The sequence below is a fragment of the Balaenoptera physalus genome, assembly GCF_965194825.1.
Source record: "Balaenoptera physalus genome assembly, chromosome: 16".
NCBI classification, from domain to species: domain Eukaryota; kingdom Metazoa; phylum Chordata; class Mammalia; order Artiodactyla; family Balaenopteridae; genus Balaenoptera; species Balaenoptera physalus.
In genome coordinates this window covers 33860306-34102589 of record NC_138898.1, presented here as the reverse complement: position 1 = coordinate 34102589, position 242284 = coordinate 33860306, and the positions used below count along the sequence as shown (strand labels likewise).

The window sequence follows — 242284 nt, the reverse complement described above, 5'->3', positions numbered from 1 at the left end:
GATGAAGGAACAAGAAAAAACCCCAGAAAAACAACTAAATGAAGTGGAGATAGGCAACCTTCCAGAAAAAGAATTCAGAATAATGAGAGTGAAGATGATCCAGGACCTTGGAATAAGAATGGAGGCAAAGATCGAGAAGATGCAAGAAATGATTAACAAAGACCTAGAAGAATTAAAGAACAAACAAACAGAGATGACCAATACAATAACTGAAATGAAAACTACACTAGAAGGAATCAATAGCAGAATAACTGAGGCAGAAGAACGGATAAGTGACCTGGAAGACAGAATGGTGGAATTCACTGCTGCGGAACAGACTAAAGAAAAAAGAATGAAAAGAAATGAAGACAGCCTAAGAGACCTCTGGGAAAACATTAAACGCAACAACATTCGCATCATAGGGGTCCCAGAAGGAGAAGAGAGAGAGAAAGGACCAGAGAAAGTATTTGAAGAGATTATAGTCGAAAACTTCCCTAACATGGGAAAGGAAACAGCCACCCAAGTCCAGGAAGCGCAGAGAGTCCCATACAGGATAAACCCAAGGAGAAACACGCCGAGACACATAGTAATCAAAGTGGCAAAAATTAAAGACAAAGAAAAATTATTGAAAGCAGCAAGGGAAAAACGACAAATAACATACAAGGGAACTCCCATAAGGTTAACAGCTGATTTCTCAGCAGAAACTCTACAAGCCAGAAGGGAGTGGCATGATATACTTAAAGTGATGAAAGAGAAGAACCTACAACGAAGATTACTCTACCCGGCAAGGATCTCATTTAGATTTGATGGAGAAATCAAAAGCTTTACAGACAAGCAAAAGCTAAGAGAATTCAGCACCACCAAACCAGCTCCACAACAAATGCTAAAGGAACTTCTCTAAGTGGGAAACACAAGAGAAGAAAAGGACCTACAAAAACAAACCCAAAACAATTAAGAAAATGGTCATAGGAACATACATATCGATAATTACCTTAAACGTGAATGGATTAAATGCCCCAACCAAAAGACATAGACTGGCTGAATGGATACAAACACAAGACCCATATATATGCTGTCTACAAGAGACCCACTTTAGACCTAGGGACACATACAGACTGAAAGGGAGGGGGTGGAAAAAGATATTCCATGCAAATGGAAATTCAAAGAAAGCTGGAGTAGCTATACTCATATCAGATAAGATAGACTTTAAAATAAAGAATGTTACAAGAGACAAGGAAGGACACTACATAATGATCAAGGGATCAATCCAAGAAGAAGATATAACAATTATAAATATATATGCACCCAACATAGGAGCACCTCAATACATAAGGCAACTGCTAACAGCTATAAAAGAGGAAATTGACAGTAACACAATCATAGTGGGGGACTTTAACACCTCATTTACACCAATGGACAGATCATCCAAAATAAAAATAAATAAGGAAACAGAAGCTTTAAATGACACAGTAGACTAGATAGATTTAATTGATATATATAGGACATTCCATCCAAAAACAGCAGATTACACGTTCTTCTCAAGTGTGCATGGAACATTCTCCAGGATAGATCACATCTTGGGTCACAAATCAAGCCTCAGTAAATTTAAGAAAATTGAAATCATATCAAGCATCTTTTCTGACCACAACGCTATGAGATTAGAAATGAATTACAGGGAAAAAAACGTTAAAAACACAAACACATGGAGGCTAAACAAAACGTTACTAAATAACCAAGAGATCACTGAAGAAATCAAAGAGGAAATTAAAAAAATACCTAGAGACAAATGACAATGAAAACACGACGACCCAAAACCTATGGGATGCAGCGAAAGCAGTTCTAAGAGGGAAGTTTATAGCTATACAAGCCTACCTAAAGAAACAAGAAAAATCTCAAGTAAACAATCTAACCTTACACCTAAAGAAACTAGAGAAAGAAGAACAAACAAAACCCAAAGTTAGCAGAAGGAAAGAAATCATAAAGATCAGAGCAGAAATAAATGAAATAGAAACAAAGAAAACAATAGCAAAGATCAATAAAACTAAAAGTTGGTTCTTTGAGAAGATAAACAAAATTGATAAGCCATTAGCCAGACTCTTCAAGAAAAAGAGGGAGAGGACTCAAATCAGTAAAATCGGAAATGAAAAAGGAGAAGTTACAACAGACACCGCAGAAATGCAAAGCATCCTAAGAGACTACTACAAGCAACTTTATGCCAATAAAATGGACAACCTGGAAGAAATGGACAAATTTTTAGAAAGGTATAACCTTCCAAGACTGAACCAGGAAGAAACAGAAAATATGAACAGACCAATCACAAGTAATGAAATTGAAACTGTGATTAAAAATCTTCCAACAAACAAAAGTCCAGGACCAGATGGCTTCACAGGTGAATTCTATCAAACATTTAGAGAAGAGCTAACAGCTATCCTTCTCAAACTCTTCCAAAAAATTGCAGAGGAAGGAACACTCCCAAACTCATTCTATGAGGCCACCATCACCCTGATACCAAAACCAGACAAAGACACTACAAAAAAAGAAAATTACAGACCAATATCACTGATGAATATAGATGCAAAAATCCTCAACAAAATACTAGCAAACAGAATCCAACAACACATTAAAAGGATCATACACCACGATCAAGTGGGATTTATCCCAGGGATGCAAGGATTCTTCAATATACACAAATCAATCAATGTGATACACCATATTAACAAATTGAAGAAGAAAAACCATATGATCATCTCAATAGATGCAGAAAAAGCTTGTGACAAAATTCAACACCCATTTATGATAAAAACTCTACAGAAAGTGGGCATAGAGGGAATCTACCTCAACATAATAAAGGCCATATATGACAAACCCACAGCAAACATCATTCTCAATGGTGAAAAACTGAAAGCATTTCCTCTAAGATCAGGAACGAGACAAGGATGTCCACTCTCACCAGTATTATTCAACATAGTTCTGGAAGTCCTAGCCACGGCAATCAGAGAAGAAAAAGAAATAAAAGGAATACAAATTGGAAAAGAAGAAGTAAAACTGTCACTGTTTGCGGGTGATATGATACTATACATAGAGAATCCTAAAACTGCCACCAGAAAACTGCTAGAGCTAATTAATGAATATGGTAAAGTTGCAGGATACAAAATTAATGCACAGAAATCTCTTGCATTCCTATACACTAATGATGAAAAATCTGAAAGAGAAATTATGGAAACACTCCCATTTACCATTGCAACAAAAAGAATAAAATACCTAGGAATAAACCTACCTAGGGAGACAAAAGACCTGTATGCAGAAAACTATAAGACACTGATGAAAGAAATTAAAGATGATACCAACAGATGGAGAGATATACCATGTTCTTGGATTGGAAGAATCAACATTGTGAAAATGACTCTACTACCCAAAGCAATCTACAGATTCAATGCAATCCCTATCAAATTACCAATGGCATTTTTTACGGAGCTAGAACAAATCATCTTAAAATTTGTATGGAGACACAAAAGACCCCGAATAGCCAAAGCAGTCTTGAGGCAAAAAAATGGAGCTGGAGGAATCAGACTCCCTGACTTCAGACTCTACTACAAAGCTACAGTAATCAAGACAATATGGTACTGGCACAAAAACAGAAACATAGATCAATGGAACAAGATAGAAAACCCAGAGATAAACCCATGCACCTATGGTCAACTAATCTATGACAAAGGAGGCAAAGATATACAATGGAGAAAAGACAGTCTCTTCAATAAGTGGTGCTGGGAAAACTGGACAGCTACATATAAAAGAATGAAATTAGAATACTCCCTAACACCATACACAAAAATAAACTCAAAATGGATTAGAGACCTAAATATAAGACTGGACACTACAAAACTCTTACAGGAAAACATAGGAAGAACACTCTTTGACATAAATCACAGCAAGATCTTTTTTGATCCACCTCCTAGAGTAATGGAAATAAAAAGAAAAATAAACAAATGGGACCTAATGAAACTTCAAAGCTTTTGCACAGCAAAGGAAACCATAAACAAGATGAAAAGACAACCCTCAGAATGGGAGAAAATATTTGCAAACTAATCAACGGACAAAGGATTAATCTCCAAAATATATAAACAGCTCATTCAGCTCAATATTAAAGAAACAAACAACCCAATCCAAAAATGGGCAGAAGGCCTAAATAGACATTTCTCCAAAGAAGATATACACATGGCCAGAAGCACATGAAAAGATGCTCAACATCACTAATTATTAGAGAAATGCAAATGAAAACTACAATGAGGTATCACCTCACTTCTGTTAGAATGGGTATCATCAGAAAATCTACAAACAACAAATGCTGGAGAGGGTGTGGAGAAAAGGGAACCCTCTTGCACTGTTGGTGGGATTGTAAATTGATACAGCCACTATGGAGAACAATATGGAGGTTCCTTAAAAAACTAAAAATAGAATTACCATATGACCCAGCAATCCCACTACTGGGCATATACCCAGAGCAAACCGTAATTGAAAAAGACACATGCACCCGAATGTTCATTGCAGCACTATTTACAATAGCCAGGTCATGGAAACAACCTAAATGCCCATCAACAGACAAATGGATAAAGAAGTTGTGGTACATATATACAATGGAATATTACTCAGCCATAAAAAGGAACGAAATTGAGTCATTTGTTGAGACGTGGATGGATCTAGAGACTGTCATACAGAGTGAAGTAAGTCAGAAAGAGAAAAACAAATATCGTATATTAATGCATGTATGTGGAACCTAGAAAAATGGTACAGATGAGCCGGTTTGCAGGGCAGAAGTTGAGACACAGATGTAGAGAATGGACATACGGACACCAAGGGGGGAAAACTGTGGTGGGGTGGGGATGGTGGTGTGCTGAATTGGGCGATTGGGATTGACATGTATACACTGATGTGTATAAAATTAATGCCTAATAAGAACCTGCAGTATAAAAAAACAAACAAACAAAACAACTAATACTAAACTTTCAAAAAAAAAAAAAGACTTGATTCATTGTTTTGTTGATTGTCAAAACTTAAGAAAGTAATAGTAAAATGTTAATAATGCAGAGTAGACCATGTGAAAGTATTACCCATTCAAAAATTAAACTTAATGGGACTTCCGTGGTGGTCCAGTGGTCCATCTGTCTTGCAATGCAAGGGATGGAGGTTTGATCCCTGGTCAGGGAACTAAGATCCCACGTGCTGCAGGGCAACTAAGCCCACACGCTGCAACTACAGAGCCCACGTGCTCTGGAACCTGCGTGCCACAACTAGAGAGAAGCCCACACACCACAACAAAGAGCCTGTGTGCTGCAATGAAAGATCCTGCATGCTGCAACTAAGGCCTGATGCAGCCAAAAAATAAATAAATAAATATGAAAAAAATTTAAACTTCAAATAGTGTATTTTGAACTCCAAAATAGTATACAATTTACATATTTTATATACATAGCCTTTGCATTGGGAATAGCACAAAAATTAGAGGAAATATTCTTCCAGTGTTCAAAAACCATCATATTTTTCAGCAAAGAAGTCCTCATATCACTGATAAATACGTAAAGATTTTTTTGTAAAGTTTTGAAATATGTTTTTGTTGTTTTACTTTTGCCTTCCTTGGTAACATAAATGAAAATTCATGTTCATAAACATTCATGTTGGAGCTATACTCACTCATCAATTGCAACTATAATTTTGCTACAAATACAAGGGTTCAGCAAAAATCAATGAAAGTTTTCTGTTAGAATCAATTGGCTAAGTGGAATTTGCAATAAACAGCATTCTATATTTTATTATCTATAATTTTTAAGCCATACATCCTTTATTTTATTTTATTATTATTATTTTTTGGTTGTGCTGGCTCTTCTTTGCTGTGCACAGGCTTTCTCTAGTTGTGGCGAGTGGGGCTACTCTTTGTTGTGGTGCAAGGGCTTCTCCTTGTGGTGGCTTCCCTTGTTGCAGAGCATGGGCTCTAGGCATGGGGGCTTCAGTAGTTGTGGCTCGTGGACTCTAGAGCGCAGGTGCAGTAGTTGTGGCACAGGGGTTTTGTTGCTCCTCAGCATGTGTAATCTTCCCAAACCAGGGCTCAAACCCATGTCTCCTGCATTGACAGGCAGATTCTTAACCACTGCGCCACCAGGGGAGTCCCAAGTTATGTTATTAAAAACAATGATTTGCAGATTGGGACACAAAACCATAACCATATGCTGGTTTACAAGCCACATCTATAATAAAGTAACCAAAAAAGTATAAAATGGAAGACAAGTAAAAATTCTATCAGGGAGGGGGAAAGATGGCAGAGTAGAAGGACGTGCATTCACTCCCTCTTGCGAGAGCACTGGAATCACAACTAACTGCTGAACAATCATTGACAGGAAGACACAGGAACTCACCAAAAAAGATACCGCATATCCAAAGACAAAGGAGAAGCCACGATGAGATGGTACGAGGGGTGCAATCACAAAAAAATCAAATCCTATAACTGCTGGGTGGGTGACTCACACACTGGAGAACACTTATACCACAGAAGTCCATCCACTGGAGTGAAGGTTCTGAGCCCCATGTCAGGCTTCCCAACCTGGGAGTCCAGCAATGGGAGGAGGAATTCCTAGAGAATCAGACTTTGAAGGTTAGCGGGATTTGATTGTAGGACTTTGACAGGACTGGGGTAAACAGAGACTCCACTCTTGGAGGGCACACACAAAGCAGTGTGCTCATGAGAACCCAGGGGAAGGAGCAGTGACCCCATTGGAGACTGAACCAGAACTACGTGGTAGTGTTGGAGGGTCTCCTGCAGAGGTGGGGGGTGAATGTGGCTCACCATGGGGACAAGGACAGTGGAAGCAGAAGTTCTGGGAAGTACTCCTTGGCATGAGCCCTCCCAGAGTCCACCATTAGCCCCACCAAAGAGCTGGGTAGGCTCCAGTGTTGGGTCACCTCAGGCCAAACAACCATCAGCAGACAAGCTGATTAAAGTTTTACTGAGCTCTGCCCACCAGGGCAGCACACAGCTCTACCCACCACCAGTCCCTCCCATCAGGAAACTTGCACAAACCTCTTAGATAGCTTCATCCACCAGAGGGCAGACAGCAGAGGCAAGAAGAACTACAATTCTGCAGCTGTGTAAGGAAAACCACATTCACAGAAAGATACAGAAAATGAAAAGGCAGAGGACTTTGCACCAGATAAAGGAACAAGATACAACCCCAGAAAAACAACTAAATGAAGTGGAGATAGGCAACCTTCCAGACAAAGAATTCAGAATAATGATAGTGAAGATGATCCAGGACCTTGGAAAAAGAATGGAAGCAAAGATCGAGAGGATGCAAGAAATTTTTAACAAAGACTTAGAAGAGTTAAAGAACAAACACCTAGAAAAATTAAAGAACAAACAAAGAGAGATAAACAATACAATAACTGAAATGAAATATACACTAGAAGGAATCAATAGCAGAATAACTGAGGCAGAAGAACGGATAAGTGACCTGGAAGACAGAATGGTGGAATTCACTGCTGTGGAACAGAATAAAGAAAAAACAGTGAAAAGAAATGAAGACAGCCTAAGAGACCACTGGGACAACAGCAAATGCAACAACATTTGCATTATAGGGGTCCCAGAAGGAGAAGAGAGAGAGAAAGGACCCAAGGAAATATTTGAAGAGATTATAGTCGAAAAATTCCCCAACATGGGAAAGGAAATGACCATCCAATTCCAGGAAGCACAGAGAGTCCCAGGCAAGATATATCCAAGGAGAAACATGCCGAGACACATAGTAATCACATTGACAAAAATTAAAGGCAAAGAAAAACTATTGAAAGCAACAAGGGAAAAACAAAAAATAACATACAAGGGAACCCCCATAAGGTTAACAGCTGATTTCTCAGCAGAAACTCTACAAGCCAGAAGGGAGTGGCACCATATATTTAAAGTGATGAAAGGGAAGAACCTACAACCAAAATTACTCTACCCAGCAAGGGTCTCATTCAGATTCGATGGAGAAATCAAAAGCTTTACAGACAAGCAAAAGCTAAGAGAATTCAGCACAACCAAACCAACTCCACAACAAATGCTAAAGGAACTTTTCTAAGTGGGAAACACAAGAGAAGAAAAGGACCTACAAAAAAAACCCCCATAACAATTAAGAAAATGGTAATAGTAAAATACATATCGATAATTACCTTAAGCGTGAATGGATTAAATGCTCCAACCAAAAGACACAAGCTCACTGAATAGATACAAAAACATGACCAATATATATGCTGTCTACAAGAGACCCACTTCAGACCTGGGGACACATAGAGACTGAAAGCAAGGGGATGGAAAAAGATATTCCATGCAAATGGAAATCAAAATAAAGCTGGAGCAGCAATACTCATATGAGATAAAATAGACTTTAAAATAATGTTACAAGAAACAAGGAAGGACTCTACATAATGAACAAGGGATCAATCCAAGAAGAAGATATAACAATTATAAATATATATGCACCCAACACAGGAGCACCTCAATACCTAAGGCAACTGCTAACAGCTATAAAAGGGAAAATCAACAGTAACACAATAATAGTGCGGGACTTTAACACCTCATTTACACCAATGGACAGATCATCCAAACAGAAAATTATAAGGAAACACAAGCTTTAAATGACACAATAGACCAGATAGATTTAATTGATATTTATAGGACATTCCATCCAAAACCAGCAGATTACACTTTCTTCTCAAGTGCACACAGAACATTCTCCAGGATAGATCACATCTTGGGTCACAAATCAAGCCTCAGTAAATTTAAGAAAATTGAAATCATATTAATCATCTTTTCTGACCACAATGCTATGAGATTAGAAATCAATTACAGGGAAAATAACATAAAAAACACAAACACATGGATGCTAAAAATACGTTACTAAATAACCAAGAGATTGTTGAAGAAATCAAAGAGGAAACAAAAAAATACCTAGAGAGAAATTACAACAAAAACACGATGACCCAAAACCTATGGGATGCAGCAAAAGCAGTTCTAAGAGGGAAGTTTATAGCTATACAAGCCTACCTAAAGAAACAAGAAAAATCTCAACTAAACAATCTAACCTTACACCTAAAGAAACTAAAGAAAGAAGAACAAACAAAACCCAAAGTTAGCAGAAGGAAAGAAATCATAAAGATCAGAGCAGAAATAAATGAAATAGAAACAAAGAAAACAATAGTAAAGATCACTAAAACTAAAAGCTGGTTCTTTGAGAAGATAAACGAAATTGATAAACCATTAAGCAGACTCATCGAGAAAAAGAGAGGACTCAAATTAATAAAATTAGAAATGAAAAAAGAGAAGTTACAACAGACACCACAGAAATGCAAAGTATCCTAAGAGACTACTACAAGCAACTCTATGCCAATAAAATGGACAACCTGGAAGAAATGGACAAATTCTTAGAAAGGTATAACCTTCCAAGACTGAACCAGGAAGAAATAGAAAATATGAACAGACTAATAAGGAGTAATGAAATTGAAACTGTGATTAAAAATCTTCCAACAGGGCTTCCCTGCTGGCGCAGTGGTTGAGAATCTGCCTGCCAATGCAGGGGACACGGGTTCGAGCCCTGGTCTGTGAAGATCCCACATGCCACAGAGCAACTAGGCCCGTGAGCCACAATTACTGAGCCTGCACGTCTGGAGCCTGTGCTCCGCAACAAGAGAGGCCGTGATAATGAGAGGCCCGCGCAGCGCGATGAAGAGTGGCCCCCACTTGCCACAACTAGAGAAAAGCCCTCGCACAGAAACGAAGACCCAAAACAGCCATAAATAAATAAATAAATAAAATCTTCCAACAAATAAAAGTCCAGGATCAGATGGCTTCACAGGTGAATTCTACCAAACATTTAGAGAATAGCTAGCATCCATCCTTCTCAAACTCTTCCAAAAACTTGCAGAGCAAGGAATACCCCCAAATTCATTCTACAAGGCCACCACCATCCTGATACCAAAAGCAGACAAAGAGACTACAAAAAAAGAAAATTACAGACCAATATCACTGATGAATATAGATGCAAAAATCTTCAACAAAATACTAGCAAACAGAATCCAACAACACATTAAAAGGATCATACACCATGATCAAGTGGGATTTGTCCCAGGAATGCAAGGATTCTTCAATATACACAAATCAATCAATGTGATACACCATATTAACAAATTGAAGAAGAAAAACCATACAATCATCTCAATAGATGTAGAAAAAGCTTTTGACAAAATTCAACACCCATTTATGATAAAAACTCTACAGAAAGTGGGCATAGAGGGAACTTACCTCAACATAATAAAGACCATATACGACAAACCCACAGCAAACATCATTCTTAATGGTGGAAAAACTTGAAAGCATTTCCTCTAAGATCAGGAACAAGACAAGTATGTCCACTCTCACCACTATTATTCAACATAGATTTGGAAGTCCTAGCCATGCTAGGAATCAGAGAAGAAAAAGAAATGAAAGGAATACAAATTGGAAAAGAAGAAGTAAAACTGTCACTGTTTGCAGATGACATGACACTACACACAGAGAATCCTAAAGATGCCACCAGAAAACTACTAGAGCTAATCAATGAATTTGGTAAAGTTGCAGGATACAAAATTAATGCACAGAAATCTCTTGCATTCCTATACACTAATGAAGAAAAATCTGAAAGAGAAATTAAGGAAACACTCCCATTTACTGCTGCAACATAAAGAATAAAATACCTAGGAATAAACCTACCTAGGGAGACAAAAGACCTGTATGCAGAAAACTATAAGACACTGATGAAAGAAATTAAAGATGATACCAACAGATGGAGAGATATACCATGTTCTTGGATTGGAAGAATCAATATTGTGAAAATGACTATACTCCCCAAAGCAATCTATGGATTGCTTTCCCTATCAAATTACCAATGGCATTTTTTACAGAACTAGAACAAAAAATCTTAAAAGTTGCATGGAGACAGAAAAGACCCCGAATAACCAAAGCAGTCTTGAGGGAAAAAAACGGAGCTGGAAGAATCAGACTCCCTAACTTCAGACTGTACTACAAAGCTACAGTAATCAAGACAGTATGGTACTGGCACAAAAACAGAAATATAGATCAATGGAACAGGATAGAAAGCCGAGAGATAAACCCTCACACCTATGGTCAACTAATCTATGTCAAAGGAGGCAAGGATATACAGTGGAGAAAAGACAGCCTCTTCAATAAGTGATTCTGGGAAAACTGGACAGCTACACGTAAAAGAACGAAATTAGAACACTCCCTAACACCATACACAAAAATAAACTCAAAATGGATTAGAGACCTAAATGTAAGACTGGACACTATAAAACTCTTAGAGGAAAACATAGGAAGAACACTCTTTGACATAAATCACAGAAAGATCTTTTTTGATCCACCTCCTAGAGTAATGGAAATAAAAACAAAAATAAACAAATGGGACCTAATGAAACTTAAAAGCTTTTGCAAAGCAAAGGAAACTACAAACAAGACAAAAAGACAACCTCAGAATGGGAGAATATATTTGCAAACGAATCAACAGACAAAGGATTAAACTCCAAAATATATAAACAGCTCACGCAGCTCAATATTATAAAAACAAACAAGCCAATGAAAAAATGGACAGAAGACCTAAATAGACATTTCTCCAAAGAAGACATACAGATGGCCAAGAAGCACATGAAAAGCTGCTCAACATCACTAATTTTTAGAGATATGCAAATCAAAACTACAATGAGGTATCACCTCACACCAGTTAGAATGGGCATCATCAGAAAATCTACAAACAACAAATGCTGGAGAGAGTGTGGAAAAAAGGGAACCCTCTTGCACTGTTGGTGGGAATGTAAATTGATACAGCCACTCTGGAGAACAGTATGGAGGTTCCTTAAAAAACTAAAAATAGAATTACCATATGACCCAGCAATCCCACTACTGGGCATATACCCAGAGAAAACCATAATTCAAAAAGACACATGCACCCCAGTGTTCATTGCAGCACTATTTACAATAGCTAGGTCATGGATGCAACCTAAATACCCATTGATAGATGAATAGATAAAGAAGATGTGGTACATATGTTCAATGGAATATTACTCAGCCTTAAAAAGGAACGAAATTGGGTCATTTGTAGAGATGTGGATGAATCTAGAGACTGTTATACAGAGTGAAGTATGTCAGAAAGAGAAAAACAAATATTGTATATTAATGCATATATGTGGAGCCTAGAAAAATGGTACAGATGAACCAGTTTGCAGGGCAGAAATTGAGACACAGCTGTAGAGAACAACCGTATGGACACCAAGGGGGGAAAGCGGCAGGGGTGGGGGGAGTGTGTGATGAATTGGGAGATTGGGATTGACATATATACACTAATATGTATAAAATGGATAACTAATAAGAACCTGCTGTATAAAAAAAATAATTAAATAAAATTCAAAAATTCTGTCATGGAAATACCAAAAAGGAAAGCAAGGTAGTAAATTGACATCAACAGGTAAGATTCAATGTGGTCTTGTTACACTGATAAAATTCACAATTTTACTATTATGCATTAAAATATTTGAAATAAAAATTGTTTGCAATCTTAAGAGGAAGTAAATAAAAGATAATCATTATAGAGATTTAACTCACTGTCAGTATTAACCTATCAAGGAGGACTAGCAATAAATAACACTGTAGAGGATCTGAATAACATACTTAATAAAAATGATTTATGAATTAAAAATCAAAACCTATCCTCTAGAAGCATAGAATATGCCATTATAATCAGCATCCAATGGATACTGGAAACATGCACTATTTACTAGACTAAAAAACAAAATCAAAACCCAAAAAACCACAGTATGGGGCTTCCCTGGTGGCTCAGTGGTTAAGAATCCATCTGCCAATGCAGGGAACATGGGTTCGAGCCCTGGTCCAGGAAGATCCCTCATGCCACGGAGAAATAAGCCTGTGTGCCACAACTACTGAGCCCGTGCACCACAACTACTGAAGCCTGTGCATCTAGAGCCTGTGCTCTGCAACAAGAGAAGCCACCACAGTGAGAAGCCCGTGCACCACAACGAAGAGCAGCTCCCTACTCACCACAACTAGAGAAAGCCCTCGTGCATCAACGAAGACCCAGCATAGCCAAAAAATAAAATAAAATAAAATAAAATAAAGTAACATAAATTAAAAAAAACACAGTATGTTTGCAGAAGCAGAAAACATCCAGGCCACTTTCTCTGAGCATATTGCAGTAAAAGCTGTAGGCGAAAATTAAAAGTTTAAATTAAAAAAATAAAAATTAACTACTTGGAAAAAAATTTTAAATCACCCTCCTAAATAACAATTAAGAGAAAGAAGAAAGACAAATCAAACCACAACTGTTTAGAAAATAAAAATATACATCAAAATTTGTGCAATAGGGCCAAAACTGTATTCAGAGGAAAATTCATGTCTTTTAAAGTTTTCAAAGTTAGTAAGACATACTGAAAATACATTAACTAATATAACTCAAGAAGTTGAGAAAATAGCAATGAGGTAAAACTAGGGAACACAAATAAAAGAAATCAATCAGTTAAAGGTATCAACTAATAAATTAGGATACTAAATATACTTTTTATTTGTATTTATATTAATTTTTAAAGAAAGATCAAACTTTGCCACTATTGAATAATATTTATCATGACAGTATCATAACTTTTCAGAGATTCTGTCAGGAGTGATACAACACAAGCTCACCTAGATTATCTGATTATCATACTTGTGACTTTGTTGAAGCCATAGAAACTTTTTATTAAAAAAATAAATAAATCATGAACATTTATTAAGCAAACTTTTTAAAAATTTATTTATTTATTTATTTAGGGCTGTATTGGGTCTTCATTGCTGCACGCAGGCTTTCTCTAGCTGCAGCGAGCGAGGGCTACTCTTCAATGTAGTGCTCTGGCTTCTCATTACTGTGGCTTCTCTTGTGGAGCATGGGCTCTAGGCACGTGGGCTTCAGTAGTTGTGGCACGTGGGCTCAGTAGTTGTGGCACACGGGCTTAGTTGCTCCACGGCATGTGGGATCTTCCTGGACCAGGGATCGAACCCATGTCCCCTGCATTGGCAGGCAGATTCTTAACCACTGTGCCACCTGGGAAGTCCAACAAACTTAAAAAACAAATTATTTGGAAAGATTGATACAATGGACAAGTGTCTAGCAAGTGTATCATTAGGAGTGATCATATCCAAGATTTTAGGGATTAAAGGGTTTAAAGAACTTTGGGAAATTAGGAAAGAATTCACAGATTGAGAGAAGAATTAAGAAAAGTTTGATGGGAATAGCATGTTCAACAAATCACACAAAAAAACAGGGAGGGATCATTCAATAAATCATATTAGGATAACTGATTAGTAATTGGGGAGGAAGATACTTAATTTCTTCTTTCACATAATTCACCAAAAATAATTTACAGTATATTATATGCTTTCTCTAGGGCTGATTTTTTCAGCTTTTTATTGAAAATTTTTAATTGTGGAAAAATACACATAATATAAAATTAACAATCTTTACCATTTTAAAGTGTATAGTTTATTAGTACTAAATACATTCACATTTTTGTGTATCTAATCTCCAAGACTCTTTCATTTTGGAAAACCTATACTCATTTAACAACATGTCCCCATTCCCTCCTCCCCTCCACCCCTGGCAACCAGCATTCTACTTTTTCTCTTGATGAGTTTGATGACTGTAGGTACCTCAAATAAGTGTAAATATACGGTATCTGCCTTTTTGCGATTGGATTACTTCACTTAGCATAATATCCTCAAGATTTATGTATGGTGTAGCATGGGCCAGAATTATCTTGCTTTTTAAGTCTGAATAATTTTCCATTGTATGTATATAACATATTTTCCTTATTCATTCATCCATCCATGGATACTCGAGTTGCTTCTACATTTTGGCAATTACAAACAATGCTGCCATGGGAATTCCCTGGCAGTCCAGTGGTTAGGACTCCATGCTTTCACTGCTGTGGGCCTCGGTTCTATTGCTGGTTGGCGAACTAAGATCCTACAAGCCACTCAGCACAGCCAAAAAAACCCCAAAACACAAAAAACCCAAACAAAACAAATAATGCTGCCTTGAACATGGGTGTAATATCTCTTCAAGATCCTGCTTTCAATTCTTTTGGTTATATACCCAGAAGCGGAATTGCTGGATCCCACGATAATTCTATTTTTAAATTTTGAGGGGAACTGCCATACTATTTTTCATTGTGGCTGCACCATTTTACATTTCCACCAGCAATGCACAAGCGTTCAAATTTCTCCACATCCTCACCAACACTTGTTATTATCTGTTTTTGTTTTTGTTCAAATTATAGCCATCCTAACAGATGTGAAGTAGTACCTCATCATGTTTTGATTTGCATTTCCCTAATGACTAGAGATGTTAAGCATCTTTTCATGTGCTTTAATAGCTGTTTGGAGAAATGTCTATTCAAGTCCTTTGCCCATTTTCAAACAGGATTTTTGTTGTTGAGTTGTATGAGTTCCCTATATATTCTGGATATTAAACCTTATCAGATATGTGATTTGCAAACGTTTTTCCCATTCTGTGGGCTGCCTTTTCCTTCTGTTGATTGTGTCCTTTAATGCACAAAAATTTTTAACTTTGATGGAGTCCAAATTTTTCTATTTTTTGTTGTGTTGCCTGTGCCTTTGGTGTCATATCCAAGAAATCATTGCTGAATCCAATGTCATGAAGCTTTTCCCCTATGTTCTCTATGAAGAGTTTTATAGTTTTAGCTCTTACATTTAGGTCTTTCATCCATTTTTTTTTTCTTTCATCCATTTTGTGCTGATTTTTGTATATGGTGTGTGGACTCAAAAAATTATTCACAACCTAAAAGTTGAGAGTTTTGTTTAATTCAGTGGGAATTTTTAGGACTTCAAGCCTGGGAGGCAGCATCTCAAGTAACCCTGAGAAAAATACTCCAAGGAGGCTGGGAGGGAGCCAGGTTATATAGACGTTTTGCAACAAAGGGCAGGTAGTCAGGAACATCAAAAGATTATTGTTAATTAAAGAAAACCAGATATCCCATGTTAAGGAATTTAGCTCTTTTCTATGTATGGGAATATACAAGAGTCTGGGCTCACTGAACTCATTCTTTTGATATGCACCTCAGCTATCTGGGCCCAGTATCCTGAATTTTCACATCCTGAGTTTCCTCAGGGCTCACGTTGGAGGGCTGCAATTACTGATGACCGTGACATCCTTTGTTTACTGACACATCAGGAAATATTCCATTTTTCAGGGGTTAGGTAAGGGTCCAACTTCATTTTTTTTTTTTTTTTGCATTTGGATATCCAGGTTTCCCAACAACCACTTACTGAAAAGACTGCCATTTCCCCCATTGAACAGTCTTGGCACCCTTGTCAAAAATCATTTGACCATATATGGGTGGCTATTGGCACAAGACCTCAGTTTCCTCAGACATTGCAGCTGATTTCCTCCAGGGTGAATGATCCAAGGTGACACAGCCAAGCTGTAGAAGCCATCCGCCATCATTTCTGCAATGTCTTATTCATTACACAGGTCACCACTGCAGCCCCACAACCCCGTTCAAGGTGGGAGGGGATTGCACAGGGGCTGGAGGCGGGGATCACTGGGGACCACTTTGGAGACTGAATACCATACCACATAGATAAAAATATGAGCTAACATGACTATAGTGCTTATTTTGAGCAAGGCACTGTCCTAACGCATTAATACATTTAATTCTCCCTATAGCCCTATTAGGTAAATATTGTTATTTTACATATGAGAAAACTGAGGCACAGAGAAGTTCAGTTAATGGCCCAAGACTCCACAGCTAGCAGGGATGGAGGCAGAACTTGAACTCAGATGACCTGGTGCCAGAGTATTCCTGTCACACAGGATACACCACTACCTCAGTGGGCACTGAATTGGTGAGCAGTAAAACAATGAGGATTAAATCAAAAGGGTGAGAAAGAAGATAAGGGAAACAAAAATAGAGCAGGGGGGAAAAATGCAGGGGCTGGGGAGAGAAAACCAGTGAAAAGAAAGGGAGAAAGTAGATCAGTAAAATGGTGATGGTTCAAAATGGAAGCTATAGAAGACAAGAAGAAAAAGCAGAATAAGACTATAGCTTAAAATTCTGCAAAGAAATATTAAGAGTTTTGGAAAGCACAATCAAGGGAGAAGCACAAAGCTGAAACATATGGAAAGAAGGTTTACAAAGATATCAAACAAACTGAAACAAAACCCATGCATAAAAAGATAATCAGTGAGAAGATTAAAAAGGATATAGTAGAGGGTAGGAAAATCTTGCTTGAGGCAGCTGAGAGACTGGAAGAGGGTTTTTAGGACACTTGAAGCTCCTCCCCTGTCCGAAAACAGATAGGAAAGCCTCAGGCACCCTCCGCATCTGCAGCCTCCCTCTCTGTGGCTCGCAGTCCACTAGGCTGGGCCCCTCACTTACACCTCAGGAGGACTAGGGCAGAGTTTTCTAGAACACTACTTCTCAAAGTGGGGTCTTTGAACTAGCAATATCTCATCACCAGAGCTTGATTGGAATGCAGAGTCTTATGCCCACTGATTCAGCAACTTACAACTGAGATACAGTAAAAGTTAACATTTTAACAAATTTTCTTCAGATCTATCTTTTTTCCTTAATAAAATATTAGAGATATCCATTCCTCTGTTGATGGACATTTAGGTTGCTTCTATGTCCTGGCTATTGTATATAGTGCTGCAGTGAACATTGGGGTGCATGTATCTTTTGGAATTATGGTTTTCTCTGGGTATATGCCCAGGATTGGGATTGCTGGGTCATATGGTAGTTCTATTTTTAGTTTTTTAAGGAACCTCCATACTGTTCTCCATAGTGGCTGTATCAATTTACATTCCCACCAACAGTGTTAGAAGGTTTCCTTTTCTCTACACCCTCTCCAGTATTTATTGTTTGTAGATTTTTTGATGATGGCCATTTTGACCAGTGTGAGGTGGTACCTCACTGTAGTTTTGATCTGCATTTCTCTAATTAGTGATGTTGAGCATCTTTTCATGTACCTCTTGGCCATTTGTATGTCTTCTTTGGAGAAAAGTCTATTTCAGTCTTCTGTCCATTTTTGGATTGGGTTGTTTGTTTTCTTGATATTGAGCTGCGTGAGCTGTTTGTATATTTTGGAGATTAATCCCTTGTCAGTTGTTTCATTTGCAAATATTTTCTCCCACTCAGAGGGTTGGCAAAGCAGAAATAGAGACACAGACGTAGAGAACAAATGTATGGACACCAAGGGGGGTATGGGGTGGATTGGGAGATTGGGATTGACATATGTATACTACTATGTATGAAGTAGATGGCTGGTGAGTGCCAACTGAATAGCACAGGGAAAAAAAAAAAGAGGGTACAGTCTGTTTGCAGGACTTAAGTTAACCTTAAAAATGCATTCCAATATATCAATACATTAGGTGCAGACAAATACTGTTTGATTCCACTTATAGGAGGTACCTAGAATAGTCAAATTCATAGAGTCAGAAAGTACATTGGTAGATGCCAGGGGCCAAAAGGGGGCGGTGGGGGGAGTGGGGAGGTGGAACAGGGAGTTAGTGTTTAAAGGGGACAGAGTTTCAGCTTAGGATGGTGAAAAATTTGGGAGATGGATGATGGTGAGAGTTGCACAACAATGTGAATGTACTTAGTGCCATTGAACTGTACAGTTAAATATAGTTAAAATAGTATGTTTTATATTATGTGACTTTTACCACAATAAAAAATATTTTTAAAAAATTAGAGGTATAGTTTCTTCCCACATCCACTCCCTCTCTCCCCTCAGTTCTCTTTCCTTCTCTTGAGATAGCTGCTAATATGAAGTTGGTATGTTTCCTTTCCTGAAGTTTATTTACACCTTTATTGTAAATGATAGAATAAACACAGAATTATTTTGTGTGCATTTCATTTTACATAAATATTATCATACCCTATGTACATTTCTGCCACTTGCCTCTTTAACTCAGCACTGAGTCTTTTTGTTTTTTTACCCATACCCCCTACTGTGGAAGCACAGAGTCTTAACCACTGGACCACCAGGGAAGTCCAGCATTGAGTCTTAAACGTTTGTTTGTGTTAACATACAGAGGCTGAGTTCACTCATTTTAATAGCTGTATAGTATTCCTTTGGTTTAATATTGTGAAATGTATTCATTAGTTCTTCTCTTGAGTAACAGGCTGTTTCCAATTTTTTGCTATTACGAAAAAAAAAAACCAGAAAAGAAATGCTGAAATGAACATTTGCATATCTATGTGCACACACGAGAGTTTCACAAACGCAAACACCTAGAAGAGGGTTTTCTGGGTTGCCCCGTATTTATATCTTTATATTTACTGGATATTGCCAAATTGCTTTCCAAAGTGATTGAGCCAACTTACTCCGGCCAACCAAGTGCAAGTTTTTCTACATTCAAACCCTCACCCTCACTTGATTGTGTTGGTGTTTTAGACACTGTGGGCTGGCTAACCAAATACCCTGGTCTAATCCTTTTTGCCTGGCATACCTCTGTTATAGATATTGGAAAACTAAATATATTCCCTTCTCCCTTTCCTCTGGGGAGGCCATGAAACATAGCTCTGGACACTGTATCTCTCATGTTTTATTAAAGAAAAAAATTAGAAGTAAAATTGGCAAAATATCAACATTTGTTAAGAATTGATTATAGGTACATAAGTCTTGAGTTATATCATTCCCTGTTTTTTTCTGATGTTTGAAGCAAAAGTTGACTGGAAGAATTTTAAAGTTTTTCTTTTTCTGACAAAGAGGATGGGTTCATTAGCTTTGCTCTCTCTTCCCTGATTCTGTCTTTAAAACTGGGTGAAATCCCTGAAGGTACACCAGCTACCTTGAAATCAGGTAGCTGAGCTACTGAACTGATGTCCACAGTTGCTTACCTCCAGACTTCTTGTTATGTGAGAAAAAGAATCTCCCATTTGTCAGTAACTGCTACAGTCTCCTTCCGTTTCTGCAGGAGGAATTGGTTCCAAGATCCCCTTGGATAACAAAATCTGCGGATTTCAAGTCCCTTGTATATAGTGGTGTGGTGCTCACGGCCCTCTGCATCAGCTGGTTCTGCATTCGCAGATTCAACCAACCATTCCATCTGCAGCCAAGTGTCCTTAGGTCTTCTTTTATTTGTAGCCTAATGCATTCTTGATAAATATAGCCAAGCTTGCTAATTTTTGCCAGTCTGAAGGATGTAAATAGCATCTCATCATGTTTTAAGATGCATTTCCCTGCTTATGGAAGAAGTTGAGCTTCTTTCTATATGTTTCACGTGTTTATTGGTCATAGAAATCATCCTTTGCCCATTTTCCTTTTGGGTTGTTTGTCCTTTCCTCATTAGTTGTAGGTTTAAAAAAATATTTTGGATACCAATCCTTTCTCAATTATAAGCATTACAAATATCATCTTCCAATCTGTAGCTTTTCTTTTATTTCCCCCAGTTTTATTGAGAAATAATTGACATTCATCACTGTATAAGTTTAAAGGGTATAGCATGATGGCTTGATTTACATATATTGTGAAATGATTATCACAATAGGCTCAGCTAGCATCCATCATTGTAGCTTTTCTTTTTCACTTTGTTTATGGCTTTCAATGACATGTGTCTGTAAAAAAGTCTTAAATTTCAACGTAGTGTAATTTGACAGTATTGAATCTTGTTAAGAATTCTTGGGACTTCCCAGGTGGTCCAGTGGCTAAGACTCCGTGCTCCCAATGTAGGGGGCCCTGGTTCAATCCCTGCTCAGGGAACTAGATCCCACATGCCGCAACTAAAAGATCCCACATGCCGCAACTAAAAGATCCCACATGCTGCAACTAAAGATCCTGTATGCCACAACCTCACAGGCCGCAATGAAGATCCTGCACACTGCAGCTCAGACCTGGCTCAGACAAATAAATAAATAGATTAAAAAAAAGGACTTCCCCAGTGGCACAGTGGTTAAGAATCCACCTGCCAGTGCAGGGGACACGGGTTCGAGCTCTGGTCTGGGAAGATCCCACATGCCGCAGAGCAACTAAGCCCCGGCACCACAACTACTGAACCCGCGTGCCACAACTATTGAAGCCCGCACATCTAGAGCCCGTGCTCCACAACAAGAGAAGCCACTGCAATGAGAAGCCCACACACCGCAACGAAGAGTAGCCCCCACTCGCTACAAGTAGAGAAAGCCTGCACGCAGCAATGAAGACCCAATGCAGTCAAAAATAAAAATAAATTATTTAAAAAAGAATTCTTCCCTATCCAGAAGGCATAAACATACTCTTCCAATATATTCTTCTGAAAGGTTTACTTTTAATATTTAATTTTAATTAATTAAATAATTAATTTTAATATTTAAGCCTTTAACCCACTTGGAATTTATTTTGAGTGTGGAATAAGCTAGGGATCAGGTTGGTGCTTTTTTCTATCTGCATAACCAATTGTCCCAGTCACATTTACTGCAAAGTCCACTCCTTTTCCTGTGCATTTGTAACTACACCACTCTTATGTACTATGGTGGGTAAACCCTAATATGATCCCCAATGGTCCTGCCTCTCAGTACTCAGGTTCTTATGTAGTCCTCTCCCCTTGAGTGTGAGCTGGACATAGTGACTCACTTTGAAAAAATGGAATACACATCAGTGAGGGTATGTCACTTTTGAGATTAGATTATTATAAGGTGTGGCTTCCATCTTGAGTTTTCTTTCTCTACTCATTCTGGGGGAAGCCAACTGCCATGTTGTGTGAGAAGCTCTCTCTATGGATTGACCCATATAGTGAAGAAGAGGAGCCTCTTGTGTTAATGAGCTTGGAAGTGGATTTTCTTCCCTTCATAAAACGGCAGCTCTGGCCAAAAACTTGCCTACAACCACATGAGAGACCCTGAGCCAGAACTACTGTGCCACTCCTGGACTCCTAATCCTCAGAAAGTGTGTGATAATAAATGTTTGTTGTTTTAAGCTGATAAAATATGGGATAACTTGTTATACCGAATTACCTAACTGATACACATACCAATTCCATATATGTGAAATTCTTCAGGATTTTCCCTGAAGACAATTATATTATCCGCAGATAATGACAGGGTTTTTTTTTTTTTTTGTTCGTTATTTGTTTTCTTTCCAATACTTTCACTTTTCATCTTTTTCTTTTTCAATCTTTCTTTATTGTGAACAAATGTACTGACAGAGGCCATCCTTGTTTCTATCTTTAAAGGTAATACTTCTAACATTTCACCACTGAGAATGAGGTGTTTTGTTTTAGTTTTTTTGTTTGTTTTGTTTTTGTTTTTGTTTTCTTCAGTAAAATTCTTAACAACAAAAGACAGGTTAAAGTAATTTAGTAATTCTCTTCTGTTTCTAGTGTGCTGAGTATGGCCCCTTCCATATCTTAGAGCTTCAGGGTGCCTAGGCCCACATTCAAATACCAGAATCAGCCTCTCTCAGCCTGAGGCCTCCGCTGATCGCCCACAAAACTTAGGAAGGCTGCTCTGCCCCAGTGAAGAGAAGCCTAGACTTGCTGTGGAATCACAGCTCCAGGAGTAGTACTCAAGCAATGACTTTCTCTTAGGAACTGGACTTCAAATCCCCTAGCTCCCTCACCCCTCTGGTGGGATCATTGTGAGGGTCTGCTTCTGGGGAACCCAAAAGAAGACTGTTTTCATAAAATGGTTGTTGAATTTATCATCTGGGTTTTTTTTTCTGAATCTATTGAGATGATTTTTGTTTCTTGATCTGTAGCTGGGTAAATTATACTGCTATTCTCTACTGGCTAAATGACATCCTTTTCTTCCTGGGATATTTCCTACATTGCTGCATTTGGATAGCTAGTGGTTTATTTATAATTGTTATATCTGTAAAGTGAAACTGAACTATCAGTTTCACTGTCCTTTCTGATTTGGTGTCAGGGTTACACTAGCAGTGGTCAGTGACTAGCCTCATACAAATTGTTGAATCGTGTTTCTGAGTTTGGGTAAGATGGAGGTTTTCTGTTCCTTGAAGGTGACAAAAGTGCCTATGAGGACATCTAGGCTTGGTGAAGTATTTTTGTGCCTAGAATTTTTTATTTGGATTCAATTTCTTTAATGTATAAATCTATTCAAGTTTTCTATTTCTTGAATAATTTTTGGTAAGTGATATTTTTCCAGGTAATTGTCCACTATAACTCATTTTTCAAATGCATAGTTTAACATACAGAGCTCAGAGTTTTAGGAGAGCTGTTCATCTCTCCTCCCCCGCAGGGCTGGGCAGACACAGAAAGGTGGCAAAGAAAACAGATATTTTTGTTCATCTCTGAGATGAGCCTCAAAAAGACATGGAGGAGGAGCTGTTAATTTCTCAGATACTCCTAGTTATATTCGTTTAAGACTTTTCATTGTAATTTTTAAAAAACTCACTAACACATTCTGAGTGTGTAGGGGATAGGGTGAACAAGGGCCCATAGGCTAGGCAGAGGCACCAAAGGTGACTTTAGGTGAAGGTGAGCACCAACTGGGCAGAGAGGAGGTTTTCTTGGCAGGATGATAAGGCAAGATGCTTACTTGGCACAGAGGCCACAGCCACATGATGGAGACCTAGAGGCCAAATCAAGGAGGTAGAACTTTATCCCATAGTTACCTGGTCTCCTGCCTTTTGCCAAATGCACCATTTTGGAGAGAACTGCAGGGTAAGAGAGGGGTGAAAGACACAGACTTTTTCTTAGTACTTTTTTTTTGTGGCTGCATTGGGTCTTCGTTGCTGCACATGGGCTTTCTCTAGTTGTAGCAAGCAGGGGTTACTCTTTGTTGTGGTGCACGGGCCTCTGATTGCGGTGGCCTCTCCTGTTGCAGAGCACAGGCTCCAGGCATGCGGGCTTTAGCAGTTGCAGCACACGGGCTCCAGAGCTCAGGCTCAGTAGTTGTGGTGCATGGGCCCAGTTGCTCCGTGGCATGTGGGATCTTCCCGGACCAGGGATCGAACCCATGTCCTTTGCATTAGCAGGTGGATTCTTAACCACTGTGCCACCAGGGAAGCCCTACATATGTGTTTCTGTAGAGTTGCAGTCAAGAAGTCCTTCTTAGTACTTTTAAGCCCTATTTTAACATAACTTGGTGGTGAAAGGGAGATAAGGATAAAGAGATAAGGGAGAGGCTGGATCAGTAGAGGTAGGCCCCCAGAGCAGCTAAGTCTTAGGTGTGACCAGGGTGGGAAAAGCCTGTAATCAAGTGGGAGAATTTGACCTGGGTGTTGGGAGGAAAGGGTGCGAATGTAGCCTTGGGACAAGAATGTACAAGGGGTTTGGGAAATCCAGTGCTTTGCAGCTGTGTGACCTCGGGCAAGTTACTTAACTCCCAAAGCCTTGGAATACCAGAATAAGGTCTCTGACTTTCAACTGAGTTCCATGCAATTTTAAATTCATGTGGCTTTGCCACAGGAATCTGAGGATCAGTGGGGTGGGTGGAAACTTCAGGGCATATTTCCCAAGGCCCCATCTTCAACCTTAGTAGCACCCGTATTCTATCTCATTTGTGCACTGGGGATCAGAGCAATAGTGTTGTTTGGGAAACCAAAAGATTCTGTGGTTTAAAAATTAAAATAGTAAAGAGGAACTGCCATAGATATTCAACAACCACTGGGATTTTTAAAATGATGAAATATAGCATTCTAGAAAAATAAATGCACAATGATATGCAAAATGGATTAGAGACGGGAGAAATTAGAACCTTGGTTCTCAAGGAGTGGTCTGTGGACCAGGGACATCAGCATCACCTGAAAGCTTGTAAGAAAGGCAGGATCTTGAGCCCTGACTCAGAACAACTGAATCAGAATTTACATTGACTTTAGATGATTTAGAAATACTTCAAGCCTCTGTTAATGAGGGCCCAAACCAGGGGCTTCAGATTTAGTGACATGCTAGGACTGAAACTGTGTAACTCAGATTGGGACTTGAACCCACATGCTGGGACTCGAACCCAGCCAAAACCCACATTGGGACTTGAACCCACGGCCTTTTAACTGAGATCACACACCTGCTTTCAGGACTTAATGAAGCTCAGATTCTTGATGTCACAGAAAGAATTCAGTGAGAGATAAAGTGATAGGTAAGAAGTGGATTTATTTAGAGAGAAACACATTCCACAGAGTGTGGGCCATCTCAGAAGGTGAAAGGTCTTGGGAGAAACACACTCCACAGAAAGAGTGTGGGCCATCTGAGAAGGCAAGAGCGGTCCCAGGGTATGGAGTTATCAGTTTTTATAGGGGTGGGTAATTTCATAGGCTAATGAGTGGGAGGGGTATTCCAGCTATTTTGGGAAGGGGCGAGGATTTCCAGGAATTGAGGCAACACCCACTTTTTGACCTTTATGGTTGGCCTTGGAACTGTCATGGCACCTGTGGGTATATCATTTAGCTTGGTGATGTGTTACAATGAGCATACACTGAGCCTCCAGGTGTAGTGGAAGTCAACTTGTCTGCCATCTTGGACTTATTTGGTTCTACTCAGTTTACATCATGTCCTTGGGCTATGTCATTCTTTTAAAGGTTGTGTCCTGCCCCCTTCCCTCTGTTTCAGAACCAGGGAGGTTCAATAAATGAATGAGGAGCCCACTGTGCGAGACTCATGAATGGCAGAGAGACCCCACTCCTCACCCCCAGGGGGGAAAGACCCTCAGATCCAGCCTCGAAGACGGTGGTCATACCAGAACAGAGGTATTGCTAGGAATTTTGATTTTTCAAGAGAAGCATGAAATCCAGATTCCAATGTTTAATCTCCTGACTTTTTAATCTTGACAACCAATTTTTAAAATTGTGCCTAATTTTGAGAAAAATAAACTGAAAAGAGAATAATAAAACAAACTTGTTTTCTTTTAACCCAGGGTTGAGGGGTGGCAAACCAAGCAGGGTACGAAACAGTGTGTGTGGTATACTATGTGTCTTGGTTTGGGTTTCCCCCAAGGTAAACTCTGAGACCAGGATTTGAGTGCAAGTAGTTCATTTGGGAAGTGAGCTTGAGGGGAGTGAAGAAGTGAAACCAGGAAGGAAAGCAGCCTATAATGAGTGGCTTATTCAACAAATTACTGCTATGGGAAACTGGAGCCCAATGTTGCTGAGAAGCTCTTGGAACCAGCGTAGAACTTGCACGCCCAATTATCCCACCAGAAGGATAGGTGGTGAGTTGGCATGTTAAGATACCACTTCCCGAGCTTCTTGGATGGAGCTGTTCCTGGGTGGGAGTAATTCCCCCCTACACACGGCCTGCTGTTAGTGCTTAAAATAGTCTTCCCAGCTTCCGTCAAGCCTTCAGGCACAGAACTACACTCTTGGTAAGTGAGTCTGTAGGAGCACACTGAAAAGAGAAGGTCCAAGGGATGCAGCAGAGTGCTGACAGCATCTGCTATGCAGCTGTTTGCGTGAGGAAGTCCTTTTTACTTATCTGTGGCCCAAATGCGTATGGATATGAAAATACCAGAAAACAATAAGAATGGTTGCTGCTGGGGAAGATAATTGGAGAGAAGGGACAGGGATGTCAGGGAGACTTTCATCATGGATCATTTTACCTTTTGAATTTTGAACCTGGTGAATGTATTATTTATTTTTAATCAGTGCAATTAAAGCATAGAGATTTAAAAGTGTCCTGCAAGAAGAGAAAAGAATAAAAATAGATTACAAAATGACTTACATGTGGCATCTGAATTCAGGAAAAAGGAGGTAGGTGGTGGGTGAGGAGAAGTAGAGCACACTTAAAGGAAAGACAGGTGTTCAAATGGGCTGAAGTGATGGGTGTGTACAGTGACTAGGCAGCTCAGATTTCTGATTCCATGCTACTTTATATATTTTAGTATATTAAATTTTGTATAGCACTTAACTAAATAGGATTTAATACTTTTATCTTTACCAGGCCATGCATTCTATTTCTTGGTACAAACATTAGGGTCACCAAACCATGAGATGGGCTTTGAAGGCAGCCAAACACAGTCACCAACATTCTTCTTAAAGTGTGTAAGTGTTGACTGTTATAGATCATCTCTTCCTTTTTTTTTTTGGCCACACAGTGTGGCTTGTGGGATCTTAGTTCCCTGACTAGGGATTGAACCTGGGCCCAGCAGTGAAAGAGCTGAGTCCTTACCAATGGACTGCCAGGAAAATCCCAATCATCTCTTCCTTAATATCAAATGGAGTCTCCAGGAATCCTGTTTAAAAAGTAACTGCCCTCCATGAATAGCCAACACAATGTTGAAAAAGAACAAAGTTGAAGGACTTATACTTCCTGATTTCAAAAATTACTACAAAGCTACAGTAATCAAAACAGTGTGATACTGGCATAAAGATAGATATATAGATCAACAGAATAGAATAGAAACCCCAGAAATAAATCCTTGAGTCTATGGTCAATTGATTTTTGTTACGGATGCCAAGACAATTTAATGGAGAAAGGACAGTGTTTTCAACAAATGGTGTTGAGAAAACTGGATTTCCACATGCAAAAGAATAAAAGTTGGACCCCTACCTTACAACCATATACAAAAAAATTACTCAATATAGCTCAAAGACCTAAACTATAGGAGCAAAACTGTAAAACACTTAGAAGAAAACACAAGGAAAATCTTTATGAAATTGGTGTTTATAGCAGCGTTATTCACAATAGCCAAAAAATGGAAGTAACCCAAGGTGTCCGTTGATGGACATCATGGACAAAATGATGTTTTATCAAAAAAAAAAAAAAAAAGATTTCCCTACATCATCAATAATGGGACAAAACAACAATGCTTCCAGATGTCATGCACTGAGAAGGATACAACATCATATTTGTGATCTTGCCAAAAATGTTTAACCCAAATCTAATCATGAGGGAACATCAGCAAATCCAAATTAAGGAACATTCTGCAAGATAAGTGGCCCAGACTCTTCAAACACATCTACATCATGAAAGACAAAAAAAAAAAAAAAAAAGAAAAAAAAGCAAAGAGGAACTTCCTTGGTGCTCCAGTGTTTAAGAATCTGCCTACCAATGCAGGGGACACAGGTTTGATCCCTGGTCTGGAAGATCCCACATGCTGCAGAGCAACTAAGCCTGCGTGATACAACTACTGAGCCAATGCGCCACAACTACTGAAGCCCATGTGCTCTAGGGCCTGAGTGCCACAACTACTGAGCCCAAGTGCTGCAACTACTGAAGCCCATGCACCTAGAGCCTGTGCTCCACAAGAAGAGAAGCCACTGCAATGAGAAGCCCACGCACCGCAATGCAGAGTAGCCCCTGCTCGCCGCAACTAGAGAAAGCCCACACACAGCAACGAAGACCCAGCGCAGCCAAAAAAATAAACAAACAAACAAATAAATAAATAAAAGCAAAGAAACTCCTGCAGATTAAAAGATTAAAGAGGCATGACAGCTAAATGCAACATGGGATCCTTTTTTTTTTTTAACATCTTTATTGGAGTATAATTGCTTTACAATGGTGTGTTAATTTCTGCTTTATAACAAAGTGATCCTTAATTGGATTTAGGATCAAAAAATATATATATACAAAGGACATTATTGGGATAATAAGGGAAATTTTAGTATAGACTGAATATTAGAGATCAGTACAATAACAATGTTAAATTTCATGAGAGTGATATTGTGGTTGTGTAGAATGTTTTTGTTTGTAGGAAATTTATGGTGAAGTGTTTAGAGGTGAAATGCCATGATGTCTGCAGTAACTCCCAAATGTTTCAGCCAGGGGAAAAAATGAGAGAGAATGAGAGAGAGTAGGTACAATTGGAGAATCTAGGTGAAGGATTTATGAGTGTTTATTATATCTTTCTTGTGACTTTTCCTGAGGGTTTTAAATTTTTAAAATACAAATTCGTGGATTAAAAACAAAATAAAAACAAAATTTGGGGTTAAAAAGGAACTGTGCCCATAGGTGCAAACTACTGTGGATTTACAAATGTGCCCAGATGTGGGCTCAAGGAGGGCAGGCACCTCACCTCTGGGTTTTCTAGCAGAGGTGAGCAGAAAGGCCAGATTCATCTGATGCTGCGGTGGAGTCAGCAGGTAGTGAGCCAGAAGCCAAAGATGGGGCACTGAGATGGGCTGTACCCATGGAGCGATGGGCAAGGATGTAGAGTCAAGAAAAGAGGTACAAATGTATGATTTCCAGTCCTGATGCTTGGCTGGGCTTCACTGCTCAAAAACATCTCTGCCACCCCTATTGCAGTGCCTAACAAGAGAGACATTACTTTGCTCTCCCAATAAACTCATATTAATTCATTAAACAAGTAGGTGCTGAGCATCCACTACTGGGGTATAAAAACGGACAAGACTGATCTGGTCCCTCTGCCTCACAGAGCCCAGAGTCCAGTCTTGAGGACAGATGGGGAAATGGTGTGACAAGTGATTTGGAAAGGCCCCATAACCTGAGCTGGTGAGCTGGGCAGCGGAAAAGGCTCCCCAGGGGAAAGTAACTGGCAAGTTGGGGAGTAAGACAAACTAGATGAGGGTACAGGAGATGAGGGTGTTAAAAATGAAGAGAGGGCTTCTCTGGTGGCACAATGGTTAAGAATCTGCCTGCCAGTACAGGAGACACAGGTTTGAGCCCTGGTCCAGGAAGATCCCACATGTCGAGGAGCAACTAAGCCTGTGCGCCACAACTACAGAGCCTGCGTTCTAGAGCCTGTGAGCCACAACTACTGAGTCCATGTGCCCCAACTACTGGGCCCGCGTGCCTAGAGCCCGTGCTCCACAACAGAAGAAGGCACGCAATGAGAAGCCTGCGCACCACAACAAAGAGTAGCCCTCACTCACCGCAACTAGAGAAAGCCCGCGCGCAGTAACAAAGACACAACACAGCCAAAAATAAATTAATTAATTAATCTTTTTTAAAAATGAAGAGAAAGAGAAGTGGGAGGCATCAATTTAAGTGTGCTTTCTTCAAGGGACAGAATTCAGACAGATTTCTTTGAATCCTAGCTGTTCACCTTAAACACTGTGCAGCATTGAGCAAGTTACTGAACCTTTCTGGGCTCTGGTGTCTCAGAGTGAAAACAGAGAAAATAATACCTCCTTGCAGCGTGAGGGTGAGAAGAATATGGTGCAAGGAGCACCTGGTACCTGGTAGGTACACATAAATATTAATGTGGCACTCTCTTCTCTTCTCCACCATCTTATGTGTGGTTGAATTTGCTCCTCGCCATGTCTTCTAACAAGACTTTCAGGATCAAGTGATTCCTGGCCAAGAAACAAAAGCAGTATTGTCCCATTCCCCAACGTATTAGAATGAAAACTGATAATAGAACAGGTAAAATTCGGAGAGAAGACATTGGAGCAGAACCAAGCTGGGTCTATACGCAGCCCCACACATGAGGAGGCAAACATATTTATGCTGTGTCAAAGTCACTTACCTCTTACCATATCACCCTGAGAACATCACTATCTGAACAGCTGAATGTATTTTATTGGGAAAATGATTTTTCTCTTTGTGTCAGTGTTTCTGCACTAGTGCTTTGGCTTGGTAATAAATATGTAAGACCTTTTGTTGGAAGAAAAAAAATGTCAATGTGAACTTCAGTTTCACAATTTTGCCTGAGGCCAGCTCTTGCAATACATGTACATGTACGTGAAAAACTCAGATAACCAGTGTCCAGAATATATGAAGAACTCCTTTTTTAAAACCATGATGAAATGCTATTTCTTACCATTTAAAACCTCTTACTAATTGTCTATAGACACATAGCACAAATTTCCATATCTTAAGTTACCAGCTGGTCATTTTATTTATTTATTTAACATCTTTATTGGAGTATAATTGCTTTACAATGTTGTGTTAGTTTCTGCTGTGTAACAAAGTGAATCAGCTATATGAATACATATATCCCTATATCCCCTCCCTCTTGTGTCTCCCTCCCACCTTCCCTATCCCACCCCTCTAGGTGGTCACAAAGCACCTAGCTGACCTCCCTGTGCTATGCGGCTGCTTCCCACTAGCTATCTATTTTGGTAGTGTATATATGTCAATGCTACTCTCTCACTTCATCCCAGCTTACCCCTGCCTGCCATGTCCTCAAGTCCATTCTCTATATCTACGTCTTTATTCCTGCCCTGCCACTAGGTTCATCAGTACCATTTCTTTTATTTTTTAGATTCCATAGATATGTGTTAGCATACAGTATTTGTTTTTTTCTTTCTGACTTACTTCACTCTGTATGACAGACTCTAGGTCCATCCACCTCACTACAAATAACTCAATTTCGTTTCTTTTTATGCCTGAGTAATATTCCATTGTATATATGTACCACATCTTCTTTATCCATTCGTCTGTCGATGGACATTTAGGTTGCTTCCATGTCCTGGCTATGGTAAATAGTGCTGCAATGAACATTGTGGTGCATGACTCTTTTTGAATTATGGTTTTCTCAGGGTATATGCCCAGCAGTGGGATTGCTGGTCATATGGTAGTTCTAATTTTAGTTTTTTAAGGAACCTCCATACTGTTCTCCATAGTGGCTGTATCAATTTACATTCCCACCAACAGTGCAAGAGGGTTCCCTTTTCTCCACACCCTCTCCAGCATTTATTGTTTGTAGATTTTTGATGATGGCCATTCTGACTGGTGTGAGGTGATACCTCATTGTAGTTTTGACTTGCATTTCTCTAATGATTAGTGATGTTGAGCATCCTTTCATGTATTTGTTGGCAATCTGTATATCTTCTTTGGAGAAATGTCTATTTAGATCTTCTGCCTATTTATGGATTGGGTTGTTTGTTTGTTTATTTATTTATTTATTTATTTATTATTTATTTATTTATTTATTTATTTATTTTTGGCTGCTTTGGGTCTTTGTTGCTGCATGCAGGCTTTCTCTAGTTATGGCGAGCAGGGGCTACTCTTCGTTGCAGTTGCAGGCTTCTCATTGAGGTGGCTTCTCTTGTTGTGGAGCATGGTCTCTAGGTGCATGGGCTTCAGTAGTTGCGGCACGCAGGCTCAGTAGTTGTGGCCCACGGTCTTAGTTGCTCCACGGCATGTGGGATCTTCCTCGAACAGGGCTAGAACCCGTGTCCCCTACATTGGCAGGCGGATTCTTAACCATTGGGCCATCAGGGAAGTCCCTGTTTGTTTATTTAATATTGAGCTGTATGAGCTGTCTATATATTTTGGAGATTAATCTTTGTCCGTTGATTCGTTTGCAAATATTTTCTCCCATTCTGAGTTGTATTTTCATCTTGTTTGTAGTTTCCTTTGCTTTGCAAAAGCTTTTAAGTTTCATTAGGTCCCATTTGTTTACTTTTGTTTTTATTTCCATTTCTCTAGGAGGTGGGTCAAAAAGGATCTTACTGTGATTTATGTCAAAGAGTGTTCTTCCTATGTTTTCCTCTAAGAGTTTTATAGTGTCTGGCCTTACATTTAGGTCTTTAATACATTTTGAGTTTATTTTTGTGTATGGTGTCAGGAAGTGTTCTAATTTCATTCTTTTACATGTATCTGTCCAGTTTTCCCAGCACCACTTATTGAAGAGGCTGTCTTTTCTCCTTTGAATATTCTTGCCTCCTTTATCTAAGGTAAGGTGACCATGTGTGTGTGCGTTTATCTCTGGGCTTTCTAGCCTGTTCCATTGATCTATATTTCTGTTTTTGTGCCAGTATCATACTGTCTTGATTACTGTAGCTTTGTAATATAGTCTGAAGTCAGGGAGCCTGATCCTTCCAGCTCCGTTTTTCATTCTCAAGACTGCTTTGACTATTTGGGGTCTTTTGTGTTTCCATACAAATTGTGCGATTTTTCATTCTAGTTCTGTGAAAAATGCCATTGGTAGTTTGATAAGGATTGCATTGAATCTGTAGATTGCTTTGGGTAGTATAGTCATTTTCACAATGTTGATTCTTCCATTCCAAGAACATGGTATATCTCTCCATCTGTTTGTATCATCTTTAATTTCTTTCATCATTGTCTTATAGTTTTCTGCATACAGGTCTTTTGTCTGCTTAGGTAGGTTTATTGCTAGGTATTTTATTCTTTTTGTTGCAATGGTAAATGTGAGTGTTCCTTCAACTTCTCTTTCAGATTTTTCATCATTAGTGTATAGGAATGCTAGAGATTTCTGTGCATTAATTTTGTATCCTGCTACTTTACCAAATTCATTGATTAGCTCTAGTAGTTTTCTGGTAGCCTCCTTAGGATTCTCTGTGAATAGTATCGTGTCATCTGCATACAGTGACCGCTTTACCTCTTCTTTTCTGATTTGTATTCCCTTTATTTCTTTTTCTTCTCTGATTGCTGTGGCTAAAACTTCCAAAACTGTGTTGAATAACAGTAGTGAGAGTGGGCATCCCTGTCTTGTTCCTGATTTTAGAGGAAATGGTTTCAATTTTTCACCATTGAGAACAATGTTGACTGTGGGTTTGTCATATATGGCCTTTATTATGTTGAGGTAACTTCCCTCTATGCCTACTTTCTGGAGAGTTTTTATCATAATTGGGTGTTGAATTTTGTTGAAAGCCTTTTCTGCATCTATTGAGATGATCATACATTTTTTATCCTTCAATTTGTTAATATGGTGTATCACATTGATTGATTTGCGTATGTTGAAGAATCCTTGCATTCCTGGGATAAACCCCACTTGGCCATGGTGTATGATCCTTTTAATGTGCTGTTGGATTCTGTTTGCTAGTGTTTTGTTGAGGATTTTTGCATCTATGTTCATCAGTGATTTGGCTCTGTAGTTGTCTTTCTTCGTGACATCTTTTTCTGGTTTTGGTATCAGGGTGATGGTGGCCTCATAGAATGAGTTTGGGAGTGTTCCTCCCTCTGCAATATTTTGGAAGAGTTTGAGAAGGATATGTGTTAGCTCTTCTCTAAATGTTTGATAGAATTCGCCTGTGAAGCCATCTGGTCCTGGGCTTTTGTTTGTTGGAAATTTTTTGTTCCTTTTTTTTTTGGCTGTGTTGTGCCTTCTTGGTCTTCGTGGGCTTTCTCTAGTTGCGGCGAGCAGGGGATACTGTTCATTGCAGTGCATGGGCTTCTCATTGCGGTGGGTTCACTTGTTGCAGAGCACAGGCTGTAGGTGCACGGGCTTCAGCAGTTGTGGCTCGCGGGCTCTGTAGTTGTGGCTCACAGGCTCTAGAGCACAGGCTCAGTTGTTGTGACACATGGGTTTAGTTGCTCCACGGCATATGGGATCCTCCCAGACCAGGGATTGAACCTGTGTCCCCTGCATTGGCAGGCAGATTCTTAACCACTGCGCTACAAGGGAAGTCCCTGTTGGAAGATTTTTTAATCGCAGTTTCAATTTCAGTGCTTGTGATTGGTCTGCTTATATTTTCTATTTCTTCCTGGTTCAGTCTCGGAAGGTTGTGTTTTTCTAAGAATTTGTCCATTTCTTCCAGGTTGTCCATTTTATTGGCATATAGTTGCTTGTAGTAATCCCTCATGATTCTTTGCATTTCTGCAGGGTCAGTTGTTTGTTACTTCTCCTTTTTCATTTCTAATTCTGTTGAGTTGAGTCTTCTCTCTTTCTTTCTTGATGAGTCTGGCTAGTGGTTTATTGATTTTGTTTATCTTCTCAAAGAACCAGCTTTTAGTTTTATTAATCATTGCTATTGTTTCTTTCATTTCTTTTTCATTCATTTCTGATCTGATCTTTATGGTTTCTTTCCTTCTGCTAATTTTGGGGCTTTTTTTGTTCTTCTTTTTCTAATTGCTTTAGATGTAAAGTTAGGTTGTTTTTTTTTTTTGAGATTTTTCTGGTTTTTTGAGGTAGGATTTTATTGCTCTAAACTTCCCTCTTAGAAGTGCTTTTTCTGCATCCCATAGGTTTTGGGTCCTCATGTTTTCATTGTTATTTGTTTCTAGGTATTTTTTAATTTCCTCTTTGATTTCCTCAGTGATCTCTTGGTTATTTAGTATTGTATTGTTGACCCTCCATGTGTTTGTATTTTTTACAGTATTTTTCCTGTAATTGATATCTAGTCTCATAGTGTTGTGGTTGGAAAAGATACTGATATGATTTCAATTTTCTTAAATTTATCAAGGCTTGATTTGTGACCCAAGATATGATCTATCCTGGAGAATGTTCCATGAGCACTTGAGACAAATTGTATTTTGTTGTTTTGGATGGAATGTCGTATAAATATCAATTAAATCTATGTGGTCTATTGTGCCATTTAAAGCTTGTGTTTCCTTATTTATTTTCATTTTGGATGATCTGTCCATTCGTGAAAGTGGGGCGTTAAAGTCCCCTACTATTATTTTTTTTAATCTAAAAAACAATTATTAGTTAATTTATTTATTTTTGTCTGCATCAGGTCTTCGTTGTTGCATGCGGGCTTTCCCTAGTTGCTGCGAGCGGGGGTTACTCTTTGTTGTGGTGTACGAGCTTCTCATTGTGGCTTTTCTTTGTTGTGGAGCATAGGTTCTAGGCATGTGGGTTTCAGTAGTGTGACACTTGGGCTCAGTAGTTGTGGCTCGCGGGCTCTAGAGCGCAGGCTCAGTAGTTTTGGTACATGGGCTTAGTTGCTCCACGGTATGTGGGATCTCCCCAGACCAGGGCTCGAACCCATGTCCCCTGCATTGGCAAGCTGATTCTTAACCACGGCGTCACCAGGGAAGTCCCCTCCTACTATTACTGTGTTACTGTCAATTTCCCCTTTTATGGCTGTTAGCATTTGCCTTATGTATTGAGGTTCTCCTATGTTGGGTGTATAAATATTTACAATTGTTATATCTTCTTCTTGGATTGATCCCTTGATCATTATGTAGCGTCCTTCTTTGTCTCTTGTAACTATCTTTATTTTAAAGTCTATTTTGTCTGATATGAGAATTGCTCCTCCAGCTTTCTTTTGATTTCCATTTGCGTGGAATATCTTTTTCCATCCTCTCACTTTCAGTCTGTAGTGGGTCTTTTGTAAACAGCATATATACAGGTCTTGTTTTTGTATCCATTCAGCCAGTCTATGTCTTTTGGCTGGAGCATTTAATCCATTTACATTTAAGGTAATTATCAATATGTATGTTCCTACTACAATTTTCTTAATTGTTTTGGGTTTGTTTTTGTAGGTCTTTTCCTTCTCTTGTGTTTCCTGCCTTGAAAAGTTCCTTTAGCATTTGTTGTAAAGCTGGTTTGGTGGTGCTGAACTCTCTTAGCTTTTGCTTGTCTGTAAAGGTTTTAATTTCTCTGTCAAATCTGAATGAGATCCTTGCTGGGTAGAGTAATCTTGGTTGTAGGCTTTTCCTTTTCATCACTTTAAATATGTCCTGCCACTCCCTTCTGGCTTGCAGAGTTTCTGCTGAAAGATCACTATTAACCTTATGGGGATTCCCTTGTATGTTATTTGTTGCTTTTCCCTTGCTGCTTTTAATATTTTTTCTTTGTATTTAATTTTTGATAGTTTGATTAATATGTGTCTTGGTGTTTCTCCTTGGATTTATCCTGTATGGGACTCTCTGCACTTCCTGGACTTGATTATTTCCTTTCCCATGTTAGGGAAGTTTTCAACTATAATCTCTTCATATATTTTCTCAGTCCCTTTCTTTTTCTCTTCTTCTTCTGGGACCCCTATAATTTGAATGTTGGTGTGTTTAATGTTGTCCCAGAGGTCTCTGAGACTGTCCTCAATTCTTTTCATTCTTTATTCTTTATTCTGTTCTGTGGTAGTTATTTCCACTATTTTATCTTCCAGGTCACTTATCTGGTCTTCTGCCTCAGTTATACTGCTATTGATCCCTTCTAGAGAATTTTTCATTTCATTTAATGTGTTGTCATCATTATTTGTTTGCTCTTTAGTTCTTCTATGTCCTTGTTAAACGTTTCTTGTATTTTCTCCATTCTATTTCTGAGATTTTGGATCAACTTTACTATCATTACTCTGAATCCTTTTTCAGGTAGACTGCCTATTTCCTCTTCATTTGTTTGGTCTGGTGGGTTTCTACCTGGCTCCTTCATCAGCTGCATATTTCTGTGTTCTCAGTTTGCTTAACTTACTGTGTTTGGGGTCTACTTTTCACAGGCTGCAGGTTCATAGTTCCCGTTGCTTTTAGTGTCTGCCCCCGGTGGGTAAGGTTGGCTCAGTGGGTTGTGTAGGCTTCCTGGTGGAGGGGACTGGTGCCTGTGTTCTGGTGTGTGGGACAGTATCTTGTCTTTCTGGTGGGCAGGGTTGATTCATTGTCTACTCAGGTGTTCCAGAGATGCAGGATACCTCAAGTTGATTGTGAGGCTGCTGGGAGAAATTTCCCTTTCTCTTCTTTGTTCGCACAGCTCCTGGGGTTCAGCTTTGGTTTTGGCCCCACCTCTGTGTGTAGATTGCCCTCAGGCTTCTGTTCTAGCCCAGACAGGACAGGGTTATTGCAGCGGCTGATTAGGGGGCTCTGGCTCACTCAGGCCAGGAGGAGGGAGGGGTACGGAATGCAGGGCGAGCCTGCGGTGGCAGAGGCTAGCATGACATTGCAACAGCCTGAGGTGCACCGTGTGTTCTCCTGGGGAAGTTGTTCCTGGATCATGGGACCCTGGCAGTGGGGGGCTGCACAGGTTCCCAGGAGGGGAGATGTGGATAGTGACCTGTGCTTTCACACAGGCTTCTTGGTGGCTGCAGTAGCAGCCTTAGCATTTCTTGCCCTCCTCTAGTGTCTGAGCTGATAGCCGTGGCTCGTGCCCATCTCTGGAGCTCATTTAGGTGGTGCTCTGCCTTCTGTAGGCAGACAGGGAAGGAATCCCCTCTCCTCATGCACCCTGAAAGAATGGTCTCTTGCCTCTTATGCAGTTCCAGACTTTTCCTCAGACTCCCTCCCAGCTAGCTGCGGTGTTCTAGCCCCCTTCAGGTTGTGTTCACGCAGCCAACCCCAGTCCTCTCCCTGGGATCTGACCTCCGAAGCCGGAGCCTCAGCTCCCAGTGCCCGCCCGCCCCGGTGGGTGAGCAGACAAGCCTCTCAGGCTGGTGAGTGCTGGTCAGCACTGATCCTCTGTGCGGGAATCTCTCCTCTGTGCCCTCTGCAGCCCTGTTGCTGCGCTCTCCTCTGTGGCTCCAAAGCTTCCCCCCACCCCCCCCCCACCCCCCGCCCAGCCCCCGTCTCCGCCAGTGAAGGGGCTTCCTAGTGTGTGGAAACTTTTCCTTCTTCACAGCTCCCTCCCAGAGGTGCATGTCCTGTCCCTATTCTTTTGCCTCTGTTTTTTCTTTGTTCTTTTGCCCTACCCAAGTACGTGAGGATTTTCTTGCCTTTTGGGAAGTCTGAGGTCTTCTGCCAGCATTCAGTAGGTGTTCTGTAGGGGTTGTTCCACAAGTAGATGTATTTTTGATGTATTTGTGGAGAGGAAGGTGATCTCCTCTCCACGTCTTACTCCTCCACCATCTTGAAGGTCCCCCCTCCTGTTGGTCATTTTATATTTAAAAAAATACCTTTATTGAGTGTGCAATTTAAAATTGAGTGTATTTTACAGAGTGTGTGCATTCATGAGCACAATCAAGTTTTGATCATTTTCATCACTCCCATTAGCAACCATTCTCCATTTCACTCCAATTGCCCCAGCCCTAGGCTACCACTAATCTACTTCTGTCTTTATGGATTTGCCTATTTTGGACATTTTGTATAAATGGAATCAAACAATATGTGGTTTTTTGTGACTTGCTTTTTTCACTTAGCAAATTTACAACGTTCCTTGATATTGTGGAAGAACTCAGAAATTAGTAATAAGAGACAAATAATTTTTAAAAATGGGCAAAAGTCTTAACATTTCCCAAAAGAATATATTACAATGGCCAATAAGCACATGACAATATGCTGTTCATCACTGTCATCAAGAAAACATAAGTTAAAATTACCTCAAGATACCTTTTTACATATACCAGAATGGTTAAAATTTTTAAAATTGACAATACCTAGTATTAGAGGGTACGTGCAGCAACTGAAACCCTCATACGCTGCTGGCAGGAGTGTAAAATGGTGCAATCACTTTAGAAATCTGACTGGCAGTTTCTAATATAGTAAAACATACATGTACCCCAAAACCAGCAATTCCACTCTTGGTATTTATCCACAAGAATGGAAAATATATATATCTGTAAAATGGCTTGTAAATGAGTGTTCATAGTGGTCTTAGTCATAAGAGCCAAAAATTAGAAAAATAATTCCAAATATCCATTAACAGTATCTTCATACTGAAACAGGAGGGAAGGGGGCAGGGCACAACCTTTGAAAGAATGACATAGCCCAAGGACATGACATAGACTGAGTAGAACAAAATAGGTCCAAGATGGCAGACAAGTCGACTTCCACTAGACCTTGAGCCTCAGTATACGCTTATCATAACACATCAGCAAGCTAAATGACACACCCACAGGTGCCATGACAGTTTTAAGGCCAACCATAAGGATCAAAAAGTGGGCGGTGGCCCAATTCCTGGAAATCCCCGCCCCTTCTTGAAATAGTTGGAATACTCCTCCCACTCATTAGCCTATGAAATTACCCACCCCTATAAAAACTGACAACCCCATACCCTGGGGCCGCTCTTGCCTTCTGAGATGGTCCACACTCTGTCTATGGAGTGTGTTTCTCTCTAAATAAATCCACTTCTTACATATCACTTTGTTTCTCACTGAATTCTTTCTGCAATGAGATATCAAGAACCTGAGCTTCATTAAGTCCTGAAACCAGGTGTGTGATCTCATTTGGAAGACTGTTGGTTTTGGCTGGGTTCAAGTCCCGGCTGCGTGGGTTTGAGTCCCAATCAGGATTTTGGCCGGGTTTGAATCCTGGCTGCAGGGGTTCGAGTCCCAGTCTGAGTTTTGGCCAGGTTGGAGTCCCATCCACGTGGGTTCAAGTCCCAATCTGGGGTGCATGGTTTCAATACAATGGAATGGAACACCTCTCAGCAATAAGAAGGAATGAATGATTGCTACATGCAACAGGAAGGATAAACCTCAAAAGCATCATGCTGAGTGAAAGAATCCAGACACAAAAAAAGTATATATAATGTGTGATTTCATTTATTGGCAAAACTAATTGATGGTGAAAAAAGTCAGAAAATGGTTACCTCTTGGGAGGTTACTAACTGGGAAAAGGCATGGGGGGAATCCCTAGAGTGATGGAGACATTCTGAATCTTGAAGTGGATGGTGGTTACATGGACATATACAAGGGTAGATAGTCATCCAGATGTCCACTTAAGATCTGCACATGTTACTCCATTAAAATTATACCTCAGGTAAAAATATTAAAGGTTGTTCCTTGGCTTTGATCGGCAGGGAACTTATTCTTGTTTGGTTCAGCACCCCGACAACACCCCCCACACACCCTCCATTCGTGCTGTACCTTAGTCATAGCAACACTAAAAGAAGATGGGTATTCTGCCTTTTGTGCAGGGCTAGGGCTGGCCCTGGCTTGGGGGTGGGGCTGGTAGTGGTGGTGGGTGGCTCAGGGCAGCTACTCAGCAGTGCCCTACCAGGGGGAAAAAGGGAGTCAATATTTTTAGGGAGTTTTGACTCAGAAAGGAAGGGATTTGCTAGAATGAAAAGTTATATGTGAAGCACCTGGCACTGGGCTAGGAACCTTGTACTTTTGGCCTCATGCTTCCTTCTGCTCCTTTTTGAGGTCTTTGCACACCTGCCTCCTCTTTTCGGCCCCAGGGCCAACATGCCTCTTCAGAGAGGCTGTCCTGGATGCTGTATCAACATGGCACCCACCCCTTACTCACTCTCATCTTGCTCCATTTGAATCATAAGTCGTGATCTGGAATGATCCCCTGGTATCTGTTGATTTGTCCTTGACTCCATTTTAATTGTAAACTCCAAAAGAGCAAAGACCACGTCTTCCCTGTGTGCAGCAATAACTGCAGGCTTAGTGCAGTGCCCCACTCACAGTAAGTCCTCTACAGATATTTATGGCATCAGTGAATAGTAGCTGTTATGAAGCTGGGGTTATTATTGATTTCACTGTTGTTGAATCAAAGAGGAAGAAGGTGGTTTTGAGAAAGAGCTTAGAAGAGGCTGAGGGGTGGCAAATAGTGGGGAAGTCCAAGGTTGGTGAGAATGACAGAAAAGTCAGTGAAATTGGAGATTGGCTGGTGATGATGGAGATGGTGGCTGATGGAAGATATCAAAACTCAGGGAAAATAGTTTCGTTCCAACAGAAACAAGAATCAGAAAGTTTTGAGGCCCATAAGCCCAGGCCAGGCCTTGGCTGACTCTCCCCTCTTCTGGCTCTCCAGGATGAGGTATCCCTGCTGCTCTGTGGCCCCCCAATTTCCACTGGGTAGATTCGTGGAGATGAGGGCCAAGTCTTTATCTCCAGCACTAAGCTGTCTCCCAAGCTCCTGACTCATGTTTCTAAATATCATCAGACATCCCTAGTTTGGTGTCCCACAAACATGCAAACCTTAACAAGCCCCAAACACAAAGTCCTTTTTCCCCTCTGGTTTCCAGCCTCTCAACTCTCCACTCACACTCCCGTTGTTCCCAATAACACAGTGTCATCTGTGAAGTTGACATCTAACCATCCACAAAATTGGGATCTTAGATGATTTTCATCTTCGGTCTTTCTCTCCAAATCCTCTGTCTTTCAAATCCTGTCATTCCTAATAACAACAATAACAATAAAAATAATGACAATTATTATTTATGGTTGCCATTTAATTGTTTCAACAATATTTTGAGAAAGGTACTAGCCATGGGACCTTAGGCAAGTTAACCTATCTGAGCCTCAGTGTCTTTGTTGTGTGGAGACAAGAATTGTGTACCTCATAGGGTGGTTGTGAGGGTTACACTACGGATAACAATGGTAAAGTCTTTGGAACAATCAGTATCTTGATCGTAGCAAAGTGCTCAATAAACATTATTGCCACTAATATTATTTTTTCACTATTATTATAATTGACCCATTTCGCAGGTGATGCCCAGGTAGGTTAAGTAACTCTTCCAAGCTCACATAGCTGGGTTTTTCCAGTGTGGTTCTTCATGTCTATCCCTACTGCCATAGCATTAATTATCACTTCTCATCTAGACTTTTTCATCACCTTTTAAGTAGTCTTCTCTCCAGCCATCTCTTTGCCCACTCTCCATTTTCCACACTTAGTGCAGAGAGTTTAAGAACATCTCAAATGCCTATATGCTTTCAGTGCTCCACCCAGATGCTCAACCCACCCAGGGTTCCATTGACAATTTCCTTATGTCACTCACCTGGTTTCTCTGTGCTTTTGCTTCCAGTGGCCTACATCTATATTCTCTTTAGAGGACTGTCCTATATCTGTACTGGGCTACTGGAACTGCTCTGCCTAAAAGCACAGAGAGGACAGGAGCTTATGACTGAAAAGTGCTGACTGAAAAGTGCTGGGGTATGAGCAGCCAGCTCCCTTGCCTTGAGATATAATTTATGCTCCAGAACTACCCTATGAGATCAGGATGAGGCTGAGACCTTACCTAAAATTGCCTGTCTTAGCTTCTGCTCTTCTCCTATTCTGTTTTCCCCACTGTCTTACCACTTTCTCCTGGCAGCCTTTTCTTCATAAATCACTTGCAAACAAACCCTTATCTGAAGTCTGCTTCTGGGAAATCTGATAAAAGACATTGGGTCTTAGGATGATATACAAGGCTCTCAGAAATTTGGCCTGGCCTCTGTCTTTAGTTTTGTAGTGCTTGACCTCTGTGAATGAGCTATGTAGTATTAGTCTTGTGGATCACCTGGAGAAGAGAGAATTTGACTCTTAGGTGAGGCATCACAGTGTAGGGCAGCCAAGAAACTCATGGCATGGTGTAGGAGACTAACCTGAGTACTGTGGAAAAGCAGGTGGGAAGAATCAGTGACTAGAGAGAGAAAGGTAATATGCAGATTCTAGTACACATTCATTGCAGAAACTTCAGAACTTCAAATACAACAAAGAAACTGAGAGTCATTTGTTTTTGTTTTGTTTTATTTTGTTTTTTAAAATATTTTATTTATTTATTTGGTTGCGCCAGGTCTTAGTTGCAGCAGGCAGGCTCCTTAGTTGCAGCTCGCTGGCTCCTTAGTTGAGGCTTGCCAGCTCCTTAGTTGTGGCATGTGAACTCTTAGTTGCGAGATGCATGTGGGATCTAGTTCCCTGACCAGAGATCAAACCCGGGCCCCCTGCATTGGAAGTGTGGAGTCTTAACCACTGTACCACCAGGGAAGTCCCCTGAGAGTCACTTGTAATCCTACCACCCATGGATAATTACTATTGATATTGATACTTTATTGTATCCATGTTAGTTACCTATTGCTGTACAATAAATTATCCTCAAATGTAGAGGCCTAAAACAAAAGTAAACATTTATTATCTCACTTCTGTGGTCAGGAATTCAAGACCAGCTTAGCTGGGGTTCAGGCTTAGGGTCTTGGGAGGTTGCAGTTTAAGATATCAGCTGGGCCTGCAGTCAGCTGAAGGTCTGTCTGAGACTGGAGAATCCTCTTCCAAGATGACGTGCTCACAAGGCCTTTGGCAGGGGGCTTCAGTTTCTTGTCACATGAACCTCTCCCAAGGGCTGCTTGAGCATCCTCATGACATGGCTGCTAGCTTCCCCTAAAGCAAGTGATCCAAGAGAGAGCAAGATGAAATACACAAGATTTTTTATAACCTAGCCTCAGAAGTCACACACCGCTCTTTCTGAAATATTCTTTGATTACACAGGTCAGCCCTATTCATTGTTGGAGGGAACTACCCTGTAAACCATTCACCTACCCATAAACCATTCACAAGTGTGTGAATAATAGGGGGCAAGGATCATTGGGGGACCATTTTGGAGGCTGGCTATCACGATCCCCCTCCACTCTTCTTTCCAATCTTCTATTTATCTCTTTTTTACTGTACACACTATCTTTTGTAGGAAATAATACTGGTTGCTCACCCAACTGCCATTCCCTTTTTCTTCCTTGTTAACGGAGCACCAACTCATTAAGGTTTTATTTTTCAGGATTCTTAGTAGCAGACAACATAACTTTCTCTAGCAGAAAGTGATATGTGTTGCTCAAAGAATCATTGGCAGGGCTGAAGAAACATGGTCTATGTTAGAGGTAGGTAAATTATGGCCAGCAGGCTTGCTGCCAATTTTTATAAATAAAGTTTTACTAGAACACAGTCACACTCATTTGTTTACATATTGTCTCTAGTTGCTTTCACACTACAATTCAGAGTTGAGTAGTTGTGACAGAGACCATATAACCCATAAAGCTTAAAATATTTACTACTTGGCCTTTTAAGAAAAAGTCAGAATGGTAGAGTTATTATAGAAAATAGTATGGAGGTTCCTCAAAAAATTAAAAATAGAAATACCATATGATTCAGAAATACCCCTTGTGGGTATATATATCCAAAAGAATTCAAGGCAGGATCTCAAAGAAATATTTGCACACCCATGTTCATTGCAGCACTACTAACAATAGCCAAGAGATGGAAGCAACCTAAATGCCCACTGACATATAAATGGATCAAGAAAATGGGACTTCCCAGGCAGTCTAGTGGTTAAGACTCCATGCTTCCAATGCAGGGGGCGATCCCTGGTTGGGGAACTAAGATCCCACATGCCACGTGGTGTGGCCAAAAAAACCTAAAAAAACAAAAACAAAGAAACAAAAAACCCAAGAAAATGTGGTACATACATACAATGGAATATCACACAGCCTTAAAAAAGAAGGAAATCCTGTCACATGCTACAACGGCAATGAACCTTGAGGACATTATTTTAAGTGAACTAAGCCAGCTACAAAATGACAAATACTATGTGATTCCACTAATATGAAGTTTCTAAATTATAAAAGTCATAGAAACAGGTAAAAAGTTGGCTGCCAAGGGCTGGGGGCTGGGGGCGGGAATTCGTGTTTAATGGGTAGAGTTTCAGTTTTGCAAGACGAAAAGGTCCTAGAGATCTATTGTATATGTAAATATACTTAACACTGCTGAACTGTACACTTAAAAATGATAAAGATGGTATTATTTTTTACCACAATTAAAAAAAGTAGTCACAGAATGACTCCCCAAACCACACTGAGAACTGGAATGCCAAAGGCCCTACTGCCCATGCCACAGTCAGGATGTTGCAAGTGAGGAATCTGCTGCCACATCCAGAATCCTAACCCCTGTGCCGTGTTCACACCAGCAAGTGAGTCTTCTCTGAATGTTGCCTCTCCTTCATATGATTCAGCTTTCATCCATAAGCTCACATGAGCATTTTGATGGGTGGAAGTTTTGATGGGTAGGAGTTTTAGCCTTCTCAGTACAGGAAAATATGCTGGAAAACCAATCCCGGTATCAACCATGACTGTCCATCAGCCTCTCCCTAGTCATTTGCCAAAGTCACATTTTCAGGTATTCCCAGTTCAAAGGTAAATTCTGAATAGTCTATCTAAGTCAGTGGTTTTCAAACATTAAAATTACATGGAGGGTTTGTTAAAACGTGGATTGCTGGGCCGCACCTCCAGAGTTTATGAGTTAGAAAGTCTGGGATGGAACCCAAGGAATTGTCTTTTAAAAAAATTCCCAGTTGATGCTGGTGGCTTAAGTATCACCCTTTGAGAACCATCTCTAAGCCACTGTTTCCTAACCTTTTTCACACCCTGCCCCATCTAGATAAACTAATGTTACTGCTTAGGAGGTGACAGGCTTCAGGTCCACTCAACCTATCTGAGGGCTTTGGGGACCAATATCTTGACCTACGTGTAAACCACTCAAAGCACAAGCATACCTTGTCAGTGATTGCTTCAGGGTGGGCACATAGACGCCTTTCTGATCAGCTGAGCTGAGACGTGAAGTTCTAATGATGGCCACTGGTAAAGAGCTCCTTGCTCTTAAAAAGCTGCATAGGCAAAATAGTCCCTCTTCTTCAGGTGGGCATTACTGTGAATGCATGCTACACCTGGAACCATGTTGCAACCATGAGGAGAGTTAAGCTGATATGTTAAAGAGATGGGATGGAAAGGTGGAAAGAATTTGGGTCTTCGAAGATGTCATTAAGCTACTAATTAAACCTAAACCCATCCTTACCTCTGGGCTTCTTGTTAGCAGAGAGAATACATTTTCCTTACGCACTTATATTCTTTATTCCTTACAAATAAATAGGACTCAGCATTCTTTGCTATTTTCAGCCAAAGGCAATCTAATTTATATGCATTTCAAACTGCTTTTGGCTTAGATTTCATGAATACTTTTTCCTGTCATTTGATATTTTTCTACATCATCAAACAAAATGGCTGCATAACACTTGTGTTGAAATGTATTTAACAATCCCTCTTGAGACTTCTCTGGTGGTCCAGTGGTTAGGACTCCACTTTTCCACTGCAGGGGGCATGGGTTTGATCCCTGGTAGGGGAACTAAGATCCCTCATGCTGTGCGGCTCAGCAAAAAAAAAAAAAAGAAAAACAAATCCCTCTTATTAGATATTTAGATTTCCCATTTTTTATTATTACAAATCATGCTATGATAGACATCCATGTCCATAAGTCTTTGCACACATTCATAATTATTTCCATAGGATAAACTTCTATGGGTAGACTTGTAAGATTAAAAGGTAAGCACTTTTTAAAGTCTTACAATATATATTACTAAGGTTTCCAGAAAGGTTGTACCAATTTAACTCCCACCAAGAGTGTGGGAAAGTTTTCATTTCCTCATATCTTCACCAACACTGGGTATTATACAGTCTCCTGTGCTGGAGGAGCCCCCTCAGGCTCATCTCTGGGGCTTCACTCCTCTCCAACTGCACTCTCTCCTCCTAGATGATCCTATTGGATCCATTGGCTTTATTTATTTTTTAAAATATTTATTTTATTTATTTATTTTATTTGGTTGCACAGGGTCTTAGTTGCGGCTGGCATGCTCTTAGTTGTGGCAGGCGGGCTCCTTAGTTGCAGCTTGCTGGCTCCTTAGCTGTGGCATGTGATCTCTTACTTGCGGCATGCAGGTGGGATCTAGTTCCCTGACCAGAGATCGAACCCAGGCCTCCTGCATTGGGAGCGCAGAGTCTTAACCACTGCACCACCAGCGAAGTCCCTCCATTGGCTTTAAATATTACATAGCACTGATGACTCCCAAGTGTGTAGCTCCAGCCCAGTCCTCCTCCCTGAGCCCATGTAAATGAATCTGGATGAAGCTATCCAATTGTTCCCTCTTGAGATGTCACAGATGGAAGTCTACCAGACTGTCCTCCATCCCAACCCTCCTCCATTCTTCCCATCTATGGAGTGGCCCCTCACCTACCTGGCTTCCCAAGCTCCAAACCCAAAAGCCTTCCTTGATTTCTCCCTTTTCTTTATGCTCCATATACAGCCTGTTAGCAATCCCTGTCATTTTATCTTCCAAGGATATTTTGAATTGGCCCCCTTATCTCCAATTCTACTGCTCTCACCCCAGGCCAAGCCACCATCTTCCATCTGAACTACTGTAACTCCTCCCTGTTCTGTTTGCTTTACCCTTGACTCCTCCAGTACATTATCCACATGGCAACAGAGTGATCATCTTAAAACAGAAATGAGATCATGTTATTCCCCTGCTCGTACCCTCTAATGACTTCCTATTATACTTAGAAACCCTGTTCCATCTGGGCCCCTCATGACCTCTTCCTCAATCTCATTTCATCACATTCTCCCTCCTACATTCCACATCCCAGTCACACCAACTGCTTTTCAATTTCTCAAACATGACATGCTCTTTCCTGTCTCAGGACATTTATACTTGCTATTCCTCTTTCTAGAATGGTCTTTTCCCAGCTCTGCATAACTGGCTTCTTTGAGTCTCGGCAATAATGTCCCCTCTTTAGTCCTTCTTTACCACTTTACCTAAGATGGCCCCCCAACCTGGATTATAGTCAGCCCCTTTTATTGTTCCTTTTTAGCGCTTACCACAGACACACATATTATTTACTTGCTGGTTGCCATTTCATGTCTTAGAACACAAGTCTACTGGGTACCAGGAGCCCAGCCAGACATTGGGTATACAATTATTTCTCTTCTGACCTCCCATACTTACCAGTATGTAGGCTCACTGGGGCAGATGAGGTGAGTTTTGTCAATGATGTCTAGCCCAGTGCCTGCCAGGTAACATGTGACCAGTGAAGAGTGGCTATACTAACTTATATCAGATGTAAGTGGTGCAGCCAACAATCTGGGCACAAAGGACCTGAATTCCAAGTGACCTTATATAACTGGAGACCTTATCGAAAACAAAGAGAATGAAATTTAATATGGACGGAGTGTAAACATAGTCCATGGAAAGAATGAGTGTGTGATATTACGGCTCAAAACAAATTGTGGGCTCAGTTCTACAGCTAGACTAGGCCTCTTATAGGTATTTTGTATTTGTAAAGGGCTATGAAAAACATTTGCAGAAAACATGTTCACAGTAATTATATCATTTAATCCTTATACCCACCTAGGTGGTAGATAGAGTAGACAGAATTGTCTTGAGTTTGCATAATAGGACACCCACGTGTAGCTTGGTTAAATGGTTTCCCCAAGGTCATTCAGCAAGGCAGAGATGGGGCAGGGACCCTGTGCCTTTTCTCTAAGGCTGCAGGAATAGTATGTCACATTTATCCTAGGACTAAAGAATATTCCAAATCAAACCTTCACATCCTACAGTATATATATACACATCCCTGTTTCCTAAAGTGCACATTCCTGGAGACAATAACTTGTATCAGTTCACCTTCTTGGGCCTGACCTTTTGCCCCAGAACCCACTCTAGACTGGGGCTTCATTGCCACTTTCTTTTGGAGATGGACCATGTTATTTAAAATGGGGAATACCCAATTTATTGGATATAAATCTGTTAACTGGATTTTTTTCTAAGTCTAGTTGTTGCATTTACTTAATAAAGACTTTTTGTAGTGTACATACAGAAAAATGCACATATCACAAGTGTGCAGCTTAATGAAATCTCACAAAGTGAATATGCTCGTGTGCCTAGCACCCAGATCAAAGCAAAGAATGTGGCCAGCTCCTCGGAAGACCCTATGGTCTTCTCTTTAATCATTATCCCCCGACAGGGTGACAGCATCCTGAATTCCAACAGCTTGGATTAGTTTTGTTTCTTTTCTACTTTATATAATTACTGATGGATTTTTATTCTTTTTCCATTTTTTCCCCAAAGACTAAGTGTCTCCATGAGGGTCTAGGTTCAAATGACTCCCTTATTGAATAAAGTTCTATTTTATTTTTACCCAGCATTTGAGGCTTTTTGTGTTTTACCTCTAATTTGTGTTTCTCTCTTAGCTTCCAGTTCTCCAGGAACCTGGGAGTTAATCCTGAGTCTTTCTCTCCCTTCACATCTCACCTTCCATCAGTGGCCAGACTCCATTGGTTCTGTCCAACAGCTGAGATCATTAAGTACTTACTGAGCATCTACTGTGTGGCAGGCACTATTTTAGCTGCATGCAGAGTTATATAGATCAAGATCTCTGTCCTGGAGGAGCTGACAGTTAGTGAGGCAGGGCAGTGAGACAGAAAAACAAATCATTTCTACATAAGTCCAGTCTAAATACTAGGAAGTACCCCAGGCTACACTTACACCAGCTGAGGGGCTCAAGAGAGGTTTCTAGGAGAGGCTAAGGTGAGACTTAAAGGATGAGCAAGAATGATCCAGAAGAAAGAGTAAGATGTCCAAGCAGAAGGAACAGCTAAGCCCCTGAAGGGCTTTTGAGGGGAAAACAGAAACAGACACAACCACACTCCCCCCGCCCTCACCCCTAGTGTTTGAAGCAGGCAGGAGGAAAAGGAATCTGAGAAAGAGACAGAAAAAAAATGGTCAGAGATGTAGAAGAACCAGTAGGAAATGCAGCCACAAATCCAAGGAAAGAGAGCTTTTCCTGAGGGAACATAGCACTAGCTATGCCAAATGCCTCCAGAAAGTTCTAGTAACATGCGTACAGAAAAGATCCCTTGGATTGTGCAGTTTGGAGGAAATGGCTAATCTACCTGGGCAGTTTCAGAGGAAAATAGGGACAGAACCAGATTGCCAGAAGGTGAAGAGAGGAGGGATGTCAGGATGAGGAGACAGGCACTGGAGGCAGCTCTTTCCAGAAGCTGAGCTGAGAAGGGGAGAGAGGTACATGAACTGGGAAGGAGGCAGGTTTTAGAAAGGAGTGGTCAGCGCCGGAATGCAGGGCAGGAGGACAGCTGAGGGAGGGAGGCCTCAGAGGGCTCTTTAGTCCAGAGGCTGGGAAGAGGGGTCCCCCCAGGGCACATCGTGTTGTGGATAAGAAGAGGGAACACACCGCTCATGAATGGTCTCCTGGGAGCAGGAAGCAAGTAGGGGCTATGGACAGATAGATAGGGAATTTGAGGTTGATGGGGGTGGGGATGGGTAAGAAAGTTCACCTGTGAGGGACTTATAAAGGGTGGTCTTTGTCCTTTTGTATCTGACTTCTTTCACTTAGCCTAATGTCTTCAAGAATCACCCTGGTTGTAGCACATATCAGAATTTCATTCCTTTTTAAGGTCAAAAAATATTCTATGTATAGGTATACCATAAGATGATATCTTTATCACCAGGCTGACCACTAAGAGAGACAGCTGTGGGTACCAGCAGTCAGGTAACAGTGTCCTCAAGGTACAAGGAGAGGCTGGGAGTGCAGATGAGAAATCTGCAAGGAGTCAGCAGATAAGAAGCTAAGGCTGCCTCGGCAGGAGGGCTGAGCTTGGTGGAGAGAATACCAGTGTCTTTGTGGCTGACAGGGCTGGGCTTCAGTTGTGCTGGGTGTGGGGGTGAGGGGGGCTGAGGAGGGAGGGATCTGAGGTCAGGAGGGGCTACTGAGCAAAGGGGGACATGGAGGAGGCTGAAGGGGCAGGGGACATGTCTCCTTGAGCATCCTCAGCCATAAATCCCTGTGCTCTCCAGTGTGTGTTTGTGTCAGGTAAATTCCCTGAACTTGTATTCTGGGTTAAGGGTGCATGCATTTAAACAGATATTTTAACAGATATATGTGCATCTAAACAGACAGATATCTCTAAATCCTATTCCAGAAAGGGCAGACCAATTTAGACTTCCTCCCACAGATTTTGAGAATATTCATTTCCCTTTGCCATAACCAACCTTGGATGTTATTAATCTTTGCCAATCTGATAGGTGGAAAATGATGCAATGATGACTAAATTTTTGTTCCTTTTTGGGGAATAGAGGCCCCAGTCCTCACAGAAGGACTGGGTCGTGTTCTGTAGTGATCAACCACAAAGCACACGTCCCTCCAGGCCTCAGGCTAGCTCTTTCCTGCCTGCTCACCACCTGGATGTTGGTATTCTCGGTTTGCCGACCTCAGTTCCAGACTCCAGAGAGATATTGGAAATAAATATTGTAAAGATAGCCTCGAGCTACAATTACCTCTCAAAAATAAAACAGCCTGGAAATGACAGAAATTTCAATCAAATTATCCAGGTCACAAAATGTTCTTGATAAATTCTGCTGATTTAGTTTAGAGAATGGGGGTGGGGAGGAGGAAAAAACCCTGCTTGTACCAGCTCTAATAGGAAAGGAAAATGAATAGGAAATAAAAGGAAAAGGAAATGAATAGGAAAATATTCATGTATTTTTTGAATTAATAGTTAATTGATGATAAAAATAATTATATATAAATATGGATGTATTCAAGCACTAAATAAGCATTTTAATCCTCACAAAAACCCTGGCAATGTTAAGTCAGGGTCAGCCTCTGACATCAACTCCAGTCTGCCAGCAGTAAAAAGTAGTACTTTGTACAGAAAAAAAAGAAAAGCAGCTGGAGACGACAGAGATGGATCTTGAATGCTGTCCTGGGAAACAGTCTATATTCTGTTTCTTTTTACCCAGTTGTTCTGTAGACCAGGAGGCCCTGAAGAATTTCTAGGAGGGGTGTCAGGTGGTCAGTTCTGTGCTTTGACATGATTACAAGGATGGCTTTGGGAGAAACTCTTGAGGCCAAGAGGCCAGAGAGAAGCTTTTTCAACAGTCTGAGGAAGAACAAGTGAGGGTTTGGGATGGTGGACACAGAGAACAGAATTCCAGACACACTTCCCCACTCCAGTTGACCATAGGTGACAGTCAAAGTTGATTTCAAAGTTTCTGGTGGCAAAATGAGAAACCCCAGATAGAAGCAAGTTTGTGAGAAGAGAATAATGAGTTCAGCGGTGGAGGTGCCATATTTAAAATTCCTGGGGACTTCCCTGGTGAGAAAACTCCATGTTCCCAATGCAGGGGACCCGGGTTAGATCCCTGGTCGGGGAACTAGATCCTGCAGGCCGCAACTAAGGGTTTGCATGCTGCTACTAAGAAGTCCGCATGCCACAATGAAGATGCCTCAACGAAGACCCAGCGCAGCCTAAATAAATAAGTAAATAAATATTAAAAAGAAAAATTCTAGAAAAAAAAATTCCTGGATAATATCCAGGAGAAGTTATCTGGAGGATAATTGGAAATGTGTGCCTAGAAGCTCAGAAAGATGTCTGTCTGGTCTGGAGAGAGATTTGGGAGTCATGAGGAGATGGCTGATCTTTGGAGAAGGACAGGGCAGGGGAAAAGATGGAGAGAAAGGAGATACTAAGGAAAACAAACATTTTTAGAGGTGAGCATAGGTAACTCTTACATCACTGAGAGGGAAGTGGCCGGGGGGGGGGGTGTAGGAAAATTGCAAGACCCAGTGGTATTATTGCTAGAGAAGAGTTTTGAGAAAGAGGGAGAAGTCAATGGAATGTTATAGAGCCATCAAGGAAGAAAAGGACTGCAAACAGGTAACTGGATTTGGACCTTGAAGGTCACTGGTGACATCGAAGAAAGCAGAGAGTGACAGCACCTGAGGAGTGATGGGGAGGACAGGAAGGAAGACAGGGAGGAAGGTGGGAGAGGCCAGGACAGAGGAAGTTTTTTTAGGATAGAGAAAATCTGTAAGTGAGGGAGAGGGAGACCCTGAGGATGCAACAGTTAGCTCTCCTGTTTCTGCGCACGGGCTTTCTCTAGTTGCGGCGAGCAGGGTCTACTCTTCCTTGCGGTGCTCAGGTTTCTCACTGCAGTGGCTTCTCTTGTTGCAGAGCACGGGCTCTAGGCGCGCAGGCTTCTGTAGTTGCGGCTAGCGGGCTTTAGAGCTCAGACTCAGTAGTTGTGGCTCACGGGCTTGGCTGCTCCCTGGCATGTGGGATCTTCCCGGACCAGGGCTCCAACCCGTGTCCCCTGCATTGGCAGGTGGATTCTTAACCACTGCACCACCAGGGAAGTCCCATTAACTCCCCTTCTTTTATCTGAGATCTCTCATCCCTGGCTGAATAAAACACTTAGTACCTCCTTTGCGGCTCCACACCGACACGCCCCTCCCCCGAGCCCCCCACACCCCCCGCCGAAAAAAAAGTTTGGCTGGAAAAGGCTCTCTCTGGTATAGGAGGATGGTAGAGATGTTAGATGGACAGGGCAGTGTGAATTTTTCTCTAGGTGCTGGTCACATAATTTTTGTCCCTTATTTTCTCCATCTTCAATGTGAATCAAAACATCTGGTTTTCCAGGGTGTACTGAATTTTACAAGCCAACTCTTGTATTTTAAAAATACAAGTTATTAGAGAAGTAAATAGGATGACATTATTGATTCTCAAAGCCTTGGACCACATCTCTCTATTTGATAAAATTCCCACAGTTGATGGTCACTCCCCCGCCCCCCCCATCGATATCTGTGATATCTATAACATCGAGTCCCCCAAACTGTGTAAAACAGGCAGAAAACTCTGATGATAAAATCTGCTCCTCCCCATGTAAGGTCAGACACCGTCCACGGTTCTTTAGCTCTCTCGAGTTGCTTGGGGCACTAGTCGGTTATTACTCGGTTGTATTAGCAACTAGACTGTGGCCTCAAGATGGAAAGTGCTATGAGAGTGCTAATTATTAGGTTTTTGTTCCTTCATTTGTTTGGCCATGTGTTCAGATAGTCTTCAGTAGTGGCTCTCAAAGGGTGAACCCCAGAGAACAGCATTATCATCACCTGGGAACTTGCCAGAAATGCAAAATCTGGAGCCTCACTCCACACCTCTGGCCTCAGAAGCCCTGGGGGTGGGGCCCAGCCACGTGCATCTTGAGGCAGTTAAGGTGAAGTTGCGACGCGCTAAAGATTGAGGGCCACGGATTTACCTGAGGCCTTTCCGCTCAGCCGCCCTTACCCAGTGGCATCACCAGGGGGCTTTTTAGAAATGCAGAATTTCGGGCTGCACCCTGACCCACGGAATCAAAACCCGCATTTAAACACGACCCTCAGGAGAGTCTGAGAAGCCTCGGTCTATATTACTGTGTTTGTATAATGTAATGAGGATCTCTTCCCCAGTAAGTTAAAAAACCTGACAGCCTAACTGGAGAAACGGTGAAAGTGCCTTGACATCCAAACCACTGAGCCAAGGCGCCGCAGATTGCTTATCTTCACCGAGAAATGACAGGGCTCGGTGTCAGGCTGGGTAAAAAGGGGGTACGAGGAGGGGGAGACTCCGGGCGAGCAATCCGTATTCCAGGTGTGTCCCCAGAAGCAGGTGTGACTGGAAGGCACGAGAAGGGGGGCGATTTCTACGCAGGGGGGCGGGAAATAAAATGAACGTGGCGGGCGGAGAGGACGACGAGGGGGGGCGCCTGGGGTGCCAAGTGGCTCGCCTAGCTTAGCAGGCGCTGAGGGGGAGCCCCTCCCTCGGGGGAGGCCAGAGGGCGGGGGTCTGGCGCGGAGAGGGAGGTGGGTCCGGGCCGGCGCGGGGGCGGGCGGCTCTGCGGCTCCCCGCCCCTGGCCCGCCCCTCCGCGGCGCCATTTTGCAGGCGGCTGTTGCTGGGACCATAGGCTGCGGCGGTTACTGCGGAGCCGAGGCGTGGCGGCAGGACGGGAGCCCAGCGGTCTGCAGCCAGGTGAGAGCCGGGCCGCCGCGCCCCCCGCCCGTCCCGCGGGCCGCACCTGCTGGGCCTGGCCGCGAGGGGCCCGCCGCGCCCACGAGGCCGGCCAGGCACGGCCCCCGCGCGCTGTCAGCGGCGCGGCCTGCGCCCCCACACCCCGGCCCGTCTCCGGGGTCCCCCGACCACCCTGACCGCGGGGCCCCGGGATGCCCGGCGACCCGCAGCCCCGCCGGGCCCCCGGGCGCTCACCCCTGCCTGCGGCCGGGGCCGCCGTGCGCTCGGGCCCTGAGGCCGCGCCGCGGGGAGGCGAGTGGGGTCCCCCGGGGACCCGGTCCCCGCCGCCTCCCTCCCGGCCCTCGGCCCGCGCGGCCTGGGGTCGCTCTCCGGTCGGCCCTCCGCAGACGGTGCGCGCGGGCATCTCCGTGCCCCCAGGAATGCAGGGCCATCAAGAGGGGCAGCGGAGGGGGGTGCCTTTTACATTTTTGCCTTCTTTCTCCCCTACAATGGCTGCGCCGAGTATTTAGGAGCTCTCGCTCCGACCCCAGGGCCTTTCTGTCTGGCCAGTTCCCCGGGGGTCGCGGTACCCCTTGTTGCCACCTTGCTGGAAAGAGAAATTGTCATTTTCGAGTGTGACTAGTTTATGGGCGCAGAATTTTCTCCTTCCTATGACTCTAGATGTCCCTTTGATGGGCAGCTGATAGGGATTCGGCCTACAGGCTGGGGGTTTTAAGCATGACTGATGGGAAATTCTTGATTGTCAACCCAAAGGGTAAGTGAAGGCAACTGCAGGTGGAAGAAAGTCACTTATAAGGGATTTCTGGGTCTGAGGCATTAGCAGCTGCTGACTACTTTTAGTCGTGCAGTGATGGGAGAGAGGAGGGGGAAGATGCTGTCCCTGCTGATATTTGGACGTCTGTGTGCAGAGAAGGCTGGGCAGTGTGAGGACGTGCACAGTCTGGTTTGAGCTGTCATTAATTGGCATGTGATCTCCCTCACCCAGTTTCTTCCTCTCTGAAGCCAGAGGTTAGAATCATGGATGGTTGGAACATTTTAATTTTTATATTTTTGCATTTGAATGCTGTTGGACTGGGGCCTCGCCCTTCCAAGCTGTCTAGACCTGCCTTTTCACCTTTGCATATGACTTGGCCCACTTGGCCCCTGAAGGTGAGCCTGGTGAGATTTATAAAAAGGGCCTTTTGGCTCAGAAATTCTGAATTCTGTACAGGGTCATGGTTGACTCTATCAGGGTCACTTGTGAACCTATCACTACTGGTCTCTTTTCCCTCATCCAAAATTTAATAGCTTTTGGGCACCTGCCTTTTAGAAGCCCAACAGTGGGTGTGCACAGTGTAAGCCCTCACGACACACCTGTTAGTTAAAAGGGGGTGAGTAGGTGTGTCCAGCTGACAATCTGTTTCACCTGACAGCCTGAACATGAGCTATCTGCTTTCTAGACTATATCGTTGCCAAAATGGTGACCAGCTTCTTTCTTTGAATACCAGGGCATTTCTCTTTTGGTTTCTTTGCTTGGAGTGGGGAGTGATTTTTTTTTTTTAAAGAAACTAGGTATTTCAATAACTTTTCATAGTAGTTCCCCCCCGCTCCCAAAGATGGTTTTGTGGCAGTTGTGTTTTCTGAATGTGGCACAGTCAAGCCGAGTTTTAATGTCTGTTAGGATGTTTCAAAAATGCTTATGAAAGTACCTGTCTAGAATATTGGATAGGGTTTTGCTAGGTTTCATGCCACACTGCCTATCTGGTTTGTGTAGCAAAGGCTAGTGGATTTATAATAGCATTGCAGAAATGAGTTAGATGTACATCAGCTAATTTGGTGACAAGTGCTGTTAATCCAAATATTATTGACTAAAACCCAATCTTTTGCCTTCAAGTAGCCTAAGGTCTAGTGTGTTGGATACTGGAAATCCTGAGTTGGTTATTGCCACCATCTTCAGTGTCTCCAGAGACAAACCTGGGATCCATTTGGGTACTCATTTCTGGCATCACTGGTGACTTAAGGGTTTTTCCCACTATGGTTAAGGGAATTAAAAATCATCAGTCATAATTTGCAATTATATAGTGCTTTGTACTTGTAAATGAAAGCTTTTTAAAAACTTATTTTTATTTAATCCTCTTATGCTGTTTTATTTATTTATTTATTGGCTGTATTGGGTCTTAGTTGCTGCACGCGGGCTTTCTCTAGTTGCGGTGAGCAGGGGCTACTCTTTGTCGCCGTGCTCGTGCTTCTCATTGGGGTGGCTTCTCTTGTTGTGGAGCACAGGCTCTAGGCGCGCGGGCTTCAGTAGTTGTGGAATGTGGGCTCAGTAGTTGTGGCTCACAGGCTCTCGAGCGCAGGCTAAGTAGTTGTGGTGCACGGGCTTAGTTGCTCCGCGGCATGTAGGATCTTCCCGGACCAGGGCTCGAACCCGTGTCCCCTGCATTAGCAGGCGGATTCTTAACCATTGCGCCACCAGGGAAGTCCCTCATGCTATTTTAACTTAAACATTTTGCAGTCCTTCTCTGACCTGTTTCCAGGCCTTGCCTAAAAAACTCCCAACATGCTAGTCTGTTCCCAGTGCCAGGTAACCTCATTAATTCATTTTCATTCCCTGCTGTTTTTCCAGTTATTCTCTCCCCAGAGGGCCTGAGTCTGGGCTTGCTTTCTTTCTTTTGCTGGGGAGCATTCCTGCTTCAGGTTAAGCTGTGAGCTACTACTAAGCGGTTTAAACTGGTCCTTTGTGCTCCTTATGGCACTCTCTTCATTTTCTCCCTGGCTTTGCTATTTCTGGCCTGTTGTTTTGTCACCGGTTCTAGATTGTTGTCTCTGTAAGAATTGAGGTCTGCTTGCAGCTTATGCTTTTCACAGGCCTCCCCACATTTAATACATGTATTGACTGCCGACTGTGTACCAGGTAACTACCTTGGTGCTCCAGATGCTGCATGGAGATTTCTTACCCACACAGAGCTCACACTCTAGTGTGGAGGCAGACAGTGAGACTTTGTGCTCTGAAGAAGAATCTGGCAGGATTGGGGGTATTAAGTGTTGCCGTGGGAGCTGAAATTGTAGGAAATGTACAATGGGAAGCTCTGAGTCATCTTTGAGTGAAGATGTGAAGGAAGTGAGTCATATGGATATCTGGGGGAAGAGCATTGCCGTGGAGGAAACTGCAGATGCAAAGGCCCTGAGGCAGGAGAAAGAGAGAATGACTGAGATCTGAAAGACAATGGGAGTTGAATCATTTAAGGCTTTGTGGCACCTAGGAAGGCCTGTAGATTTTACTTTGAGGCTGGGTAGGAGCCATTGGAGAATTTTGAATAGAGGAGGGATAGAGACATGCTGGTTGTTGATGTGTGAGAATAGAATGAAGTCAGGGTGAGCAGGGTAGGGCTGCAGGACAGGCAGCTAGTACAGGGCTGAAGATGGTGATTGAGTGGAGGTGGGTGCCGGTGGGGTGGTGGTGAGAAGTGTCGGATTGTGAGGTGGGGCTGAGGAGATTGCTGATGGACCATCTGTGGGGGGTGAGAGAGGGAGTTGAGGGCAACGTCAGGGTTTCTGGCCTAAGCACCTAGAAGGAAAGTGGCTGCCCCAGGAGCCACATCCACATGATATGTTAAGTTGCCATGCCAACCTGATGCAACTAAATGCAGTGGTAAGGAGAGGGTGGATGTTTTGGGGGAGGTCTTCTTCCATGGAAATGTAACTCTTCTTGGGAACTTCTCATTGTCCTTTGTCTTAATTCTCTCTTCTGACCTCAGGCAGGTAAGTCCCTCACCTCAAGTCTAGGTGGCCTTTAAGACCCTCCTTGAAAATTTACCCCATGAGGGAAAGTTCCATCTACTTGTTTTTTCATAACCATCTTTTGCTTTACTTCATATTTTTTTTTGTTGTTGTTGTTATGCAGGCCTAAAATCTAAAGGTAACACAAAAAGCGAAAATTTGGATTCATCAAAAATGGCCTCTGACAAGTCCCTACGTCTTGGGAAGTGTGGTAGACATGATTTGCATATACACTATATACAGAAATATCTAAGTATTCAAGTGTAATGGGTACAGTAGTGGATACTGCATAGGCTCATGGAGGATCATACTTAGGACTTCAATCAAGTAGTCTCACTGCCTGTGAACTTTTCAGCAACTTAAGAGTGCAACTTGCAGCCTCTTCCTGTTGGCCATGGTCTTGACTCCAGTTCTTCCTTCATCATTGTTTCTCTGTACCCTTGATGGGTTCTTCAGTCTCCTCCTTCAGTGAGGGGCTCAGGGTTGCACTGGGCCTCATGTTGCCTGGTTGCCACAAACCATGGCTTTTTATGGTCTGTGGTCCAGAAAGCCTTCTTTATTCACGGGTTCTTTCCACAGGTTTTTCCCAAAGCAGCTGATCCTTCCGTCTCCTTGTGTCACTTGCCCTGGGGCATCTCAATGAGTGCCTGGTGGAGGTTCACCCATCTGGGTGGCCACCTCTCTCTCATATATGTGCATGTGACTCTTACAGAGTTGAATCTTCCCATCTTCTAAGTTGAACTCAAGAGCAGTTTAAAACTCTTCTCTCCAGGAACCTCTCTAAGCAGTAGAGGGGACCCAAGAAAGACTAGACAGTGAGCCCCATGTGATAGGACCAGTGCAATAATGATGGTGCCAATGGGTATTGACTATGTGCTGAACACTTGAGGTCACTATTGTTGGTTTCAACAGCTGGCAGCCAACGTGGTTCTGGTCTGCATCTTATCAGTGAAGGAACTGGAACTTGATAAACTTTTCTAGTTTAACTCTTGGGTCTTGAATTCTGCTCTTAATGCTCCAATAAACCTTGGGACCCTCAATGATAGAATGCTATTCCCAAGTCTTGCCTGAAGGTCTGTGTTTCTTAGCTCCTGTTGGCATAGAAGAGTGCAGAGAAACTAGTGTCAGTTGGTCAACAGGTGCTTTGCCTAGCACTTCCTGTGTTTATTAATGGCATTTAATCACAGCAGCCCTATGGAAATAGGTATTACTATTCCCATGTTACATCTGAGGATGCTGAAGTTGGTGGTGGGCAGCTCCTTGCCCAAGGTCATAGTAGCTGAGTCAGAATTTGACCCAGGGCTGGCCTGACTGCCATGCTCCTTGGGTGGGTGTGGGGGAGGGGGAGGTGGGAGTGGCATGAGTAAAGGTGGAGGGGCTTGTGAGAGGGGTTGAATGTGTCAGGATGGTTGGAGGGAGGCTGAGGATGAGGTAGGTGGAAAGGGTGTACAGAGCTTAAAGGTCCTTTTGATACTATATTATGGGGCTTGAATTTTGTCTGGAAGACCACCAAGAAATTCCCAGAAGGGAGTGACTTGTAGAGATGTGCATTGTAGGAAACTCTGGGGCAGTGTGGAGGGTACATGCTGAGGCTGAAGGAGAACAGGTCCTCCTCGCTTTCTCCTGCCTCCTCTTATCCATCCTGTTGTTCATTCCAGGCTCAGTGTTTTTTTCTCTGCACCTCAGCTTGGGTCCTTTGTTCCTTCCTTTCCGTCATTTATTCCTGCAGGATCCTCCCACAACCCCCTACCCCAACACATGCACATTTCTTTTATACAGGCTTCCTTTGAGGTGGCTTCCCTTTGTTCAAGTGAAGACATACATGCCCCAGCGTTAATTAAACCTGCATTAACTTTTCCATTCTGGACCAAGGCTTCATTACAGAGTTCTTGGTATAATGACTCTGTGGATGGTCTTCTCCCCCGCTTCTGATGAAAAGCACTGCTTGAAACGCTGTTTCTCACAATTCCGCTGTAGTTGGGATTTCAGTCTCCAATTCGGTGTGGCTTTCTTGTCCCCTCTGCAGTGCTGGCTTAAATTCTTTGCTGTCTCCAAAGGCATATCACCTGGTTGGGAGTACAGCCTCTTCCTTGTCTAACATGATAGATCTTAAACTTGAGAGTTTCTCATTCAGAAGGTCTGGGATGGGGCCTGGTCTGCATTTCTAACCAGTTCCCAGATGATGAGGATGCTGCTGATTGGGGAACCACCAGCACCTGTTTTTGTAAATCAGGTTTCACTGGGACATAGTCATGCCCATTCAAGAGACCATATGACCTGCAAGCCTAAAATATTTGCTATCTGGCTCTTGTAGAGAGTTTGCTTATCCCTGCTTCATAGTAATACTTATGTGGTCAGTGCTGAAAAGTTTGAGTTCAGGACTTCCCTGGTGATCTAGTGGTTAAGACTCTACACTGCCAATGCAGGGGGCGTGGGTTCCATCCCTGGTCGGGGAACTAAGATCCCACATGCCGTGTGGTACAGCCAAAAGACAAAAAAAGTTTGAGTTCATGTTTTATTATCAAGAGCTCTTCCTTTTTTAAAAAATTAATTAATTTATTTATTTTGGTTGCGTGAGCTCTTGAGGCACGTGGACTCTTAGTTGCGGCATGCAGATTCCTTAGTTGTGACACACGAACTCTTAGTTGCTAAATGCATGCAGGATCTAGTTCCCCGACCAGGGATCGAACCCCGGCCCCTTGCATTGGGAGTGTGGAGTCTTATCCACTGGACCACCAGGGAAGTCCCTCAGGAGCTCTTGCTATATTAAGACATTGCTTCACAAATTATTCCATAGAAGTATGATACGGGGGAATATATGCATATTTTGAAGTGTTAGGGACTATAAAAAGCATGACACTTTTAAGTCTTTTTATCTAAAATTAATGTAAAGTTTATATTCTATTCCAGAAACATCAGTGCTTGGTTTAACATGAAACACTTTTCCTCCCTAATCTTTGAGTAAAGTTGATGCTGCTAGACGTGTTACATTTGATCCTGCTTTCACTTTGTTTGAGAAATATGCTATTAAGATTTGCATCTTTTAAACAAATGCTAGAGAGGGTGTGGAGAAAAGGGAACCCTCGTACACTGTTGGTGGGAATGTAAGTTGGTGCAGCCACTATGGAAAACAGTATGGAGGTTCCTCAGAAAACTAAAAATAGAATTACTGTACAATCTAGCAATCCCACTCCTGGGCGTATATCTTGACAAAACTATAATTCAAAAAGATACAGGGGGGCTTCCCTGGTGGCGCAGTGGTTAAGAATCCGCCTGCCAATGCAGGGGACATGGGTTCGAGCCCTGGTCTGGGAAGATCCCACATGCCACGGAGCAATTAAGCCCGTGAGCCACAACTACTGAGCCTGTGCGTCTGGAGCCTGTCCTCCGCAACGGGAGAGGCCGCGACAGTGATAGGCCCGCGCACCGCGATGAAGAGTGGCCCCTGCTCGCCGCAACTGGAGAAAGCCCTCGCACAGAAATGAAGACCCAACACAGCCAAAAATAAATAAATAAATAAATTTATTAAAAAAAAAAAAAAAAAGATACAGGGACTTCCCTGGTGGTCCAGTGGTTAAGAATCTGCCTTCCAATGCAGGAGACACGGGTTCGATCCCTGGTCAGGGAACTAAGATCCACATACTGCGGGACAGCTATGCCTGCACTCCACAGCTATGCCCGCGCTCCGCAACTACTGAGCCCACGTGCTCTGGAGCCCGTGTGCCACAACTAGAGAACCTGTGCGCCACAACTAGAGAGCCCGTGTGCCGCAACTACTGAGCCTGCGTGTTCTGGAGCCCCTGCGCCACAACTAGAAAGAAGCCCGTGCACTGCAACAAAAGACCCCACATGCTGCAGTGAAGATCCCGTGTGCTGCAACTAAGACCCAACATGGATAAATAAATAAGTAAATAAATAATTTTAAAAATTAAAAAAAAGATACATGTACTCTTATGTTCATAGCAGCACTGTTCACAGTAGGAAAGACATGGAAGCAACCTAAATGTCCATCGACAGATGAATGGATAAAGAAGATGTGGTACATATATACTATGGAATACTACTCAGCCATAAAAAAGAACAAAATAATGCCATTTGCATCAACATGGATGCACCTAGAGATTATCATGCTAAATGAAGTAAGTCAGAAAGACAAATATCATATGATATCACTTATATGTGGAATCTAAAATACGGCACAAATGAACTTATCTGTGAAACAGAAACAGTCTCATAGACATGGAGAACAGACTTGTGGTTGCCAAGGGGGAGGAGGGGGTAGAGGAGGAATGGAGTGGGAGTTTGGGGTTAGTAAATGCAAACTATTACATATAGAATGGATAAAAAACAAGGTTCTACTGTATAGCACAGGGAACTATATTCAATATCCTGGGATAAACCATAATGGAAAAGAATATAAAGAATGTGTATATGTGTATAACTGAGTCACTTTGCTGTACAGCAGAAATTAACACAACATTGTAAATCAACTATACTTCAATAAAAAAATAAATTTAAAAAATTTGCATTTTTTGGTCATAAGTTGTGAATATATGCTGTATGCTTTGAATTCAAATCTGTCAGTTGTTTATCCTTCCCATGCCTTCTCTATCCCAAGATTTTATAAATATGCACGTATATTTTCTCTTAGTTCTTTTTTTAATATTCAGCTATAATTAGTATTTGTATTAGAGTATGGTATGAAGTAAGGATTTTTTTTCTCTACATTAATTCCAACACCATTTATTCATTAATTCATTCTTTTCTTATTAACTTATTAACCATAACCATATGCTGAATCCTTATATCTGTCATGGGACTTATTGTGTTATTCCATTTATCTGTGTATTCCTTAGCCATGACCTTGCTATTTTCATCATAATAATCACTTTATAGTAGGCTTTACTATGTAATAGTGCCTATGCTCAATTTTTTCCCCAGTATGTTTCAGTTTAGGGTTTCAAAATAACTTTTAATGGGCAGTTTCATTGAACGTTTGTTAATTTGGGGAGACTTTTCATCTTTATAATATTGAATTGTTCTGTCCATAAACAAATCTTTTGATTCATACAGATCTTTAATAGCTCTCATTTTTTAGATTCTTCCTAATGTATGGTCTACAGATCACTTATTGATTGCTCTTTATTTTAAAATACTTGCTATTTAGAATGAGGTGATTTTCCTCCTTCTCCCTTACATATACACTATTTCCTAATTGGTGTAAAGCAAGTATACTGCATGTAGTCTGTATCTCTTGTAACTGACCTCCTATGTTGTTCAGCTTAGTTAACGCTAGCCAAAATCTGTACACTTAACAAAATAAAAAGTTATTTCTTGCTCACATTTTTCTAGGTGGTTCTCCCCTAACTGGTGAGTTGGGGATTTAGACTCCTTCCACCTTATAACACAATTGACTTCAAAATCTGGCCTCTAAGTTTGCCAGACTTTGGCAAATTTTGTGTATGGAAGATTTTTTTATGGGTCAAGCTTGGAGTTAGTAGTATTTTATTCCACAGTCTCTTGGCCCTATCCTAGATGCAAGGGAGCTGGGAAACAGAGTCATTTTGTGTGTCAGCAAGGAAAATGAAATAGCACCGTGCCTGGTGTACTACCTAACCAAACTCTGTTTTTCTTACTTTTCAGTTGATTCTCTTTAGTTTCTTAAATAGGCAGTCATAATAGCTGCAAACCATCATTTGTTTTTTTTTCTTCTTAAATACTTCTTTTTCTTAATATAAACTGCAGAGTACTTACAGAACAGGTTTAAATGGTAGTTTAAGTGGTAGTGGTTCTTATTTTCAATATTTATTGGAATGCATTATTGTTTATAATCTTTAATGATAGTAAAGTATCCTATTTTCAATGTCTTTTTCACTAAATTACAATATACATAGTGTTTTGAATAAACAAAGTTTGTCACCTTGACATTGACCCTGGAATTTTATGTACCATAAAAAAAATTCTTGGTAGAGTCTGTCCCTGTTTTTGTGGTAATTCTCCGAATTCAGTTTCTATGCTGATTTAAGGATGACCTCAAATTTCTTGCTGGAAGGAATTATACAAGTTATATCTTTCCTTCAGGTTCAGATATTCTGTGCTGTTTGCATCTTTTGTGTCAAGGATTCTGACTCTCAGTCTTTGAAAATGTTCTCTCCCTCAGAGAAGTTTTGTGGGTTCTTGTTTCTCGTTATTTTTTCATCCCTGTGAAGATAAACAATATACTAGCAATATCGATTTTCCCCTTTCTGTTCTCCTCTTTGTACCTGCTTTTTGACACCCAGTGTAAGTTGGGGCCCTGCATTTCCAGCAGGGATCCTGAACATCCTAGGAGCAGGAGGCTCCTCTGAACCCACACAGAAGTCCTGGGAGGTAAATGGGGTAAGGAATCTTTTATTATTTCACTTGATCAATAAAAACAGACATGGGGTCCAATTCACTTTTTCTTTTTTTTTTTTTTAATTAATTTATGTTTTGGCTGCGTTAGGTCTTTGCTGCTGTGCGCAGGCTTTCTTTAGTTGTGGCGAGCAGGGGCTACTCTTCGTTGCGGTGCGTGGGCTTCTCATTGTGGTGGCTTCTTTTGTTGCGGAGCCTGGGCTCTAGGTGTGTGGGCTTCAGTAGTTGTGGCACGCGGGCTTGGTAGTTGTGGCTCTTGGGCTCTAGAGTGCAGGCTCAGTAGTTGTGGCACACGGGCTTAATTGCTCCACAGCATGTGGGATCTTCCCAGAACAGGGCTTGAACCCGTGTCCCCTGCATTGACAGGTGGATTCTTAACCACTGTGCCACCAGGGAAGTCCCCAGTTCACTTTTTCTCATGTTTAGTTCATTGCCTAGGGTGATGCTACAAAGTGGTTTCAATTTTCTTTCAAATTGTTTTTGACTCTGAGATCTTGTACTTATTGTTTTGTTTCTTTTTTTTTTTTTTGGGGGGGCCACACCAAGCGGCTTGCGGGATCCTTGTTAGCCGACCAGGCATCGAACCTGAGCCCGCCTGCATTTGAAGCGCAGTCTTAACCACTGGACCGCTAAGGAAGTCCCTTGTTTTGTTTCTTGAATAGGTGTCAATCAACTCCTAAAATATATTTTCCAGACTTTGTTTTGACTGACTCATTTTTCATCAACATGTATATGTCTGTGTGTCTGTGTGTGTGTATCTCAAAAACAAGTGTCATAAAAACATTATATGCTGTGTATTCTGATATTTTCTATTTCATTTCACTAACTAAAAAAATTAGTTGTGATACCCAAAGCGATCTTGTGATCTGGTCATGAAATATAAGGCTCGGAAGTAAGGCCTTTGAGTTAGTACGTATAAATAACCTTTTTATTGTATGGTAAAGGAACCATAAGAGGTTCTGTGGGAATGATAGGGAAGGGGCACTTGACTGAATAGCCTTAAAAAAAAGCATTATTGAGATATAATTCACACACCATAAAGTCTACCCTTTGAAAGGTACGCTTCAGTTGTTTTTAGATTTGTGTAACCATCACCACTATCTAATTTCAGAACATTTTTTTTTCACCCCAAAGAGAAACCCCATACCTATTAGCAGTCATTCCCCTTTCTTCCCTCCCCCTACCAGGCCTTGGCAACCACTAATCTGTACTCTATTTCTGTGATTTTGCCTTATCTGGACATTTCATATAAATGGAATCATGCAATATGTGGTCTTTTGTGATTGGCTTTTTACTTAGCATAATGCTTTTATGGTTCATCCACCTTGTCGCAAGAATCAGTGCCACATTTTGTTTATCCATTAATGAGTTGATGGACATTTGGGTTGTTTCTAGATTTCAGCTATTACGAATAATGCTGCTGTGTACATTCATGTACATGTTTTTGTGTGATCATGTTTTTAATTTTCTTTGGTAAATATTAAGGAGTGGAATTACTGGATTATATGGTAATTCTGTGTTTAAAATTTTGAGGAACTGCCAAACTTTTGCAAAGTGGGTGCATCAGCAATTTATGATGGTTCCAATTTCTCCACATGCATTATTGTCTGTCTTCGAGTATAGCCATCACAGTGGGTGTGAAGTGTGTCTTGTGGTTTTTATTTGCATTTTCCTAATGGTGTGGAGCATCTTTTCATGTGCTTTTTGGCCAATTGTATGTCTTCTTTGGAGAAATGTCTATCAAATCCTTTGCTCATTTGTAAATTGGATTGTCTTCTTATTGTTGAGTTGTAAGCTTTCTTAATATATTTGACATATGAGTCCCTTATCTGATATATATTTTACAAATAATTTTTACCATTTTATGTGTTGTGTTTACTTTCTTGCTGGTGTCCTTTGAAACTTTGAGTTTTAAATTAAACTTTCTGAAATTTTAATTAAAAACTTCTGGCTTTTAATTTTGTTGAAGTCCCATTTCTCTTTTTTTGTTGCTTGTACTTTTGTTGTCATATCTAAGAAGATTTACCCCTATGTTTTCTTTGAAGAGTTTTATAGTTTATCTCATAGATTTGGGTCTTTGATCCTTTTTGTATATGGCGTGAGGTAGGGGTCCAACTTCATTCCTTTATGTGTGGATTTCCAATCATCTCAGCAACATTTTTTGAAAAGGCTATGGCTATTCTTTCCCCCATTGAATTGTCCTGGCACCCTTGTCAAAAATCACCTGACAAATGTTACGATTTATTTCTGAATTCTCAATTTTATTCTGTTGATTTATATGTTTATCTGTATACTGGTACTATACTGTCTTAATTACCACAGCTTTGTATTAAGTTTTGAAATTGGAAAACGTGAGTCCTCCAGTTTGTTCTTTTTCAAGATTGTTTTGGCTATTCTATGTCCTTTGCATTTCCATTTGAATTTTAGAATCAGTTTGTCAATTTTTACCAAAAAGGCAGATGGAATTTTTGATAGTGATTACACTGAATCTGTAGATCAGTCTGGGTAGTATTGTCAAGAATTATATATGTATTTTTTAACATCTTTATTGGAGTATAATTGCTTTACAATGGTGTGTTAGTTTCTGCTTTGTAATAAAGTGAATCAGTTATACATATACATATATCCCCATATCTCTTCCCTCTTGCGTCTCCCTCCCTCCCACCCTCCCTATCCCACCCCTCTAGGTGGTCACAAAGCACCGAGCTGATCTTCCTGTGCTATGCGGCTGCTTCCCACTAGCTATGTATTTTACATTTGGTAGTGTATATATGTCCATGCCACTCTCTCACTTTGTCCCAGCTTACACTTCCCCCTCCCCATATCCTCAAGTCCATTCTGTAGTAGGTCTGCGTCTCTATTCCCATCTTGCCCCTAGGTTCTTCGTGACAATTTTTTTTTTTTTTGGATTCCATATATATGTGTTAGCAAGAATTATATATTTTTAATTGAAAAATTTCTTGAGAATATATGTATCTGCACTAGGAGCAATACATTCTGATATTTTCTTCTAGTCTGTTCCACTCTTTTATTTATTTTTTAATTAAAAAAGTTGTTGGCCCCAGCCCACTGCATTGATTTCTCTACTCTGGTGAGTCATTATCTGATGTTTGAAAAACATGCTTCAAGTCAGTGGTCCTTAACCTTGACAGCAAATTGGAATCAACTAGGGTGCAGTTGATCAGAATACAGCAAAAGCATAGAGGTTTTAAAAAATCTCCCAGGTGGTTCCGGTGTGCAGCCAGGTTTTGAGAACCCTTGCTTTAAATGAACTAAAATGCAGATATTTACCGCTTTTAAAGACTTTGCATAGTTGACTAAACATACTGTGAGATCCTCTTGTGTGAAGCATTAGGTCACTTTGGTGAAGAATGTATTAGAGAGGTCTGTGCACTTTCTCTCAATTTAATATGATTACTGATGTTATTCTCCCAAGAAATGATTTTGCTTTTGACTTCCTCCCGGGTATGTGTAGTTGTCCCTAGTCTGTACAGAGAGCAAGGATAGAGCGGAGTCCCTGGAGAGTGTCTGTTATTTCTCAGGAATTTTAGTGTTCTTTTTCTTTTTGTTCTAGGAAATGGGGTGATTTGAGAAGAATATGCAGGAAATTCACAGTGATTTTAGGGATTATGATATGGAGAACACAGAAGCTGTTGGTTAGAATCGCTCTTGAAGTATATGAAGCAATTGGTCAGAATTAGGATAAGAATTACTGGAAAAAGATCTGGAAGTGGGACTGGTGTCCTATCTTAGAGATATTAAGGAATATTAGGATTGTGGTGAAAACTCATACACAAAATAGTTTCGTTTACTCATTGATGATCCTTTTTTTTCTGATTTATTTGAAAGTGAAATGTCTGTGTGTATATGCATGCATACATATATGTTTATTTGTGTGTGTTTCAAAATAGAGATCATACAGGGCCTTTTTTTTTTTTTTGCTGTGGTGAACATAATACAATGGTGAACAGCCTTGTATGGAAATCTATATGCATCTTTCTGATTTTTTTTTCTTCAGAGTACATTTTTGGAGGGGATATCATTTGCATTTTTAAGGCTTTGATACATATGTAACATATATACCAGATACTTCTGCATCCAGGTTAGGGAATTACTGTTATTATTTAAACTTAAAAAAATTTTTTTAAACAATTTGGGTGAAGGATAGAACCATGTTTCTTTTGCTTTTCTTTGATAACTAGTGAGTTTGAACACTTTTTAATGAGGTGTTTTTGCCATTTGTATTTTGTTTGGCTTACTCATTTCTTTCACCAATTTTTCTAGTCTTGTGTTCATCTTTTTCCTGGTGATTTATAGCAGTTCTCTCTTTTTTTTAAAGTTTATTTACTTTATTTATTTTTGGCTGCGTTGGGTCTTCGTTGCTGCGTGTGGGCTTTCTTTAGTTGCAGCGAGTGGGGGCTACTCTTTGTTGCGGTGCGCAGGCTTCTCATTGCGGTGGCTTCTCTTGTTGCGGAGCACGGGCTCTAGGCACATGAGCTTCAGTAGTTGTGGTTCATGAGCTCTAGAGTGCAGGCTCAGTAGCTGTGGCACATGAGCTTAGTTGCTCCGCGGCATGTGGGATCTTCCTGGACGAGGGCTTGAACCCGTGTCCCCTGCATTGGCAGGCGGATTCTTAACCACTGAGCCACCAGGGAAGCCCAGCAGTTCTTTTTATATCCAGGATATTAGCACTTTAATAAATGTTACAGATATTTTGCCCATTTTACCTTATAATTTTATTTTATGATGTATTCAAGACATACATTTTTTATTTGTAGTTCATTTTTCTTGGGGTTTTCAAAATAAAAATCTAATCTTTTTTCAAAGGAAATATTTTTCTTAAAGATGCATCAGAACATGATTTTGTTTAAAATATTTTTTAGATTTCAAATTTGCTTGTCTGTTAAAATATGCTTGGGATAATCAGCTGAATTAAAAAATAAAATTTGAACTTGAAGATTTTTCAACATCTTGGTCCCAATAAATGGGAACTTTAAGTGGTGTGGTCTGAAAGTTGGGTGCTCTTATTCTAAGCAGCCAGAAAGTGAGGCTAGGTGTCATTTATAAACTTTCCATTCAAGTTTTAAATTTCAGTACTTTTGGTGTTTAGTGCTTGTCCCTTTGGGCACATATGATGTCTATTTTGGGTTGATGGAGCTCTTGTGCCTTAATTCCTTACTTTTGCTCCAGTACTATTAAAAAATAAAATTTGAGACTTCTGCATCATACTTTGATAATAGCCTTATGTGACTCTGATGATATCCTTTGGGCTTTTTTCAAAAAATGGGCTTCCCCTTGTATTCCAGGTCTCTAGAAACACTCATCCTAACTACATTTTAGGGCTAACTCCTCGAGGTTGTGGGTGGGGAACTTAGTGTAGCAGCGGCATGGAGTAGGCACTAAGAGCCCTCTGCCATCCTGGCACTGTTTTCCTCTCCGTAGCTTCTCATGAGAAATGAGTCTGGTCTGGGTTCTGGTTATCTTGCTGCCTCTACTGGGTGTAAGTCTCTGCTGCGGGATTTCTAAACCCTTTGTGTTCATTCTCCCACCCTCCTTTGTTGAGCACCATCTTTGGGCAGAGTGCTGCGTCAGGCACCGGGGCACAGTTCGGGAGAAGCAGCCTGTCTGGGACTCTGGCATGACCATCTCCAGGTCTTCTCTGGTTTTGAGTTCAAAATTTTGACTCCCGGGATTTTAATCTGATCATTATCTAATTGTGATCACTCCTAGACATTTTGGAGAGGTTTTAAGAGGTTGTGTTTTTTTTTTAAATTGAGGTATAGTTGATTTACAGTGTTGTGCCAATCTCCGCTGTACAGCAAAGTGACTCAGTTTTACACATATAGACATTCTTTTTTTTTATATTATTTTCCATTATGGTTTATCCCAGGAGATTGGATAAAGTTCTCTGTGCCATACAGGGAACCTTGTTGATTATCCATTCTAAATGTAATAGTTTGCATCTACCAACCCCAAATTCCCAGTCTATCCCTCTCCCTCTCCCCCTCCCCCTTGACAACCACAAGTCTGATCTCTATGTCTGTGAGTCTGTTTCTGTTTTGTAGGTAGGTTCATTTGTGCCATATTTTAGATTCCACATATAAGTGATATCATATGGTATTTGTCTTTCTCTTTCTTACTTACTTCACTTAGTATGATAATCTCTAGTTGCATCCAAGGAGGTTTTGGGTTAGTGTACATAAAACAGGCTTTTCAGCTTGATTGAGCTGGGCAGTGCTCATTCACACACTGAGGCACAGTCTACTAGGGAAAATGGAACCATTTGTGTTAGCCGAGTTTGAGTTACTATCACCACTGATCACTGCCATTGGCTTGTGATATTAACTTGGTCATTTTGCCAAGAATATAAATCAGGCATTACTGCCTGATTTAGGTAATTAGGTAGATTGGCAAGACCCCCATTTTTCTTGAACTAAGTTTTTATTATCCCATTTGTAATCTGGGATTAAATAAGTGAAGGAAAGGCATCTTATTTTTTTTGAAATACAGTTGCAACTGAAGCATGTGGGCAAAAATTTTTAGTGACTCTTTTTGCATATGTATTTATGAATTTTAAACTTTTTTTTAATCACAAATATAATACACATTCATAAGTAATGTATAAAACAAAAAAGCATAAAGAAATGACATCACCTGGAATCTGACACCCAGGGAGGATCACCGTTAATGTTTACGTAAGTGTCTATACTGCCTGGCTTTTCAAATAAGTGTAGTTTTTATATAAAAATGATGTTCTGCCTGTTTTCCCCCCACTTAGTAGCAGATCATGACTATTTCCCCATGTCATCAGATAGTGTACTATAGAATGGCTTTGTAGTATTTTATCATAAAGTACTTTACTGTTATAATTTACTTAGACTTGTTCTACAACTAAAGTTAATATAATTATACTCATCTAGTTATTTTCTAGCACAGTGATCTTATTAGATATGCATTTTTTAGAGATGGATGTTACATATATTAAAATGATTTTGAGCAAAAACATCTGGCTGAAAATAATGGTGACTGTTTCTCTGATCTTGGAATGGAGAGGGACTTTCTAAGCATGAAAGTGATAGAAGAAATTGCAAAAAGATACTAGATTCGACTTAAGAGAAATTAATTTAAAAAATCCTTCATTTCAGGTGGTATAAACAAAATGGAAAAAGCAGTCTTTTGCTCTTTCTGGGGATAATTTTGCAACCCAACAAAGAGTTAATGTGCTTAATTTATAAGGAGCTCTTACAGATGAATAAGAAAAAAACAAACCTATTGAAGAAAATGGGCAAAAGGCACTTACAGTTCATAAGAGAACTGTAGACATATGGATCAAAGAAATCAGGATTAAAACCAGATGTCATTCCTTGCATGTCATATTTGCAAAAGTTAAAAAAAAATCTAGGAATGGCAAGTGAAGTTAACATACAGTTTTCTTCTCTTGTGCTTTCTTTGTTAGCTTGTCAGTTTTTCCAGAAGAAATTGGGAAGGTTACCAATTTCCCATTTATTACCAGGAAGATTAGGAAATAACTGGCCTGTGAATTTGTCTGAGTCTGGCACCTTTCTTTGTTTTTTTAAAAATTTATTTATTTATTTATTTATTTATTGGCTGCATTGGGTCTTCGTTGCTGTGCGCGGGCTTTCTCTAGTTGCGGCGAGCGGGGGCTACTCTTTGTAGCGGTGTGCGGGCTTCTCATTGCGGTGGCTTCTCTCTGTTGCCGAGCACAGGCTTTAGGCACGTGGGCTGCAGTAGTTGTGGCATGTGGGCTCAGTAGTTGTGGCACGCGGGCTCTAGAGTGCAGGCCCAGTAGTTGTGGCACACGGTCTCAGTTGCTCCGCGGCATGTGGGATCTTTCCGGACCAGGGCTCGAACCCGTGTCCCCTGAATTGACAGGTGGATTCCCAACCACTGCGCCACCAGGGAAGTCCCTGGCACCTTTCTTGTGAATAATTCTTTGCTTTTGTACTTTTCTGTATTTGTTTATTGTTACTTATTCCGGATCTCAAAAAACAGTTTTCCTAAAAAAATTGCTCATTTCATCTAGATTTTCAGGTACATACACATGTGCTTCTTTTATAAGTCCTTTAAAATATACAAACTAAATGTAAAAGCATGAAGAGTATACAGTATTTTTGTGTTTGCCCTTGTTTTCAGAAGATATTCTTTGTTATATTCAGCAAGTATCATAATTTTAATTGAAGAGGTTTTGTTTTTGTTTGTTAAATCAGGAGTAGGTGTTTTGTCAGCCTGTTTGGCATCTACTGAATTGATATAATGATTTGGCTACTCAAAGTTTCTGGGCTGTGAATGGTATTGGCCATTGGTTATCTCTTTCCTGATTCTGAAGTGTTAACATCCCTTTTTAAGGAAATGGTAAAATGCAAAAATGCAAAATGCAAAATGACAATAAATGCAAAAATAAATGCAAATGTATTTGCATTTATAAATTAAATAAATAAATAAAATGCAAAAATGACAATTCTGTATTATTCCTACCACATTTTTTTGGTGGCTGTTTTTTCTCTAGGAAATCAAAGTCTGGAAACCCCAGCATGTAGCACTTTTGCACACCCCTATTAAGAAACAAGAGAGGACTTCCCTGGTGGCTCAGTGGTTAATAATCTGCCTGCCAATGCAGGGGACATGGGTTCGAGCCCTGGTCTGGGAAGATCCCACATGCCGTGGAGCAACTAAGCCTGTGAGCCACAACTACTGAGCCCACGTTCCACAACTACTGAAGCCCATGCGCCTAGAGCCCGTGCTCTGCAACAAGAGAAGCCACTGCAATGAGAAGCCCGCGCACCGCAACGAAGAGTAACCCCCGCTCACCGCAACTAGAGAAAGGCCACTTGCAGCAATGAAGACTCAATGCAGCCAAAAAATAAATAAATTAATTAATTTATTTAAAAAAAAAAAAAAAAAAAAGAAGAGAAACACTGTGAACAGTTTCCTGTGAGTGCGGAGTGGCCTTTGTTGGGGGAAAGTCGGGTGGCACGTCATTGTTCTCCCTCCATGTGATGTTTCCTCTGAAATGCTCTCAAGGGCCTGGGCTGTGACGTCAGCCGGGTAGCCTTGTGTGCAAAGGGCAGGTTTTCATGTTTCCAGAGTACAGTGGAACCTACGAAGGGGAGGGGTGTTACAGGGCCACTTGACAGAAGTTCAAGGATGCTCACTTGATAACTCAGTCTTGTTTTTGTTGAGTGGCTCCTCCTGCTTAATTCCTTTCTCAAGATTCCTTTCTTAAAAATATGTTTGCATTTCCCCAATATTACTGATAGAACCTCTGACCCAATTCTGTGTTTTGATCTATGATAGTTGTTCAATAGCATAGAAAGTGAGTTCTTCCAAACACTCGTCTTACCAATCAGCTTAAAAAAATACTTTCCAAAAATAAGTGTTCACAGAGTCATAGTACTTTCACTTTCAAAATTTTTCTGTGATTTGTCTAAATGATATTTTGTTAATTTGCAACTTTGCTATCATGGAACCTTTTTTTAAAACAATATTTTTTAGCTTTTTAAAGGATTTATAAAAGAAGCATATGCATGTTGGAAAATAATTCTAACTTGTCAGAATTGGATAAAGCAAATTTTGAAAGTCATATAGACTCTTACGCCCCCTACACTCAAGGAATTTTGATGTTTAGCCATCCCAACCCATTCTTGTGTCCACAAATATGTTCTATGTAATTATACTTTTAATAAAAGTCAGATTATACTATACACGTTGTGCAACTTGCATTTTTCAAAGTACAAAGTATATAATTTGTTTCACTAAAAATAAGATATTCTTTTAAGGCTTTTCTTGTTACTTTTTTCCAGGTTCTTTCCACTATTCCTTTTCTTGACTAATCTTCACTGTTGGATACCTCCCTTTTGACTCTGTAAATTTTTAATAAACATAACTTAAAATAGATTTATGGTTATGAAGATTTTATTTTGGGAAGTAAATTACCCCCCTTTTTTTTTTGGCCTTGTATGCAAAGTATGTTTTAGAAGGAGAAAACCATAATTTCTCTATTCATATTCTAATCATTTAAAATGACTAGTATTTTTTGTCCCAAACAGCAAAAGACCAATGTTTAGTTTCTGAAATTAAAAAAAAAAAAAAAAAAATACAGTGTCACTGGAGGCTCGTTGAAGCCTGGATGGGTATAACGCTGATGGCATTTGTGTGCTTATTTACCTAGAGTCATCTGTGAGTGGCAATGCTAAGTTGCCCTAGAACAAACAGTGAAGTTGAAAGATTCACAGCCTAAATATTTTCCAGTGAAGAACTTGTTGGTATCTGGCTAAACTATAGTTATCTCATGCGTTTTTCTTTATAATGGAGGGTCAGGCTCATAACTGGTGTTGCATTCTGTTCCAGAGACGCTGCCTGAGTCAGGCTCTGGGTTTTTATTGTGAAATGCATGCATAGGTACAAGCATGTATAAAACACGTTCATTTAATAAACGATAAGATGAGTATCTGTCTACCAAGCTTAAAAAAACAGAACGTGACCCAGCTTTTTTGGAAGCACACCCCACCCCACAACGTACTGATACATTTTTAAGAGGCTTTAAAAGAATGTGATTTTTGAGTAATTAAGTCTTCTGTTTTCCCACAAATACAGTACCTGCAGTTTATTCTAGTGGTGACATTGAAGGCAATGTAGAGTCATAATGAAAGGTGAGGGTTCTGCTGTCACAGTCCTGATGGGCTCTGTCCCCTGTCTTGTCACATCTCCTATAAGCTCCAGGACCTTGACCAGGAGGCCTCACCCCTTCTGGGTTTTCTTACCTATAAAGTGTGGGCCCAGTTTTTCCCAAGGGTTGTTGTGAAGATGGAATTTCACACATACGATATATAGTACAATGTCTGGCACATAGTGAGAACTAAAATCTTTAAAAAGTTTTTAAACATTGAGGCCCTGTGCTAGGGAATATGGAGTTAAAACAATTATCAAGGAAGCCCACTGGGTAACAAAATTGACTTCTTCTGGTGCTCTAAAATACTGTCTTTCAAAATATTTTGTGCAGATGGAGACTTAATTTTTAAGGGACTGAAAAATTTGTAATCCTGCCCAGGGATGCATTAGGGCCTTGGAGATATTCCTTTAGAGGGAAGAATAATAGAGCAAGTTCCAGGATTGAGCATGGCCCTTTGAAAAGCAGACTGCATAAACCTCCTTCCAGGTTTATTATTACTTTTTATTTTGATTTACCATTTGTTTTTCTCTGGCTAGGTCTTAACTCCACTAACCGGGACTCCACATGCTGTTTTGAGTTTGGGCTTAGGCAGCACAAGGAAATGTAGCTCAGCAGCTTGTAATGGAAAGCATAAGGACAGGTCTGCATCTGAAACACGATCTTTCTTGTTCTGCATTTTGTGACAGAGTTGTGCTGATGGTCCTTTTGTGCTTGACTTTGCCCTTTCCACATGTCAGCAAAGGTCTAAATGCAGTCCTGGGAATAATTGTTAGGTTAATGCTAATGATAAGGTAATACTTCTTTAAGGCTAAATTCCACATAAGTAGATTAAACTAGAAAACAAACAGGCACGGTCTTGCCACTTATACTAATTACAAGGTAGGAGGTAAATATTTTCATTTTCATTTACATGCTTTTGACTTTTTTTTAATCCACTAACATTTGAGTGCCTGTTGCTGTTGGGGTTCTTGGTCAGGGTCTCAGGTGTGAAGCCTGGGGGTAAAGAAATTGAAGACCTATTCCCTCGCTCTTATTCAGGTATTCAGCAATTTAAGTAGTGAGACTAAGCACAAATAACATTACTAAGGAACATTCCTTTTTTTCTCTCCTTTCCTTCTACCATCTCCCTCACCCCAAAGCTTGATGGGCCTTTTGGTTATTTAAAAATTTTTGCTATTATAAATAATACTGCAGTGAAATTTCTTGTACATACTTTGGAGAGACTACCCATAAGTAAATTTCTAGCAGTAAAATTGTTGGGCACAGTGATAAGATTTTCCAGTTTTTAAAATTTTGATAGATATTGGCAAATTGAGGATTTGAGAAGCTGCAAGAATTTATACTCCTACTGATAAACATTCTCTCATTTTGTCTTGTCAAAAACGAAATTTATTCAGTATGGTGAATGTCAGATACTACATCAACGGTATTTTTGTCTATTTAATTTTAATTTTACATACAGTGAAATAAATTCACTAGGTGTACAGTTATAAGAACTTCCAAAAATGCTTAGAGGGAATCATTCCTTTTTAAAACATATTTTTTATTTTCTAATAGAAACTATCCTTGCTATTTTGAAAAATAAATAAAACTTGGGAAATTACAAAAATTAGGAAGAAGAAAATATCCTTGATCCTCTACTTAATGACATCACTGTGAATATTTTTGTGTATTTCTTTCATTCTTTTTGTTTTCTGTGTGTAGTTTTTTTTCCTTAAGCCATCGTCATTAAATTGTATGTTTTGCATTCTTAAAAGTAATAATTGCTAAAGATAAGGGAGGTGAGGGGAAGGCAGCTGTGTTTGGGGATATCTGCAAAATAAATAGTCTCCCAATCCCAGAGTTTCAGTTACCATTTTTATATTTCTATTCACAAATCTCTTTCTCTGCTCTGTTCTTTCATAGAGCTTCTCTCAATTTCTGGTGGTCTTTGGTGGACACTTGTCAGATGTACATGCCACCACCAGCTCAAGTTCAACACGTCCAAACTTCATTTATTACTTGCCTGTCAAATCCATTTACATATTTCTGAAGGGGGAACATTCTTGTTCTCCCAGAGGTCATCTTTGACACCAAGTCTTACATCTTTCTTTTTTTTAGAAATCGCTCCCACTATCCATCCCTTTTTCTCCTTGTTGTTTCCATCGTCCCACTTGCCAAGATCCGTATAGTTGGATTAACGCAGTAGCTTCTTGATCTCCGATCTTGAGTATCCAGCGGTGGACTCTTGCTACTCTTATCACCTGTCCAGAAGCTCATGTGTCATAAAGCTGTGTTGCATTCGCATTGAACTTTGGAGACTCCGAAGAGGGGTTTTCTTCCTCCTTCTCCTGCAGTGTGCCCTGGTTAGCCTGTTTTCATGCCTACCTCTGGACTGACTCCATGGTGGCCTTCTGCTCAGGACTCTCCATCCTTCAAGGCTGGTGCCAAGTCCCAGTTCCCAAAAGTCATTTCTGACAGTTTCAAGCCCTGTTGAATTCCTGCTTTTCTGAGCTCTCGTGCACTGTTTGATAATTAGGCAGTGTTTCTTTAATTCACTAGTTGTTCCAGTCTGTCCAGGTATATTGCTTTACATGTACTCCCATTTCCATTTCAGTGCTTAGACAGTTGTGGCAGTTCAGGAAGCTAGCCAAACAGTTGGTTTATCCCATTTTCTTTGAGACTATCAGTACAGATGCTAAAATATTGACTTCTTACTAAACTGAGAAAAAGAGAAGTCTTGATAGTACCTTTCATCATTGTTAACAGGAGCGTATAGGGACTTCCCTGGTGGTCCAGTGGATAAGACTCCATGCTCCCAGTGCAGGGGGCCTGAGTTCGATCCGTGGTCAGGGAACTAGATCCCATATGCTGCAACAAGAGCCTGTATGCTGCAACTAAAAGAGCCCACATGCGACAACGAAGAGGCCACACGTGACAACAAAGATCCTGTGTGCTGCTACTACGACCCTGCGCAGCCAAATAAATAAGTAAATAAATATTAAAAAAAAAAAAAAGGAGCATACAGGTGAGAGTTCACTGCCTGGGCGTTCATAGCTGAGAGCAACAGCTCTGCCCAATCCATGGAGCCTACAGACTGGGTGCTGATTCAGGCGCATTTTAGAAGTTGATTGAATTGCCACAGATGTGGAGGGACTTGGATATAAACTGGATCAAAAACTGAGCAGGGAAGGGAAATTTCTATTTTATTGGAGGCTGATTTCTGAGAGGCCTCACTGTGTCTGGTAGTTCTGGTGTTTTTGGTTTACAGATTCTTCACGCGGTTGACGTCAGTGTCCTACTTTCTCGTTACTAAACATGTTATATAAAAATGCTGTGTTGTTTATAGTTTGATCAGTAGCAACAAGAGGAAATTTACCAGAGAAATTGGGTAGTTTTGCAAAACTATATAAGCACTGATGATGATTACAGAGCTTGCATAAGAAGGTAAGGAAGGAAGATTGTAATGGTTATATGAAAGATTCGAAGCATGTTAGAACAACTCTGGCCTTTTCAGTTGGATATATTTTAAAATCAACATGTTAGTGTTGGATTAAGACCAACTGTCTATAAATTGTCTAAGTTGTTTGCTGACTTTCTGTTTGGTATGGAAAAACCTCATCAATAAATTTGTCCCATTCCCTCTGATGATAATTCCTTTTAAATACAGGTATTTTGTTTTAGGTTTGCCATGTAAAACCAGAACCTGCAATTTAGTAATTATAAAGCCCTTTTGGATTTGAGTAGTGTTTACCCTTGGATGGACCCTGTGTTTTATTTAGATTTCTTATGCTGGTTCTGAGCTTCTCAAAAAGAGCCTCTGACTCCCCTTTTGGCCTTTCAGCTTGTGCTTGTTACCATGTGGATTTCTGCTTTGACCTTTTTCACATCTGACTCCCTCCCTCCTCCCAGTGCTGTGAGTGAGAAATTAGGTTATGGCACTTGTTCCCCTCCATCATAGTGCAGGCTGCAAAGTTGATTACGTAGGATATGATATAGGGTTTGCTTTGATATTTGGACTAAGATATCTGGCCATGCCTTTGTTGTGTATATGTGTATTTGTAAAAAGGTGTCAGAACACACTCTTTGAATGGAGTCTGATTACCATGGTTATCTACTATGAAATAGCATTTACTTTTTTTCCTGATATCCATTTTCTTAGACTGGTGCTGTCCAATACAATTACAGTGGGAGTCACATATGTAATTTTCTAGTAGCTATGGTGAATAAAGTTAAAAACAGGTAAAATTTATTTTAGTAATACATTTTATAACCTAATGTATAAAAAACATTATTACTTCATGTAATCAATATAAAAATTAATGAGATTTTTACTTTTTTTTTCATGGTAACTCTTTGAAGTCTGGTGTGTATTTTACATATCGTAATTGGACTGACCACATTTCAAGTGCTCATTAGTCATATGGGGCTGGTGACATTGGGTGGCACAGCTCAAGACCACATTGCTTTATCTACTGAGTTGTCAAGTTGTAAGCTTTTGGATTCTGGGGTATTTCATAATGTAAACCACTTCAATTTAAGGACTGCCTAATAAAATATACTCATAGTTGAGTGATGTTTCTATCACCCCTTTCTCATTTTTTTCCTGTCAGATGGAGAGGTTTCCCATTGCCTGAAAAATGTTTCTGAACCAATTTCACAATTAGATTGATTGATAGGCAGTATTTCTAGATGTTAATCCATTTATTCCCTTGCTTGAGAAGTAGAAAAAAAATTCTTAACATAGCATTTAAAATTTATATATATATATGTAATTTTTTTAAAGTAAGAAGTACAGTACTATTGTTAGATAAAAATGGCCTTTGGAAGAGTTGAAATCAGAGAATAAAAGGATATGAGGAAATACAGGAAAATCAGGAATCCCTGAACCCAGTAGGTTTGCAGCACATTAAGAACGCCTACCTTCTTAACCACACCTTTGGTTCCCTTAGTTACTCAGGTGCTCTCAGCAAATCACAGAAATGAGGAACTTAGGCATTTCGTTACAGGGAGACCTGTCTGTCCCCTGCTGTTTGGGGAGCGAGCACGTTGACTACATCAGTTGGGTGTGTTTCTTCAGCACTGGTTTTGAGTGCCTTAGCTTCTTTTTTCTAGTTTGTGTTGCCTTCATATTTATTTCAGTATTGACCTTATGCAGTGATTTAAGGTTTAAAAAATTTGAAAGTGATACATATACATGCTAGAAAAATAAGAGGAAAAAAATCAGTTTTAATCCTGTCATCCGGAGAATGTGTTTTTCCTTCTGTGTGTGTGTGTGTGTGTGTGTGTGTGCGCGTGCACACGCGCGTGCGTGCTTAAGTGTGTGTGGCTACAACTTTAATAGGATTGTCATGTATGTTTTGTAACCTGCCTTTTCCTCTACTCAGTGACACACTCAACACATTTCCATGTCAGTGAAATGTTATTACCAATTTTTAATCCCCATAATATTTTATTATAAGAATTAATCCATGATTTAACCAACCACTTTTCTATTTTTAGACATTAATAATTTACCTTCCAGTTTTGGATTATTCTAAGCACTATTTAGTGAACATTCTCATTTTGAAAAATTTGAGCCTATTTTAATTATTTTGTTATGATTAATTCTTTAAGAATAGAATTGTTGGGTCAAAGGTTAGGTGTATTTTTAGAGCTTTTGATTAATGTTGTTAAATGGCCATCTAGAAATGTTAAAGCCAATAATTACTCCCACTAGCAGTATATCCAAAGTGCTTTCCTGCTTAAGGGACATTAAAAATTATTTAGTAATTTTATGATTTGCTGAGTGAATTATAAGTAATACATTTTATTTATGCTCTTTTGGATTTCTCACATTTTTCACAAGAAAGCTTACACATGATTATATTCCCATCTGCAATATAGTGAGAATCACATTAAAATAAAAAAGGAATCTTGATGTGTTAGGAATTCTTACAGCCAAGTGGACTGCTTTTAAGTGTGTGTGGCTAAGGTGTCCTAAATCCAATTCATCAGAGAACCTGCCTTCCTGACCTGGTGGCTCTGGATAAATTTTGGGGTATATCCTTCTCTCTCTGAGCTCTTTTATTTTGCTAGTCCAAACTTAGGAACCAGATAGATTCAGGAAAATGTGGATTCCTCACTGCATGAACTCAAGAAGATCATAGATTTGGATAAAGAAGGATACTTAGTATGAATTGTGTCATTGCTTTGGAGGGAACAGTGAAGGAAGGTGAGCAGTTTGACTTGGATTTTGAGAGGTCTGGAAAGGATTTGCTGAGGAATTGATCATTTAAACAGAGATCTGAAGTATGAATAGGAATTCTGCAGATGCTATAGCATTCCAGGTAGTGAGAATAGCAGGCTGTGTTCTCCAGCCTTGATGCCTATCAGTTTTGAAGTTCACATCAGTCTGTGATACCATCCTCTCTTTACTTTTTGCCATCATCTACCAACTTCTTGGCCATTACGTGCCTTGGATGTTGGCTCCTGGCTTGCTATGTTTCTTTCCACTGTGTCTTCTAACATCGTCTCTAAGTTGTTGGTTTATCCAGCCTTCAAACCTCACCCTTCCTTTACATTATCTTTTCCGGGGAGTTTTACATCCAGTTCACTTCAGCTTTCTTGGGCCTTGTTATCTCCCAGATGATACTTTGGGAACCTTGAGCTTGGAGACTCTCCCCTCTGCACACATCCTGTCCTTCCTAGCTCTCATTTGTTCTCCTCCAGTGGTCCTTGTTCCTTGGGCACTTCGGTGTTCTCTGGCTTCCTCTTGCCTTCCCAACCCTTCTTACCTGCTGTGGACTCCAGGGAGTCTCTTGACTGTCATCTCACCAACACCTTGATTTTCTCATTCTCTGAACTGGCCCCATAACTTGCCAACTTTCGTCAGTGGCGCAGTCCTACTTGTTTAATTTTTCTGTCTTTTTTTGTTAGTTGCACTCTGCTGGAGAGAAATCGGATAACAAGGTGACTTTCTCCTTTACGTATTTATAAGTTTTGGGCTCAGCTAGATCCTTGACTTTTTTTTTCCTTTGTCAGTAATTTTACTCATTCCTTTCCCATATCTCATCCTTGGCCTCCTTCCTCTCCACCATGACCTCCACTTTTTAGTTCATTAAGAAAATAAGTCATCAGATAAGTGCTCCCTCAACTTCCTGTCTCATTGAGTGTTGAGTAATAGTGACTATCTCTATACATCTCTACCCACTTTATTCCACAGAGGACATGAGGCAATCACTACAGACAGTCTGTGTGGGCCTGTTGTTACAGATTCTGAAAGTTTTCCACCCAGGATTACAGAAAAACTGCTTATTGCTCCTTGTTGGTATACTTAGAACTTCTGATCTTTAGTTTATGGAGAGATGTTTGTGTTTTCGCAGAAAATAGGATTTTAGAAGTGACACAGCCCTTGGAGAGGGTGGATTAAATCACTTCCCAAGATGACAGAGCTCATTCGTGGCACAGTCTGGGCTGGAATCTCCATTAGTAGCCTTTCCTTATCCAAAATAAAAATACTTTATTTTTTCCCCCCTTGGAGGGGGGTCGGATTGGAGGTGAAGAGTACATCAGATTTATTTGTAATTAAAAATAAAAAAGGTAGTGGATATACATGGAACAAAATTCAGAAAGTACATGAAGACAGATATGGAAAGTAAGTCTCCCTTCTGTCTGCTCCCAGTTTCCCTCTCTGGAGGCAACTGCTTTTACCAGTTTTTGCATGTGTTTTGTGTGTACTTCTGCAGTTTCTTTGTTAGAATTTTGTTTTTAATTGGGAAATTTCAAATATAAAGAAATTGAAAGAATGAACCCTCATATGTCAGATACCCAGATCTAATAAGTCTAAACACATTGTCTTTGCTTTAGGGTTGTTTTTTTTTTTTAAATAAGAAAATAAAACATTTTAAATATCCTTTTTGTATCCTTTGCTAATATCATCTCCCTCCCTCTCTCTCCTAGAGGTAACTTTGCAGTCCACATGTTTACTTTTGTATTACATGTTTCCATATCCGTAAGCCCACGTACAATATTGACTGATTTAAAACCCATAATAAAAGATCTCATGTGGTATGTGTTCTGCAGCCTACTTGCTCATTCAGGTATGTTTTAAAGACATGTTGATCCAAGTGGCTAGAGTTCACTTGTTTTAACTGCTCTGTTTTATTCCACTGTTTAAACATACCAGAACTTATTTTTATATTCTCCTATTGATGTGTTGGTTGTATACTGTTAAAATGGGGTGGAGTATGCTGAGAAGTGGCATTGCTGAATCATAGGTCACACACATCTTCAACCCGCTGGATGTTACCAAATTGTTCTCCCAAGTATTTGAACCAATTTACGTTTCTGGCAGCAGTGGTAAAATTCCTGTTTATCCACAGCCTTTCTAACACTTGGTATTATTAAACTCTTTTACTCCTGCATTATCTGATAGGTGTGAAATGATACCACATTTTAATAGGCATATTCCATGGTTTGTTTATCCATTCACTAGTTAAAGGTGATTGTTGTTTCCAGGTTTGGGCTATTGTAAACCACTGTAAACATTCATGTACAGATTTTTGTTTGAGCAAAAGTTGTCATTTCTCTGGGTAGATACCCAGGAGTATATTGCTGGGTCTTAGAGTAAGTGTATGTCTTAACTTTATAAGAAATGGCCAAACTGTTTTCTAAAGTGGTTTGCCATTTTAACAAACCCATCACAAGTGTATAAGAGTTCCATTTGCTCTGTGTCCTTATTAGCATTTGGTATTATCTTAGCAGTTTCTTTTTGTTTTAGCCATTCTAATAGGAATGTCGTTTTTTTTAGCCCAAAGAATCAAATTTTAAAATGGATTCTATTTTTAAATGATTTAAAATAATTGATATTGGCCTTTCTTGGTCTTGCATGTTCTTTTTTTCCCCCTTTAATTCAAAATCAGCATTGTGTTAGGGTAACCAAATAATGATAAAGAGATGGTATAGTGCAGCCTAACATTTGCAGGCTGCTGCTAGAGAGCTTGGTAAATGTATATTTTTTGCTGCTCTCAGCAATGTTCATATGGTTATGGAATCTTTGATTTACTGGTTGGGGTTTTTTAAAATTTGGTTTTATTTCTGGAAAATGTGTATTAAAACTTTATAGTGAAGAGTATTGAGTCCCCATTTTAATGACATCATCCACCTACTTATGTAAACTGCCTCCCTCCCAGCTTTGAATAAGATTCAATTTGAGGATGCTTGTTTCATTACTGAAAGCAAACATGCAAAAACCACAGATATGGGCCAACACCCTTATTTTACAGAGCAAGACATCTGAGGCCCACTGGATAATGACTTTCCTGCACTTACACCATCATGCATGGTCTGCACAACCATGGGCTTCTGGATTGTCAGTGAGTTCTGTTTTCCCACTACCCCTTGTATTCTACTTCAAGGTACTGACCAGAACACACTGTAATGTGAATCTTTAGTTTGAAGGATGTAGTCTTCACAGTGGATTTACTTTCAGAATTGAATACACTTACTTTTACTTTTATTGCTGAATTCTGGCATGTGCTGTCAGCACATATTCCGAGTTGTGCTTTGAGATTGTGAATGAAAGACCAGCCTTTAAGTGTCTGCCGGAGAAGCCAACTTAATAAGTCTTTGATAGTCAAGGGGAACAGTGAATTTATTCACCTCACACAAATATGTATCCTTTATTGTGATCCTTCCATTTGGTTCCTTGGAAGGAAAATAAAATTTAGCCAGGTTTGAACTATGTACTGATTTATTTCCTGTTGAAAATTTAGTAACTGGGTTTATTCCAAATGTGTTGTCTTGCCAGATTTTCTTTCTACGTGTGTGGGATTTTTTTTTTGTTTTTGGAGGAGGGTAATAGTTTTGGCTGTTCTATTATACCCAAATATGAAATAGCTTCTTTTTCACATAATCTGGCTCCTTTTTTTTCTTATAGTTTCACCATTCCTAGAGTATTGATCCATTTACATGGCTCAGGATGTTTCCTGCAGCCAGTGGGAAGAGGGAAAGGAGAGAGCATGTTTACTCCAACTCACATCCCATTGGCCAAAACATAGTCACACGGCCACATCTAGCTGCAAGGGAGGCTGGGAAATGTTGCCTGAATTTAGTTGGTTGTGTGCTCAACTTAGAGTCAAGGCTTTTTATTAGTTTAGTTATTAATTGAATGACAGAGGACTCACACCTGGTGGTCTCTGACAATTAAGTAGAGAATTTGCCACGTGAATGAAAACAATACATAGAAATAAGTTGGATATGAAGTTAAAATGTATTTTAGTTCTGTCTACTTTTCTGTGTGAAATTTTACAAAATATTAAAAAAATAATTTTATATTTTATAATTTCTTGTCTTAATGAAGTGCCATTTAAATATTGTAACACTAGAGGGTGCTGTTAATATATTTGCTTTTAGTGTTTACAGAATTCCTTCCCCCCCTCCCCCAGGTTATCTTATTACAGGATCAGAGTAGTTTTGTCCAGTTGCTAACTCTAAATCTCCTTTGTTGTTTTACTCAGTTTTACAACAGTAGGGACACTGAAATGTCAGTATGTAACATTTATTTGGAAAGGCAGAAATAGATAATCACCAAATGTGTAAGGTTTTAAAAAAAATAGCTTAAATTTGTCCTTAAAGGGAAAAGATAAATCAGAGATTACATTAATCAAATTAGATATTTTCAAATACATAATTATTTCTGAAGAATTGAACATTTTTTTTCAGTATTTGGCCAAGTTTAGCCTTTTGGTTGTTTTGCCTAATTTTTGGTCCTAAATTTACTAACCTATGTAGGTGCCAAGAATTGAGCTACTGCTAATTTTGCCTCCTAATACGTTGGGAGGGACAAAATTAAGACTTAAAACTTTTCCACAAAGTAAAAACAATTATAATCCCACTTTACAGAGGCAAGTGGTATAAACAGCTTGGTGCATCACCTTTTGCTTTCTTAGCACACTTGCACGTGCATGTATACAGTACTTTAAAAGAGGGTCATCATATGAGTTAATGCTAGTGCATAGGATGGTTTTTTTCTATGTTCATTTGTAAATGGCTACCATTCTGAAGGATCTTATTCTAGTGCCCCCCACCCCACCAACTCATTTTCTTTGTAGACAGATCCATTACCTATGAATAATTCTTTTGTCTTCCCTTTTCTATTATTTGAACTTTAAAAATCTTTTTCTTACTGTATTATTTAGAACTTCCAGAACAGTCTTCTGTAATGGAGGCCATCATACTCCCTTCTGTTTTTGGCTTTAATCTGCCCTTTCTGGGTTTTTCAGAGTAAGTATCTCATTGGCTTTGGCATGAGATAGGGATTCTTTTTGAGGACATTTTTCTTCTGTATTGGAATGCATGAAGAATTTCATTCGAAAATTGATTTTGAGTTTTATCAAATGCCTTTTTGGTTTCTGGTTTTCTTTTTGGATCTTAATGGTTTTTCTTCCTTCTGCCTGTTGATGTGAGTTGTAATACGAGCTTTTTTCCTTTTCTTGTGCTTTTTGTCAAGTTTGGAATCAGGGTTATGCTTAGGTTTCTAAAATGATTGACATGCTTTTCATCCTTTTCCAGTGCTTTGGAGCTGTCTAAGTAGCATAAGGAGTAACTTCCTTAATGCTTGGAGACGTTTGCCTGGGAAACCACTTGGGCCCAGTGTGTTTTTGTTTTTGTTTTTTTTTAATACATTTATTTATTTATTTATTTTTGGCTGTGCTGGGTCTTCGTTTCTGTGTGAGGGCTTTCTCTAGTTGTGGCAAGCGGGGGCCACTCTTCATCGCAGTGCGCGGGCCTCTCACTATCGCGGCCTCTCTTGTTGCGGAGCACGGGCTCCAGACGCGCAGGCTCAGTAACTGTGGCTCACGGGCCCAGTTGCTACGCGGCATGTGGGATCTTCCCAGACCAGGGCTCGAACCCGTGTCCCCTGCATTGGCAGGCAGATTCTCAACCACTGCGCCACCAGGGAAGCCCCCCAGTGTGTTTTTGAATGGAAAGTCTCTATCTGCCTTGGCCTTAAGAGGCTTAAGAGCCCTCTTGGATGTATTTATCAAATTTATCAGTTCTGTTGCTTATTTCCTAGCTAATTTTTTCTCTTCCTCTCTTTAATTTTTTTTTTAAGTTTCTTTAGAGTATTTTGTTGCTTATTCTTTTTTTGTAAGGGTATTTTTAACAGTCTCAATTTCACCTTTGACCTAATGGTTATTTGGGAGAAAGGCTAAAAATTTTGAAGTTGTTAAACTTTCTTAGTTGATAATTATTTTTTATGTGTTTTGACATTATGATCGGGCACTGAGAAGTGTTCCTTTTTTGTGGGGGCTGAAATTTTCATTTGGCATGGTGGTCAGTTTCCACTAATGCTCTTTAGCTGTTCAAAATGAAGCTCTACTTTCTATGGCGTGGAAAGTTTGATACTTATTATGTTAGCCTTATTCATTATATTAGTCAGATTCTCTAATTGATGCAAAATAAAATTAACATGGAGATCAAGCCTGTGCTCATTACCCCTCCACCCTCTTGCCCCCTCTCTTCTTGGAGACAGATAGGTATGTTTATAGTGTTGGTCATTCTTCTGTATTGCTAACCATTATGGATCTTATTTCAGTGAAATAATGTTCAGAACATAAAAATTAACATGAATTTTATAATATAGCAATGTAAAATGACCCTCTTTTCCCCCTTTTAATACTTTCTGGCATGAATTCCATTGTGTCTGACATTTAAAAATAACAATAAAGCAGCATTAATGTTGCTTTATTTTTGTTTCATTTTTAAGGTCTATCTTAGGCATTTATTTATTTATTAATAAATATATTTATTTATTTTTGGCTGTGTTGGGTCTTTGTTACTATGCACGGGCTTTCTCTAGTTGCAGCGAGTGGGGGGCTACTCTTCGTTGCGGTGTGCGGGCTTCTCATTGCGGTGGCTTCTCTTGTTGCGGAGCACGGGCTCTAGGTGTACAGGCTTCCATAGTTGTGGCACACAGGCTCAGTAGTTGTGCCTCGCAGGCTCTAGAGCACAGGCTCCATAGTTGTGGCGCACGGGCTTAGTTGCTCTGCGGCATGTGGGATCTTCCTGGACGAGGGCTCGAACCTGTGTCCCCTGCATTGGCAGGTGGATTCTTAACCACTGCGCTACCAAGGAAATCCAGGCATTTAGTTTTTGACAAACCTGGGAATATTTTTAATGGGATGAATTTAACTAATTTACAGGTTTAGTTTTAGTCTGTAGTCTGTTTCAAATTCTAATAGTAGTTTCTCTAAAAGAAAAAAACAATTTTCTTCAGTTGTCATAGCTAAAATCTAATGGTATTTTCCCATTCCTGTCTGTTTGGGAAAAGGGCTTTCAGCATCTTCTCATTTCCTGCGCTCAGTCTTTAATGTACTCTTGTTCAATCTGCTTTGTTTTTAATTATGTTTTTAACATTACGTAGCATATACTTAGAGAATAATTTGATATATGCAGTCAATTTTATAACTGGGTTTATGTCCTGATCTTGATGGTTTTGGCTGGTATACATTGTTAGCAACCCTGTTTATTAGTGACCATTCTGAATTTTGCCTCTTATGTGGCTGGAATATAGCCTCAGGCTTTGCTTTTTTTCTTTCTCAGCCCATTCATATCTGAAATTGCAGTTTTTGGCTATAACACATGAAGGGCAACTTGTTTGATTATAAAATTCTTTGGGAAACCCATTTCTCCAGTTCTTTATAGATCTATATTTTCTGTTGACTTCTGGTGTTTAATACTGCCTTGGAAAATCCTGGGGCTAATCTTAATTATTGCTACTGTTCAAGTAAACCAAACATTTTCTCCATCTCCCTGGGTGTTTCTCTGACTTTTTCATCCTGTAGTTAAAATATTTTGCCAGGATATGTTCAAGTTAAGTTTCTTCTCTAATTCTGAATGACTCTGGTGTGCCCATTTCTATACTCAGATTTTTCTTAATCTCAGAATTAGTTGTGGTTTTTTCTATGTCTATTGTATCTTTAAGTCTGTTTCATTGTTCTTTTTTAAAAAAATTTTATTGAGATGTAAATCACATATGTTAAAGTTCTCACGTTTAAAATGTATAGTTCAATGGCTTCTAGTAAATCATACTTGTGCCACCATCACCACAATCAAATTTTAGAAATTTTCTTCATCCCATATAGAAATCCCAAACCTATTAACGGTCACTCTCCATTCCTGTCCCCCCATTTCTACCCCAGCCCCAGGCAACCACTAATCTTTCTGTCTCTATAGATTTGCCTATTCTGGACATTTCATATAAAATGGAATCCTACAGCATGACTGGCTTCTTTGTTTTTTAAGTCCATTTAATAAACACTGGATTATTCATGTCTTGGCTTTGCTCTTTGCTTTTTTCCCTCCATGATACTCATCTCTGAACTGTTGTTGCCTTTCTGGACTTTTCCTTGTCTAGGAGTTTCTCAAGCTTGTCCTCCACCTTTCAGTTTTCTGCTGTTTTCTGCAGTTTCACTTCTCTTTAATGCTTCTAAGCTAATTTTGTGCTTTTTGTTTCCTCTCAATTCTTCCCCACCCCAGCTGTTGTCTCTTGTTCTTAGTCCATTTTCTTCATATAATCGTCCGATCCTGTTTCCTTTGTTGATACACAACTGTCTTTGTTTTTTATTCTTTTCTCCTTTTTTCCAAAGTGAAATTTTCTTTTGATTCCTACAGTAGAACCTTTTTGACGTTTGAGTCTTCACAGAACATCCTGATTATAGTTCTTGTATTCAGGATACAGAAACTGGAGTATTTTTCCCATAGGCCACACACTGGGTTAGCTCACCTTGGAGCAAGGGACTACCTGGGCATGTTGACCTGATGGGTTGGGTGTGTCACGTGTGACGTGTGTTCTGGGCACTTGTGGTTATGAATCTCTTGCCCGTGAACAGTTGAAGTGCTTGCCTTTCAACCATCTCCCCAGCTTCTGCTATAGCTTCTCCCCTAGTCAAGTGGCATCTTCCTCTTATGCTCACTGCTGATTTCCTTAAGATTATTCATGAATACGTAACACTTAGAGCTACTTTTCTCTCCAGGAGTTGTTCTGGTTCTTCTTCTGCCTTTATCTCAGGGATCCCATCTTCCAAGATGCATCTTCTGCCTGGCTGTTTCTCATCTGAGTTTCATGGTTTTCTGTCTGGATTTGGGAAGTGCAGTGGTGTTGGGGAGATGGGGGCAAGTATTTGCCCTCTCACAGCAGAGGTGAGGTGACCATTGCCCAGGTTTTGGTAGGCCCTTACCTGGAGTCAGGACTGGAAGGGACAAAGTCAGACTGCAGGTGTGGCTTCTTTCTTCTCACTGGTACCATATTGTCAGTGCATGTCTGCCTTTTTCTATGTCTTCATGGGCACTTTCACTGTCCAGTGGGGCCTCTGCAGCTGGGAGTGTACACCAGGTGCCACATCCAGTGGGGCTCCAGCAGTTAGCTCTCAATGTTATGGTTATTGTTGGCTCTGCCTGTAATCTAATGAAGAAATCATACCTTCAGATCTATTTTTAATCTCTGAAAGTCTTTGAGCTTTGAAAATAGTTGTCTTTGGGCCCCTGATTGGGGAAATGAAAAATTACCAGGGAGTAAAATTAATCTCCCTTTTCACTGAGCTGAAAGCAGTGTGGGTGGACTTGTTCATCTGAACGGAAGGGTTTGGAAAGATAGGTTTTAATTTTCCTTATTTGTGTGGGTTTGAGAAATGTAATCCCAGCAGCTGCTTGGTTTCCACAATAGAATATCCAGGCTGCCACATAGAAACCTGCTACAGATTGATGGTAAACAGACCATACTAGAGGCATGCAGTAACTGTTTGTAACCAGGGGGTGGCTATTGTGTAATACAAAGTAGATAGCATTTCTGACTAGGTGGTGGTGTTATACAATTTTGGTGAGCCTATGTGGGTTATAAAAGCCAAAATTCCTTCAGCACCTGAAGCGTCTCATGCTGAGCATCAGAAGGATCCCAGCCTCACATAGATCCCAGCACAGAATTGGTGGGTAGGGCACTGAATACAAAATATTGTGGGGGGATACAGTAAGATTTCGCTCTGCAGGTAAGACCATTTCTTGGTACAAAAGCTTTGCTTTGGGGAATTAGTGTCTGCATCTATATGTGCCTATGTCTGTGCATCTGGGTTCATGGGTGTCTGTTTCCATGCACATGCATCTGTGACTATGTGTGCTCCTGTCTATGAGACTGTGTGTCTGTTTTGTTTTTGTTTTTTTTCCTGTGAATATGTGGCTATGTGTGTGTATGTCTGTGTAGGTGGGTGAGGAGCCTATGGCTCAAGTTTCCTGAGCTGGGTTACCAGAAAGTCTCCACAGTCTTTCTTGGTGCTGTCAGACATTATTTGAATATTAATAACATTAAGATTTATGCAACTCTTAGAAGGCAATGCCCTTCATTAAATATGTGAGAGTGACAATAAAAACCTGATCTGCAGCAATTAAAATGTTAGATTCAGTGTTTTTCAGGTGCTCATTTACCTTATTTTCTGAGTGAGGTCCAGTCCTGGGACTTCCAAGGCCCTCTGTGCTCTTTTATGTTTTCTTTTATACAGAATTTTAGGGGTTTGAGGAAAAGTAAGTACACAGGCAACAAGGAACATAGATTAAACAAACCTCAGGGAGAGCTGGAGCCTCTTTTATAGCTGAATACATCTATTTTTACTCCTTTTAAGGTTTTGGGGTTGTAAAAATGTCAGGTTTTGACACCAAAAAAAGCAATACATCTGTGCCATAGGATTCTAAGTAATTGTAGTCTCTGTATTGAATGGATGTGGGTTTTTTTTTTTTTTTTTAATGGGTTAGGAGGAACATGCTCCTCTGCAGAACAAAATATATATATAACATACTCACAGGCATGGGATGTTTATTAAAGGTCAGGAGAAAGGCTCCCATTTAATGAAGGTCAGGGAAAATTTATTTCAATCACTGTGTACTTGCTTTTAGTCTAGAGCAGAATTACAGTGTCCCAGCCCCAGGTAATTGCGGTGCAGTGTAGTCAAACCCACTATTCAGCCATCAGTTAATCCTTCAGGGTAGGTGAGATTTCAGAGTGCCCCTTTCCTTATCTTGGGAGAGTCTGTGGGGAGGAGGAGACAGAACTCTTAGTAAACTGGAATAGGGGGCAGGAGGGCTTGGAGGGGAGAAAAAAAATATTGCAGAAGAGATTTGCAAATAGGATTTCTTCCAGACTATAGGAAGAGAGCAGGTGGTTGAGAGAACTAAGTAACTGTGCCAAAGTCCAGCAAAACAGAGCAGGTGTAATGGGTAGTCAGGAAATTAAGGAAAGGTGGGCCTTGACCTCTCTCTGCAGGTGAGAGAAGGAAATTTGGTTTTGGCAGTTGGGGCAGAGGAAAGGTGAGAACATTCCAAAGAGGAATGGTGTGGTCTGAAGGGTAATTCAGGGAGAGAGGTGATTAGTCCATTTGAGCTTGAGGCATGGAAATGCTTCTCCCAGCACATGGGCAGTGCCTTCTCTTCTCCAGCGGGGGTAGCAGTGGCAACAGTAGCTAGAGGTGACAGATAAGTCATCTGTGTGCTAGAAAGGGAGGATGAAGCAGGAGCTGGGGTGGTACTGAGGGGGCACAGGGTTAGCAGGGCAGAGCCATCCCCTGGAGGTTACTTGAGCACCCAAGTCTGTTTTTGTACTGGAAAGGTAGGGGGAGACATCAAATGACAAAGGTTACTTGGAGGTGCGGAAGAGGAGAAAGTGTCTTTCTTTTTATTCCCTGACAGTAACTGGGGGCTTTCCTCAGCTTCCTCCAAAATGACCTTCAGACATAACATCTCAGTCCTTTTCTGGCTGTTCATCTTTAGAGCCTTGTTCTATTAGTCAGTCTGTAAGCGAATAGGAGCAGTTTTCATGCTCTCAGTGATTGCTTTGTTTGTCACTTGCCCTTGGCTTTTGTCCAAGGGTATATCACCCTCTCTGTGCCTCAGTTTTAAACTGTGGGGATAATAACAACCCCTCCTAGAATTTTTATACGTGTAAGTGATATCATGTTTGTATCTTGGATATAATAGATAGTCAATTTTGCACATGTTTTATCTTGTCATTAAAATTCCATATAAATTAGCTTTTCAGTGGCCCCTGTACATTAAAAATAGTATTAATACACTAAAAATAGTGTTTCCATAAAAATACATCATTTGTACAAAAAGTGATATGTTAAATCACACAGTGGAAATAAATGCAATAAAATCCATCTTGATTCTGCTTGAGTTTTCTCAAATATCCGTTTATATTTTAATTCTGGCCCACAGACTATACCTTTTGCTCCACTACCTCTCCCTCACCCTCTCTCTTATCCCAGCCACATGATTTCCTTGAGCGAATCTGGAGGGCAGGGATTAGGTTTTGTTTTGGTTGTATGGCTAACTGGCCCATGGAAAAATTCTCTTTTCTTCATATATTTGAATGCCTTTTATGTGATGAACACTGTGTCCCTGCCCCATCCCTGCCTGGTTGGGAAGCTGGACCAAGAAGCTGTGTGCCATTGAAACATGGAAGTAGAGGGACAGCTAACCCAAGAATGATTCCTATAGGAGGAGACTTTTTGAGCTAAGCCCTGAGAACTCTGCAGGTCAACATGGTTCATATGGATAGTACCTGGGGCAGGAGAGGCACAGTGAGGATGATGAGTGTTAAGGTCTTGTCATAATTTTGAATAAAGTTTGGGGAGGAGATTTCTGTTGGATGGTACTAGCCACAGCATCTGATACCTACGACCTGCAACATTAGGTCAGAAAAACAGAGATCACTGATGACTTTGTATTTTAAAGCCACCAAACTAACAAAACATCAGCTGCTTTGACCTTTTACTGTAAACTTGACTCCATCTTTCCCCTGACTGAGCAGTCAATGAGGCATTGTTTTCTCCTCTAGATAGCACGACCACCAATTTTCATGGCTCAGGCTGTGTGTAAATTGACATCAGCAAAACAACCTGTCTTGGGCTAGATCTAAGCTTCTTTAGGATTTAGAGTCTAGTTTGGGACTAGAGCTTATTCTGTACCAAGGGCTTCCCAGGCCAAGTCTCTGGAAGAGACTGAAGGTGTCTTCTGCAGGCAGAACATATTCTTTAACATCTTCCATCATTTTATCAGCTAGGCATGTCATCTTATGCTCCAAAAATATTTGCTTTCAATTAGGAATGATCTTCCCTGCGCACCTCACCCCACGGATGTTCCAGGAATATTTGCCATGTCTATCCAGTGGCTTTGCATCCTCTCTGGCCCACTGTTGAGGACCCTGACTATATTTTTAGGTGATTCCTAAGTATTTGAGCAGCATTCATCCTGGGGCCCTTTCCCTTTCACTTTGCCTGTAGGATTGTGCCATGGGCGCCTCATAGGCCCAGGGGCTCCTGAGGTTCTCAGCAGGTGGTTTCTGAGATGAAACCTGACAACCAACCCTGATTCCCCTTCAGAAATCCAGTTTTATCTAACTTTTTAAAAGTCCCTTCTTCTTAAGGGAACAAACTGACAAACCAAGACAGTGACAGAAGCTTACACAGCTCATTGGGGTGCAACAGAGCCTGTCTTGATTGCAGTCACTGAGGTGGTTTGGTTTAGAGCTCTGATAGATTTTAAAGAAAAGGCCACTCTGAGGCCATGATTCTGGGTGCTCTCTCCATCCTTGTGGCAAGGGGATGTTATGATATTTTGTTAATCAGTGTCATCATCTTGTACCACTTTGGCAAATTATTTCTGTGAGTATGTTAAAGTTCAGCAAATAACCTGATTTAAATTGGGCGCTTGAAATATGCCTTTTGTGTCACTGGGCAGAACTTTAGTTTATATCAGTGACTTTTAGGCTCTTTTTGACTGACCCACAGTTTTTGCCTTGAAACTCTGGGTTACCCTTATCTTGTGAGATGTGCTCTGAATTTTCTTTATTCTGTTAAATTTCATTGTTCTGCAAATTCTGGTTGAGATCCAGTTGGTTTCATGGCCCACTAGTGGGTGGTGACTTGCAGTGTGAAGAATAAGAGCAAGGGTTCTTAGAGTGTTTTGGAAAAGGCTGTAGGATGATTTTTTTTTTTCCCCCAGTTATACCATAACTGTAATCACAAGGTCAAATGATAACCACTTCTTACAGGTTCATTTCATTACTGTTTAAATGGAATAATGATAGCTAGCCAGGGTCAGTGTCAGAATTCTAAACCCCCTAAAGCAAGACTGTATGTTAGGCAACGATTTAAGTCATCATATTTAAAGGAAGTTTGATCACGTACAAGTTGAGGATATTTGTTCCAGTAATCTTTCTTTTGGCTTGAATTAAAAGCATTTAGGTCAAATCTTAGCATTTAACAGAATTTAATGGAGCAGCCACAGTTCAACTATAATCCCCTAATGATCGGATTTAAGCAGAGAGCTACAAATTGACTTTTAAAATGTGCTTTATCATTGAACCTGGCCAGCTCTGAAAGTTCTTGTTTGTATCTTGGGAAGGACCAGACTACCACTTGGCAAGTTGAGGTTTTGAGTTTCCTTATCCCAGAGTTTTCTTTCGTGGTCATATACTCTCACCTGTCTAGATAGATTTCTGCAAGTGGAGAAAATAGCTTTATCCCACCCCAGGTTGCCCATCCAGAGGTGTTGATCCGAGGACCACTAGCATCAGAACATTTGTGCATTTGTTAAAAATGTAAGTCCCAGGTTTCGATGCAGGTCTGTGGAATCAGAATTTGGGGGAGGGGACATTTTTTAAAGTTGGTGGGATTATGGGAGTTAAAAATTTTTTTTCTTCTAAAATCAACTTTACTGAGACATAGTTTACATACAGTAAATGGATATACATACAAATGGAGCCACCAGAATCATAGCTAAGTTATGGAACATTTCTGTCACTCCATAGGTTCCTTCCTCTGCCTCTGGAGTCCCTCCTTCCCATCTTTGCTGCTGTAGGTCACCACTAACTGTTTCCTGCCACCAAAGATTAGTTTTGTCTATAGGGATTCAGGCAGCATGTCTTGTGCCTGGCTTCTTTCACTCAATGTTGTGTCTGTGCGATTTCTCCATGTTATTAGGTGCATCAGTATTTGCTTCCTTTTAATTGCTTAGTATCCCTTTGTATGGACCCACCATGTTTTGTTTATCTATTTGCCTGTTGATGGACGTTTCTGTGTCTTGAGTTTGGGACTGTTATAATAAAAACAGCTTTGAATATTTTCCTGCCACTATATGTGTGGAAGAAATCTGCATGTTGAATAAGATTCCCAATTAAGTCTTAGGTACATGAACCATTGATTCTTATTCTCTCTATTCCTTTTTAATTTTTTTTATTTACTTGGTTGTGCTGGGTCTTAGTTGAGGCTCACGGGCTCCTTAGTTGTGGCATGCATGTGGGATCTAGTTCCCTGACCAGGGATTGAACCCAGGCCCCCTGCATTGGGAGTGTGGAGTCCTAACCACTATTCTTTTTTTTTCTTATTCTTTATCATTTTGGAGAACTGTAGGTTTTTGTATCCAGATCAAATGATGGATTTGCTGTGCAGTTATGTTTTCGATGTAGTATTCATTCAGTGCTGTCTATTTGGGGTAAATGTGGATCTCATCAACATTTGTTGAGTTCTGTTTTATGAACTGAAATATAAAGATGAAGTGTACACGGGGGGATTCTATCCTTCAGAGGACTCTTAGTGATTAATTCATTCAACATAGAGTGTTTTGTATGTTGTGTACTAGGGACTACTAGGTGCTGATGCTGGGAAGACACGTTTTCTTAGCATTTGGTTGTGCTTCCAAGAAACACAAAAGATGTTGGTATTATATTCCAGGAGCAGTTTGGCCCTTAAATCCGCTGTTTGGGTAGTACCATCATACTTTCAAGTCAGGTGGCCATGGTAAGCCACAGTTGAAAGGGTTGACACTGACAGGGAAGAAATGGTCAGATAAAAAAATTCAGTGCAAAAGAAATGATCACTGGAGCTTCCCTGGTGGTGCAGTGGTTAAGAATCCGCCTGCCAATGCAGGGGACACGGGTTCGAGCCCTGGTCCAGGAAGATCCCACATGCCGCAGAGCAACTAAGCCCGTGTGCCACAACTACTGAGCCTGTGCTCTGGAGCCCGCGAGCCACAACTACTGAAGCCCGTGTGCCAGAACTGCTGAGGCCCGTGTGCCTGGAGCACGTGCTGTGCAATGGGAGAGGCCACCACAATGGGAGGCCCGCGCACCACAACAAAGAGTAGCCCCTGCTCTCAGCAGCTAGAGAAAACCCACGTGCAGCAGCGAAGACCCAATGCAGCCAAAAATTAAATAAATGAATAAATAAATAAATTTATTTTTAAAAAAAGAAAGAAATGATCTCTGGCAGAATAGCTGATGAAATAAACACTGATTAAGAATTGTTATTCTGCATTTGTGCATGATTATCGGTGGCTAGAGAGCTGGTGGCTCAATCTTTAGGGAGTTGAAAGATTTGTTAAAGATCTGAATATTTTCCTTTTCTATTTGCTCATAGCAGAATTTCCCAAATTGCTATTTTCCCACCCTGTGAGGCTTACATTTATTGAGGTTGATTTATTATTTTTTGAGTCTGCAGTGATTTCTTGCTTGCTCTAAGGTAGGGATTTTTAACTCTGGCTTCAGGAGAGTTTTATAAAATCTAAATGCTCAGGCTATACAGTCCTGTTCAGTAGACTTTCTGGGTGGGTAGAGAGTATTTTTAAAGTTCTTAGGTGGTTCCAACACAGAGTCAAAGTTGAGGACCACTTCTTGGGGCAGCCTTGGCTATTGATACGCCTCTTCCGTTGTCAGTTCCCTCCTTGCTAAGTATAATTTACAAAGCCTTGGCTTTTCTCTGTTCTCTGACAACAAAAATTACTTTACAACTTTAAACATGAGAACTTTACTCCACACCACTTTGCAATTATAGAGTTGTGTCCTGATCTCTCAACAGAAAGGACTGAATGGCTTTGTATCCCCTTGTTAAGGGGAACTGATCACTTCTCTGGATTTGATCTGGGTGCTGATGTGGCTCTTGGGGGAGAAAGAGAGCATAGCTTTCATTGTTGAGTAAATAACTTCAGGAAAAATATAGGAATAAAAGGAAAAAGATAAGTCCTTTGCTGTCCCACCAGTCAACATTTTGGTTAACATTTTGGTGTGTATATGCGTGTGGCACACTTATCCATACACAGTGGGTTATTGCTGTACATACTGCTTTTTTCATTGTATAAATTTCCTTTAATTCTTTTCACTGCATTATTTTAGAAAATTGATATCTTTTATTATTATTTATTATTACTGAGATCTACCCTCTTAACAAACTTTTAAGTGAACAATACAGTGTTGTTAACTATAGGCATGATGTTGTACAGCAGATCTCTAGAACTTATTCATCTTGCTTAATAAACTTTATACCTGCTGAAAAGCAACTCCCCACTTCCCGCTCCCCGCCAGCCCCTGGCAACCACCATTCTACTCTCTGCTTCTATGAGTGACTGTTTCAGATACCTCACATAAGTGGAATCATGTCGTGTTTGTCCTTCTGTGACTGGCTTATTTCCTTTAGTATAATATTATACTTTAGAAAAAAAAAAACCTGTTTCCTTATATAACATAGGGCAAACATTTTCCCACGTCAATAAATATTTCTGTGCCATCTTTTTAAAAAATTAATTAATTATTTATTTATTTTTGGCTGCGCCGGGTCTTTGTTGCTGTGCGTGGGCTTTCTCGTTGCTGCGAGTGGGGGCTACTCTTTGTTACGGTGCCCCGGCTTCTCCTTCTGGTGGCTTCTCTTGTTGTGGAGCACGGGCTCTAGGGTGCGCCGGCTCAGTAGTTGTGGCTCACGGGCTTAGTTGCTCCGCGGCATGTGGGATCTTCCCGGACCAGGGCTCAAACCCATATCCCCTGCATTGGCAGGTGGATTCTTAATCACTGCACCACCAGGGAAGTCCGTGTGCCATCTTTTGAATGGCTGCAATGGCATTCCTTTGTATGCACATACCGTAGTTTTACCATTCAATTCCCTAGTGTTGGATATTAGATTTTTCTTGATTTTTGGTCTTATTAACAATGTTAACACGCACAATTTTGTAGCTAAATCTTTATATGTCCTAATTATTACCTTAAAATACATTCCTAGAAGTAGCATTTCCTCAGGACATATTAGAAGTGAATATGAATATTTATAATTCTTGATACATATAACCAAATTACCTTCTTATTAGCAAATTTATTTTTCATTAGGAGTGTTCGTCTGTTTCTCTACCACTGTACAATAAGGGTATTATAAATAACTGATGTAGGTTAAAAAAAAAAAGTATACCTCATTTTAATGTACTTTTGATTTTTTTTTTTAAATTTTATTTATTTATTTTATTTATGGCTGTGTTGGGTCTTCGTTTCTGTGCGAGGGCTTTCTCCAGTTGTGGCAAGCGGGGGCCACTCTTCATCGCGGTGCGCGGGCCTCTCACTATCATGGCCTCTCTTGTTGTGGAGCACAGGCTCCAGACGCTCAGGCTCAGTAATTGTGGCTCATGGGCCCAGTTGCTCCGCGGCATGTGGGATCTTCCCAGACCAGGGCTCGAACCCGTGTCCCCTGCATTGGCAGGCAGATTCTCAACCACTGCGCCACCAGGGAAGCCCCTGTACTTTTGATTTTAAACAAGGATCAAACATTTATTTTGCTATTTGTTTTTGTGGGAGACAGGATTAGAAGCTCATATGTCTTGGCCATTTTTATACTAAGGATTTTTGTTTTCTGTTTATTGGTTTGCAAGAGCTCTTCAGATAGTAAAGATATCAACACATTATCTTACCTGTATTATATTTTGCCTTTTGATTTTGTTGGATTTTTGTCCATATAGAAATCTAAAAAAATTTATATTGTAAAAATCTATCAGCCTCCATCTCTTTTTCATCTTTAACGATATACTAAAAAAGGAGTCCCCTACCCTAACATTATATAGTCATTTAGTGGCTTTATTACTTTTCTGGATTTTATTAATAGTGAACCAGTTGTCTTGGCATGTTGTATTGAAAAATCCATACTTTGTTTTAAGATTTAAATGCTTCCCACATCATATATTTGTCATTTTGTGGGTTTTCTGTTGTGTGACCTATTTGTCTCTTTTTGTACCTAAGTTGACCTCCTCTGTTTACTACAACTTTAGGGTCCCTTTCTGATAGAACATGTTCTTCCTATTCTTTTTTCAAATATTTGTGGCTACTTTTGCTTATTCTTCCACAGGAATTTTAGCAAGCCCCCTTTTGTCCCCCTTTAAGGTATTAATTGATTTTTATTAAATTTATATACTTTATGTTTGTAGGAGAATGTATACCCTTATAGTAGCTCTCTTATCCAAGAATATTATCTGTTTTTCTGGTTATTTTATGGCCCTTAATAATAGTTTATAGCTTTATTTGTAAAGGTCATGCTCATTTTTTGTTAAATTTATTAAGTATTTAATGCTGTTATTGCCATTCTAAACAGGATTCCTTCATCCTCTTACCTTTAGGAGTCAGCAGACTTTTCTGTAAATATCTTAGGTTTCGTGGGCCAGATGGCCTCTGTCATATGTTCTTCTTCCTTGAGGTTGTTTATAACCTTTTAAAAATGTAAAAATCATTCATAGCTGGGGACCACACCAAACCAGGCCAGGCAATGGTTTGCTAGCTTCTGATCTAGATGCTTATTGCTGGCAACTGGGAAATGTTAGAATCAGTCAGCACTGAAGGAGCTTTGCTCATGTGTTTGTATCTAGCCATCTATGCAAAGATTCTCTACAATTTTCATATCTCTTAATGTGGCTATAATTCACTCTTTTCCTTTCAAATATTTCCCCTCATCTTTCTCTGTCAGTTGAATGATAGCAGTGATGTCGACAACCTGGCTTGTCCTTGACATTAATGTATCTGTTGTATCACAGATAAGTTTGATATTGGCTGTTACTTTCCTTTTCCAAGATTAAGAAAGAGTATTAAGCAAGAATGACTGTTTCATTATATGAAGTACCTTTATTATTATATTTTTAAGCATCATTTATTCGTTCTACATATTTTGGGGAGCCTTTAATACAGGTGTGAAGTTAGGCACTGGGGATAATGCCTCTTGTCCTGCACCTGTCTGGCTGAGCAGGTAGACATTATCTTGTTGTATCGTAACCATCTTTATGGTTCCCAGACGCCATGATGAGGTGTGGTGATCAGAGGCAGCACTGATGGGAGTTACCCCAAGGGAAAGGGGCGAGATGAAGGGTGCCTATTTTGGAGGGACAGCATGTGCAAGGGCCTGAGGGCTAGAGGAGAACCCAACACCTTCAAGGAACTGAAAGATGGAAACTACAGCACAGCGAGGGCAAATTTCACCATAGGCTTCACAGTGGACCTGCAGCCTTGTTAAGGAATTTGGGTGTCATTCACTGGCTAATTAGGACGCCATCAAAGGGTATGGTAGTTTCTGTAGCATGGCCGTGCCTGCTGCAGTAGAGCTATCAAGATGGGACAAGAAAATGAGACAAGAGGCTGTTGTGCTGTTGAGATGATGGCTTGTGCCACGGAGTGGCCAGAAGTGCGCAGATTTGGGGGTTCCTGGTCGAAGGGGAACAGGCTTTAGCCCTGGAGAGGGAGCTCGGCCATTTCTGCCCCTCGGACCTCCCTCAAAAATCACAAGGAGGACAGAAAGTATCCTGAAGACAATGTTTAAGGCCAGCTGGCCTGGACCCTATTCGCTCAGGGAGGTTGGCTGTAAACTGAGGATAGTTTTATGTCTTGTTTGTACAAACATTGTTAGGACAGGAATACTGATTAAAGTTTGAATCCTCCTGCTCACTGCTTATAGCTGTGTGTCCTTTGGCAAGTTACTTAACTTCTCTGAAGCTCAGTTTCCACTTTTGTGGAGTTATTGTGCCTATCAAGTAATACTATGCTTACTAGGGAGAAATAATTGCCATTTATATAATGAGATGTAAGAGATGTGTCTGGCACACATAGGCGCTTAGCTGGAAAACTGCTGTCATTATTATCGTTTTCGTTATTTGTGAATCTTATCTTTTATCACCCAGCACCTCCTTTCCGCTTGTCATGTGGTCAGGGGCAAGATAGCAGTGGCTTTGCTTATTCTCTTTCTTTTGCAAGGAGTAGGAAGTCGCGTCACTGGGTACTGTGGGAGGACAAACTTTCCCTGGTGTCAGGTTCCCTGGGAGATTTTGCCTTTTGTTTTACCACAAATTCTAACACGGTCCCTAAACTCCACCTTTTTAAATCTTTTGTTGCGTTTGCCTTTGGGCCTTGGCATTTCCCCACACAAAAGTTCGGGTCTGTGCATAAAACACTCTGATCTCAGGTTGATGAGTGGTTTCTGGCCTTCAGGCTGTCTTCATCAGTCTTGAGTACTTGGCTGTTGAGTACTCTGTCATTTTGGAACTTAAAAGGATACGTTTTTGTTTTCAGTGTTCACTATCTTCTCCCTTTCTTCCTCTTCTTCTTCCCTCCATTTGTCCACCCTTCCCAGGCTTTGCAGCCCTCTGCCCCAAAGCCTTTCTCAAAGCTTCCTGCCCTGTACTTTCTTTGGCCCCAAAACCTTTCATGCTCATTTGGGTCTATATCTTCAGGACTCTCTGAAGGCTGCTGTTCGGTAAGAGACAGACAAAGGGAGTGGATGGGTCCCCTCAGTATAGCTTGTGAGGGTCAGTTAAACATTTGGTAGGGAAATGGAGTACAGAGTACTTGACGAAAAGTGGTCTTGTCAGGATGGAATTGGTCCCCCTCAGTTCCTGGTGATGGGGAGCAGTGGGGAGGGTTGGCTACTGCAATGGATGTACACATCTGAAACAAACATGAAGATAAAATTAACCTAGTAGAATAAATGTATTCTACATTAAAGTCCTGTCATTTTCCCTAAAGTTAATGTGGGTCTGCTGGCATCCTAATGGCAGTGGGGCTGGATGTAGAGCAAAGAACTTATTGGTCCCTCTGAATGTGACTGTAAGGCAAGTGGTCTTGTAAAAATCTAACAATTTCACCATCCTCTTTGCCTGTCCTGTCTTCTGGAAAACATAAGCTCTTGGTCAAGGTAAAAATGTCAGGGCTACTTCAGGCAGATTTTATATTTAGGTATGTTTGCTGTCACACTGTATCTTTTTTTTTTTTTCAGATCTTGGGAAGCTGATGGATTGCAGTGGCTAAATCACAGTGTAGAAGATTGATGGATTTGATTACATAAAAATAAAAACAGTTCTAAAAGATCATTCACAAAATTCATGAGCAAACAAAAAGCTGGGATAAGATATTTGCATCACATATAACAAAAAATTACTGTCTGTCCTGTGCATGTTTAGCAGCACTCCTGGCCTCCACTTATTAGGTACTAGTAGCTCTCCCCCTAGTTGTGACGACCAAAAAATGCCTCCAGACATTGCCAAATGTCCCCTGGAGGAAAAAAATTACTCTTCGTTGAGAGCTGCTGCTTTAAAGAGACATGTATATAATGTGAACAAGAATGCAAAATGTGCATGAACATTTAAACCAAAAGAGCCACCTCAGAAAATTTTGGTGTGTGCACCTAGCTCTATTCTATAAAGGCAACTTGATATTCTGGCAACTATTTCTTTTATTTTTTCCTTTTTGCCCTCTACTTTTGAATTTTCAAATTTTGTTAATTCTTTCTCTTTTCTTATTTGTTTATATTTCAGTTTTTCCCCTGGCTCATCTAAAGTATTTGTTGAATGAAGTGTCCATAAGAGAATTCCTTGAACAGAAGTTTTCTTACTTGTCTTTGCACACTTCTTGTAGGTTTGCCTTCACATTTGCAGGACAGCTTGTCTGGGTTATTCATTCCCTGTGGGAAATTAATTGGTGCTAAGGTCTAACATTGTTCTAATCTGAGTGCCAGTGAATGTTTTCTGTCCCTTCTCACCCCTACATGCTTGTGGTATTTTTTTCTTTATCTTAGGGAATTCCCTGGCAGTCCCGTGGCTAAGGCTCTGCGCTTTCACTGCCAAGGGTGCAAGTTAAATCCCTGGTCAGGGAACTAAGATCCCGCAAGCTGTGCTGTGTGCCCCCCGCCCCCCCCCCCCAAAAAAAAGTAGAAGCACCTAGGCGTGTTTGATTGTATGTGTGCCAATCCTGGAAGGGATCCTTTGTGCCCTCTCTCTTTTTTTTAAATAAATAAATTTATTTATTTTTGGCTGTGTTGGGTCTTTGTTGCTGCGTGCGGGCTCTCTCCAGCTGCGGCGAGCGGGGGCTACTCCTCGCTGCGGTGTGCGGGCATCTCATTGTGGTGGCCTCTCCCGTTGGGAGCACGGGCTCTAGGTGCATGGGCCTCAGCAGCTGTGGCACGCGGGCTTCAGTAGTTGTGGCTCAAGGGATCCAGAGCTCAGGCTCAGTAGCTGTGGCGTATGGGTTTAGTTGCTCCGTGGCATGTGGGATCTTCCCGGACCAGGGCTTGAACCTGTGTCCCCTGCATTTGCAGGCGGACTCCCAACCACTGCACCACCAGGGAAGTCCCTGTGCCCTCTCATTTTTTAAGCCAAATTCTCCAAATGCTTTTTAATCTTTTGGTGGATCTCTTTTATTGTTCAAGTCATACTTCTGTTGTTTGAAATTGAGTTTTTAATATTTTCTGCCTCAGTGAAACTTAGCTGCATGGGATTGTTTCAGTAGCTTCCTGCCTTTGACTTTTACTTGGATCTTCTGTTAGTTTGGAGCATTGTCCAGATTCTCTAAGATTCTCCGAGCATGTCAGATCCACCTTGGGTCTTGATTCTCCTCCCCCTTTCTTACCTCTTGCCACTTTACTTCCCCAACCCCCTTTTTGGGGGTTGGATTACTTTTTTAGGTTTATGTTGTCATTTGATTTGATATTGAATGTTTTGGTTCTATTTTTTGTATGGCATTCTAGCCCATTTAAGCTCACCTTGCCACCTTCCTGGAATTCTGTGTGGCCATTTAATCCTAGATTGGTTTTGTTTCCTCTTTTTTGTGCTTTTCAGTGTCTTCCCAGCCTTTAGGGAACCTAAGGTGCCTTTAGGGCACCTGTAGGGAATTCAGAATTATTACTATTTTTTTTTTTTTGTTCTTTGTTTTCTTTGTTTCTATTTCATTTATTTCCACTCTGAACTTTATGATTTCTTTCCTTCTGCTAACTTTGGGTTTTGTTTGTTCTTCTTTCTCTAGTTTCTTTAGGTGTAAGGTTAGATTGTTTACTTGAGATTTTTCTTGTTTCTTTAGGTGGGCTTGTATAGCTATAAACTTCCCTCTTAGAGCTGCTTTTGCTGCATCCCATAGGTTTTGGGTCGTTGTGTTTTCATTGTCATTTGTCTCTAGGTATTTTTTGATTTCCTCTTTGATTTCTTCAGTGATCTCTTGGTTATTTAGTAACGTATTGTTTAGCCTCCATGTGTTTGTGTTTTTTACGGTTTTTTCCCTGTAATTCATTTCTAATCTCATAGCATTGTGGTCAGAAAAGATGCTTGATATGATTTCAATTTTCTTAAATTTACTGAGGCTTGATTTGTGACCCAACATGTGATCTATCCTGGAGAATGTTCTGTGCGCACTTGAGAAGAACGTGTAATCTGCTGTTTTTGGATGGAATGTCCTATAAATATCAATTAAATCTATCTGGTCTATTGTGTCATTTAAAGCTTCTGTTTCCTTATTTATTTTCCTTTTGGATGATCTGTCCATTGGTGTAAGTGAGGTGTTAAAGTCCCCCACTATGATTGTGTTACTGTCGATTTCCTCTTTTATAGCTGTTAGCAGTTGCCTTATGTATTGAGGTGCTCCTATGTTGGGTGCATATATATTTATAATTGTCATATCTTCTTCTTGGATTGATCCCTTGATCATTATGTAGTGTCCTTCCTTGTCTCTTGTAACACTCTTTATTTGAAAGTCTATTTTATCTGATATGAGTATAGCTACTCCAGCTTTCTTTTGATTTCCATTTGCATGGAATATCTTTTTCCATCCCCTCCCTTTCAGTCTGTATGTGTCCCTAGGTCTAAAGTGGGTCTCTTGTAGACAGCATATATATGGGTCTTGTCTTTGTATCCATTCAACAAGCCTGTGTCTTTTGGTTGGGGCATTTAATCCATTCACGTTTAAGGTAATTATCGATATGTATGTTCCTATGACCATTTTCTTAATTGTTTTGGGTTTGTTTTTGTAGGTCCTTTTCTTCTGTTGTGTTTCCCACTTAGAGAAGTTCCTTTAGCATTTGTTGTAGAGCTGGTTTGGTGGTGCTGAATTCTCTTAGCTTTTGCTTGTCTGTAAAGCTTTTGATTTCTCCATCAAATCTAAATGAGATCCTTGCCGGGTAGAGTAATCTTGGTTGTAGGTTCTTCCCTTTCATCACTTTAAGTATATCATGCCACTCCCTTCTGGCTTGCAGAGTTTCTGCTGAGAAATCAGCTGTTCCCTTGTATGTTATTTGTCGTTTTTCCCTTGCTGCTTTCAATAATTTTTCTTTGTCTTTAATTTTTGCCAATTTGATTACTATGTGTCTTGGCATGTTTCTCCTTGGGTTTATCCTGTATGGGACTCGCTGCGCTTCCTGGACTTGGGTGGCTATTTCCTTCCCCATGTTAGTGAAGTTTTCGACTATAATCTCTTCAAATATTTTCTCTGGTCCTTTCTCTCTCTCTTCTCCTTCTGGGACCCCTATAATGCGAATGTTGTTACATTTAATGTTGTCCCAGAGGTCTCTAAGGCTGTCTTCATTTCTTTTCATTCTTTTTTCTTTAGTCTGTTCCACAGCAGTGAATTCCACCATTCTGTCTTCCAGGTCACTTATCCGTTCTTCTGCCTCAGTTATTCTGCTATTGATTCCTTCTAGTGTAGTTTTCATTTCAGTTATTGTATTGGTCATCTCTGTTTGTATGGTCTTTAATTCTTCTAGGTCTTTGTTAATCATTTCTTGCATCTTCTCAATCTTTGCCTCCATTCTTATTCCGAGGTCCTGGATCATCTTCACTATCATTTTTCTGAATTCTTTTTCTGGAAGGTTGCCTATCTCCACTTCATTTAGTTGTTTTTCTGGGGTTGTATCTTGTTCCTTCATCTGGTATATAGCCCTCTGCCTTTTCATCTTGTCTGTCTTTCTGTAAATGTGGTTTTTGTTCCACAGGCTGTAGGATTATAGTTTTTCTTGCTTCTGCTGTCTGCCCTCTGGTGGTTGAGGCTGTCTAAGAGGCTTGATGGGAGGCTCTGCTGGTGGGTAGAGCTGACTCCAGAATTATTTTAATATCTGTACAATCGTAGTAAATTGGCTATAACTGAACTGTCTAGTATGATTGCCACCAGCCACAAGTGGCTATTTCAACTTAAGTTTGATACAGTTTAAAGGTTCAGTTTCTCTATTGCACTAGTCTCATTTCAAGTGCTCAGTAGCCAGTGACTAGTGACAACTGTATTGGACAAGGCAGATGTAGAACATTTCCATCATTGCAGAAAGTTCTGTTGGATAGGGCTGGGCTATAAGATAGATACCATGATGCACATCAAAGAAATCCCTCTGCTATTTTTTTCTCCCTAGTATTCTAATATTTTTGGTGGTTCAGTTTGGTGGTGCCCCCCCCGCCCCGCCTCCAAAAGGTGATGCAGAATCTGAGTAACTATAAATGAAGGTGGATGGGGACTTAAAGTGTAATAAGTTTTTTTGGTGTTTGGATATAATTTGTACTTCGACTTTCCCATGCAGGAAACACAGTGTGTGTCCTGTGCTGTTTGTGTGCTTGATGTGATTTGGCTGCTTTCTCTTTTTCTAGTTTTGCTGAGAGATGGCACTTGTGGGGCTCATCTCTGCCTGAGAATCGACACTGGAAGAGCTGACTCTGATCCTGGGCTCGTTGCGTGAACAAGCCTTAACTTCCAGCCACTTCAGTCCAAAGGCCAAGCTACTCGTTTTCTCTTAATGATGGGTATTGGTAAGAACACTACATCCAAATCCATGGAGGCTGGAAGTTCAACTGAAGGCAAATATGAAGATGAAGCGAAGCACCCGGCTTTCTTTACTCTTCCGGTAACAGCATTTGCTGTCTTCCTTTCTTCTTAAGTCACTCTAAAGTACTTTCTGCATTGACTAGGATTAGCTTTTTTTTTTTTTTTAACCCAAAGAAAGTTAAGTATTAGTTTTCTTTTTTGTTTTGTTTTGTTTTATACAGCAGGTTCTTATTAGTCATCCGTTTTATACACATCAGTGTATACATGTCAATCCCACTCGCCCAATTCAGCACACCACCATCCCCACCCCACTGCAGTTTTCCCCCCTTGGTGTCCATACGTTTGTTCTCTACATCTGTGTCTCAACTTCTGCCCTGCAAACCGGCTCATCTGTACCATTTTTCTAGGTTCCACGTACATGCGTTAATATACGATATTTGTTTTTCTCTTTCTGACTTACTTCCCTCTGTATGACAGTCTCTAGATCCATCCATGTCTCAACAAATGACTCAATTTCATTCCTTTTTATGGCTGAGGAATATTCCATTGTATATATGTACCACAACTTCTTTATCCATTCGTCTGTCGATGGGCATTTAGGTTGCTTCCATGACCTGGCTATTGTAAATAGTGCTGCAATGAACATTGGGGTGCATGTGTCTTTTTGAATTATGGTTTTCTCTGGGTATATGCCCAGTAGTGGGATTGCTGGATCATATGGTAATTCTATTTTTAGTTTTTTAAGGAACCTCCATACTGTTCTCCATAGTGGCTGTATCAATTTACATTCCCACCAGCAGTGCAAGAGGGTTCCCTTTTCTCCACACCCTCTCCAGCATTTGTTGTTTGTAGATTTTCTGATGATGCCCATTCTAACTGGTGTGAGGTGATACCTCATTGTAGTTTTGATTTGCATTTCTCTAATAATTAGTGATGTTGAGCATCTTTTCATGTGCTTCTTGGCCATCTGTATGTCTTCTTTGGAGAAATGTCTATTTAGGTCTTCTGCCCATTTTTGGATTGAGTTGTTTGTTTCCTTAATATTGAGCTGCATGAGCTGTTTATATATTTTGGAGATTAATCCTTTGTCCGTTGATTCATTTGCGAATATTTTCTCCCATTCTGAGGGTTGTCTTTTCGTCTTGTTTATGGTTTCCTTTGCTGTACAAAAGCTTTGAAGTTTCATTAGATCCCATATGTTTATTTTTCTTTTTATTTCCATTACTGTAGGAGGTGGATCAAAAAAGATCTTGCTGTGATTTATGTCAGAGTGTTCTTCCTATGTTTTCCTCTAAGAGTTTTATAGTGTCCGGTCTTACATTTAGGTCTCGAATCCATTTTGAGTTTATTTTTGTGTATGGTGTTAAGGAGTGTTCTAATTTCATTCTTTTACGTGTAGCTGTCCAGTTTTCCCAGCACCACTTATTGAAGAGACTGTCTTTTCTCCATTGTATATCTTTGCCTCCTTTGTCATAGATTAGTTGACCATAGGTGCATGGGTTAATCTCTGGGCTTTCTATCTTGTTCCATTGATCTATGTTTCTGTTTTTGTGCCAGTACCATATTGTCTTGATTACTGTAGCTTTGTAGTATAGTCTGAAGTCAGGGAGTCTGATTCCTCCAGCTCTGTTTTTTTCCTGAAAGACTGCTTTGGCTATTTGGGGTCTTTTGTGTCGCCATACAAATTTAGGATTATTTGTTCTAGTTCCGTAAAAAATGCCATTGGTAATTTGATAGGGATTGCATTGAATCTGTAGATTGCTTTGGTTAGTATAGTCATTTTCACAATATTGATTCCAATCCAAGAACATAGTATATCTCTCCATCTGTTTTTATCATCTTTAATTTCTTTCATCAGTGTCTTATAGTTTTCTGTATACAGGTCTTTTGTCTCCCTAGGTAGGTTTATTCCTAGGTATTTTATTCTTTTTGTTGCAAGGGTAAATGGGAGTGTTTCCTTAATTTCTCTTTCAGATTTTTCATCATTAGTGTATAGGAATGCAAGAGATTTCTGTGCATTAGTTTTGTATCCTGCAACTTTACCAAATTCATTGATTAGCTCTAGTAGTTTTCTGGTGGCATTTTAGGATTCGCTATGTATAGTATCATGTCATCTGCAAACAGTGACAGTTTTACTTCTTCTTTTCCGATTTGTATTCCTTTTTCTTTTTCTTCTCTGATTGCTGTGGCTAGGACTTCCAAAACTATGTTGAATAATCGTGGTGAGAGTGGACATCCTTGTCTTGTTCCTGATCTTAGAGGAAATGCTTTCAGTTTTTCACCACTGAGAATGATGTTTGCTGTGGGTTTGTCGTATATGGCCTTTATTGTGTTGAGGTAGGTTCCCTCCATGCCCACTTTCTGGAGAGTTTTTATCATAAATGGGTGTTGAATTTTGTCAAAAGCTTTTTCTGCCTGTATTGAGATGATCATATGGTTTTTATTCTTCAATTTGTTAATATAGTGTATCACATTAATAGATTTGTGTATATTGAAGAATCCTTGCATTCCTGGGATAAATCCTACTTGATCATGGTGTATGATCCTTTTAATGTGTTGTTGGATTCTGTTTGCTAGTATTTTGTTGAGGACTTTTGCATCTATATTCATCAGTGATATTGGTCTGTAATTCTCATTTTTTGTAGTATCTTTGTCTGGTTTTGGTATCAGGGTGATGGTGGCCTCATAGAATGAGTTTGGGAGTGTTCCTTCCTCTGCTATTTTTTGGAAGAGTTTGAGAAAGATGGGTGTTAGCTCTTCTCTAAATGTTTGATAGAATTCACCTGTGAAGCCATCTGGTCCTGGACTTTTGTTTGTTGGAATATTTTTAATCACAGTTTCAATTTCATTACTTGTGATTGGTCTGTTCATATTTTCTATTTCTTCCTGGTTCAGTCTTGGAAGGTTATGCCTTTCTAGGAATTTGTCCATTTCTTCCAGGTTGTCCATTTTATTGGCATAGAGTTGCTTGTAGTAGTCTCTTAGGATGCTTTGTAGTTCTGCGGTGTCTGTTGTAACTTCTCCTTTTTCATTTCTAATTTTATTGATTTGAGTCCTCTCCCTCTTATTCTTGATGAGTCTGGCTAATGGCTTATCAATTTTGTTTATCTTCTCAAAGAACCAGCTTTTAGTTTTATTGACCTTTGCTATTGTTTTCTTTGTTTCTATTTCATTAATTTCTGCTCTGATCTTTATGATTTCTTTTTTTCTGCTAACTTTGGGTTTTGTTTGTTCTTCTTTCTCTAGTTCCTTTAGGTGTAAGGTTAGATTGTTTATTTGAGATTTTTCTTGTCTCTTGAGGTAGGCTTGTATAGCTATAAACTTCCCTCTTAGAACTGCTTTTGCTGCATCCCATAGGTTTTGGATTGTTGTGTTTTCCTTGTCAGTTGTCTCTAGGTATTTTTTAAATTTCCTCTTTGATTTCTTCAGTGATCTCTTGGTTATTTAGTAACGTATTGTTTAGCCTCCATGTGTTTGTGTTTTTTATGTTTTTTTCCCTGTAATTCATTTCTAATCTCATAGTGTTGTGGTCAGAAAAGATGCTTGATATGATTTCAATTTTCTTAAATTTACTGAGGCTTGATTTGTGACCCAACATGTGATCCATCCTGGAGAATGTTCCGTGCGCATTTGAGAAGAAAGTGTAATCTGCTGATTTTGGATGGAATGTCCTATAAATATCAATTCAATCTAACTGGTCTATTGTGTCATTTAAAGCTTCTGTTTCCTTATTTATTTTCATTTTGGATGATCTGTCCATTGGTGTAAGTGAGGTGTTAAAATCCCGCACTATTATTGTGTTACTGTCGATTTCCTCTTATAGCTGTTAACAGTTGCCTTATGTATTGCGGTGCTCCTATGTTGAGTGCATATAAATTTATAATTGTTATATCTTCTTCTTGGATTGATCCCCTGATCATTATGTAGTGTCCTTCCTTGTCTATTGTAACATTCTTTATTTGAAAGTCTATTTTATCTGATACGAGTATAGCTACTCCAGCTTTCTTTTGATTTCCATTTGCATGGAATATCTTTTTCCATCCCCTCACTTTCAGTTTGTATGTGTCCCTAGGTCTGAAGTGGGTCTCTTGTAGACAGCATATAGATGAGTGTTTTTTTTGTATCCATTCAGCAAGCCTGTGTCTTTTGGTTGAAGCATTTAATCCATTCACATTTAAGGTAATTATCGATATGTATGTTCCTATGACCATTTTCTTAATTGTTTTGGGTTTGTTTTTGTAGGTCCTTTTCTTCTGTTATGTTTCCCACTTAGAGAAGTTCCTTTAGCATTTGTTGTAGAGCTGGTTTGGTGGTTCTGAATTCTCTTAGGTTTTGCTTGTCTGTAAAACTTTTGATTTCTCCATTGAATCTGAATGAGATCCTTGCTGGGTAGAGTAATCTTGGTTGTAGGTTCTTCCCTTTCATCACTTTAAGTATATCATGCCACTCCCTTCTGGCTTGTAGAGTTTCTGCTGAGAAATCAGCTGTTCCCTTGTATGTTATTTGTCGTTTTTCCCTTGCTGCTTTTAATAATTTTTCTTTGTCTTTAATTTTTGCCAATTTGATTACTATGTGTCTTGGCATGTTTCTCCTTGGGTTTATCCTGTATGGGACTCGCTGCGCTTCCTGGACTTGGATAGCTATTTCCTTTCCCATGTTAGGGAAGTTTTTGTCTGTAATCTCTTCAGATATTTTCTCTGGTCCTTCCCCTCTCTCTTCTCCTTCTGGGACCCCTATAATGCGAATGTTGTTGTGTTTAATGTTGTCCCAGAGGTCTCTTAGGCTGTCTTCATGTCTTTTCATTCTTTTTTTCTTTATTCTGTTCTGCAGCAGTGAATTCCACCATTCTGTCTTCCAGGTCACTTATCCGTTCTTCTGCCTCAGTTATTCTGTTATTGATTCCTTCTAGTGTAGTTTTCATTTCAGTTATTGTATTGGTCATCTCTGTTTGTTTGTTCTTTCATTCTTCTAGGTCTTTGTTAAACATTTTTTGCATTTTCTCGATCTTTGCCTCCATTCTTTTTCCGAGGTTCTGGATCATCTTCACTATCATTATTCTGAATTCTTTTTCTGGAAGGTTGCTTATCTCCACTTCATTTAGTTGTTTTTTCTGGGATTTTATGTTGTTCCTTCATCTGGTACATATCCCTCTGTCTTTTCATCTTGTCTGTCTTTCTGTGAATGAGGTTTTTGTTCCACAGGCTACAGGATTGTAGTTCTTCTTGCTTCTGCTGTCTGCCCTCTGGTGGATGAGGCTATCTAAGAGGCTTGTGTAAGTTTCCTGATGGGAGGGACTGGTGGTGGGTAGAGCTGACTGTTGCTCTGCTGGGCAGAGCTCAGTCTAGGATTAGCTTTAATACTCCTGTTTTCAGCGAAGGTTAAGGCATTTGAAAACCAAACAGTTTTCATGTGAGATAGGCTTTGGGAACCCTGTTGGCTGCCAGTGGTTTTGGCTCTGCCTTGAGTCACTTGATGGGATTAACTCCAAGAAGGAAGCATACCTTGCTGTGAATATTGTAAAACTGGCCCAGTGCTTACTGTGTACTGGAGGATGTTGAAGGCTTAATTTTATCTCCAGAAATGTGTTTTTGTGAAATAACCTGTGACCCACCTTCAGACTTGTATTTCAAGGTGGGAGAATGAATGAATGACATTCATTGTTTGGAACCCAAGTGTCCATGACTTGTATTATGGCAGTAGTGTCCAAGATAGAGGTATTTTACCTGGACAAGCTATGTCAGTCATATAAGGTTGATTTACACACATTCATTATATTCAATGCTAATATATTTTCAGATGTAGGATTATGACTTGATGTGTATAAAGTTACCTAAAGTGTTGGTTTAAGAAAGAAAAAAGCTCTTTAGAGGGAACTTGCTTCAGGTGTTTTTCCCTTAATATAGGAAATGAGGTTAATGTCAAGAATACCATTCTAGGATTCCTTAAAATATGATCCTAGAATTTCCCTCACTGAAGCATTACCCAGTAAGAAAGACGTGAACACGGCATCTTTAAGTACATTGGTTGCCCTGATTTACAGTTATATTTTGATTTTTACTCTGTGAATTCAGAGAGATGTTCCACTGATTTTACAACTGGTGTTACTTGTTTTCCTTCTTTCTGTAATGTGAAATTTTGAAACTAGATTTTCTGTTACACTGAAGACTTAAGGTCGACACAGATTATCTAGAGGAAGAGATAAGTCAGGTTTCGAAGTTTAAATTAGAGCATCTTTGAACAGTGAAGAGGAAAGTTCATGCCTGGGTATTGACTTGTCTCTCCTGCTGCATTTGCCCAGCAGACCATTCACCCTCACCCTTCTCCACTTGAGAGACAAAAACTTGAGTACACCTTAGCCACCCACTTGCCTTGTCATTATGTCCTAGAGTTTTAGGCTTATTTTAGCATTCAGATTGTGATATTGCACAGTTAGCAGTTAAATTCACCAACATATGTTATCAGTTTTCATGTTCACTGTTGTTTCTTGTAGCACTCTCCTTCCCTCTTTGTTCACTTTTCTTTTAAACTACACCAAGGGACTGTGAATGGTCACTGCCTTTGTCTTTGCACATCTGAAAATAACTTTGTTTTGCTCTCAATTCTTGAATGAACTTCTATTAATTATACACTAGAGCCCCCTGTTCTGTCTCCATTTCTCTTTAACTGCTTTCTCATGGTTTGTATATCTTTTTCTAGTGCTTCCTTTTAGCTGGATTCCCTAGTGTTATTTTACAATTTATTAATTCTTTGTGTACAGTCATGTGTTTATGTTGAAGTTTTATTGCTATTTTTTGCTAGTTTTATTTATTTTTTTCTAGTTTTATTACTATAAGAAAATAGTGACTATTTTCTTATTTCTAAAATTACTATTGGTTTATATCTGCCTATTTTTGGTTCTTAATTTCTTGTATGTATGGATTTGTTTAAAAATGTTTATACATTTAAATTATTGAGGACCCTAAAGTACTAAAGTATTTTTCCAATTGTTCTACTTTCATCTGGTGTGAAATCCTTGTTTCTTTTGAGATTTTCTTCTCTCTCTCTGCCACTCCCCACTTTTTTCTCTATAGTTTTGCCTTTTCCTTTCCTGGATCCAGTCCAGAACCTGGTCTTACAGTGGAGGCCTTCCTGTCTTCCCCCAGTGGTACAGACCATAACATGAAGGAGTGAGGAGACCTGCTGGCCCCTGAGCACTGAACCTGGTTCTGGTCCTCCCCTTGTGTGGGGACCCTTAAGTCCCTGTTTTCCCATGGGAGCTTCCTGACTGAGGTCTTCCAGGCTCAGAGCCTCGTGGGTCCCAGTGTCCGCCCATTCATTGCTTTATGTTTCTTGTATTCTAAAAGGCTTGTCTGTTTTTAGCCTTGCCTATTTTGGGGCTTTCCCAACTCCATTGTTATTTAGGGGTGGGGTTGGGAAGGAGTATTCCTCAAAGCATTAATTTCCAGATCCATCTTCACCAGGATTACAAGTACATGGGAGCTGGGAATGTGGATATAATATGTAGTTAGACATAAATATAATGTGAATATAAAGTTAATTTAACACTAGAGCCGTTTCATATAGGGATGTTATGGAATTTTTACTCTAGTCTTGGGCTATAAAAGTAGGCATTAAAAAGGGGGAAGAAAAAGAGGAGTAATCGAGTTGGAATCATGGGATTGAGCTACTGGGAGGAGAGCGAAATATCAAGGGAAGAAGCTGTTAAGGTCAGCACATGAACCATCAGGATGACTTAGAACAGGGATGCCAAGAAGTGTGTTAACATGGGCTTGCTCAAGCTTATGAGAAAATGGAAGGTGAAATAAAAGAAGGAAAACAGATGAAAACAAAAGCCTATCCAAAAATTTTTATAAAGAAATAATTCATTTGTTGGAATTTGGGGTTGTAGAAAGTTTTGTTAGAAAATATTTTCTAATACAATAAAAAGAGGAACAGTAGTGCCCATATTTAATCACTAGTGAAATCGCTACCCTAAGAAAACTTAGAACATAAGATAGAAGACCATTTTGAATGATTTGCTTGTTGATAGGACAGAGGTGGGAGGCTAGGTTAGAGCTGGTCCCTTTTTGCTGCCCAACTGGTAGGATTATTTTGGTCGCTGCCTCTCTGCTCTTAGGAAGTGTGTCTGTTTCTCCCTGTTCCTCTTTCAGGGACCACAGGTCTACACACTAATTTCATAGACTCTGATAGCCTTAGAGGTGAAAGTGGCTTTAGAACTTTCCAAGTGGTTCTTTGGGAAGGTGAAATGTAGGGATTTGCCCAAAGCATCTAGCTCACATGATGTGTTAATTAAGTAAAGTTTATATCAGTTGGATCACATAGGCTCTTGTCCCCAGGGAGTTCACAGCCAGTGAGCAAGGCAGGAGCTGCACATTAGCAACACTAACAACAGGTACAGTGCATTGACATTCTGAGTTTCACAGATGTTCTTGGGGATGGTCTTCTAAATAAAGAGTTGGGAGTGGTGGTGATTTAACTGCTGTAGTTGATGCTCCAGTGGGAGCAGTGGTGAAAAATGAGGCTTAGTCTTGTTTCTTCCAGCTACTTGTCCGTGTGAGCATCTGACTGACTTCATGGTTCTGGTTGTGTTTTTGTTTTCTTTTCCCTATAATGTGGCCCCTCAGTGCATTTGAGAAATGGTATTTTGGATTATAGGGTTAGTCCTCCTAAGAGAATCTCTAGGGTAGTTTCAAATATAGGTGATTTTTTGGCTGACTTTAAAACACATCTCTCATGGAAAATATGATTGCATTAGACAAAGAGAGGTGTGGGTAAGAGGCAGGAGGTGTTGAGGTGGGGAGAGGACCCTGGCTGTGTTGGGCCCTGGATGCAGGGGCAGTTGAAATGGACCTTGAAGTGAAAGGAGGCAATGTTGGAACATGTTGGGATAGTGCAGAGGAAGGGATCAGCCTAAGCCAAGTCAGGGGTAGAAGAGGAAAGGTGTGGAGGAATGGTGTTAGAACCATTAGGCTGGAAGCCTAGATTCTGGGTGGTTCCTGAATGATTTGCTAAGAGGTTTGGAAGTTCTAGTCTATCAATAAAAAGCTCTCCAAGAGTTTTGACCAGGGGAATAACCCAAAAGGTTGTGCTTTAGAACAAACTGGAGTAGGGCACAATTAGACGAAGAAAGAAAGTGTTGTTTTAGTCACCTCTGGCTGCTATAACAATTTACCATAGACTGGGTGACTTAAACTACAAACATTTATTTCTCACAGTTTTGGAGTCGGGGAAGAACAAGATCAAGGTACCAGCAGATTTGATTCTTGGTGAGGGCTCTCTTCTTGGCTTGTAGATAGCTGCCTTCTCACTGGATCCTGACAAGGCTGAGAGAAGAAGCTCTGGTGTCTCTTTTTCCTCTTATAAGAATACTAAGTCTATTATGAGGGTTCTACCCTTATGATCTTATTACCTTCCAAAGGCCCTTCCTTCTAATCACGTTGAGAGTTAAGGCTTCAATGTATGAATCTGGGGGGGGGGACAAAATATTCAGTCCATAACAGGTATCTGGTGCAATAATCATTTAGCAAGTATTTATTGAACACATTCTGTATAAGAGGTGGCCCATAAAACCTTACAACTTACTATTTTCCCTCAAGTAGTGAGTGAGCCAGAGCAGTGAGTAGACAATTCCAACACAGTAGAGTGAGCACTGCAGTAGGGATTCCTATAGCGTGCAACAGGAGCCCACTGGAAGGTCCCCAGCCTCTTTTTGGGATGACTGGTTGGGGTGAGGACAGGTTAGGACAGGGAGAGTCAGGGAGGCCTGGGAGATACCAAAGTCTTAAGCATGGGTAAGTGCAGTAGGAGTGGAGGTGAGGCTGACAGAAGAGATGCCAAGGAGGTTTTGAGGGCTGAGAGAGAGGACTGAGAGTTAAGGGTGATATTAAGATTTATATAAAGGAAACTGGTTGTGTGATGGTACCTTTGCAGAAAATAAGGAGTCCAGGGAAAATCATAGGTTTGAAGGATGGGCAAGATGGAAGATAATGGGTTTCATTTGAGAAATTGTGGATTTGAAATGCTGATGAAACTCCTAGATCCTCTAGGAATTGGGAGTGTGGAACCTGGAGCAGAGAGAGAGCAGGAGTGCAATAATAATAATAATAATAATAATAATAATAATAATAATAATAGTAATAATAATAATAATAAATTTAAAAGAAGACTTGGGGCTAAGGTGGCTGGTGGCTGAATCTGAAGAGGTGAATATGGCTGCTAGGGAGAGAGCTGAAATAGGAAGAAAGGAGAGTTGAGGACCTCACTGCTGGAGATGGCCACATGTGGGTGTCTCAGAGTATTGGCACCAGGGCATCACTGCCTGCTAGGGCCTTACTTCATCCTGGCTTTCCAAAACATAAACATTGAAGAGTGACCAATAGGGCAGCTCTGTATTCGTTTTTTTCTCTAGATCTGTGCCACGCCTGGGTTCTCTAGCTCTTGTGCTACCAGCTACTAGCCACATCTGGCTGTTTAAATGTAAGTTAATTAAAATTAAATAAAATCTAAAATCCAGTTCCTCAGTTGCACTAGTCAGCTTTTTTAAAAACTTACTGGTCAGGGCCTTCCTAGACTCTAAAATGCAGGCTCATATTTCCTTGTTTGCTTTGGAGTCTGAAGCTGGGCCTCAGGCTGGCTGTTAAGATATTTAGAGACTGGTGTGCTGGAGTGCAGGGAGGTGGGGCAGTGGGAACCAAAGCTGGCTGTTCCTCAGAACCAGGTTTGGGGAAGGTCTCTGGAGTGGGTTGCTGGTGGGGTGTGTGTTCAGGGTCTCACTTGGGCATCCTGTGTTAGATAACTGCTTCCTCAAATGTTACAAGTGCTGATTTTTAAAAAACTCCTATGGGAGGAAATCACAATGTCTTTAAACAAAATAAAAGAAAGACCCATGAAAATAAAGAGAAAAAGAATAAGTCCATACATAGAGGAAGAATAATGAATAGATCACATTAAGAACAAGAGACATGCAAAGCCCCAAAGTTGATAGAAATTAGATCATATGATCAGTGTTGATATTAAATAGAAGGATAGCAAAAGATCTTCTCCTTATCCCATGGGAATCTTGTTAGGCAAGTTTGTGTGCTTTTAAAGGCAGCTAGGAAATGTGTAAGGGGTGAATGCAGCCTGGCAAGAAATTAGAACCAGAAAAACAAAAAGAGTCTCGAAGAACTGCCATACCCTAAGGACACTGGCCGGGGAAGCACAGCCAGGACAAAGTCATGTGTTGCCTCTGCAGTCCTCCTGTGTTGGTAGCTCCTGTATCTTCTGAACCTGGAAGGGCATCCAGGGAAAACCAAGTAAATAGCTTAAACTTACTGTTGGCAAAGGCCCACCTATAATACAGTCTGATGTTTCCACCACCCAGTTCTGGGCTGGGCGAAGTGCTTAGGGTGCCTTAAGTTTTTATTTTCTCTCCTTCTAACAGGCTCTGTGAGAATATTTGAGTCTCCTCTCTTGGGTGCCAAGAGTGGATCATTCAGTCTGGAGATACTATGGACAGAGGAGTAGCTTTATTAGGTTCAATTTTATCAAAGAATGGGAGAAATACTCACCAGTGTTCATACAAATCCACTATTTGTTTCAGATTTCCCTAGTGTATTTTCTTCAGAGCCATATAATGTTAGGAACCCATAGTGCCCCCAACATGGTGGGTACCACACAAACCTGGTAATAAGCTACTTACAGCCCAGTTGGGGTGTGAAGTAATAGAAAATATATAGGTTGGTCTTTTGCCCCTGGTTCCTGGCACAAACCAGGAGCTCCTGAACCCCTTGTAATTTCCTAAGTGAAAAGAACACTAGGAGCATCATGTTCTAACAAGATGACTCTGCGTGGGCTTCTGGATGGTGACTGGTCACCAAAAAGACCAAGCCATGATTTGAAGCTTGGAATTTTCAGCCTCATATCTCATCCTCTAGAGAGGGAGAGGGGCTAGAAATGAAGTTAATGATTGATCATGCCTACTTGAGGAAGCCTCCGTACAATCCAATAGTAGAGGGTTTGGAGAACTCCTAGGTTGGTGAAAACATTCACACCAGGAGGGTGATGATGCACCACAGCTCCACAGGGGCAGAAGCTCCTGTGCTCGGGCCCCTCCTAGACCTCACTCTCTGTATCTCTTCATCTGGCTGTTCATCTGTATCCTTTATTATATCCTTTAGTAAACTGGTAAACATAAGTGTTTCCTTGAGTTCTGTGAGCTCTAGCAAATTAATCAAACCTGGGGAGGGGGTCGTGGGAACCTCCAATTTGTAGACAAATTGGACAGAAGTTGTGGGTAAGGCTGGGGTTACTACTTGAGATTGGTATCAGAAGTAGCAGGGGCAGTAGTCATGTGGGACTGAGCCTTTAACCTGTGGGCTCTGACACTCTATCTAGGTAGACAGTATCAAAGTTGAGTTAAATTGTATTGGGTTGGCCAAAAGGTTCGTTTGTTTTTTTCCATAAGATGGCTCTAGTAACACTTAGTTGTCTTTAACTTCATTCCAAACAATTTTGTTAGATTGTATTGTGACAGCTGTCATATCAGCGTGCATTTAAAAAAAGACATCAAAATTGGTGAATTTTTGTGTAGCCATTTTAATATTGAAGATGGAAGAAAAACAACATTTTTGGCACATTATGCTTTATTATTTCAAGGAAAGTAAAAATGCAACAGAAATGCAAGAAAAAAGGATTTTTGCAGTGTATGGAGAAGGTGCTGTGACTGATCGAATGTGTCAAAAGTGGTTTGTGCAGTTTCATGCTGGAGATTTCTTGCTAGATGATGCTCCATGGTTGGGTAGATTAGTTAAAGTTGATAGTGATCAAATCGAGACATTAATTGAGAAGGGTCAATGTTATATACCACACGGGAGATAGCCGACATACTCAACATATCCAAATCAAGTGCTGAAAATCATTTGCACCAGCTTGGCTATGTGAATTGCTTTGATGTGTGGGTTCCACATAAGTTAAGTGGAAAAAACCTTCTTGACCATATTTCCTCATGCAATTCTCTACTGAAACGTAATGAAAACGTTCCGTTTTAAAAACAAATTGTGATGGGCAATGAAAAGTGGATACTGTACAATAATGTGGAATGGAAGAGATCGTGGGGCAAGCGAAATGAACCACCACCAACCACACCAGAGTCCAGTCTTCATCCAAAGAAGGTGATGTTGTGTATATGGTGGGATTGGAAGGGAGTCTTCTATTAAGAGCTCCTTCCAGAAAACCAAACAATTAATTCCAACAAGTGCTGTTCCCAGTTAGACCAACTGAAAGCAGCTCTCGACGAAAAGCATCCAGAATTAGTCAACAGAAAATGCATAATCTTCCATCAGGATAGCGCAAGACTGCATGTTTCTTTGACAACCAGGTAAAAACTGTTACAGCTTGGCTGGAAAGTTCTGATTCATCTGCCGTATTCACCAGACATTGCACCTTCGGATTTCCATTTATTTAGATCTTTACAAAATTCTCTTAATGGAAAAAATTTCAATTCCCTGGAAGACTGTAAAAGGCACCTGGAACAGTTCTTTGCTCAAGAAGATAAAAAGTTTTGGGAAGATGGAATTATGAAGTTGCCTGAAAAGTGGCAGAAGGTAGTGGAACAAAAGTTTGAATACATTGTTTTATGAAGTTCTTAGTGAAAATGAAAAATGTGTCTTTTATTTTTACTTAAAAACCAAAGGCACTTTTTGGCCAACCCAATAGAACACCTAGCTGGTGTCACCGAGAATTGCTTGCTATGGAGAAAAATCCCTACACATTTGGTAGCAGGAGTGTCAAAAGTGAAGTATTCTGTGTGGGTAGTAAAGGAGATACACAGGAAAGAAAGATGCAGGAGGTAGACCAAACTGGGTTTTTCTAATATAGCAGGAGGTATGGCAAGTTGACAAACAAACCATAGTGTTAGGGTTTGAATTCAGTAAGGGTGCTGTGAGAGTCCCCACGAGGGACCCCTGCCCAGCCACAGAGGAGATGACATCAGAGTCCTGAAAATGTCTGGGTGTAGCAGGTCCAGGGAAGGGAGAACGAGGGCCTTTCAGCTGGGGGAACAGTGGAACCATGTTCACTCTGGGCACAAGTTCAGTGTAAACAGTACAGCAGAGTTGAGTTGGGCAATGGGGGTGCTCATGAACGGTTGTAGCAAAATCAATTGCACTCAAGTTTTAGGTTAGAGAATTCCTGCCGTGGGCACTGGGAGTGGAAGGGTCTGGAGATTGGAAGGAGAGTTAGGGTATTAGAGCAGTTCAGGTGGGAACTGATCGTGACCTGATCTGGGAGAGTAGGAAGGAAAGGAATTCTTTCCTTCCTAGCTGCTCCATGTGAGGCTCTGGGAACACAGGTTCCTACTGCCGTGAAATTGATCTCCTGGTGGTGGTGAGAGGAGACAAAAAATAAACAATTAAGCAGAAGCATCATGTAGTGGCTGGTGACAAATTCTGCAAAGAAAATAAATCAAGGAAGGGGGATAGTGAGGAATAGAACATAAAGTCAGATAGGGGTGATTCAGGACTTGCAGACTATTGATTAATTTATCCCTTAAAAAAATGCACTCAATATTTCCCTCAGGTTCAGGGGTCTAGGAAACAGCAGTGAATTAAACAGCAAAAAACCCTGACCTCACAGAGCTTTCCTTCTGGCAGGGGAGACAGGTAATGTACACTAAAAATAAGTCAAATGTGTAGGTGTTAGATATTGATAAGTACCAAGGAAAAAATAAAACCAGGAAGAGGGATAGAAACTGCTAGGGGTGGTGTGTTGAACTTTCAGGTGGCCAGGAAAGGCTGCACTAGGAGATGGCATTTGAGTAAAGTCCTGAAAGAGTTGAGGGAAGCCCATCATGGTAGTGTGAGCACCAAGTGCAAAGGCACTGAGGCAAGAGGCACTTGGTATATCTGAGGAACCCTGAATAGGTGGTGCTGCTGGACAGAGGGTAGGGCGGGGTCAACAGACTGTGTAGGCCTCATTGGCCCTGGTAAGGATTTTGGCTTTTCGTGAATTAGATGAAAAGCTGTTGGTGGCCTTTGAGCAGAGGCGTGATGTGCTCTGCCTAGTTTTAAAGGATCCCTCTGGGTGCTGAATGGGAAGCCAACTGAAGGAGGGGAGCAGAAGAGCATTCAGGAGGTGACTGCCATAGAGCAGGTGAGCTGACAGGGCTCCAGCCAGGGTGCCAGCGGTGTGGGGGTGGTGACCAGTGGTCAGGCACTGGAGGAGAGCTGACCTGGATGCTGATGGACTAGACGAGGGTAGGGGCAAGAGAGAGAAGGCAAGGATGGTTTCAGGTTTCCCCTGAGCATCTGGGAGATGAACTGGCCAAGTACTGACATGGAGCAAGGCGGAAGGAGTCGTCATGAGTTTGGTGTTGGCCGTGGAGACACTGGATAGAAAGCTGGTAAGGGAAGCAGTGTGGGCTGGAGCTATTCACTGGAGGTTAGCAGTGTGGAGATGGTATTTAAAGCCAAGGAATTAGATGGCATCTCCTGGGGGTAGATGCCCCTAAGAGAGAAAAGGGGTCTGAGGGCCCTGCACTGAGGAGATGCAGTGTTTGGAGGTATGGAGGCTGAGGAGGGCCAGCAAGAGGGACAGGTAAGGAGTGGTGGCTGAGGTGGGAGGGACACCTCAAGAGAGGTCATTGTTTGAGCAGGAGAATGGCATCCTTCTTGCGTGTGTTTGCAGTCAGTGAGGAAAGCATTGTGAAAGCCAGCTGGATGAAGAGTAAGGATGGATTGCTCGATTTAGCCAGGTGAGCACCAGAGAGGACAGTGAGGGCTTGTAGTGATGTGCCATGGTCCCTAGGTAGGGTGAGGAGGGAATTAAGGCTGATGCAGGGGCTCTGGGGCTCAAGAGGTTGAAAAGGCATTTGGATAAAGGGTTTGGCAGTCCTGCTGAGGTCAAGAAACTGGGAATTGGGGTCCTTGGGGCACCTAAGAGGAAAGATAGGTGGATGAGGAAAAGGCAGCTTTGAGAGGTGCTAAAGAGGTAGATGTGACCAGATTTGGTGCTGGGTTGGATGTGGGTACAACAGGAAGTCAGGAATGACCTGAAGGAGTTGGGGTAGGGCACCTGGGTATATGATGGCACCCGTCCATGAAAAAAGAGACACACAAACAGAACACAGGGTACTTTTTTTCTTTGTTTTTAAGTTGGTTTGGGGAAGTAATGAACTGATAGAACAGAATATTTAATTCTGTATTCTTCCATGATGCTTTGTGTTCATTTACAGTCAGGAAAGTCATGATTCCTTTGCGTCTGAGGTCTCTTCCCTTTTGTCTTCTAGCAGCCAGGAAGCAGGTCTTCCTTCTCTTGCTGAGAATGACCATCTGAAATGAGATCTGAACACGATTTATATTGGCATCTTCTAGCACAGAAAACAGCTTTCTGATTCACAGTTAGGAAGAGGATTGTAAAGAGATCTCTCTCTCTCTCTCTCTCTCTCTCACACACACACACACACACACACACACGCATGCACGCACACACACACACAGGCATTATAACATTTGGGTTTGCTGGGCAGTCCTGGTTTACGCCTGTTGTCCATACTTGTTGTTATGATTCCCCTTTATGCTCACAAGAGTCCTGGTTTGGCTGATATGTTGTCAGCTTAATTACAAACAAATGTAAGCATATGAATAGCTGAAAACATTTTTGGCTCTTGAGAAACTTTTCAAAAAGTCATATGTTTTATTAGACATACACAAAAAAGCCCTTCTCTGATTATAAAAGTAATCCATGCTCACATTAGGAAATTTAGAAAATACAGAAAAGTATTTAGAAGATAAAGGTTATTTTTGCATTGGATGGTTATGGAATTGATCAGAAAACAGTTGGTTCCCCTCCCTCCCCCGTTTTGTATTACTACAGATGGGTTTTCTTCTTCCTGTAAATTTACACTTGTGCCAGATTGGAAGGAAGTCAGAGAAAGAGGCCTGGTCCAGGCATAAGAAAGTATATGAAGAACAACTAACCCAGGAGGGAGAGGTTTGGGTGGCACCAAGGTTGGGGAGGGGTGGCCAACAGCTTTATAAAGAAGAGGTGAGATGTCCTCCTGGAAGAGATCTGAGACCCCAGGGCAGTGGCCGGATGGGTGTGCTATAGGGGGTGGTGAGCAGCTCAGAGCTGTGCCCACGTAAGGATGCAGCCAGGGAGACAGATGGTCCTCTCCTTCCTTTCCTTTTTCCTGTCACGTCCCTCTACTTCCTCTCCTTTCTTCCCTTTCTTTCCCTTCACTTCTCTTGTCTTTTCTTCTTGTAAGAGAAGGGACTTTAGCAGACATGGGGAGGGGTGGGTGAAGAAACCATATAATGGTGTTAGTTCACAAACGTGCAGGACAGGGAGAGACCAAAGAAAGAGGCAGACACTCCAGATTGGTAGGTGGCAGGTTTAACAAGCAAGGGAACTTACATGCAAGGCTTGTCTTGGGTGGCCTCAAGAGGAGTAGATCTCCACACCTCCCCTCCAGAATCTTAAAGTTTATACAGAGGCCTCAACAGGGTTCAGTCATGTATCCCGTCCAGATGGCCCCTGTTGGATGTGCTCTCTCAAAGCTGTGTCCTTGGAACAGCTCACACTCTGGGAAGTGGGCAGAATGTACATTCCAAGGACGGGGGTGGGGAGCCTCCAGTTGCCCAGGTCCAGCTCTAGGGTCAGCTGGTGGTCACGTCCTCTTGATGACCTCATCTTTGATTCCCCTGGGCCCCTGACTCTGTGATGGCAGATTTGAACATGCTCATTCTCAGCAGTGAAAAGAAGGCACAAGATTTTTTTTTGTTGTAAATAGTCCTTTTAAAAAGAGTGAATAAGGAAGCCTGGAACATGTCCTTGTTCATATGACTTTAATACCAGGTGCTGTAGAGTTCCTTCTTGTACACTTCCTAAATAGAGAGTTCAGAGTTGTTAGATCTTAAAATTGAAAGTTTTAGTTGGATGATAATAATAGTTGTTTTGGAAAATGTTCTCTTTCTGTAATAATAATTAGAAATTGGGATTGAGATTGTGTCGTTCTAAGAAGAGGATGAAGAGAGAGTATATTTCCTGGAGCCTGCCCAGAGAATTGGTTTAATTCCCCTCTTTCTGTAAGATAAGAGTTTGAATCTACTGCATAATGGCCATGATTTAGGGGAGGGAATGTTGATAGGTCAAAATTTAACAGCCAAAATGAGCAGCCTTTTCTATTTAAAAATGTATGTGTGGGGAAATTTTTTTATTTTAGAAAGGGGATATGCCAATATATGCTTTGAAATAAAAATACTGAAAAGATAGGATGCAAATGAAGGTTTTATGTATGTTAAGAGATTCTTTTCCTTACCTCTTCCTTCCTTCTAGAGTTTTTGATATTTTAAAAATAAATTTTTCTGCTCTGGTTTTGAGTTTCAGATAGTTTCTTATATTGCAGCTTTTCATTTGAATGGAGTTTTGGTAGTTTTGAATGAAATGAGAGATGTTACTGATACAAAATGCCCATCTAATAATTGGGACACATACAGTTTGGCATGAACTATCTTAAAATAAGAGTTGCTGCAGTCACCTCCTAGAGCAGGTTTACAAAGTTGATTGGCATTTTGGCTGATTATCTCTTACTTGTGTTGTGTGAGGCCAGATCCATAGAATTTGGGCCTTGAAGGACATCTTGTCCCATCTGCTCTTATTCAATGCTTGCTTTGTGCTCCAAGCTATACCAGACGTGAGGAGAATGCAACAGACATAGTACCTAAGCTTCCTGCCTTCCCTACCCTATAAGGCCACCATCAGCACCATCCCTGCTGCCACTGCTTTCTTTGGGTCCTCATTATTTCTTGCCAGGATCACCAGGACAGCCTCCCAGCCTCCTAGTCTGTTTCCTTTCCCACCCCTCATTGTCATTCCTACCTGTCTTTTGCATTTCCTAGACTAGTTAAGAGTTCTTTTTCTTCTAGGCGTTTACACCTGCTGAACCCCCCAGCTTTGAATTCTCCATTCCTTCATTACCTGTATTTACCCAAGCTAAGTAGGCAGTCTCCTGAGCTTTAATGATTAGAGGTAAGATATTTCAGATTGATTTCTTTACCACAATCTAAGCCCAAAATTCTGTTGGAGAAAAAGCTTATTTCCTGTTAGGATTTAATAAAGTAGTTGAGGAGGAAAATAGGCTGTGGGAAGTTGCATGGTAGTAATTACCTGGTCATTCCCCCTCCCCCTTTTACATTTAACATGTTTTAAAGTATCTGTATTTCTCCCCAGGCTTGTTGTCACAATGAAATGGAAGTAATAAGAAAACCAACTGTTCTTTCACTGTACCTTTTTTCTAGCTTGTATATGTTTATTTTCTGTCAGTTTCGTTATTTGTATAACTTAACTCATTTAGAAAAGAAATACGTTCACTGCAGAAAATTTAGAAAACATAAAACAGTGTAATGAGGAAGAAACCAAATCAGTTAAAGTCCCATCAGCCAGAAAAACAACATGCTAATATTTTGGTGTATTCCTTTCCAGAGACTTGAAACAAATATTTGGGTATTCTATAAAATTCTCTCTCTCTCTCTCTCTCTCTCTCACACACACACACACACACACACACACACACACACACACACACACACAGACACAGACACAATCTGCTTTACAAAGCCCTTTAACTTCATATTATATCCTGGCTTATCAGTGTCATTGAAATACATAATTTGTAGTGGTGACATGTTAGCAAATCGTGGACCTAACATAACTTCATTGGGACCTTGGGTTGTTTCTAATTCTTTGCTATTATAAATGACAGACTAGTGTATGTTAACCTTATTGTAGCAGTTTATACTCTTAGCAGCTATGTGAGAGAACCCCACCCACCCCCTACCCCACCACTGTGCACACAGGCCAATGCTAGATGTTAAATTTAAAAATCAACAAGTTGGTAAGTGAAATCTAATTGCTTTAGTTTTGAATTTTAATGAGGTGGAAAACTTTTCCTCCATGTTCCTGGCCATTTATATTTTTTGTGAATGTCTCTCTTCATCACCCTTCCCCTTTTATCTCTGTTGAGCTATAGTGATGATCCGAAATACCCCAGCTGTCTTAGAGTGGCACAGAGGGCTATTAGAAGTTACAGTTGCAGAGAAAATTCCTGGATCACATAGCAGTTTGAGGGAGAACCTGTAGCACTGCTGGCCAGAGCTGTGCCTGTCATCAACCAATAGCCCCAGGGTAGGAGGGGGAGATCACGTTTGGTTCCATCTATGGAGGAGCAGCTTGGTGTGTGGAAAGATGTGGCTTTGGGGCCTTAACTGTAAGTCTCAGTTTACCCCTTGATACCCATGAGAAACTGTGCGTTCACTCATCCTTGAAGCCACAGCCACCTGGGGTGTTTGAAAAGTAAATGAGATTACACGTAGCAACATCAGATCATATACACAGTATGCAGTGAATACATGTTTGTTCCACGCCCCTTCTCCACTTCTGCTGTGCCTCTTAAACCACAGAGCCCAGGCAGATGGGAGGATCAGAAGGGGGACTCAAGCCATTGACTCTTTTACAAATGTTAACTGGCTTTGGGAAACAATCTTTCTCTGATAGGCTTCTTCAAAGGCCTGCACAGGTATGTGGACCAAGGGAGGGTGGGCATCTGCAGAATGATTATCTAGATATTATTTAAAGCCTCAGCCAGGATCCTGAAGGAAAGAGCTTGAGGTCTGGAGTAAGGTCTGCATTGCAAATGTGACTCAGACCCTGAGGGAATTACTTAAATTCTCTAGGTATCAGTTTCCTAAAATGGGAATGTAAATAGCATCTGTCTCAGAGTTGTCACAGGGATAAAATGAGAAAATATATGTAAACTTATTAACATGGTACCTGGCATTTGTGAAATGTGCAATAAATAAGAGAATAAGGAGAAACTTAGTTAGTTTAGCTAAAATGTCAAAATACTTTGACAGAGTTTTTCGACCAAAATGTTGGAAGTCGCACTAAGATGGGGGAGAATCTTTTTTGCCCCATTCCATCTCCTTTTGAAGGCTCATCCTTATGGCCATATTCATAGAAACCAGGAAAGAAAGAAGTCCAGATGGAAGGAGTCCTGCCCTCATGTTGGAACCGGTGGTGAGGGTCAGGAAAAGGTTCCACATTAATACATAGTTGTGAAGCAGGGTGTGTAATTCTCCTGTCATCATGTGTGTATGCGCAAATGGGCTGGTACTTTTGCAGACCGTCTGTGACCAGCTTTACTGTGTTTAACAAGGTGCCCTGGACCTCTTTTGCAGAAAGTTCAAATGGATTTGCCTCGTCCTCGTTAGCAACAACATGGTATTTATCTTAGAAGATGTACCATAATTTTAATTGGTCCTGAAAGGAAGTTTTAGTTTTAAATTAGTATGTATTTTTTAAACATTAGATAATATATTTATATAATTCAGAATTTAAGAGTTCAAAGGGTATTGAGTGAAAAGCCCCTTGCTTGGTCTTGCATGCACCAATTCTCCCTACACACTACCTTTCAAGAAATAGCTTGTGAATATGTAAGCAAATCCCCTTTTACACACGTGTGTGCATCTAAATATCTGTCTATAGCTCTGCTCTTGCTTTAGCCACTTATATATCATGGATGATGTTCTGTATGTACCTATGTCAGAATATAAAGCGCATCCTCATTCTTTTAGTAACTCCAGAGCATTCTGTGGTATGGATGTATTGTAATTTATTTAACTATTTCTAGATAGACATCTAGATTGTTTCTAATATTTTGTTGTTACAATTTGCACTGCAGTGAATAACCATGCACATGACAGTTCAGTCAGATGTAATAGAAGGATAAATTTCTAAGAGTGGGATTGTTGAGGCAGAGGGTGTGTGCCTTGGTAATTTGAGGGGTACAACTCAGTGACCTCTGTTGAGGTCATTTCATCTCCATTTGCAGGGTGAGTGCCTGTTTTCCTGCAGGCTTGCCAGTGGAACATGGGTCAGACTGGGCCTTTGGCCAGTTTAAATTTATTTATTTATTTATGTCTGTCTGTCTGTCTGTCTGTCTGTCTGTCTGTCTGTCTGTCTGTGTTGGGTCTTCGTTTCTGTGCGAGGGCTTTCTCCAGTTGCGGCGAGCGGGGCCACTCTTCATCGCGGGGCGTGGGCCTCTCACTGTCGCAGCCTCTCCCGTTGCGGAGCACAGGCTCCAGACGCGCAGGCTCAGTAGTTGTGGCTCATGGGCCTAGTTGCTCCGCAGCATGTGGGATCTTCCCAGACCAGGGCCCGAACCCGTGTCCCCTGCATTGGCAGGCAGATTCCCAACCGCTGCACCACCAGGGAAGCCTTGGCCAGTTTAATAGATGAAAAAGTTTAGTTTTAATTTGCATCTCATGAGTGAGGTTGAACATCTTTTCAAATATTCAGGAGCCATTTATATTTCCTTATTTTCCTGTTGGAATGTTCACCTTTTTCTTGCTGGTTTGTAGCCCTTACATATTTGCATGTCAGAGAATTTAGCTTTGTTATCTATAAAGTGTTAGCGCCTGGAAAGAATGGAAGACAATGGCCCCCTTTTGGGTGGTGTGCCATAACCTGCTGGGTGCCCTTGGGATTTTTACTGGAGTCAGTTTGAGGATGGGGGGTGGGGGGTCCAAGGGACATACCTAGTTAAGCTCTTGCAAATATTGCCTTGAAGGGAAGATACCTGGTGAAGTGCCCAGCCCAGTGCTCGGCATGAATCTGTGCCCAGCAACATTAGCTTTCACCATCACTGCGGTTGTGAGATACGTGTGGGAGCAGGAGGAGCACAAACAATGTCTGCAGTATGAGCCAGTGATGGCACATCAACCCATCCAGCCCTTTGGGGTAGGGGCCGGCTTTAGAGAGAGGTGAGGTACCTTCTGCTCCTCTTGAAGGACAGATCATGCTGGGGGGCAGGTAGGACACACCTGGAACCCTGACGGATTCTCTGGCTGCTGTGGCCCCAGGAGCTTTCTGGAGAAGACTGAAGAAATTCAGAGCTGCCCTAAGAAGACCTGGGCTGGGCTGGGCAGTGCAAGGGAAGGAGGCTGTGCTTTGTAGGGTTGGCTGGGCTTTTGGCTGCAGTATTGGTTGCTTCTGATGGTTTTGCTTGCACGTAGCCACTGGGTGTGTCACAGGGAGCTGCTGTATTTGAAGAAGCAATGGAAATAAGATTAGGGGCTTTGCTGCCTCTGCCAACTTTAGGGTCAGTAGCATTAAATTAGATCTACCAGCTAGATCTTTTGGGGAGTCATAACCTAAGATTGACAAGCCCTGGAGGTTTAGCATATTGTATTATATTCACTTTGATTTATTTTTCATGGCAGTTAATCTTGAAGTTTCAAATAATTTGAAGGTAGGTGGGAGATTTTTATGTTCATTGAAAGGAGGCTTGGGTTAAAGGCTGTGAAACAGTAGTCTTGGTATCATCTTTATTTAAAACACATTTTAATTGTAGTATAGATACACATATCAGAGGAAATAATGGTGTGTGTAGGGGGGTAAGAATAAGGTGTGTTACCTCCATACCACATTGCTTGCGGGATCTTAGTTCCCCAACCAGGGATCGAACCCAAGGCCCGGGCAGTGAGAGCGTTGAGTCTTAACCACTGCACCGCCAGGGAATTCCCACCTTTTTATTAAAAGAATAGAAAGCACTTAATTTGGGGACTTTTATTACTACTCTGAAAGTGATTGTTTTAGTAGAAAATGGCTTACTTGACTACCAGACACATGACAGTCAGTGGTGGGTAGATTTTACCAGATCTGCAATAGGTGATAAATTGAGTTCTGATCAGAGGTACTGGGTTTCCCTGGTACCTTCATCCTTTACCTTCTGTATGAGTAACACAAGCTCATCCAGCTGTCGGTTTAAATTGGCATTGCTGTCATAATGATGCTCAGTGTGGGACTCCTGGGCTATCACTCCTGTCACTCCTGCTTCCTATACAGTTTGACCGTCTCAGGATTACTGTTCAGAAACAAATACTTTAACGTTATTGTCTTAATGGAAATAAAACACATAAGCAAGAAAGACATATTTACTGAGCAGTAGACACATACCCCCACCAAAGGCAGCATAGCCTTTTTTTGTTGGAGACAAAACCAACTGGACAAATTTAGGCAGAGAGACCCTGCTTTCCTAAACTGATGGAGTGATTGTATAATATTAGTCTAGGCGAAAAAAATTTAAAGCCACAAGTTTGATTTCAAATAGTTCTGGGAGGAGAAAAGACATGGTTCCCGAAAAATTTTAAAATAATCTGCTGATATATATATATTTTAAAGAAAAGCATGATCAGTTCCCTGAGACGAAAGATGCCAAGATTTCCCTCTGTTATCTGTGATGCTATTAATAACACAAAAGAAAATCCATTTTTATTAAGTTTAAAAAGCTTTCCAAGACATGTTTTATTTCCCAGTTGAAATAATATTTAGAGGTTCAAAAATGTGGCGCTTTCATAGTATCAGCAACATTTTAATCTTTTTCTCTTAAAAAAACAAACAAAACTCTATGCCTTTCCTGAAGAACTGATTTGATTTTTAAAATTAGATTTCATGTTTTTTAAAAAATGGACCATTAGAGTGGCTAATTTAATACGCCAAAGGGAAAATATTAGTGAAACAACTAGTGTTTTACTTTCAGTGATGTTTAGTCACTCCCTGCACATAGACACAGGAGACACAGCAGGTCAGTGGTCCCTTTCTTCTATAGCCTTGGCCTCCCTCTGATGCTGAATTCCCCTTTCCCTTGAGTGAAAACCTGTTTCATCTCCCATTTGCTCCAGAACCTCCTACCTTCTAGGTTTGTTCCCATTCTCAATTGGAGCGCTGATGGAGCAGGGACCTGGGAAGAAGGGGAGCATTTTCCTCTCTTAGGGGTGAGGATGGCTTGGAGAGAGGCAGTGGCTCAGCTCTGGAACATGAGACTTCCAGGATGGAAGGTGGGCTCTGAGGTCCCCAGGGATGGCTTTACCTGTGGAAATATGTTAGAAATCATAGGTCAATAATATTTTCAGTTGAATAAACTTCCCACACTGGCCTGGGAAAGTAAGCTTCTTTATGGGATGATTTCTATGGATCAAACACATTTTGAATTGACTTACAAACTTCTGTTGTACCAGTTTGTCACTCTGTCTCTCCCTACACAAATCTTTTTGGGACCAGCACCTCCATCCACCGGCCACCTGGGTGAGTGAACTGGACAGCAGCCCAGATGCTTTACCCCTCTGCCCCCAAAATCCAGTCCAGGCCTGGGGTGTTGCCCGTCGTACTGTGGTGGTGTCTCCCCCTGCACTCGCCCTGCAGAGCTGCGGTGCTGTGGTGCTACGGCTCCTGTTTGGGCAGTCCCCAGGCAGTATTAAGGCCATGTCCTAGCTCTCTCTTGAACCAGACTACCTTTCCCAGAGCACTGTTAAAACCTTGGCTCAAAAAAAAAAAAAAAACCTTGGCTCAGGCCACTGTCCCTTCTTGTCCGGCAGTTGCCTCATAAAGGGTCTCCCTGCCTCTGTTCCCGTCATCATCCCCTTTACTTCACCCCACCCTTCCACTCTCCCGCTGCAGTCAGCATGGTCATCCAAAGCCAGATGTGGCACACTGGATCATGGCACACCTGTCCTGGGCACCACGTCATGACTCCCTGCTGCATCCTTTGTTCAGTCACAATTCTGTAATGTGACACCCGTTCCTGGGGGGTGTCAGGACTGCATCCTCATTGCCTGGGCAGAGTAGATTCTCAAACAGGGTTTGTTGAATGAATATGTGAGCCTTTTCCTAGGCTGGGGACCATCTGCATTTTATAGTACCTATTTATTTAATTGTGTGTGTGTGAGAATGGAATAAGTCAGGGGAGGAGTGAGAGTTGCTAACTCCTGCCAGAATCTACTCTTTGGTGACACATACACAGATTAAAAAAAAAAAATATTGAGGTGAAATTCACACAACAAAATTAATAATTTAAAAGGGAACAATTCAGTGACATTTAACACAGTGACAGTATTGTGCAACCATCACCTGTGCCTAGTTCCAAAACATTTTCATCACCCCAAAAGAAAACCCCATACCCATGAAGCAGTTTTGCTCTCTGCGGCAACCATTGATGAATGTAGATGGTTAGTTTTAGCTGGGATAGGACTTTAAATCAGACCTGGGTTTTTCGGATGACTAAGTAATTAAATGTTGTTGTTTTAAGACAGTTCATCCTGAGTGTGTGTACCTCTTGGCTTCTAAGTGGGTTGAGTGCTGCTGTGATATGACTTGGAGCATGGTTGTAATAGTGAGTTAGAGTTTTATGTTGTGGATTTGAACTTGGCTAGGAGCATGTATCCTGCTGGCAGCTAGTTTTATAGGCAAACAAATGCCACAAACTCAGTCGGCTGTGTAAAAAGCTATAGCATGACTTAGAGAGAGTTTTAAAAGCAACTCTTTATTTGAAATAAAAATATTTTATCCTGTAAGAATTATATACTAGTTAATGGAGATTTTTGGGATACTTTAAAACTAGCCTTAGACTTCGGTTATATAATCTATATGACCTTGAATAAGAAATTAAAATGTTCTCTGGCCTGATTTCCTCAAGTGCAAAAATAGGTGGATTGAAATCTCTCTGGACTGCCTTAGTTAGTCCAAGCCATGCTGCTTGAATCTTTAGTCTTTTTAATTTCTTCCCTGTTATAAAAATAAATTGTCCTCATTAGAGAAAATTATCAAAATATATAAAGGGAAAAAGAGGGTGAAAATGGCCCCACTGATTAAAGGCAATCACTGTTACTATTTTGGTGTACTGGTGTACGTCTTTTTTTTTTTTTTAATATCTATCTATCTATCTAATCTGCGCCAAGTCTTAGTTGCAGCACTCGGGATCTTAGTTGTGGCATGCGAACTCTTAGTTGTGGCATGCATGCAGAATCTAGTTCCCTGACCAAGGATTGAACACGGGCCCTCTGCATTGGGAGCGCGGAGTCTTACCCATTGGACCACCATGGAAGTCCCTGTTGTACATCTTTTTATTAGCCATTTTAAAAAGCAGTATCAAATAACACACGAATATACTGATTATAAAAGATCCAAATACTAAAGAGGGGTTGGGAATGAAAAATGAAAGTTGCCCATCATTAATCCTTGCACCTAGGGCAACCTTCATAGTAGTTTGTGACTTTTCTGGATCCTTAACCAAACATTTGGACAGGTAGAGAGCATATTAAAATTTTATTTTATTTAGCATAATTGGGATAATTCTAGGCTTACTGTTTTGTGGCTTTAAAAAAAAACAGTATTTCTTGGACTTGTTTCCTTGTCAGTACATCAGTTTTATTCTTTAAAAAAATTTTTTTTAATTAGATGGGTCAATCTACATAAAGTGCCCTTTTTTTAAAAAAATTTATTTATTTTTGGCTGTGTTGGCTGTGTTTTGGCTGTGTTGGGTCTTCGTTGCTGCGCGCAGGCTTTCTCTAGTTGCGTAGTGGGGGCTACTCTTCATTGCAGTGCGTGGGCTTCTCATTGCGGTGACTTCTCTTGTTGCGGAGCATGGGCTCTAGGCGCACGGGCTTCAGTAGTTGTGGCTCATGGGCTTAGTTGCTCCACAGCATGTGAGGGATTGAACCCGTGTCCCCTGCATTGACAGGAGGATTCTTAACCACTGCGCCACCAGGGAAGCCCAGTTTTATTCTTTTAAATGGCTGAATATTGGGAATTCCCTGGTGGTCCAGTGGTTAGGAGTCGGCACTTTCACTGCCATGGGTCCAGATTTGATCCCTGGTCGGGGAACCTGCAAGCCATGTGGCAGGGCCAAAAAATTAAAAACTTAAAAAAAAAAAAGGCTGAATATTATCCTTGAAACGGATATATGATAATTTAACAGTGTCTGTCTTTTTGATAAACATTTAAGGTTTTCTAAGTGTTCAGCGTTGTAAATAATGCTGCAGTCATCAACCTTGAACATAGATATTGCATAGATATTTCTGGAGGATAAGTTTCCGTGAGTGTAATTGCTGGCTCCAAGAAAATGCCTGTTTTGAATCCCAGTGCTAAGTTCCCCACCACAAAGGTCATTCCACCAAGAACATAATCTCCCTACACCCTGGTCAACACCAGATTCATCTTTTAAAATTTTCCCCTAATTTATGTTAAAAAATGAAATTACATTTTGTCACTTCTATAATTTTACGTAAGATTGAACAGCTTTTTTTGTGTCTCATTGGATATTTTAATTTTTTTTCCCTGTGGATCATAGACTCCTGTCCTTTGGGTTATTTGTATTACGGATTTGCAGGTGTTCTTTTTGAATTACTAATACCGATCATTGTTACGTGTTGCACTGTGTTTTCTCTTACACCATCACTCATCTTTTACTTCTCCTTAGTGTATTTTATAACACCAGAATTTAAACTTTTTGTGTGGTTTTTCTTTTTTTCCTCTGTATTTAAAAAATGTAGTTGTGTTATTCATAAATATAATTATATTCATTATTATTTTTTTCAAGATAGATTCTTAAAAATGGAATCATTAGGCTAAAGACTAAAAATATTTTAAGTTTCTTGCTGCAGTCAGCCAGGACCTAAGGAGACTGTGCTTTATCTCACCAAGGGTAGGCATGAAGAGGGGTCGTGACCTGCTGGGTGCCCAGGTGTTTTCTTTTGATTCTCAGGATAACTTCTAGTCCATACCTTTAGGGCCCAGAAACTCAATTTTGTTGGCGTAGACAGCCCCTCCCCATCCACATCCCTCCAATGCCACAAGGAAAGGCACACACCAGTGGGCTAGTTTATTTAATTGCAGTGAGAAATATAAGTTAGTAAGTTAGGGTAACAGCAGTGCGTGAATTGCTCTAACTGGCACATTTCTTCCCTGTAGGGACATAGAAGTAAGTTGTTATCAGGCATTACCTGGGAAGGGATCTTAATCAAGGCATCTCAGGATGCCTCTCACCCGCTCAGAAACTGCAGCTTTGTCCTCTCAGCCAAGCCTCCCTTGTCCCTGGAGGCTGTTGGGGGTCCTACTCCTTGTAGTTCCTTTGGGTGTTCCATTTCTGGTCTCCTTCAGCTGACCCCCATTCATGCAGCCTCACTCTGTAGGACACATGGTACGTTTCTCCATCAAAAACACATGTGATCACTGGTGCAGCGCTCACTTGTCAGGAGTTTCATTTAAGAAAACTTAAAACTTGGCTAATCTGATAAGTGAAAATGCAGTTTTTTTCTTTGGGGGAAAATGTTTTCATACAACAGAGTGTATAGGGTGAAAAAAGCCTCTAAATGAAGTGTTTCCCTTCAGGTGGTGATCAATGGAGGTGCCACGTCCAGCGGTGAACAGGACAATGAAGACACCGAGCTCATGGCAATATACACGACAGAAAATGGCATCGCAGAAAAGGTACCCCTTGCATCAGCCCCAGCCACTCACCCACCACTGCTGTCCCAGATCCCCTACAAGGAAGCGGATATCCATCTGGAGTTTTGTCTCTACCCTCCTGAGTGTGTGTGTGTGTGTTCTCTTTACAATGGAAATAGAAGGAGTGATGAGGAATAGAAGTTACTAATTTTTAATTGTTTTAATGGCAACATTAAAGTGAGAACCATGTAGAGGTCTTTATCTAGATATTTTTAAAACCTCAGCCAGGATGCCAGAGGGAAGTGTTAGGTCTGGATGGTAATATGACTCAGACCCTGAGGGGGTCGAAAGCTTTCTGGGCATTAGTTGCCTCATCTCTAAAATGGGTATAAAAATATTAGCATCTGTCTTAACATTGTTGTGAGTATTAAATGAAATAATAAAGTTATTAGCATTGTTCCTGGTACATACCATGTGTACAGTAAATAGGAGACACCAGTAGATAGGTTATGTAGACTGTGAAAGTGCCTTGGACAAAGGTCTTTGAAAAATGATGCTGAAGTGGGAGAATCTTTTTTTCCACCTCATCCCCTCTGCTTGACAGGTCAGTCTGTGTGACCTTAGAATGTGTGACCATGTTCATAGAGGCCAAGAGAGAGCTGCCTGGAGAGGGTCCACATGCCTTGATTTCTTTTTCTCTTTGTATCTGCCACTGTGCCTAACACATATGAAAAGTATGATAACATGGCATTTCCAGACTGCATTGCAGCCCTAAGACTTCTCAATTTCATTTGAGTTTCACTTGACAGACTTTTAAAACATTTTATTTTTACTATCATCAACTTATATAATGACGCATTATATTCTAGAACCACTGTACTGCACTGTAAACAGTGTATACTCTGTATTCTAGTAACAGACCACTAGGAAGTTGATATATACAATTATAATACCCAGCTTGGGTATTAGTGCAGTAAGTTTACAGTGTAATCATGAAAATGATAAAGAACAAAAGAAATTATATTGAAATTCTTAAATAATCAAATTTTTGTGTCTGTGATTTCTTTCTTTTTCTCTTTCTCCCTTTTTCTTTTTCTTTCTTTTCCAGTTTGGGAGATGGAAAGTTCATTTTTGGCTATCTTGACCAATATGGCTGTTACTTGGTCAAGCTATTCTAAGTTTTGTGGAGGCTAGATTCATGCTGAGATGTTGAAATTCCTGCAGTGTTGGTTTCCAAGTTGCTCCTCAGAGCACAGATTGGAGCAGCCATGGTTGTGGCTGTGGTCCGCAGCAGAGACTCATTCCACAGGGCAGGATCTGGGAGGGGCTCACTGCCTGTCTGGCTTGGGTCTCAACATTCAAGAGGCACATCTTGTAGCAAAGTGCTTCTGTTTTTACAGACTTGTTGGGCTGCATCCAATCCTCAGTTATTTGGGCCTTAATCAGAGAGTCACCAGAATTTCCAGGCTGTAGGCTGTCATGAGTTTGGATGTTCATTATCCAGGAGTTGATAGCTGTCTTTTAATATACGATATTTGTTTTTCTCTTTCTGACTTACTTCACTCTGTATGACAGTCTCTAGGTCCATCCGTGTCTCTACAAATGACCCAATTTCATTCCTTTTTATGGCTGAGTAATATTCCTTTGTATCTGTGTAGTTTATACTGTGATGCCTGTCTTTTGAAATGAATAGTAGGGAGCATTAATTCTTCAGGTTTTTAAACATATGTAGCTGTACCTTTTACTGATCTGTTGGCAGGAAAAATGTCTAGTACACTAAAGTTAGCACATTTCTGCTAGACATTTATTGTTTGGGTGAACATTTTTTTCATCATCTAAACTTTGATAGGTGTGTATTTCCTTGAATACTAGTGAAATAGAATATCTTCCTATTTTACTGGGGTTTTTTTCTTGTCTTATGAAATGACAAGGATAGTGAGAGTTATCGTGTGTTGAATAGTGCTAAGGATCCAGACCCTTGGCTGAATGCTTTAAGCAACCTGTCACATTTAGTCCTCATGGCAACCCTGTTAGAATGGTGCTATCACTATCCCTGTTTTAAAGGTGAAGAAAATGAAATGTTTAGGTCCTTTGCTGTCTTAAATTTGTGGAAAGAAAACTTCACACCAGAGGATGCTGCCCTCTAGAATCTTGCTTTTCAGATGGCATTTAAAGGCTCTCTGAACACCTGACTGAAATAAGGATGGACCATTCACGAAGAGACAAGAGAACTGAGAGCAAGAGAGCCTGTCCTTTGTGTTCCCCATATTCACAGGGTTTCTTAATTCATTGTAATGTATTCACTTATTTTATTAAAAACTTGACTTTTCTGATGTCCATTAAAACTCTTGAAGTTCTTATGATAAATGCTGGCTAATATGGTATTAGCTATAAGATACTCATCTTGGAATTTGATTAAAGGGATTTTTTTTCCTGAAAGGATGAGAAGGATAATGCCTCAAATCATCAATCATGAGTCCATAGGATGGACCTCAGTATCACTGGGACTCTTAGATTAGGGATGTTGAGGGACTTGAACTTCATAATGAGGGTTTTTTTTTTTTTTTAAGTTTTTTTTAGTTTTTACCTTTTTTGACTTATGATTCCTGCAGATTCTCTTTAAGTTACCTTTTATCCCGATACTAGCTAGTCTTGAAAAACAAAGTTCTCTTGAGCATACTTGTTTAACATAAACAGTTCAAAATTGTATTAAACAGTTTAAAATGTGCTGCCTCCATTCTTGGTCTACCCCACATAACTGGCAGCTGGCAGTCTGGTGTGTATATTCCACATTCTTTTCCACTCATGCCCACACACATATCCCAGAGTGTTGTACCATGTCCCCACCCCACCTACATAATGTATACCTCAGCAGGTTAGTAAATGTATATGGAATTTTTTTATTTTTAAAATTAATTTTAATATCTTGAATAGATAATCTCATGGTTTTAAAAATCATTCTCTCTATATACACCTATTATTTCTGAACTGTTTGAAAGTAAGTTACAGGCACAATGCTCCTTTATTCCTAAATAACTTCAGTGTGTATTTCCTAAAAACAAAAACATTAGGATATTCACATTGATACAATTATTATTGATAATTGGTTGATTTCATTAATTTCAATTTTAAAATAAAGCTTAATAATTTTCATTTGAATTTCTTCAGTTCCAGTAATGTCCCTTACAGCTAAATAATAAGGAGTTAAATAGATAAAGCTTAGTTCCAGGATCCAAATCAGTATCACTTAATGCATCTAATTGTTAATGTGTATCTTTTTTTTTATTAATTTATTTATTTTTGGCTGCATTGGGTCTTCGTTGCTGCGCGCGGTCTTTCTCTAGTTGCGGCGAGCAGGGGCTACTCTTTTGTTGTGGTGCGCGGGCTTCTCATTGCAATGGTTTCTCTTGTTGCGGAGCATGGGCTCTTGGTGTGCGGACTTCAGTAGTTGTGGCATGTGGGCTCAGTAGTTGTGGCACGCAGGCTCAGTAGTTGTGACACACGGGCTTAGCTGCTCCGCGGCACATGGGATCTTCCTGGACCAGGGCTCGAACCCGTGTCCCCTGCATTGGCAGGTGGATTCTTAACCACTGCACCACCAGGAAAGTCCCGTTAATGTGTATCTTTAGTCTCCTTTGATCTGGAACAGTTCCATAGTGTTGTTTGTCTTTCATTACCTTGACATTTCTGAATAGTATGGGCCAATTTACTTTGTAGTATGTCTCTCAATTTGGATGTCATACTATAATTTTATCTTGTATTTTTCATTAGTGAGGTTGCATCTCTTTTTCACATGCTTAAGAGCCACTTGTATATCCTTTTCTGTGTACTTTCTTTCATATCTTTCATGCAGTTTTAAGTGTTGGTTCTTGGTCTTTTTACTAATTTCTAGCAGAGCATTGCCCTTTTTGATAGGAGTTACAGATGTCACCATTTTGCTTATGGTTTTTGCCATGTAGAGCTGATAAAAAATTATGTAGTTAAATTAGTCAATCTTTTATGGATTCTGGATTTTGAGCCATGTTTAGAAAGGCCTTTTTTTATTCTAAATTTATAAGGGAATTCTCTTCTTGTTTTCTGCTAGTACTTTCATGGTTATTTATGTTTAATAAATACTTGATCTGTTTGGAATTACTCTTAAGATATGGCTCCAGCTTTGTTTCCCAGATGGCTACCCAGTACCCCGACCCCATTTATTGAATAATCTCATCTTTTCCTCAACTGATATGAAATACTTTTGTCATATACCAAATCCCCAATGTAATTAGGCCTATTTCAGGGCTTTATATTCTGTTTAGATGTTCTGTCTATTCAGGCACCAGTACCATATTTTTATTGTAGGCTAATGGTGTTTTATATCTTTTAGGGCTAGTTTCTCCATGTTGCTCTTTTTTAGAATTTTTCTAATCATATTTATGAGCTGTAGAATCAGCTTGTCTAATCACCCTCATCATCCCCCAACAACCCCAAAAATACCTATTGGTGTTTTTATTGGGATTGCATAGATTTAGTAATTCACTTAGAGAAAATTGGCATCTATATGATGCTTAGTCTTCATGTTTAAGACTGTGATAAGTCTTTCTGTTTGTTCTGTTCTTCTTTTGTATCTTTTAGGAGGGGTTTTGAAGTTTTCTTCATTTATGTCTTTCATATTTCACAAGTTTATTGAAAGGTAGTTTATCTTTCTAATGTCTGTTGGTAATCAAACTTGTTTGTCCATTATATCTACAAACCTTGTAACTGTTGATGACTATGTATTGGTTTTATATTCCATTACTTTACTGAATATCTTGTTTTCATTTGATTACTGAGATTTTCCAAGTATACATTCATGTCATTTGCAAATAGTGATAAGTTTACCTTGCCTTATCTAATTTTTATTCTTGTAATTTCACTTTCTTATCTAGAATAAGAAAACGAACTTTCTTTACTAGAGGTATCTAGCATTGGCTAGTACCTTCAGTAAAAGTAATGGGGGTGATAGTGGGCATCCTTAACTTTGGTGGTTATAGTTTCTCTATTATGATAGTGGTTTTGGCCTAAACAGATACATTTCACTATGTGAAGGAAATATCCTTATTCTTAATCTATTGAATCTTTCAAAATCAAGTATAACTTTTGAATTTTGAGCAGATGCTTTCTGTGTGTTATAGAGATGATCATTTGATTTTCCTCCTAATATCTCTCAATATGATCTATTGAGAGATAGATCAACAACTGAGGCTGTCAGTGTTGAACCATCAATGCATTCTTGATGTGTATGATCACAATATATTATTATTTTTTAATGTGTTGCTGGATTTTGTTAATAAATATTTCTTTAGGATTTGAGCATTAATATTCATGAGTGGGGTTGATCTGAAGTTTTTTTGGGGGGGTGGTAGTGTCATCTTTGTGAGGTTTTGATATCGGTATTATATTTGCTTCACAAAAGATTTTGGTGAGGGACTTCCCTGGCGGTCCAGTGGTTAACACTTTGCACTTCCACTGCAGGGGGCGCGGGTTCAATCCCTGGTCGGGGTACTAAGATCCCACATGCCACGCGGCTTGGCAAAAAAAAAAAAAAAAAAGATTCTGGGGAGTGTTCTTTTCCTTAAAAAACATGGGAATTTGTGTCTGTGTATGAAACATAAATATTACATGTAATATGTTGAGTGTGTGTGTATTTAAAAGTTTGTTAGCATTCCCTATAAAATCATCTGAGTCTAGTATTTTGTTTTGACATACCTTTGAGAATTTCTATTTCTACTTTGGGAATCAGTCAGTTTGGGACTTATTTTATTCTGGAGTCAGTTTTGGTAAAGTATTTTTTTCTAAAAATTTGACTCATTCTAATTTTCAAGTTATATAAATAGAACTGAGCAAAATGGATTTTTATGTTTTTTAATTCCTTTATTCTGTGATTATTTCCACTTTTTGTCTGATTTTTTATGCTTGTCCTTTCTCCTTCCACATTGCTCCATTTTTATTTCCCTGGATTAGCTAGTTGGTTTTTTTTTAATTTAAAAGAACTAAATTTTAGATTTACTTAGTGCAAATGCTTTTCTGTTCTCTAATGTATCCGTATTTTATTCCTTTATTGGTTTTCCTGTTATTTTCTATTATTTTTTGAGGCATATGCTTAGTTTGTCTTTTTGTTTTAAGTGCAAAGACTATGAATTTTCCACTAAGCACTGCTTTAGCTATATCCAGTGGATTTTCATATTTAATTCTAATAAATTTCCTATTTTCTAAATAGTTTGCTATTTTGGATCATATTTCTTCCCCTTTGCCCTTTAAGGAGGCATTTAAAAATTTCCAGATGGAGAAGGGTTTTTCTTTTTTTTTTGGCTGAGTTGGGTCTTAGTTGCGGCACGTGGGATCTTTTGTTGTGGCATGCAGGCTCCTCATGGCAGTGTGCAGGCTTCTCTCTAGTTGTGACACGTGGGCTCCAGAGCGCATGGGCTCAGTAGTTGTGGCGTGCGGGCTTAGTTGCCCTGTGGCATGTGGCATGTGTAGTTCCTGCACCAGGGATCGAACTGGCATCCCCTGCATTGCAAGGCCGATTCTTAACCACTGGACCACCAGGGAAGTCCCTGGAGGAGGGTTTTTGATTGTCTGTTCTTTTAATTTCCAGTTTTATTGTATTGTGGTCAGAAAATGTTACTTGTATTATTTTTTGGAATGTATTGAAGTGTTCATTATGGTTGAATTTTTGCAAATATTTTTTGTGAATTTTTGTGTTCTAGATAATTGAAAAGAGTTAAATATTTAGGTTATATTTTATTAGTTATTACATCTTTTCTTTTGCCTGCCATTTGGTCTGCCATAAATTGAGAGATTAATTTCCCATTATTGGTAGTTTTAGATTTCTCATATTATTTCTGAGATATTTTGCTTTATAATTATCGACTCTCTCTTATTTGTACATAGATATTTATAACATGTTTATGGTGAATTGTACCTTTTATCATTTAAAACATACTCATATTTGTCTTGGTTATTGCTCTTTAGCTAGAATACTACCTTGTTTGAAGATAATTAAGACTTTATTTGCATTTTTCTTTAGCTTTGCTCATTCTTAGGTGTATCTCTTATATACAGCATAGAACTGAGTTTTGCTTTGAGAAGGTCTTAAAATCTTGTTCTTTCAATAGTTGAGTTTAGCCTATTTACATTTAGTGATAATGACAAGTATATTTTATTTGTTTTATTTGTGTGTGTAGTTGTGATATTTAAAAACTTCTGTACTTTATTCTAGTGGACACCTATATAATCATAACTATAGAACAATATACTTAACCCTTTATTTCATTGTCTTCTAGTTTCCTACCATGAACAGTAACAAAATTAGTGTTTTTCCTTCCTTCCTTTTGCTCTTTCTCTCCTCTACTATCTGATTTTGGTCAGAAATATTACTTTTGCCCATCATTATAAATGATTTGTTAGCTTCAAGTATCATCCTTTGACTTCCAGCTATATTAGATGACAATTAATTTACTCTACTGCTTGCCTTTTTCCTTTTCACTCTCACATTTTGTTAATTGTAATGATTGTATCTTTTTGGTGCACGTGAAATTTATATATTCTGGCAATCTAATCCCTATTTTTAGTTTTGTTTTTTTTTTTGGAATTTTTGAATTTTTGAATTTTTTAAATTTATTTTTTATTTACTTTTTGTACAGCAGGTTCTTATTAGTTATCCATTTTATACATCTAATCCCTATTTTTAGTTTTATTTCTACAGTTAATTTGAGACAAGACTTCTGCTGGTTTCCCTAATAATTTCTGGGTTGACCGAAGTTCATCCTGTAGGCCCTTGATATTCAAAGTGTCGTCCATGCACCAGCATCGTTGACATCATTACCTACATGTTAGAAATGTAGAATCTCTGCCCCAGCCAAGACCTGCTGAATCAGAATTTGCATTTTCATACAATTCCTATGTGATTTGATATGTTCACTGAAGTTAGAGAAGTAACACTATAGTAGTAGTTTCCAAGAGAAGAGCTGGATCATGGGAATAGTTTTGGATGAGAATTTATCTATAGCATTTAGCCGTGAAGGAGAGTTCAGCTGGATGTAAAATCCTTGGGATGTTGTTTGGATCCTGACTCAAATAAATCAGCTGTAACAAAGTTTTGATACAACAGAAAAAAATTTTTAAAGCATTGGGTATTAGGTGATATGAAGAAATTGTTAATTTGATTAGTATGTAATGGTATTTTGGTTCTTTTTAAAAGTCCTTATCTGCTGAAGAGACATACATATGTGTTTATGCGCAAATTTATGTATTTTGAGGATTCAGTTTAAAATAATCCATCCCCTTACCCCAGTAAAGTTGGAATGGTATGGGGAATAGATTAAACAAGAACATGGGGCTAATAAATTTTGAAGCTGGAGCTGGGGATAGATATAGGGCAGGCATTTCATATTCCTTCTACCTTTGTATAAGTTTGGAAAATTCTATAATACAAAGTTAAGAAAATAATTGAATCATATCTTATGGTTTGCTGTTTTCCCATTTTCTTGTGTTGAATGTGGCTATGAAGAACTCAGGCTGTTTTTTTTTTTTTTAAGTCAGTATCTTGATCTTTTTGCCTGTCCTATGGATTCTTTATCTTTGATAATCAGTAACTTTAATGACTGTCATATGATAATAATCATATCATAAGTTTTGATGCTGACCTGGGTCAGTTTTTCCTGGCACTTTCAATATTTAGCTTCAAGGCTCCTACTTCAGGAATGTTGTCTTGAATTATATCTTTATTTTTTGTTCCAGTCTCTTCTTTTGGTTTTCTTATTTGGGAGCTCCACTTATGCATATTTTGGCTCTCCTTTGTCTGCCTTCTTTATCATTTCTCTCTAATCTTTTTTTCTCTTACATTTTTTTCATGTTGTCTCTTCCCTCTTGTGCTCCTACCACTTTCATTTTTTCTTCCCCACTTCTGTCCAGATTCTTTCAACTCATGTTTTATTTCCCTTTGTTCTTAAATTTTTTAATACAATTGATTGTTTTATTGAGTTTTCAAAATATCTGAATCCTTTTTCATTAATTTATTGAGTACTTAGTGCATCTTTCTAATTTGTAGGCATATCCTTTAGTTCTTGGAAATTTTCTTATTTATTTGATTCCTATATTGTTTTCTTGCATAAAAAATGTTATTATTTCTTGTCTTTTTTTTTTTTTTTAAACAACCTTTTTATTATGCTTAAAGATTTGGGATAGGGCATCATGGGGCTGGTTGCTTCTGTCATGCTGGCATGACTTTTTTCCCCTCCCCCTCCCCTAAATATTTATTTATTTTTATTTATTTATTTTACTTTTGGCCGCATCAGGTCTTAGTTGCGGCATGTAGGATCTTTCATTGTGGCACACGGGCTCTTCATTGCAGTGCGCGGGCTTCTCTCCAGTTGTGGTGTGTGGGTTTTCTCTCCGTAGTTGTGGTGCACAGGCTCCAGAGTGCGTGGGCTCTGTAGTTGTGGCGTGCAGGCTCCAGAGTGCGTGGGCTCTGTAGTTGTGGTATGCGGGCTTGGTTGCCCTGCTGCATGTGGGATCTTAGTTCCCCGACCAGGGATTGAACCCACGTTCCCTGCATTGGAAGGCAGATTCTTTACCACTGGACCACCGGGGAAGTCCCCGTATTTGTCTTTTTGTTATTTTGAGCACATATATTTGACTTTCAACCCTTTTGTTGAATTTGTTTTTTCCTATTTTGTTTTTAGTTTCTAAGATCTCTTTTCCTGTTTTCTTTTTTTTGTTTTTATTTGCTGATTAAAGCTTTTAAAACGGCAACGCTCTCCTCCCAGGTTCAAAATATTTTTATTTTTGTGAAGACACAGGTTTCTTCCCCCCCACCCCCAATATGTTTTCTTTCTACTACATGGACCCTATTTCCTCTGTTTATTTGGCTCTTATTTTTGGAGGAATGTGAGGCAATAAAAAATATGACTGTAGGGTCATTATGTGAGGATGAAGTTTGTCTACTGGTGGGCCTTTCCACTGAATAGGGAAAGCTGTCTTGTCACTGTAGGGTCTATAGATGGCAGTGTCTTGTCTCTGAGGCTGATCAGTTCCTCTAGAAAGAAATCCTCTAGTCTCCTGTGGGTGTATAACCTGGCTTCTGGCATTTGGAAGCAGATGAGGATCCCGCTGTTCATACTTGCATTTAACCCCACATAGTATTCCTCAGTCTGAGGTGTTTCTGGTTTGTATTCTTCAAACAATACATTTTTGTGTCTTGTAGGATGAGGATAGCAGTAGGAAACAGGGTGTCTGATTGGTTCGCAGAGTTAAATCCCATCTTCTTTCCATCCCTACTCTGTCTTGTGCCTCCAAGCATAGAACCTTTCTGGGCTTCTGTTGGTCAACCAACTTGCTTCTTTATACCTTCCCTCTCCATGCACCAATGTTTTAGGTTCCTTCCCTCTCCTAAATGGGTCACAGCTCATACAAATGCTTTGCCTATTCCAAAATATGTTATTCTCATTTCTCTTTCTACTGTTTTCTTTGTCCTTGTAGATTTGTGTCATATTTATTCTTTCTCAGTGTTTTTAGGAGTTAGGGGAAATGACAGATGTGGTCAATCAACCATGTTTTTACTAGAACTCAAAAACTGGTTATTTGAAAAGACCAGTGACATTGATCTTTGGTGGACCTGATTAAGGTAAAAGATGAGGAAGCACTAATGCATATTAGGAATGTGAAAGGAAATATAAGAAATGTGTATAAGAGAATATTAACTACAACTTTATGATAATCAATTTGAAACCCTATAGCAGGGTTGGCAAGCTACATCCTGCAAACCAAATCTGGCCCAACACTTGTTTCTGTAAATAAAGTTTTATTGGAACACAGCTATAACTCATTTGTTTACATATTGTCTAATGTTCTTTTACACTATAATAGCAGAGTTGAGTATTTGTGACAGAACCATATGGCCCACAAAGCCTAAAATATTTACTACATAGCCCTTTATAGAAAGAGTTTGCTGACTCCTGCTGTAGAGGAAATTATTTCCTAGAGAAAAAGATTACAAGTGACTTAAAAGTGCTAGACTAGATAAATAACCATAGGAGAGATTGTAAAGGTTACTAACGATCTCTTAAGAAGTCTCCAACAGGAGAACTGAATTCTGAGTTCACTAATCTTGGAAGAACAGGTAATTTCTTTTTTCTTTAGATTATCTTAGACCATAGAATAATATGGAAAAGCCTATTCAAGATGACATCATCAAATTATTAATGTAGTCATCTTTTAAAGAAATCTCGCTGTTGGAGCTTTTTGTTTTGCAGTTTTAAGAGAGTTCATATTGTTCATGCAGTGATAACACAATGTGGTACCATGGTCCACAGTGACCAAACACACTCCTTCTGTCTCTGGGAAGGGTGGTGCAGCATTTTTCTGACAGGGTTTACTGATCCCCTTGACCACACAATTCCCTACTTTTTCTTAATACCATTTGTGGACATTTTACATTAGTTCCATTTCTGAGTTGTAGAACCACCCTCATTACTAAGAAAAATTGTGTGTGTACAGTGTATGTATATGTTTGTGTACACATCTTAATCTTAGCCTTCCAGGCCTGAAAGAGGACAGATGCAGTCTTTTCATTTCTGTTCATCTGTTTTATAGTTAAAACTAGTCATTTCGGAATCATTAGAATAATAATGCATATAATATTATTGTAACAGATTGTACTAATCTGGTAATTGTAGTGTTACTGTACTCTGTTTTCAGACATTTCTTTTTGTTACTTTGTGAGCAGTAACATTCCCCACCTGTAGGTAATATGATAGTGTTGAATTGTCCTTTGTATAGTGAGTCCAGTATCCATAGTTGCATCATGTCAGCAAATGGTCAACTTAGTTCAGGGATTTCCAAGACTGATTTGGGAGTCCCAAATCAGGTTCAGTGATTTGCTAGGAGGACTCAGAATTCAGAAAAACTATTACACTCCTGGTTACAGCTTATTTGAGAGAGAGGGTTCAGATTAAGATCAATGGAAAAAAACATGTAGGGCAAGGTCTAGGAGACACAGAACAAGCTTTCAGTTGTCCTCTTCCTAGTGGAGTCACGTGAGCAGTGCTTAATTTCCCCCGAAACAAGGTGTGACAACACTCAAGGAGTGTTGCCAGACCCTCTGGAGTCAAACTGATACCATGTGGCCCAAGGCCCCATCATCAGTTGCATTGTTAGCATAATCTATGAAGGGCAGCGTAAGGCTTCATTCAGGTAAACAGATACACTCTTAAGAGACAGGATATTCCAAGAGCACAGAGGTTATCTTCCAGGTGGCAGGCAAGGGCCAAACTTCTCTTTGAAATGTTCAGGGTTTGGACAACCCAGACCTGCTGAGTTAATCCTTTACTGTACATCACCACATATCAAGTTCCTCACCATGTGTACTTTCTCTACCACCTCTACAAACAAATTTTAAATGATACATATAATATGTTTAAAACCATTTAATAATGCAGATCTGCCAGTATCCATTGTTTGAATGGAAGAAAAAGTTCTTTCCGAAAGTTCATATTCAGTTCACATTTGGATTAGATAAAATGTCAATTTACATCAGATATTTACCTTTAAGCTTTAGAAGGTAAGGCTGAATTGTGTCACTTCTTTTGTTCAAGAGTATTTGGCCCCCAAATCCCTGTGCATGAAAAATGGAGTGATACACATAAGGAGTCAGCTTCTTTCTGCGGATCAAATCCATTGGAAAGGGGGTACAAATTGGGCTAGGTGTGGCCAAGGATCAGAATGTTATCATCTTTATCTTTTTTGTGGCACATCTTTTATTTCCTCTTAAGCACTTTATGTTATTAAAAAACTTAAAAAAATGCACATCTTGGATTCCAAGAAATTGTAGGGTTTTAGAAACTAGAGCAATATTGAGGGTATATGGGGGAACCCCCGAGTTTTCAGTTTGGCTCAGATACTGGATGAGTTCAGAAGAGATGCTGAAGCTGAAGCTGACTGGAAATGTCTAGACTATAACCTAAAGTGTCTGGTCTTTGTACAGATTCTGGCTTATAAAGGATGCAAGGCTTAACATTTAAAAAAATCTTTAGTAGTGGTGAGGGGAAAAGAAAAGAAAAAAAGTCCCCTAAAGTATAAATACATTTTTAGTCTGTTTTTTTAAACAAAATTTGAATCATCATATCTGTATACCTTTGCTCTCTTCACTCACCATTATGTCTGAGCAACAGTGTTTTAAAAGAAGGGTGTTTAGGTACAGAAGTCTTTTTCCTTGCAGGGATGGAATGGGGTAGGAGGGACAGATTAGTGCTCTCTGTTTGAAAGTGGTTAGCGTTTTGTAACACTGCTTCATTAGGGTTACCACCCAAGGACAGCTCATGCCAAGGTATTACTTTGTGGTCTCAACCTTGAGAGCATCCCTCTCCACGCAGTAGGTGCCCAGCCTTGGGGAGGAGCTCTGAGCAAGTTGGGTGCTCTTGGGTGTGAGTTGATGGAAGGAATGCTGAAGCCCCAAATCCTGAGGGCAGACTGTCCCACCGAGTGAGTGTGCTTGACACTGTGTCAGAGGTGACCAAGGCTTAATTTTACAGGAGAGCAACAGACACTTTATAAAGTTGTTTTTCAGTAACAGTAGCCTGTGCTGAGTTAACTTTAGTCCTTGCTTTCATTAAACAACTTGTTTTCTCCCTCTCGTTCACAGAGCTCTCTCGCTGAGACCTTGGATAGCACGGGCAGTCTTGACCCCCAGAGATCGGACATGATTTACACCATAGAAGATGTTCCTCCCTGGTACCTGTGCATATTTCTGGGGTTGCAGGTAAGATGATTCCTTTGGAATGTAACCACCAGCAGATGCTTGAATCTGTCTGGATTATTTAAAATTCAATTTTTATTTTTTATTTATTGACAACTTTAATATAAATTACTCTTTTAAGAATGATGAATGGGAATTGTTAACATGAACTTCATAACAGTGAAAGGAAGAAAACAGGAGGAGTAGGTTAATCATGGAATGAAAGGAAAATGTTCAGGGAATAAGCAAGAGAAATGACATGGAAGTAAGGAAGAAAGATCGTAGATGTGTGGAAAGGGGAGAGTAGAGGGAAGAGAAAGGTAGAAGAATAGAGAAAAGAAGGGTTAGTGTTCATCTCTCATTCCTAGTTAACCAACCACAGTCACCGTCAGTTCTGCCATGAAATATGGGTGACACTGAGAAGTGCTATGTTGGTCAGGACATAAATGTGGAGGCTTCAATCTTACTTTTAAAGGAAGGCAAACTTCGCCTTGGTGGTGTCTGCTTTGTCTGCTGCAATTTCCAGTGGGGGCAGAGCAGGGAAGCTGCCAGGGGAGGGGTGGGGGGATGGGGCGAGAGGTGACACAAGCTGATGCAGGACTCCTGAATGTTTGGTACCCACTCCCCCCCCCCACTCCCTTTTCCCACTTACGATTGAAGTGGGGCTTTAGGAGAAAGGGGATGACATGGAAGGCTCTTTGTCCAGACACATACCCCTGGACTGTGTTTGCCTTGGTTTTGAGGTTTCACTTTCCATTCTTTAAGTTTGAATGATCAGTTCATGCTGAGAAAATCAGTCCCGTTATCCAAACAGGTTTATTCACTTGGAGGTGAACTGTACCTGCTGAGAGCTGATGCTTTGGTCCAGTTTCCAGGCCCCTCCCCTTAGGTATCAAAGCATTTGGTAACCTGGACAGAAAGGCGTCTAATAAAGAAGATGTAACCAAAGGAGCTGACTGGTCTTGGCAAATAATTTCCCTAGGGCTGAGTATCTGGAATCAGATTCAAGAAACTCATTTTTTGATATGTTTATATTATAGATGTTTCTAGAAGTAGTCTTCCCTGTTCAGATAGGCTTGGGAAACCCTGTGTGCATCATGCCCTTCTTGACAGTGCACAGCACTCTTAAACTTGTGAGCAGCTCTGGGAAGTCCTGGATGAGAATGTTCTCTTCCCCTCACCAAACACCTGTTAGTGTTACACAGTTGGGCTTTATGGGCTGCAAGCAGCACATTTTGGCAAACATGAGCAGAGATGGGAAACTATTGGGAAGAAATGTAGGAAGTTTGCAGAACAGAAGTAGGAACCGAACAGGCAGGCCTCTGGGAGGAAGGGAAGTGAGCAGTGAGGGCTGGAATGTCCTGCCAGGGCCCCAAGGAATGGGGGAGGGGCCCTAAAGGAAGAGTGGGATGGGCTCTTTCTGGAGGATTCCCACAGCTACTGTGTGACCCTAGCCCTTCCCTGATTGCTGTTAAACAATGCCAGACCATAGAAAAAAATGGAAAACGCCTTGTGCAATGAAGCTTGTAACTTTAATCCCCAGACCTAAAAGAATTAAAAAAAAAAAAAATGGACGAATTATCTCAAGAACATAGATGTAAAATTCTACATAAAATATTGGCAAATCAAATCCCAGAAGAAAAATCTAGCATGACTAACTAGAATGGTTCAGTGCCACACAATTCATGTTAACAGATTAGAGGAGAAAGACCTATGGTTTTAGCAGTTGATGCTGAAAAGCATTTTAAAAAAGCAAATATTCCCAGTAAGAATTATATAAATAAAACACTACCAGTGTTTGTATTGAGTACTTCCTTTGTGCTGGTCTGGATTCATGCAAGTAATAATTAATAATACAAGTTAGTGATAAGACAAGAAAATGTAATGGAAAGGAGAAATGCCAAAAAACAGATTATTTGGCATATGATAAGAGTGTGTACCTAAAAAAACAAATTCTTCATGGGTGTAACTTTTTAAAAACAACGGGGGTGGGCAAAGTTAGGGTAAAATCAGAAAAAATACAAAGAAGGGTTTATTCTTTTCCCCTCTGTCTCCCTGTCACCCGTAGCATTACCTGACGTGCTTCAGCGGCACCATCGCGGTGCCCTTTCTGCTGGCCGATGCCATGTGTGTGGGATATGACCAGTGGGCCACCAGCCAGCTCATCGGGACCATTTTCTTCTGTGTGGGAATCACAACTTTGCTGCAGACAACTTTTGGATGCAGGTGAGATTGGGGCACAAAATTGGGGATGCTGAAGCACCCATGAAGCATTAAGCACTGCCATTCACCTAGGGCTGCTTGGAAGGACTGACTGGAGTATAGAGAGGTGTGTCCTAGTGGCATTTGCCCTGCCTCCCCCCAACCCTACTGTGTTTCTTCTCTAGGTGGGTGGCACTGCTTCCCACCTAGTTGTGCAGGCTGGAAACAGACTCACTCAGCTCCTTCCATCCCACCAGCTGGCAGGACAAGTTTTCTCTCCAGTACCCCCTCCCTGCCCCCATTCCTGAAGTTCAGGCCTAGACTGTTCTACTAGGTTCCTAGTTGGTTTCCCTGCCTCCAGGGCTACTCTCCTCTGCCCTGCTCTGTGTGCCACTCCAGTGCCGTCTTTCAGTGTTTGCATCTTCCTGGGGGTTGCCAGGCTACAGCCCTACTCCCTGTTTAAAAAAACAGATGTGCCCACCCTGTAGACTTCTCCCTTGTTCTCTGTCCCACCACCCTTCCAGCCGTGTCCCTGCGCCCTGCAGTCCCCTTCTCTGCACTCACCCAGGGGTGAGATCCTCCCCGAGCCCACCCCTGCTGTCTTGCCATCCTGTGCTTGTGCTCCCCTGCAGCCGTCCAGTCCTGGCTTGCCCCTCTCCTCTCTGTGAAGCATCCCTGACTTCCCAAAGCCTCCTTTCTCTCTGAATTCCCACACATGCATCTTGTGTATGTTCTTCTAATGTGGCTCTTATTCCACTTTGTCCTTTTTTGTTTGTGTCTTTTCTTGCTGATTCATGTTTCCTTCCTTGATGCCAGAGCTGCACTTTGCATCCCCAGTCCCCAGCTTAAATGGGTATGGAGCTGGCATAGGTAGGAAAAGAACTGTCCTGTCTTACCTCCTCCTGCAGGCTTGCTTTGTCCCCTCCTGTCCCCTTCTTCCACCGTCTTCACATGCAGCCTTTTCCTTTACCCTAGGGTGCTGCTCAAGGGGTGGAGCCTGCGGGGACAGGACTGTCCTCAGGGGAAGGACAGCAGAGTAAACGCGCGAGTTCTGTCTCTCACTCCATTACAGACAGTCTGCCTTCCCTGCTAGGGAGTGGGAGCAAAGGCAGAGGGAAAAGAAGGCAGCTTGGGAATCATGAACTGTATTCCAGTGAGTCAGAATCCTCAGGGTGACCTTTACTTGAGGGGGGGCGGGGCAGGAGAATACGGGAAGAACAGTGTTAGGGCATCCTGGTTGGCGGCATAAGCAATGTCCTCAGGAGGGATACGGCAGCTCCCTAGCAGTTCTGCTGATGGAAGGAAGGCTGTGAGGGCTGGCTAGCTCTTGGGGTTCTCAAAACCCCAGCCCCTGCAGGACTGCCTGCAGCCACCATGCTGAGCAGATCCCTTACCTCAGAAGGGAGGGTCTTCTTAGGGGACCCCTGAGGGAAAGTCAGGGTGTTACTGACCTGTTAGGGGAAGGAGATGCGATCAGGCATTCCAAAGAGGACTTGATTCATTTTCTTAGAGCCCAGGTAGTTAAATTTGGCTGGCAGCATCTTTCATTCTTTCGATACAGCATTCAAGGTTCTGTATTTCAAAGCCAGAAAGGATTAGAAAGCTTTTATTGACCGACTCAAGTGTACACAAGACACTGGTTTTCTGGGGAAATATTCTTTTTCTAAACAGCTAGCTCATCAGGGAACTTGTAGCACAAACCTGTAAATTTGGGCAGTGCCTCTAGTTGAGAATTGTTGGTTGACTTGAAGAGGGAATGAAAGACGTGTTTACTGTGGTACAGCAGGTACCAGGTGCAGCTGTGCTTTGGTCTCATATCAGGGAGGCTGGTCCTGACTGACAGTTGAGCCTGGCTGTGCTGGGCACAGTTGCCTAATGGTGACATAGTAGGGAGAGTTTGGGGTAACTTTTGGTGTGTGCTTTCAGTTATGGGAGGGCACCCGTTCAGGACCCTCTTGCCCATCGTTGGGGCACAAGAGACAGAGCAGCCTGGGTCAGTTTACCCCCTCCCCTCCCCCTGAAGGAGCACAGTGGAAGGAGGGGAAAATGGGGAAAGAGGAGTCAGTTAACTTTTGCTCTACTCCCTTCTTTGTGGTACAGCACCTTTTTCTTGCCTGGGATCCTTGCCTCCAGCTCCCATCTAGTAGGGAAACAGTGAGAAGGCACTCAGCGCTGTGGTTTCCAGCTCCACAAAGCCTCAAGCTGTTGTTGATACATTCTTTTTAGTTTTATCCAGCATATATTTGAGGGCCTGCTGTATGAAGGTGAACCCAGATGATGAGGTGGGTGAGAGGCATTTCCTTCCCTGCCTGCTTGGTCACCACCTCTGGGGTTTGTTTGCTGTATCTGTTTATTCATGTGTCCCATCTCCCCCATCCTCTGCATCTCCCTGTCCTTCACCCTTTTCTGTTAAAGCTCTTAACTCCTCTTTACCCATCTTCCCTTCCTTCCATGGTGCCCAAAGAGACAGGGCTACCCCTTCTAGCTGAATCACCTCTCACACCCTTGCCCCCGGGTTTCCTGTGTATGAATAATGTGAAAAGCCTTTTAATTCTGCTGCTTGCTAACATAGACCCTCATCGTAGACTGTGAATTATCATCTTAACAGACTTGTGCATTTACGTCCTGATCACAACAGGATCAAACAAACAGATAAAGCAGTTGGGGCAGAGGGAATATCAAGGTGGGACAGTGGGAAAGAAAGGCTGATGTGGCCAAGAGTGGGGTTTATTCCCAGTATCACAGCCATAAGGATTGCAGATGGCCTGTACGTGTTTGTTGGTGTTTGTTTGCAGTTCACACTCATTTCCTTAGGCAGAGAGCTGCAGAAGGAAAATCATGTTCAGCTTTCATGATTTCTAGGACAGATTTTCAGACTTTTCCAACTCTGAGTCGTTTGCCATGTGTGTCTGAGTTCTGTCCATTTCTTCGTGTGTTTGCCTAACACCTGTTGAGTACCCAGTACTCCCTTGCACTGGATGTAGTGGGTACATGGGACCTAGAGACCAGCCATGGTCCATGCCTCTGAGGGGTGGGGCCTGTATTGTGAGGAAGCTAAGACCATGATTGCAGGTCTAGAACAGAGGAAGGAAGTATAAGCATTCCCATCCTCTGGGCTGTGGCCAGGTCATCCCTGTTCCGCGTTTCACATGGGCACTCTGGTGAAGAGTGTCATGCTATTCCTGGAAAGTTGTTTCATTCCATAAAAATAACCAAAATTGATATGGAAAAAGTGAGGGTGAAACAGATGTGTGTGCCTTTGCAAACCTGAACACAAGCTCAGAATGCCGGCTTTAAGGTGCTGTGTTGTAAATACTCCTTTGGGGGCACGTTTTCCATGGGCTGGGCTGGCTAAGGACACAGAAAATGTGTCTGATGCAGCGTGTGCTGCAGACCCTCCTTCCTTCACTACACATCTCCCCTGGCTTGAACATGCTTTCCTTTCTTCCAGAGATCATGACTTGTTTTGAAATGGAGGTCATATGTCTCTGCCCCAGTTGTGTGACTTCTGTGGCTTTAGTGCTTCCCAGGGCCTCCACCTGTCGGGGATGGGCGGTTTCTGTGACAGCTGCTTCTTCCATCCCCCTTGTCCCATCCAGCCTTTTCCTTCTTTACTTTGACTTTGATCCCCTGCAGTTTGCTTTCAACGAGGTCTTTATTGTCGAGTGCCCTTGGGTGAGGTTTCAGACTGCTGAAATCAAACCTCATTCTGGTTGATTTCAATCCAACCTACCCCTTGGGCTCTTTCCAGGAATTAGTAAAAAGCCTTTAAAATCCCAAGAGCAGGGGCAGGGTTCAGAGTCCCCTAACTCGGACGTTAGCCAGCCAGCAGCAGCTCTGCCTCCCTGGCTTTGGGGAGGGCTCAGTTCATGCATCACCTGGGCTGCCATTGTCTTTTCCATCAGAGACCAAGCCTTGGTAGCAGCTCTGAGCTTCCCAGAGCCCTTGTCCTTGGGTGTTATGCCTAGCTGGGGGTGAAGGAGGGCCCTCTGGGACGGACCCTGCCCCCTCGCACACCATGCTGACCTCCAGCTTTCCCTGAGGTGTGCAGGTGCTGTGTTTGGGGACCACATCCAGCCTTTTGTTCCAGGTGCCTCTTGGAGGCCTTTCTCTCAGCTCTCCAGCAAAAGAAAAAATTGCAGGTGGAGTGACCCCTTTCTTGAGAGCCTCTCCTGGCCATAACAGGCCTGCTGTAGACACACAGAACATTCCTTTGCTGAGAAAAGGTAGAGTTTTGGCTAAGAGAGTCATTGTAGCTGGTGCAGCAGCCTGGTCTCTAACAGAGTTGTCTGCCCTGAGGAGAGAGCTACCCTGTCTTCCATCTCCTTGGGTTCTGGGGCCTGTACAGTATAGGGGCTGGCTCCAGGATACTTTAAGGTCTCAAGTCTGAGGCTTTGAACTCTTAACTGTTGATAACATTTAGAAGAATGGAGAGATGCAGTGCTTGGTTTGGGGTAGGGGAGACTGGGATTTTCCCCCACATTCTTTTCCTGTATATGTGTTTGTGTGGGGGTGTATGTGCAGTTTTTTGAATTACTTGAGAATTTCAGGCAGCATGATGATGGCTCACCCCCAGATACTCTCCTAGGAATGAGGGTCTCCTGTGTAACCGTTTACCACACCTGAGAAAGCTGAGTTATATCATCTAATATGCAGTCTATATTTAATTTCCCTAGTTGTCCCTAAAATATCTTTTATGGCTATTCCCTCCACCTCTCTGAACCAGGATCCAATCGAGTTCGTGTGGTACATTTGTTTGTTGTGTTTCTTTGGTCTAGTAATAAACAGTCTGTACATTTTTCTTCCACATTATCCTCTTCTTAAAGAGTCCAGGCCAATTGTCTCGTTGAGCATCCCGTGGTCTGAATATGTCCGATTGTGTCCTTGTGGTGGTATTTGATTTGTTCCACAATCCCCCTATTTGTTGTAACTGGGAGATGGGGCCAAAGGCATAGTTGATTCAGGGTGAACATTAAAATTACTTTGTAGATGATAGTGAGCCTGTCATGTTAAGCAGGCTCTTAATAGCAAGTTGTAGGTTTTTCCTGCCCCCATGTAAAAAAAAAACTTACTGTTTATTTAACTCAAAAAATTATAGGTAGTACATTAAAAACATGGGGGCCAGTGAGAACCTGGAGGTAGTGACCTTGGAGGAAGGTTTGCCCTCACCAGCTGTGTTGAGGGGCTCTGGCTTCAGAGGTGGCGTCACTCCCATTCTACTGTTTACCAGCTGTGTGGCTTTGGGCAAGTTGCCTAGTCTCAAAGTCCCCTTTGCTTCTCCATAAAATGATGATAATAATAAAATTGTTAGTGAGCCTCAAATAAGATAATGCCGGGCACTCGCCCACACTTGCCTGTTGGTGCTCATTATTTTAGTGGACCCTCCGGAAGGGTGGGTGTAGGTGAGGCAGATGGGGGTGCAGTGGGCAAGGCTGGTATGCCAAATGGAACAGCTTGTCCTTGATGACATGGCAGGGGTTGGGTGTGCTCCTTGGCCACACGGCCATAGGTGAACTCCTTCAACTCTAGCTTTTCTGGGTGGTCTCCCCCTTCAGTGAACATGCTGTTTCTCTGTTTGCTAATATTTCTGATGCTCCAGGAGACTAGGAGACTGACTAAGTCCTCTTAGTATATGTGGGGTTAATGAATTTAGTTCCCCACAATCTTTTTTCTTTGACTGTCACATCTCACTTGCCCTGTATGTTCCCACTTGTTCTAAAATGCTCATCTTCTTCCTCATGGCCTGCTGATTCTCCCTTTTATCATTCCTTTTCAGGCAGGTGACTGCCTGGCAAAAACTGTACAGGGATAGAGCAGCACTACACAGGAGCAGAGGATAGAGCTTCTTGTCAAATACCCAGAGGGGAAACTCTTTTCTTTTTTTATAAATTTTGTGTTTTTTGTAACTATTTGACCTCACTCTAGTATTCTAAGGACTATGTTATCATCCTCCCCCATTTCTCCTCCCAGGAAGACACTTTATAGACATAATTTTTTAAGTCATATCTATTGAGGGGTAATTGACATACAGTAAAATTTGCCGTTTTTCACTTGCATAGTTAGATGAGTTTTTACCCATGTGTACAGTCACTTAATCACCACCACAAGCAACACATTCCAATTCTTTGGAATTCCCCAAAGAATTCCCTTATGCTTTTCTGTGACTGGCTAGATCTTTAAGTAATAAAACAAACTTTTGACCTGAGATAGTTGATACTGTCATGCTTGAAAAGGTTATCAATATTGTACCCAGCCAACCCTCCTAAATTTCTGTGCTCTGTCTGGACGAAGCCTTCCGCTGGGAGCTGGGAGAGGAGCCAGTCGGCTGCTTCCTACTGAGGTTCCCTAGGAGTGTGTCTAATTGGAAGTGTTGACTGAGATAGTTCATATAATTTTGATATTTACATATAAGACCAGAATATCATGGACTTGAAGATAAAGATTAGATTTGCCTTTCGTTAAGAGTTTTCTTTGAATCAACTCAAAATGGATTAGAGATCCAAACATAAGAAACATGATACTATATAACCATTAGAATAAAACGAGGGCGAATTCCTTTATAACTAGAAGTTGGGAAAGACTTTTAAACTAGGACTCAAACTCCAGAAACAATAAAAGGATGATAAATTTGATGCCATTAATGTTTTACAATTTTTAAGCTTTGTATTGTAAAAATATACCATAAACAAACAAAAATGACAAACTGAAGAAAATATTCATAATATAGATAAGTTCTAATATAGAAAGAACTCTGAAAAATCAAAGTTAAAAATTACCAAAAATGGTGTAGAAAGAAAGGACAGAAGACATGAATAGCTATATAAAAAGCTATATAATGGCCCTTCACCATATGAAAGGATCAAATTGACTTTATAATAAGAGAAATACAAACTAAAGCTACCCTGAGATACCATTTGTCTCCTTTGTCAGATTGACAAAAAATAATTTTGACAAGCCACTCTGATGGCAAAGCTGTGGGAGAACAGGCATTGTTACACATTGCTGTCAGGAGTGAAAATAATTCAGTCCCTGTGAAGAGGAATGTTAAAATATCTAGAGTACATATGCATTTATCATTTGATCCAGCAACCTACTTCTAGAAATTTACCCTGGATATATACTCCCACAGATGCAAAATAAATGCAAAAAGTTTTTTTTTATTGCTGTGTAATTTGTAATGGGAAAATAGTTAACACAACTTAAATGCCCATCTGTAGGAGACTATCATACATCACACAGTGAATTACTATGCAACCCTGAGAAAGAATAAGAAAGATTTCCATGAACTGGTATACAGTAAGTTCAGGGATGTATTGAAAAAACAAGTTGCAAAAGAGTGTGTATATGTTTGAAGAAACAAGAATAAGTTAGAAATTAATAAAAATGGTTAATGATCGATAAGTCAGATTTGGGGGTTGGAAGGGATAGGAATGGGAGTGACATTTTCCTGGTATATCTCTGTATGGTTTGATTTTTTTTTAACCGTAAAATGTTCAACATATCCAAAACATAAAATCTAAAAGGATGAAGAAACACAAACCCTAAAATTGAATACAAACAGAAACAAGTGAACCTAACTTTATGTCAAATTGCTGGCCACATGGAGAAAAGAATTAATTCACAGACTTTAGAACATAGTACTTTGCATGCTCTGAATGGGATATATTCTAAGAAAAAAAAATACAGAGAAATCTTAAACTTAGTAGTCTTGTTAGTAGTGACATTGGTATAATTCTGGAACTGTGCTGCTTTGGGCAAGTTTGAGACAATTTAATTATTAAAAGGAATAGTCATGGAAGTGTATTATTAAACTGAATAAAAAGTGAATCCATGTGTCTATGGTGATATTCAAAAAAAAGAGGGAGATAAAAATTGGACAAAAAGGGAGCTGAGAATAATTCCTAGAGGAAGTGGTATTTTCTCTGTGCCTTCAATGTTGAATAGAAATGGAGCATTAGAAATGAATTGATGACTTAAGAGATGAGCAAAGGCTCAGAGGCAAGAACGTAGACTGCTTGCCTGGAGTGCAGGCATGTAAAGTGGCCGGTGAGAGACTAGACTGGGGAATGGGTTCAGGTCACCTGGACACCGAGGAGGAAATGAGGCACCTCCAGCAGGGTTTTGAACACAGTAAGAACTTGTCTGGGGCTGGTTAGGTTCTTTTGCTGTCCTGGGTCTAGAGCCTGACATGGGAGTGTGTCACTACAAAGGTGACTGTCTGCTCAGGGATTTTTTCTTAATGACATCCAGCAACACTATTAACTTTAAAAACTTCCATCTGCAAAAATCCATTTTTGGGGTATCTTCACATATTTAAGATACACTTTCCCTGTAGTCAAGGTCGGCAAAATTTTTTCCATAGAGTGATAAGCAGTGAATATTTTAGGCTCTGTGTTCTCTGTTTTGACTGTTCAGCTCTACCACTGAAGCATAAAAGCAGGCGCAGACAACTCGTGAATGAGTGAGGGTGGCTGTGTCCCAGTGAAACTCTACTCAATGAAAACAGGTAGTTTGCCAGATTTGTTTCACTGGCCAGTTTGCTAACTTCTTATGTAAAGAAAAGCACAGTTTAATTTGTTTCCTTTCCAGTCATCAGTAGAGAATAAAATAGCAGACAGTCGTGTCTGCTTGCAGAGCCCAGGGATCTGAGGTTTAGGTGATTGTGTGAGTGAAGAGCCCCAGGAATTGACCAGCTTCATGCTGGGGAAGTGCCTGAAAAGCCACTTTATCAGATGAGAATATCAAGTGCTTTATCATCTTCAAATCTCTTTCTTGGAAAATTGGCTTTGTTGATTTTGATTTAGGGGAGCTCTTGTTTAATGAAGTAGTGTGCTCTCGCTGCAACTTTCCCTAAGAATATTTCAATCAAGCCACTGATTTATGCTGCCAGTTATGGAGACCACACTTCACTGCTGGGATACTTACTGTAAGGCTGCTGCTTATCTTTCAGCCAGGACTGCTTGTGGCAGGCAGTGCGCGTGGCTGCAGAGTGAACACATAAGCCGGCATGTGCATCTTTTACCAGGTCATCTTGGGAGACTTTGTCTGGGGCAGCACATGTGAGAATTTTCTGTTAGCACCCACTTTGAAAGGAACCCAGGGTCCTGGTTGTGTGAAAATGAGTGAGCTTCTTTGCAGCAGTGCTCTCAAGGCCTTTGGTCATGGTGAAAGTCATAAAATGCATGCCCTGAAAGGTGCCCAGGCAACGATCAGGTTCAAACTGAGGCTCACGTCACCGGGAGTGGAACCCAGAGCCAGTCTTCACTTTCCCACATCCAGTGAGTCACCAATGCAGGGTTGATTGCAGTGGTCCTAAGGATGAGATTTCTAAATGCAATCCATATTACATTGCTTGAAATATGAAATGATAGTAAAACAGATGCTGTTTGGACCATTTGAAGTAGCATCCGTTCCTGATTAGATGCTGACCTCCCTTTACCCTTTCAGTACATTTCTGAAAAATCGTGCTTAAGGAATTTTTGTAAATCAAGCAGCATTTTCCCTTTGCTATACATTCCCACTTCAGGGGACCTTCACTTCCACTTTTGATGGTACTATGCGCCAGGCCCCTCCAACAGGTAATTATTAATGGATGGTTGTGGAGGGCATGCCCATGGGAGTGGCCACTAGCATTGCAGCTGGTTTGTACTGTGCAGCCTGCCTCTGTGTCTTAAAGCCAGCATCTCTCAATTGATTTCATTGCAGGATTAAAATGGCCAGGAGAACAAAAGAATCTTAACCCTCATATAGCTCAGAATAGTGTATACCAGCTCTGGACTTGTAAAGCGGCTATGTGTCCTTCAGCCAGAGCCACTGTTTCTCAGTCCAGTTACTGTATCACTCAGGGCAGAATATGCTGTCAGCTCAGAGGAGAGCATACTGGGTTCCTATCCTGCTGGCCAGGACACTGATTCAAGGCTGCTTAGGAGTATTTAAGAATGATCTGGACATCTAGGAGTTCCTAACCCTGCAAACCAAAGGAGCTAGTTTCATATTTTACCCCCAAAGTAATGTTAAAGATAGTGATTGAGTTCCCATGTTAGCCCATTATACATCTCTAATAATAAATGACAAAATCTTTTGAATTTGAGTAGTACCAGTGCTCATAAAGTCAATATGAAGTATCTAAAATGTAATTGAATGATGGCATCTGAGGATCTCTGCGTTTAGTTTGACAATGGAGGCAGGAAATTTAAGAGTCTGCAAGCTTTCTGGGTCCTTTAAAAATAAGGGTTCGAGCACTTTTGAGTATTTTTTATGATTAAGCAGAATATTATATCTACTGTTGATTTGTAACTTACAGTTTTCCTTTTCCTCAATAGATAGATAGCTCACGTGATTTTAATGCTTATCCTCAGTGATTTAGGGCAGTTTTTGACTTACAAAATGGCACGACAGGGGGAGATAGATTTTTTTCCATGATAACCAATAAGAATTTGAAAAGGAGGAGGAAGAAGAGGAGGAGGATGATAAAATAGAAGATGTACACTGATGTTTAATAAGGAGCTCACAAGCTCAGCAGGACAGAGACATCCAAATGCCCGCATCCCCCACCCCCAAGGGGAAAGGTGGTGATGGCAGGGGCTGGTGTTGGGGTGCTGGCACTGACCACAGAGCTCCCCCGGGGCCCACCCTGGGGCTGTCTTTGGGGAGAGCAGCAGGAGGGGAGGACGGAGAAGCCAGCATCCCTGGCTGTGTGGCCGAGGAGATCTTTGCAGACTGGGGCTCTTTCTTCCAGGTGTGCCTGCATTTACTCATGTGCTGTTTGTCTATGGAAAAGACTGTTAAGCTGTCAAATAGTGAACTACCTCGGTAGTTCCTGATGCCGTGATCATGGTTTTGGTCTCGTTTCTTTTAGGTTACCCCTGTTTCAGGCCAGTGCTTTTGCATTTCTGGCCCCTGCTCGAGCCATCCTGTCTTTAGATAAATGGAAATGTAACACCACAGGTAATTGCAGTTATTTCCACATATGTCATTGGGGTCCTTTAATGCAGGTGATAGAAGGGAGGCCTGGGCGTGCTGCCCACAGCAGTGTTAAATCCTTTCTGGAATCAGGCACAGAACACACAACCAACAAACAGCTTAGAACGCTCCAATCTGTGGATCGTGTTTCTGTCTCTCTCTATCCACTTGTTCATCCCTAACCCCAAAGCAAGTAAGGACCAGAAAAGGACCTCATTTCTCTGTGCTAATGAAATTGATAAATATGGGGAAAGAATAGAAAAATATTTGTGCTATTTTTCTGCCTCTTTCTTTCAGTGGATTTTTTGAACCACCAGTAAACACTCTCTTTGCTGCAATAGCATCCCTTCTCTGAAACATCTCTGCTTTTTAAGGATCTGGCTGCTTTGGTTTTCTGCAAATGACTTTCATTCCCCCTCCCATCCTCATCGTAGTGATTGCAAAGATCCTTAAATAACCCAGTAAGGTCAGGAAGAGATCAGATAGGGGATTTGAGGAAATCACATAGACCTGTTGTACTCTCAAAATGTTGTTAAATTTTTAGGTTCTAGGAGCAAAGTTTTCTAGCCCTCATTTCATTCCTTGCTCCTAGGAGTTACTTTGTGACCACTGATTTGATTTAGGAACAGGAAAAGGGCCTCTTTTATCTAGGTTTTTAAAACCTCAATCAGGCAACCTTGCTATTGGGCATGTCAAAGAGCTGCTTGCAAAGGTTGGTCTTTGTATTAGGCTGGGACTAGCAATGTATATCACTAGTTCAGTCAGCTTTTGAGAAGCCGGGAGCTCTTGTTGATGAATAAATTTGGTTAAATTAGCAATGGGGAATCCACCTTTCAGTATGATATGCCATAGTGTTGTAACTTGAATTTTAGGGATGGGTATTTATACAAATATACTTAGAACAGCGAGGAAATTCTTCTTAAAAAGAGTAAAATGAATATGTCCCGTGAAACATCAGTGTCACTCCAAGAAAAATTTTGTCTTTGTTTTTGTTTTCAAGATGTTTCGGTTGCCAATGGAACAACGGAGCTGTTACATACAGAACACATCTGGTATCCTCGGATACGTGAGGTAAAAGATAAACATTATCTGCTTATGGCTTCTTTGTGTTTCTACTCATTTTCAGTGTTGGTCGTGACCAATAAATTGCAGTTGCTCTTTTTCTGTTTCAGGTACTGACATGTTCATTTCTGTTGTTAAACTAAATTTAGATGGCATCACTGTAAAATAAAGCATGCAGAAATGCTTTGTGTGACCAGACAGTATTGTTTCTTACTCTCTTTTCCATCCTCCTTTCTCCTCCTCTCCTCCTATGTACCCACAGACCTGTCCACTTACACCCTCCAGCATAACAGCTCCCTTTGGAAGGAGCCACAGAGTCGATAGGTTGCAAAACTATTTATTCTGGCCTCAGTGTTTGCCTGTATTGGTGGAAGGAATTAAAGACACTTGTCTGCTTCAGTGCACTTGAATAGAACAGGGCGTGGGAGTCCTTAGATATGAAGAACAGCTGACAGTTTATCCAGATTTTCCAAAACCTATAAGATCATTCACCATTAGTTCAGAATTAACACAGATATGGCCATTCTGCACAATAGAAACATTCCTTTAGAATTTTTCTCAATAACACTATCTTAAGTCAAGAATCTTTGTACTGCATTGTTCCTCTGAGGCTGGTTATGAATGTTGTGTCTTAAATGAGAATTATAAATTATGTCTGTCTCAATCAGTGGAATAGGCAAGCTGACTCTGTGTCCAGTGCCCATTTCTGTAATACTCTTACATCAGTCAGGTTATACTTAAGTTTGCTAGATCCCAGTAACCCCCACTGGTTTCTTTTGGGGTTTGCCAGGAATTTTCCAGCTATGTTATGCCTGTTGTATAATAACTTGGTGCCTTACAGAATTATCAGTTGTCATTGCAGGTGACATTTAGAGTGTGTGATGTATAAGCAGCTTGCTCTTATGTCTGTGTCCTCTCTTGTTCCAGATCCAGGGAGCCATCATCATGTCCTCATTGATAGAAGTGGTTATCGGCCTCCTAGGCCTGCCTGGGGCTCTGCTGAAATACATCGGGCCCCTGACCATCACACCCACAGTGGCCCTCATTGGCCTCTCTGGTTTCCAGGCGGCAGGAGAGAGAGCAGGGAAGCACTGGGGCATCGCCATGCTGTAAGTGTTCCAAGACCGCTTAAAAGTGAACAGTAAAAATCTCCCCTCTTCCCAACACTAAGGGACAGCCTCTTTGAATGTTTTGAACGTTTATACGAACTTTAGGAGACACTTAAATTAAGATTAGTCTGGTAGTTTAAACTTTATTTGCTTCATGCCAGGGAGTTATTGAAGTAACATGCAGCCAAGCTATTCCAAAGACAGATTTGGCAGTGATGTGTAGAGGGACGGTTGTAAGGTTTTAAACTTTGGGATGGGAGTAAGATGGTGGCACCATTAGCTCTTGACTTTTTTTTTTTTTTTTTTTTTAATTTATTTTATTTATGGCTGTGTTGGGTCTTCGTTTCTGTGCGAGGGCTTTCTCCAGCTGCGGCAAGCGGAAGCCACTCTTCATCTCGGTGCGCGGGCCTCTCACCATCGCGGCCTCTCCCGTTGTGGAGCACAGGCTCCAGACGCGCAGGCTCAGCAATTGTGGCTCACGGGCCCAGTTGCTCCGTGGCATGTGGGATCCTCCCAGACCAGGGCTCGAACCCGTGTCCCCTGCATTGGCAGGCAGACTCCCAACCACTGCGCCACCAGGGAAGCCCAGCTCTTGACTTTTGAGGTCATGCCAAGTCTCATACACATGAGTTGGAATACCAAGAAGCTGAATCCTTTAGATGAGACTCAAAAATACTTCCAGAATAGCAGGAGACAGAGATGCTGCAGGAGGTGTGTTGGCATCAAAGGTGATGTGGCTCCCAGGTCAGACAGCTCTGTACACCTGTCAGGAAGCTGTTATTCCTGCCAGAGTCCTGCTAGTCAGTGCCAGTCCTTTTGCACAGTACTTGAAGTTGATTAAAGATGTCACTTACCCCTTTTAAGTAATGTCAGTAAAGACATCCAGGACTTTATAAGATTGATTATTAGAGGCACAGAATTCTATATACCACAGATAGAACCCACATTCTCTGTGTGTATCTGTAGAGCATATGTAAGAGTTGACCATATCATAGGGAAATGGTTCCAAGACTCTAGAATTTTACCGATCAGTAAAATTTCTTAAAAAATTTAATAACAATACAAGAGGATTTCTAATTGTTTTTGTTTTGCTTTGTAAAATGTTCTGTAATTATTCAATAACAAGCAGTACTTGTTGAGCCTATGCATCAGTGTTACATACCACTGGTTGTATATATTATAAATTAAGGTAGGTACCAGTGTTATCCCTGTTTAACAGCTAAAGAAATTGAGGGACAACGATGCAGAGTTAGCTGCCTAGGGTCACACAGCTAGTAAGTGGCCACGATGGTTTTCAAAACCCAAATAGTCTGACTAGAACTTAACCCATAACACTTAATTCTGCTTCTCTGTGTTAGAACATGGTTTACAAATAAAGTGAATCCTTGCATAATTGTAATCCATGTATCATTATAAATTAAGGTATAGGAAAATATCCAGTATTGCTCTTAATTTTCTCATTTCACCAAAGGTTGTCAATATTTCCATACCAGGATGGGTGAGTAGAAGTCATGTAAGAATGTTCACTCAGTGAAATGCAGTAAGTTCCAAAAAAGGAGAAATCGTATTTACCGTCATGCAGTAAACTTTAGGAACCAATAGTAAAAGATTGAACAAAAACCCCAAACGACTTAGAAGCAAAAGAACACCATTGTAAATAACTCAGAGAGGAACTCAAAACTTCACAGTTGCTGACAATTTAGCAAATGATGACGATAACAGCACTGGTCACACAGAGCAGTCAGTTGTTCTCAGGAAAAGTCAAATAAAAATAAAGTACATGAAGAGCTTATCTCCAGAAACTAGAAAAACATGATAAAAAATGAACACAGTGAAAGCAGGGGAAAGAATTAGTAAAGATACAAAAAACATGAAACAAACAGAAGTGATACATCCCAAAGGTGGTTCTTTGGAGAATGGCAAACATATACTATAGATAGGCTTCTGGCAGGGCTAATTAAGGTGAGAAAGGAATGCACACACAAAGAGAGGGATAAAGCTGCAGCTTCAGGGAAGATGTGTTGAATCTGTGTTCCTGCCCCGAAACTTAAAAAAAATAATAATAAAATAGGTGGTTTCCCAGCTGTTTCATTTGATAAATAATCAAAATTGACTCCTTCTCCCCCTGACATCTGGATGTTAGGGCTCCTCAGAACTTGGTCCTGGGCCTCCTCCTGTCCACATGCTCTTCCCCTGGGACATGTCATCCAGTTCGTAGCATCAACAGACATGCATTATGCTGGTGGCTTCCACAGGAACCTGAAGCCCAGGCCTCTGAATTCAGACTTACAGATCGAACCCCTGACTTGTCCTCTCCATTTGCTGTTACACAAGACATCTCAAACTTCAAAGGAAGAAAGCACCAAACTTTTCATTCCCTCCTTGCCCCCAAACCAGTTCCTTCTGTCGTCCTCTCAGTGGCACAGCCAGACGCCCTGCAGTCATCCTTCTTTCTTCACTTTTCCTCATTCCCCACGTACAGCCCATCATTCTGTCCTACCTCCAGAACAAACAAATCCCCAGTCTGTCCTCTGGACTGTCATTGCCACCACCCCCAGCCATCACTTCCAAACTGGTCTCCAGCTCCTTTTTTGTTCCCTTCCTGTCCGTTCTCAGTCCTGTAAAATGCATGGCCATTATCTCTTCAAGACCTCCTCTTCTGTCTCCTCCTTTTGCTGGAATTCTAGAAGCTTTTAGGTCTTGTCATCACAGTGTCTGAAACCTCACATGCCGCCCCTTGGTGGTCTGTTTACATCTCGGGCTTGGCACTCTGGGCCTCTTCTCTTTGGAATCTCAGGTGTTCATGGGAAATGATCTTGAATTACTTCACAGATGCCCTCCTCCCCTCCATCCCTGCTTGTCTGTCTCTTTCTGGAACTTCTAAAATGTTGGTCCTCCCAAAGTTGTCCTCTTACTTTCCTCTCCTGTCTTCCATCTCTTCATCTTTTTTCTCTATTCATAGGAATTTTCCTCAGCTTTATGACTCCTTCCGTCGAGGTTTTTATTTCTGCTCTCCTGTTTTTTAGTTTCCGGAGCTCTTCTTTTGTGCTTGGGATGTCAGCTCTATGAGGGCAGGGCCTTAGCTCTATGCTAGTCACCATGGCACTGCCAGCACCTGGTTCACCATCTGTCCCAGGGCAGGCATTCAGTGAGAACATTGTGAATAAGTGAAGGGGGAGGGTTGGGAGGTGTGAGCACACCCTTGACCATGGGAAGAAAAGTCAAAGATGTTGTGGAAGGACTTTCATTCCTAAAGGATGTGCTCCATTGGTTAGACAGTGAGTGTATTACATCTTCAAGGAACAGAGAATTCCTGCACTGTTTAAACTGTTCCTGGAGCTTTGAGAAAGAAGGGAAACTTCACAGTTCTATCCTAATGGCAAATCCTGACAGAGCTAATGCAAAAGGGAGATCCTGGACCAACTTTTTCCTTCCTGGGGTTGTGTAAAACCCTGAGCAAATATATTCAGGTAGTAGCATCTAAAGCTCAGCATTTTTGTCTACTGTAAGGCTCCGTGCAATCTCTAAGATGCAAGTGTATAGAAAACTTTCAGGAAAGGGCCGTAGTATACAGCCCTGCACATACTTAATTTTTGAAGTGCTACATCTATAAACATAATCTGAAAAGACTGTTCCTTGGAACATGGTTTGGGAAAATGCCACTATAGATAATATAATAAAAGGACAATGTATTTATCATTTCAGGAACCCAAGGATGATTAAATATTAGAAAATTTATTAATAAAATTCATTATAGGTCTCTGGTGGGTTTTATTAATAAAAACCATGGTGACAAATTTTTTAAAATTGATCACGTTCAGCCTATGTCCCTACTGCAAGCAGTGATGAATAAGATTTTTAAATGCCCCATACATTAATGGTGAAAGACTTAAATTAGGCCTGCCTATTGAAATCAGAAACTGCGATAAGCATGTTTATTATCAGTATCATTTAAAGTTGTTCTGGATGTGTAGCCAATGCGTAAGACAAGAAAATAAAATAATATGGATCAATACAGAGAAAGTCAGGGAGAAGGGAATGATGACTTGCCCTTAATAATAATTAAAACACATTCCAGAATTTAATAACAATACTGTGACCTGAGACAGGGTAGACATTGGGAGAGCAGAATAGGAAGGCTAGAAACATAACCAATAAAAAAATTAATATTTAGTATATGATGACAGGTCATATTCGAAATCAGTGGGTAATGGGAGAACTGTGTAGGAAAGATAATTATTTGGAAAAAAGCTGGATTTCTGGTTTATATCAGAAATACATTTCAGTTACTTACATATAGAAAATAAAACCATGAAAATGCTACAAGGAAACCTACATAAGTGTTTAATCATAAAAAACAGGTTAGATAAAGCAGATATGAAAAGAGAAAGATTGATTTTACTACTGATGAATTTAAAACTCATATCAAAAACCAATGAAACTAAATTTTAAATGAATCTGGGAAAATATTTATAACAAACTCCACAAGAAAGGCTAATGTTCCCAATTCATGGAGTTTCACCAATTAATTTAAAGGAGAGAAAGTCCTGGTGGAGTAATGAATGAAGGATATGGTACTAACAACCACTTAACAGAAAAAAAGAAGTACAAATAAACCAATTAGTGTTTAAAAAGGGTTGCCCTCCCTGGTTATCAAATTGCATATTCACATGGAACGCTTTAGCAGTGGGGGTATTGGTGGTGGGTCAACATGGGCTCCTGAGTCAGCCAATAGATGTGACATTTAGAGACAGACCCTCAGGGAAGAGGAAATGTGGTGAACCAGTACCTGCCGTTTCTAACACAATGCATAAGTCCCGTGTTTTTCCTGAGAATATTTTCTGTTTACTTTTCTTGTGGATAACTTAGAGCCTATTCAAAAGTAGAATAGTGTAATAAATTGCCATGTACCATCCTCAAATGCTCAAGAAAAGTCTCATTTTGTCTGTACCCCCGAATTCATTGAAATTCTAGGATTTTGAGGTTTAATACTAATTAAACAGAGAAATCTGAAGTAAAATAATAGTCCCTCCCACACACCCCCATCCCTCTAAAAAATCTTCTCATGAATAACTAACAAAAATGTAGTATTTATCCTTCAGTATTTTATATTATTGATGCAGAAATACAAACATGTGCACATATACAGCTTTACCATTATTTTATAATTTGTTTTTCATCCCAATAATTTGTCAGGGTCACCTTTCCAAGACAATGTGTTTAGGTCTGTTTCATTCTTTGTACAACTGCACAATGTTAAGTAGTGTGAAATAGTCTATATTAAACCATTCCCCAGTTGATACTCAAGCACGTTGTTTAAAATATTTGCTGTTGCAAACAATGCTGAAATACCTGTTCTCATGTGTAAAGAATGAATATTAAAATAAATGATGATACAGCTTTTTAAATTGATGAAATTGGTAGGGATTTAAAAGTATAAGACCCTGTGTTGCAGTGAGTAGCAAATGGACACTCTTTTTTTAAAAAATTTATTTCATTGAAGTATAGTTGATTTACAATGTTATGTTAATTTCTACTGTACAGCAAGGTGATTCAGTTATACATATATATACACATTCTTTTTCATTATGGTTTATCACAGGGTATTGAATATAGTTCCCTGTGCTATACAGTAGGAGCTTGTTTTTTTATTTTTTTGTTTGTTTGTTTGTTTTTGATTATTTTTTGGCTGTGCCACATGGCATGCGGAATCTTAGTTCCCCGACCAGGGGTCAAACCTGTGCCCCCTGCAGTGGAAGCATGGAGTCTTAACCACTGGACCACCAGGGAAGTCCCAGGATCTTCTTGTTTATCCATTCTATATACAATAGTTTGCATCTGCTAATCCCAAACTCCCAGTCCATCCCTCCCCTCCCCCCTCCCCCTTCACAACCACAAGTCTGTTTTCTATGTCTGTGAGTCTGTTTCTATTTTATAGATAAATTCATTTGTGTCATATTTTAAATTCCACATATAAGTGATATCATATGGTATTTGTCTTTCTCCTTCTGACTTACTTCACTTAGTATGATAATCTCTAGGTCCATCCATGTTGCTGCGAATGGCATTATTTCATTCTTTTTTATGGCTAAGTAGTATTCCATTGCATATATGTACCACATCTTTCTTTTTTAAGTGTAGGTTTTTTTTTTTAATTGAAGTATAGTTGATTTACAATATCGTGTTAGTTTCTGTACCACATCTTCTTTATCCATTCATCTATCTATGGACATTTAAGTTATTTCCATGTCTTGGCTATTGTAAATAGTGCTGCAGTGAACATTGGGGTGCATGTATCTTTTAGAATTAGAGTTTTCTCCAGATATATCCCCAGGAGTGGGATTGCAGGATCATCTGGCAACTCTGTTTTTAGTTTTTTGAGGAACCTCCATAGTGGCTGTGCCAATTTGCATTCCCACCAGCAGTGCAGGAGGGCTCCCTTTTCGCCACACCCTCTCCAGCATTCGTTTTTTATAGACTTTTTAATGATGGCCATTCTTTTTTTAAAAAAATTATTTATTTATTTATTTATTTATTTATTTATTTATTTTTGTCTGCATTGGGTCTTCGTTGCTGTGCATGGGCCTTCTCTAGTTGTGGTGAGCAGGGGCTTCTCTTGTTGCGGAGCATGGGCTCTAGGTGCTCAGGCTTCAGTAGTTGCAGCATACAGGCTCAGTAGTGGTGACACACGGGCTTAGTTGCTCCATGGCATGTGGGATCTTCCCAGACCAGGGCTCAAACCTGTGTCCCCTGCATTGGCAGGCGGATTCTTAACCACTGCGAATAATGGCCATTCTGACTGGTGTGAGGTGATACCTCATTGTAGTTTTGATTTGCATTTCTCTAATAATTAGTGATGTTGAGCATCTTTTCATGTGCCTGTTGGCCATCTGTGTGTCTTCTTTGGAGAAATGTCTATTTAGGTCTTCTGCCCATTTTTCGATTGGGTTGTTTGGTTTTTTGTTATTGAGTTTTATGAGCTGTTTGTATATTTTGGAAATTAAGCCCTTGTTGGTCACATCAGCAGATGGATACTGGTCTCTGGGTGGGATTGTAAATTCACCCAACCTTTCTGTATGTATTTAGCAGTTTGTATTAAACACTTTTTAATAAGGTGTTCACTGTTTGACAGATCTGTTCTAGTCCTAGGAACTTGTCATAAGGAGACATTCAGACTGGTGCCAGGGAAGGATGATTCATTGCAGTTGTTTCGTTGCTCCCAGTGTCATACCTTAGGGGACGTGTTTAAATAAGATGTGGTACATCCACTAGATGGAATGCTAAGCAGCCACTAAGGTGCTGATTCAGGTTGCCATCTCTTGAGGTCAGGGCGTTAACTGGGGCTGCAAGCTAGTTGGGAAGTAGCATGTAAAGTATGATTTGAGTTTGGGCCAAATGATGATCTGTTTGTGCTCCAGGGGCAAGGATGACATCAGATAGTCCTGTCTCCCTCTCTATCCCAGTGCCTGGGACCCAATGACATGCTCTAAAACAGGGGTCCCCAACCCCCAGGCCGCGGACCAGTACTGGTCCACAGTCTTTTAGGTACTGGGCCGCACAGCAGGAGGTGAGTGGCGGGCGAGCGAGCGAAGCTTCACCTGCCGCTCCCCATTGCTCACATTACCACCTGAACCATCCCCCCCGCCCCCCCCGTCCGTGGAAAAATTGTCTTCCACAAAACCGGTCCCTGGTGCCAAAAAGGTTGGGGACCGCTGCTCTGAAAAGCCCTGGGAATTGATAGACCAGAATGCTGCATGCTTATCGCCCAATGTGAGATGATGAGCAGTCTCCAAGATTTTGTCTCTTTTTGCTTATCTGCCTTTTATAATTTTTCTAAATCTTAGTATGCATTGCTTGCATAATATAGGTAAGGTTAAAACAAAGGTAGACAAGCAAAATGTAACATGAGATGGAAAACACCTGGTGTGGTGAACACGAACCCTGGCCTGAGGATCGGGGCTCAGCTCCTGTCCCTTATGTGCTAGGCCAAGTCTTGTGAACTCAGACACATCACCCACCGCTGAGCCTCTGCTTCTGCCTCTCTGCAGTGGGGCTGCCTGCCCTACCTGCCCCACAGGTGTATTTGAGGATAAAAAATAGAAGAGTAGTGTTCACCTGCCCAGTTCACTTACTCAATTTCAGTTGCCAGATTTGAGCCTGAGATCTGGGTGACCTTCCTTGGATTCTGTTATGTGTTTCCTTTCCATTTTTAAACGTGCTTTGAAAAGTGAACACCATAATGCAGGTGTAACTGTCAGGTGGGATGTTGCCTGCAATAATGATAACAGTAATAATAGATACCAGGCTTTTTTGGATCTTAGTATATACTTTGGAAGAAAACCAATAACTTTTTTAAGACGTGAAAATTTTACGTTGGTCTAAGTTTAAAATACACCTGTTTTAGTATCCCTCATTGTCGTATTGGTTTTTGTTAAACTTCACCTTCCTGGGGGAGTTGGAATAACTTGGGCACCATTTATGTTTTCATTCTTGAACTGGTACTGGTCTGATGACTTTGTGGTGGTACCAGGTCAGCGAAGTGCCTGCATAGGTGGGGAGATGGTAGAATGGCGGCCGGCTGCAGTCAGCACCTCAGGTGGAATGTGACCATGAAGCTGCAGTTGACCAGCTCTCAGTGAAACTGATAATTCCATCTCAGCAATTAGAACTGTGCTCAGGAACAATTAAGCTTAACTTTGACTGAGAATCGACTCTTCCTGCCAACTCTACCTCAGGTTGTAAGGGAAAGAATGAGTCCCTATGGGTGATGAGACATATTGTTGTACGCCTTCATCATTTCAGCGGTGGGAAGCCATCCCACACCTGCCACACATGGGGCACCAGGCGGATGAGGTTGTGTTGAGTCCTGCTGCAGGGGGGTCACCAGCCGACCTGCCTCCTGCAGCATTCAGTGTACCTGGGTCAAGAGTGTGGGACTCGGTAGAGAGAAACTTTTGAGTCAACCCAGGCATCCCTGCCCTCACAAACAGTGTGGCAAAGTAGTTCAGAGCCCAGGCTGTAGATCTAGACCTCTGGCCCACGTAGCTGCATGATCTTGGACTGCTGGCTTTGTTTCTCTGTAAAGTGGATGGTTATAGAATCTGCTGTAGAAGGCTAGGATGATGGGCAGGAAGACCTATGTGTAATGTCTGACACAGAAACCTCTCAGGAATATTATTATTAATATTGAATTCTACTGTCTATAGCTTTCTTAAATATTGAAGTTTTACTTTTTGCTTTTAAAAAGTAATTTATGTTCCTTACAAGTAAATCAGAAAATACAGAAAAGTGGGGAAAAAAAGGTCACAAATCACATTGCCACCTGAAGCCAATCCTTGTGAGCATTTTGGATCCTGTCCTTCTTACCTGTTTGCATTGCATACATGCATGCATGTGTGTGTGTACATGCACTCTTGTGTGGTAGCTGCTTTTTAGTTAATTTATAGTTGTAATTATACTGTGCAGTATGTTGTATCTGGCATCTTGTCTTGTTCCCTTACATAATGTGAGCTTTTCCTATCAGTGTGTACACTCTTTGGGTTTTCTTATTCTATTAAGGAATATTTAGCCAAAGCATTTACATGGCAATTTCATTTCCATATCTAGAAATGTTAAGATCCAAAAATCATTTCCAAAAAATATGATTTCCCAAATAATAGAGGACTAGCAGCTTTGTAGAGAAATGAGTTGAACACGTGTGGTCAATTTTGCCATTGAAGCTTTGAGTATTATTTTTAACACAGACATAACAGCCTTTAACCTAGATCATTTTCTTTCTCTCCTCAGGACAATTTTCCTAGTATTACTGTTTTCTCAATATGCCAGAAATGTTAAATTTCCTCTCCCAATTTACAAATCCAAGAAAGGATGGACTGCATACAAGTTACAGCTTTTCAAAATGTTCCCTGTGAGTAGTCACCTTGTTTTTTTTTTTTGGCAATATTGCCTTTGGTTCATATGTAAAATGTTTATATGAGAAGAGGGGTTTTAAGCAGGTCGTCCTGGGGGGACCATGTCTGTGTGATGATACCAGGGTACTAATGACCACCCAAATCACCACGGACCTAAAATTTAAAAGCAGTGGAAGTTTCCAATTCTGGAGTCCTTTTAGCAGTATGTGAGAGGACATTGGTTGTCCTTGGAATTGAGGGAGGTCTGACTCCAAGTGGCCTTTTCAGGCCCATTGTCCATTATTCTTATTTTACTAGCCAGATTCGGGCTAAATAACTTCACTGCATAAAACTACTCTCTCTAAATGTGATTCCATTCAAGGAATAGGTTCTAAGCAGATCCCTTATGTGTTTTTTCTGCAAAGTACTGATGATGATGGGCTCTGGGGTATGATATTCCGACTGCAAGAAGGCGTCTTTTGCCAACAACCACCACTTCTGTTGGCCTGACAGAGCTTTTTCCTTTAACCACTTCAGATCATCCTGGCCATCCTTGTGTCCTGGCTGCTCTGCTTCATCTTCACAGTAACAGATGTCTTCCCTCCTGATAGCACGAAGTATGGCTTCTATGCTCGAACTGATGCCAGGCAGGGTGTGCTTCTGGTAGCCCCGTGGTTTAAGGTCCCATACCCATGTAAGTATTCTGGTGGCCAAGAGGGGTCAGGAGCCCACAAGGGCCCAACCTAGAGGAGTTGGAAGTTGGCAGGAGGCTCTGAAACACGAAAGGCCTTCTTTGTCCCAGAGCATGCCCTAGAAGTCTTACCATTCTGGCCCTTAGAGGATTAGACAGCAGAAAAGGGAGGCAGGAGGCTTTGTCCCCAGAGGGCCATAGTTAACACACAGAGACTAACCAGCTCCCTTCTCAGGTATACTGGTTGTCTCTTTTGGTTCCACTAGGACAAAATTCCAGACATAAAGGGGTCTCTTGCCAGATTTGAGCTCTGGTGGCCAGGATTTGAGGGCAGCTGCTTAGAAAGGCAAGTACAGAGCTGCACAGTACCCAAGCCACTGAAATGAACAGACTTGAGTGGGAGGGGCCTGAAGATTAGCAGATGGCTCAAGCATGATGGAGTTTGTATAATCTTTTAATGGGTAGCTATAATTTTTTTTTTAATTTGGTCACAGCTGTCAGGTAAACTAATATTCATTCACAAATGGTTGGATGATGGATCTTAATTTATAATTTCAGTGTTGGGTAACTCTTGGCCAGGTGGCAGAGATGTACTAATCCCCATCTGTGAGGTATCACTTGGATTCATGTGCAGCATTTTCTAGACCCCAGCCCCGAAAGTGATTGGTGTGAACCCAGTGATGATTACATGCTTCTTGTTGTATTGTGAAGAGTCTGTTCCTGGCATTTAAGGTTTTTATTAGAATGGAAACCTGAACTTAGTTGGGTTGTGCCAATTTATGCCCCTGTCCAGCAGTCACATTTTCATATTTTATGACAAGGAGGAAGAGCCAAGGATATTAAGACTGGGTTAGAGATAACTGTTCTAAGGACTTCCCTGGCGGTCCAGTGGCTGGGACTCTTGTGCTTCCACTGCAGCGGGCACGGGTTCAATTCCTGGTCAGGGAACTAAGATCCCACATGCCGCGACATGGCCGAAAAAAAAGACAAGATAACTGTTCTAAGCATGTTAAATGATAGGGATGCTGGCAGTTCTTCCTTCTGGTCTTGACACATTTACAAACACTGTAAAAAGCTTAGTCTTTCTAAAAAACATTCTCATCAGATTATATGGTATAAGTATGTATTTATGTATACACAAGTTCGTTCCCCCTATTCCTCCCCAGTACATGGTTCATAAACATACACGTAATCTGAGATAAAGTGAGTTTAAAAGTCGATTGGTGAGGGAGTCAGGAGGAGGCATGGGAGGGCAGGTAGGAGGAAGCCCCCACGGCACATTCGGGGTGGTCCTCGCTGCCTGTGCATGTGGCTCCCAAGATGAGCACAAATAGAAACACAGAGTGGGCTGTCCAGGAGAAGCAGCTGTGCGTGTGTTGAGAGACCAGAGAGATTTTGCTCAGGTACCACGGGGCCCATGCACAAGGAGGCATAACTGAGTTGGACAGGGCCTTAATGTCATGACTGCAGAGAGTGCTGTCTGGCTCGTCTTGACAACAGCCCTTGACTGCCACCAGCTTCTCTATTGCCAGAGCTCCCCTAGATAAAGAGCTACTTCCAGAGCTAGAGGATGTAGTCTTATGTACTCTCTAATGATTTGGCTTAATCCAGAGACAAGTTTTCATATATCTAGAGCAGTGGTTCTTAGTCTTTAATATGCTAAGAATTACCTGGATTGGTTGTTAAAATACAGATTTCTGGTCCAAAATGTCAACAGTGCCGAGTTGAGAAACTCTGCTATAAAGTAACAAAATAAATTAAAGCTTCTAGATAAGAGGAAAGATGAAATAACAGACTTAAATAGAAGGCTGGAAGCCCACAGGTTTAAAATTTGAATAAATAAATAATCTGAAGGAAAAGGGATCAAAAATTAAGATTACAAATTTTAAATGTTGAAGTAAATGGAATAAAGATTTTAAAAATAAGGATTTCAGGCAAAGGGGAAGAAATAAGAAAGCAATAAACAAGTAAAAAGACAGAAAATAAAAGGCAATTTCTGAAAAATAATAAATGGCAAAATAAAACAAGAATCCAACCCCCAAAATCAAGATACTAAAATGAAACCACAGTGGTACATCAGCAAAGGTAACCATATAAAAGGTTATTTAGAAAACACAAAATGTTGCTTGATAAAGAAATCATTTGCATGAGAAGAATCCATTCCAAACCAATGCAGAGTCGAGATGTTGACCAAGCCAGTTGCTGGTGGGTCTGCACCTTGAACCCTTGACCACAGGCTGCCTCTGCACCCCCTGGTCAGCTCCCACAGGGTAAAGTGAGCTCCAGGCAGGAAAAGTTCTGTCCACACACACACTCCAGGCATATTCTGCACATCTTACTTTACGTGTCATCTTTTTCTTCCCAAACTTGTGGTTGCTCCCATTACCTATGAGACAGAGGCCAAGCCCCTCCAGGGGGCTGGTCAAGGCCTTCCCAACCTACCTGCCCCATGCTGCACACCCCCCTCTGCTGAGCACTAGCCTATTCCTGCCCAGCTGTGTCCATCCACTGAGGCTCAGGCTGCTGCCTACCCAGAACGCCCTCTCCACCTGTCTCCTGCTCTCCAGGCCCTTCTTGGACAGGGACTGTGCTACTTCCTGACTTCCTAACTGGTACTCACTGTGACCTGGTTTGGGTTGCCTTCATTTGGAAGTCTAATCATTGCACTGGTTCCAAGATCTTTTAGTGTCCTGATCCCTCAGTACACTGTTGGCCCCTGCACAAGAGAACGTTTTATACATTTCTTTTTTCACTGTCCTTTCTATTTAGTAGCTCTATTATAACTAACGGTTCAGGGAAAGAAGGTCTAGGTACTTTACAAAGAAGTCTATTTGTTCTAACAGTGAAGGTTCCTCATGCTATTTTTATTAAATAAGATCAATGGTTTTCGGTATCCAAATAGATATACTTTTAAAGGAAAAAAAAACCATACTAAAAATTAAATCTGGGTAGGATACTCAAAATAAAGCTACCTGGGGACTTTGCTTTCTTAAAGGAAACTCTTTAATTTCCCATAACATGGTTTACTTAAACAAAAATAAGTGCTGGAATTATACTAGAGAAGGGTTGTCTATACTTTGTGCCATGCTTTACTCTTGGGATTTAAATTTAGCTGGTGACTTTTCATTTGATGCCACCCCCTGGGCAGGAGCACTATTTTGTGTCATGCTTTGCACAGCAGGGCTAAAAATCCTCTTCATACAAATTCCTATGCCAACAAAGCAGGCTGTGTTGAACTGTAATTTAACAGACACTGAGTGTGGCTTTGAAGCAGGAAGAGTAGCACCCGCCTCTTCCAGCCAAACAATTTCTTCTTTTAAATAAAGCAGACCAATCCTGGTTATGGCTGTCTTCATCCAACTCAGAAACTATTCCCAGGCGTCTAGTGCACTGATGACTTAGGTGTAAAAATAAACAAATAGTTTCCATGAGCTTCAAAAATCTGAGTGGATCTTGTAGAGTCCTCTGACATACTGAATGACTCAAATGTCCTGAAAACTTTTGCCTGCCTCTCTAAGAAAGTTCATGAGGCTTTCATGCTTGTTTTCCTTCCTTAGTTCAATGGGGACTGCCCACCATCTCTGCGGCTGGTGTCATCGGCATGCTCAGTGCGGTCGTTGCCAGTATTATCGAGTCTATCGGGGACTACTACGCCTGTGCAAGGCTGTCCTGTGCCCCACCGCCCCCCATCCATGCAATAAACAGGTGCGTTCCTGAGAAAAAACGAGCTCTTCATCGGGCCCAGCGCTTCATACTTTGCTCTTTGGTTTGGATAACCAAGAGTTTCAACATGAAGTAGCCAAGCACCAGGGCTCTTTATTGGCTGTTTGTTTTGGACAAGTCACTGCCCCCATTTTGCCCTGATTTTCCTCATCCATAACATGGAGCAGAATTCCCACCCTTCTTCCTCATGGTAACAATCGTATAAGACATTCTCTGTGAGATCACTCCAGACCTTAGACCTTAAACTCACCAAAACAAGTACCAGGTACTGCCATTGTTCTTTGCTTGGTTTGGGTCATGGATATATTGTCCCCTTTGATTTCTTGTTTTCCCAGCTGTTCTATTCACAGTTACAATTCATATAGAGAGAGACAAGAGCAGGAATAAATGAAGTCTGTAGAATCTAGAGGTTTATGAGCTGTGGAGTTTATATTCTCAGCACATCTGGTCTTTAGTTTCTGGATGCTGGGGGCAAATTGGGCCCTGTGGAAGCTGCAGAGAAGAGAAAATAGCCCAGATCATTCCACCTTTCCCAGCCAGCTGCCACCCTTCCAGAAGGGATTGTGTGTGATGAGATCCAAAGGGCTGGTGTCTTAGCATCTCTTCCATTGGTTCTGTTGGGGTTTAGAGTCCTGGTTTTTCTGTTTTTCTCTAATGGAGTTATTGCATATGAGTAAATTACTTATATACTGATTCTTTTAAAAGTTTTAATGTTTACAAAATTACAAAGCATTTCCTTTCTGATAAAACTATATAGTAATAGGAAAGGAATCAAATCAATGGATGACCCATGTTTGTCTTAGATTCCAACAAATGACTTTATATTTCTGGCTAAAATCTTTTAACTTGGAATAATTTTTAAACATTTGTGTCTGATGTGTGGTTCAGAGATGTGCTTCTCAAAGTTGAGTGAGCATGGAGAATCCTGTTAAAATGCAGGTCTTCAGATCTGGGGTGGGGCCTGAGAGTCTGCATTGCTAACCCCTCCTGGGGAGTGTGGAGGCTACAGGTCTGTGGGCCCTGCCTTTGGGCCACAACCATTTAGAGTGTATTTCAGAGTATTTCTCCCATGGAATGAATGTTTTTCTTTCCCCCATTCCTTTACGTTTTAGGGGGATTTTCGTGGAGGGTCTCTCCTGTGTTCTCGATGGCATATTTGGTACTGGGAATGGCTCTACTTCATCCAGTCCCAACATTGGAGTTTTGGGAATTACTAAGGTACAAATATTTTTCTAATAAAATGGTTGGGCCTCAAAATGTTGATCCATTTCATTGATTGGTCTGGCCACTGTGAGTTCCAAAAGGATGGCCTCCAATTCCGAGATCATCTTCTTCCCCATCTCTTATTTTTTCATTGATGGGTTTTTGGAATGCTGATAGAGGTCTCTTTCGCCTTGACTGACCTGGGTAGGCAGGCATCAGGTGCTATTCCTTCATACATTCCACAGATTTTTATTAAGCACTGACCCTTTGCCAGGCTACTGTTCTAGGCACTTGGGATACATCAGTGAATAAAAAAGAGAAATATCCCCATCGTCTATGGAGTTTAGATTCTAACAGAGGAAGACAAGCAATAAATAGTAAGCATAATAAGTATGAGAAATATGGGGCAGGGTGGGGGATCAGGAGGGTAAGTGTTAAATCGGGTAGTCAGGCTAAGCCGCGTTGAGAAGATGACTTTGAGCAAAGACCTGACGAAGCTGAGGGAGGGAACTGTGCAGGTACCTGGGGAGGGGCATTCATTCTGGCAGGGCAACCGCCAGTGCAAAGCCTATCACAGGAGCAGGCTGGCACGCTGCAGATGAGCAAGGAGGCCAGTGGGGCAGGAAGCAGAGAGGGGAGTGGGCGTCGGCCTGGTAGGAGCAGGTGAGGTTCTTGGGGTAGCTGAGGGCCAGGTGCTGCAGCCCTACAGGCGGCCAGGGGCCGAGTGTAAGTGGGGGCCGCAGGGTGTGGCTCCATCTGATTTTTTTTTTTTTTTAAAGAATCACTATGGCTGCTATGATGAAAGTAGAACATGGTGGGCGGGAGAGAGGATAGAAACAGGAGACCAGTTAGGAGATGGCACTAGTTCTAGATGAGAAATTATATTACTCATTACAAATAAATCAATCTTACAGTAACACAGTTTTCAAACTGCAGCAGCATCATTCTTCTCTTTCAGATGAAATCTGTTGTGGAGTTAGTGGCAGAACAAACCACAGCGAGTCACTCAGGTTGAAGCAGTGCCTGGGTCTGAAGTCCTCCCCACTTGTCTCTCCTCCCCACCCTACTCCAAACACAGACACCACAATCCAGCTTCAGTAAAAAGGAGTCTGCTTCTCGGCCTTTCAAATTTACTAGCAAATAAATTTTATATCCCAGTTGCTTTGGGCCAAAGCTTGCTGTTTGCTCAGGGTGTTGAGGAATGCAGCTCGGCCCTGGCCATTGTATGTTGCTCAGCTAGACACCGTTAGAACTGGTTCACCGTCTAGAGTGGCCTGCATGAGTCAGAGGTCTTCCTCCTGAACTGGAGAACTTGGGGGTGGGCTGGAGCCTTCTAGAACTGTTTGACCTCTCTAAAATTAGAAATCCTTCTCCAGCCCTCTGCAAGATTATATAACCAGATAAAAAGAAACCAAATACTTAGTTTGGTTAATTATAACTGCAAATCCAAGTGAGAGGGAGCAGGGCATGCATTGTGCAAGCCTGACATGCTGGTTGGTTTCCTGTAAGTTGGCCAGGCCATCACAGAGCTCAGCCTCAGGTGTGCTGGTGACCCCACCTGCTGCCTGTTGCTCCTGGCACATGACATGTGAGGGCTGCCTGATGGGCACTTCCTCCAGGATGCCTGGGTTCTATTGCTGCCCATGGTGAGAGCAGATGCTGAGCACACAGAGCTAAGGGAAGGGTCAAATGGGCACCAAATGGGGCATAAGCCACTCACTCTTTAGCCAGTTTGCTGCCATGAACCTGTAGACATATAACTAATCCAAAATAACGGAGTAGTAACATTATTATAGATGGAGGGACTCTTGGGGAAACAGTTTAACAAGCCAGCTCCCTTTCTGCACCTTTTTAAAACACATCATCACATAATTTAACCAAGGTCACTGTAGGGAGTAAGTAGTGCTGTCACTAAGGTTCCTTCTAAAACTTGACTGAGCTGGTTTGGGGAATAATTTATCTTTATTATAATTTGGATGGTGCTAGCTTATTCTGAAAAGGCACCCTGCCCGCATTTTTTAATTGAGCCAATTGATCTTACCTCGGAATCCCTTTGGACCCACTTACCCTAGGTGAAGGTCTTATCCATTTGAGAGCAGTATCAGCCCTGGAATTGGTTTCCATTGCCCTGACTCACAAGGGGGTATAATTGAGCCATCTACACAGATGCCTTGGGGTGGGGAAGTAGGACTTGCACCAGAAACTTCTCTGTGGCCTGAGCCATGTGGCTGATGGAAGATTCCTGCCCAGGAAAAAGGAAGCACAAGGTTATAGGCAGTATTCTGCCTCTTGTCCAGCTGAAGGACTTGGGACAGTCATTTTTCTGATTAGAACTGAGATCTGAAATCTGACAATTCTAGATCTAGATCTGTGTTGTCTAATATGGTAGTCAGTAGCCCCATGTGGCTGGTGGCTGCCAAAGGAAAGCACAGATACAGAACGTTTCCATCACTGTATGAAATTCTTCCAGACAGCACTGTCTGGACCATTGTCTCAGACTTCCAGAACAAATAGAAAGAGGGTCATCTGTGGCTTTTGCGGAGAATCTACCTCCATTTCCTGGCAACTCCACTGTTTGCTATCCTTCATCCAGTTATGGCGTTCCATGTACAGACATGGACATTCTAACTATTTGATCAGAGTTGAGGCTGCCTACCCCATTGTGTTTTCTGAAGTTCTGAGGGTTGGATGGGTTGGATTCCATGTGCAGGACTTCTCTGCTGAGTGTGTTCCAGTGTCTGTCCCACAGAGAAGGGCAGCATGGCATGGTAGGGAGGTGGCTGCTTTGGATCCAGCCCTGGCTCCATCACATTCTCCTAAAGTGAACACGGGCAAGTTACGTCACCTCTCTTGAGTTTCTATACCCTTGTCTATAAATATAGCTTGCAAGGTTTTGGAATTAATAACTTGACGTAAAGCACCTAGCATGGGTTAAATAAGCAAAATAGAGATACTGTTATATGATATTTAGCCCTAAGTTTATTTCTAGGAAGAGTAAACACCATCTTCCCTGGCTGAACTGTCTCTTTGATGGTATCCAGAGGGAGGTCATTTCTTCTCTGCAGCATACCACCCTGTTGAACACTTTGGAAAGTCACAAATGCAGTGTCGATTTTTCAATGGCCCTAGGCAAAGCCACAGTTCAGGAAGGAGATCAGAAGGGAGTCTGGGAGGTGATTCCAGGGAGTGGAGAAAGGAGATGTGAAGGCTCCATGTAAGCACCAGCAGGGCAGGGATTTTAGGGCTGTGTCTCTGGTGTTTGGAACAGAAATGTATAATAGGCACTCAGTTAATGTTTGTTGAACAGAAGAATGGCTAACTTGCTGCTTTTTTTGGACAGCATCTAAGGCAGATCAGCCTTCCTTGAATGGTTTTCATAAGAGATTTATTGTTTTAGGCATCCCTAGGGCCAGCTCAGCCCTCCCCCCTGCACACCTAACAGGGCTGACCCTGCTGGGAGGTGGATCCCTCTGTCTGGTTGCTCTTTCTCTTACTCATGCCTCAAGACCATCTCCAGAGAACCCTCCCCAACTTTTCAGAGTTATCTCTTCCCACTGGACTCCCACGCAACATAGCAATTGCAACAGTACAATTATTTGATCATAAGCTTGTGACTTACTCATCTTTGTATCCATCACCACCCCCCATCCCAGTTTCCCAAGTGCTGGTCACGTAGTAGGTCCTTGAAAATGCTGAAAAACAAGCTATTTGTAAATGAAAGCCTTCCTAATCATGTATTACAGCCAAGCGTAAGTAATTTTTGCTCCGTTTGCCAGTTTGCATGACCTTTTCACTGCTCCCCTGCACATAGTGGTGGTATAATGGGAGGAACTGTAAGTTGGAGTAATGGACGCTAGGCTCCAGTGTCAGCTGTGACTGATTCTAGCTGGACAGCTCAGTGAAAGATTCAATTCTTATTCTGAACTTGACCCTTGGGCACATTGAGAAGCTCTTGGAAGGTCCAGCCCAGCGTCATCCAGGAGAACAGTGCAGTAGTGGAAATGTTCTGTACCTGCACTATCCCCTGTGGGAGCCCCCAGCCACACATGCCTACTGAGCACTTGAAATGTGGCTAGTACAACTGACGGACTGACTTTTACATTTCATTTCATTTTAGTTACTTAAAATTTAAGTAGCCATCTTCTATTCACTGTAAGTCATACATAAAGCCCTGTGGGCACTATTCCATTTCTGGAACCTCTTTTATCCAGTTTATGTCCTCAGGATGTTTTCCTGGGAGAGGCAACACAGAGTAGGGGCCAACAGTGCAGGATTCTTGAGCCCAGTGCTAGCTCCATCTCTCGCTACCTGGGTGACAGTGGACTAGATGGACGCTTTTAGAAGGCAGAGATCAAGCTTAACCAATAAAGTTGGGAGCACATGGGAAATGCTTTACATGGTGCCGCAGAAGTCTAGAGTTGGGGAAGCCAAGCCTTGGAATCAAAGAAGGCTTTGCAGAAGAGGTAGCATTGGGGTAGTATTTTGAAAGATGTGTCTGAGAACTGGCCAGAAGGGGGATGAGAACCTGAAGACTTAGGCAGGGGACTGACCTCCCAAATCACAATGTTAAAGAGGTCACTCCATCGTAGTGGAGAGGACATGTGGGCAGAGGAAAGGCCAGAGGCAGCAAGTTCAGGGGGGAGGCTGTCAAATAACCTAATGCTTCCCAGGTGCTGTTCAGACTATTTTACATGCATCTCATTTAATCCTCAAAGCAGAAGCACACCGTTCATTGTTACAGAGATGAGGATCCTGCCACCCTCATAGTTAGAGGTGGAGCAGAGACAGGAGCCAGGCAGCTCCTGCACTCTTTGGTCACCAGGCTGTGCCACCTCTAATGAGTAATACACCAGGAGGAAAAGTAGTTCCAGAAATGTTTGGGGGTTTTGTCTGATTTGCCAGAACCCAGAAGAGAAGCAGGGGCCAAGTGTAGTTTTTGCATTTTGCATTTGAGACACTAGAAGATCATCCTGGCCAGTGACTGTGGGCATTAGAAACCCAGGACCAGAGTGCAGGAGCAGGTGCACACTGAGGTGACATTGCCCAGGGCTCGGAGATGCAAAGGCTGAGCCCCAGGATCCCCGTAGTCAAGGAGAGCAGAACAGTCAGCTTCTGGCAAGAACCGGATGGGATGGAAACAAGGAAAGGTGGTGGTAATCTTTTTACTCTAGTTGTGTTTATAGTAATATTTATGTGTTTAGAGTATTGAGTACTCTAATTGAGTATCCTCATTGTGAAATGAGACTGAACCCTCTTAACTAAAAGTTTTAAGAGTAATCCAGATTTTGCCTGTGGGTTTTGTCACATTTTCCCACGGGGCCTGAGTAGTTGTGTGTGCTGCTGGAGAGTCTCGAGGTGAATGCCTTTCTCTGCCCTCTGTGTGTCCCACAGGTTGGCAGTCGTCGGGTGATACAGTACGGCGCAGCACTCATGCTCGCATTAGGCATGATTGGAAAGTTCAGCGCCCTCTTCGCCTCGCTCCCGGATCCTGTGCTTGGCGCCCTCTTCTGTACTCTCTTTGGTAAAATTCCATTTCCTTGATAGCCGGCTTCCTTCTCAGGCTCCTTTTCTTTCTTCACATTTGCTAAGGAATCCCTTCAGTGAGATTGAAGGTAACGATAAATTTCTTTTTTAAAATACAAAAGGACATACCTTAAAAACATATAAACACATATCACTTTCTGAGTTGAATTGATGTTAAAGGTAGAATAATTGAGCTAGGAAAAATCAAATTAAATTTTATTCCCTCTAATTGCCATTTCTAATTGATTTAAACTCAGATATCTTCCCCTCTGGGCCATTTTAAACTGACCATTTTTACGATGGGACTCGATCTCTGTGCCATTCAGCTGTAGTAATCAGGGACTTGATATTTGGGTGCATTTCCCAATGTAATTGAAATTGTTTGAATCAAGTTTTTGAGGGAGAACCAATGTCCTTAGTTTTCTGCCTGGTCTAAAAAAAGCATAGTGGGATGTTTATGCCCCTTATTTAGGCCCAAATAGTGCCTAGGCCGAGGGTCATTTGGATCAGAGACCCAGGTTGTCACATTTTGGTCCCTGTCCTGTCACTACACAGGTCTCCCAACCTGTTTCTGATGGGACCGAGAAAGGACATTGTAGGGAGTCTGTCTTCGACAGTGTATCTATCATCCATGCCATAGGTGAGATAATGGAACTTGTGGTCTAATGTTTTTCTCTCCAGGAATGATCACAGCTGTTGGACTCTCTAACCTGCAGTTCATTGATTTAAATTCTTCCCGGAACCTCTTTGTGCTTGGATTTTCAATCTTCTTTGGGCTTGTCCTTCCAAGTTACCTCAGACAGAACCCTCTCGTCACAGGTAGGAAAAACAGGCCTTGAATCTTGTGGGGAAGTTGGAACCACAGCCAGCAGTTCACAAACAGCTCACCACCAGTTGGAGGGGACTTTGGAACTTCAGGAATCATTCTGATGAATGTTCATCTATGTTTTTCATTTAAATCCCACTTGGCCGAAGCTTATCTGGAAGCCCTTTGCACTCCTAACCACCTGTTTTCCATAGCAGGTGAACCATTTTACATTCCCACCAGGTATGTGGGACACAGTGATTTCTATTTCTCCATATTCTCACCAAAGCAAACACGTGTTATTTTTCTGTTGGGGATCATTATATTTTTAAATATAGAAACTGTGTGAACTTCTGTCTTAATATATCTCATTCATGTGATAACATCTTTAGAAATAAAGTTGCTCCTAATTAAAAGAAGCTAAGCACTAATTAGTAACCCAGAATTCTGAAGCCCTTCATTTGATTGCTGACTCCACAAATATTTTTGTTGTCTTGTTATTCACTTTGTAAAATTTTCAGCCTTACAACAGCCATCTTTTATATTGATTTTTTTTTTTTAATCTGCAAACAACACCCCCCTCCACCCCCAAAGTCTTCATAGTTCATTACAGGTTGAACTTCACTCTATTAGATTTATCTTCTGTGAACCATTGTTAGGAATTTTCCTTATGGAGATAACTTTTGATTATTGTTGAAAGCATTCATAGTAGTTTAACATGTTACTGGCAAAAATTTATCTACACATGCATAGCGGAAATTTACACTTTAATGCACTGTATTGACGGACTGGCAATTAGTGTCCACCCCAGTGTTCCTTTCTAAGTCAAGGGCAGGCCTATTCTGACTGGCAGTGACCAGTTGCTATGTCATTTTCAGGGATAACAGGAATCGATCAAGTGTTGAATGTTCTTCTCACAACTGCTATGTTTGTAGGAGGCTGTGTGGCTTTTATTTTGGATAACACCATCCCAGGTATGTGGTATATATCAAACATGCTTATTACATACGTAATTACATACTTTTTTTTTGCCAAATAAATATGGGAAGCAGGAAGAGTGAATCAGTTCAAAGCAATCACTGGTTAAAACTGTCTTTTCTAAAGTGGTTAAGATGACACTTTCAGCCACCTTTCATGAATCACTTTTTTGCTAATAAACTTAGTTTTTTTTTTTCCTTCTTGCTGAATTACATTTAAGAAAAAGCAGATGAATTCCTTGCATATGGTGAAGTGGCAGCGGGATGCCTTAAGCATGCTCCAGCTGCCTGCCCTTCTGCTCAGCCTTGCCTGGAGCTCTGCAGTTTGGCTTTTGTTGACTTGTTCACACACTCCTGAGCCAACTGCTACCAGTGGGCAGCACTTCTCCTCCTTGTGGAGCCTGTCCTTTAAATGAGTCATTCCAGAGGCAGACCACTGCCAGGACCAGTGCCTGAGAGATGTATGGAGTCAGCTCTCTCTCCAACACCCATAGCCCTTGTTTCACAGCTGGTGCATTCTATGCCAAGTGCCGGGTGATGGACTAGGATATGATGTGGGCCCTGCCTTGGGGCCTTCCCAGCTTCCTAGAGGAGGCTGCTTTGTATCATTGTAAAGTGCTGCCATGGATGCACTAGTAGATTCATCCACTGTCAAGGAAGGATGATGTTTATTCTTGAGCTTGAAGGTTTTATTGAGATTTTGCCCGTAACCTACCTCCAAAAAGCCTCAATCAAGAAGAGGTTACTAGGGGAGCGAGGGGTGAACACATCTGGCAGAAGGAATCACACACATGAATAGGTGGAAGGTGTTAGATTTGTGGGAGGCCAGTAACATCCTCTTTCTCTCCTAAGTCAGCACTAAGTGAGAGAGAGACAAAGGAGTCAGGCAGATGGAAATTAAAGTCAGTTTTATTAATGAAATGCCCATGGGAGGGCATAGCTTATATGTGAGAGGTTCCTAAGCCCTGCACCATAGAGTCAAGCTCACCACCCAGGCTCAGGCAGAGAAGTACATTGTTAGGGCTCCCATGTAGCTAAAAGCAGGTGCCAGTACTCCTCTCTGCACTGGAAAGATTTTTGAAAAGGAGTCCAGGAGTTGCTGAACCCTGTCGGTCCAGATCTTTCTCCCTGACTCATCTGTCAGGGTACAGAATTGCCAGGAGTGTTATGCCAGTGGCAGTTCATCCTCAGAGGAGCACAACAAGTGGGGAATATGTGACAAATACACCCCCACCCACTGAAATGGAGCAAAACAGTATAAAAAGTGATATGTCTGGATGAGTGGTGGGTGGGTGTGCAATGACCAAGTGGTGAAGGCATTGTGAGTTGTAATAATGACTCTGGGCCCCATTTTGCAAGATCAGATTGGCGTTTTAGAGAGAAGTGGTTGTTTTGAGGGATTAGCGATTCTTAGATTTCTGGATTGGGCATTGGCTACTCCTCAAGTGTTCTTTTCTGTCATCCCATTCCTTTCAATCTATGAGATAGCAGCAGTGGAGAATCTCAATTCTTGGTAGAACTATTTAACTAAACATTCCATTGTTCTGTTTTTGTTTTGTTGTGTGTGTGTGTTCCACAGGTACTCCAGAGGAGAGGGGAATCAGGAAATGGAAGAAGGGCGTGGGCAAAGGAAGCAAGTCTCTTGATGGCATGGAATCCTACGACTTGCCATTTGGCATGAACACTATTAAAAAATACAGATGTTTCAGCTACTTACCCATCAGCCCAACCTTTGCAGGCTACACATGGAAAGGCCTCAGGAAGAGCGCTAACAGCCGGAGTTCAGATGAAGACTCGCAGGCCACAGTATAGCCGTAGCTCGCCCTGTGGCCCAGCCGCAGTGAGGCATGAACCTGTAGTTCCTTGCTGAGTAACAAGCAGTAACATATATGTCTGTAGATCTGCAGTTACATTTTCCACCCCAGAGCTAAGACAGATTACAAGTAGCTTTTTTGTTGTGGGTTGTGATCCTGTCTAATATGGTGTCTCACCTATCTTTTTATTTAAGCCCTTGACCCTTTGCCCTTGAGAGCATCCATTGCTGGCCATGGTCACTGAATTTGAAGTTCCTGTCCTCCCGTGGGAGTGGATGCTTGAAGCCCACAGCGATTCCTTGTTTTCAGTCCCCTTCTAACACCCTGTGCTAGCTTTCTTACAGGCCACCTCCAGGGTCCAGGGGCTTTCTGTGCTTGGAAGCACCAGGACCTTCACCTGCAAAGACCTCCTCTGGTCAAGGGGCACCAGTATCCTTGCATTGTCAAATGAGATTCTGTGTTCCCTGATACTCCTGTAGGAGGTGGCTGCTGGCCAGTTGAAAACAGTGACATGCTTACCCTATGCCCAAATCTGTGCATGGGTAAAGTCTGTACAGATATAATTAAAATGGAAATTGGGGGATTGGACGGGAAGGGAAGGTACCTTGAAATCAGTATCTGATTCTCAACTGCACTTTCTTGGTGCCACCCTGGCCCAAGCTGGGCCAGCACATCTCATATTGGCCTCTTTTTTTTTTACTAGTAGCTGAGACACTCTATCTGGCATTTATCACTCCTGGCTGGTGTGACGGGTATAGAGTCCCCATGAGGGCACCAAGCAGGTGTTTATGGGGGTCTTGGTTCTGCTGACATGTGGATGTCAGTTATTGTTGTGTGTATCTATTATTACAAGATTTTATTCCTATTTAATGTTATTGACTATAGATTTTTGAAATCAGTGTTTTTCCATGTGACCCTCTTACCTTACATACCTATTACTTGTTCCTCACCTCCTATCCCCCATTAAGAAAGGAACCAGCATTTGTAAAGCTGTTGACACCATCAGGGAAGCTTGTTGTCCTGGCTCTTAAAGGCCAGTAACCATTATTGTGGTTGTGTTTTGTATTGCTTGATACCATGAAAGTGTAAATACATAATGCTTAATCTATTTATCAAAACTGACTACTGGACCAGAGCCCAGAAACCATGGGTTAAGTTATACGTGAATTTGTTTTGTGAAGAAGGGAAGCTGCGGCAGGTGACAAACAGCCGCCATATTGAATGGTGCGGCCTCCTGGTAAATTAATTACTGCAGTTCTGTTGCCATTCATATCTGGCAGTTAAGGCTTAAGGAGACTTTCTGTGAGTTGCCATGTTGAATGTCCACTGGATTTTGATTTTGCAGAGGGGAAGATTAGATCCCCTGGCCAAATGCTGCCTTTCCTGTTTAAGTTATTGATGAAGGTAGTAAGAAGAGCAGCTGGCAGACCCCCTCTGTTGAATTCTAATTAATAACATTAAATTGTTTCTGACAAAAATAACTTTTATTGAATTTGGCTTGAAATTTGCAATCAAAGGAAAATCCTGAGTGACCTTGTTTCTTGAGGTAGTGCTTCTTAAGTATTTACCTGGTTGTTTACCAGGCAGTGAGCACATGGCTCTTGGCAGCCTTGTGTCCACATGGTGAACTTCCTGCCCCCGCAGCTGGCTCAGCTCACCACACTGGGATGTCTTTGGCAGCATTATTGTGTCACTACAGCCTCCTTGACCCCTGTAATGTTTGGGGCTTTAAGGCCTATTCTGGCAAGAACACTTCAGAGCCACTGCATTGTTTTGCCAAGACCTTATTGCAGATTAAGTAAAGAACTTAGATTCTAAATTTAAATTTGTATGGTATGTTCTTTTTGAAGTGTATTTGGTGCATATTTACTTTAGAAGCACACTGGTTAAGTGATTTTCATCTGTTTGACTTGGTAAGCCCTTGAGGCTGACAGCCCTAGTTGTCCCCTTAGTTGCTTAGTTCCTTCTATTTGTATTTTGCTCAGCATCTCCAATTTCTCTCCTCTGAACAATGGGGAAAATTGTAAAACATCCCAGAGATTGCAGTATTCTAGCTCTCTAGATGAGCAGAAGGACCAAATATCCAAATGAAAGCCTCTGAACCACTGGTAATTCAGGAACAAGTTCCTTTCAGCTTAACTTGACCCCAGGTATCTTCCCTCCCAGTGGGTAACACTCAGGGCATGTGCTTCAGATGTCTAGGAACCCTCTCCCTTCTGAAAACTCTCCTGGGCTGGGCTTATTGAGAGGTTTCAGATCTGCTGGTCTGGGGGGATATTTTCCGTAAGCCTTCAAATGTGCAAAGAAGCCCTGTGCCCACACCTCCTATTGGAAAAAGAGGGTTTTCGGCCTTCTTGTTCCATTGGGGCCAACTTAGATTCTCTGTCCAAGGTGGGGGAAGGGGACAGGAGATTAAGAAGTGTCCCCTGGCCAGCAGATATGCTACAGAATGAGTCTGTAGTTGAAAGAAAAATATATTCATCTGCTTCTTGTGTTTAAGCACACACCTGAAGGGGAGGTTTTGGGGGACACAGTGGCCATGCACAGTCTGTGCCTGTGCACCTCCCACTTGCATTGCTAGGGCCACATACCTGCTATGCATTGGCCAATAGAATGTTTTAGGATATTTTGGATGTGAATGTCCTTGGGCAGGGCATTCACCCTCCAATTCCCACGTGAATACCTACCCACTGTTTTCACATCTACATTGGTGATCCTGATGTGGAAAGTAGAAACTTATAAATAGGACAGTAGATGCTGCAATATCACTGTGGCGGCAAGGGTGAACCCACCACTGGTTTTGATAAAATATCTAAATGGTTCACAATGGGAAGTGGCTCCAGTCTTTGTAGGCAATTTTCATTCTCATTCTCACTAGGGAATTAAACATAGATTCATTGATACAGAATCTTTCTTAAGATGGTTTCAAATGTTAGATTGTAGTAAGTTTCTTGTGATTGATCAAGGCAAGGGAAGTGGCTTAACCATGGGTCCTTATGGTTTCCCGTTTTCATGGTAACAAATTCACACACAGGATTTGCTTCATACTGTAGAATACTGGCTTTCATGATGACAACCTGGTTTATGCATGAATATTACAGTATTTCCATATAGTAAAATAACATTTCTACCCAGGATAATAGTCACAGTTTTCCAGGGAGGGAATGATAATTTTCATGACAATGTCATGTGATGATAGAATTTCTCCATTGATGAATCTTTCGTATGTGTGTATACTTTATTTACCCATGCATATATTTTATGACCATGAGCTAAGTTGTTATTTCTTTAATTCATGTCTTTGCTGAAATATTGGTACTAGCAACTTAGACTTGAAGTTGGCAACTATAATCTTCCAAAATATCGATGCCACAAGAGTGGTCAGGCCAGATAGGAGACGAACAAGGAGCTGTGGCGGAAGCCTCATCCCAGAACCTGTCTGGCACAAAGAAAGGCAGCATCCTGCACACTCACCCCCACGGCTTGGGGTGGATGCTCAGCTGCAGGCAGCAGGCCTGGCGTGACTGTTGCTGCCCCCTGGTGTGCTCACCCAGCTGTGCCCCCTGGACACCGTGGCAGCCTGAGCTCTCACAGGGCCCACTTCTCCAGGGAGCCACTGTTGGCTTTAGGGAAACACCTGGGGCCTCACATGCCATGCGTGTTGTGCTCTGTCCCCTTATGATTTTGACACAGAGAATAGGATCTCCCCCACCCTCCACCCTTCCCGCAGTCACAACTGGAGTAGTGCAAGAAGATTGCCCGTTTTTGCCAGCGTTCAGCATCTGCCCGTGGACCTGTGAAGCACGTTAGCGCAGAGGATCCCTTTTCAGCAGCCTCCACACATTCCTGTCCTTTTAGTCTGTTCTTGACTGTGCCTCGTCTTCACTCTACGCTAGTAACATCCAGCCTCCTTAGAATTGCTCTGTGTGTGTTTCCCAACACTTAGGACACCCTTCCCAGTGGTGCCGTCTTACTGACAGCCAAGTTAATACCCTTTTTGTTCGTTCGTAACAACCTTTGTTTGACATGTTAATAAATTTCTGACTGTTCTTAAAACAGTGGGGATGCCTATATTTTCCTTAAGTTTTTGTGACTGACTTTGGCTATATACCTTTCTGGGATTTTGTTTGTTTTTTATTTTGCATACTGAGGGTATTTGGGGTGGGGTTGTTTTTTGAGATGTCTAATTCTTTTATGGAGTTTTTAAAAAGAATTTTCATATTGTTTTTCTAACATGGCTTCATTAAACGTTTAAGTATTTTAAAAATATGTAATATTTGGACCAGATGTTGTGAATAATAGTAGAGATAAAGCTATTTTATTCTGTATTTTTAAAACTGTTCCGTACAAATAAAAGCTCTCCTGGACACCGTTCTGCTGTTCACGTACCTTCTTTGGCTGGTCTTTAAAGAAAACTGTCATTATTTAAAAGTCATCACTTAGGGGAGGGAACTCGACTAGTAAAAATTTTAGTTCAACAAGTTCACCTTTGTTAGATACATCGAAGACTCAAAGGAGGAAAGCAGTTGCTGAAGTATCATTGGCCCCCACAGCTAGAAAACCACGGTGGGCTCCTTGGGAGGATGCCCAAGGGGGAAGGGAGACCTTGGTTAGAGGATGCACTCATGCTGGACTTTGGCATGAAATTATGAGTCTCTTAGTAAGTTAGTGACATCTGGAGGCTGGAGACCTTTTAGGGACCAGAAAGGCTGTCATGTCCACACAGTGGAATCAAAGGCTCCCAGAGCAGTCTTGGCCCCTTCAGGCCAACTGTTGAGGCTGGGACAGGAAATGCTGAGGTGTGGGTGCCAGAAAAAGCTCAGAGCCAAGCCTGAGAGCAGCTGGTGACAGCTCATTCAATCAGAGGCGTGGCTCCTGGTGGGGTATGAAGACAAGTCCAAAAGTGTGTTACTTAATTTAGAACAAACTTAGAGCTCCTCCATCCCCATCTCTATCCCTGGTTTGTCTCTGGCAGTTTCAGCCATAGTGACCACCACAGCCACACCCATAGGGTGTTCAACCTGCTGCTTCCTGTTCCCAGTATCCTGACCTATGAGCCACTGCTAGGCATCCAGTTACAAGGTGATAATGTCTTACCTTACACTATATACATGCAGAAAATATGTGTGAGGTACTTAAAAAAGAATACCCATGTTCTCACCCCCAGTTGGGACAATAGCACATTTCAGTACTGAAGGCCCTGCCACCTCCCACCCCATGGGCCTCTCTCCTGGTACATCCCCATTTGGGTTTATCCTTCTCTTGCTTTTCTTCACAATTTTGCCATATACATGCATCCCTAAACAATTTACTGTTTTAGTTTTGCATGTTTTTGGACATTATGTAAAAGGTGTATGTGTTGTCACATTTTACTCATTATTGTGAGATTCTTTCATGTTGGTACATAACTGATGTAGTTCATTCATCTTCGCTGCTGGATAGTAAAACTTAAGAGTGACAAAGATAAAAATAATGCTGAAAGCTTCCAGAGAGAATGAGCAAAAACGAAGCCCTTTAAAGCTGGGAACCCATGGACACCAGATTTTCCAACAGCAGCCCTGTTTGTGGAGTTACATTTTTAAGGACTGAAGAAAAAGAACTTTGAACTTAGAATTTTATGTCTAGTCACTCAAAGGCCCCCATTTAAGTACTTTGGATGAAGTACTTAAATATGAGGAAAAACAAACCTAGGAAGTACTGTATGAGATAACTGAGGGAAAGGTGAGCAGTAAAGATCTGGGTAAACTTGCTGTCTTGGTCCTTTATGGCTGCTCTCAGAAAACCATGGACTGGGTGGCTTAGAAACAAAAACACTTCTCACAGTTTTGGAGGCTAGAAATCTTGGCATGGCAGATTCGTTATCTGGTGAGGACCTGCTTCCTGATTCAGAGATAGCCATCTTCTCTCTGTGTCTTTACGTGGTGGAATGGGCAAAAGATCAAGCTCTTTGAGGCTCTTTTATGAGGGCACTACTCCCATTCGAGAGGGCTTCAACCTCATGACCTAATCACCTCCCAAAGGCCCCACCTCCTAATACCAACACACTGGGGATTAGGTTTCAACAGATGAATTTGGGTGGACACAAACAGTCTATAGCACCCAGTCATTAAAATGTAGTGAAGGCCATTTAAATAATGCAAGTACAGAGTCTTTTTTTTTTTTTTTGAAGCCAGTACTGCGCTCTGCACATTACAAAGCTGCTTCAAGGATGTGAGTTTTCTCTAAAAGCATGTAACTTGAGAGGCCTGCCTCCTGTATTTTATTCTTTCTTTTGTTCTAAATGATTAAAAATGGTTTGTGTTACTTTTATGAGATGAAGTTCATCAAATTTGGGAAAGATTTGAGGAGGCTGGTTGTACAAGTGAGAGGGACATTTTAGAAGTGATCCGTGTTTTCAGATGTACTTCAAAAGTCCTTTCCTCTGCTAAGAGTTCATAGTTCGGTGAATGATTTCAGTTTTTGTATGTATTCTTGTCATTTTATTTTTTGAAACTATTTCCAAAAATCTGAAAATAAAATCACAGTCTTTTCTTCTTAAAAAAAAAATGTAGTGAAGGCCAAAGGAAAGACAAAATATCCATAATGTGCTCAAATTATAATTCCAGGCTGTATCAACTTGGTGATGGGAGAAGAGAGGAGACTTACAGAGATGAGAGAAACAAGCCCAAATGTACCAACTATAACAAGTCCAACTATAAATGGACTAAACTTGCCAATTAAAAGATAGTCCAGATAACAGAACAAAATCCTGATTATATGCTATTTACAACACTGGGCTCAAAAGTGTGGCTGTGATTGTTGAAGGCTGAAGCAACTTATGTTCAGAAGTTGATAGTGACTTGGAAACTATAAAAGTTTCTAAGCAATTTGTCATTTTATGTGTGTTGAATCTCATACTAAAATATCTGGCTTGTAGTTTGCATGTCTTTAATTCTAGAAATTTATTTTTTGGTATATTTTACAAAAGTCTTAACCTATAATGGATTGGGAAAAACAAATAGCAATTGCTCCTTCACCACAGATATGTTTAGAAGCACTGCTTACACAAGACTGGTTTACATAAGTATGTGCAAAATTGCAAGTAAAAGAATGGGGGGAAAATCACATGGGGCAAATACTATCCATCTATTATATTATTTTCAGACAAATTCTAAGACAAAAAAAAAAATTGTTAAGGATAGGGAGGTTCTGGGAGTTACCTGGTGGTTAGGACTCAGTGCTTTCACTGCCGTGTGCCCGGGTTCAAGCCCTGGTTGGGGAAGTAAAATCCTGCAAGCTGCACAACATAACCAAAAGGGAAAAAAAAAGAAGGATAGGAAGGTTCAATTTACAAAGAGGAGTCAATATTAAGCACATGCACCTAATCAGATAGCCTCAAAATTTATGCAGTATAAATGGATAGAACTACAGGAAGAAATTGGTAAGTCCACCTGCCAGTGGGAGGTTCCAATACTTCCCTTTTTTTTTTTTTTTAAGATTGATTGATTGATTGATTGATTGATTGCTATGTTGGGTCTTCGTTTCTGTGCTAGGGCTTTCTCTAGTTGCGGCAAGCGGGGGCCACTCTTCATCGCAGTGCGCAGGCCTCTCACTATCGCGGCCTCTCTTGTTGCGGAGCACAGGCTCCAGACTCACAGGCTCAGTAGTTGTGGCTCACGGGCCTAGTTGCTCCGCGGCATGTGGGATCTTCCCAGACCAGGGCTCAAACCCGTGTCCCCTGCATTAGCAGGCAGATTCTCAACCACTGCGCCACCAGGGAAGCCCCCAATACTTCCCTTTGATAGGTCAGGCAGACAAAAGCTAAGCAAGGTTAAGTGACAAAAGGGCATGTTTAGAATTCTGCATCCAACAATTAGAGAGTACACATTCCTCACAAGCACTCAGGGATGTTTCTAAAAGCTGTTCCTGTTCTAGGGACTAAAGCAAGCCTCAAAATCTTTTCAAAAATAGATATCATATGGAACATGTTCCATAACTATACACAATGTTAGAAGTTAATAAATTTAAAAATCTCTATGTATTTGGATGTATAAAATATTGCTAAATAACTTGTTGGTTAGAGAAGAAACCAATAATGGACATGTTCTTTAATGAAGTTTATTGCTTTTCTCCTGTTGGTTCTGTTCATGCATTCTTCTGGAATTCTGATTTTATGTTCACACTGCATCTCCCACATATCTCTAAGTTTCATATAGTTTCACTCATACTATCTTTTTCCATTTCCTCTAAGTTCTGGGAGAATTTCCTGTGCAATGATTTAAGTCACTGACTTGATTTTCTGGAATACCCAACCTCTTGCTCATGTTTCTAGCGCAATTTTTGAGCAATTTGTTTTAGTAACTTTCAAACATGCACAAAAGTAGAGAGAATAGCATAATAGCCCCCCATGTGCCCATCATCCAGCTTAACGGGTATCAACTGCTGGCCACTCTTGTTTCATCTCCATCCCTCAACTTTCCCTTCCCCATTGTTTTGATCAAATCCTAGACATTTCACTTCATTTATAAACATTTCAGTAGTTACCCCTAAAAGATAGGTTTTTTAAAAATTTCCTTCCTATTTATTTATTGGTTTATTTTGGCTGCATCGGGTCTTAGTTGCAGCACGCAGGTTCTTCGCTGTGATGTGCAGGCTCTTCATTTCGGTGCTCAGGCTTCTCTCTAGTTGTGGTGCGTGGGCTCCAGAGCGCATGGGCTCTGTAGTTGCAGCACGTGGGCCCTCTCATTGTGGCGCGCAGGCTTAGTTGCCCCACGGTATGTGGGATCCTAGTTCCCCAACCAGGGATCAAACCTGCATCTTCTGAATTGGAAGGTAGATTCTTAACCCCTGGACCGCCAGGGAAGTCCCTAAAAGATAGTTTTTAAAAAACCAAACAATTATCTTAAAAAATTACAGTGTTTATTTAATATGATAAATTTTTAGTCAGTGTTCAAATTTCCAGTTGTCTCATAAATGCTAGAGACAGGATCCACATAATGTCCACACGTTGCCATTGATATTGATTGATACATCTCTTTTGCTCTCTCACTCTTTCTTTCTCTCTTCCTTCCTTGAAGTTTATTTTGTTGAGCAATTTATTTGTCCTGTAGTTTCCTACAGGAGGTTCTGAGTGCATTCCCCCCAAACATATTCTTTTGCCTGGGGTGGGGGAAGCACTACTTTATAAGTGATTGTGTGTCCTTCCATCAGGCAGCATGTGGTCTCTCCTTTTGTGATGTTTGCAGCCATGAAATCTCAATTCCCAGATCCAGTAGTTTATTAGGGGGCAGTCCCTTTTTAAATTTGGGCTTTGTAATTGTATTTCAAATTAAAACACAATTTTCCATGATGTGATCTTTTCATAGATGCAATAACCTCTCAAGTCCACTGAAAATGTATCTTAGGAAATTTGCTTAAAAGTTTTCTCCCATGTCATATGTTTGTTTCATTGGGAAATGTTTCTTTCAATTCCTCAGAATAGACCCTTTTTTTGACTATTGAATCTTTTCATGTGCTTGGTGATTTTCTTTTTTCCTAACTGTTTATACTAAAGAAGATTTGTGTTTGTTCGGCAATAGGACTTATGGTGGATTTGGTTAGTTACTTTTCCCCCCAAAGCCCATGAGTTGAAATAAAAATCCTTTAGGCCTTTTGATTTGGCCTCTCCTTGGACTTTCTTCAGTTTGGTTCCATCTGCATCCATTTACCAGACTCTTGTTTATTCAGCAATAAAGATATCTCATATTTCAATTTTATTACAAATACCTTTATATTTATGTGAATGTGTGCTTAAAAGGAATGAAAATATACTCCAAAACTTTTGACCATTATCTTTGGGAAGTGGGGTTACAGGTTACATTTATTCCTTTTTTTCTATCTTTTTATTTTTCTGTATTTTCTAACTATTTTAAATACAAATTACTTATATAAATGCTTTTTTCAAAGAGGATGAAAATTGTATTACAATTTTTAATTGAAGTATAGTTGATGTACAATATTGCATGTTAAAGGTGTACAGTATAGTGATTCACAAGTTTTAAAGGTTATACTCCATTTACAGTTATTATAAGTATTGTCTATATTCTCTGTATTATACAATATATCCTTGTAGCTTAGTTTATACCTAATAGTTTGTACCTCTTAACCCCCTAACCCTATTTTGCCCTCCCCCTCTTCCCTCTCCCCACTGGTTAACCACTAGTTTGTTCTCTATATCTGTGAGTCTGCTTTTTTGCTATATTCACTAGTTTGTTGTATTTTTTAGGTTCCACATATCATATAGTATTTGTCTATCTCTATCTGACTTATTTCACTTAGCATAAGACCATCCAAGTCCATCCATTCCCTTTTATGGCTGACTAGTGAAAATTGTATTATAATTGTATTCAGCAATATTGGAGTTTAAGAAATGGGAAAGTCCCTGTACTCCTCTAATACTAATATAAAACATTGCACTTCCTCAAATTGTACTTAACGTTAAAATAACAGCTGTAGCCAAATATATCTCAGTAAAAATATGAAAGTGCTGAAGCTAATACACCTTTTGTCCTGTATAGGAAGGTTTTGCCTAATAAATGACATGGCTTGTTGGATGAAATCTTCCAGAACATTCCATCCTTGGGAGGAAAAATAACCACAGTCAGGAATGACTCTCAGATGGTGAGATTTAGGCATCTGCCACTGAGTAGTGCACAGAAGTCTATAGTGACCACCCCCTCGTCACTCCCTTCCCCCCAACACACACACCAAGGCAGCCCTTGCCTGAATTGGGCCAGTGCTATCTCCAGACACATGCCTGGCCTAAGGGGAAAGAAAACTTCTCTTCCCTTGCTGTCCCAACCTTCCAACCTATGAAGACGCTGACCCTCAAACTTCCAATTTGTATCACCTATGAAGCAACTGTCTTTGGAGATGCACAGGTAGCAGAGAGCCTCTTATAAATGTACCTGTATGTGTGTGCATGTGTAATATATATATGAACACATACATGTCATTTATTTGTTATGTTTTACCTCTTAGGCAGCAAGTGATCCATTGTGGCCTTGGGAAAATTGTTGGAATGAGTTTGAAGCAGGATGAATGACCCTCAGAGAGGTCCTCCTAGGAATGAGCTTCTTGCCCAACAGAAAACTGAGAAAAATAAAAATATTTCACCTCAAGTAGCATCCTAACCATTTTTATTGTGGTTCAGTGATAAGATGATGAGGTTTGCAGGTAGACAGATCCACACTCAAATTTTGGAAAACCTTCTTCCCACTGTAGCAGGGACCACTAAGTGTCCCCCAGGATCTATTCTCCCATTTTCCCATGGTCATGGAATTTCAGAAGGGCACAAGACTATACTTCCCAGCCTTGCTTGTAAGGCTGAGTGTGATCATGTGACCAGACTCTGGCCAGTGAGCTGTAAACAAGGCTGAATGGTGCAACCTCAGGGTTGTGTTCTTAAAGGGTAGATGTTTACCCTCATCTCCTCTCCTTCCCATTACTAAAAAGCAGAAGTGGTGGCCAACTGACTTGGTCCATTTCCACAAGGACAACACCTGAGAGGGCAGGAGAATATGAAAGAAGGAGCCTAAACTGATGAGAGAGAGCAGCCCAAACATTGACATGAGTGAGAAATACACTTGTTTAAACCATTATTATTTGGGCCTCTGTTGTAGCAGCCAAAAACTACATCCTAACTATTAGAGATTTTGTAGATCAAAAACAATCTAAAATTATAGGACACCTATCATATCATTCCATTTACATGAAATGTCCATAATAGGCAAATCTAAAGAGACAGAAAGTAGATTAGGGACTGGAGGAATTGGGGAGTGACCGCTAATGGGTACAGGGTTTTTTTTGAGAGTGATGAAAATGTTTTAAAATTTATTGTGATCATAGTTGTACAACTCTACGAATATGCTAAAAAAATGTTGGATTACATACCTTAAATGGGTGAATTGTATGTCAATTATATCTCAAGACTGTTATATTTAAAAAAGAGTGATAATGGAGGCGGTGTTTCAGTTCGGGAAGATGAAAAGGTTCTGGAGGTGGATGGAACAATATGAATGTACTTAATGCCACTGAAGTGTACACTTAAAAATGGTTACAACGGTAAAGTTTACGTTTATTTTACCACAATAAAAAAAGAGAGCAGGAAAAAACAATCTAGAATTAGACTAGCAATTCATAAGCTTCAACCTAACAATTGACCAGTTATATAGGCTTTAGCATGTTCCTTAAACTCTGGTCCTCTGTTTTCTTCTCTTTAAAATGGAAGTAATACTCATCCAGAGTATTAGAAAGGACTATAGGAGTTAAGATATAGAGACTCAACAAGCTAGGTTTCATTCCTCCTCAATTTCTCTCCTGGCCTTACAGGCACACACAGATATTTTTATAGAGCTACAATCATATTGTAGGTGCTTTAACTGGCAGGATTGGCCAGGCCAGACCTGAGACTTGGGTGTGTCAATCCGTAGAGTTGTGGGCTCCATCCTTAGTTCCTCTGTTCTCTAGAACAGCCAAATTCTTAAGTGGCCCAGAATTTTCAAAATGCTTCACAGATATCCAGACACAGTCCCTGCATTTGACTACCTCCGGGGACTTTTGTGGGAGGTAACCTCAACTCCCTCTACCTATGGGACTCAGATGTCTGCTTGCATGTGAAGTGGATAGGATGGGGCAGCTTGTGGGGCGCTGGGCTATGTTCCAAGCCAGATGTTCAGGGAGGAACAAAGAAGGAGAGAAAAAGAAACCCATTATTACTTCAGGGTTTTCTTTTCTTTATTGATGTTTTAAAGCTATCAAAGTAATACATGCTTATTGTGACAAGTGGAACAATGCAATCAATACAAAGAAGTGAAAAGTGAAAACTATCCCCCCCACCTCCCCCACCATGCAGTAACCATTGTTACCCCCTGTGTATCCTTTCACAGTATTCTCCTTGTTAAACAAACTCATACAATCATAAATACATGTATACTGTACAAGGGTTGTGCTTGCCTATTTGGTTTTTTTTTAAATTTTATATTGGAGTATAGTTGATTTACAATGTTGTGTTAGTTTCAATGCCTATTTGTTTTTATTGAAATAGTGTAGTGGCATACTATACAACTGGCTTTTTTCAGTTTAAAATATAGTATCAGAATTCCTACAGATGAGACCATACAGATCTTTTCTTTTTTCCTGATATTTTATGCATTGAGATACAATTTAACATAAACAAGATCTTCTACACACCAATTTCTTTTTAGTGCAGACTTCTTTTCATCTTTTCTGTTTGCTGCTTCTCTTCCATTCTCCTCTTCCTCTGCCTGTCCTTTGACACTGCTCTACTCACGCATGTTAGCGACCATTCATACATTTCTCTGTATTCATATACCCATGTAAATATCTATCTCTATCTACCTATTCACACACACATGCATCAACCCCACATACTCATTCATGTTTTGTCATTCTTTTCTCTACAAAAAAAATGGATCATCTTACACAAAATTTTCTGCGTCTCGCATTGTTCTCTCAACAATATCTTGTGGAAATCCCTAAGTCAGCTGACATCACTCCAATTCATTTTTTCCTAATGGTTTCATAATATTCCTAGCTGGGGATTCACTGTAGTTTATTCAAAGTTGAGGGATATTGGGATTTTCAATTTTTAGCAATCACACATAGCTACAATAATCATTTTTGTACCTAGGTTTTAACAAATGATAAAATACATTCCCAGGAGTGAGATTGCTGGGCTAAAGAGTGTGTTTTAAATTTTAAGGGATGTAACCAGAGTGCTTTCCAAAAACTATAATAATTCTATTTCCAATAGCATAGTATGTGCATACCTTACTCTCTTCCTCATCCATGCATCTCTGCCAGCAATGATATTATTTTTCTTTTAATTTTTCTCAGTCTAATAAATATAACGATATCTCATTGTACTTTAACTTGCATTTCCTTGACCAGTAATGTGTTTGAGAAGATTTTTCATATTTCTCAGCCATATCAATATGCCCTTCTATGAACTATCTGTTCATATTATCTGCTCGTTTTTCTTTTAGGCTGTTTATCTTTTATTTTGTGAGAGTTCTTTGTGTATTATGGATAGTTAACTCTTTATCTGTATTGTAATTTTTTTTTCAAATTTAGTTGTCTTACTGTTTCTTGGCAAGAAATATTAGAAATAAAGTCAATAGACAAATAAATTTGGGAAAAAGAATTTGCAATACAGATAGAGAGTTAAATATCCATAATTCATAAAGAGCTCTTATTGAAATTTATATAGTTAACTATATCTATCTGCATCTCCAGAGCAAAGTGTGTTTCCTGTTTTGGTTATGATAATCTCTCCATCCCTAGATTGCATGTGTAGTCTAAGATTTCACTCTTGATTTTTTTTTTTTATATTCCTATACCAGTCTTTATTTGCTTTGTTAAAATTGTTGTGTCACCAATAAAGCCATGTAAGTAACTAGACTCTTAGTACACCTACCAAAAAAGATGAAATTATTCAAAGCATATTAAAGAGGAATGCTCTTTGTCAGAGTTCTTTATAGGTCACTTCCAAGATATATGCAGAAGTTTCCCCATCAACTTTATAAGGAATCACGGGGCAGTTGGGTTTCACAGAATCAACACCTCATACCTCTGGCAGCAAGAGAGGAAAGTAACCATTTTGAAATATGCTGAAAGTGTTCTCCATAACAGAGGCCTACTTTCCAGCAAAACAGACTTCTCAAGACCCTTAGTTCCCTGGTGGAAGGGCATCTCCCTGATTCCACCTTCTTCTAACCTTCCTTTTTCACCACCACACCATCAGGGCTCAACAATGGAGGAAAGCTGTCACTCTTGATTTTTAGTGTTTAATTTTTTATATTTAAATGTTTAACGCTTCTGGAATATTTTTTAACATCTTTATTGGAGTATAATTGCTTTACAATGTTGTGTTAGTTTCTGCTGTATAACAAAGTGAATCAGCTATATGTATACATATATGCCCATATCCCCTCCCTTTTGTGCCTCCCTCCCACTCTCCTTATCCCACCCCTCTAGGTAGAACAAAGCACCGAGCTGATCTCCCTGTGCTATGCGGCTGCTTCCCACTAGCTATCTATTTTACATTTGGTAGTGTATATATGTCAATGCTAATTTCTCACTTTGTCCCAGCTTCCCTTCCCCACCTGCCCCCCATGTCCTCAGGTCCATTCTCTACATCTGCCTCTTTATTCCTGTCCTGCCCCTACGTTCTTCAGAACCACTTTTTTTTTTTAGATTCCATATATAGGTGTTAGCATATGGTATTTGTTTTTCTCTTTCTGACTTACTTCACTCTGTATGACAGACTCTAGGTACATCCACCTCACTACAAATAACTCAGTTTCATTTTATGGCTGAGTAATATTCCATTGTATATATGTGCCTCATCTTCTTTATCTATTCGTCTGTCGATGGACACTTAGGTTGCTTCCATGTCCTGGCTATTGTAAATAGAGCTGCATTGAACATTGTGGTACATGACTCTTTTTTTTTTTTTTTTTTTTAGCAAAGAAAATGTATTGTTCTTATATATGAAAAAAGCACCCAATAGGTACAGAATACATATTCTTTAAAGTACACATGGAACATGTATAAAAACTGAACATATAATGAGACATAAAGCAAATCTCAAATTTTGAAGGATTTAAATCATATAGAATATGTTCTGTCACTGCAGTGCAATCAAGCTGCACTGTAGTGAGAGCAAAAATTAAAAGATAGCTAGAAAATTCCCGTATGTTTGAAAATTCGGAGGCACAATTTAAAATAATTCCTGGGTAAAATAAACCACAATTAAAATGAGAAAATACCTAGAACTGAATGTTTCACATTAAAACTTGTGGAATGTAGTTAAAGTAGTACTTAGAGGGAAATTTACAGAATTAAATGCACGTATTAGAAAACTGAGTCCAGCAATAAGTAAAATAATACATAATTAAGTTGAGTTTATCCCAGGAACACAAGTTTCATTTAACACTAAGAAATCAATCACATTAACAGATTAAAAAAGAAAAAATGTATCTTCTCAACAGATGTAGAAAAAACATTTGATTAAAATTCAATATTCATTCATTCTTAGTGAATTAGTAAAAGAAGAAGGAAAGAAGAATGTCTGCTTTAGTCACTCTTATTTGACATCATACTGGAGGTCTTAGCCAGGACAATAAGGAAAAACGTAAAATGATATAAGAATTGAAATGAAAAAAAATTCATTATTTGCAGATTATATGATTGTGTATGTAGAAAATACAATAGAACCTATAATTTATTAAAATTAATAAATAAGCTTAAGTTTGTAGGATAAAAAATCAATATATAAAAACCTTTTACATCTGCAATAAATTAAGAAAAATATTTTAATATCAAAGCCACACAAAAAATAAGTTCCAAGAAATAAAGCTAATAAAATATATGCAGAACCTAAATAGTAAAATGATAAACTTTGAGTTCTAAATAAGTAGACATACCATACAAATGTCAATCTCCAAATTAATCTATAGAGTCAAATGCAATTGTAATAAAAATCCCAGTAGAGAGAGAGAGAGAGAGTGTGTGTGTGTGTGTGTGTGTGTGTGTAAACTAACAAGCTAATTCTATAATGTATGTGGAAATATAGAGGGCCCAGAACAGCCACAGAACTCTTGAAGAACAACAATATGGAAGAACTTGCTTGTTAAGATACTAAGACATATTTTAAAGGTATAATATTTAAGACTTTATTAGCCCAGAAGTAGCCAAATAGACCAATGGAGCAGAATAGAGATCCTATTTAAAATATAGGGAGGGCTTCCCTGGTGGCACAGTGGTTGAGACTCTGCCTGCCAATGCAGGGGACACGGGTTCGAGCCCTGGCCTGGGAGGATCTCACATGTCGCGGAGCAACTAGGCCCGTGAGCCACAATTACTGAGCCTGGCGCATCTGGAGCCTGTGCTCCACAACAAGAGAGACCACGATAGTGAGAGGCCCGTGCACCGCGATGAAAAGTGGCCCCCACTTGCCGCAACTAGAGAAAGCCCTCGCAAAGAAACGAAGACCCAACACAGCTATAAATTTAAAAAATTAAAAAAAAATAATAATAAAAAATAAAATATAGGGAAAGGATTTTATCTTTTTAATAAATGATGCTAGGATAATTGGATATCCATATTTTAAAAACGAAATTGTATGCTTACTTTCTACCGCATTAAAAAATCAACTACAAATGGGTCATTGACTTCTATGTGAAAGGCAAATCTATAAAGATTTTAAAGAGTTTATAGGACAATATCTTCCCTAATTCAGGAAAAGATTGATTAATTAAACTAATTAAAATTAAGAATTTCTGGACATACAGATGGCCAAAAAGCACATAAAAAGATGCTCGACATCACCAACCATCAGAGAAATGCAAATCAAAACCACAATGAAGCATCACCCCACATCAGTCAGAATGGCCATCATCAAAAAGTCTACAAATAATAAATGCTGGAAAAGGTGTGGAGAAAAGGGAACCCTCCTACACTGTTGGTGGGAACATAAATTGGTACAACCATTATGGAGAACAGTATGAAGGTTCCTCAAAAGACTAAAAACAGGGCCACCTATGATCCAGCAATCCCACTCCTGGGCATATATCCGGAGAAAACCATAATTTGAAAAGATACATACACCCTAATGTTCACTGCAGCACTATTCGTAATAGCCAGGACACCGAAGCAACCCAAATGTCCATCGACAGAGGAACAGACAAAGAAGATGTGGTACACATATATACAGTGGAATACCACTCAGCCATAAAAAAGAAAGAATGCCATTTGCAGCAACATGGATGGACCCTGAGACCATCATGCTAAGTGAAGTCAGGCAGAAAAAGACAAATATAAGGTATCACTCATATGTGGAATCTAATTTAAAAAATGATACAAATGAACTTATTTACAAAACAGAAACAGACCCACCAATATTGAAAACAAACTTACGGTTACCAAAAGGGAAACATAGGTGGGAGAGATAAATCAGGAGCTTGGGATTAACATACACACACTACTGCATATAAGGTAGATAACCAGCAAGGACCTACTGTATAGCACAAGGAACTCTACTCAATATTCTGTGATAACCTATATGAGAAAATAATCTGAAAAATAATGAATATATGTATATGTATAACTCAATAACTTTGCTGTACACCTGAAACTAACACAACTTTGTAAGTCAACTATATTCCAATAAATTTTTTTTTAAAAAGTTAAAAAAAGAATTTCTGTTCTCCAAAAGATTCCATAAGGAAACTAACAACAAAAAAGCCTTAGAAACAGAGAATACATATTCAATACATAAACTGACAAAGAATTCATATATAGAATACTATAGATATATTTTAAATCCTACAAATTCATTTTAAACATGAAACTAAAAACTGGTGAAAGACCAACATACACTTATATAGAGGATATACAAATGACATATATATCAGCCTCATTAGTAATTAGGAGAATGCAAATTAAACCACAAAGGGATACACACACACACACACACACACACACACACAAACTACCAGACCGTCAAACATTAAAATGTCTGTCAATACCAAATGACATGACTCTTTTTGAATTATGGTTTTCTCAGGGTATATGCCCAGTACTGGGATTGCTGGGTAGTATGGTAGTTCTATTTTTAGTCTTTTAAAGAACCTCCATACTGTTCTCCATAGTGGCTGTATCAATTTACATTCCCACCAACAGTGTATGAGAGTTCCCTTTTCTCCACACCCTCTCCAGCATTTTTGTTTATAGATTTTTTGATGATGGCCATTCTGACCGGTGTGAGATGATATCGCATTGTAGTTTTGATTTGCCTTTCTCTAATGATTAATGATGTTGAGCATTCTTTCATGTGTTTGTTGGCAATCTGTATATCTTCTTTGGAGAAATGTCTATTTAGGTCTTTTGCCCATTTTTGGATTGGGTTGTTTGTTTTTTTGATATTGAGCTGCATGAGCTGCTTGTACATTTTGGAGATTAATCCTTTCTCAGTTGCTTCATTTGCAAATATTTTCTCCCATTCTGAGGGTTGTCTTTTCTTCTTGTTTATGGTTTCCTTTGCTGTGCAAAAGCTTTTAAGTTTCATTAGGTCCCATTTGTTTATTTTTGTTTTTATTTCCATTTCTCTAGGAGGTGGGTCAAAAAGGATATTACTGTGATTTATGTCATAGAGTGTTCTGCCTACGTTTTCCTGTAAGAGTTTTATAGTGTCTGGCCTTACATTTAGGTCTTTAATCTATTTTGAGTTTGTTTTTGTATATGGTGTTAGGAAGTGTTCTAATTTCATGATTTTACATGTAGCTCTCCAGTTTTCCCAGCACCACTTATTGAAGAGGCTGTCTTTTCTCTATTGTATATTCTTACCTCCTTCATCAAAAATAAGGTGACCATATGTGCATGGGTTTATCTCTGGGCTTTCTATCCTGTTCCATTGATCTATATTTCTGTTTTTGTGCCAGTACCATACTGGCTTGATGACTGTAGCTTTGTAGTATAGTCTGAAGTCTGGGAGCCTGATTCCTCCAGCTCCATTTTTCTTTCTCAAGATTGATTTGGCCATTCGGGGGTCTTTTGTGTTTCCATACAAATTGTGAAATTTTTTGTTCTAGTTCTGTGAAAAATGCCATTGGTAGTTTGATAGGGATTGCATTGAATCTGTAGGTTGCTTTGGGTAGTATAGTCACTTTCACAATGTTGATTCTTCCAATCCAAGAACATGGTATATCTCTCCATCTGTTTGTATCATCTTTAATTTCTTTCATCATTGTCTTATAGTTTTCTGCATACAGATTTTTTGTCTCCTTAGGTAGGTTTATTCCTAGGTATTTTATTCTTTTTGTTGCAATAGTAAATGGGAGTGTTTCCTTAATTTCTCTTTCAGATTTTTCATCATTAGTGTATAGGAAAGCAAGAGATTTCTGTGCATTAATTTTATATCCTGCTACTTTACCAAATTCATTGATTAGCTCTAGTAGTTTTCTGGTAGCATCTTTAGGATTCTCTATGTACAGTATCATGTCATCTGCAAACAGTGACAATATTACTTCTTCTTTTCCGATTTGGATTCCTTTTATTTCTTTTTCTTCTCTGATTCTTGTGGCTAAAACTTCCAATACTATGTTGAATAATAGTGGTGAGAGTGGGCAACCTTGTCTTGTTCCTGATCTTAGTGGAAATGGTTTCAGTTTTTCACCATTGAGAACAATGTTGCCTGTGGGTTTGTCATATATGGCCTTTATTATGTTGAGGTAAGTTCCCTCTATGCCCATTTTCTAGAGGGTTTTTATCATAAATTGGTGGTGAATTTTGTTGAAAGATTTTTCTGCATCTATTGAGATGATCATATGGTATTTTTCCTTCAATTTGTTAATATGGTGTATCACATTGATTGATTTGCATATATTGAAGAATCCTTGCATCCTGGGATGAACCCCTCTTGATCATGGTGTATGATCCTTTTAATGTGCTGTTGGATTCTGTTTGCTAGTATTTTGTTGAGGATTTTTGCATCTATGTTCATCAATGATATTGGCCTGTAGTTTTCTTTTTTTGTGACATCTTTGTCTGGTTTCGGTATCAGGGTGATGGTGGCCTCATAGAATGAGTTTGGGAGTGTTCCTCCCTCTGCTATATTTTGGAAGAGTTTGAGGAGGATAGGTGTTAGCTCTTCTCTAAATGTTTGATAAAATTTTCCTGTGAAGCCATCTGGTCCGGAGCTTTTGTTTGTTGGAAGATTTTTAATCACAGTTTCAATTTCAGTGCTCGTGACTGGTCTGTTTATATTTTCTCTTTCTTCCTGGTTCAGACTCAGAAGGTTGGGCTTTTCTAAGAATTTATCCATTTCTTCCAGGTTGTCCATTTTACTGGCATATAGTTACTTGTAGTAATCTCTTATGATCCTTTGTATTTCTACAATGTCAGTTGTTACTTCTCCTTTTTCATTTCTAATTCTATTGATTTGAGTCTTCTCCCTTTTTTTCTTGATGAGTCTGGCTAATGGTTTATCAATTTTGTTTATCTTCTCAGAGAACTGGCTTTTAGTTTTATTGATCTTTACTATCATTTCCTTCATTTCTTTTTCATTTATTTCTGATCTGATCTTTGATTTCTTCCCGTCTGCTAACTGTGGGGACTTTTTGTTCTTCTTTCTCTAATTGCTTTAGGCGTAAGGTTAGGTTCTTTATTTGAGATGTTTGTTGTTTCTTGAGGTAGGATTGTATTGCTATAAACTTCCGTCTTAGAACTGCTTTCACTGCATGCAAGAGATTTTGCATCATCGTGTTTTCATTGTCATTTGTTTCTAGGTATTTTTTTATTTCCTCTTTGATTTCTTCAGTGATCTCTTGGTTACTTAATAGTGTATTGTTTAGCTTTCATGTGCTTGTATTTTTACAGATTATTTTCTGTAATTGATATCTAGTCTCATAGCATTGTGATCAGAAAACATACTTAATACAATTTCAATTTTCTTGAATTTACCAAGGCTTGATTTGTGACACAAGATATGATCTATCCAGGAGAATGTTCCATGTGCACTTGAGAAGAAATTTTATACTGTTGTTTTTGGATGGAATGTCCTATAAATATCAATTAAATCTATCTGGTCTATTGTATCATTTAAAGCTTGTGTTTCCTTATTTATTTTAATGTTGGATGATCTGTCCATTCGTGAAAGTGGGGTGTTAGAGTCCCCTACTATAATTGTGTTACTGTCTATTTCCCATTTTATAGCTGTTAACATTTGCCTTATGTATTGAGGTGCTCCTATGTTGGGTGCATAAATGTTTACAATTGTTATATCTTCTTGATCCCTTGATCATTATGTAGTGTCCTTCTTCGTCTCTTGTAATAGTCTTTATTTTAAAGTCTATTTTGTCTGATATGAGTATTGCTACTCCAGCTTTCTTTTGATTTCCATTTGCATGGAATATCTTTTTCCATCCCCGCACTTTCAGTCTGTATATGTCTCTAGGTCTGAAGTGGGTCTCTTGTAGACAGCATATATATGGGTCTTGTTTTTGTATCCATTCAGCCAGTCTATGTCTTTTGGTTGGAGCATTTAATCCATTTACATTTAAGGTAATTATCAATATGTATGTTCCTATTACCATTTTCTTAATTGTTTTGATTTTGATTTTGTAGGTGTTTTCCTTCTTTTATGTTTCCTGCCTAGAGGATTTCCTTTAGCATTTGCTGTAAAGCTGGTTTGGTGGTGCTGAATTCTCTTAGCTATTGCTTGTCTGTAAAGGTTTTAATTTCTCTGTCAAATCTGTATGAGATCCTTGCTGGATAGAGTAATCTTGGTTATAGGTTTTTCCCTTTCATCACTTTAAATATGTCCTGCCACTTCCCTCTGGCTTGCAGAGTTTCTGCTGAAAGATTAGCTGTTAACCTTATGGGGATTCCCTTGTATGTTATTTGTTGTTTTTCTCTTGCTGCTTTTAATATTTTTTCTTTGTATTTAATTTTTGATAGTTTGATTAATATGTGTCTTGGCGTGTTTCTCCTTGGGTTTAATCCTGTATGGGGCTCTCTGCACTTCCTGGACTTGATTGACTATTTCCTTTCCCATATTAGGGAAGTTTTCAATTGTACTCTCTTCAAATATTTTCTCAGACCCTTTGTTTTTCTCTTCTTCTTCTGGGACCCCTATAATTCGAATGTTAGTGCATTTATTGTTGTCCCTGAGGTATCTGAGACTGTCCTCAATTATTTTCATTCTTTTTTCTTTTTTCTGCTCTGCGGTAGTTATTTCCACTATTTTATCTTCCAGGTTATTTATCCGTTCTTCTGCCTCAGTTATTCTCCTATTGATTCCTTCTAGAGAATTTTTCATTTCATTTATTGTGTTGTTCATCATTGTTTGTTTGCTCTTTAGTTCTTCTAGGTCCTTGTTAAATGTTTCTTGTTATTTTCTCCATTCTATTTCTGAGATTTTGGATCATCTTTACTATCACTACTCTGAATTCTTTTTCAGGTAGACTGCCTATTTCCTCTTTATTTGTTTGGTCTGGTGGGTTTTTACCTTGCTCCTTCAACTGCTGTGTATTTCTCTGTCTTCTCATTTTGCTTAACTTGCTGTGTTTGGGGTCTCCTTTTAGCAGGCTGCAGGTTTGTAGTTCCTGTTGTTTTTGGTGTCTGCCCCCAGTGGGTGAGTTTGGTTCAGTGGGTTGTGTAGGCTTCCTGGTGGAGGGGACTGGTGCCTGTGTTCTGGTGGATGAGGCTGGATCTTGTCTTTCTCATGGGCAGGATCGTGACCGGTGGTATGTTTTGGGGTGTCTGTGAACTTATTATGATTTTAGGCAGCCTCTCTTCTAATGGGTGGTGTTGTGTGCCTGTCTTGCTAGTTGTTTGGCATAGGGTGTCCAGCACTGTAACTTGTTGTTCGTTGAGTGGAGCTGGGTCTTAGCATTGAGATGGAGATCTCTGGGAGAGCTTTCACTGTTTGATATTATGTGGGGTCGGAAGGTCTCTGGTGGACAAATGTCCTGAACTCGGCTTTCCCATCTAAGAGTCTCAGGCCTGACACTTGGCCGGAGCATCAAGACCCTGTCAGCCACACAGCTCAGAAGAAAAGGGAGAAAAAGAAAGAAAGAAAAATAAATAAATAAATAAACGTTATTAAAATAAAACATTCAAAAAAATTATTAAAAATAAAAGATAAAAAAGTAATAAAAAAAGAGAGAAAGAAAAAAAGAAGAGAGCAACCAAACCAATGAACAAATCCACCAATGATTACAAGCACTAAAAAGCATACTAAAAAAAACAAAAAACAACAACAAAAAAATCAGACAGTCAGAACCTAGGACAAATGGTAAAAACAAAGCTATACAGACAAAATCACACAAAAAAGAAGCATACACATACACACTCCCAAAAAGAGAAAAAGAAAAAAAAAAAAAACAATATATATATAAAGGAAGAAAGCAAACCCCAAGTCTACAGTTGCTCCCAAAGTCCACCACCTAAATTTTGGGATGATTCATTGTCTATTCAGGTATTCCACAGATGTAAGGTACATCAAGTTGATTGTGGAGATTTAATCTGCTGATCCTGAGGCTTCTGGGAGAAGTTTCCCTTTCTCTTCTGTGTTTGCACAGCTCCTGGGGTTCAGCTTTGGATTGGCCCCGCCTCTGCATATAGGTCACCTGAGGGTGTCTGTTCCTGTCCCGTCCCAGACAGGATGAGGTTAAAGGAGCAGCTGATTAGGGGGCTCTGGCTCACTCAGGCCAGGGGGATGAAGGGGTACGGAATGTGGGGCGAGCCTGTGGCAGCAGAGGCTGGTGTGACGTTGCAACAGCCTGAGGTGCCCCGTGTGTTCTCCCAGGGAAGTTGTCCCTGGATCACGGGACCCTGGCGGTGGCGAGATGCACAAGTTCCCGGGAGGGGAGGTGTGGATAGTGACCTGTGCTTGCACACGGACTTCTTGGTGGCTGAAGCAGCAGCGTTAGCTTTTCATGCCCGTCTCTGGTGTCTGCACTGATAGCTGCAGCTCACGCCCATCTCTGGAGCTTGTTTAGGTGGTGCTCTGAATCCCCTCTCCTCGCGCACTGCGAAACAATGGTCTCTTGCCTCTTAGGCAGGTCCAGACTTTTTCCCGGACTCCCTCGCGGCTAGCTGTGGCGCACTAGCCCCCTTCAGGCTGTGTTCACGCAGCCAGCCCCAGTCCTCTCCCTGGGATCTGACCTCCGAAGCCCAAGCCTCAGCTTCCACCCCCCACCCACCCTGGCGGGTGAGCAGACAAGCCTCTCAGGCTGGTGAGTACTGGTCGGCACCCATCCTCTGTGCGGGAATCCACTGTGCCCTCTGCACCCCTGTTGCTGTGCTCTCCTCCGTGGCTCCAAAGCTTCCCCACCCCCCACCCAGCCCCCGTCTCCACCAGTGAAGGGGCTTCCTAGTGTGTTGAAACTTTTCCTCCTTCACAGCTCCCTCCCAGAGGTTCAGGTCCTGTCCCTATTCTTTTGTCTCTGTTTTTCCTTTTGCCCTACCCAGGTATATGGGGAGTTTCTTGCCTTTTGGGAAGTCTGAGGTCTTCTCCCAGCGTTCAATAGGTGTTCTGTAGGAGTTGTGCCACATGTAGATGTATTTTTGATGTACTTGTGGGGAGGAAGGTGATCTCCACGTCTTACTCCTCTGCCGTCTTGAAGATCCTTCCTGGAAGTTATTTTTATGATTGTTTATTCCACTAATTTATCTATCTGTTCTATTACAATGATAAGGCAAATCCATGCCTATTGTTCTTTTCCTTATATTTACTGTTTTTTTTTCAGGCTTTTATTTTCTATTAAAAAAAAAAACAAACTATATTGTTTCATCACTACCAGCAGGAGTGGCCTGCATGGGATGCTGGGCTCAGGTTATGTGTGGGGCTGTGAGGAGATGATGATTGGGAAGCTGGAAATAAAGAGGGTGGGTTTGGAGGCCAGGCCCAAGGGCTCCTCAGATTTGCTTCTGGGAATGGGTAGCCATGATAAAGGAGTCATGGCAAGCCATGGCCATGCTACCAAGAAGATTAAGAAATTCTTGGAAATCTAGCTGCCTACCACAGTTGAGGTCCCATTTCTGCATCATGTGGTCAAGGACACTGAGGTCCTTTTGGCTCTTTGTGAAGGCAGCCATTTCTATATTCATGAAGCTTAGGAAATTGCTCTTGAACAATCTGCAGTTGTTCCCATCCTTTCCAGCATACTTTTGGAAAACAGTAATCAGGACTCAATGCACCACTGTCTCTATAGGGCTGGAGATTTTTGTCTTGTCGGAGTTGAACTGGAGGCTGTGGCACAGAAAGTGCTAGGTAGACTTCAGGCGTTTATTTATTCTGTGCTAACATTGTGTTAATCACAGTTTATCCAATCCCTCAGAAGCCCTGTTAAGATTCTAACTAGAATTACATTATATTTATCTATTAATTCCCAATAAAGTATGTGATATGTCCTTTTGCTTGTTTGGAATCTTGTTTTTAAGACTTCTAAAAAGATTTTAAAGTTTTCTTCACATAGATCTTATGTTTCTCATTAGACTTATTCATAAGAACTTAATAGTTTTTTGCTATTATACATGGAATATTTATTCAATATCTATTTCTCTGTGTGTATTGTATAGATCAGTTATTTATTTTTATATATTTATCTTATATCTAGCTAGCTCACTAAATTCTTTTCTTAATCATTTTAGTTTTATTAGTCAGATTTTATTTTATTTTTAAAAAAATTTATTTATTTAATTAATTTATTTTTGGTTGCGTTGGGTCTTCATTGCTGCGTGCAGGCTTTCTCCAGTTGCGGTGAGTGGGGGCTACTCTTCATTGCGGTGCACGGGCTTCTCATTGCAGTGGCTTCTCCTTTTGTGGAGCACAGGCTCCAGGCACACGGGCTTCAGCAGTTGTGGCTTGTGGGCTCTAGAGTGCAGGCTCAGTAGTTGTAGCGTACAGGCTTATCTGCTCCACGGCATGTGGGATCTTCCCAGACCAGAGCTCGAATCCAATCCCCTGCATTGGATTCTCAACCACTGTGCCACCAGGGAAGCCCTTCTTTTCTTTTTTTCTGGTCATCTTGCAATTACTAGAGTTCCAAGATGGTATTGAATAATAATGATGATGGTGGGCATCCTCTGTAGTTGCTGATTTAGGTTAGGTGTTTGTCCATTTAGAATATTTGCCACTTAATCTTGGTAAATAGTATTTATTATATATTTAAACAGTTTCCAATTTTATTTAGCATTTTAATTAAGAGTGGCTGCTGATTTTTATCAAATAGCTTTTCACCATTTAATTATTTATTACATGGTCTTGTCCTTTAATTTATTGTAAGGGATTACATTGCCAGCGTTCCTGATTTTGAACCAGATTTGCATTCCTGAAACGCAGCACACACTGTCACAGTGTCACACTCCAGGTACATGGCTGGATTCTACTTGCTAACAATCATTAAGATTTTTACAGCCATACTCACAAGGGCAATTGATTACAGTTTTTTAATATTTGTACTGTCATATCAGAATTGAGTGTTCAGGTTATTGTGGCTTCATAAAAGAAATTAGGAGGCTTTCAATCACTTGCCCATGATCTAAAATAATTTAAATAACACTGAAGATTTTCCTTCTTTAGAGGTAAATAAACATGGCTGTGAATCCATCTAGTTCTGGTGCCTTTTTGTTTCAGTGGTAGAGCTTTAGTCACTACTCTCTTTTATTATAATTAATTTGTCTAATAAAATTTCTACTTTGGGGGTCAATTTTGCTAGAAAATTGTTTTCTCTAAGTTTCAAATGTATTTATATAGTGTTGGGTAAATATTCTTTGATAATTTTTATTTTAAACTTTTCTGTATCTCCTTTCTTCATTAATCAAATATTCTTTATTAATTTCCTCTTCCCATTTTCTTTTGCTTTAATTTTTTGCCTTTTTCTAATTTTTAAAAACTGATCACTATATTCCTTTATCTTTCTAATTTAATAATGAAATTTTAAGGCTAGAGTGTATATTTATTTTCCTTTGAATACAGTTTTTTGCTGCTAATAGGTTTTGATATGAATTGTTCTTCTCTTCATTGATTTCCAGATAGTTTCTAATTCCTATATTAATTTCCTTGGATATCTAGAAATCTGTTTCTTAATTACCAAGTAGTAAAGTTTTTGGTTACTTAATTATTTCTAATTATATTGAATTATAATTAGAAAATGTAGTCAAACACATGATCGGTCTTTACAAATGAGTCATGGATATATAAAAAAATCTTTTCTTTTTTTTTTTATTAGTCATCAATTTTATACAAATCAGTGTATACATGTCAATCGCAATCGCCCAATTCAGCACACCACCATCCCGACCCCACTGCAGTTTTCCCCCCTTGGTGTCCATATGTCTGTTCTCTACATCTGTGTCTCAACTTCTGCCCTGCAAACCAGCTCATCTGTACCATTTTTCTAGGTTCCACATACATGCATTAATATACGATATTTGTTTTTCTCTTTCTGACTTACTTCACTCTGTATGACAGACTCTAGGTACATCCACCTCACTCCAAATAATTCAGTTTAGTTTCATTTTATGGCTGAGTAATATTCCATTGTATATATGTGCCTCATCTTCTTTATCCATTCACCTGTCAATGGACACTTAGGTTGCTTCCATGTCCTGGCTATTGTAAATAGTGCTGCAATGAACATTGTGGTACATGTCTCTTTTTGAATTATGGTTTTCTCAGGGTATATGCCCAGTACTGGTATTGCTGGGTTATATGGTAGTTCTGTTTTTAGTTTTTTAAGGAACCTCCATACTGTTCTCCATAGTGGCTGTATCAATTTACATTCCCACCAACAGTGCAAGAGGGTTCCTTTTTCTCCACACCCTCTCCAGCATTTGTTGTTTGTAGATTTTCTGATGATGCCCATTCTAACTGGTGTGAGGTGATACCTCATTGTAGTTTTGATTTGCTTTTCTCTAATAATTAGTGATGTTGAGCAGCTTTTCATGTGTTTCTTGGCCATCTGTATGTCTTCTTTGGAGAAATGTCTATTTAGGTCTTCTGCCCATTTTTGGATTGGATTGTTTATTTCTTTAATATTGAGCTGAATGAGCTGTTTATATATTTTGGAGATTAATCCTTTGTCCGTTGATTCTTTTGAAAATATTTTCTCCCATTCTGAGGGTTGTCTTTTCGTCTTGTTTATGGTTTCCTTTGCTGTGCAAAAGCTTTTAAGTTTCATTAGGTCCCATTTGTTTATTTTTGTTTTTATTTCCATTACTCCAGGAGGTGGATCAAAAAAGATCTTGCTGTGATTTATGTCAAAGAGTGTTCTTCCTATGTTTTCCTCTAAGAATTTTACAGTGTCCGGTCTTACATTTAGGTCTCAAATCCATTTTGAGTTCATTTTTGTGTATGGTGTTAGGGAGTGTTCTAATTTCATTCTTTTACATGTAGCTGTCCAGTTTTCCCAGCACCACTTATTGAAGAGACTATCTTTTCTCCATTGTATATCTTTGCCTCCTTTGTCATAGATTAGTTGACCATAGGTGCGTGTGTTTATCTCTGGGCTTTCTATCTTGTTCCATTGATCTATGTTTCTGTTTTTGTGCCAGTACCATATTGTCTTGATTACTGTAGCTTTGTAGTAGAGTCTGAAGTCAGGGAGTCTGATTCCTCCAGCTCCGTTTTTTTCCCTCAAGACTGCTTTGGCTATTCGGGGTCTTTTGTGTCTCCATACAAATTTTAAGATTATTTATTCTAGTTCTGTAAAAAATGCCATTGGTAATTTGATAGGGATTGCATTGAATCTGTAGATTGCTTTGGTTAGTATAGTCATTTTCACAATATTGATTCTTCCAATCCAAGAACATGGTATATCTCTCCACCTGTTTGTATCATCTTTAATTTCTTTCATCAGTGTCTTATAGTTTTCTGAGTACAGGTCTTTTGTCTCCCTAGGTAGGTTTATTCCTAGGTATTTTATTCTTTTTGTTGCAATGGTAAATGGGAGTGTTTCCATAATTTCTCTTTCAGATTTTTCATCATTAGTGTATAGGAAGGCAACAGATTTCTGTGCATTAATTTTGTATCTTGCCACTTTACCAAATTCATTGATTAGCTCTAGTAGTTTTCTGGTGGCATGTTTAGGATTCCCTATGTATAATATCATGTCATCTGCAAACAGTGACAGTTTTACTTCTTCTTTTCCAATTTGTATTCCTTTTATTTCTTTTTCTTCTCTGATTGCTGTGGCTAGGACTTCCAAAACTATGTTGAATAATAGTGGTGAGAGTGGGCACCCTTGTCTCGTTCCTGATCTTAGAGGAAGTGCTTCCAATTTTTCACCATTGAGAATGATGTTTGCCGTGGGTTTGTCATTTATGGCCTTTATTATGTTGAGGTAGGTTCCCTCTATGCCCACTTTCTGGAGAGTTTTTATCATAAATGGGTGTTGAATTTTGTCAAAAGCTTTTTCTGCATCTATTGAGAGTATCATATGGTTTTTCTTCTTCAATTTGTTAATATGGTGTATCACATTGATTGATTTACGTATATTGAAGAATCCTTGCATCCCTGGGATAAATCCCACTTGATCGTGGTGTATGATCCTTTTAATGTGTTGTTGGATTCTGTTTGCTAGTATTTTGTTGAGGATTTTTGCATCTATATTCATCAGTGATATTGGTCTGTAGTTTTCTTTTTTTCTAGTATCTTTGCTGGTTTTGGTATCAGGGTGCTGGTGGCCTCATAGAATGAGTTTGGGAGTGTTCCTTCCTCTGCAATTTTTTGGAAGAGTTTGAGAAAGATGGGTGTTAGCTCTTCTCTAAATGTTTGATAGAATTCACCTGTGAAGCCATCTGGTCCTGGACTTTTGTTTGTTGGAATATTTTTAATCACAGTTTCAATTTCATTACTTGTGATTGGTCTGTTCATATTCTCTGTTTCTTCCTGGTACAGTCCTGGAAGGTTATACCTTTCTAAGAATTTGTCCATTTCTTCCAGGTTATCCATTTTATTGGCATAGAGTTGCTTGTAGTAGTCTCTTAGGATGTTTTGTATTTCTGCGGTGTCTGTTGTAACTTCTCCTTTTTCATTTCTAATTTTATTGATTTGAGTCCTCTCCCTCTTTTTCTTGATGAGTCTGGCTAATGGCTTATCAATTTTGTTTATCTTCTCAAAGAACCAACTTTTAATTTTGTTGATCTTTGCTATTGTTTTCTTTGTTTCTATTTCATTTATTTCTGCTCTGATCTTTATGATTTCTTTCCTTCTGCTAACTTTGGGTTTTGTTTGTTCTTCTTTCTCTAGTTTCTTTAGGTGTATGGTTAAATGGTTTACTTGAGATTTTTCTTGTTTCTTGAGGTAGGCTTGTATAGCTATAAACTTCCCTCTTAGAACTGGTTTTGCTGCATCCCATAGGTTTTGGATCGTCATGTTTTCCTTGTCATTTCTCTCTAGGTATTTTTTGATTTCCTCTTTGATTTCTTCAGTGATCTCTTGGTTATTTAGTAACGTATTGTTTAGCCTCCATGTGTTTGTGTTTTTTACGTTTTTTTCCCTGTAATTCATTTCTAATCGCATAGCATTGTGGTCAGAAAAGATGCTTGATATGATTTCAATTTTCTTAAATTTACTGAGGCTTGATTTGTGACCCAGGATGTGATCTATCCTGGAGAATGTTCCGTGTGCACTTGAGAAGACAGTGTAATCTGCTGTTTTTGGATGGAATATCCTATAAATATCAATTAAATCTATCTGGTCTATTGTGTCATTTAAAGCTTCTGTTTCCTTATTTATTTTCCTTTTGGATGATCTGTCCATTGGTGTAAGTGAGGTGTTAAAATCCCCCACTATGATTGTGTCACTGTCGATTTCCTCTTTTATAGCTGTTAGCAGTTGCCTTATGTATTGAGGTGCTCCTATGTTGGGGGCATATATATGTATAATTGTTATATCTTCTTCTTGGATTGATCCCTTGATCATTATGTAGTGTCCTTCCTTGTCTCTTGTAACATTCTTTATTTTAAAGTCTATTTTATCTGATATGAGTATAGCTACTCCAGCTTTCTTTTGATTTCCGTTTGCATGGAATATCTTTTTCCATCCCCTCACTTTCAGTCTGTATGTGTCCCTAGGTCTGAAGTGGGTCTCTTGTAGACAGCATATATATGGGTCCTGTTTTTGTATCCATTCAGCCAGCCTGTGTCTTTTGGTTGGAGCATTTAATCCATTCACGTTTAAGGTAATTATCGATATGTATGTTCCTATGACCATTTTCTTAATTGTTTTGGGTTTGTTTTTGTAGGTCCTTTTCTTCTCTTGTGTTTCCCACTTAGAGAAGTTCCTTTAGCATTTGTTGTAGAGCTGGTTTGGTGGTGCTAAATTCTCTTAGCTTTTGCTTGTCTGTAAACCTTTTGATTTCTCCATCAAATCTGAATGAGATCCTTGCCGGGTAGAGTAATCTTGGTTGTAGGATCTTCCCTTTCATCACTTTAAGTATATCATGCCACTCCTTTCTGGCTTGCAGAGTTTCTGCTGAGAAATCAGCTGTTAACCTTATGGGAGTTCCCTTGTATGTTATTTGTCGTTTTTCCCTTGCTTCTTTCAATAATTTTTCTTTGTCTTTAATTTTTGCCAGTTTGATTACTATGTGTCTTGGTGTGTTTCTCCTTGGGTTTATCCTGTATGTGACTCACTGCGCTTCCTGGACTTGGGTGGCTATTTCCTTTCCCATGTTAGGGAAGTTTTCGACTATAATCTCTTCAAATATTTTCTCTGGCCCTTTCTCTCTCTCTTCTCCTTCTGGGACCCCTATAATGTGAATGTTGTTGCATTTAATGTTGTCCCAGAGGTCTCTTAGGCTGTCTTCATTTCTTTTCATTCTTTTTTCTTTATTCTGTTCCACAGCAATGAATTCCACCATTCTGTCTTCCAGGTCACTTATCCGTTCTTCTGCCTCAGTTATTCTGCTATTGATTCCTTGTAGTGTAGGTTTCATTTCAGTTATTGTATTGTTCATCTCTGTTTGTTTGTTCTTTAATTCTTCTAGGTCTTTGTTAAACATTTCTTGCATCTTCTCGATCTTTGCCTCCATTCTTATTCCTAGGTCCTGGATCATCTTCACTATCATTATTCTGAATTCTTTTTCTGGAAGGTTGCCTATCTCCACTTCATTTAGTTGTTTTTCTGGGGTTGTATCTTGTTCCTTCATCTGGTATATAGCCCTCTGCCTTTTCATCTTGTCTGTCTTTCTGTGAATGTGGTTTTTGTTCCACAGGCTGCAGGATTGTAGTTCTTCTTCCTTCTGCTGCCTGCCCTCCAGTGGATGAGGCTAAGAGGCTTGTGCAAGTTTCCTGTTGGGAGGCTCTGGTGATGGGTAGAGCTGACTGTTGTTGTGGTGGTCAGAGCTCAGTAAAACTTTAATCCACTTGACTGCTGATGGGTGGGGCTGGGTTCCCTCCTTGTTGGTTGTTTTGCCTGAGGCAACCCAACACTGGAGCCTACCTGGGCTCTTTGGTGGGGCTAATAACAGACTCTGGGAGGGCTCACACCAAGGAGTACTTCCCAGAACTTTCGCTGCCAGTGTCCTTATCCCCACGGTGAAACAGAGCCACCCCCCGCCTCTGCAGGAGACCCTCCAACACCAGCAGGTAAGTCTGGTTCAGTCTCCCCCGTTGTCACTGCTCCTTCCCCTGGGTCCCAATGCACACACTATATTGTGTGCGCCCTCCATGAGTGGGGTGTCTGTTTCCCCCAGTCCTGTCAAAGTCCAGCAATCATTTCCCACTAGGCTTCAAAGTCTGATTCTCTATGAATTCCTCCTCCCGTTGCCGGACCCCCAGGTTGGGAAGCCTGGCATGGGGCTCAGAACCTTCACTCCAGTGGGTGGACTTCTGTGGTATAAGTGTTCGCCAGTCTGTGAGTCACCCACCCACCAGTTATGGGATTTGATTTTACTCTGATTGTGCCCCTCCTACCGTCTCATTGTGGCTTCTCCCTTGTTTTTGGATGTGGGGTATCTTTTTTGGTGAGTTACAGCATCCTCCTGTTGATGATTGACCAGCAGCTAGTTGTGATTCTGGTGTTCTCACAAGAGGGAGTGAGAGCACGTCCTTCTACTCCGCCATCTTGTCCTAATCCCCAAAATATCTATTCTTTACTCAAAAGATTTAAGTATGTTGATTGTATTATACAATTACTCTAGCACCTTCAATTTACATTTATTAGACATGTCAAAATTAAAAAAAATTGTTTAAATCTCTACAACAAATTTTAAATGGAATTTTCCTCATATTTCTAGTAATTTTTGTTCTATATCTTTAGTTTCTACTTTGTTTGGTGCTTACCTGTTTATAGTTGTTATATCTTCTTTAGAAGGTGTGACTTTTATCATGATGATCTTCCTTATTCTATTTAGTGCTTTTAAGTTTAAATTTCATGTTGTTCAATATCAAAATTACCAGACTCTGGAGACTTCCCTGGTGACGCAGTGGTTAAGAATCCCTCTGCCAATGCAGGGGACATGAGTTCCACCCCTGGTCTGCAAAGATCCCACATGCCACGGAGCAACTAAGCCCGTGCGCCACAACTACTGTGCCTATGCTCTAGAGCTCGTGAGCCACAACTACTGAGCCTGTGTGCTGTAACTACTGAAGCCCACATGTCTAGAGCCTGTGCTTCACAACAAGAGAGCCACTGCAATGAGAAGCCTGCACACTGTGAGCAAGCGTAGCCCCAGCTCACCACAACTAGAGAGAGCCCACATGCAGTAGCTAAGACCCAACGCAGACAAAAAAAATTACCACACTTTTATTAGTCACTAATAAATACAAGGAAGAGGGGTATTTGTGTCTACTTGGTATCTCTTGCCCATCCCTTTATTGTTAGTCATTCTTTATCATTATATTTCAACTGTGTTTTTATACAGCATATAGCCACATTTTACATTTTAACGCTTTCTGACATTTCTGTCCTTCTTGGGATAATTCATTCTATTTGAACTTATTGTATTAGCTGATATTCTTAATTTTATTCCTTCTCCATTTTGTTTATTATGTACTTTGTTGTATCTATTTTACCTTTAAAAATTTTGTTAATTGAATTAAATTGTGTTAATTTCAACACTCCTCCCCCTTCTCTGCCCAGTTAGGTAGGGGATATCATTAAACTTTCCCCAGATTTTATAATTAAACAAATATAATCCTGTTATGAAAACAAGACACCAATCATTCCTTTCACTACTCCCATCCTCTCTCTTCAATAAGTTGAGACAAACATAATACCCTCATTTTCCCATCTTCCCAGATTAGACATTTAGAAAGCTTTTACTTTTGAAATCCTACCTGTCACTTTGTAACTCCTAATACTCTTCATTCCAGCTGATTACTTGTATTCTTGCAGTATGTCTCTGCTATTTGTAAATCCTTCCTGAGTATTTGTACTACACAATTGCACACAGTATATTATTTTGTTAGATTTAACAGTGTGCATTTTGAAAGGTCCATTGCTCAGCACTGTTTCCTCTTTTTTGCACCATCTCTCAACTTGAAATCTCAGTTCTGAGTCATTTGTTTTTGGACAGAGTCCTTTCTTGAAAGTTTTCCTAAGGTGCAGTACATTCTGATGCCTCTCATATCCACAAGTATCTTTCTTTTACCCTCACATGTCAGTGATATTTATGTTGAATAGCAGTCTCTTGGGTTGCTGGATTTATTGTTTTGTTTTTTTTTATCATTATGTTATTCCACTGTTTATTAGCTACCTGTGTTTCAGATCAAAAGTCTGATGCCATTTTGATTATTTTTCCTGTGTAAATTCTTTCTTTCAAATCTTGACATTGGCCGTCCTTCAATTCATTTACTGAATATTTTAATTTAAAAATCACATATTTATAACTGTGATTAGATGGTAAGATGCCCATATTTTTAAAAGAATTAACTTTAAAATACTTTCATGAAGTAAAAAATTGGATAGATAAAGCAAGTGTTAAATTGTGGTTAGACAAGAGCAAGTGTATATTAGAGATGCATACTAAAGTATGTAGGGGTGACAGAACATGGGTATGGAGCTGGCTTTAAAATAGTAGAGAAGAAAAGAAGATAAATGAAGCATATGTGGCAAAGTCTTTATGTGCTGAATCTGTATGATGAGCATGTGGGGATTCATGGTACTTTCTACTTTGTGTATGTAAATATTCATAATAAAGCTCAATAATATTTTACTTCCAGAGAATTTTTTTGTGCTTCTCTTAAATCTTTCTAGGTGCTCTAAATAATTTTTTGCTCACGTTGGGGTCTTACAGCTGACTGAGCAAAGTCAAGGAAGTGTGAAATAGGGGAGCAGATGTAGGGAGTGACAAGCACTTCACTGTTGTTGGAGCATAAAGTATGAGCTAGAGAGAAGTAAGTCATGAAAATGGAGCCTTAGGCAAGGGCTAATAAATGGGCAACTTTGTAGGCTATAGGAGATATGTTGCTGCCCCAACATCATCTCTATCACTAAGCCCACTTGAGTTCACCTACAGCTGCAGAGGAAGGTATTTTCCAGCACAATGACAGCTTCCTACCACCTTAAGCATCTGTACATCTTGTTTTTTCTCCGCTTAAAACTTGAAAATCATGAGAGTTTGCTCAATTGAAAGCAGATGTACACAGAAGTGGTGGATTCAGGGATTTAGCCTCAACCAATGCAGGACTGGTATAAGTGGGAAATGCCCTAGACTTCCACCATCCAATGGGATAAGTCTAAGGCATAGTCCACATAGTTTCTCAGACAACTTGTATAATTGAGCTCCTATTACCCACAGGGGTAGTCTGCTTATTATTGCACCTTTAATTGGCCTTTCTCTCCCCCTTGATCCACTTAGCTACTCCCTCACTGGTGCTTCCTAGGATTATCTCCGAAAGAAACCACCTGCATCACAATTCTTGTCTCAGGGTGTGGTGATTTCAGAATTCTTTGACACTCCTTCCTTAAAAGGTAGAGCTAGGAAGGACATGGCCTTATATTAATGTGGGCTACAGTTCATTGTTCTCACACACAGTGACAGCTAGCAGCATCCAAGGTGATGACATGATGACTTAGAGATGTGATAATGAGAAACACGATGGCATTTTCTTCAGGTTTTCTAGTTAACACGTCAAAAGTGTATCTGTGTACATGAAGTATGAAGAAAACTGTTCAAAGAGGTAATCAGGAGACCTTCAAGATGACAGAGGAGTAAGACGTGGAGATCACCTTCCTCCCCACAAATACATCAAAAATACATCTACATGTGGAACAACTCCTACAGAACACTTACTGAATGCTGGCAGAAGACCACAGACTTACAAAAAGGCAAGAAAATCCCCACGTACCTGGGTAGGGCAAAAAAAAAAAAAAGAAAAAAAAGAGACAAAAGAATAGGGACAGGACCTGCCTCTCTGGGAGGGAGCTGTGAAGGAAGAAAAGTTTCCACACACTATGAAGCCCCTTCACTGGTGGAGACGGGGGGTGGGTGGGTGGGGAGCTTCGGAGCTACAGAGGAGAGCACAGCAACAGGGGTGCAGAGGGCAAAGCAGAGAGATTCCTGCACAGAGGATCGGTGCCGACCAGCACTCAGCAGCCCGAGAGGCTTGTCTGCTCACCCCTTGGGGTGGGTGGGGGCTGGGAGCTGAGGCTCGGGCTTCGGAGGTCAGATCCCAGGGAGAGGACTGGGGTTTGCTGCATGAACACAGCCTGAAGGGGGCTAGTGTGCCACAGCTAGCCAGGAGGTAGTCCGGGAAAAAGTCTGGACCTGCCTAAGAGGAAAGAGACCATTGTTTTGGGATGCGCAAGGAGAGGGGATTCCTTCCCTGTCTGCCCACAGAAGGCAGAGCACCACCTAAACAAGCTCCAGAGACGGGTGCAAGCCATGGCTATCATCTCAGACCCGAGAGGCAAGCATGGACCGCTACCGCTGCCACGGCTGCCACTAAAGATCCTGTGTGCAAGTACAGGTCACTACGCACACCCTCCTGGGAGCCTGTGCAGCCCACCACTGCCAGGGTCCTGAGACCCAGGGACAACTTCCCCGGGAGAACACATGGTGCACCTCAGGCTGTTGCAATGTCATGCCAACCTCTGCCGCCCCAGGTATGCCCCACATTCCAACTGTGACTACGGTACCTCTCCCTCTCCCTGGCCTGAGAGAGAACACTAATCAGCTGCTGCTTTAACCCCTTCCTGTCTGGGTGGGGAACTGACTCCTGAGGGCTGCCTACACATAGAGGCAGGGACAAAACCAAACCTGAACCCCAGGAGCAGTGCAAACAAAGAAGAGAAAGGGAAATCTCTCCATGCAGCTTCAGGAGCAGCAGATTAAATCCCCACAACCACCTTGGTAAACCCTGCCTGTGTGGAATACCTGAATAGACAACAAGTGTTCCCAAAATTGAGGCAGTGGACTTTGGGGGCAACTGTGGACTTGGGGTTTACTTTCTGAGTTTGATTTGTTTTTGGTTTTATGTTTATCTTAGTTTAGTTTTTAGTGATTGTTTTCATGTGTGGGTTTCTTTATTGATTTGATTTCTCTCTTCCTTTTTTTTCCTCTCTTTTTGTGAGGGTGTGTGTATATGTTTCTTTCTGTGATTTTGTCTGTTTAGTTTTGCTTTTCCCATTTATCTTGGAGTTCTGTCTGTTTGTTATTTTTCTTTTTGTGAGTGTGTGTGTATGTTTCTTTGTGTGATTTTGTCTGTTTAGTTTTGCATTTACCATTTGTTTTGGGGTTCTGTCTGGTTTTTTTTTTTCTTCCTCTCCTTCTGAGCCGTGAGACTGACAGGGTCTTGGTGCTCTGGCCTGGTGTCGGGCCTGAGCCTCCAAGGTGGGAGAGGTGAGTCCAGGATGTTGGACTACCAGAGACCTCCCAGCCCCATGTAATATTAATCAGCGAGAGCTCTCCCAGAGATCTCCATCTCAACCCTAAGACCCAGCTCCACCCAATGGCCAGCAAACTCCAGTGCAGGATGCCCCATGCGGAACAATTAGCAAAATAGGAACACAAACCCACTCATTAGCAGAGAGGCTGCCTAAAGTCATACTAAGTTCACAGACACCCCAAAACACACCACTGGTCACGATCCTGCCCATGAGAAAGACAAGATCCAGCCTCATCCACCAGAACACAGGCACCAGTCCCCTCCACCAGGAAGCCTACACAACCCACTGAAACAAACTCACCCACTGGGGCAGACACCAAAAACGAAACTGCAGCCTGTGAAAAGCAGACTCCAAACACAATAAGTTAAGCAAAATGAGAAGACAGAGAAATATGCAGCAGATGAAGGAGTGAGGTAAAAACCCACCAGACCAAACAAATAAAGAGGAAATAGGCAGTCTACCTAGAAAAGAATTCAGAGTAATGATAGTGAAGATGATTCAAAAATCTCTGACATAGAATGGAGAAAATACAAGAAACGTTTGACAAGGACCTAGAAGAACTAAAGAGCAAACAAACAATTATGAACAACACAATAAATGAAATGAAAAATTCTCTAGAAGGAATCAATAGCAGAATAACTGAGGCAGAAAAACGGATAAGTGACCTGGAAGATAGAATAGTGGAAATAACTGCTGCAGAGGAGAATAAAGAAAAAAGAATCAAAATAATTGAGGACAGTCTCATAGTCCTCTGGGACAACATTAAACACACCAACATTCAAATTACAGGGGTCCTGGAGAAGAAGAGAAAAAGAAACCGTCTGAGAAAATATTTGAAGAGATTATAGTTGAAAACTTCCCTAACATGGGAAAGGAAATAGTGAATCAAGTCCAGGAAGCACAGAGAGTCTTATACACGATAAACCCAAGGAGAAACACTCCAAGAGACATATTAATCAAACTATCAAAAATTAAATACAAGGAAAAAATATTAAAGGCAGCAAGAGAAAAGCAACAAATAACATACAAGGGAATCCCCAGAAGGTTAACAGTTGCTCTTTCAGCAGAAACTCTGCAAGCCAGAAGGAAGTGGCAGGACATATTTAAAGTGACGAAAGGGAAAACCTACAACCAAGATTACTCTACCCAACAAGGATCTCATTCAGATTCAACAGAGAAATTAAAACCTTTACAGAGAAGCAAAAGCTAAGAGATTTCAGCACCACCAAACCTGCTTTACAACAAATGCTAAAGGAACTTCTTTAGGTGGGAAAAAGAAGAGAAGGAAAAGACCTACAAAAACAAAATCAAAGCAATTCAGAGAATGGTAATAGTAACATACATATTGGTAATTACCTTAAATGTAAATGGATTAAATACTCCAACCAAAAGACACAGACTTGCTGAATGGATACAAAAACAAGACCTGTATATATGCTGTCTACAAGAGACCCACTTCAGACCTAGGGACACATACAGACTGAAAGTGCAGGGATGGAAAAAGATGTTCCATGCAAATGGAAATCAAAAGTAAGCTGTAATAGCAATACTCATATCAGACAAAATAGACTTTAAAATAAAGACTATTACAAGAGACAAAGAAGGATACTACATAATGATCAAGGAATCAATCCAAGAAGAAGATATAGCAATTGTAAATATTTATGCACCCAACATAAGAGCACCTCAATACATAAGGCAAATGGTAAGAGCCATAAAAGGGGAAATCGACAGTAATGCAGTAATAGTGGGGGACTTTAACACCCCACTTTCACGAATGGACAGATCATCCAAAATTAAAATAAATAAGCAAACACAAGCTTTAATGACACATTAGACTAGATCAACTAAATTGATATTCATAGGACATTCCATCCAAAAACAAAAAAATACACTTTCTTCTCAAGTGCACATGGAACATTCTCCAGGATGCATCATATCTTGGGTCACAAATCAAGCCTTGGTAAATTCAAGAAAATTGAAATTGTATTAAGTATGCTTTCTGACCACAATGCTATGAGACTAGATATCAATTACAGTAAAAAAAAAAAAAAAAAAAACTGTAAAAAATACAAACACATGGAGTCTAAACAATATGCTACTAAATAACCAAGAGATCACTGAAGAAATCAAAGAGGAAATCAAAAAATACCTGGAAACATTTGACAATGAAAACATGATGACCCAAAACCTATGGGATGCAGCAAAAGCAGTTCTAAGAGGGAAGTTTATAGCAATACAATCCTACTTCAAAAAGAAGAAATATCTCAAATAAATGACCTAAACTTACACCTAAAGCAATCAGAGAAAGAACAAAAAACCACCAAAGTTAACAGAAGGAAAGAAATCATAAAGATCAGATCAGAAATAAATGAAAAAGAAATGAAGGAAACGATAGCAAAGATCAATAAAACTAAAAGCTGCTTATTTGAGAAGATAAACAAAATTGATAAACCATTAGCCAGACTCATCAAAAAAAAAGAAAGGAGAAGACTCAAATCAATAGAATCAGAAATGAAAAAGTAGAGGTAACAGCTGACACTGTAGAAATGCAAAGGATCATGAGAGACTATTGAACGTGACTATGTGGTAATAAAATGGACATCCTGGAAGAAATGGATAAATTCTTAGAAAAGTACAACCTTCTAAGACTGAACCAGGAAGAAAGAGAAAATATGAACAGACAAATCACAAGCACTGAAATTGAAATTGTGATTAAAAATCTTCCAACAAACAAAAGTCCAGGACCAGATGGCTTCACAGGAAAATTCTATCAAACATTTAGAGAAGAGCTAACACATATCCTTCTCAAACTCTTCCAAAATAGAGCAGAGGGAGGAACACTCTCAAACTCCTTCTACGAGGCCACCATCACCCTGATACCAAAACCAGAAAAAGATGTCACAAGAAAAGAAAACTACAGGCCAATATCTCTGATGAACATAGATGCAAAAATCCTCAACAAAATACTAGCAAACAGAATCCAACAGCACATTAAAAGGATCATACACCATGATCAAGAGTGGTTCAACCCAGGAATGCAAGGATTCTTCAATATCTGCAAATCAATGAATGTGATACACCATATTAACAAATTGAAGAATAAAAACCATACGATCATCTCAATAGATGCAGAAAAAGCTTTCGACAAAATTCAGCAACGATTTATGATGAAACCTCTCTAGAAAGTGGGCGTAGAGGGAACCCACCTCAACATAATACAGGGCATATATGACAAACCTACAGCCAACATCATTCTCAATGGTGAAAAACTGAAACCATTTCCTCTAAGATCAGGAACAAGACAAGGGTGCCCACTCTCACCACTATTATTCAACATAGTTTTGGGAGTTTTAGCCATGGCAATCAGAGAAGAAAAAGAAATAAAAGAAATACAAATCAGAAAAGAAGATGTAAAACTGTCACTGTTTGCAGATGACATGATACTATACATAGAGAATCCTAAAAATGCTACCAGAAAGCTACTAGAGCTAATCTATGAATTTGTTAAAGTTGCAGGATACAAAATTAATGCACAGAAATATCTTGCATTCCTATACATTAACAACAAAAAATCTGAAAGAGAAATGAAGGAGACCCTCCCATTTACCACTGCAACAAAAAGAATAAAATACCTAGGAATAAACCTACCTAAGGAGACAAAAGACCTGTATACAGAAAACTATAAGACACTGATGAAAGAAATCAAAGATGATACAAACAGATGGAGAGATATACCATGTTCTTCGATTGGAAGAACCAACATTGTGAAAATGACTATACTACCCAAAGCAATCTACAGATTCAATGCAATCCCTGTCAAACTACCAATGGCATTTTTCACAGAACTAGAACAAAAAACTTCACAATTTGTATGGAAACACAAAAGACCCCGAATAGCCAAAGCAATCTTGAGAAAGAAAAACGGAGCTGGAGGAATCAGGCTCCCAGACTTCAGACTATACTACAGTCATCAAGACAGTATGGTACTGGCACAAGAACAGAAATATAGATCAATGGAACAGGATAGAAAGCCCAGAGATAAACCCACACACTTATGGTCACCTTATCTTTGATAAAAGAGGCAAGAATATACAATAGAGAAAAGACAGCCTCTTCAATAAGTGGTGCTGGGGAAACTGGAGAGCTACATGTAAAATAATGAAATTAGAACACTTTCTAACACCATACACAAAAATAAACTCAAAATGGATTAAAGGCCTAAATGTAAGGCCAGACACTATAAAACTCTTAGAGGAAAACATAGGCAGAACACTCTATGACAAATCACAGCAAGATCCTTTTTGATCCACCTCCTAGAGTAATGAAATAAAAACAAAAATAAAAAAATAGGACCTAATGAAACTTAAAAGCTTTTGCACAGCAAAGGAAACCATAAACAAGACAAAAAGACAACCCTCGAATTGGGAGAAAATATTTGCAAACAAAGCAAGTGACAAAGGATTAATCTCCATAATATACAAGCAGCTCATGGAGCTCAATATCAAAAAAACAAACAACCCAATCCAAAAATGGGCAGAAGACCTAAATAGACATTTCTCCAAAGAAGATATACAGATTGGCAACAAACACATGAAAGGATACTCAACATCACTGATCATTAGAGAAATGCAAATTAAAACCACAATGAGGTAGCACCTCACACCGGGCAGAATGGCTATCATCAAGAAATCTACACACAATAAATGTTGGACAGGGTGTGGAGAAAAGTGAACCCTCTGGCACTGTTGGTGGGAATGTAAATTGATACAGCCACTATGGAGAACAGTATGGAGGTTTCTTAAAAAACTAAAAACAGAACTACCATATAACCCAGCAATACCAGTACTGGGCATATACCCTGAGAAAACCATAATTCAAAAAGAGACATGTACCACAATGTTCATTGCAGCACTATTTACAATAGCCAGGACATGGAAGCAACCTAAGTGTCCATTGACAGGTGAATGGATAAAGAAGATGAGGCACATATATACAATGGAATATTACTCAGCCATAAAATGAAACTAAACTGAGTTATTTGGAGTGAGGTGGATGTACCTAGAGTCTGTCATACAGAGTGAAGTAAGTCAGAAAGAGAAAAACAAATACCGTATGCTAACACTTATATATGGAATCTAAAAAAAAAAAGTGGTTCTGAAGAATGTAGGGGCAGGACAGGAATAAAGAGGCAGATGTAGAGAACGGACCTGAGGACACGGGGGGCAAGTGGGGAAGGGAAGCTGGGACAAAGTGAGTGAGTAGCATTGACATATATACACTCCCAAATGTAAAATAGATAGCTAGTGGGAAGCAGCCCCATAGCACAGGGAGATCAGCTCAGTGCTCTGTGACCACCTAGAGGGGTGGAATAGGGAGGGTGGGAAGGAGGCTCAAGAGGGAGGGGATATGGGGATATATGTATACATATAGCTGATTCACTTTGTTACACAGCAGAAACTAACACAACATTGTAAAGCAGTTACAATCCTATAAAAATGTAAGAAAAAAAATAGGTAATCAGGAAAAAAGTAGAGCTAATTTCCCTCCTCTTGAGTGTGGGTGGATTTCATGACTTATTCCTAAACAATGCAATAGTAATGACAATGTGTGTTTTTGAGGCTAGGTCATTAAAAACATTACAACTTCCACCTTTTTCTCTTGGATCATTCACTCTGAGGGAAGCTAGCCACCGTGTTGTGAGGACACTCAAGCAGCCTTATCAAGAGGTCCATGTTGTGAGGCAGAACTCAGGTCTCCTGACACAGCCATGCCTGTGAGCCTTCTTAGAAATGGATTCTCCAGCCCCAGTCCAGCCTTCAGTTGACTGCAGCCCCTAGTGATATTTGACTATAGTTCTGTGAAAGACGCACAGCCAAAACAATTTATCTAAGCCACTCCCAAATCACTGACCCACAGTAACTGTGTGAAATAAGCAGCATTTATTGCTGTTTTAGACTAACTTTTGTGGTCATTTGTTATGTAGCAGTAGTTAATTAATACGCAGAGTCGGCTCTTTGGTGAAGCCAAACAAAGACATAGGAGGCTTCAGGACATAATTTTATAGGTGTGGAAAGTTACAAAAGGATTTTAAGGGAGAAGCTCCTACCTCCAACTAGCAGACCCCATCTTGGGACTATTCTCTCTTCAGAATGCCCACTCTCACCATGGCCATGGCTTGTATCAACATCCAAGGTGGCACACGCAAATTGAATATATGCAAAAATGAAACATTTTTTCTATGAGTGACTGTTCTTTTCTTTTCTTAAAAATTTATTTATTTATTTTGGGCTGCATTGGGTCTTTGTTGCTGTGTGCAGGCCTTCTCTAGTTGCGGTGAGTAGGGGCTACTCTTTGTTGCAGTGCACGGGCTTCTCATTGTGGTGGCTTCTCTTGTTGCAGACCACAGGCTCTAGGCACACGGGCTTCAGCACTTGTGGTGCATGGGCCCTGGAGCACAGGCTCAGTAGTTGTGGTGCACAAGCCTAGTTTCTCCATGGCATATGGGATCTTCCCGGACCAGGGCTCGAACCCATGTCCCCTGCATTGGCAGGTGGATTCTTAACCACTGCACCAACAGGGAAGCCCGACTGTTCTTTTCTTGACTCGGAGAAACCATTAAAATTTTCCATCAGTCCTCTCCAGTACAGGCAGTCCTGTAGGTGACCTTTTGGTCCTGCTTAGGATCTGTTCAGCACAGCTCCTCTGCAGGCTCCCACACTCTGAGTTGCCCCCAGCTTCCACAGGGTGCAGGGCCACAGCACAGTGCCTGGGGGGTCCATGTCCTTGTCTGAGCATGTGCTCAGACTTCTGGTTACTCTTCCTGCAGAGCTGATGATATCCAGGTTGTCTTTTGTCTCTGAAAAGGGCCTCTGAACCTGCCACAGTTACAACCATTTCTGTATACCTTAGGCTGGCCTCCTTCACCTCCCCACTCCCCACTCTTGTCTAAGCAACTTACACTTGAATCTGTCTTGGGGTCTGTATTTGAGGGAAGCCAAAGTCTTACAGCTATCACTGAACTTCACAGGTGCCTCTGTCTAGAGGTGGGAAAAGGGGGAGTTTGTATAGTACTCTGAAGTTTCTACAAATAATTTTCTCAAAACAAACAAAAAAACTAGAACAAAATTCCTCTTTCCAGCCAAATGCAGAGCATATATCCTCCTTTCAGCTTCTTTGAACCTGAGAGAGAATTGTCATCTCACATGGCAGTATGGTACCCCTTGAACTTAGTCACATGAGATCTGAGGGAGTCGGGTTGGGGAAATGAGGACAGATCTCGCATGGTGTCTCAGGTTATGGCCACAAGCAAATACTTCACAAAGCCCTCTGTAGGTTTGAAAAGCTGATGACTGGCCATTCTAAACCTTTACCCAGACCTTGTCTCCAAGTTCCAGCCCCTAAAGCCAACTGCTTACTTGACACCACCATGGGTACCTCTCAAACGGGTATGTCCATGAAATACACCTCTCCTCCAGCCTCACTGCACTCACTCATGATTCCTCCTACTCTGTCATCTCCCATATCCAATCTTTCACCAAACCCCACAGGTCCTGCCTTGCAACCATCCCCTGAATCTATCCTTTTCTCTGCATATCCACTGTTACCTCTGGTCACACTGATTAGTGTTACCTAGTATTGCCACTGGTAGAATTGAAAAGTTGTTATATCACTTTTCTCAATTATTCACCCACCCTGAGTTCGCATCCTTTGACATGTGACTCTAGTTCCTCCCACTAGAGGTGGAGTGTACTTCTCATGCCTTGGCCTTGGGCTTGGCCATGTGACTTACTTTGGCCAGTGGAACGTGACAAAGACTTGAAATGTGCTTGTGTAGTGAGGTTTGCTCCCTTGTGCTTCAGCCATCACCAGGAGAGGAACATGCCCTGGTTAGCCCACTGGTCTCTGGAAGATGAGAGAATGTAGAACAGAGAGTCAGTCCTTTAGCATGAAGTAGAGCTGTCCTAACTGTCCCAACAAATGACAAATGCAGCTCTGAGGCTAGCGTACCAGCTTCTGCAGGTCACCCACAGATTGTGAAAGACAAATACAGCTTCCGGTTTGTCCTCACATATTCTGGTACCTCTTTTGGGGTTCCCATTTGTCCTCCCTGTCCCCCACTTTGCGTCCAGCTTTTATTTTCAGCCTGCACTGGCTGACCTAGGTTTACCACTGAGCACAGAGGCACAGCCTTTTGTAGATTTCTTCACTTCCCTTGCTTTGTGGTTCCTGGTTTGTGACTTTTTTCTAATCTTCCACTGGTCTTCTTACAGATGTTACCTCACCAGCTTCTCCCATAAGGATGTAAGGGCTAATCTCTAAAATAAATCCATTATTTAAGGGCATCACATTGCAATATGAATGAAACCCCAAACTCCTCACTGTGGCCTGCAATACAAGAGGGCATGACTTGGCCTCTCCTGCTTCATCTTGTGCCCATCTCCCTGCACTCTCCTCCCTGCTTGCCTGGGCACTGTTTTCACCATTCCCTCAGGACAAGAGCCGACTGGCTGTATGTCGGAAGTAACATTCTCTGTCCAGTCATTTAGTTCCTTCAAGACCCTCCTCCCACCCCTTTCCTGATGGTCTGGGTCTGGGGAGGAAGAGGTTAAGGTTGTTGGAAAGCCTTGACAGCCCTGGCCTGCTCTCCATCAGGGGCACAACAGGAAGGCCTGGGTATCCTTGCTGGATCAGGAAGTCTCCTAGCAAAGCAGTTGGGTAGAGTGTGGAAGAGGATGTGCTGAATGCTGCTCTCTGTGCATCCCTGTGCATTGAGGAGGGCGGGGTGGTCCAGGGCCAGGAAGGAGCGGCAATCAATGCCTCAAAGTGGTGAAAGCCCTGAGAGTTGGCTTTCCACTGCAGAGATTTGGCCGGCTCTGGGCAGAGGGTCAGCCTCTCACACAGGCCGATGTCTGGGCTGTCCTGCCCTCCCCTCCTTGGCTTTCCAGAGGTATCTTGAAAGGCCAAGAGAGCATGTCTGTTCTCCAAGAAACCTCCCCCAGCAGGCTCCTCCTAGTCAGTGTACATCTCCATGAGAGAGGTGGCGTGGGCTCACCCTCCGGCCCTGCAGTTTGGAGAGCATTCACATGTAGGGAAAAGGGAGCTGTGTTACTGAAACACCACAGGAACCAGGGACGTCTTGAATTTTGTTTCTTGGCTGCATAAGCAGAACTTAAAATACCTCTCACCTCCCACCTTCTGTTCCAGCCACACTGGACCACACACTGTTCTCTGACCCGCCCGGTCTTTTCATGGCTCTGCCTGGAATGTCCTTCTCCATGCTGGAATGTCTCCTCTTACACATGTAGTCCTGCCTTCCTAGGCACTTCCGTATAACACCCGAGACTATTAAAGCAAGGGGTCTCCACCATTAGCATGCACACAGAGCACCTGGCCTTATTTTGTTTTGTTTTGTTTTGTTTTTAAATTTATTTTATTTATCTTATTTTTGGCTGTGTTGGGTCTTCGTTGCTGCATGTGGGCTTTCTCTAGTTATGGCGAGCAGGGGCTACTCTTCGTTGCAGTGTGTGGGCTTCTCATTGCGGTGGCTTCTCTTGTTGCAGAGCACGGGCTCTACGTGTGCAGGCTTCAGTAGTTGTGGCACGTGGGCTCAGTAGTTATGGCTCACGGGCTCTAGAGCGCAGGCTCAGTAGTTGTGGTGCACAGGCTTAGTTGCTCCGCGGCATGCGGAATCTTCCCGGACCAGGGCTCGAACCAGTGTCCCCTGCGTTGGCAGGCAGATTCTTAACCACTGTGCTGCCAGGGAAGCCCTCCACCTGGCCTTATTGTTAAACTTGAACATTGCCTGAGGCCTGGTTCTATATTTCTAACCAAATCCTAGATGATGTTAGTGCTGCTGGTCCACGGACCATACTTGGAGAGGCGAAGATTGAAAACATTTATCTCATTCTCTCACCTGGATTTTTTGGTCAAACACATGAAACTTTTTAAAAAGTATAACTTAATCTCTACTTTGAACCCCTAGTTGACAGCAGAAAACATGTTGGTTAATGTCTGATAAACTTGGTCATTTCAGGTTAAATTCAGCTAATTCTGAAAATTTCCTTCCTGCCTGTTCCATGCCTCTCTTTCTCCCTAGGCTTTCATCTCAGTTTTGCTTGTGGTGGTGGGCTTATGGAACATCTTGGCAACTGGGGTTGGGAGGCAACATCTGGGCCTAAGTGAGTATACTGCTGGTTTTGGGTGCAGCATCTTTCCATCCTGGCTCCCACAAGATGTCTGAGTTCCCTTGGGGTCCCTGGCATGGACCAGACCACTGTCTTTCTGTGGGTCCTCTTGTCCCAACTGTGAGATACTCTCCTGTCCCTCAGTTTTCTCCCAACTGGCTTGCATAGCCATCTCTGGGGTGTGGAAAATGTTGGCTGTCTCCCACACTCCCTGTAATCCCCAGATGCTTTCTGGATCTGACTAGGTCCCTCTACTCCTGAAGATGGCTTAAGCAGCCACCATGCCATGGGTACCAGGATACTCCAGATGCCTGATGAAAAGTGGCACAGCTCCTCTCCACTTTCAGATCCCAAACTGGTCTGAAATCTGAGGGTCTTACTGTCTACCTCCATCTTTCTGGATATAAACCTAGAGAGGAGGCAGCATCTCGGACACCTCAGAAATCTCTACCAGCATCTAAATGACTTGCTTAACCAGCAGGTCACCCCACTCCCCCTCTCCCCTCCCCCCTCCCTGCATCCCATAAAACTGCCTTTCCTTTTAATTTTTTGACTAGTTAATATACACATATGGAACAAATAATTCGAATAGTACAAAAGAGCACTCAAAGCTTTATATAATTTATTTAATCTTCCTGCCTTAGGACAATATCAGCTGAATCTCCACAAGTGATGATGAAATCAGTGTGCTTCTACTTTACTCCACCTCTTTTCTCTCCTTTCCTCAGTTTTGATAGGTTATTACTAGTATTACTTCTAATGCTTAATTTCTCCACGAGGATGAATGAATGTGTTTATACGAACAAATCTTCTTTGTACAAGACAGTTGAGCCCTTGGCAGGTTGCTCATTATGTTTGATCCTAGCACACTAACTGATACCAGTGCTGCTCAAGCTCAGAGACCACCAAAGACGCAGACCCTACTCTGGCTGCAAACTGCTATCTAGTGAGTACCAGACAGTTTTAATTCATTTACATCTCTATTATTTGGGCTATCTACTTTAAACATCTTTTCATTTCCTTTTTATATAAAATGAACAAATCAGAATACTTAAATTCTTACCTTCACTAGTTTTATATTTTGACATCATAATGGTTTATAACATTTATGTTTTGTTTTGTAATCATAATCCTAATAGTTGAAATAGAGTACTCTCACTCCAGGGACTACAAGGTGATGCTACCAAGGCTATCAGTGCCCAGCACTGCAGAGATTGCAAAGAAAGAATAACCTTCTCTCTACCCCCACCCCACGACATATGCCAGCCTCAGGTTCCCCATCTGGTTTCAGGTTTTAATTGGCATTCAAACATAAAAATTAAGAAAAATTTCCTAAATTTAAAAATCGAATTTGTAGATTAAAAGGCCATACTATATTCTGAAGAAATGGATATAGGGTTTTGGGGTTTTTTTTTTTTGCCTTTTAAGTATTCACTAAAATGTAAATTCCATGAGGTATAAGGACAGGGATTCTTGTCCCTTTTATTTACTGCTATGTCCCCAGTGTTTAAAATAATGTCTGGCACCTGGGATCCCCCTGTAAACATTCAGTGAGTTAATTGCTAGAGGAATAGACCAACTAATACAAACATATCCTATTAATGTTATTATATTTCAAAGATAAAGTTTCCTCTGGTTACCCAGCAGAAAGGTCATCCTATCCTCCCAGCCCCCAAAATCAGGCTGGCTACAAACTTCAGCACGGCAACATTCAAAGTGAGAAGACAATCTTGTACCTCCTATGACACCATCAAGGCTAGCAATCTGGGGGAGGATCAGCGGGTGTCACCTCCATGCCTGGACTGGCTTGGCTGAGGAGGAAGAAAACACAAGGATTCAGAGAGGGACTTGAGATACATTTCTCAGGTTCGTATTCCAGCTCTGGCACCTGCTGACTGTGATCTTAGGAAAGTTACCTCGTTACCTCAGTTTCCTCATCTACAAAATGAAGATAAAAATTGTACCTCCTCCTAGGGTCATATGAGAATTAAATGAATTAATGCTTGTAACTTGGCAAACAAGGAGATAGGATTCATTTTTTCATTTTTTTCATTCATCAGATATGTATTGAGTACTCACAGTGTGGCAGATGGAGAAGGAGATGAACTGATAAATAAGACAACTTGGTTCTTAGGCTGGTTGACCCAAGAAAGTGGTCCTTGCATTTTGAAACAGTATGGTGAGAGCACTGAGGAAGTGATGGGGTGAGTGAGGCCTTCGTGGAGA

The 242284-nt window shown here is 40.7% G+C and overlaps 1 protein-coding gene across 5 annotated transcripts; it reads left to right on the top strand.

Moving 5' to 3' along the window:
- Positions 1 to 54711: 54711 nt before the first annotated feature.
- On the top strand, positions 54712 to 195860 carry SLC23A2 (solute carrier family 23 member 2). Of its 5 annotated transcripts, none has more exons than XM_082431430.1 (17): positions 54729 to 54822; positions 103729 to 103938; positions 108344 to 108597; positions 137718 to 137816; positions 151435 to 151551; positions 153596 to 153753; positions 164588 to 164676; positions 165692 to 165762; positions 166681 to 166862; positions 176649 to 176769; positions 177290 to 177446; positions 181001 to 181148; positions 182279 to 182384; positions 187761 to 187890; positions 188574 to 188711; positions 189576 to 189671; positions 191254 to 195860. In XM_082431430.1, the coding sequence occupies exons 3-17, from the start codon at positions 108490 to 108492 to the stop codon at positions 191484 to 191486; spliced, it is 1953 nt and encodes a 650-aa protein (XP_082287556.1). In that variant the 5' UTR covers positions 54729 to 54822; positions 103729 to 103938; positions 108344 to 108489; the 3' UTR covers positions 191487 to 195860. The 5 variants fall into 5 exon arrangements, with proteins under 5 accessions (XP_082287554.1, XP_082287557.1, XP_082287556.1 ...); XM_082431429.1 differs by lacking the exon at positions 103729 to 103938 and adding an exon at positions 84910 to 84999 and having other exon boundaries at positions 54753 to 54822; XM_082431428.1 differs by lacking the exon at positions 103729 to 103938 and having other exon boundaries at positions 54712 to 54822.
- The last annotated feature ends 46424 nt before the right edge of the window (positions 195861 to 242284 follow it).

Coding starts and splice junctions, on each gene's coding strand:
- SLC23A2 (XM_082431428.1), top strand. CDS start 108,490: ATGATGGGTATTGGTAAGAACACTACATCCAAATCCATGGAGGCTGGA. Junction 137,817..151,434: donor AAAATGGCATCGCAGAAAAG/GTACCCCTTGCA, acceptor TCTCGTTCACAG/AGCTCTCTCGCTGAGACCTT. Junction 151,552..153,595: donor GCATATTTCTGGGGTTGCAG/GTAAGATGATTC, acceptor TGTCACCCGTAG/CATTACCTGACGTGCTTCAG.